Source organism: Sus scrofa, chromosome X, assembly GCF_000003025.6.
Source record: "Sus scrofa isolate TJ Tabasco breed Duroc chromosome X, Sscrofa11.1, whole genome shotgun sequence".
Lineage (NCBI taxonomy): Eukaryota > Metazoa > Chordata > Mammalia > Artiodactyla > Suidae > Sus > Sus scrofa.
Genome location: NC_010461.5, coordinates 82,508,323 through 82,758,988, shown reverse-complemented (window position 1 = coordinate 82,758,988; position 250,666 = coordinate 82,508,323). Strand labels below are relative to the sequence as shown.

General features: G+C 41.4%; 6 protein-coding genes across 14 annotated transcripts; 3 read left to right on the top strand and 3 right to left on the bottom strand.

Moving 5' to 3' along the window:
* Window positions 17,330-120,533, top strand: TRMT2B (tRNA methyltransferase 2 homolog B). 3 transcript variants are annotated; one of them, XM_021079606.1, is made up of 15 exons: window positions 17,330-17,650; window positions 23,227-23,570; window positions 23,674-23,911; window positions 24,609-24,663; window positions 26,418-26,552; window positions 27,350-27,449; window positions 29,033-29,103; window positions 42,028-42,174; window positions 43,568-43,662; window positions 44,129-44,343; window positions 44,507-44,608; window positions 46,363-46,482; window positions 46,712-46,811; window positions 58,908-59,092; window positions 120,419-120,533. In XM_021079606.1, exons 3-14 carry the CDS (start codon window positions 23,688-23,690, stop codon window positions 59,032-59,034), a joined length of 1,491 nt encoding a protein of 496 aa, XP_020935265.1. In that variant the 5' UTR covers window positions 17,330-17,650; window positions 23,227-23,570; window positions 23,674-23,687; the 3' UTR covers window positions 59,035-59,092; window positions 120,419-120,533. The 3 variants fall into 3 exon arrangements, with proteins under 3 accessions (XP_020935265.1, XP_020935264.1, XP_020935266.1); XM_021079605.1 differs by lacking the exon at window positions 23,227-23,570 and having other exon boundaries at window positions 17,331-17,650; XM_021079607.1 differs by lacking the exons at window positions 23,227-23,570; window positions 58,908-59,092; window positions 120,419-120,533 and adding an exon at window positions 53,225-53,285 and having other exon boundaries at window positions 17,331-17,650.
* On the bottom strand, window positions 77,099-88,216 carry ARL13A (ADP ribosylation factor like GTPase 13A). The gene is made up of 6 exons (XM_021079608.1): window positions 87,370-88,216; window positions 86,923-86,993; window positions 80,507-80,756; window positions 79,155-79,260; window positions 77,998-78,185; window positions 77,099-77,360 (listed from the first exon to the last, which is right to left on the bottom strand). Exons 1-6 carry the CDS (start codon window positions 87,426-87,428, stop codon window positions 77,225-77,227), a joined length of 810 nt encoding a protein of 269 aa, XP_020935267.1. The 5' UTR covers window positions 87,429-88,216; the 3' UTR covers window positions 77,099-77,224.
* On the bottom strand, window positions 97,987-129,408 carry LOC110257685. Its single transcript, XM_021079853.1, has 4 exons — window positions 129,352-129,408; window positions 128,856-129,295; window positions 103,532-103,578; window positions 97,987-98,183 (listed from the first exon to the last, which is right to left on the bottom strand). Exons 1-4 carry the CDS (start codon window positions 129,406-129,408, stop codon window positions 97,987-97,989), a joined length of 741 nt encoding a protein of 246 aa, XP_020935512.1.
* Window positions 128,801-144,397, top strand: XKRX (XK related, X-linked). 2 transcript variants are annotated; one of them, XR_001302667.2, is made up of 4 exons: window positions 129,741-130,104; window positions 134,741-135,009; window positions 142,745-143,570; window positions 144,115-144,397. XR_001302667.2 is itself a non-coding variant. In XM_005673761.3 (3 exons), the coding sequence occupies exons 1-3, from the start codon at window positions 129,770-129,772 to the stop codon at window positions 143,488-143,490; spliced, it is 1,350 nt and encodes a 449-aa protein (XP_005673818.1). In that variant the 5' UTR covers window positions 128,801-129,769; the 3' UTR covers window positions 143,491-144,397. The 2 variants fall into 2 exon arrangements, 1 of the variants encoding a protein (XP_005673818.1); XM_005673761.3 differs by having other exon boundaries at window positions 128,801-130,104; window positions 142,745-144,397.
* On the top strand, window positions 183,178-218,325 carry NOX1 (NADPH oxidase 1). 4 transcript variants are annotated; one of them, XM_021079609.1, is made up of 13 exons: window positions 183,178-183,919; window positions 189,559-189,654; window positions 194,884-194,994; window positions 195,238-195,322; window positions 195,919-196,070; window positions 196,174-196,355; window positions 196,444-196,576; window positions 207,811-207,903; window positions 209,580-209,815; window positions 210,030-210,192; window positions 210,599-210,745; window positions 210,944-211,068; window positions 214,557-214,870. In XM_021079609.1, exons 1-13 carry the CDS (start codon window positions 183,875-183,877, stop codon window positions 214,663-214,665), a joined length of 1,677 nt encoding a protein of 558 aa, XP_020935268.1. In that variant the 5' UTR covers window positions 183,178-183,874; the 3' UTR covers window positions 214,666-214,870. The 4 variants fall into 4 exon arrangements, with proteins under 4 accessions (XP_020935268.1, XP_003484188.2, XP_020935269.1 ...); XM_003484140.3 differs by lacking the exon at window positions 214,557-214,870 and adding an exon at window positions 217,589-218,325 and having other exon boundaries at window positions 183,180-183,919; XM_021079610.1 differs by lacking the exons at window positions 194,884-194,994; window positions 214,557-214,870 and adding an exon at window positions 217,589-218,325 and having other exon boundaries at window positions 183,180-183,919.
* CSTF2 (cleavage stimulation factor subunit 2) lies at window positions 218,128-250,250 on the bottom strand. Of its 3 annotated transcripts, XM_003360388.4 has the most exons (15): window positions 250,093-250,250; window positions 248,934-249,012; window positions 248,281-248,450; window positions 247,363-247,499; window positions 246,782-246,901; window positions 246,552-246,689; window positions 243,028-243,151; window positions 235,689-235,751; window positions 233,231-233,290; window positions 232,472-232,613; window positions 231,517-231,692; window positions 230,960-231,237; window positions 225,014-225,124; window positions 223,869-223,994; window positions 218,128-220,888 (listed from the first exon to the last, which is right to left on the bottom strand). In XM_003360388.4, exons 1-14 carry the CDS (start codon window positions 250,148-250,150, stop codon window positions 223,872-223,874), a joined length of 1,779 nt encoding a protein of 592 aa, XP_003360436.1. In that variant the 5' UTR covers window positions 250,151-250,250; the 3' UTR covers window positions 218,128-220,888; window positions 223,869-223,871. The 3 variants fall into 3 exon arrangements, with proteins under 3 accessions (XP_003360436.1, XP_003135279.1, XP_005673815.1); XM_003135231.5 differs by lacking the exon at window positions 233,231-233,290 and having other exon boundaries at window positions 250,093-250,247; XM_005673758.3 differs by lacking the exons at window positions 231,517-231,692; window positions 232,472-232,613; window positions 233,231-233,290 and having other exon boundaries at window positions 250,093-250,223.

Genomic DNA, 250,666 nt, shown 5'->3' with positions numbered 1-250,666 from the left:
AGCAGCAACCCAGGCTGCTGCAGTGACAATGCTGGATCCTTAACCTACTGTACCACATGGGAACTCCATATTACATTTGATTTTAATACAATTTTTTATCCTTGTAAAAGGAATTCAAGTCTACTGTAGAAACCTCAGAAAATGCAGATAAGAAATATTTTAAATCACTCTACCACATCTATATTGATTTCCTAAAATAACCTTTTATTTTGGAATGATTTTAGACCTATAGAAAAGTTGCAAAGATCATACAGCTGATTTGCTTTTTGTGGGTAATTTTTCTCCCCCAGTAGACTAAGTTTGTCTTGAAAATGTAGAAACAGCTTCTATACATCCCCCACAGTGCCTAGAACAACCCCTATTGTGCACCAATTCCTAATATAACCTTTCTTGGGAAAAATCTGATGAATTTAAATGCAAATATTCCTAGAGAGTGATCATGCTTTAACAGTCATTTCTATCTTATGGTGGAAGCATTTCAGACTCTTTTCAATTATGTTTCAAACTATAAATTGCTAAGTGACTATAACGTGCATATAAGTGAATTAAGCACTGTAGGAATACACAGATAAATGAGGCATAGACCTGCTCCCAATGGCTTGTAGTAGATAGTAGGATTTGTAAGAGAGGAGAAAATTTCTTCATACATGAAAGAAAGACTTGAAAGAATAAACCAAAATGAAATATTTGTCTTTATAATTTGTTTTCCAAATGTTCTACACTGAATATGGCAGTAAAAGTGAGTACTTAGGGAAACCAATTTACATAGTTAAGCAACTGATCAAAATATATGTATATATGTAAATAACATTTTTCTTTGAGATTATATGATGATAGGAATAACATTATTAATTATTAAAATGTATAAAATACAAAATAATAAATAATATAAGAAAAAATAACTCATGATCTCAATGTGCAGAGATAAACGTTAACATTTTAATTTAATATTTAATTCACCTTTCTATTAAATACCTTTCTATGTACAAAGTATATATGTTTTTCAAAATTTGATCTACTATAGAATCAGTTTTAAGCCCTGCTTTTTTTCACCCGTTAGCATTTTTCTGTATCATTAGACTTTCTTCAAAAACACAGTCTTTTAAAAATGATTTTATAATGCCTCAGCATCATTTGGATATACTATCATTCATTTAACTGTATTCCTATTGCTAGGTATTGATGTTGTTTCCATGGTTTTTCCTTCTGCAAACGAAGAATTGATATACATCCTTATACATCAGTCTTTGTTTGCATTCCTGAATTTTTCCTTATGGTAGATTATGAATTTTCATATATGCATATGCATATATAAATTTAATAACAGCTAATATTTACTTATCACTTAGAGGATGCCAGACACTATGCTAAGTGACTTGTATATATTGTGAAATTAGTACTATTAATTCTATTTTGTGAATGAGGAAACCGAGCCATAAGGGAAGCAGCTCCCCAGGTTCAGAGTAGGGTTTTGTTTTGTTTTGTTTTGTATTGCTTTTTAGGGCTGCACCCACAGCATATGAAAGTTCCCAGGCTAAGGGTCAAATCGGAGCCACAGCTGCCAGCCACAGCCACAGCCATAGCAATGTGGGATCCAAGCCATGTATGCAACCTACACCACAGCTCATGGCAATATGGGATCCTTAGCCCACTGAGTGAGGCCAGGGATTGAACCTGCATCCTCATGGATACTAGTCAGGTTTGTTACCAATGAGCCACAATGGGAACTCCCTGCTACTTCTTTAATTCACTTAAAAGAATATTTAAAAGACTCTTGATACATATTACTAAAGTGCTTTCCAGAAAAAAGTAATTTACCTTCCAATCAGCAACATAGTATTATATATGCATCACCACATCAGATCTGCATTGAGAATATCAGGGTGTTTTTCATCTTCATCAATTTCATTCATTTAAAAAATTGTATTTTGTTGTGTTCCCCCTGTGGCACAGTGGGTTAAGAATGTGACTGCAGCAGCTTGGGTGACTGTGGAGGCGTGAGTTTGACCCCAGCCCAGGCACAGTGGGTTAAGGGATCCAGCATGGCAACAGCTGAGGAATGGATTCAATCCCTGGCCCTGGAACTTCCGTATGCCACGGGTGTGGTCATTTAAAAAAAAATTGTATTTTGTGGATTATTTGTGTGTTAGAACATTTTCTCATATATTTATTGGTCATATGTACATCTTCTGCTTATGTACTTTTCCATTTTTATTTTAAGTGTTGGTGGGTTCTGACCAATTCATAAGAGCTCTTTTTTGTGTCTGTGTGCTTTTTAACGCCGGACCCATGGCATATGGAGGTTCCCAGGCTAGGGGTTGAATTGAAGCTACCTACAGCTGCCAGCCAATGACAGAGCCACAGCAATGCAGGATCTGAGCCGCCTCTGTGATCTACACCACAGCTGATGGCAACGCTGGATCCTTAACCCACTAAGTGAGGCCAGAGATCAAACCTGCAACCTCATGGTTCCTAGTCAGATTTGTTTCCACTTCGCCACAACAGGAATTCCCACAAAAGCTCTTTATGACACTGATGTTTTAAATATTTTTTCCAGGTTGTGTTTGTCAATAAATTTAATGGAGTCAAAACTAGCAATACTTTTATAATTTTTTCTTTGCTTTTATGCTTAGAAAATTCTTCCCAATCTCAAGATTAAACATTTGCCTATATTTTCTTAAAGCAGTTCTTTCATCTTTTGTTACATGTAATATTATTGACTAAATCTGTCCTCATTGGTCTGTGACATTTCTTTTATTGTATGTCAGTATCAGGTTCTTTTTTTTTTTTTTTTTTAGGGAGGCACCCGAGGCACGTGGAGGTTCCTAGTCTAGGGGTCGAATCGGAGCTACATCTGCTGGCCTATCCCACAGCCACAGCAACATAGGATCCGAGGCACGTCTGAGACTTACACCACGGCTCACAGCAATGCCGGATCCTTAACCACTGTGAGAGGCCAGGGATCGAACTCACAACCTCATGGTTCCTAGTCGGATTCGTTTTCACTGCACCACAATGGGAACTCCTGTGCATCAGGTTCTTGTCTTTTTCTAGGTCAATCTCAAGGCTTCCTATTCAGTCCTGCTGATTTGTTTGTTGATTCTTGTGACAGTACTGTGTTTTAAATATTATTACTTATGCATATATTTTAATATCTTATAAGCCAAGTCCCCCATCATTATTATTCTTTTTCCAAAATTTCTTTTCCATTCTCTCCCATTTATTCATTTAGGTGAACTTTAGAATCACTTTATGAAGGTAAAATAACTTTGAATTTTGATTGAATTTAATTAAACATGTAACTAATTTTTGAAGTTGATATCTTACAAAATTTAACTTTCCCATCCAGAAAGATGGCATCAATTTCCACTTATTCAAATCTGAGTTGATGAGAGATATACAAATATCCTTGTTTTCCTTGTGTAGCACCTACATATTTTTTTAAAAGTTATTCCTATGGATTCGATGCTATTTTTTCATTATGAATGGATTTTTTCCTCCATTATATCTCTTAACTGGTTGTTGCTGATTTACAGGAAAACTATTGATTGGTATTCAGCCACTCTGCTGAACTGTTTTCTGAAATCTCTTGTTAAATCCATGAGTGTTTTTGATTGATTCTCTTGAATATTCTTTGGATAGACAAGCAAATCAGCTGCAAATAATAATGATTTTTGTCTCCCTTCCAGTACTCATGCCTTGTTTCTTTTTTGCATCTTACTTCAGTAGCTACAGGCCAGCTTCTAACATTTGCTTGGCCTGGGGCAAGAGTACAAATGGAGGCCCACTTACCGCATGTCAAGGAACCATGAATTGGAACACAAAAAGTAGCATGAAAGCCAATGCTTGTTACTACTGGGAAACAATCATTGTTATGAAAAAATCTATTGCTAGCGAGATAGGAAGGACTTGACAAGTTAATTTGTCTTTCCTCCCACTAAGCACTTCTGCTACTCAAATTCTCCCTGTATACCAAAGCAGTGTCTGACATCAGCAGTAGGATAACTGACATCATGGCATTCAGATATATTTGCCTTTTGCTTCAAGTTAGTAAAGAGCTATTATTTATTGAGGGCTTACCATGTGTCAAGTGCCATTCGAAGTGCTTTATGTAAATAATCTCACTCATTCTTTAGAGCAACCCTAAAGAGTAGGAACTATCATTGTTGGGCTTTGATTGATTAAGTAACTTGCTCAAAATCAAATGCCTATGTGTCCCTGAGCTGGGATTTGAAACTCAGTTACGTCTGAAACCAAAAGTCCATTTTATTAACTACTACATTATACTAATGTCTATTTTATCATTTATCTTGATGTTGGCTATTGGTTGGAGATGGATATTCTTTATCTTTATTTGGCTCTGGAGGCAAAATAGAATACTGGATTTTCCACCTTGAATTGAAACTGAGCTGAGATGCTAATACCTGGTTCCTACAAAGAAGTTGCCATCTTTGTTGTCCCTTAGGACCTGAGAAACTCTATTCTTGATCCATCTTGTTTTTATACCTTACCGCTTAAATATTTGTAGGTTTTTGCTTCAAATGTAGATGTCTCTGGATGGTGACTGCCCGAGGGGTCACAAACTCAGGTGCTTACAGAGGGTGAAGAGTTAACATACATGTGTAAATTGGTGAGACATTAGGCAAGAGATACTAAGGATTTGTTGTGTTGTGACCCCTGAATGCCCTGACAGTTCTTGGGTAACTGTTAATGAGGCTACCAGTTATAGCATGTATCATCACACATTCTCTTTTTTTTTTATTTTTTAAAGTTTTATTGAAGTATAGTTGATTTACAATGTTGTGATGATTTCAGCTGTACAACAAAGTGATTCAGTTACACATATACATATATCTATTATTTTTCAGATTCTTTTCCCATATACATTATAACAGAATATTGGGTAGAGTTCCCTGTGCTATACAGCAGGTCCCTGTTGGCCATTCATTCCATATACTATATGTGCATATGCCAATCCCAAACCCCCAGTCCATCCCTCCCCCCAACCTGTCCCCTTTGGTAACCATAAGTTTGTTTTCAAAGTCTGTGAGTCTGTTTCTGTTCTGCAAATAAGTTCATTTGTATTCTTTTTCTAGATCCCACATATAAGTGATAGATACATTTGTCTGGCTTACTTCATTTGGTATGATAATCTCAAGGTCCATCTGAGGCAGGAAATAGATGGGCTCCAGGATAGACATTTACAACCAGCCTCTTGTTACACTTCTTGAGGCAGGAGATAGCTAGGCTCTGGGATAAACATTTATAACCAGCCACCTATCTATACTTCAAGATAGAAATAACAACAGGCACAAGGCAAATAACCAGTACTTGTCTTTTGTGAACTGTTAAACAATGATAATGACAGGATCAAAAGAGGGGCTAAGCCCTGCTTGGGCAAAAGAACAAAGAGGTCACATACTTCCCATCCTCAGGGTCAGTGTCAGAGAGACCCCAACTACACATGCGTAGAGAAACCCCTCTGGGTCAGAGAGGAAGGGGGTGCCAGGCCATGATAGGTTTAGATAACCTTCCTACCATGCTTTGCTTTGGAATCCATCTTGGATAGACACACAGGTGTGCATGCAGATTGGGGGAGGGCCCTGGGTCTGCTCAGGTGTAAAAGATAAAACAAGATAATTGGCGAAAGGAAGACAGAGACCTAGAGGAACTGTCCTATATAAGTGACTTAAATCACATCTCTGGTACACTCCTCATTCAGGGGGAGGCCCACACCCTCTCTCCTTTGGGTGTGTTTTATGGCTTTACTTCTGCCTTAGATAAATAGACTACTTCTCTGTGTGCTGTCCCACATGTTGTATTGTATTTCTGTGGGGTTTTTTTGTTTGTTTGTTTTGCTTTGCTTTTTAGGGCTGTACCTGCAGCATATGGAAGTTCCCAGCATAGGGGTCAAATTGAAGCTTCAGCTGCCTGCCTATACCACAGCCACAGCAATGCAGGATCTGAGCCACATCAGCGACCTATACCACAGCTCACGGCAACACTGGATCTTTAACCCAAGGATTGACCTCTCATCCTCATGGATAATAGTTGGGTTTGTAACCTGCTGAGCCACGACGGGAACTCCCTGTATTGTATTTCTAGCAATAAACTTTGTACATGTTTTTACAGTCTTTGCTTGCTTCCTTGAAACAGTCTCACTTTCAACAGGGGGAAAGAATCAGGGTAATTCTGCTTTTAGCCTCTAGCTAGTCTAGTGGCTAGGATTCTTGGTCTTCAACCAGGCTACCCAGGTTCAGTTCCTAAGCAGAAAATTAAGATCTTGCTTCAAGCCATCACTCACTGCTGTCTCTCCAAGATCACATCCATGTTGCTGCTAATGATATTACTTCATTCTTTTTTAGGGCTGAGTAATATTCATATATATATATATGAAATAATATCATATATACATAAAATCACATCTTCTTTACATCACACATTCTTTTGGTGGCTCTGAAAGTGTGGTTTGAGAATCCTAAGTGGTCTATTATTTCCTTGAGGTATTTCGTGGGATGGTCTCTTAAGGTATTAATGTCACTTTGTTTCTGATTTGCTTTTACTTGTGTCTTATGCAAAGAAGCAACATTCCCCCCCCTCCCCAGTTGTTACAGGAGAGGTTTGCTGTGATATACAGTAGATGTTTTGCAGAGTTATTTGCCTTGTAATGGTGGTCCTGATTGAAAGACTGTGAAATCCACAGCAAAGTAGGTACGACTCCTGTAGTGTCACAACTTAATGACTTGCTCTATAGGCTGAAGTGGGATGCTTTAATTTTTTTTTTTTTTTGTCTTTTTCCATTTTCTTGGGCCGCTCTCGCGGCATATGGAGGTTCCCAGGCTAGGGGTTGAATCGGAGCTGTAGCCACCAGCCTATGCCAGAGCCACAACAGCGCTGGATCCGAGCCGCATCTGCAACCTACACCACAGCTCACGGCAACGCCAGATCGTTAACCCACTGAGCAAGGGCAGGGATCGAACCTGCAACCTCACGGTTCCTAGTCGGATTCGTTAACCACTGCGCCATGACGGGAACTCCGAATGCTTTAATTTTAATACTTGCTGCCATCTAGAGAGTCATCCCTCTGTGCTAGGCACTATAATATTACAATGCATTACATACACCAGCCCATTCAATTCTCAAGACAGCCCTATGAAATACATCCATTGGGTGCAATTATTATACCGATTTTTACAGAACAGGAAATTGAGGCTCAGAGAGGTTAGGCCATTTGCCCAAGGTCATCTTTTCATAAGTGGCAGAGCTAGAAATGGAATCTGCTCCACAGCAGAGCCTATTTTTGTGTGTGTCATTATTGCTTCTTAAACTTGGCTAGCATTAGAATTACCTGTGAATTTGTATTTAATGCATATTAGTGGGGCCCATCGGCAGATAATCTGATTTAATTGGCCTGGGGTGGGGTCCCCAGCACTGATATTTTCCCAAGGCTTTCCAAGTGATTCTAAAGTGCAGATTCACTAATGAAAACTGTACTTGGCTTTGCTGTCTGGAAATTCAGTGGCCTCAGCTATATCTCAGGAAAATACAAGGCACGTGGAAAAATGTGAAAAAAGTAAAAGCAGAAACAGGTTATGGTGGGGTGAGTGTTATGTTCAATGTGTGCCTCTCTCTTTCTACTGTAGGCAACATATGTCCTTTATTAGGTAGGTGTGAACAGCCAGCTCTGAGGAGAGCTTTCATGGTAATGGCTCTTTCCTCAGCTTCACAAGTAGTGTTAATCGAGACCCTCCACAGCCTCAGACCAAACGTGTGAGTTATATCAAAATCCCAACTGACAGCTATACTTGGCAAATGCTGCACTTCAATTTTAACTCTTCAGGTTACTTGCAAAGTAGAACCGAGATCACGCAATACATGTATCAGGTTTTTGTAGCTATCAGGACTAAGCCAGAAACCGAACTTAACTCAGGATATGTTCAGCTCTTTCCAGAAACATTGGATTCTATGAGAGCAGCCTATGCACTGTTTTCTCTCCAAGGGAGGAGTCTCTAGCCAGCTGTCTGGTCTTTCTGGAGAGGCAGAGATAGTGACTAAGTCCTGCAGATCAGAACTTCCCCAGGATCCCTGAGCACCAAGTCATGAGGAGGGTACAAGCCCCCAGCACTTCATTTCAGCTAGAGGCTCTTTTGTTCCTTATTTAAATTTTTTTTTTTTGCCTGAGTCTGGGGCATGCAGAAGTTCCCAGGCCAGGAATCAAACCCACGCCACAGCTGTAACCAGATCCACAGCAGTAACAACGATGGATCTTTAACCCGCTGCACCATCAGGAAACTCCAGAGGCTCTTTGACTCTTGACAGAAGACGGTAGAGTATGCATTACAGGTCCTCTGCTCCAGCAGCATCAGCATCACTTGGAGACTTGTTAGAAATGCAAATTATCAGACCTTACCTCAGACCTACTGAATTAGAAACTCTGGTGATGGGACCCAGCCATCTGTGTTTTAATGAGACCATCAGGGAATTTTGATATACACTAAAATTTGAGAACCTCTGGCTAAAAGTTAAAAGATTAAAAGTGGAGACATGGCATCAGACAGTGGAATTCAAGTTCTGGTTCCATCACTTACTGTGTGACTTTGGGCAAGTTTATTGATCCTTCTCTTAGTTTCAGTTATCACATCTGTAAAATACAGCTAAAAATTTCCTTTTTTTTTTTTTTTTTTTTTTTGCTTTTTAGGGCTGCATTCATGGCATATAGAGGTTCCCAGGCTAGGGGTCAAATTGGAGCTGTAGTTGCTGGCCTACACCACAGCCACAGCAACACCAGATCCAATCCCCGTCCACAACCTACAATAACCCACTGAGCAAGGCCAGGGATGGAACCTACATCCTCATGGATGCTAGTCAGATTCGTCAACCACTGAGCCACAGCAGGAACTCCTAGCTACAAATTTTCTTATCTGAAATACTTACATGGAGTAATGCACATGGAACACTAAGCACAGTGTGAGATACAAAGTAAGGATTCGATAAATGTTGGATCGTGATTATTACTATTACACAAGCTGTTCTGGATAATCAACTTTCATTTCCAATACAATTGGGTTCCTTTGGAAAAAAAATCCTAATTATAAGATCAGAAACCAAACAGTGTATCTTAACTCAATAGGAATGGGGCAGAAAGTATTTCATCTATCTGTTTCTTCACAGAATCATGGAACATAAAAATGGGGGTACACTTCAAAAGCAATTTAGTTCTACCATTCCATTCAACCTAATAATGGCTCTTAAAAGAAAACCAAGTGCATAGCATCAGGAAAGAAATTAGAGATGAGGGTCTTTATTATTGAGGCTTTGCTAAGGATGGTGATTTGGAAAAGATTTAAATTATGGCCTCTAGGATGTTCCCTGGTGGCTCAGTGGGTTAAAGATCCGACATTGTCAATACTGTGGTGCAGGTTTGATTCCTGGCCCAGGAATTTCAGCATGCTTTGGGCATGCCCAAAATGAGAGAAAGAGAGAGAATGAAAGAAAGAAAGAAAGAAAGAAAGAAAGAAAGAAAGAAAGAAAGAAAGAAAGAAAGAAAGAGAGAGAGAGAAAGAGAGAGAGAAAGAAAGAAAGAAAGAAAAGAAAGAAAGAAAGAAAGAAAGAGAGAGAGAGAAAGAAAGAGAGAAAGAGAAAAAGAAAGAAAGAAAAGAAAGGAAATTTATAGGCTCTAGCTCTTTGTAGAATTTATGCCCTTGGTGCTGAGTCCTAGGCATGAAGCCAAGGTTCACGTACTTATGGCATTCCAATGTAGAACAGGACAGGGGATAGGTGTCCCCATGTTATTTCCCCACATGTAGCTGTGCGGGATGAGCTGTCAGTGCTGGAATGCTATTGACATCGAATTGCAAATTTCAACACTATAAAAAGAAAAGGGTTGAGATCTTATTAACTGAGAAAATGAACGTTAGCACCAGCCATGTAAATGTGAGGTAGTAAATATCTATGTTACCTAGAAACCAGAACATAAAAGTAGCTAGGAAGTTTGGTGACAGTTTCCAGGGTAATGCCTTCCACCTCCAACATAATAGCTTTCTTATTATGTTAACTCTTTCTCCACATGCCCACTGGACCTTCACTCCATGTCCCACTATCCTCTTCCTCTCCCAAAAGATTTCCTTTCTGACATCTATTTTTGTAAGTGCCAGTGCCATTCTCCTAAGTACTATCATCAAAAACCCTTGACATTTATCAGGGAACTGAAGGGCCCCCAAAGTAATGTGTATCTCTAAACCTAAGGGATAGAGTTTAGAAAAAATTAGACACATAAATCAGGAAATGATAGACTCTTCAAATGAAAAAATTTTTAAAAAGGCTCACAGTGGATGAAACTAGCCATCTGTGACTCTTCCCCAAAGTGACTTCTTGTAAATATAATTTGTAGATATACTGCAGATGAGATTAAGATGCTTCCCAATAATTCACCTGGGAGCTACCCACCTAGAATGTAATTCATGTAAGATGAGCTGTTACCTTGGCAACTGCGACATGTAATGAGGATAGGAGGCAGTTAATACTGTAATGACAGAAGATGCTGGTAACTAGTTAGAGATGGAGGAAAAAGAACATTGGAGAGTCAGTGTTTATCCAGCATTGTTCAAGCAACAGGAACATTGCTCTGGTAAAGGTGTTACAAATAACTCAGCCAAAGAGTGCCCTCAAAACCGTTCAGCTCAATATGTTAAAAGTACAAGTGATAGTTTCGCTTCTCAGGTACAATAATAGCTGGTGGATATAACCTTGTATAGAAGATAAGAATATTTCAGCCACTAGAAACTATATTCCTCCCTGGCATTTTGCTTTATAGCCAGTCTCCTATAAATCTGCTTAGTGTAAGTTAGTCGCTCAGAGTCTAAATCACTTCCACAGGAACTGATGGAATCTAGTTCTCATTTTCACAGACTGGACTATGGGAGCTTCACCAAGATTCATCAATTCACCTTTTTCTCTGATATCTTAGGTGTTTTCCCCTAATTATCAATGTAATGTCTGTTACTTGCAGAAAAAAAATAGAAAGTACACAAATGGAAAAAAATCTTGCAAATTATCACCCTCAAGTCCAGTCTCTAGAGGCAATCATTGTAAATATTTGGCATATTGCTTTCCAATGCATTTTTTTTCTTTTTCAGCCCCACCTGTGACCCTACACCACAGTTGCAACAATGCTAGATCCCCAAACTACTGCACCCAGCCAGGCATCAAACTGGCACTGCCCCAGAGACAAGCTGGATCATTAATCCACAGAGCCGTAGTGCAAACTCCCCAATGCATTTTCTTCTTTACAAATATAAAATCACACTGAATGCTCTTTATCCTGCCCTTTTTACTTAAGGTTGCCTTCTACGCATATTTCCAATTCATTACAAACTTTTCAAAGACAAGTTTAAGTTAAAATTTTTTTTGGCTGCTCTTGTGGCATGTGGAACTTCCTGGGCCAGGGACTGAACCCTCATCACAGCAGCTACCCAAGATGATGCAGTGACAACGCAGGATCCTTAACTGACTGTGCCACAAAAGAACTCCTTAAGTTAAATTTTTTGTTGAAGCATAACATATATACAGAAAAGTGCGCATATCAGAAGAGTACAACTTGGAAGTTTCCTTGTGGCACAGCAAGATAAGTTTCCAGCGTTGCTGCAGCTGTGTCCCAGACTGCAAATGGGGCACAGGTTCAATCCCTGGCCCAGGAACTTCCACATACTGAGGGTGTGGCCAAAAAAAAAAAAAAAAGAGTATGACCTGATGAATTTTCACAAAGGGAATCTATCTGTACAACCAGCACCTGGATGAAGAAACAGAATAATATCAGCACCTCAGAAGCCCCCTCGTGCCCCCTGCCAGCCACTCCCTTCACCCTAAAAGTAATGTCATCCTGACATTTTTATTATTATTATTATTATAGTTGATTTACAATGTTTTGTCAAGTTCTGTTGTGCAACAAAGTGATGCAATCACATACATTTCCCTGTGCCGTACAGTAGGATCCCATTGCCCATCCATTCCAAATATAACAGTTTGCATCCAAAAAAGGCCCCCAAATGCTCATCCATCCCACTTTCTCCCCTTTCCCCCTTGGGAACCCCAAGTCTGCTCTTTTTGGCCATGATCTGTTTCTGGGTTTTTTTGTTGTTACTATTTTTAGATAGGATCATTTGTTCCATATTTTAGGTTCCACAAATAAGTGTGATCTTATGGTATTTGTCCTTTTATTTCTGGCTTACTTCACTTAGTATGAGGATCTCTAGATCCATCCATGTTGTTGCAAATGGCATTAGTTTGTCTTTTTTAATGGCTGAGTAATATTCCAGTGCATATTCGTACCACATCTTCTTAATCCATTCATCTGTCGATGGGCATTTAGGTTGTTTCCATGTCTTGGCTATTGTGAACATAGCAGTGCATGTATTTTTTCAACGAAAGTTTTGTCTGGATATATGCCCAGGAGTGGAATTGCTAGATCATACAATAGCTCGATATTTAGTTTTCTGAGGTAACTCCATACTGTTCTCCATAGTGGTTGTACCAATTTACATGCCCACCAGCAGTAGAGGAGGGTAACTTTTTCTCCACACCCTCTCCAGCATTTGTTATTTGTTGACTTGTTAACAATGGCCATTCTGACTGGTGTGAGATGGTACCTTACCGTAGTTTTGATTTGCATTTCTCTAATAATTAGTGATATTGAGCATTTTTTCATATGCCTGTTGGCCATCTGTATGTCTTCTTTGAAGATATCCTGACTTCAAAGAGTATAATATTTAATGTCTCTGCAATAGTCTATGGACAGACTTTATTTTACATAACCATTCCCTATGTTTCTGATGTTGGACCTCGAAGAGAGTTTTTTATTTTTAACTTTGAGAGTCTCTGCATATATCTTTGTTTACATCTCTACTTTCTTAGAATAGATTCCTAGAGGTGGAATTTCTAGGGCAAATTGTATGAGATGTTTAAAGGCTCTGGATTCAAATTGCTTTCCAGGAAGTTTGTATCAATTTACAATCCCACCAGCAATGTGTGAGCATGTCTGTATCACTGCCCATCGTCTTTTTAAATCTTCAACAATTTTATAGGTAAAATAAGATTATCTACTTGGTCATAATTTTTATCAAAAAACCACTTTGCATATTCTGTGATTACTAGTGAGGTAGAACAAAGCATTACTTTGACCAGTTATGTTTTTTTCCTGTGAATTATCATTCTATGCCTTTGCCAAGGTCTCTATTGGGATCACTTTTTTTTTATCAGTTTATATAGCTCTTTATACAATGAAAGTAATGACCTTTTGCCGTAGCTGTTTGTTTTTCTGTTTATGATTAAATTTGTTATATTTTCATCATATAGAAGTTTTTAAGATTTATGAAGTAAAATCTACCTACATGGTGATTTTTTTCCCTACTATTTTCTGTTTAGAGAGTCCTTCTACGTCCAAATTTCAGATACATATTTATTTTAGGGTTTTTATGATTTTTTTTTTTTTGGCTTTCCAACTAATTCACCTGGAAATTGAGTTGATGTGTAGTAGTAGGGCTCATTTTTCATGGGCATCACTGGGGTGCTTGTGAAAAACCCAGATATTCTTGAGCCCTACCCCCTTGAGATTTCAGATCTGTAGGTGTCGGGTGGGGCTCAGGAACCCACACTTGTTACAATCATCCCAGCTGATCACCTGGCACATGCCACCCTCCCCCACCTCCTCCACCCCCCCACCCCGTGCACACTTTGAGAAACTCTTACAGAATACAGTGTAGGAGTTCCCATTGTGGCACAAGGGAAACAAATCTGACTAAGAACCAAGAGGCTGTGGGTTCGAACCCTGGCCTCGCCCAGTGGGTAAAGGATCCAGTGTTGCCATGAGCTGGTGTAGATCGCAGACACAGCTCGAATCTGATGTTGCTGTGGCTGTGGCATAGGCTGGCACTTGTAGCTCCGATTGGACCTGTAGCCTGGGAACCTCCATATGCCTCGGGCATGACCCTAAAAAGCAGAAAAAAAAAAAAAAGAATGCAGTGTAGCCAACTTAATACAGAGACTCAGCACCTCCCATCTAGATGACTATAACAGGCTTCCTCAGCTTCCAGGTCACTAGACCCTAAAATCTACCCTAGATTTCGCTCCAGAATCATCTCATGAAAAACTCTTCACTAGTTGCCTGTTGTTAAGAGAACTAGATGGAACACCTCAGCCCAGTAGTCCAGGTCGTTCCTTATCTTCCTGGACCTATTGCTCTCCAGTGACTTCAGTACTACAATCCCTTCCAGCCAGGCCTGCCTCCTCTCGAGCCTTGGAGACAGACACATTGCTCTTTCCTGTTTTCATGTTGCAGCCCTCACCTCTTCTCCAGTTATTCAAATTCTATGCATTCACTTCAGTTCTCCTTCTCTTCCTTCCCTGACTACCAAGAAGATTTGCTGCTTTCCTAGAATTACCAAGGCCCATGGTTGTGTATCCTGATTTTGTGAATCTTTCCATCAGGTCACACAATCTCTAGGGTGCAGTCTGTGTCTATCCCTCATTTCCTCTAACACCATTCTAGGTGCAAGGAATGCACACCTAAAGAAAGTGGTTAGTGGAACCAAACCAGCCCTAACAGCCAAATGATTTTATTTATTTATTTATTTTATTTTTTTGGTCTTTTTGCTTTTTCTAGGGCTGCTCCAGTGGCATATGGAGGTTCCCAGGCTAGGGGTCTAATCAGAGCTGTAGCCGCTGGCCTACGCCAGAGCCACAGCAACACAGGATCTGAGCCACGTCTGTGACTTCCACCACAGCTCACGGCAACACCAGATCCTTAACCCACTGAGCAAGGCCAGGGATCGAACCCACAACCTCATGGTTCCTAGTCTGATTCGTTAACCACTGCGCCACGAACGGGAACTCCACTAGGTGATTTTAAAACATGGTATTTCTGAAAGCTAATGCTGTAGCTTCTCAGAAATCCTTTCCTTGGTCCAAATTGAGAATATTTGACAAATTTCTAGAGACTTTGCTTTGTGGTGATTTTGTTTGCTGATAACAAAGTTAAGCAAAGTTTATCTTGGTTTCAGTTTTTATTTAATTTAACAATATTGCTTATCACCTATGACATGTTCATTTAGTGACTTTCCACTTGAAGAGTCTAACCTTTTCCATAATATGGGATATTTCTTTCCCCTCTTACAAATGTAATGATTTCTCTTGTAGAGAAGAGCATGGTTTATCAGATTAAATATATATATATATAAGTGTTAATGGCTAAATAATTATATTATAGATTCCTTAATCTCTTTTCTCTCTGTACCCCTCAGGGTTCTGCCTTTTCAAATGACAGACTTGCTTTAAATGAGTTTGCTTGGATGCTCAGAGCAGGTGGGGGGGCTGGTGAGCAAAAATATGCCCTTTTCCTTTCAGCAGACAAGGTGGGATTCAATTCGATTTATCAAATATTTATTGATCTCCTATTGTACACCTGGCTCTGTGCTAGGCACAACAAAGGATGATATGATAAAATGATAAAAGAGCAGAAGGACATGGGAAAGAGAAGAAAGGGAAGAAGTGAGGAAAGGAATAGAGATGGCTTGCCAAATAAGAGGGGATTAAAAAGACAGAAAGGGAGAAAAGACCCCAAAATGCATTTTCTGGCCTGATTCCATTTTTTTTAGGGCCATATGTGTGGCATATGGAAGTTCCCAGGCTAGGGGTCCAATCTGAGTTGCAGCTGCCAGCCTACATCACAGCCACAGCAACATGGGATCAGAGTCAAGTCTGAGACCTACACCACAGCTCACAGCAATGCTAGAACAGGGCCAGGGATCACATCCTCATGGATCCTAGTCGGGTCCATTTTTGCTGAGCCACAATGGGAACTCCTGGCCTGGCCCACCTAATAGCACAGTGCAGGCATACCTGAAGTGGTGGTTGAGCTCCAATTTTGCTTAAGCGCCATTAGAGCAGTTAAGAAGGCCACAATTTGAATCAAGAATTTACCCCCTCAAGTCTTTAGAATAGGAAGTAAAGATCTCTCTTTTTTCCTTTCTTTATAAAAATAAAGAAAGTGGCTGTGGATTTTAGTGGATTGAAAATTTTTTCATTGAGGTAGAGTTGATTTACAATACTATATTGGTTTCAGGTATATAACATAGTGATTCAAAATTTTTATAGATTATACTCTAAAGTTATTAAAAAATATTGGGTATATTCCCTGTGCTGTAAAATATATCCTTGTAGTTTATTTATTCTATACATCATACAGAGATATTTTTCAAGACAAATGATATATATGCACGTGTGTGCACATGTGTATATACACAGTATGTAATATTATTTTTGAATGACAGTACCTAATATTTATTGAGTGCATGCTTACTCTCTTCTAAGTATTTTGCATGTATTAACTTATTTAATTTTTATCTCAGTCCAGTGAGGTAGGTGCAATTATTATAAGCATTATTTCAGATGAATAAACTGAAGCACTGAGCAATTAAGTAACCAGCCCAAATTCACACAGATTATAAGTGGCAGATCTGTGCTTTGATTCTTGGTTTAGTTGACAGTGTTTGCTGTTATTTAAGTTACTGGGCCACTCCTGTACTCCCTAGGGTTAATGCACTGCCTTGCACATAATAGTCATGTTATCCTTTGAATAAATAAATAACTGAAATGCTGACTATAAGTACTTTTCATTTAAGCCCAATTACTATTAAACATATAAATCGAGTGTCATAAAATGTAGATTAACTTTGCTGTAAATTTTACTCTATTAAAATAAAGATTTTTATCAACACGCATGTGTGCATCCTTCAACGTTCTCTTACTCGTTTGGCTAGGCTCTTGACCTCCTTGAAAATCACAGGAATCACTGAACGTAGTTCAGGAGCTGGTAAGTGAACTCGTGTGTGGTATCTAGGCTCCTTCCAACTTTGTAGTTGAAGAAAAACAATTCTTCCTAGGTTTTAAGATTTAGTAGCCCTGCATGGAATCCACTTACCAGGTTTACCTTGTCATAGTAACACAATATTTTTCTGATATAATAGAAAATAAAGGGTGAGCGAAAGCCTGAAAAACCCTATGATCCATAGTAGGGGTGATTTTTAAAAAAAGTTGCAATTTGAGGAAATCATCCCACTCTTCACCTCCCAATCTTCCAATCCATTATGGATCCGATGCCTGAAATTCTACCCTTAGAAACTCTTGTTTTGTTTGAAAGGGTTAAACTGCAAATACCCTCGACGGGGATAGCTCTGTTTACGCTTTAGTGCGAATTTCTAAGTGACTTTTGGAGGTTTATCCAGATTCACCAATGGGAACGTGAGGAGAGCAGGCAGTGGGCGGGTCGCGCGGAAGAATGGGGTGGGGAGGAGAACTTGGGAGGAAGGCGCGAGGCAAAAAGCCCGGCTATGAGAGCTATGGGGGGGGGGGTCTCTAGAGAAGTGCGCCGGGCAAAGCCGGAGGAGGGCTTCCTGAGACGTGCTGCCTGGGGCCGGGCCCGCTAGTGCCCCGTGGGAACCCCGCGTCCTTCCGCGCCCGCCCCGGGCTGGGTGCGTGCGCGTCGGGAGTCAAGGCGCCGGGCGCACCAGGAAGTGACTCTCTCCCGTGGCTGCGATCCCGGCCCTTAGCTGATCTCTTCATGACCTGCCTCCGGTTTGTAAGAGGATTGGTTACGAAGGTAAGGGAGGGGTACCTGGAGTGTCCGAAAACTCGATTTATCCCCTACACTACAGAAAACTGTTTACTGCGCCAAACTGCCCGGGCCGCCAGGAGTTGGAAAGACAGGCCTGCGTGTAGTCACGTCCAGCCCAGCATTCACCTGTGCTCTGACCTCTGCCTTACCCCTTCCCAGCTCCCCAGGCCCTTCAGCCGGCCCAAGTTCAAGGGTAGCCTTTCCAAGTGTTTCTTCCATGTTACCCTTCTTACAAACGCGGTGGACAGAATTTGCCCAGAGAAGACAGGGATGGAGGGGCTGGTGAAGGGGCTGCAGTCAGGACGGAGCAGCAACCCCCTCTGTCCATCAGGTTTAGCCAGGAACCATGTTTGGGGCCAGGCCAACTGTAGGAAGGGTGAACGGAGAGTGTAAGCAGTATCCTCTTCAGTGGGTGAACATTTTGCTCTAAGGAGATCTTGGCTCTGGGAGGATCAGACCTACCACGTAGTCTCTGCTTTGAACCCCTCTGAGCATTTCAGACTGGTTAGCTATTCCAGACTGAAAAAGTTAGTCTACCTTCCTATTTGGCAGCTCTGGATCCTGAGTCCCTTTCTGATCAATTCCTGAGGCAGAAATGGAGCAGTTATTACACACTTTTTTTCTTTTTTTGAACCCAAGCATTTATTTAAAACAAAGAACTTTAACAACAAAATAGTCTTTTCTGTGAACAAATGCCCCCTCTGACATCAAGAAACGAACAACTATAACTCACTCTGACTGTTATTACTGTGCCACCTAGAAAAATATGTTTCTTTTTTTTTTTTTGTCTTTTGTCTTTTTTTTTTGTTGTTGTTGTTGTTGCTATTTCTTGGGCCGCTCCCGCGGCATATGGAGATTCCCAGGCTAGGGGTCGAATTGGAGCTGTAGCCACGGGCCTACGCCAGAGCCACAGCAACGCGGGATCCGAGCCACGTCTGCAACCTACACCACAGCTCACGGCAATGCCGGATCGTTAACCCACTGAGCAAGGGCAGGGACCGAACCCGCAACCTCATGGTTCCTAGTCGGATTCGTTAACCACTGCGCCACGACGGGAACTCCGAAAAATATATTTCATTACAGAAATTACCAAGTATGATGAGAGGCTCTTTACCAGGAGAGATAGATGTCTGGTTGGCACCCTGGAATAGTGGAGTCCTTTCTTAGACTATGTCTGGTTTTTTTTTTTTTTTTTTTGGGCCGCACCGGTGGCATATGCAAGTGCCCAGGCTAGGGGTCGAATCGGAACTGCAGCTGCTGGCCACAGCCACAGCAATGCAGGATCTGACCGTGTCTGTGACCTAAACCACAGCTCACGGCAACGTGAGATCCTTAACCCACTGAGCGAGGCCAGGGATGGAACCTGCATCCTCATGGATGCTAGTTGGATTCATTTCCGCTGTACCACAATGGGAACTCCTATGCCTGGTAATCTGGAAAAAGAAACCTATAAGGACAAGGGGTCTAGGGCAAGGGGAGCATGGTTACCATGTCAGTCACCAGGGAGAGGGCCCACACATTCACCAAAAATTTTCCATGTCATGGGGTAGGGATAGCTGTGTTCAGATTCCTCAGTTCCCTTGTCCCCCCTCCTCTGACAACCCCTAAATGGGCCTTCGTACTTCTCTGTCTGCTGGAGGCACTGGGCCGCCTGAGTCTCGCCCTCCAAACCATTCTTTGTCTCCTGCCCCTTCACACATTTCCTCTCTCTGGCTTTTGCTTTTCCTCCTATCAAACACACACATTTATCTCACCTTGGAAAAGGTCTATCATAGGTCCCACACTTGATAGTATTGACAGGTGGTCCAGGGAAGGCCTTAGCTTGCTACACTTGAGCAGACACTAATGCAGAGGGTAGGAAAGTTTGTATGCTATTTTTTTTTGTTTGTTTGTTTTGGTTTTTTGTTTGTTTGTTTGTTTTGCTTTTTAGGGTTGCACGCATGGCATATGGAAGTTCCCAGGCTAGGGGTCGAATCAGAGCTGCAGTTGCCAGCCAGCCATGGCAGTGGTGGGATCCAAGCCACGTCTGCAACCTACACTACAGCTCACGGCAATGCTGGATCCTTAACCCACTGAGCAAGGCCAGGGATCGAACCCAAGTCCTCAGGGATACTAGTCAGATTCATTTCTGTTGTGCCACAATGGGAATTGCCTGTGTGTTGTTTTTTAAGTTTCCACATAATTGTTCTTATCCTCACAGCATGTACACGCATGATTATATCTCGCCGTTTCTCAGGTGGGACACATTGAGCTACAAGGAATTCAAGTGACATGCTTCGAATCAGAGCCTGAGGCACGGCTGTGACACACATTGAGTAGCTGCTGTTTTAGGCATAGTCCTGAGAACTTCCTATATAAGTGAGCACATGTAATTCTTCATACCATACCCTGAAAGCTAGGTGTTAGCAGTCCTATTTGTATAGATGGTGACACTGAGATTCATAGCACTTAATTAACTTGCCCAAAGTCACCAAGCTGGTGAGAAGCACAGCCCCAGAGCCCATGTTCCTAACTACTTGCCCCTTCCTGGGAGTTGAGTGGAGTTTGGTATCACTAACACCTGAATTCTGGGCTAGCTTAAATTTATTTCTGTTAGAACTTTCACCAGGGTCCTGCTCGGTTACAATTTCACATATAAGTGGTATCATATGGTATTTGTCTTTCTTTTTCTGTCTTACTTAGTATGAGAATCTCTAGTTGGATCCTTGTTGCTGTAAATGGCCTTATTTTGTCCTTTTTTATGGCTGAGTAGTATTCCATTGTGTGTATGTACCAAATCTTAATTCATTCATCAGCCAATGGACATTTAGGTTGTTTCCATGTCTTGGCTACTGTGAATAGCGATGCAGTGAACATAGGGGTGCATGTATCTTTTTGAATTATAATTTTGTCTGGATATATACCCAGGAGTGGAATTTTTGGATCATATAGTAATTCTATCCTTAGTTTTCTGAGGGATCTCCATTCTGCTTTTCGTAGTGTCTATAACAACTGACATTCCCACCAACAGTGTAGGAGGGTTCCCTTTTTTGCCGTGGAAGAATCTTTGTGAATAAATCTATTCCATACATGGATTTTAAATATATGTCATTCTGGGAGTTCCTGCTATGGTGCAGCAGCTTAAGGATACAGCATTGTCTCTGCGGGTTTGATCCCCTGCCTGGTGCAGAGGGTTAAGGATCCAGTGTTGCTGCAGCTGTGGCTCAGATTTGATCCCTGGCCCAGGAACTTCCATATACTGTGGATGTGGCCAAAAAAATAAATAAATAAATAGGAGTTCCCATTATGGCTCAGTGGGTCAAGAACCTGACATAGTGTCCTTGAGGATGAAAGTCCAATCCCTGACATCACTCAGTGGGTTTAAAGATCTGGTGTTGCCACAAGCTGTGGTGTAGGTCGCAGATGTGGCTTGGATTTGGTGTTGCCGTGGCCAGGGCATAGGCTGGCAGCTGTAGCTCCAATTTGAGCCTTAGCTCCCGGAACTTCCATATGCTGCAGGTTCAGCCCTAAAATAAATATATTTAATTCTAATTAAGGTATGACTTAACATTGGGATGAGATCCAAGGTAGAGGACAAGAGCAAAAAAAACGTTATGTCAAAACCTATCAGTGAGGTGTCTGGCCAAGACCATTTACATGAATTGGGTACTCAAAAAAGTTACCCATCTATGGTCAGGCACTATAATGTAAATAGGCAACAACTTAGAGTCCTGTGTTGGAGGAAGAGGAATTCCTTCCTCTTTCCAAAGTGAGACCCTTCACCTGTTCTAATTCTTTCAGCTTTTGACTCACAGTTACTCCCATTATTCCTTCCCCCCTGCTTCCCTCCTTTAATTGCCACCTCCACTCAGTCCCATACTATCCTTAAACATCATGACAGTTATAATTAACACTTACTGAGTTTTTCCCAGATACTGGAAATGCTGTGTTCAGAGCTTTACAAACATCATCTGTATTTAATCTCCTGCTAAGTGCTTTTTGTTAGTTGTCTTTTAACTCTTAACAACCACTCTATGAGGCAAGTGCTATTATTATTTCCATTTTACAGATGAAAAAAAGGAAGGTCAGAAAGAATGATTAACCTGCCAAAGGCCACCTCGCTAGTAAGCCGTGGAGCCAGGGGACCAGTCAGGTCTGCCTGACTCTAGTGTCTGTGTGCCTAAGCTCCTCAAACTTCATTTGTCCTGACTTCCTTCCACTTCCCATTGCCTTATTTCCCCCTCTTTTCTTTGGCCTGAGTCTTACTGGATGCATCAGTGCTTTTCCCAAAAGGCATCTCCCTTGGCCTCCAAGTTCCACACTCTCCTGGTTCTCCCAGGTCACCAGCATTTCTTCTTGCTTTCCAAGTATTGCTTTTGTCCCAGGTTTAGTCATTTTATTCTTCTCTTTACTAAAAGCTCTTTTTTTTTTTAATTTAAAGCTTGTATTTCTTCCTTCCTCCCTTCCTTCCTTCCTTCCTTCCTTCCTTCCTTCCTTTCTTTCTTTCTTCCTTTCTTTCTTTCTTTCTTTCTTTCTTTCTTTCTTTCTTTCTTTCTTTCTTTCTTTCTTTCTTTCTTTCTTTTTCTTTCTTCCTTTCTTTCTTTTAGGGCTGCACCCGTGTCATATGGAGTTCCCAGGCTAGGGGTCAAATTGGAGCTGCAGCTGCCAGCCTACAACATAGCCACAGCAATGCCAGAACTGAGCCATGTCTGTGACCTACACCACAGCTCATGGCAACGCCAGATCCTTAACCCACTGAGCGAGGCCAGGGATTGAACCCACAACCTCATGGCTCCTAGTCGGATTCGTTTCCATTGTGCCATAATGGGAACTCCTAAAGCTTGTATTTCTCTTGGACACTTGACCAAATCTCTAGCCTTGACTTCTCTCCTGACCTGTGGTACTGCTTCTCTACTTGCTTGTTAGATGCAATATCCATTTGGATATTTCCCTCCCGTTTCAAACACATGCCTCAAACATGACTTTGCTTTTTATAAACTTCCATATTTCATCTTTACTACATGAAGCCTCTATCAACTCCCTTTGCCTTCACAATAAAGTGCATATTTTATTCAGGCATTAAAGTTCTTCCAGATCTCCTGTTGATGTAACTTTTTAGCCTTATTTCCACTATTCCCTAAAATGAGCTACCATTTTAGCTGGACTGGTCTAGCCACTCTCTTCCAAATATCTGGTTCACCTTTGTGCCATCCTTTAAGACCTGGTGCAAGGCCTGTTTGCTCTGGGAGGCCTTTCCTGAGAACTCATCAGGAACCAGGCATATTGTGTTATGTATTATCTATTGATCTTCTCAATTAGAATATAGCCGTTGTAACCCCTCTGGCATCTAGTGTAGCATAGTGCCTGGCATGTAGTAAGCACTTACTAAAGATAGATAAATATTAGTTGATGGGTTGGTTGTTGAGTGGGAGGGCAGAAGATGGAGAGGGACTGGCCATAGAAGTGTATCCAGAGAGTTGAACTCTTTCCTGGAGGACTAGAACTATCTTTTCCTTATCTTTTTTAAAAACAATTATTTATTTATGTGTTTGCTTGTTTATTTATTTATTTTTGCTTTTTAGGGCCACACCCACGGCATATGGAAGTTCCCAGGCTAGGGATCAAATTGGAGCTACACCTGTCAGCCTACACTACAGCTCACAGCAACGCCAGATCCAAGCCACGTCTGCGACCTACACTGCAGCTCACAGCAACGCTGGATCCCCGACCCACTGAGCGATGCTGGGGATCAAAACCACATCCCCATAGATACTAGTTGGATTCGTTTCTGCTGCACCACAATGGAAACTCCTCTTTTCTTCATCTTTTGGGAGCCTAAGCCAGTGCGTATGGTGTGCAATAAATTCAGTTCTTCCAAGTGTTGACTCTGTTCCAGGCACTGTACTCATTGCTGGGTTTCTCTAAGGTTTGTAAATGAATGAAGGGCTTTGGCGGTTGTGCCTCTGTTTCCCAGCTTCTGTTTGCCCACCTTTCAGGCAGGTGAATTTTAGTGTTTCTGTGATTGGCAGGTGTTAAGGTCCTGATGCACAGCCTGAGATGCTTCCTCTCCAGGGTGGGTCCCTTCTCCAAACCGGGACTGTTCCCCTGGTGTGCCACAAAGTCTCCAGCTTGGTCACAGCTATTTCTGGGCTCAGCGTGTAAGGGAAACTTCACCCATGTGGTAGCCAAGAAGCATCAAAGAGGACAACAGAAAAGTCAGAAGAAACCAAGACATTGTGGGCCACTAGATGGTTCCTGGCAGGAAAGGTAAGGCCCTGGTTGATATCCCTTCCTCTTAACAAGTCTGAATCTCCAGGCCTGTTGAAGTTCTGTATTCCTGACAAACAGTGTGGCATTTCAGAGATTCATGGAAGCAGCTCAGGTAGGATACCCAGGGCAAACCTCAGACATCTAAGGGATGTTGGTGGAAATGCTTTTGGACTGCAGAAAATTTTCTCCTTGCTGTTATGTGTGTTACTGTCAGAAAGGGCCTATTAAATGGGGACCATATCTCTAAAAAGGTCCAGGGCAGGTATGCTGAAAAGCAGGGAGTCAGAGGTTAGATGGATTAGAAATGAAGAGTCCCATTGCAGCCATTCAAACACAAATATACCTCATTTTATGCAACAAATGTATTTTCTAAATTAAATTATACTTTAAAAGCATTAGGGAGGTGAGCTATTTAAAGGAACCCAACAGTGAAGCCTTTTTGTAATAAGATTAATTACCTTCTGATAAATCTGGGTTTTTCTTATATTAGGTTTGCCCATCTGTTCTGCTTTGTTAAGTAGATAGCACCAAAATGGGCTCTTCTCCCAGACTCTGTTTCCCCAGGGGGCATGAGAGTTAGGTCTTCTGAATAAGTAAAATGCCAGAGAAAATGGTGGCAGGAAGTATTTATGCATAGTAGGTGTGCAGTACATGTTTACATAATGAATGAAGTACCTGGATTATTTCATTCAAGGCTGGCTGATGTTGTGACACCACTCTGGAGGCTGAGCTATGAAGAACAGCTCAAGGTAGGTATCCAGCTTAAGTTTTCACTCTCCCATTCCACCAGGTGACTGGTGCTAGACTTATAGGAAGCATTTTTTTTGGCCAATTTGAAAATTTCCTGGCCAGGGATTGAAGCCACACCACAGCAATGACCCAAGCCGATGCAGTGACGACGCCGGAGCCTTAATGCACTACAGCGCAAGAGAACTCTGTAGGAAGCTTGGCTTGACAAATCTACCCAGAGGCCCCAAAGGGTCTTTAAACTCAACATGCTAATGACTCTGAAATCTTCACTTCAGGCCAGTTATGTCTTCCAAACTCTAGAGCTGTATATCCAAATACCTGTTTCCTTTCTTCTTTGCTTTTTTTGTTCTTATGGTTATTCTTAGAGCTCTGTGTGTGTGAGTAGCAAGTGCTCTTGCTGTGTCATACATATAGCCCTACTTTCCAGCATGGTAGCCACTACCTACATGTGGCTATTTAAACTTAAATACAGTGAATTCTGCTATAATGCTTGCTTTAAAAACAAAAATTTGAGAGTTTCTGTCATGGCGCAGTGGAAACGAATCCTACTAGGAACCATGAGGTTGTGGGTTCGATCCCTGGCCTCGATCAGTGGGTTAAGTATCTGGCATTGCCATGAGCTGTGGTATAGGTCGCAGATGAGGCTCGGATCCTGCGTTGCTGTGGCTGTGGTGTAGGCCAGCAGCTGTAGCTCCGATTGGACCCCTAGCTTGGGAATCTCCATATGCTGCAGGTACAGCCCTAAAAAGTAAAAAATAAAAATAAAATAAAAATAAAAATCTGTTCCAATGGCTTGATCTATTAGGCAATAATTTGAACATAATGCAGATTTTACATTTGCTTAGGAGTGATTTTGTCTGCCAGAAACACTGGGTAAAAGAGGGGATTTGCCCCTGGCTTAACTGAGCTGCATAAGGATTCATACAGTGAACCTGCACATACACACCTCAGACATCTCCCAGCTCCCTCAGTTCATTAAGTGTGTTATGAGTCGCACCCATTTACCTCTGCTGTGAGAACTTTCTGTCCCACCCACTTAATCCTCCTTTCACCAGCTCATGATAACTCACACGTGGATAGCCACTTCCAGGAGCAAACTTCAGGTCCTCATCAGAGTAACGTGCCATCTTTATTGTAGTATTTATACATTGTTTAACCATTTAATGTATAAAACTGGACTAGTTTTATTAGGTTCCTATCTTTTCTCTGTGTGTTAGTGATGAAATTTTGGAATGTGTGTGCCCAACTTCACTTTCCCATGAGCCCTGTGATTTCTTTTGAGTAATTTTTGCATAGTGTGATGTAGGAATGCTTGTGTCATGTGATAGAGCTGACTGTAGAAGTTAATTACAATAAAAGAAGATTAAACATTCAGTTCCTCTGTCGCCTGAGTCACAGTTCAAATGCTCAGTAGCCACATGTAGCTAGTGTCGGCTGCCATATCACATAGAACATAACACCAATGGAGAACATTTCCATTATCATTGCACGTTCTCCTGTACTGCACGAAACATATAGCTGGAATATTCAGTCTGAAAGGTCAGATAAAATGATGAGCTTACACAAGAGCCCCACTTGACCTTTTCCTGATACCTCATTAGGCCTATTGCTATTCTCTTATTCCGAGTTCCTTATCTGCTGAGACCATGACCCATGAATCCGTAGGACAGCCTTCTCTTATCCTCTCTGTTTTCTATTCTTTAAGATAACAACTGCAGAGGTCTTTTGTTTCATTGCTTATATTCTTTTGCAGGTGAAATTTGAAGCTCAGAAGAAAATTTTACAGAGATTGGAATCTTACCTTCAAATGCTCAATGGAGTCAGTGTGACAACAGCTGCACCTAGATCTGAGGGGCTGTGTTGCTGTCTCCATCCTATTATACCTTCTGTAAGCTCCCACTTCCCTATCCTTTTATCTACTAAGTCCCCTGAATAGCTAATAATACTAGCCAATACTTACCAGTGGGCGCTTGCTGGGGACCAGACCCTGTGCTGAGTGAGTAAAAGGCATTATTGTCTTGTTTACTGTTTACAGTCACACTGAAGGAGAGACACTATCAGTTTACAGATGAATACTTGGGGCTCACAGAGATTAAGTCCCAAGGACACACATCTAGCAAGTGCCAGAGCTGAGGCTTATACTCAGGTCAATCTGATACAAAGCCCACTTTCTCAACCAGTATACTACTACCTCCTTAGAATGATTCCAAACTTTGAAAACCTTCTAATGAGGCCACAGAGAGATAGAATTTAATTTGTGGCAGAGACTGGCGAACCATGACCCTGAGGACATATATGTTTTGCTGCTTGACTTTGTAAATAAAGTTTTATCAGAACACAGCTGAGCTCACTTGTTTGTGGATTGTCTACAGATATTTTTGGACTACCATGGCAGAGTTGGATAGGACAGGGACCATATGGCCTGCAAAACCTAAAATAATTTATTTTCTGGTCGCGTACTGAAAAAGTTTTCAAACTCCTTCTCTATGGCATGATTGTAACTCCTTTCTTCTATGGAGTGTCTACAGAATGCTTTGATCTTCTCAGCCATGGACTTTCACATATGCCATACCTTCCAAGCATCATTCGTTGTCATCCAGAGAACATTCTTTCATTCCTTGTATTGTTGTCCTCTGTGGTTTTATTTGACTTATTGTCCCTTTCCTGCCCTTTTGCCTTCTCCAGCCTGTCATTGATGGCTACCGAAATAAGTCCACCTTCTCTGTGAACCGAGGTCCAGATGGCAATCCAAAGACCGTGGGGTACTACCTGGGAACTTGGAGAGGTCAGTTGAAGGCCGTGACTAGTAGAAATAACAAACCAAAGACTGAGAGGAAAGGGGAGGCTGTAGAGAACAGTGTCATTGGGAGGGGAAAGGCTTTAAAGGAGAAGGTTGAATTGGAAGTCTTTGATGCACAACACGATCACGAGGTTAATTTGGGATACTTTTTGGTGGGTACTCATTGTAATTTAGTGCTAGGAATCAATCCCCTTCCTTGCCATCCCCCCACACTTTCTTCCTCCAAAAGCCATAGGCCTGGGGAGTTCCCATCCTGGTTCAGCAGAAATGAATCTGACTAGGATCCATGAGAACGCATGTTTCATCCCTGGCCTCACTCAGTGGGTTAAGGATCCAGCATTGCTGTGAGCTGTGGTGTAGACTGCAGACACAGCTTGGATCCCGGGTTGCTGTGGCTGTGGCATAAGCTGGCGGCTACAGCTCCCATTTGGCCCCTAGCCTGTGAACTTCCATGTGCCATGAGTGTGGCCCTAAAAAGACAAAAACAAACAAACAAAAATGCCTGGTAAGCACTTCATAAATTTTTTTTCTTTTCTACTTTAAATTTTTTTTTTTTTTTTTTTTTTTTTTGCTTTTTAGGGCTGTACCTGCAACATATGGAAGTTCCTGTGCCATTCATTGAATTGGAGCTGTACCTGAGGACTACACCACAGCTACAGCAATGCCAGATTTGAGCCGCATTTGTGACCTATGCCACAACTTGCAGCAACACTGGATTCTTAACCCCCTGAGCGAGTCCAGGGATCGAACCTGCACCCTCACAGAGACAATGTCAGGTTCTTAACCCACTGAGCCACAACAGGAACTCCCAACACTTCATAAATGTTAATGCTGGTGATGCTATTTTCTCATTATCATCGTCATCATCATTTTATGTACTTTCTGTGATGGGAGCAGGTCTCCTGCTTATTCAAGAGACGCCCTTTCTATTTCACATCCCCATAACCCTGAAAACTAGAGCTTTCTCTGATAAATCCACTTTAAAGTAATTGGTAGGGCAGGTGAGTGCTGGTGAGGGAAATCACGATTGCATATTTCTGAGACTTAATTCCACTATCCATTCCCAGATTCCATTCCTGAACTTTCCATTTGCCCATTTCCAATAAATCCACTTGAAACACCATCATTTTATATTAGTCACACTGTTTAATATCCATATGCCTTAAACTACAGTTCATTAGGGCAGACACTTGGCTTCCTTTTTTTCCCCTGTGTGCTGAGTTAAATGAGTATATGACGTCAGTGTTCTGCTGTTCACTAACAGAAAAACAAAACCCATTACATTTTATTTCCCTCTTAAACTGAACAGAAAGCAGATATTCTCCTATTGTGCATTTGTGGCATGAGAGGAAATATTGTGGACTAGCTCCTTTAAGAATATGCCTTTTAATGGCCAGACCAGGAAACAGTTTTTCTCTGAAAAATGGCCTTGATCTTGAATTAGGCACTTTACTTCTTCATATCTGCATATGCCTCTTTGGAAGAGGGATTTGGCTTGCCAGGCATTTTCTTCTAAATAATCTCTTAGGAAGAAAACCATGCAAATCAAATTCTTTTTCTTTCCACAGACAGGAACATTGTCTGTGTACAGTCTAACCATCTGAAAAATATCCCCGAGAAACACAATCAAGTGGCACAGGTAATAAGGAACAAAGGCTGGGTGAAGATGACCCCGGGCATTGCATTCTGTAGCTTTTTCTCTGACATTTTAATAATAGAGCCCTTTCTAGTGCTGGAGGGGAGGAGGGGTTCGGTTCTGAAAGAGTACCTCTTAACGGTGGAGAGAACACTGCTAGTGTTTCATTTTGGAGAGAGTGGAGGGGAGGCGAGAGAACTGCATCCATTATTGCAAATGTCAAGCATCCAAGGAATTTAATAGGAAGGAAATTTAGGACAGTGAGGTATTAAAGAGGGGAATATAGCAAGTGGCAGGTGTCTGAAATATCTGGAAAGCTAGTGTTTTCAGCAGAATAGAGTTGAAAAATATGAGAGATGTAGGAGTGGGGGTGAGACATCTGCATCCTGAGGTTGGCCTCTGAGATGTTTTTATACCCATCCTTCTATTTCACGCCCTTACTATTTCTTGAGTACTTGCTATGTGCCTATTAAGTCCTCATACTGTGCTAGGTGCAGGGGATCCAGTGGCAACTCAAACAAACATGGTGCCTTCCTTCATGGAACTTAAAAAAAAGTCAATGGAGTTCCTGTCATGGCTCAGCAGAAATGAGTCTGACTAGCATCCATGAGGACGCAGGTTCAATCCCTGGCCTTGCTCAGTGGGTTAGGGATCCACTGTTGCCATGAGCTGTGGTGTAAGTTGCAGAAGCAGCTTGGATCCTGAGTTGGCTGTGGCTGTGGTGTAGGCTGGCAGCTGTAGCTCTAATTCGACCCCTAACCTCGGAACTCCCATATGCCGTGGGTGTAGCCCTTAAAAAAAAAGGCAGAAAAAAAGTGAAAAGCCTTGCTTTTGAGGGCTAAACAAGACTCCCAACTGACATACTTATTCCTTGTGTGTACATACCAGCACCTATCCACCTAATGACACTTGGGTGGTGCCTTCTGATAGGACACATCTTTTTTTAAAATTTTTTCTTTCTTTTTTGGCCACCCATGGCACATGGAGTTCTCGGGCTAGGGATCAGATCCCAGCTGCAGCTGTGACCAACTGCAGTAATGCCAGATCCTTTAATGCTTTGTCCCAGGCTGGGGATTGAACCTGTTTCCTGGCACTGCAGAGGTGCTGCTGATCCTGTTATACCACAGTGGGAACTCCCTGATAGGACCCATCTTGACCTCCAGGATTTCCTGACTAGGACACAGCTCCCATTATAGGATTATTGTCCAGAAATCTTCCTACATGACCCTTATCAACTTTTTCTCCCATTGTCTTCAATGACTGTTCTAAACTCTTACCTCTCCTCAAATTTCCTCTCCCATCACGTTTACCCTTGCTCTTGACAGATGCCTAGTTCTTCACTAGAAAATTAAGACCATCAGATGAGAAGTTCCTCTTAGCTGCTTGCCCTACCAATTGTGCTGAAATCTTAGCCCTCCTTCCCTCCTATCTCACTAAAATGCTGTCAGTCCAAGGTTATTCTTCTTCTTTAAAACACCCTCTTGGATTTATCTCCTCCCTCCCCAAGATCATAGCTCCTTCATTTCATTCCCTCTTTTTCCTGTTTCTTCACCTCTTTTCCCCCACCTCTGTTGGCTCTTTTCTTTCAGTTCATAAACATATTAAGTATCTCCCATTTTACAAAAAAATCTGATGGTTTTTGCTTCTGTCCCCCCAAACTCCCTAGAAATTGATCTTGCCAAAATCATCAGTGACCTCCATTTTGCCAAATTCAATGGAAACTTTCTGCCCCAACTTACTCAACTTTTTTCTGCCTTTAGCACCACTTATTTTTTTAAAAGTATAGTTGACTTATAATGTTGTGCCAATTTCTGCTGTACATATATATATATATATATATACATTCTTATATTACCTTCCATCATGTTCTATCCCAAGAGATTGGATATAGTTCCCTGAGCTATACAATAGGATGGCTTATCCATTCTAAATGTAATAGTTTGCATCTATTAACCGCAGACTCCCAATACATCCCACTCCTTCTCTCTCCCCCTTGGCAACCACAAGTCTGTTCTCCAAGTCCATGATTTTCTTTTCTGTGGAAAGTTTCATTTGTGCCATATATTATATTCCAGATATAAGTGATGTCATATAGTATTTGTCTTTCTCTTTCTGACTTAAGAATCTCTAGCTGCATCTGGCCCATTTTGTTTTAGCTTTACTCTCACCCACTTACCACCAACTCCTTTGGATTTGTTGGAGGCAAATTCCAGGCATTTTGTCATATGAAATGTAAATACCTCTGTTTGAATTTTAAAAGAAAGCATTATTATTATTATTGTTGTTAGCCGTACCTGTGGCATAGGGAAGTTCTTGGGCCAGGGATTGGATCTGAGCCACAGCTGCAACCTGCAACATTGGATCTTTTAACCCATTGCACCGGACTAGGGACTGAACCAGTGCCTCTGCAGAGACCCAAGCTGCTACAGAGACAATGCCAGATCCTTTACCTGCTGGTGCCTTCTTCTATCCTACTCTTTAGGTGTAATTTCAGAACAACAGTAGTAATGTTATTACTAACAAATGGTTACTGAAAAAGAGCTCAGGATTTCTGTCCAGTTCTTTTTGTCAAATTATTGTGGCTCCAGGATTTCCCAGTGTGGCACAGTAGGTTAAGAGGCTGACTGCAGGAGTTCCCGTCATGGCTCAATGGTTAACGAACCCGACTAGTATCCATGAGGACTCGGGTTCAATCCCTGGCCTCACTCAGTGGGTTAAGGATCTGGCGTTGCCATAAGCTGTGGTGTGGGTTGTAGATGTGGCTTGGATCTGGTATTGTTGTGGCTGTGGCATAGGCCAGTGGCTCTAGCTCCAATTCTACCCCTAGACTGGGAAGGAACCTCCATATGCTGTGGGTGCAGCCCTAAAAAGACCAAAAAAAAAAAAAAAAAAAGAAGAATCTGATTGCAGCAGCTTGGGTCTCTGCAAAGGTGTGAATTAAAGGATCCAGTGTTGCTTCAGCTGCAGTGTGGATCACGGCTATGGCTCAGATTCAGTTCTTGGCCTGGGAATTTCCAAATGCCATGGGTGCAGCCATAAAAATTTTTTTTTTTTGTGACTCTGAAGGAATTCATCTCATTGTAGTTACATCAGCAACTTGACACTTGATACATAGATTCTTTTTTTTTATTCTGCTTGCTTTCAAATTTTAGGGATTGATTTTCATTTTCTCCTTTTGATTAAATTTTTGTTGGTAATTTTGTAAAATATTTACATGGTTTCAAAGTCAACTCTACAAAATAAAGGTATATCTATATATATCTATATATATCTATATAGATATATATAGATCTGGTAGTAGCCACGACATGTGGAAGTTCTGGGGCCAAGGATCGAATCCGTGCCACAGCAGTGGCAATTCTGAATCCTTAACCTGCTGAGTCACCAGGGAACTCCTAAAGATATATTTAGAGAGGTCTAGCTTTTATTTCTGTCCCCTCTACCCAGTTCCCTTCCTCCTTCTATGGATAACATTTTAATTCACTGTTTGTTTATTTAAAAAAATTTGTATCTCCCTTTTTCATAGCTAAACTGTTCTGCATCTTTTTTTCCATAAAATTATATGCTTCATATATTTCTATAAAATAATATACTTTTCTCCACATTCTCTTCTTTCATAACTGCTTAGTCCTATAGTATGATAGATGTTACAATTGTTTTCATTGGCTTATATAATTACCTCCTTTTTCTCATTGATTTACTTTTATGAATTATTACTAGTTTTTGTGTGTGTGTGAGTGCTCTAAGAGCTCTGTCAGACATTCATCAATATTCTCCATATAATCAAAAACTTGAATTTAGTTTTTTTTTCCCTGAAGACCTTTTTCCTGGAGTCTCCTTCCTAGGCTCTTGAGGCCTTCTGCTTTGCATTATTTTGGGATTTATTTTGCTGTTTTCCTTTCTTTCCCCCTGTTCCTTAGACCTTCTCTCATCCTTTTTCTGGTTTACATCCTCATTTGACTGAAGTACAACCGCTATTAGTTTCTTGAGGAAAGGTGCCTAAGAGTAAAGTTTTAGAGTCTTTGCATGTCTATAAATATCTTTGTTCTTTCCTGACATGTGACTGAGACTTTTTACAGATTTCAAAGTCTGGGTTTGGATCATTTGCCTTTAATACATTTGAAGACATGATTGTATTGTCATCTGGCCACTAATGTTGTATAAGTCTATATACTACTCTTAATTCTTATTCCTTTGTAGATAATATTACCCCTCCTTTTTTTCTCAGGAAGCTTTTAGGGAATCACTTTATCTCTGAAACTTCATGACCACGTGGCCCCTTATTCATTCACTCATTGTGGGCACTTTCTAGCCCTTGTCAATCTTAAAAACAGGAATTTCAGATATGGGAGATTTTCTTGCATTTTATCTTTTTTAACTTTTAAGTTTTATTTTTCATTTATTTATGTATTTGTTTTAATGCCACACCCATGTAATGTGGAAGTTCCCAGGGTAGGGGTCGAGTTGGAGCTGAGGCTGCAAACCTGTGCCACAGCCAGAGCAACACCAGATCCGAGCCACATCTGCAACCTATGTCGCAGCTCACAGCAACACTGGATCTTTAACCCACTGAGCAAGGCCAGGGATTGAACCCGAGTCCTCATGGATCCTAGTCTGGGTTTGTTACTGCTGAGCCACAATGGGAACTCCTATTTATTTATTTTTTATTGAAGTATAGTTGATTTATCATGTAGATTTAGATTCAGGTGTACAGCAAAGCGATTCATATACATATATATATGTATATATATTCATATATATGAAACAAGATATTGAATATAGTTCCCAGTGCTGTAAGTGATCCTTGTTTGTTTCTATTTTATATATAGTAGTGTGTATCTGCTATCCCCTTTGGTGACCAGAAGTTTCTTTTCTTTTTTTCTTTCTTTTTTTTTTTTTTTTTTTTTTTTTGCTTTTTAGGGCCACACTCACAGCATATGGAGGTTCCTAGGCTAGGGGTCTAATAGGAGCTATGGCTGCCGGCTTATGCCACAGCCACAGCAATGCAGAATCTGAGCCACATCTTTGACCTACACCACAGCTCATGGCAATGCCATATCCTTAACCCACTGAGCAAGGCCAGGGATCGAACCCGAACCTCACAGTTCCTGGTCAGATTCATTTCCACTGCACCATGATGGGAACTCCTGGAAGTATATTTTCTATGTCTGTGAGTCTATTTCTATTTTGTAAATAAGTTCATTTGTATCATTTTTTTAGATTCCATGTGTAAGTGATATCATATATTTGTCTTTCTCTGTCTGACTTACTTCATTTAGTATAATAATTTCTAGGTCCAGCCATGTTGTTGCAAATGGCATTACTTCATTATTTTTTGTGGCTGAATAATAGTCCATTGTATATATGTACCACATCTTTATTCATCTGTTGATGGACATTTAGGTTGTTTCCATGTCTTGGCTATTGTAGATAATACTATGAGTATTGAGGGGCACATATCTTTTCCTTTGATTGTTTCGTCTGGATATATGGCCAGGAGTGGGATTACAGGATCATATGGTAGTTCTACATTTAGTTTTTTTCTTTTTCTTTTTCACTGCCCCTGAGGTATATGGAAGTTCCTGGGCCAGAAATGGAACCTGAGCTGGAGTCATGACCTACGTCACAGCTACAGCAATGCCAGATCCTTAACCCACTGTGCCCAGTGGGGATTGAACTGATGCCTCTACAGAGACAAGCTGGATCATTAATCCACTGTGCCATAGCAGGAACTCCTATATTTATTTATTTGCTTTTTACTGCTGTAGGTGCTGCATGTGGAAGTTCCCAGGCTAGGGGTTGAATCCGATCTGGAGTTGCTGGCCTGCACCCACAGCCACAGCAACACCAGATCTGAGCTGCATCCACAGCGTACACCATGGCAATGCCAGATCCTTAACCCACCGAGCGAGGCCAGGGATCGAACCCACATCCTCATGGATACTAGTCAGATTCGTTTCTACTGTGCCACAACGGGAACTCCTGGAACTCCTATATTTAGTTTTGTAAAGAACCTCAATGCTATTCTCCATAGTGACTGCGCCAATTTGCATTCCCATCAACAGTGTAGGAAGGTTTCTTTTTCTCCACATTCTCTCCAGCACTTATTATTTGTAGATTTTTTTTTGTCTTTTGTTGTTGTTGTTGTTGTTGTTGTTGTTGCTATTTCTTGGGCGGCTCCCGCGGCATATGGAGGTTCCCAGGCTAGGGGTCTAATCGGAGCTGTAGCCACCAGCCTACGCCAGAGCCACAGCAACTCGGGATCCGAGCCGCGTCTGAAACCTACACCACAGCTCACGGCAACGCCGGATCATTAACCCACTGAGCAAGGGCAGGGACCGAACCCGCAACCTCATGGTTCCTAGTCGGATTCGTTAACCACTGCACCACGACGGAAACTCCTATTTGTAGATTTTTTTGATGATGGCCCCTCTGACCATTGTGATGTATTATTTCATTAATTACATCCTTCCCCTCATTTTCTCTGTTCTCTCTGTACCTTCTATTATTTGGATTTTGGACTTCATGAATTGATTCTATAATCTTGCTATTCATTCTCCTATTTTCATTCTTTTTTCTTTTTTTTTTAGGACCACACCCTGCGGCACATGGAGGTTCCCAGGTTAGTGGTCAAATCGGAGCTATAGATGCTGGCCTACACCACAGCCACAGCAATGCAGGATCTGAGCTACATCTACAATCTACCCCACAGCTCACGGCAATGCCAGATCCTTAACCCACTGATCAAGGCTGGGGATCGAACCCACAACCTCATGGTTCCTAGTCAGATTTGTTTCTGCTGTGCCATGTTGTGATCTCTTCATTTTCCTATTTTCCATTTCTTTTCTTTTTGTTCTTCTTCATTTTTTTTTCTTTTTTGTCTTTATTTAGGGCCACACCCACGGCATATGGAAGTTCCCAAGCTGGGGGTTGAATCAGAGCTGCAGCTGCCGGCCTATACCCCAGCCACAGCAACATAGGATCCTAGCCATGTCTGGAACCTACACCACAGCTCGTGGCAATGCTGTATCCTTAACCCACTGAGCAAGGCCAGTAATCCTGCCCTCGTCCTCATGGATACTAGTCAGGTTCATTACCACTGAGCCACAGTAGACTCCCCTTTTTGCTCTTCTTTTTGTGAAAGTTTCTTGAAAGTTTTTTCTTTCTTGTTCTCTGATTGTTCTTTTGCATAGCATCTTTAGTTAGTAATATTATATATATATATATATATATATATATATATATATCTTTTGCTTTTTTGCTGTTCTTTGAGTTCTCTCCTTCCTTCAAGAATTTTTTTCCTGTTTGTTTTGGGTATTGTCTTTCGCAATGGAGGCTTTAATCAAATAGTTAATGGTACTTGCTTAACTCTTCACATTGAAGAATGAGGTCTTCAGGAGTTCCCATCACAGTGCAGTGGAAATGAATCTGACTAGGAACCATGAGGATGCGGGTTCAATCCCTGGCCTCGCTCAGTGGGTTAAGGATCCAGCGTTGCCATGAGCTGTGATGTAGGTCGCAGATGTGGCTTGGATCTCGCATTGCTGTGGCTGTGGTGTAGGCCAGCAGTACAGCTCTGATTGGACCCCTAGCCTGGGAACCTCCATATGCTGAGGGTGAGGCCCTAAGAAGCAAAAAAAAAAAAAAAAAAAAAAAATGAGGTCTTTAAAAATTATTGATTCTGGGCTTTATCACTGGCAATTGTGGGTGGGAACCATGTTTCTGTCTTACAAGATCATTAATCTGAGACCATTCAGTTTCTTAAGAGAATTTACACTGAATCCTCCTATTTTCACCCTTCTACCACCTGCCTCATATTTCCAAATTCAGAGCTTTGTGTGTTCATTTTCTCCTGAGGAAAAAAAAAATCCTGTTTCCTGCTAGAGAAGGATAGAAATTTTTGATAGAATGAAGTTCTTTACTAGTCAGTTATATTCTGACTTCTCAACAAAATCCTGATTTTAGCCCTGTGCCTTATCTCTGCCTCCTGCAGTGCCTTACACTTCAAGTTTGAACCTTTCCAGGCTTGTGTGGAGCAGATAAGCCTTACCTCATCAGATCCCCCATTGTAGGGAATCCAGATGCAGCTTTCTTCATCTTGCTAAGTCAGTTGCCACTCCTGTCTACCTTCTATCATTTTTTTTTTTTGCTTTTTATGGCCACACCTGTGGCTTATGAAAGTTCCCAGGCTAGGAGTCAAATCAGAGCTATAGCTGCCAGCCTATGCCACAGCAACAGTAACGCCAGATCTGAGCCGAGTCTGTGACCCTGTGACCTACACCACAGCTCACGGCAAAGCCGGATCCTTAACCTACTGAGCAAGGCTAGGGATCAAACCTGCATCCTCATGGATACTGGTTGGATTCGTTTCCACTGTGCCATAGCAGGAACCCCCACCTTCTGTCTTTTAAGACTTTATTTGTTTGCTCTTGTTATCTTCTCTCCTATTATCTCTGTTCTTTCCTTTCCTTTCTTTCATTCATGCCAGCCACTATTCTAGGTGCTTAGGATACAATAGTGAAGAAAATATCCCTTTCCTTGTGGAACTTACATTTTAGTGGGAGGGGGTGGGGGAGACAGATTTAAAAAAAAACATAATAAAGTAAATGATATAATATGTTAGAAGGTGATAAGTGTAGCTCTGATCTGAATGTTTGTGTCCCTCCAAATTTCCTGTGTTGAAGTCCTAACCCTGAGGTATTAGTATTAGGAGGTTGGGGCCATTGGGAGGTGATTAGGTCCTGAGGGTGGAGCCCTCCTGATTAGGATTACTGCCGTTATAAAAGAGGCCCCGGAGAACTAGCTTGTCCTTTCTGCCATGTGAGGTTATAGTGGAAAGACAGCTGTCAGTGAGGAAGCTGTCATCAGACACAATCTGCTGGTATCTTACCTTGGATTTCCCAGTCAGAACTGTGAGACATAAATATCTGTTGTTTATAAGTCACTGTTTATGGTATTTTTATTTTTGCAGCCCAAACAGACTAAGACAAATGCCACGGGATAAATACAGCAGGATTTGGATCCCGCATTACTGTTGCTGTGGTGTAGGCCGGCAGCTATAGCTCCAACTCAACCCCTAGCCTGGGAACCTCCATGTGCCGAGGGTACAGCCATAAAAAGACAAAAAAAAAAATTAAATGGGGTCCAGGTAGTTTTCATTGAGAAGGTGACATTTGAATAAAGCAGTAGTTGTCAACTGGGAGTAGTTTTACAGGGGGCATTTAGCAATGTTTGCAGACATTTTTAGTTGTCACCACTGGGGGATATTTGCACGGTGCTACTGGTATCTACTAAGTAGAGGCCAAGGATGCTGTTAAACACCCTGCACAGGACAACTTCCCATAACAAAGAATTGATGATACTGCCAAGGCTGAAAAACCTTGGAATTAAGACTTAAAGGAATGAGGGTGTCAGCCATGTGGAGGTCTGAGGGAAGAGCATTCGAGGCAAGGAAAACAGCCATAGCAAAGGCCCTAAGATAGGAGTGTGGCAGGCTTTCCGGAGGAACTGAAAGTAGGCCCAGAAGGTAGTGGGAGATAAGGTAAGATGGTTCTTGAGGGCCAGATCATGTAGTGCCTCAGAAGTTATGATGGGACTTTGGCTTTTATTCTGAGCTATTGGAAGTTCTAATTGGGGGGATGGATTTCATGATATGATTTAGGTTTTAAACAGGATCACTGGCTATTATATTGTATATGGATTGTTGTGGGGAAAGGTAGAAGCAGAGATAGACCAGTTAGGAGGTTCTTGTGGTAATCCAGGTGAGAGATGATATAGTCCAGTGGTAGGGGCAGTGGAGTGGATAATATCTTGAAGATAGAACAACAAGATTTCTTGATGGATTGAACGAAAGGTATAAGAAAAAGAGAGGAGTAAAAACTGAAGTTTTTGAGAGGAGAAAGTAGAACAATGGCATTATCATCAACTAAAATGAAAAAGACTGGTAGAGCAGATTTGAAGGGTGGAGGTTAGTAGTTCAGTTTTGCACATGTTGCATTTGACATACCTATTAGGCATCTGCGTGGATATGTTAAATAAGATATGTTAGGATGAGGTTCAAGAATTAGAGACTTTGGAGTTGTTGACATGTAGATGTTATTTTAAAATCATGAGATTGGAAGAAATGACCAAGTGAGCGAGAGTAGAGAAGAAAGAGAAGAGGAACAGAGACTGAGCCTGGGGGCACTCCCATTTTAAGAGGTCTGGGAGGAGCTAGTTAAGGAGACTAAGAAAGGGCAGCCAGTGAGATCAGAGGAAACCAGGAGAGTGTGGGGTCCTGGAAGAGAAGTGAAGACAATCAACCAATGAGAGGCTCATCACCTGTGCCAGTGCTGACTGAGAATTGACCATTGAACTGCATAACACAGAGGTCACTGGTGACCAATAATGGGAGCTGTTTTGGTGGAGTGGTCGGGGAACATGATTCCATTTAATGAATAGAAGGAGAGAAATGGGAGGCGGTGAATTTAGACAATTCTTTTGAGTTTTGCTGCAAAGAAGAGCAGAGAAATGGAACAGTGGCTGGTGGGGAAAGTAGGGTTAAGAAATTTCCTTTTTCTTTTTCGTCTTTATTTAGGGCTGCGCCCACAGCATATGGAGGTTCCCAGGCTAGGGGTTGAATCAGAGCTGTTGCTGCTGGTCTGCACTACAGCCACAGTAGTGTGGGATCTGAGCCATGTCTGTGACCTACACCACAGCTCACGGCAACGCCGGATCCTTAACCCGCTGAGCAAGGCCAGGGATTGAACCTATGTCCTCATGGATCCTAGTCAGATTCATTTCTGCTGAGCCACAGAAAGAACTCCGGAAGCTCCTTTTCTTTTTAAATGTCGGAGAGTGAGAGCATGCTTGTATATTGATGGGAGTGATCCAGTAGTGGGGGAGGAAAATGATGCATGAGAGAGAGAAGGGAGAATTTGTCGAACAATGAGTTTAAATAAATTTGCATCTTTTTATTCCTTTATTTCATTTTAGAAAGGTTTTTTAATAGGAATATTCTGTTATTTTAACTATAGGGCCCTTTCACTCTTTTTTAAAAAATATATATATATTTTATTTTGTTTTCTCTTTTTAGGGCTACACCTGTGGCATATGAAAGTTCCCAGGCTAGGGGTTGAATCAGAGCTGCAGCTGCCAGCCTACGTCACAGTCACAGCAGTGCCATATCTGGCCACATCTTCATCCTACACTGCAGCTTTCGGCAATGCCAGACCCTTAACCCAGACCCTTACCCCACTAAGCAAGGTCAGGGATTGAACCTGTGTCCTCATGGGTACCAGTCGGGATCATTACCACTGAGCCATGACTGGAACTCTGAAAATCTGCCTATATCTTTATAGTTGGTCCTTTATACCTATGGTTTCCCTATACTTGGTTCCATATCCATGAGTTCAGCTTAATAGTATATTAGGAATTGCTACCGGGAGGAATTCACACAAATGAAGATTATCATATTCCATATTGTGTGTATAGTATTAGCATCTGTTATTGAGCACCTGTTATGTACTAGGGTAAGGATACAACGCTGACTCTTCATGGAGCATACTGTTAGGGCTACAATGGATAGGATCCCTCTATAAGGTCACTGGGCAGGGATCATGTTTCTTGTATCATACTGCATTAGTTTGCTAGGGCTGCCATAACACAGTCCCACAGACCGGATGACTTAAACAATGTAAACTGGTATTCTCATGGTTCTAGAGGCTGGAAGTTCAAGATCAGGGTGTCAGCAGGTTTCATTTCTTTGGAGGGCCTTCTTTCTCTTTGGCTTGAAGATGGCCACCTTTCTGCTGTGTCCTCATATGGCCTTTTCTGTGTGCATGTGTGCGTCTGTGATGCCTCTGTATCCAAATTTCCTTTTCTTATAAGGACAACAGTCAGATTGGAACAGGGCTCACCCTAACTGCCTCATTTTAGATTAATCACCTCTTTAAAGGCCCTATTTCCAAATACAGTCACATTCTGAGATACTAGGAGTCAAGACTTCAACATATGAATCCTAGCGGGGACACAATTCAGCCCATAACACTATCCCCCGGAACCTCAAAATTCATGTTCTCCTTACATGCAAGATACATGAGCCCTAGTTCCAACAGCCCCAAATTTTTAACCCATTTCAGCATTAACTCTTAAGTCCTTAATCTTATCTAAATGAAGTGTGGATAAGAGGTATCAGTCAGGGTATAATTCATTCTCGAATAGAATTCCTCTTTAGGAGTTCCCTTCATGGCACAGAAGAGCAGTGGAAATGAATCCAACTAGGAACTATGAGGTTGTGGGTTCGATCCCTGGCCTCATTCAGTGGGTTAAGGATCTGGCGTTGCCGTGAGCTGTGGTAGGTCGCAGATGCGGCTCAGATCTGGCATTGCTGTGGTTGTGGCATAGCTCCAATTGGACCACTAGCCTGGGAACCTCTTTTTAGGGCAGGTGTGGCCCTAAAAAGAAAAAAAAAAGAATTCCTCTTTAGCTGTGAAACTGGACAGGTTAACTGCTTCCCAAATATAATCGTGGAACAGGCATAGGATAGACATCTCCATTCCGAAAGGAACAAATTGGAAAGAATGGGGTCACGGGTCCCAAGCAAATCTGAAACTCAGCAGGACAAATTCTACTAGGTTTTTAAGGCTTGAGAATAATCCTCCTTGGGTCACTACTACCCTCAGGGCCCACTGGTATGATGGACCCACTAGGGTAGCAGTCTGGCACACTGAAACCACTGGATTAGGGTCCGCCCTAATGGCCTCATTTTAACTTACTCACCTCTTTAAAGATCTTATCTCCAAATCTGGTCATGTTCTGAGGTACTGAGGTTTCAACATATGAATTGGGGTTGGGGGTGAGTATACTTTAGCCTGTAACAGTCAGCTAGTATGAATAATCAGCTATGGAGCTTGTTTTACCTGTGTAATAGTACTGTTTTCTTCCTAGTACTATGAAATATTCCTTCGGCAGTCCCCAATGGAGCCCTGCCTTCTATTCCATGAAGGTGGGCACTGGCGTGAGCTTATAGTCCGCACCAATAGCCAAGGGCATACGATGGCTATCATCACTTTCCATCCCCAGGAATTAAGGCAGGTGAGACTCAAAGGATGATAAGGGGCAGCTGCTATACAACCCTTACTATCACTGTGCTGCACTTGGTGTTTGGACATTTCAGGGCAGGTGGCAGAGACAGTGCAGCCACAGGGTAGTAATGTGGGTTGGGAAGAGGGGTTGGGGCTATGATGAGGCGCCAGTGGCCAGGATACTCATCAAGCCAAAAGGCTGAGGCCAGGTTACCAAGTAATTATCACTTGAGTACTCCTAAGGATTTTCACAAGAACTTTGCCCATGGAAGTTCTTAGGTACTCTACTAAATCCAAAAGCCAATTCAATAGAGACTAGGATATAGTCAGAATTCCATAACCCAGATAATGCTTCTATGTTTGTAATACACTTAGAGCTTTTGAACATTCCTACATTAACGTATTCCTATATTTATGTGATCACCTCAACCAACTTGTGAAGTAGAGAGGTATTGTCACCTTCATTTCATAGCTGAGCAAATGGAGGCATAGAGGTAGCTAGAGTTTAAAGAGCTGGTAAATAGCAAAGCGAGGGTTTGAACCCAGGTCATTGATTGCTGGCCTTTTAACTCTATAGTGCCAATGTAGTTTATTGGCATTTATCCTTATGTCTAGCTAAGGGCTAGGCTCTCTTTAATGATATAAGAATTTAAAAATGTTTGGAAATCAAATAAAAGATTTCATTACCATGCTCATTCTCTTCTGTGCTCTCTCTTTCCTTTCTCCTGCAATGCGAGTTTTCTGAGGTGGTGTTTGGGTAGGTGGTTGAGATATTTGAAGTAGAGAAGTATGAAGGGAACTGAAAGGTTATTGCTTCTTTATGATGGAACAAAAGCTTAGTTTATCTCCTTGGTTACAACAAGAATAACTCACACTTTCTTTAGAGAACTATTAAAGAGGCTCGAACCAGAGAAAGTGCCGTGTCTATTGTATAGGATTTGTCAAAGCCAATAGGCAAAGCAGTGTTTCTGCTAAGATATGAAAACAGCTTTTTTTCCTGCTTTATGTTAAGTGGGGTTTTATTATTATTATTTTGGGGGCCATGTCTGCGGCATATGGAAATTCCCAGGCCAGGGGTCGAATTCAAGCTGCAGCCACCGGCCAACACCAGAACCACAGCAACACCAGATCCCAGCCACCTCCACGGCCTATACCACACTTCACAGCAATGCTGGATCCTTAACCCATGGAGCAAGGCCAGGAACTGTACCCACATTCTCATGGATATTAGTCAGGTTCATTACCGCTGAGCCACAATGGGAACTCCTTAAGTGTTATTTCAATAAGATTAAAGCAATGTGCTTTCTTGTCTGACTGCTGCAGAGCTGATTACTATAGAGCTTGAAGAGAAAATATGTCAGAGATGCATTTTTACTTGACTCCTGATTTTGTGGTCTGGGCAGGAGGAGCTCTGTGTTCAGAAGGAGACTGTAAAGGAGTTTTTCACCAAAGGGCCAGGAGCGGTCTGTGACTTGACATCACTTTACTTCCAGGAGAGGTAAACCTGGGACAGCCCAACAGCAAGCGGGAAGGTGATGGTGTGCTGTAGTCTGGCTTGCGGATTTCTGAGGCAGCATGTACCTCCATTCCCTCCTTCAGAGCTCTCAGGGCCATGCTGGGTCCTCCCTCTCCAACCAACCACTAGAGATAGATTCAATTCCAAGATGCTTGCTTTTTCTTCTTCTTTTTTTTTTTTTTTTTTTAGGTCTATACCCACGGCATATGGAGGTTCCCAGGCTAGGGGTCTAATCGGAACTGTTGCTGCTGGCCTACACCACAGCCACAGAAACGCCAGATCTGAGCCATGTCTGTGACTTGCACCACAGCTCATGGCAATGCCATATTCTTAACCCACTAAGCAAGGCCAGGGGGAGAACTTGCAACCTCATGGTTCCTAGTTGGATTTGTTTCCGGTGCGCCATGATGGGAACTCTGAGATGCTTTCTCCTTTTGTTCTTTTCCAGTACCATGACCCGTTGTAGTCATCAGCAGTCCCCCTACCAGCTCCTGTTTGGGGAACCTCACATCTTTGAAGATCTCCTGGGCTTGAAGATCCGCATCTCTCCAGATGCCTTTTTCCAGATTAACACCGCTGGTGCAGAGATGCTGTATCGGACCGTGGGGGAGCTGAGTGGAGTGAACTCTGACACCATCCTCCTTGACATCTGCTGTGGGACTGGCAAGTGGCAGCTCAGGGCAGAATCTCTACCTACTCAGTTTATCTCCCCAACATCATCCACCCTTGTAGCCGAGGGTGGGGAGGTGTTGGGGTGGTGCAGGCAATAACCTCGTTGGTTTAATCCCCTAAAATACCCTTTTCTTATTCTCTCTTACTTCTCCAGGTGTGATTGGCCTCTCTCTGGCTCAGTATACCTCCCAGGTCCTTGGGATTGAGTTGGTGGAACAGGCAGTAGAGGATGCCAGGTGGACTGCAGCCTTCAATGGTACACTGCTCACATTCTGGGGAGAAAATGAAGAGCCACAGATTTTCCTGTGCTCTGGAGAGGGTTGTGTGGCAAAGGGCATCTACTGTATCCACAACAGTGGGGAGGAAGGGAAGGTGTCCTGGAGTGGTCAGAGTTGGGTCCTGATGCTTTTCTAAAAGAGGCCCCAGTAACTATGTTCTTTTTTGTCTTCTATCCAGAAGAGCCCGAGGGAAGAAACAAGTCTAGCTGATAGGAAAGGAACTTGGCAAAGCTTGGGCTAAAATAGAAGAGCCTTATTGACCTTAGACTCATGAGGTATCATACATAGGATAATAGGTTTCAAACTATTTTTAGCAATAGGATTTTTTCTTCGAACAAAATCTTATGCCAAGCTGCAATGTAGAAAACAGATTTTCTTGTCCCCACTACCTCACCTCCAGACAACTCCTGAGCTTCCGTGTGAAAACCTCCAATATTGCAGAAAGAACACTTATGTCTATTTATTTATTTATTGAAGTATAGTTGATTGACAATGTTGTGTTGATTTTTGCTGTGGTTCAGTTATACATATATGCTCTTTTTTTTTTTTCTTTTTACAGCCACACCTGCAGCATATGGAAGTTCCCAGGCCAGGGAATAAATCAGAGCTGCAGCTGCAGGTCTGCACCACAGCCACAACAACACCGGATATGAGCCACATCTATGACCAATGCCATAGCTTATGGCAATGCCTTAACCCACTGAGCGAGGCCAGGGATCAAACATGCATCTTCACAGACGCTATCTTGGGTTCTTAACCTGCTGACCCACAATGGGAACTCCCTCTTTTTTTATATTCTTTTCCATTATAGTTTATTATAGGATACTGAATACCCTGTGCTATATGGTAGGACCTTTTTGTTTATCCATTCTGTATGTAATAGTTTGCATCTTCTAATCTCAAATTCCCTGTCCATCCCACTCCCTCCCACCTGCCCCCGGCAACCACATCTGCTCTCCATGTCTGTTTTGTAGATAGGCTGGTATTTGTCTTTCTCTTTCTGACTTACTTCACTTAGTATGGGAATCTCTAGTTGTATCCATGTTGCTACAGATGGCATTATTTCATTCTTTTCTATGGCTGAATAGTATTCCACTGTATGTACCACATCTTTCTTTATCTATTCATATGTCAGTGGACATTTAGGTTATTTCCATGAGCAGAGCGCTTAAGTTAAAGTCAAGGTTCTTGGGAGTTCCTGCCATGGCTCAGCAATAATGAACCCAACTAGTATCCATGAGGATGTGGGTTCAATCCCTGGCCTCGCTTAGTGGGTTAAGGATCTGGCGTTGCCATCAGCTGTTGTGTAGGTCACAGACATGGCTTGGATCTGGCATTGAGGCATAGGCCAGCAGCTGCAGCTCTGATTTGACCCCTCGCCTGGGAATGTCCATGTGACACAGGTATGGTCCTAAAATCAGAAAAAAAAAAGTCAAGGTTCTCTTCTTGGTATAGGTCCTTATGTGCTGCCTGAGTTCCTAAGTTGTAAAACAACATGTATAGAGTCTCTCAAGCTGAGAAGCCTACTGAGTTATTGCAAAGGAAAACATGTTGGGAAAAAATGAAAAAGGCCCAAAAGCATTTCTTTCATTGTGAGGCATAAATATGCTAGATCCAAAGGGAAGATGGCAGAGCCCTCCCTGGTTTTTGTACATTTCTGTAAAGCTGAAGCTCCCCAACCCTAGTAGCTGGGCTTATGTTTTGAATTGTCATGTGGGCCTCTCTTCTGCAGGCATCACCAACTGTGAATTCCACACTGGTCGAGCAGAGAAGATTTTGCCACAGCTACTAAAATCAAAGGAAGATGGGCAGTTCATTGTTGCTGTGGTGAACCCAGCCCGGGCAGGACTGCGTAAGGATGAATAGCTTTCCTGCTGTAGAACTAGTTAGGTGTTCCCATGATGTCCACCAGCTATAGTCCCCCATTTCTACACCATGCTGAGGCTGCTCCGAGTGTGCTCACTCTGAACCTGCTTTTCCTCTATTCCTAACCTGTCCTTTGGGCTCGTCAGTTGCGAGTTTGTGATAACCTAGACCATGATAGTTTCATTATATTAATAGCAATGTGTTTCTTCCTTCAGATTACCAGGTGGTTCAAGCCATTCGAAACTGCAGGGCAATCCGCACACTAGTTTTTGTTTCCTGCAAGCCCCATGGTGAAACCACAAGGAACATCATTGAGTGAGTCTTGACTTCTTTTTAAAATTATTTTTTCCTGATGAACAGAGTAATCCTTATCATGCAGAATGTGGAACATGTAGAGAAGCGTAAAGAAATAAAAAAAATCATTATACTACTATCAATGCTAGAGATAACAGATGTAAAAAAAAAAGCTAACTATAGGGCCAGGTAATACAGCAACTCACATTGGATACCAAATTTAGGAGGATGTCCAAAATCTAAGTAACAAGATACATTTTTAATGCAGTATTTTCAAAAATCAAAATTAGTCCAAAATATCTGTGATGAACAAAATGTTAACTTTAAAAAAAAAAGTTGAGATCCACTCCACTATTTGCTAAACCACACCTCACTCACCTTACTCTAATCCTGGACCTAGTTCCAATAACACCATTTTTTTTATTTTTAGGGCTGCACCTGAAGCATATGGAGGTTCCCAGGCTAGGGATAAAATTGGAGCTGAGCTGCTGGCCTACGCCACAGTCATAACAATGCCGGATCTGAGCTGCATCTGTGACATACACCTCAGCTTGCAGCAACGCTGGATCCTTAACCCTCTGAGTCAATAAAACTGTACTTATGAAAGCAGGCAGCCAGACTACAGGCCATAGTTTTACAATTTGCTTTTCTAAATTATTGCATCAAAATATTGTTTCTCTTGACCACTGAGTTTTTGGCCTCCCGCTTCACTCTAGTTCTGGCCCTGGTCAATTATTTTGAGGTTTGAAATGTTTTCTTATAATCTCTCTCTCCTCTCTTCCTCCTCCCTTTCTTTCCTCTTCTCTCTCTCTCTTTTTACATAAGTAAAAACAATTTCTTTGTAATATTCAAACAACACAGGTGAATATAAAGTACAGATGATATACCTAGATGAAACAAGTGAGAATTAAAAGGAAACAAATTGAGCTTTCAAGTCACTGATCTGGGAAAAGAACAATAAAGCTAAAGAAAACTGAAGGAAAAAAATCAACATTTTAAAAATCCAGAAATTAATGAACTACAAAACAAGAAACCTATATACTTGTCAAATAAACCAGAAAGTGTTATTGGAAGAAGGAAATAAAATAAACCCAATCAAGGATATATAAAAAATAGAGCCTTAAATGAGAAGAGCGTAACTATAGATATGACTAAATTTTAAAAATTATGTGTCGGAGTTCCCGTCGTGGCGCAGTGGTTAACGAATCTGACTAGGAACCATGAGGTTGCGGGTTCGGTCCCTGCCCTTGCTCAGTGGGTTAATGATCCGGCGTTGCTGTGAGCTGTGGTGTAGGTTGCAGATGCGGCTCGGATCCCGCGTTGCTGTCGCTCTGGCGTAGGCCGGTGGCTACAGCTCCGATTGGACCCCTAGCCTGGGAACCTCCATATGCTGTGGGAACGGCCCAAAGAAATAGCAAAAAGACAAAAAAATAAAAATAAAAATAAAAATTATGCGAAAGTACTTTGTATAACTCCCAGTACATTTGAAAACCTAGATGAAATGGGAGATTTTTGGGGAGAATGCAAATGGTTAATACTAATGCTAGAAGCTATAGTAAACCTAAATGCACTAGTGCCCATGGGGAAAAATTGAAAGTTGTCAAAGAGCTTCTTCTAGTCAAAATAAAATCATGATAACCATATGTTTTCACACTCTTATTTCCTTGTCTTTTCTTGCACACTCTTCCATTGTCCTTTATTCTTATTTTTCTTACGTAGTTTAAACATGTTTTTGGGAGTTCCCCGGAAGCTCAGTGAGTTAAGGATCCAGCATTCAGACTGCTGTGGCTTGGGTCACTGCTGTGGTACAGGTTCTGTCCCTGACCCAGGAACTTCCACATGCCACAGGTGTGGCCAGAAAAATACCTTTGAATATATGATGAAGGTGGCACCTTAAATCAATAGGGAACAAATAAACTATTCAATGGATGGTGATGTACAAGTGGGTAGCGAAGGTGAAAAAAAAATTGAATCTATATCTCATGCTGCAGACCAGGATAAATTACAGAAGAGTTAGAGATTTAAGTGTAAAAAGGGGAAATCATACATGTACCCTAGGAAATCATAGAATTTCTTTCTAATCCTAGAGCATAGATGTCCTTTCTAACTATGAAAATTCAGAAGCCATATTATAAAAGGTTGTTAAATTTGGCTACATTGAAAATTACTTCCTTTATTACACCATAGAACAGAAATGAATTCAAAATGGATCATAGAGCTAAATGTAGAGCTTGAAACATAGGAGTAAATTTTTGTGACATTGGGTTAGGCAAAGCTTTCTTAGATACGACATCAAAGACCCAAGTAACAGCAACAACAAAATGTGTGTACAATTGGACATCATCAAAGTTAAAAAAAAACTTTTTTGTCCTGCAACAACAAAATGTGTGTGTATAATTGAACATCATCAAAGTTTTTGTCCTGCAAATGATACCATAGAGAAAGTGATGAGTTCCTGCTGTGGCACAGTGGGTTAAGAACCTGACTGCAGCAGCTCGGGTTGCTGTGAAGGCATGAATTCAATCTCTGGCCCAGTGCACTAGGTTAAAGGATTGCCTGGCCTGTGACATAGGTTGCAGCTGTGGCTCTGATTCGATCCCTGGCTCAGGATGAGTGCAGCCATAAAAAAAAAAAAAAAAAAAAGTGAAAAGTAAACCCATAGAATGGGAGAAAATATTTGCAAATCATTTACCTGATAAGGGACTGGTATCCAGAAGCCAGACACAAAAGGGCACATGTTACATGATTCCATTTATAGGAGATGTCCAGTGTAGGCAAAGCTCTAGAGAAAGAAAGTAGATTGTGGTTCCCTAGGGCTGCAGGTGGGGGGTTTGGGGAGAAATGGGGAGTGACTGCTAAAGTGTTAATGAAAATATTCCAAAATTGAGTGTTGTGGTAGATGCATAATTCTGTGAATATACTGAAACCCACTTAACTGTATAAATGGTTGAGCTGTGTGCTATATGAATTATATTGCAATAAAACAGTTTGAAAAATCAATAGTTTGCCCCCCCCCCCAAAAAAAAGCACCAAAAAGCAAAGACAGGAGACAACGTACAAACTGGAAAAAAATAACTTGCAGTTCACATCACAAAGACTTTTTTTCCTTCATTGATAACAAACTCCTGGAAACTGATAAGAAAAAGAATAAGAACCCTAAGAAAAATGAACACAAGATACAAAAAGAAAATAGAAATGTGTTTAAGGACCATGAAAGGATGTTCAATCTCTTCTATTATAACGGAAATGTATCCTGAGATGCTACTTTTTATATCTCAGGTTGGCAAAAGTTCAAAAGTTTGATAATGAACTATTGGAAATACTATAGGGAAACATGAATTCTAAAAAATTACTGGTAAGAGTGTAAATTGACACTGTCCCCATGGAGGGAAATTTAGCAATATAGATTAAGATTAGAAATATCTACACCCTTAACCCAGTAATTCGATTTCCAAGGCTTTATCCTACAAATATACTGGCATACATGTAAAATGACATTTATTTATATGTTGTAATATTGTAAAAGCAAATGATGAAATATTCTAAAAGTCCACCAGAGAGGAACTAGTTAAATCAAATATGCTACATCCATTCAATGTAATACCATGCTGTTATAAAAAAGAATGAAGATGTTCTCTGTTTACTGATGTGGAAAGCTCTCTAAGGTATGTTATTTTTGTTAATACCTTTATTGAGGTATAATTCACATATAAAATGCATCCTTGGAGTTCCTGTTGTGGCGCAGCAGAAACCAATGCAACTAAGAACCATGAGGTTGTGGGTTCGATTCCTGGCCTCGCTCAGTGGATTAAGGATCTGGCATTGCTGTGAGCTGTGGTGTAGGTCGCAGATGTGGCTTGGATCCTGCATTGCTGTGGCTGTGGCTTAGGCTGGCAGCTGTAGCTCCAATTTGACCCCTAGCCAGGGAACCTCCACATGCCTCGGGTGCAGCCCTAAAAAGCAAAATAAATAAATAAATAAAATCATTGCAGTTCCCACTTAAAAATAAAATAAAATTCATCCTTAATTAAAATGTTCAATTCAAAGGTTTTTGGTACATGCTCGCACTTGTGCAGCCATCACTTCTGTCTAATTATGAACATTTTCATCACTCTAAAAGAAACCCTGCACCTCTCATCAGTCATTCCCCATTTTTCCCCAACCCCCTGGCCCTAGGCAGCCACTAGTCTACTTTCTGTTTCCATGGATTTACCTGTTATACACAATTCATACAAATAAAGTTCTTTGCAAACATAGTCCTTTGCATCTAGCTTCTTTCTCTTAGCATGATGTTTGCAAGGTTCATCTGTGCTGTAGCATGTATCAGCGCTTCATTTCTTTTTATGGCTGAATAATATTCCATTCGGTGGATATACTGTGTTTTACACTCATCAGTTGATGGACATTTAGGTTGTTTCCACCTTTTGGTTATTATGAATAATGTTTCTGTGAACATTCGTGTGTACAAGTTTTTGTGGGGACATGTTTTCATTTCTCTTGGATATATACCTAGTAGTTGAATTGCTGGGTCATATGGTAACTATTTCAACCTTTTGAGGAACTGCCAGACTGTTTCTTTTTTTTTTTCATTTTTTATTTTAATAATTTCTATTTTTTTCCATTATACCTGATTTACAGTGGTCTGTCAATTTTCTACTGTACAGCAAGGTGGCCCAGTCACACAGACACATATACATTCTTTTTGCTCACATTATCATGCTCCATCCTAAGTAACTACGTATAGTTCCCAGTGCTATACAGCAGGATCTCATTGCTTATCCATTCCAAAGGCAATAGTTTCCATCTATTAATGCCAAATTCCCAGTCCATCCCACTCCACCCCTCCCCCTTGGCAACCACACAGACTGTTTCTTTTTTAAAATTTAAATTAAAAAAATTTTTTTTTGCTTTTTAGGGCCACACCCACAGCATATGGAGGTTCCTAGGCTAGGGGTTGAATCGGAGTTGTAGCTGCTGGCCTATGCCAGAGCCACAGCAACACAGCATCTGAGCCATGTCTTTGACCTACACCACAGCTCACGGAAACGTTGGATCCTTAACCCACTGATCGAGGCCAGGAATCGAACCTGCGTCCTCATGGACACTGGTCAGATTTGTTAACCGCTGATTCATGAAGGGAACTCCCAGACTATTTTGAAAGTGGTTGCCCCATCTTACATCCCCTCCAGTAGTATATGAGTGTTCCAATTTCTTTATGTCATTGTCGATTCAATTATTGTCAATTACTATCTGTTTTTTAAAAACTTATATACATTCTAATGAGTGAGAAGTGGTATCTCCTTGTAGACTTTTTTTTTTTTTTTTTTTGGTCTTTTGTCTTTTTGTTGTTGTTATTGTTGCTATTTCTTGGGCCGCTCCCGCGGCATATGGAGGTTCCCAGGCTAGGGGTTGAATAGGAGCTGTAGCCACTGGCCTACACCAGAGCCACAGCAACGCGGGATCCGAGCCGCATCTGCAACCTACACCACAGCTCACGGCAACGCCGGATCGTTAACCCACTGAGCAAGGGCAGGGACCGAACCCGCAACCTCATGGTTCCTAGTCGGATTCGTTAACCACTGCGCCACGACGGGAACTCCAGATTTTTTTTTTTCAGCTGCATCTGCAACATGCCAAAGTTCCCAGGCCAGGGATTGGACCTATGCCATGGCAGTGACCCGAGCCACAGCAGTGATAATGCCCGATCCTTAATCCACTGAGCCACCAGGGAACGCCTTGTGTTTTTTGGTTTTGTTTTGTTTTTTGCTTTTTTATTTTTAGGGCCACACCCATGGCATATGGAGGTCCCCAGGCTAGGGGTCAAATCGGAGCTACAGCTGCCAGCCTACGCCACAGCCACAGCAACAGCAACGCAGGATCCAAGCCACATCTGTGACCTATAACACAGCAATGCCAAATCCTTAATCCACTGAGCAAGGCCAGGGATCAAACCTGTAACCTGGTGGTTACTAGCCTGATTCATTTCTGCTGTGCCACAATAGGAACTACTCTTTTTTTGTTTTTTGTCTTTTGTCTTTTTAGAGCTACACCCGTGGCATATGAAGTTTCCCAGGCTAGGGGTCGAATTGGAGCTGTAGCTGCTGGCCTACACCACAGCCACAGTAACACCAGATCCAAGCCATGTCTGTGACCTACACCACAGCTCACGGCAATGCCGGATCCTTAACCCACTGAGTGAGGACAGGGATGGAACCTGCATTCTCATGGACACTAGTCGGGTTCGTTAACCACTGAGCCATGATGGGAACTTCCTTCTTGTGGTTTTGATTGCATTTCCCCATGGCTAATGATACTGAGCATTTTTTCGTTATGTTTATTGGCCATTTATGTATCTTCTTTGGAGACCTGTCTAGATCTTTTGCCCATTTTTCAGCTGGGTTGTCTTTTTTTTATTAATTTTTTTTCCTTTTCAGCTGTCCCTGTGGCATATGGAAGTTCCTGGACCAGTGACTGAATCCAAGCCAGAGCTGTGACCTACAGCTGCAGCAACACCAGGTCCATAACTCACTGTGCTAGGCCAGGGATCAAACCCGCATCTCCACAGAGACCAGCTGGATCAGTAACCCACTCTGCCACAGTGGGAACTCCCTGGGTCATCTTCTATTTTGGGGTCTTAAGAATTCTTTTTTAAATTCCAGGATACAAGTTTCTTATCAGATACATGATTTGCAAAATTTTTTCCCATTCTGTGGGTTGTCTGTTCGCTTTTTTTGACATTATCCTTTGAAGCACAAGATTATTTAATTTTGAAGATGTCTAGTCTTTTTGTTTGTGGCTTCTGATTTTGGTTCTAAGGTATGTTACTAATTGGAAATAGCAAGTTGTGCAGAATTGTTTATATAATAGTAAATGATCTGTGAAAATGGACAATGGATGGAGAGAAGAATATTGATTTGTGTTTGCTGAAAATGCTTAGAGTAACTGGTAGGGTTTATAAGAAACTGGTAATTGTAGTTATCTGTTGTGTGGGAAACTGCAGGGTTGGGAGTCAAAGGTGGGGAGTAAATTTCACTATATACCTTTTTTGTTTTGTTTTGTTTTCAGGGTGGCACCGGCAGCACATGGAGGTTCCCAGGCTAAGGGTCTAATCGGAGCTGTAGCCACCAGCCTATGCCACAGCCACAGCAACGCGGGATCCGAGCTGTGTCTGCAACCTACACCACAGCTCACAGCAACGTTGGATCCGTAACCCACTGAGCGAGGCCAGGGATCGAACCCACATCCTCATGGATGCTCAGATTCGTTTCCACTGTGCCACAACAGGAAATCCCCTATATCCCTTTCTATTTGTTTCACTTTTGAATAAAATGAAATATTTATTTTGCGAAACAATAGATTAAAAAACAACATGTGAGAATAAACCTAGGATGCTGCTTACACTCAGACTGAGTAAAACAGTAGCTAACCATGGCATCAAAAAAGGCAAGAAAGAAAATCATGGACTTGGAGAAGAGACTTGTGGCTGCCTGATGGGAGGGGGAGGGAGTGGGAGGGATCGGGAGCTTGGGCTTATCAGACACAACTTAGAATAGATTTACAAGGAGATCCTGCTGAATAGCATTGAGAACTTTGTCTAGATACTCATGTTGCAACAGAAGAAAGGGTGGGGGAAAAATGTAATTGTAATGTATACATGTAAGGATAACCTGACCCCCTTGCTGTACAGTGGGAAAATTTAAAAAATTATTAAAAAAAGGCAAGAAAAATTTATTTTGAAAAGACAGTATGTACATATGGTAGAAAAAAATTCAAATGCAGTGAATAATGAATCTTCTTCTTATTCCTGGCTCTGAGTCCTTCAGATATCATCACTCTTACCAGTTTCTTGTGTAGCCTACCAGAAATATTCTGTGTGTGTGTGTTTGTACACCCCTCTCTTATCTTTTTTTAACAAATAGAAATAAACACTGTTCTGATGGACCTAGAGATTAACATACTAAGTGAAGTCAGACAGAGAAAGACAAATACATGATATCACATATATGAAATCTAAAAAGATTTAAAATGAATCTATATACTAAACAGAAACAGACTCAAACATAGAAAACAAACTTATGGTTACCAAAGTGGGTAACGGGGGTGGGAGGGGGGAGATAAATGAGGAGTTTGGGATTAACATGTACACTATATTATATATTAAATAGGTAAACAATGGGAGTTCCTGCTGTGGCACAGTGGGTGATCTGGCTTTTCTCCCTGGAGAAGCTGGTTTGATTCTCAGCCTGGAACAGGGGGTTAAGCATCCAGGATTGCTGCAGCTGTGGCACAGGTTGCAGCTCTGGCTCTGATTTGATCCCTGGCCTGGGAACTTTGCTATGCTACGGGTGTAGCAATAAGAGGAAAAAAAAAAGGTAAACAATAAGGACCTACTGTATAGCACAGGGAACTATACTCAATATCTTATAGGGAACTATACTCAGTATCTTTGGTGTACACTTGAAACTAACACAACATTGTAAATTAACTAGGGGTTCTTACTGTGGCTCAGCGGGTTAAGAACCTGACTGGTATCCCTGAGGATGTGGGCTCGGTCCCTGGCCTTGCTCAGTGGCTTAAGAATCAGACGTTGCTGCAAGCTGCAGTATAGGTCGCAGATGTGACTTGGATCTGGTGACAGCTATAGCTCTGGTTCAGTCACTGGCCTGGGAACGTCCATATGCTGCAGGAGCGGCCCTAAAAACAAAACAAAAAAATAAACTATACTTCAATTTAAAAATTTTTAAAAACCATTGTTCTACACCATGCATGTCACTCAACAGTAGATTTTGGAGGTGGTTCTACAGTAGTGTAGAATCTACATCAATACTTAGAGGACTACTTAGTTTGTAAAATAGGCTGTATAATTTTAATATACATGTCATTTAATTTGTCTCTTGGTAATGAATTTTAAGGTTGTTTCTATACTGTTGATACCACAGTGTTGCAATGAATATCCTTGTATGCATATATCTTTGCATTTTTGTGCAGTGTTTATGTGATTAATAAGTATTGTGATAGTATATACATTAGATAAATCCCTGATGTGGAATTGCTGGGTTAAAGGATGTGTGCTCTTAACATTTTCATGTATGTACTAACAGAGCTCTAGAATCAACTTATCAAAAATATTCTTTTGGGCTTGTGATCAGAAGTACAGTGAAAATATTAATTCAGTTAAGGAGAATTGAAATCTTTACAGCATTTTTTTCTGTGCAGACATGTGACTTGTCTCTTCAGTTACTCCAGGCTTATGTAATTCTCTAAAAATACATAATTTTTTCATTTTTTTGTTTTTGTTTGTTTTTGTTTTTTTTGCTTTCTTTTTTGGCCACCCCATGGCATATGGAGTTCCCAGGCCTACCTACACTGCAGCTGTGGCAACGCTGGATCCCTAACCCACTGTGAATTGAACTTGTGTCCCATTGCTTCAGAGACACTGCTGATCCTGTTTCACCACAATGGGAACTCCCATACATATTTTTTTTAAGATTAATACAAGAGGAATTCCCGTTGTGGATCAGCGGTAACAAACCTATCTAGTATCTACAAGGATGCGGGATCGATCCCTGGCCTCACTCAGTGGGTTAAGGATCTGGCATTGCTGTGGCTGTGGTGTATGTAGGCCAGCAGCTGCAGCTCTGATTCAACCCCTAGCCTGGAAACTTCCATATGCCTCGGGTGTGGCCCTAAAAAGCAAAAAATAAAAAGGACCATACAAGATATTATAAAGTTTTTATTGCTATTATGAGTGGGACCATTTTTTTATAGCCATACTTGCAGCATATTGAAGTTCTTGGGCTGGGTATCGAATCGGATTTGCATCTGCAGCCTATGCCATAGCCATAGCAATAATGGATACAAGCTGCATCTGTGAGCTATACCACAGCTGCAGCAACATGGATCCTTAACCCACTGAACAAGGCCGGGGATGGAACCCACATCCTCATGGAGACAGTGTCGGGTCCTTGACACACTGATCCACGAGGGGAACTTGAATGGGAACTTTTTCATGATATTTTCTAACTAGTTATGGTCAATTTTGTATCCAGGTACCTATTCGTTTATTAGTTTTCCAGTTGATTCTGTTGCATTTTCCCCCCTTTTTTGGCTGCCCCGAGACATATAGAGTTCCTGGGCCAGGGATCAAATGCAAGCCAGAGTTGCTACCTATGCCACATCTTTGGCAATGCCAGATCCTTAACACCCTCTGCTGGGGTGGGGTTCGAACCTGCATCCCTGCCACTGCAGAAACATGTTCATCCTCTTGCACCACAGCTGGATCTCCAATTCTCTGGCATTTTATTGGTAGCTAGCTATATGATCCCCATATAAAAACAATTTTGTCTCTCTCCTTACAATATCTTTTTTCTTATTACATTGGATAAGAAAATGTTCCACTGTAGGAGTGATAGTGAGTATCTTGTGATGTTCCTAATTTTAATGGGACAGTGCTATTGAAACTGCTGAGTTTTAGCCAGGGAAACAAGAACTCTTATGCTTTGTTAGTTTGAGTGTAAATTAGTACAGCCTTTTTTAAAAAATGATTGCTTAAATGATTTTCTTTCTTTTTTTTTAAACTGTATCGTTGATTTTCAATATTGTGCCAATTTTGCCCTACATTAAAGTGACCCAGTCATACATATATATACATTCTTTTTTTTCATATTATCTTCTGTCATGGTCTATCCCGAGAGATTGAGTATAATTCCCTGTGCTATAGAGTAGGATCTCATCTCTTACCCATTCTGAATGTAATAGTTTGCATCTATTAACCCCAAACTCCCAGTCCATCCCACCTCTTCCCTCATCCCCTTGGCAACCACAAGTCTATTCTCTATGTCTGTGAGTCTGTTTCTGTTTTGTAGATAGGTTCATTTGCACCATATTTTGTTTATTTCTTTTCTTTTTAGAGCTGCACTTACGGCATATGGAAGTTCCCAGGCTAGGGGTCAAATCGGAGCTATAGCTACTGGCCTACGCCACAGTCACAGCAATTTGGGATCCAAGCCACGTCTGCGACCTACACCACATCACCAGATCCTTAACCCACTGAGCGAGGCCAGAGATCAAACCTGTGCCCTCATGGATACTAGTCAGATTCATTTCCACTGAGCCATAACAGGAACTCCCATTTGTGCCATATTTTAGATTCCACAGATAAGTGACATCATGTGGTATTTGTCTTTTTCTGATTTACTTCACTTCATATGAGAATCTCTAGTTCCATCCTTGTTGCTGCAAATGGCATTCCATTTTTATGGCTGAGTAGTATTCCATTTTTTAACAACAGTTTAGTGGTACATATTTTAGGGGCTGTGAAATCATACAGGCCCTTCAATTCATCAGTTCCACTAAATAGCAAAAAAAAAAAGTATGCAAAGATATAACTTTCAGAATATTCACGAAGGGACTTTTTAAAGTAGTGAAAGGTTAAAAATAACTTATATTTCCAGTAGCAAGGAGTTGGATAAATAAACTATGTTACAGTTATTTAATGAAATACCATATAACCAATAAAAGTGAGATAATTCCATTTAATATAGTGGAGAGATAGTCATGATGGATTATTAAGTGAAGAAACTGTTGTAAAGCATTATGCATATATATATAAAGTGTGAATGTCACTCTAAGAAACTAGTTTAAGTATGCATAGTTGGAAAGATATATCCTGAGAAGTAAGCAGTTTTGTTAGAAGTTTTGTTCTCATTTTTACTTGGAATAAGGGGAAAAGTAATGTGCTTTGAAAAAATTTGGTAGAATAGTTTAATTCAGTAATATATATTAATTACCAATTGTGCTTAAATCATACAGAAAAACATGACTGAAATCCCTAGGTCCATTCATCATTGAACCCCTTCTCTGTGTCACACCCTGGGAACATAAGAGATTTGAAAAATAAGCAGTTTTTGCCTCATTTCTGCCCTCAAAAGATTCTACCCCAATGAGGAAGATGGTTAAAAACAACCCAGGTGGTTTCATTAAATATGATAAATGCATGCTATAGAGAGAAACACAGGGGGCTGTGGGAACACAAAGGAAGGGCTTAAATTTTAAGGAATTGTGTTCCCATAGGTTCTCCTTGGTTTATGGAACTGATATCATGATCTGTTTCTACAGGCTGTGCTGTCCTTCAAACTCTGCTAAGAAGCTCCTTGGGGAGCCTTTTGTCCTGAGACAAGCCGTACCCGTGGATCTGTTCCCCCACACCCCTCACTGTGAGCTAGTGCTCCTCTTCACTCGATAAGAAGTCTCCTACAAGCCTGCACGATCTTTGTTAAGGCTGAAGTATCAGTACCTTCCAGGTTTGGCATATTGCTGCATCTCAGACCCTGAGACCATTACTGGGGAAACCAATCTTTGGATCCTGAGCAGGAAGAGTATAGTTAAGCCTCCTGTCTGAGGCAGATTTATAACCTTAGTTGTCAGGTTTGCTGGCTCTCATGCCTGTTTGCCTGGTTATGATTGCGCCTTAGCCCTGGATCTAGACTGTTCCTTCCTCTTTTTTTTTTTTTTGTCTTTTTGCTATTTCTTGGGCCACTCCCGCGACATATGGAGGTTCCCAGGCTAGGGGTCGAATCGGAGCTGTAGCCAGCAGCCTACGCCAGAGCCACAGCAACGCGGGATCCGAGCTGTGTCTGCAACCTACACCACAGCTCACAGCAACGCCGGATCATTAACCCACTGAGCAAGGGCAGGGACCGAACCTGCAACCTCATGGTTCCTAGTCGGATTCGTTAACCACTGCGCCATGACGGGAACTTCTGTTCCTTCCTCTTGCAGTCAACTTGCCATGGCTCCTAGTTTATGGTCTAGTGTCCTCAGTCTGGCTCTGCCAGTGGTGAGGTGACAAGTGAGCTTTTCTCTGCAGTTGGTCATAATTTCACATTGACTCAGGTCTCTGTATTTGCCCAGAGATTTTACTAAATATGTTCTACATTCATGAAGTAGCCAAGGATTAGAGCTAGAAACAAGTCTAGCTCTTTTAAAAAGCACAGTGAGCTATGGAGTGATTGCATGATCTCAGTAACCAATTCCTTTGGGTTTTCTAGGCTTTGAGGCTTCTAGAACAACCTATAAAATGTGGTTACTCCTACTCCCAGCACCAGTTAGCTCTCTCACCTGTGGAAGGAGAAGTGGTGTAGTAGAGAGACCCTATGGGAAGGGAGAGCTTCAAAGATGAGATCGAATACCTATATTTGTGCTATGTAGTATGAAGGCAGAAAGCTCCAGAATCCCCTAATGATCCAGTATAATAAACTGGATATTGAAACTGACCTTCTCTAGTCATGATTTCTTCAACCCTAGAGTTGTTTTTGGATACTTGCCCAATTATTTAGATTATGTTTTGAATCTTAACAGCCTAAGGATGTGTAACTTAGCAAGCATTGCCTGATTTACAAAATGATGCCAGGTCAACTAGTATTTTTAATTCTTCCCAATTCTGAATACCTCTAGAGAAACCTCTTTCTCAGAAAAATATGGCTTTTAAAACAACTAAATAAATACCCATTTTTAAGAAATACTAGAAGGAAGTCATCTTTAAAAAGTGTTGATTAATGGTAGATAAGTTTTATTTTTATTTTTTGTCTTTCACTTTATGTAAATAATATTTTTATAACTTAAACATTTTAATGTAAAGCATAAATGTAAAGCGACTTTTATTTTCTCTCCTCCTTTGTTCCCTATATCTGTAAATGACAGTGCCACCTATAAGTTACCTAAGCTGGAAGCCAGAGTTATCTTTCTCATTCTTTTTTAATCTTTTTTTTTTTTGCCTGTGGCATATGGAAGTTCTGGGGTTTGGGATTGAACCTGAACCCACACTGCTGCAGTGACAATGCTGGATCCTTAACCCGCTGTGCCACAAGAAAACTCCATCTTTCTCCTTCTCACATCCAACTGCCTACAAGGTAGATCCCATCTGGATATCTTCTCAGTACTCTGAACTCAACATATCTGATGCTTCACATCTTTCCCCCAAACCTGTTCTTGCCCCAGCATTTCCAGTCTTAATGAGTATACCAATCTGTTCACTCACTCAAACCAGAAGCCTGGGAATTATATCTGAGTCTTTCTTCTCCTGCAACCCCTGCCCATATGCTGTGGATCACCAAGTCTCCATCCCTGCAGGTTACCATCATCTCTCACTGAATTTATTACCAAAAGGACCATCTTCCCAACTGATGCTGCTATACTCACTCTTGCCTCCATCCATTCCACTGTCTACAGTCAGAGTGAGTTTTCTAAAATGCCACTTTCATAGTATTTCTCCAGTACTTGAAAATCTGTCTGCCATTGGCTTCTTATGGCTTTAAAAATAAAGTCCCATACTCTTCATGTAGTCTCAAAGCCCCTTCATAATCTGAGTAGCCTCGTTTTTCTATGCACATTGAGTTCTTTTCCCTGAAAAAGACAAGTTTCTTCCATTCTGATCCTTTCCATGTTCTGCTTCCTCAGCTTGGGATGTGCTTTTTTTCTTCTGGCTAACTCATCTGTCTTGAACTATTCCCTAAGGAATAGCTAATGAATAAATATAGGGTTAGCTGTAGATAATAAGCTTCTGATAATTCTCTTAGTATCATATAAGTAAGATGATTTTAAAGTTATGCTTTCATCATTTTAATAATGAAAACCTTTAAACATACAAGAAAGTTGAAAGAATGATACAGTGAACACCAGTATATCCATCCATGTCCATGATTCAACAAATGTGAACATTTTGTCATATTTGCTTTATCTGTGTGTGTATCTTTTCTTTGATAAATCATTTGAAAGTAAGTTGTAAACACCATGACATTTCACCTTTAAATACCTCAGCATAGATGTTCTAAGTATAGGGCATTTTTCTACTTAACCATAATACCATAAACCTAGCTAAAAAATTTTTTTTACCATTACCTTGCTGATTTTTTTTTCCAAGCCTGCAACATAGGGAATTCCCAAACTAAGGGTTCAATTGGAGCTGCAGCTGCTGGCCTGTACCACAGCCACAGCAACACCAGATCTGAGCCATGTCTGCAACCTACACCACAGCTCACAACAATGCTGGATCCTTAACCCACCTGAGCAAGGCCAGGGATTAAACCCATATCTTCATGGATACTAGTCAGGTTCATTACCACTAAGCAACAGCAGGAACTCCTAGTACATCACTCATCTTTTCTAACATGAGATATTATCCAGTCCAGTTCTTCCTAAGGTATGGTTTTTGGACTGCTTGATGGTTCATAGGGAGATAAGGAGCTTGCACTAGAGAGTATGTTAGGGCGCCACATCCTTCATTGGGAGAATTTTGTTACCAAAAATGTGTCAGCCAGATTAAATAGTGTGCTTAGTGACATAGTTCATTTACATCTGTGGGCTGGCTGAGTAGCACTGTTCCATTTTCAGATTTCCCCATTCAGTCCTTGAATGTCTTTTATGGACAGTTCACATGTTGCATTTGAGTGTGGCTTTTCTTTAGGCTCTTTTAATCTAGAATAGTCTCCCTACTTTTGTGAATGGCACTGACTTTTAGAGACCAGGTCTGCTCCCCTTATGAATCTGTCCTAGTTTTCCTGGGACTCTCCAGGTTTGACACTGATCCTGCATCCTGGACCGCCCTCATTCCTGGGCAAACCAGCTTGGTTTGTTTCCTTATGATAGGGTTTAGCTTCCTCTTCCAGCTCCTGAATTTCCTATAAACCAGAGGCTGTTGGATCTAGAGGCTTGATTAGGCTCAGTATTGATAAGAATTCTTCATAAATAATGCTGTGTACTTTATGTAGAATTCCATAAAGAGGCACATAATGTCACTTGTCTACTCTTAGTAAAGGTGATGGTTAAGGTGGTGGCCCTCAAAACTCTCCAAGTAATTTTCTAATTAGCAAGAAATCTGGGGTGTTACCTTGGTACCATGTGACTGTCCTGTTCCATAGTAATCTCTCATCTAAAACCCAGAACAGTGGGTTAAGAATCTGGCATTGCTGCAGCTTCGGCATAGGTCACAAATGAGGCTGGGATCCGATCCCTGGCCCGGGAACTCCATACCCCGTAGGGGTGCCAAAAAGAAAAAAAATCAGCATCCATCAATTACTGTTTCCTGACTCAGTAATTTATTTATCCTTTTTGTTGTTGTTGTTGTTTTCTTTTTAGGGCTGTACCTGTGGCATATGGAAGCTCCAAGGCTAGGGGTCGAATCAGAGCTGCAGCTGCCGGCCTACTCCACAATCACAGCAACATAGGATCTGAGCCTCATTTATGACCTACACCACAGCTCTTAATCTACTGAGCGAGGCCAGGGATTGAACCCATGTCCTCATGGATATTAGGTTCATTACCGCTGGGCCACGACAGGAACTCCTGTTTTTCTAATGTTATTGTATTTTATTTATTTTTGTTTTTCTAATTTTGAAAATGTATTTCTTGACTTCATGATTTAATTGAGGGTTGCAGAATGGTGATTTCCGAATTCTGTCATCCAAACTGCATTTCTTAGCCAACATTCTTCTGTAAAGATGAGCTTTTTCTCATCTGTAGGATATGAACCAAAAAGGCCGGGTAGGATTTCTAGCCTGCATGAGGACGCAGGTTCGATCCCTGGCCTCGCTCAGTGGGTTAAGGATCCGGTGTTGCCATTAGCTGCGGTGTAGGTCGCAGACGTGGAACTGCTCCCAAGAGGTAAGCACCAGAGGCGGCCAGAACGTATGCAATTTTGTTGAGGGGTGGACACACGGCCAAGCACACATTTTTATAGAAGGTTGCTGCTAGTCACAAGGAACAGGCATCTTGGCTAATGGTTTTAATACTTTTCTAAGTATGAGGAGATGTGAGATTCTGGGTTCATAAAAATGTTTCCTAAAAATATCTAACGATCTGTGGGCCTATTCTGCCTGTTTTCCCAGAGAAGAGTGCCTCATCCCTGATCTTTACCTTGAATTCCTTTTAGGGTGTACGGTAGGTAGAACTGGGTGGTGGGCAACATTCTTTGTTTTACAGTTACAACATTTGAATCACCTGGTGACCTTTTAAAATTAATTAATTTCTTTAGGGCCGTAGCCGCTGCATATGGAAGTGCCCAGGCCAGAGGTTGAAGTTCCCCAGGCCAGGGGCTACCTGCCTATGCCAGAGCCACAGCAACACCAGATCCAAGCTTCATCTGTGACCTACACTGCAGCTTTTTAAATTTTTAAATTTTTTAATTTTTTTTAATTACTCAAATGAATTTATCACATCTGTAGTTGTATAATGATCATAACAATCTGATTTCACAGGATTTCCATCCCACAGCCCAAGCACATCCCCCCACCCCCCAAACTGTCTCCTCTGGACACCATAAGTTTTACACTGCAGCTTTGTGGCAACACCGGATCCTTAACCCCCTGTGCGAGGCCAAGGATCAAACCCGCATCCTCATGGATACTATTCTGGTCCTTAACTCACTGAGCCACAACAGGAACTCCCACCTGGTGACCTTTTAAAACAGATTCCTGGACATTCCCATTGTGGCTCAGTGAGTTACGAACCTGACTAGTATCCCATGTTTGATCCCTGGCCTCCCTCAGTGGCTTAAGGACCCCGTGTTGCTGTGAGCTGTGGTGTAGGTTGCAGACACGGCTCAGATCCAGCGTTGCCATGATTGTGGTGTAGGCCGGCAGCTGCAACTCCGATTCCAGCCCTAGCTTGGGAACTTCCATATGCCACAGGAGTGGCCTTCAAAAGCAAAAATAAATAAATAAATAAACTAGAGATTCCTGGGTGTCATCCCCTCAGAGACTGATTTAATTTGCTTTCAGTGTAGCCCTAGCATCATTATTTTAAAAGGTCCCTAGGAGTTCCCATCGTGGAACAACGGAAATGAATCTGACTAGGAACCATGAGGTTGCAGGTTTGATACCTGGCCTTGCTCAATGGGTTAAGGATCTGGCGTTGCTGTGGGCTGTGGTGTAGGTCGCAGATGCAGCTTGGATCCCCCGTTGCTGTGGCTCTGGCATAGGCTGGTGGCTACAGCTCCGATTAGACCCCTAGCCTGGGAACCTCCATATGCCACGGGAGCGGCCCTAGAAAAGGCAAAAAAAAAAAAAAAAAAAAAAAAAGACAAAAACAGAAATAAAAAATTAAAAAAAATAAATAAAAGGTCTCCAGATGACTCTTTGTAGGTAAGGATGAGAATCATGGTCTAGGGATTTTGTTCTTCCATGCCCAATGTTTGGCTCAATGAATAAACATGCACATCAAGTTGCAGATAAAAACTAACTAGTTGGGTACTATGTTGGCCAAATAGCTTGCCTTTCTGCTTCCTCCTTGTTTATGCCCATGAAGAGTCTCTGAGCACTGGTTTGCAGTACTTTTCATCCTTTAATGCACTTTACCATTCTTTCTGCAGTTATTTTGGTGGGTGTAGTGGAAAGTGGGGCTTAGATAACATCAGTTACAGTAATACTTGACAAGTCTGAAAATAGACCCTCATACATGGCAAGAGAAAAGTGAGCTTATTTTAATATTAAAGTAAGACAGTTGTTCTAAAGGTTTGTCTTCAGCCTGGTTTCCTACCAGTCTTCTAAAACTGACTTCTCTGGGAGTTCTCCTGTGGGTCAGCAGATTAAGGATCTGGTGTTGTCACTGCAGCAGCGTGGGTCTCTGCTGTGGTGTGGGTTCAGTCCCTGACCTGGGAACTTCCACATGCTACAGGCACAGACAAAAAAGAAATAATAGAACTGACTTCTCATTAGGCTTATTTTAGAGTTGCTGAACCTCTGAATGCAAATCTTACTATTACGCTTATTGCAGGGGTAGAGTTGCACCTATGGCTGTGCTTCCCAGTTTTGGCTACACTTTGGACTCCTCTGGGAGCAGTTCAGAAAATCCTGGTTCCTGGCAGTTGGGCATCACCCTCAGATCTTCTCATTTTATTGGTCTGGGATGTGGTCCAGGTATCCTGAATTTTTCAAAGACTCCCCCAGGGTGATTCTAATGTGCAGCCAAGGTTATGATCTTCTATTTAGGGCTGTGGTTCCCAAACTTGTCTGTATATTATAAAATCCCCTGGGGCTCTTTTAAAACTTCCAAAACCCAAACCATACCCCCGGATCAATTAAATCATCACACTCTCTGGGGGTAGGACACAGGCATTGGTAATTTTGAAGTTTTCCCAGTGATTCTCATGTGCAGCCAGCATTGAAAACCACAGGGCTGGAGGTTTCCCGTCGTGGCGCAGTGGTTAACGAATCCGACTAGGAACCATGAGGTTGCGGGTTCGGTCCCTGCCCTTGCTCAGTGGGTTGACGATCCGGTGAGCTGTGGTGTAGGTTGCAGACGCGGTTCAGATCCTGCGTTGCTGTGGCTCTGGCGTAGGCTGGGGGCTACAGCTCCGATTAGACCCCTAGTCTGGGAACCTCCACATGCCGCGGAAGCGGCCCAAAGAAATAGCAAAAAGACAAAAAAAAAAAAAAAAAAAAAAAAAAAGAAAACCACAGGGTTAGTTTTTGATGGTTTGGAGGTTGGGAGAGAGAAGAGAATGATTGTCATTTGCTGAAATTTAAGTCTTCCAAAACTTCACTTTCAAAATCACATTGCCAGTTTATAATTTACACGGTCATCATTGCCATTTTTCTAAGAAATGTATTTCAAAATGGCATGCCCATAAAGTACAGTCATGAACCAACTGAAGCTCCCTTAGAGTTCACTGATTAATGCAAGTGCAAAAGGACAGTTGAAATGGAGTATAATTATTATGTCCCAGACTTTAAAAATTTCCATTGGCTGATTTGAGTCCATCATTATATGTATATGCACATTGTATTTCCCATTGTTTCTCCTCAAAGGAGACTAAGTGGGGTGGCAAGACCCAGAGCCACAAAATGGAGAAACACGTCAATATCATCAAGTCCATTCCTAACTGTTAGGGATCCTTAAGATACATGATGAGAAGTATTTCCTCTAAGGACCTAAAAAATGAATTTAAATATTTAAAGATGTTAGGATTCACTGCTTGCATTTACTGATCAACCTTCCTTGTGACCAATCCAAGGAATTTCTGAGAAGAAAGGCTGTTACATAGCTGTTTAATGGTCTCCCTTCTTCAACAAAACTGTAAGATTTGAAGGAATGAGGGCTGTTCATTGCTGTATTTAGTGTCTGAAATGTAGCAGGTGCTCAGAGAAGCAGACTGGCCAAGATGACCAGCTTTGGAATCAGGCTGACCTACCCTTGAATCCTGGCTCCATCACTTACAGGCTGTGTGACCTTTGGTGAGTTACTTAACCTCATCAATCTTCTGTTCCCTGCCCCTCTTCTTGTAAAAGAAGGGTAATAATAATAGTACTTACCTCATGGGATTGTTGTGACCCATTCAGTGAAAAAGTATATGTAAAGCAGTTTGCAAATTGCCTGGCACATAATTGGCATGGATTAAGGGGGAGTTATTCTTTTTTAAAATTTATTTAAGTATAGTTGATTTACAATGTTGTGCCAATTTCTGCTGTATAGCATAGTGACCCAGTCATACATATATATATACATTCTTTTTCTCATACTACCTTCCATCATGTTCTTTCCCAAGAGATTGGATATAGCTCCCTGTGCTGTACAGTAGGACCTCATTGCTTATCCATTCTAAATGTAATACTTTGCATCTACCAACCCCCAAATTCCAGTCCATCCCACTCCTTTCACCCTTCCCCCTTGGCAACCACAAGTCTGTTTTCTATGTCTGTGAGTCTGTTTCTGTTTTGTAGCTAGGTTCATTTGTGCCATATTTTAGATTCCAGATATGTGATATCCTATGGTATTTGTCTTTCTCCTCCTGACTTACTTCACTTAGTATGAGGCTCTCTAGTTGTATCCATATTGTTGCAAATGGCATTATTTTGTTCTTTTTTATGGCTGAGTAGTATTCCATTGTGTATATGTATCACACCTTCTTAATCCATTCATCTATCAATGGACATTTAGGTTATTTCTGTGTCTTGGCTATTGTTAATAGTGCTGCAATGAACACAAGGGTGCATGTATCTTTTTCATTGAATGTTTTATCCGGATATATGCCCAGGAGTGGGATTGCTAGCTCATATGGTAGTTCAATCCTTAGTTTTGTTAGGTACCTCTAAACTGTTGTCCACAGTGGTTGCACCAATTTACATTCCTACCAAAAGTGAAGGAATATTCCATTTTCTTCTCACCCTCTCCAGCCTTTGTTATTTGTAGGAGTTATTCTTAATAATTTTTTGAAGGAATTTGTTGAAGAAATAAACAGATGTCATAATCTGCTTTCCCGTCTCTCTCTTGAGATGAACTAGCTAAGATAACCTAATCAATTTTATTTATGTAAGATTTCAGTACTTAATTTCAGGCAAACAAAACCAAACACACGTTGCGAAGAGTCCTTTCCCTGCTGGTGAGGGTGTTTCTCAGCATTTATATTATAGTCAAATATTACAGCTTCTTGTAGAAAAGTTTAAATACAGTTTGAAGAAAAATGAAACATGGGAAACAGATAAGGCCATCTCTCTCATTTTGTCACCCTCATAGTACTGGTTGCTAAAATAACCTACTTTTCAGATCTCTTTGTACTACTGATGTAACACATGTTTTCTGAAAATAACTCTGATGAGGTGTTGTGAGTTAAGGGCTTTGGTACAGAAGGGATAGAATTCCCTTCTGGGTAGAATAGTTCAGGATCATCTATTGGCTTACCTGTTCCACTTCCTAAAAGGAAACTTGTTTCTCAGGGTGTTTTTCTTTTTTTTAACTAAACATACTATATATGCTACATTGGATCCTGGATTGGATCCTGAACAGAAGAAGGATGTTAGTGGAAAAACTGGTGAAATATGAATAAAGTCTCTAGTTTAGTAAGTAGCATTGTGCTAATGTTAATGTCAGAGTTTTTTTTTTTTTTTGTCTTTTGTCTTTTTTTGTTGTTGTTGTTGCTATTTCTTGGGCCGCTCCTGCGGCATATGGAGGTTCCCAGGCTAGGGGCAGATTCGGAGCTGTAGCCACCGGCCTACGCCAGAGCCACAGCAACGTGGGATCCGAGCCGCGTCTGCAACCTACACCACAGCTCACGGCAACGCCGGATCGTTAACCCACTGAGCAGGGGCAGGGACCGAACCCGCAACCTCATGGTTCCTAGTCGGATTTGTTAACCACTGCGCCACGACGGGAACTCCTAATGTCAGAGTTTTGATCAATGTACCGGAGTTATGTGAGGTGCTAACATGTGGGGAGGCTGGGTGAAGGATATATGGGAACTCTTTGTGCTATATTTACAACTCTTCTATAAACCTAAAATTATTTCAAAATACTAAGTTAAACATTACACGTAGTCTTTTAAAAACTAAACATACTGATTGGAAGCTAATTCTAGAAAACCCAAATCTGGGCAGGTGTTGAGGCCAGGGCCCCAGAAAGAGAATAAGTGTCCTCATATATGTGCCAAATGTTTGGCTAACTGTAAGCACTACCTGTGACAAGGTGACAAGGTGACATGAGAGGGGCTGGAGGAGAGCATTTTGCAATTCTTTTACTTTAAGAAATTTCTGGCAGTCTACCAAAAAAAACAAAAAAACAAAAAACAGTTCCTTTCTCTCCCTATAAGATAGCTTAGTTAAAAACATAGCAGCCTGACTTAAGAGAGGTCCAAGTACAAGTTCTCTTAAACTCCCATCTGAGAGTTTGGTGGGCTAGGTGTTGGGAAGGAATTTCTCATTGTAGTGCTAAGCCTGAAATAGTAATCTGTGCTCTGATCTTGAGGAGAGGGCTGAAGAAGGATCCAGTCATCTTAAAGCACCAGCATTCAGTTCTTTATTCCCTGAATCGAATGATCTGCAGAGTTAACTCCTGTGTCAGTTAAAAGGCAGGTGCCTCAGTAACCTATCGTGACCAGCATGGCAATTTTAGAAAGTATATTATTACAAAACGTGTTGGCGGAGAAGGGGTGGAAACCGAAAGGACTACGGCACTCTTCATTCCCTTCGGCTCTTTAGGGATGACCTCTTCTATGTATGTTTTTCATAGTTCTGATTAGCATGTGTACCTTTTCCCCATTTTGCTATTTTCATGTTGCATTGTTTCACATTCTGGTTCTCACCCGCACAGTGTACATAATTGTCATCTTTAATGGCCGTATAACATTCCATTGTACCAAATAGCAGGGTAGTTCTTAGGGCTGGGCTCTTTTTTTTCGGAGCAGATATAAAAGGCCTGCAGTCTCTTAGCACCAGAGGTCTATTTTAGTTCCTGGAAGTGGCGACTTACAGGAGCGTGGGATTGCGTGGGATTCTTGAGTCATCGTTGCACAGCACAGTTTGAGTGCTCTGTTAACATCGCTCTGCCCACCACCCAACAGCAGAGCCTCCTGGACTCCCTGGACCTGAGCTGGGGGCTCATCATGGACATCAGAGTGGAAGTACAAGCCCCCCAACTCCCACGACCCTCAGTCACTATGATCTCCCTGCCAACAGTAGGAAGTTTCTGCTGCTTCCTCTCTCGCCTGGAATAACAATTCCATGGTGTTCCCACAGGGCTGGATATGAGAGGAAAGGCAAGGAGAGTGGTAGGATAAATTATTCTAGCCAAAGAAATAAGGTGCAGGTCAGGGGTGCCATGGCTACAGTTCTTTGAAGCACACCTTGAAAATGAAGTAGGATGGAGGGCTGCTTTCAAGTCCTGGAAAGCTGGGTGATAGAGCTCCTCTCCTCTACACCCCTTCCTGTCAGAAATCCAAGTTTTGGCCATCCAGTAAAGGGTTTGCAGGGGTGAGTGACAAAGCAGTGAGTCCAGGCTCAACCCTACCCCACCCATAACCAATCATGTTTCATAGGTAAAAGTTCTAGTTGGCAAAATTCTCCTGAGCCGTGTTGTGCATTTGGTTAAATCTTGCAAGTTTCAACTGCCTTGAAAACAAGTGATTTTATGAGTTCGCATTGCGGTTCATCAGGTTAAGAACCCAACATTGTGTCTGTGAGGATGTGGGTTCAATCCCTGGCCTCTCTCAGTGGGTTAAGGATCTGGCATTGCTGCAAGCTGCAGTATAGGTCACAGATGCAGCTCGGACCTGGAATTGCTATGGCTGTGGTGTAGGCCTCAGCTGCAGGTCCGATTCCACCCCTAGCCTGGGAACTTTCATATGCCACAGGTGCAGTTGTAAAAAGAAAAAAAAAAGAGTGATTTTAATAGGTTACCAGGAGGGAAGAGTGATATTCAGAACACAATTGGAATGGCCCAAGCAACAAACTTTCACATCTCCAGAGGATTTCTGGCTACCTTAGCTACTCTTGGTTTCCATGTCCCAACCCTAAATTCCCACAGTTCGTCCTTCATCTTTAACAATGTACTGACTCTCTGACCTGTGCTCTGCAGATCACACCAAATACCAACCCTGTTGATTGGGCACTTCAGGGAGAGTAGAAACAACATATGAAAAGTAGTAACAAGATTTCAGGAGTAAAAAAAAAAAAAAAGGGATTTCAGGAATAAAAACCATTCAGAGAAAAGGGGCCCTTGTACATATACATATTGAATTCTCTAGCCTGTCTTACAAGACAAAATGGCGAAGTACCCGGAGCCACATGGGGCTTGTTGAATGATGGGCCAGGGTCAAATGTTTGAAACCTAGCTTTGACAGGAGCTAGGCTTTAAAAGTCCTGGAGGAGGAAGGCCAAGACCTTGACAATGAGAGCAAAGAAACTCCAAGGCAACCACTTGCCTGAGAGAAAATTTGCCCTCAAGGCTCAAGAAACTCTCATTAATCTTGGTCTCTGGGTTGCCACGCTGAGACAGATTTGTAAACCCTTTGTTGGCAGATTTAGGGTTCTCAAGGATATGGGAAGCAGTGGTTGGCAGTGGTTATAGTTACCCTAGATTCTCTATGCTCTTTGTATTCTAGAATCCAAGACATCTCTCTTTGGGTTGTTCCTTGCAGAAAAGAGGACACTTCTCCCATTAGCTGCCTTATGATCTAAGATCCTCCCCTATCGTAATATTAGTAGCTAACATTTAAGGAGCTACTTATTATGTGTTGGACACCCCACTAGATTGTCCCCTTTGATCCTCACAACAAGCCTGTGAGGTAGGTATTCTTATTCCTGTCTTCACTGGGGGAAAGTGTCCCATAACCCAGCTTGATAAGGGGGTTGACAAGTCACATAACAGCTTACAGCACCAAAATTCTTCACTCAAAAATAAATGAGGCGCAGAGTTCCCTTTGTGGCTCAGGAGTAACAAACCTGACTAGTATCCGTGAGGATGCCGGTTCAATCCGTGGCCTCAACCAGTGGGTTAAGTATCTGGCATTGTTGTGAGCTGTGGTGTAGGTCACAAATGCAGCTCATATATGGGGTTGCTATGGCTGTGGTGTAGGCTGGCAGCTGCAGCTCTGATTTAACCACTAGCCTGGAAACCTCCATATGCTGCACATGTGGCCCTAAAAAAGCAAAAAACACAAACAAACAAATAAATAAGGCGGAGTTCCTATCATGGCCCAGTGGGTTATGAACACTACATAGTATCTGTGAGGACACAGGTTCAATTCCTGGCCTTGCTCGGTGGGTTAAAGGATCTGGTGATGTCACAAGCTGTGGCGTAGATCACAGATATGCTTGGATCTGGCCTTGTGGCTGTGGCATAGGCCAGCAGCTGCAGCTCTGATTTGACCCATAGCCTGGGAACTTTCATATGCCACAGGTGCGGCCATAAAAAGAGAAAAAAAAATGAATAAATAAGGGCAAGCTGGCTGTATTGGGGGGGATTTTTTTTTTTTAAGGCCTCACCTGTGGCAAAAAGGAAGTTCCTAGGCTAGGGTTCCAACCAACTACAGCTGCCAGCCACACCACCAATGCAGGCACCAAGCTGCATCTGCAACCTACACCATAGCTCACAGCAACACTGGATCCTTAACCCACTGAGTGAGGCCAGGGATCCAACCCGCATCCTCATGGATACTAGTTGGATTCGTAACCCGCTGAGCCACAACAGGAACTCCAAAGAGGTGTTCTTTGAATAACTTTTTTGTGATTAATAGAGTCTATGTTTGAAAAACTTGATTGCCACCCAGGATCATGTATATTGTACAAAGGAAAATGTGCCCATATACTGAGATACAGTTTTGTCAGAGGTTATTTCAACCTAAATTCTCCACCCTGCCCATATTCCCACCCTTTTAGCCATGCTTTTTCTTCCGTGTTTGCTGAGAAAATAATGCCTGCTTCAGAGACATACATGCCATAAAGAGAAATGTGGATCATTTGGATTTCTGAAGGATGTTGGTTTATTGATTTATAGACTCCTGCCTCATAAAATTCTTCTTCAGTAGAGATATTTGTTGCCTCCCTGGGTGAGAATGATTGGCAGCAGACTTCTCTGGTGATATTTATTGGGTAAAGTAGAGGAGAGTAAGTGGGTCAAGAGTGACCAGAGAGAGCCCAGAGAAGATGGAGTAGATTTGGGGCAGGGAAGATAGTACACTGGCTTGGACAACTCCAGTGATCTGGATTTTAGGAGCATGTTTGTCATTGGTCAGCTGTACAGTCTTGGGCAGGTTGCTTAACCACTCTGTATCAAATGCCTCATCTGGGGAGTTCCTGTCATGGCTCAGTGGAAGCGAATCTGACTAGTATTCATGAGGACTCAAGTTCAATCCCTGGCTTTGCTCATGGGTTAAAAATCCAGCCTTGCCATGAGCTGTGGTGTAGGTTTCAGACTTGGCTGAGAGCGCACATTGCTGTGGCTGTGGTGTAAGCCAGTGGCTACAGCTCCAATTCGACCCCTAGCCTGGGAACCTCTATATGCCGAGGGTGCAGCCCTAAAAGAAAAAAAAAAAAAAAAAAGGAAGCAAATTCCTCATCTGTTAACAACTGGGGTGACTGGAGGAGGTTCTTTAAGTTTCCCTCCGGCTCCATGACTAATAAGCTCAGTCAGAATCCTGTCAGAGTCCCACAAGGTGCCTGGGGTTAGTCCCCTCGGACATAAGGCCACATGCAGTGCATAATAGCGAATGCTGCAGCCTCAGTGTCAGGCCCTCCAGATGGGGTTGTGAGACTGATCTTTCTGTGCCAGGTTTCTATCGGAAACAATTATAGTCTAGTTGGTTTTTACTGCTTGGGGAGACCATGTAGGGTAGGAGTTAAGAGCGTGATTTATGGAGCTGGACCTAGTTTGAAAACCGGTTCTACCATTGCTTAATGGGTGCCCTGGGACAAATGATTTGACCTCTCTGAACAGCAATTTCTGCCTCTGTAAGATGATGATAATACAACCGACCTTACAGGCTTACGAAGAAGAAAGGCAGTAATATATGTAAAGCACTTAGACCAGCAGAGTGGAAGGGCTCACTCACCTGTGTCTTCTATTTACCATGGGTGTGCTTATTGCTATCAACGTAATTCTCCTGACATGGGCATGGCTAGGCTTCAGCATTTTTCCTGGGCATAACTTTCTCTTTCTGGCTAAAGTTTGAGAAAAGCAGAAACAGATCTTTCTGGCTTAAAGTAGCTCCAGGGTCAGATCTGCATTCAGTTCCCTGCTCTGCTTCTTACAGGCTGCGAGACCTTGGACAAGTTATTTAACTTCTCTGGCCCTTAGTTTCTTCATCTGGGTAATGCAGGTATGCTACCTACCCCTAAGGGTTGTTATGAATGAGATAGTGAATGTGAAGGGTTTTGTGCTGTGCCTGACATCCAGAAGGCACTCGGTAAGTGGAGGCTGTAGTTCTGATGGTGAAAGTAACAGTTGTAGTAATAGTGAATGATGACTACCAGCACCAGCACTACCCACCTTGGGATGGAGAGTTGAATGTGTTTAATTTTAAGTTCATACAGTTTTTGCAGACCTAACACAAGTGTTAGGAGAGACAGCAATTGCTGTTCCTGAAGGGACGGCATAAAAAATTGTTGCCAGGTTTCCAAGATAGTGGCTGGGAATTTAAAACTGAGCTGTTTTCAGAGGCATGACTGAAAGTGATTCAGCAGAGCATAATTCTCAGTAGAAAAGTTTTATTTATTTATGCCAGTCCACTTCCACCCTAGAACCTTAGAGGGGTGAGGAGTGTAATTCTAAACTAACCCTGTACTTCTAAGGTGTACTTTCACTTGGTCACCCATGACATGTTGTTCACAAACTTCATCAGGAGCATCTGGGCACAAAGACCTCAAGGCTCTCATCTTCTTTGCCAAGGTCATCTTCATTCTCACATGGATACCCCCTAACTGGTCATGAGCCTCTCGGTAGGGATAAAATTCATTTGGTGGCTAGAATGCCGATGTACAGGAACAATGGGAGGTCTCAGGGATATTATGTTAGTAAGTGGAGTTGTAGGGGGACTGCAGAGATATTACCAAACAGAAATTGAAAAAGTGAGCAATCCTAATGGTTCTGTAGATGAACCCATTTACATAAGGAGGGAAATGAGATGCTTCTCTTGCCTTCCCTCCATTTTAATCTTTAGTGCTCTGTCAAAAGTCTAAAAAGAGAAAGAAAACAGCAGTTAGAGCAAGCCAAGCTAAGCACCAGGCTTCCTGCCCTTCCAGGTGAGGAGGGTGTTAGCTCCTTTCCAAGGGGTATAGATTGCAGCCCACCAGGTACCCACCTTCTGCCCTAGCCTCATACTTTCTCTCCCCCTTGCCTTCTTCACTTAAGGAATACTAACCACAGGCACATCTCCTGTCCCGGATGTCCATTCTCTTTTTGCCCTTGGTTCTGAGCTTATAGAAATAAAAATGGATTTCAGCCTTGGGCAGGGATTTAGGGGTAGATTCTGACATCTAGAAAAACACTTCCTCTGCTCTTCTGCCAGATTCCTTCCTCTCAACTCGCATCCTCATCCCCGGGGCAGTGCCTCCCTCCTCCTCACTGGCCGTGGCCAAGTCCAGGCCCCTCTCTATAGGTGTAACAACCCAAGGCTCCAGGGTAGCCTGAAGGGCCAGATCCCTGGGAGAGCAGAGGTGACATTATAATACTGACAGTTTACAGTCATGGAGACTGGGGCCAAAGGACACCGAGATGGAGTAACCATTAACAACAATGGGTCTTTAAGTCCTCACACCTTTTTTTCTTTTTTTTTTCTTTCTTTCTTTCTTTTTTTTTTTTTTTTTTTTTGGCCATCCCGAGGCGTATGGAGTTCCTGGGCCAGGGATCATATCCTAGCCGTAGCTGCGATCTAGGCCGCAGCTGCAGCAGCACCTGATCCTTAACCCACTGTGCCGGGCTGGGGATTGAACCTGTGTCCCAGGGCTCCTGAGGCACCATCAATCCTGTTGCACCACAGTGGGAACTCCACAGCTTTTTTTTAGTGCCTTTAGTATATTGGAAGAAATCATAGGTGAGTATAAAGAAATTTTCCAACGAAACAAAAATCCCTAGAAAGGTACCTTGGCCCTTACTTCTCAAAAGCACCTAGAATCTCCACATAGCCTTTTTAATGTCTGCATAGTATTCCATTGTGTGGACATACCTTGATCTATTTAGCCATTCTCCATTGTTAGACATTTAGCTTGTTTCCACTTTTTAGCTGTTATATACAATGCTGTGGTTGAACAACCATGAGCATCCTTTTTGGGGTGCTTGTGTAATTATCTTTGGCTGCCATTCAAGACATGAGATGATTGGCTCATAGGATTTCCACAATTTTAAAGTTCTTTATGTACATATTGAGAGACGGAGAATAAGAGGGAGACAGACAACCAAACTAAAGGTCATGCCAATTTGTACTTCCACCACTGGAAATCATAACCTTTAAGATAACCCTACAGCCATCCAAACAAAGATCTTGTGTCAGCCAGTGCTGGGGCATCATACTAGGCAGCCAGCTAGTAGTACCCAAGCTCTCTCCCTACACTTCATCACTCCTCTTTCTACTGACCCCTAAGCATAGTATGAGAAAACAGCTTTGGACTCAAAATAAGAATACTGTTTTATAAACCATGAGAGAAGACCTTATACTTTTTCTCCTCTGACTAATCACTGATCCAGCATTACCTTCAAAAAGATTGTCCTTGGCATATGGAGCTGTGCGCTGCAAGCCAACACTCTGATTGTAGCGAAGCTCAGAGGTGTTATGAGCTCTGTTTCCCCCAGAACATTCACCTTCCTCCATGGGTTCGTCTAAAGCAAATGTTACTGATATGTTCTTTTTAGGTCTTATTCTTATACCTTCTTTCTGTATAGCAAGAAGATGGAGGGGAAAAAAAGGGAGTTTCAGGAGTTTTTGTTGTGGCTCAGAGGTAACAAGCCTAACTAGTATCCAAGAGGACATGGGTTCAATTCCTGGCCTCACTCAGAGGGTTAAGAATCCAGCATTGCTGTGAGCTGCGGTATAGGTCGCAGAAACAGCTTGGATCCTGCATTGCTGTGGCTGTGGCTATGGCTGGTAGCTGCAGCTCCAATTCAACCCCTAGCCTGGGAACTTCCATATGCTGCAGGTGTGGCCCTAAAAAAAAAAAAGAAAGTCAGTTCCTGAGAGTTCAGGGATTGGTCTCTGGGGCAGTAACATTTAATGAGCCATTTACCTGTAGGATTGACTTTAGAGGCCTAGGTTCCATTGAGCGTTGTCCCAGATTAGGTCTCTTTTCTTTGGACATTCCCATCCTGGTAGTGGAGCTAGGGAAGATAGAAAGGACAAAACTGTAGTGAAAACACACAAACCCCTTCATCAGATGCAGCCATCACCCCCTCCCTGCCATGTGTCTTTGGATAATGAAAGGCACAACAGAGCAAGAGGACATTTAGTCCTTTTATTCTTCAAAACCTTCATCACTTCCCATTTTTTTTGTCCTATTCTTCTTTTCCACATGCCTATTCTCTCCCATCTTTCCTTATTAGTGGGAGAATCAGCAAATAGGATACAGAGAATGTGGGGCAGCTCCAGGACATTCATCCATAGAATATTGCCAGTAAGCTCCTTAAGGGGCTCATGTCCCTTTTCTCCTCTATATGACAAACCAGAGAATAGAAACCCTGTTTTAGAGAAGCTCTAATACTAATGGCTTTACCTTTATACAAGTCATCCCACTAACATGACTACTCAAGTTGTGCTGGGGGTAGGGGTGGGGATGAGGGTTGTACCTAACCATGTGTGAGTGTTCATGGTCACTGCCTTTGCCTCATTTGAGCCAACTGATCTTTAGAGACTTGCTCAGCACTCTGCAGAATCCAAGCCCCTCCCAGAACTCCCTGCTTGTGTTGAAGATTGACTCCTACATCCATTCTTGTACACCTAATAGCGGTAGTTCGGTACCTTTCTGATGAGCATCTTTCTCCAAAGCCTGTGGCACCCTTGGAGGCTGGGATGCCCAATGGGAGTGCCTGTTGGCGAGTACACCGCTCTTCATATTTATTCCCAATAGCAGATAACAGCCAGCGCAGGCCTTCAATTATAGGCTGATGGCTCCTTCTTTGGAGGTTTTTGATGGCTGAACAAGGTTCCTGTGACAAGAAGAGAAGATAAGGCCCAGGAGCCTGGGACCCCTGGGGCCCACAGTCCAAATCACCTTCAACCAAAAGGCAGAGGTACACATAAGGTCTGCTATGCCTTGTAAGGTTCTTTTTTTTTTTTTTGTAAGTCAACTATACTTTAATAAAAATTTTAAAAAGGCAAAAAACTTAACTTTAAATGAATTATTAACCTTGAACAAAGCTAAAATCCTAAAACTTTTAGGAAACAAACAACCACTCCACCAATCTTTGCCACTTAGTGGATATCTTTTTTTTTTATATACATGTATACATTACAATTACATTTTTTCCCCACCCTTTGCTCTGTTGCAACATGAGTATCTAGACACAGTTCTCAATGCTACTCAGCAGGATCTCCTTGTAAATCTATTCTAAGTTGTGTCTGATAAGCCCAAGCTCCCGATCCCTCCCACTCCCTCCCCCTCCCATCAGGCAGCCACAAGTCTCTTCTCCAAGTCCATGATTTTCTTTTCTGAGGAGATGTTCATTTGTGCTGGATATTAGATTCCAGTTATAAGTGATATCATATGGTATTTGGTTCTTAAGACTTCCTAGGAGACACCCAGCAATCACTCCTGAAAAAGTAAAAGAAGGGTACAGAAGCTAAGGTCCTTTAATCAAGGGTAATGTCTTGGATATGTGACCTTGAACAAGTCACTCAGAGTCTCTGAGCCTTAGCTTTCGTATCCATAAAATGAATTTATTGAAACTTCCAACTTTAAAGAGGTATTTTGCAGGCCTAATGAGAAAACAGATGTGAAAGTGTTCTAAGAGTGTGATTTTTATTATCACGGTTGAGTCAGAATTCATCACTGTAGTTGTTGCCTGGTGGGAAGAGGCTTTGCCTGAGACCGGACATCAGAGGCTGATTATGTACTGAGCTAAGGGAGGCAATGTCCTTTCTTGAGAAGGTAAGGGAGGGGAGGACTGGACACTTACCAGTCGGCACCAGGACTTCTTCTCGTTCATTAGCCTTTCCAGCAGCAGATATTCAATAATATCAAAAGGTAGAAGGGCGTCCTTCTTGTCTTGCTTGTTGGCCAGGCTAGAGTGGGGCATTGGAGAGAGGGAGGGAGAAGAGGAAGGATGAAACAGAAATAGAAGTCAAGGGCAAGAAAAGAAGGGAAAGAGAGATGATCAATGCTGTTACAACTGCTGTATACCCAGGGACTAGCTTTTAAGCCCAGTGAGGTGAGCCAGACATTTTCCTAGCCAACTCTCAATGGAGGAAAGAATAGCACAAATAATTTGAATCTGAGATAATCCCTAGGCCTCATTTCTTCTCACTTTGTCGACACGACAGCCTCAAACTTTAATTAGAATTGCTAACTGGGATGTGAACAGATTTAGAGCTTTTATATCCTCCTCCAAACTCTGTTCATGCTTGAGCTGGGGGTGCTAAGAAGGAACCAAAAAGGATAAAAGGGAGTTTCGTGGGGGTGGGGGGATGAGGATGGACGGGCCACCTGAACTATCACCCTGGAATAAGTGTTAGTTACATAACTCTTGGGCATTCTGCCAAGGGAAGAAGCCATTGGTGTTGAATATATGAAATGGGGGGTTTTCTGCCATTGTCGCAGGGTCAGAGACTGAAGCCAGAAAAGAGAAGCAAATTTAGCAAGGCGGTCTTCAGAAAAAGTCGAGGGATGGGGAGGAGGTAGAAGATCCAGATACCATTCTATATTTCCCTTTGATGCCTGCCTTCAAAATTACCTTTGCACAATTAGGTAATTGGTTCCTCCATGGCAGTGTCTGATAGAAAGTGGCTCTTGAAAATTGCCCCCTGGAATTCCTGTCGTGGCTCAGTGGAAACGAATCTGACTAGCATCCATGAGGATGCAGGTTTGATCCCTGGCCTCACTCAGTGGATTAAGGATCTGGGGTTGCTGTGAGCTGTGGTGTAGGATGAAGACTTGGCTCAGATCTGGCATTGCTATGGTTGTGGTGTAGGCCAGTGGCTATAGCTTCGATTCAACCTGTAGCCTGGGAACCTCCATATGCCACAAGTGTGGCCCTAAAATAAAGAAAACTTCCCCCTGAGAACTGGGCCACTCCCCCTAACTGGGTCAAAGAGGAAAAGAGGTCTAGCTGGATGTGACCCAGGGACCACCTAACCCTTCACCTGTCAGTTTCTATGTATATATGGCAGCTTTATTGACATAATTCACATACTACACAATTTACCCATTTAAAGTATACAGTTCAACAGTTCTTAGTACATTTACAGAGTTGTTTCTCTTCTAAAGGTGCAAAATGGGAAGGGGAAGTTGGACACAAAGGCGGAATCTTACAGTAGGATGGGTTTCCCGGCCACTCTTTTATCAGACAGCAGTCGTGTAAAGATGACCTTCACTTCCTGCATGCGTTCAAAGTCGCTGGAGTCCAGGACAAAAACAAGTCCGTGTGCCTGCGCGTAGTAGTTTGGCCAGGTTTCTCGGCCCTTCGTGTCTCCATTTAGGTCATAGATGGAAACTTTGTAATCATCCAGCAGGAGTGTGGTCAGTTCAGATTTCATATGACTGTCTATCCTACTGCGGAGAACTATGCATGGGGGAAGAGAGAAGCAACAACAAGACGGGAACTACGTGTAGTCAGATGAAAGGGTTTGTTAAATGGTGATCCAAACATTGATTAGAGCCTGCCCTGAGGAATCCCACTGAGGTATCCTGCCATCCTGCTCTCCTTCAAGCATTCATCTTCCTATTACCGGCACTTGCCCATGCTCCTGGTTCTGTAACCTTCGGTGAGTGCCCACTGCTCTGAAGATGGAATACAGACTCCTCTGCCTCCTAATATGCCAGATCCATCTCTACCCTGACTGGCTTCCAGGATCCCTGGTACACACTCAGTCTCCTGCTTCCTCTGCTTCTTGACTCACGCGCCTCCCCACCCCCATTCCACATGAGTGTCCTGTTCTCCCTCGCCCTGGGCCTTCACAAGATGCTACTCCCGCTGCCTAGAATACTCTTCCACTCCTCTCTGCTTGGCTAACACCTATTTTGTTTTGTAGATATCCATTGAGATCTTATTTCTTCTAGAAACTTTTTTCTAACTCACACTACCATCCCTCAGTCTGGGTAAGGTGCTTTCTTCTGGGCTTACCACCATCACAACACGTATGACAGTGCTATGTATTCTATGATTTATTTATCTGGGTTATAAACTGCAATAGGATAGGCACCCCTTCCATTTTATTTACTGTTATAGTCACAGTGCTGAGCACAGAAGCTGGTGCACAGGTGCTCAATAACTATTTGTTGAATGAATTGGATGAATGCATGATTAAATGAATAGGAAGCTCTTCTCTCCCACCGTTTCTTTAAGATCCAGCTCAAGTGCCACTTTCACCGAAGCCTCTCTGACCTGCCCAGTGCTCACTTCTCTCTCTCGTTGAGCACGTGATCTGTTAAACTGGTCCTTCACTGCATTCTATGCATGTCCTACCTCCCCACCTAAAATATAAGGTCCGTGAGGGAGGGCCTTTGCATTCCCTTACACACAGTAGGTGTTCAGTAAATGTTTATGGTGCCTGTTACTGTGAATGAGAGTATGAAGTCCTCTTCTTCATATTTCCTCTCTGAAAAACCAGCCAAACTCTGTTACATTTGTCCTTGCAAGGCTATGGTCGCACCATACAGTCCCACAGAACATCCCATCCCTCACTCAGCCCCCATAGAAATGCACATCAGCATGACAGTCTGTAGACACATTCCACTGTGTTGAACTGACAGTTCTGGCCAAGCTCTGGACCCACAATAGTAGAAAAATGATTTTATAGATTTCTCTACAGTCATACCTGGGAGTTCTAGGACCAGAATCAGTAGTTTCTTAATTTATAGTTTCAAATCTACCTGGGACATTTTCAATAGGACTGCCAGAATGAGTCTTATAGCTGAGAAGTTAAAGAGGATGCTTTCAGATCTTTGGGAATATATGATTATACACACATTTACATGTATACATAATATGCCTCTCTGTATGTGTGATTATGGACATATTGTTACATTTTAATGTCATCTCCTAATGTCCTCTTCTGGTTTTATGTTAGTCAATGATTTTTTTTTTTTTTTTTTTTTTTTTTGCTTTTTAGGGCCGCACCTGCGGCATCTGGAGGTTCCCAGGCTAGGGGTCGAATTGGAGCTGCAGCTGCCAGCCTACACCACAGCCGCAGCAATGCCAAATCCAAGCCATGTCTGTGACCTATACTATAGCTCATGGCAACACCAGATCCTTAACCCACTGAGCAAGGCCAGGGATCGAAGCTGCAACCTCATGGTTCCTAGTCAGATTCTGTTCCCACTGTGCCATGATGGGAACTCTGATTTATTTTTAATTATAGCTTTCACATAACATAATTTTCAGGCACAACTTTGATGTCTTATTGGTTATGTATGTATTAGAGTACTTAAAATAATAAGTGAATAGGTTAAAACTCTAAAAGTAATTTTAAGGAGTTCCTTCATGGCTCAGCGGTTAACAAACCCAGCTAGGATCCATGAAGATGCAGGTTTGATCTCTGGCCTCACTCAGTGGGTCGGATATCCAGCGTTGCTGTGAACTGTGGTGTAGGTCACAAACATGGCTCGGATCCTTTGTTAATGTGGCTGTGGTGTAGGCCGGCAGCTGTAGCTCCAATTCGACCCCTAGCCTGGGAACTTCCATATGCCACAGGTGTGGCCCCAAAAAGCAAAATTAAAAAAATCCATTAAAAAAAAGTAATTTTAAGGTCCAATTTCCTCTATTAAGGCAAGCTTTGTTATTTTTTCCCTAGTTTCTTTTCCTTTTTACTTGAAACCTTACCAATTCTTTTTTTTTTTTTTTTTGGTCTTTTTTTTTTTTTTTTTTTTTTTTTTTTTTTTTTTTTTTGCCATTTCTTGGACTGCTCCAGCAGCACATGGAAGCTCCCAGGTTAGGGGTCCAATTGGAGCTGTAGCCACTGGCCTACACCACAGCCACAGCAATGCGGGATCTGAGCCAAGTCTGCGACCTACACCACAGCTCACAGCAACGCCAGATCCTTAACCCACTGAGCGAGGCCAGGGATCAAACCCACAACCTCATGGTTAACCACTGAGCCACGACGGGAACTCCAAAACCTTACCAATTCTTCAATAATTCAATCTATTGTTGGCCAACCCTAGAAGCCACCAGAAGTAGTTCCCTGACAATTTACATTTCTCCTTTTCTCTATTTTATAAACACTCTGAGGATAAGTGCTCAGTCAAATCCATCTCTCTATCCCTAGCAGAGTGTTTCATAAAACAGAGTTTGGGTACTACCTGCTTCAGAGTTACACGGGGTGGTTGTGAAGTCCTACCTTGCACCACGTGAATCAGAATCCCTCCACTTGGGATCCAAGCATTTGTATGTTTAGCAAACCCCTGTGGTCAACAAAATCTCCAGGTGATTCTTCTGCACCTTCCATTCTGAGACCTACTGCCCTAGCAAGCAGTAAAACTCATGCCTATTGTCATCTGGTACGCTTGTTAAGATTTTGATTCCAGGGCCATCTCCAGGGCAAAATATCTGAACCTTCAGGTCCCAGGTCAGTTGGTGTGAGAGCTCTTCAGGTGATTCTGATTTTTGGCTCTCAGTACTCACTATGTTCCAGGATCACCTTGTGGAGCTTTTAAAACCTAGGACACTAGGCCTCATTTTCTGAGGGTTTGAGGCCATAGATCTGGGGTGGGGCTCAGGCAGTATTTTTTTTAAAAAAGCTCCCAAGATGATTAAAATGTATAGTGGGTTTGAGAGAAACTGCTTCAAATACCATCATTCAGAGCTCCTGCTTGTGCGCATGCCTTGGTTTCTTGCCCTATGTGACCGTGCCAGGCAAGACAGTTACAGTGAATGGTGTCACTGATAATAATGGCTTATATCCCCAAATATTTTAAAGGCAGAGTCTTCAAATGTTCACACAAGTTACTGCTTGTAGATTGGAAGTTCCTCCCTAGGCTTTTGTGCATTTTTGGCAATCATAAACATTTGCAAGAGTAGAAGAGGCATTCTGGGTACAGAGCAACCTACAAGATTGACTCTGGCAGTCCTGCTTAGACACAGGTGGCCTAAGATATTCTTCAGAATGTGACATCAGTGGAACTTTGGTTCTTAGTCATTAAAATCTTCTCTGTGATTGAAGTCACAACCATAAACCTATTAGTTTATGAATCGGCCCCAAGTCACTCACCAAGCACAAGGCAAGTTACACAGTAACAGATAAAGAGTCCAGGCTCCGTCCTCTAGGGATTAGAATGGAAAACAGACACTATTCTCATAGACAAAATCACATAGGGGTAATTGAAGATGAGTGCCTCCCAAAGCTGACTGACCTGGGGAGTTCTTAAAATATAGATTCCCAAGCCCCAGCCAGACTGGATGGGAATCTAGGGATGGAGCTGAGTTGGGCACTAAAAAGTGCCCCCACTTTTGTCAGTAATCTTGTGATTTATCCTGGCTTCTTGGTTTTCATGTTGCTGCTTCCCTTTATACCATTTTGCTTATCTCAGAACTGGGAGAGGACAAGAATCAAGTTTCCTGCCTGTAAGGTAGGATACTAGGCTAAACCACTGGCTAAGATGTGTTTGGGGCTGCCATTCTGGGGATGGGGGAGGGGGAGAGAGAGAGAAGTTGGAAAGAGACAACATGTAGCCTAAGGAGAATGGTGGAATGGGGGAGAACATTCACAGAGCTGAAAAGATCCATTATTTTTTCTCAAGGGCTCACAGTGTAGGGATTGGACTTGCAGTTGTGTAATGATGTTGTGATAAGGGCATGATAGAAGGAGGCATATGACAGAGTGGAAAGGGGGTGCTGGGCATTAGGGATGGCTTTCCTGAGGTCAAGGCTGTGTCTTGAGGCATTTTATTAAGCAGGGAGATGATGGAGGGGATGAAATGCTAGGTAGTAGGAGAGCATGTACAGAAAGCCTAGGCATGTGAACTACAATGATATGATGGCAGAGGAATGGCAAGCCATTTGTTCTGGCTCGATCAGGGTACCTATGTGGAGAGCATGAGAAATGGAGCTGGGACCAAATCATGGAGGGCCTTTCTTATATATTGCTAGGGAATGTAAGTTTTATTTTGATGACAGTGGGGGATGCGTTGAATGTTTTCAAGCAGGGAAGGGCCGTGATCAGATTTTTGCATTAAGTCCTTCTGGCAACTGTGTGGGGAAGACAACTAGAGATGGCAAGATCAGCTAGTAGGCTCTTGCTATATTTCAAGGAAATTGATGCTGGCTTCAGGTAGGCCAGAGGGAGAGGAGTCAGGTTAGCCCTTTCCTGTACTTTGCAGATTGCTGCAGATTATATAAAACAACTGGAGTTCCTGTCATGGCACAGCAGAAACAAATCTGACTAGGAACCATGAGGTTGCGGGTTTGATCCCTGGCCTCACTCAGTGGGTTAAGGATCTGGCATTGCTATGGCTGTGGTGTAGGCCAGCAGCTACAGCTCCGATTTGACCCCTAGCCTGGGAACCTCCATATGTCGTGGGCATGGCCCTAAAAAGATAAAAAAACCAAAAATAAATAAATAAAAATAAATAAAACAACTACCTCAATCACATCCCTTCTTTTATTTAATAAAAATCTGTGGAGGGGTTCCTGCTGTGGCACAGTGGGTTAGGAATCGGACTGCAGGGGAGTTCCCTTCATGGCTCGTTGGTTAACAAACCTGACTAGGAACCATGAGGATGTGGGTTCAATCCCCAGCCTTGCTCAGTGGGTTAAGAATCTGGTGTGGCCATGGGCTGTGGTGTAGGTCGCAAAGGCAGCTTGAATCCCATGTTGCTGTGGCTGTGTTGTAGGCCAGCAGCTGCAGCTCTGATTCAACCCCTAGCCTGGGAACCTCCATATGCCACAGGTGTGGCCCTAAAAATCAGAAAATATCTGACTGCAGCAGCTAGGGTCACTGTGGAGGCAAGGGTTCGATCCCTAGCCCTGTGCAGTGGGTTAAGGATCCAGCATCACTGCAACTATGGCATAGGCTGCAGCTGCAGCTCGGATTTAATCCCTGGCGTGGGAACTTCCATATGCCACGGGTGTAGCCATTAAAAAAGAAATCAGTGGAGGGCATCTTATAGCAGCCACTGCACTACATTCTTTGATTGGCTAGCAGTTAGCTGGGTTTTCACAAGTGGAAAGGAGCTCCCTGAAATTCTGTGCAACTGCTTCTTGAAATGTCAAGGTATTAAACTGGAGATCTGGTATTAAACTTACACGTCTCTAAGCTGACATTTCTGAAGATCCAACCTTCTGTATAAATTGTCACAAAGAATTTCATGTTATTAAACTTTTTCATCATCCCACGCTTGTCTCTAGACAAGCAAAGACCAAATCCACTTTAATTGAACTCTGAAACTAGACACTGTTTCAAATGTGCTATCCTTCATAATTGGCTGCAGTGCTTTACATAGTCCAAATTCATTCATACTGACAGTATGAGAGGACCTTCAGTTAGGATATCTTGTAAAGGGAGCAGGTGACAGACATTATATAAACAGGCTGATAACACTCAAGGAGAGAGAGACAGAGTAATAGAGAGAAAGAGGGAAGAAGGAAAGGAGGGAGACTGTGTGTGTTGGGAAGTGTTTACCCTAAAAAGAAAATTTGAGGCCCATGAAATAAAGCTGGAAGGAATGATTATTTCATTGGTCCTAGGACCCATGGACACCTAAACCAGTATCTAATGCTCTCAGTTCCTTACGCCTTTGGAACGCCTCCACAAGAACAGTTTTGCCTGAATTGTCCAGTCCAATGATGATGATGGTCACATTCCTAGAAATGGTAAAGAAAAAATGAGCCAAAACCTTAAAAGCACTGTTAGTTCTTAGGCTAAACAAAGAATTATACTCTTCCTTGGTGTTTGGGGCTCTGCCTGCAGTAGTCTCAATGCAGTCCTTTTAGGCACAGCAAGGTGGTGGAAGGTGGTATTGGAACCCCTTCCCAAAGCCTTCAAGGATGCTTTTCTTCCCTGATTTGCTTGCCTCATAGGTTTGGCCATCCTCCCCCAACCCTGCTCCTAATCTTATAGACACTACTTAGTCACTTCCGCTAACAATATATATTATAGAGACTTGTCCTTTGAGAGACCGTGGGAAGATTCATTGGACGAAATGGTGGAATAGGTCTAGAGAAATAATTATAGTATTACCTTCGTCTCTCTTCAGTTGCCTTTAGGTGAGAACAGCAAGAGATCAGTAGCCGGAACATTTGTCAGCTCAGTTCTTTAATAGTAAGGGAAACAAGTAAACAAGAAATCAGCCCCATTATTAACACTGAACCTGTGTTAGCTTAAAAGCACACAACTACTGATAAACAGAAAGCCTGGGACTGTCAGAAGTCCATTACTTCATTCTATCCAACCATGTCTTTATCATAGAGGAAGGGACTGGTTATTATAAACTCTAGTAGCAAAATGGGTGATTCCTTATTAAAGCAGCTCACACAGGCATGATGACATCAGGCGTGGCCTTTCGCTTCGGCCATAGTTCATCACTGTTAGGAATATCTTCATTCAACCATGAGGGTGGGGGTGTGGTGGAGTGATGCCTTGGAGAGGAAGCAGCTTAGGCTTCAAGAAGAACCTATTGGAAGACCCATTCTAAGGAACAACTGTTCATTGGGCTTGGTTCTCTTACTGCCTCTGCTTCAGAAATGTAGGTGTCGGTGACCCACTATCACAGATTTCATATAACTCCTAATGCTATAACGGACCTTAGAGGTCATTGAGAAGTAGATTTTAAACATAAGTTCAGGTGTCCTGATCTCAAAGATTTCCAGGAAGCTGCATAAACTCCCCAGGTGATTTCAAAGTACAGCCATATTTGGAAGTGATTGTTTAAGTAAGAAGGGTAATTTAGATAATAACTTAGAGTTAATCCATGTTGTAACATGTATTAGTATTTCATTCCTTTTTATGGCTGAAGAATATTCTATTGTATGGCCATACCACCTTTTGTTTATCCATTCATCAGTTCATGGGCATTTGGATTTTTTTCTACTTTTTGGCTTTTTATGAATAATTCTGCTATATCTATCTATCTATCTATCTATCTATCTATCTATCTATCTATACACAGGTTCCTGTGTGGATGTATGTTTTCATTTCTCTTGGGAATATACCTAGGAGTGTAATTATTGGGTCATATAATTCTTTGTTTAAACTTTTTAGAAAGTGCCAGGTCATTACTACATTTTACATTCTTACCAGCTGTGCAGGATGGTTCCAATTTCTCCACATCCTCACCGAGTCTTGTTGTTGTCTTTTTTGTTTATAGTCATACTAGTAGGTGTGAAATGGTATCTAACTGTGGTTTTGATTAATATTTTCCTAATGATTAATTACGCTTGGGCCCAGAGCTGGGGGAAGCTCTGTTTGGGTTAGCACAGTACTTAGGCTGATATTCAGACAAGCTTTGCTTAGCAATCTGATGAGCCCAGTGTATGTGCCAGCGTATCAGTGGATAACTTAGCAGGATTCTGCAGAGTTGCCCACTGTTTTAGAGAATTGCCATTCCCAAAGAGAGACATATTTCATAGCATTGCCTAGGGCATAGATCATTCTCTAGGAGGTCACTTGGCTTCCCATGAGGACCTCTTGGAGAATGGTTCTGGCTTATGCCAGAAGAAAGGGAAACCTTCTATGTGGCCTGTGATCAAAACCAGCCTTACTCCAGTTTTGCTCATGAAACTGATAAGACCCAGAGCCTGAAATACCAGAGTCTGATTATCTGGGTTCCATGATAGCCATCTCCCTTTGAGACAAGGCTGGTAGCAGGTTCATGTGTATTTCCTGATAATTGGCAGAGCTCCCTAACTTGATCTCAGTCTGTATTTGTTAGTACCACTAAGAAAGGTCAAACTGGCATCACACAGATTGTTCCTTAAGAACATATCTTAAAGAAGGATAAGGGGATAACTGAGAAGGAAAATAATTTGAATAGGGATTACCAGGTCCTTTCTTTCATTTCTAACACCACTTCTTGGTCCTCTGGGATGAAATCACCTAAAGTAAACCTACCATTTTCAGATTCCTTATCTATGGATTGGAGATAATAATATGTTTTGCTTACCTTGAGGTGGTTAATTACGTACCTGATTAGAAGTTGGTTCTTTTTGAGTGAAAAAATATAAGACATGTAGAGTAATAGGAAGGTATAGTGAGCTTTCTAGCCCTCTTGCCAGAGAAACACAGCTCAGTTGCCCTCGTATATAGGGTAAGGCAGTGTCCTAACAGTGGCTGTCAAGGCTGTGACATATCCATGGTAACCACTGCCTGGTTCACAGCAACCAAACCCACATTTCCCTACCTTGTCTGATTACAGCTAATTACTAAATGAACTTCTGGTCATCTTCAGTTTTTTTTAAGTTTACAAATTATTTAAATAGAATTTATCATGTGCTAGCACTCATTTAAGTACTTTATACATATTAAACTCATTTAATCCTTATTATAAAATGACTAAAAGTAGTGTATATCAGTTTTTAAGAGATGAGGTTCACAAAAAGGTTAAGGAATTTGCCCTCCCTTGTCTGATTACAGCTGTTTACTAAATGAACTTAGAGTCATCATGGATTTTTTAAGTTTACAAAGTATTTACATAGAACTTACTATGTGCCAGCACTCACTTAAGTAAGCATTTCTGCATATTAAACTCATTTAATCCTTAATACCACATGACAAAAAGTAGCGACTATCATTCTTTTTAAGAGATGAGGGTCAGAAAGAGGTTAAGTAATTTGCCCACATTTACCCAGCTAAGTAAGTGGTAAAGCCAGAATTCAAATCCAAGCAGTCTGGCTTCAGAGGGTGTATATTAAGTTAAAGGTCTCACAGGATGTGCGAGTAAGAAGATTTCAAGTACCAGAGAAACTGCCTCAGCTCTGGGCCATTCCATCTCTTCTGGACAAACTGTATTGTACTTTTTCATTTAAAGTCAACTTTTTAAAAACCTTTATTTTTAAGAATAGTTTTAGATATGCAGAAAAATTACAAAGATAGTACAGAGAGTTCCCATATACCCCACACTCATTTCCCCCTATTATTAATAGTATTGACCTATTATTAACACAGACTGCCAGTTATTTCTCCAGCAAAAATGCCTTTATTTGGGATCAACAAAGAATTACAGTTTGGGTATCAGCAACCATGGCAAGTCACACACAAGTACCCACCACAGCAAAGAGAAGAAAAGGAATTTGGGTGGGCTATACTAAACAAAGTCCTACTGGAGGAATTGAGAGTTCAAGGCATAGTGGCTTTTCATTGGCGGAGTTATGGGCATCTCTCATTGATGGAACTCTTGCTAGGGAAAAAGAGGACGTCTTCTTCCTGTTGGGCTTTGCTGTCGTCATAGGGTATGAGAGCTCCCCCTTCTGGCTCCCCAACTATTTTAATTATAGTTTTTGTTTTAATTTGGACATTCTCTCTTTTGTTCTTTTTCCTTTTTTTGAGCTGTACCTGCGTCATATGGAAGTTCCCAGGCTACGGGTAGAATCGGAGCTACAGTAGTTCCCGTCGTGGCTCAGTGGTTAATGAATCCAACTAGGAACAATGAGGTTTCGGGTTCCATCCCTGGCCTCGCTCAGTGGGTTAGGAATCCGGCGTTGCTGTGAGCTGTGGTGTAGGTCACAGATGTGGCTCAGATCCCACGTTGCTGTGGCTCTGGCATAGGCTGGCAGCTACAGCTCTGATTAGACCCCTAGCCTGGGAATCTTCATATGTCGTGGGCCCCGCCCTAGAAAAGACAAAAAGACAAAAAAAAAAAAAAAAGAATCGGAGCTACAGCTGCCAGCCTACACCACAGCCACAGCCACAGCAATGTGGGATCCGAGCCATGTCTGTGACCCACACCACAGCTCACAGCAATGCTGGATCCCCGACCCACTGAGGGAGGCCAGAGATGGAACCCACATCCTCATGGATACTAGTTAGATTTGTTTCCATTGCGCCACAGTGGGAACTCCCAACATTTCCTCTTTTCAATCATGATCTTTCTCTGAAAGTCTCACTGGTAAAGAGTCAGGTTTCCTGGTTTCAGTGGCTTTTTGTCCCTCGTTGCCAGAAGGGACCTTTCTTGGGTGTAATGTCCCATAATGGAGGGAAAGTGCACATATTGGAAACCTATTGAAGTCACATTTGAGTAATAACAAGGATGGGTAGGAGGGCCAACTCTCAGGCACTTTTTTCTCTAAAGTCCATATATCATCAAGGTCATAGACACTGGAGATCATATGAAGTACTATATCATCATCAAAGGTTTGGCAGACAAACTTCCAACAGGCCTGGTCTGGGAAAGCTGTCTCATCAGGTGTTGTCTGCTTCAGTTCTGGGAACCATTTACTTTCAGGTCACCAGATGACGTGCAGATCCACTCAGGTGTGGGGCTTTCTTTAGGTGTGTCATATGAATCCAAGAGTCTTTTCCCTGGCGTTTGATGGCACAAGGGTTGGTTAGCAGTACCTGATAGGGGCCTTAACAATGAAGTTAAAGAGAGTCCTTCTGGAAGTGTCTTTTCCAGTAGAAAAACCTCCAGGTTGCAAAGATGCTTAAGGTCTTCATCTCCTGAGAGCGCACTGTGAAAACATTGCTCTACCAAAACATGGTTATTTTTAAGAGAAGTAATTAGGACTTTGTAATATTGGAGTATTTCTCATTTTATCGGTTGTGGGTCAAAGTAGGAGCCAAGTACATTGAGTATCCTATGACTATCTCAGAGAGTGAGAGTTTGAGTTCTAAAAGGTATGGATCTAAGATTTAGAAGATCAGTGGCAATGCTTTTGGCCAAAGTATTTGGAGGGCCCATGCAAATTTTGCCAACTGAGTCTTAATGCAGTTAGTGCATATAACTAAACCAGAGGATTGGAGGGTCTAAGTGCAGCGAAAATGTTGTAAAACTGGCCAGATAGCACAGACTTGTTAAAGTACCTGACCAGCAAAATGGGTCCCTTGATGATTATGAAGTTTGAGAAGAACTCTCCAAGGGAGGGATTTACCAAAAGACTAGCCACAGAAGACACAATAGCTTGTCTGCAAGAGAAGGCTTCAGTCCGGTGTGAAAACATTCAAACCGTGATTAAGATATGTTTATATCCCTGAGATGGAGGAAGTTGTATGAAATTGAATTGCCAGACCTTGAATGGTCCCTTAGACCATTTAAAATGTCTAGGAATAGTAAAAACAGACTTCCCTGGGTTGTAATTTGTTTTTTTAATAGATTTTTTTGGCCTTGTTTTTACGGCTGCACCCTTGGTATGTGGAAGTTCCCAGGCTAGGGCTCAAATTGGAGCTGTAGCCGCTGGCCTACACCACAGCCACACCAGATCTGAGCTGTGTCTGCGACATACACCACAGCTCACAGCAACACTGGATCCTTAACTCACTGAGCGAGGCCAGGGATTGAACCCATGTCCTCATGGATACTAGTCCGGTTCGTTACTGCTGAGCCACAATGGAACTCCCTATAATTTGGACTAGTGGGATAAGTACGGTAGGCACTTTTTGAAGCCTTGTTAATGTTTTCCTACCAATATTGATGTATGAAAGCTATAATTTTGTTAGTAGACCAATGGTTTAATTCATATGCAGTAGTTAGGAGTGGGAATTTTAGAGTCTCCGGTAGGACTGAGTTGTTATTTGGTCTGAAGCAGAGCTTTCTCTTTTTATCAAACCAACGGTTGTTGAGTTTCCAATCTCATTTTTCCTTTTCTGAGGCCAATTTTTGGGCTTCTCCAGCCAGTTTTTCTAAGTTATCATTTGGGAAAATATCCCTTTGGACCATGACAGAGGTTTGATTGCTCTTGGTTCCTTTAAAGGCAGCATTCCTTATGGAAATGTCAGCAAGGTAATTTCCCTTAACTTCCAGGGAGTTAAGTTTAGAATGCCCTGGAATTTTAATGATAGCTTAAGTGTCCAGTAAAAGTATTGCATTCAATAATTCCTGAATATAGGGATCATTTTAAAATTTATTTCCACTGGAAGTTGAGAAGCCATGTTGCTTCCACAACATTCCAAAATCATGAGCTATTCCAAAAGCATATCTACCATCAATATAAATATCGCGGTTTTGTCCTTGGCTAAAATACAAGCCCTTGTAACAGCATATAATTCAGCCTGTTGGGCCAAAGTAGCCATAGGTGAAGATGCTGCCTCAACAACATCAAAAGAGTTGTAATAGCACACCCAGCATAATATTTGTCATTGTCACCTTTTAAATAAGAACCATCATCAAACCATGAGAAGTCAGCATTACCCAAAGGATTTTCTGCAGATCATCACGAGGCACCAGGAGGTGATCCATCAGCGTTAAGTAGTCATGAGAGACTTCTTTGGTGATGGAGGGCAGAAGAATAGCAGACTTAAGGTTATTACAACCTAAAAGAGTTACGTGAGGAAGTTAACAAAAGGACTTCATAGGAGGTGGGGTGGCCGATTGAGAAATGTTGAGTGTGATGGGAATTCAGAAGGGCTTCTACTGCATGAGGCATGAAAATGGCAACAAGGGATCCCTACAATGATCTTTTTAGTGGCCTTGAACAAAAAGGCAGTGCCGGTAATGGTTCCAAGGGAAGGCGCAGGGGTATCCCTTTGCCACAGGGTTCAGTTGCTGGCTATAATACCCTGTGGATTGTTGAGGGTCCCCATGTTTTGGGGTGAGTACCCTGAAGGCATTACCTTCCCTTTTCCCCACCTTATTTTTCATATATAAAAATGGAAAAGAGAATCTGATAATTGGATGCCCAAGGGTGTTTGGGTTCATCAAACTCTCCTTTAGGGCCTTAAATGCTATTTTGTCTGTTTTTTCTCATAAAACTGGGTTGGGGTTACTCTTTAATAAAATATACGGACGTCTGACCATAAGAGAGAAATTTGGAATCCAGCTTCAGCAATAACTAACTGGCCTGAGGAAACCTCACAGTTGGCACTTAGTTTTAGGAAACTTATGACACCATGAAGACTTCTGGATCCAGGTATAGCCCTTTTTCTGATACCAGATGCCCTAAACATCAAACCTGGGTTTGGGGAAACTGCAATTTTCCCTTGACAACCTTATGTCCCTTTAAGGCTAAAAGCTTTAGCAAGCAGGTGCTATTTTCCTGTAAGGAGGCTTGAGAAGGAGAGCAAAGAAGCAAGTCATCCACATATTGCAAGAGCAAAACCCCTAGGGAACTTTATATTATCCAGATCAGCCTTTGGGATTTATGAGAAATAAGGAGTCTCAGTAAAACCCTGAGGTGTTAGCACCCAGGTTGAATTGTTTTTCTTCCCAAATAAAGGCAAAAAGATGTTGGTTAGAATGCACTGTATTTATCAATTTTAGTAAAGAATTTGCTTCTGTTGGAAATGGATGTTAGTAACATATGAGAGTCAGGAATAACAGGGTGTCGAGAGGTAACAGCCTTGTTTACTGCTGTGAGGGCCTAGACAAACCTCCACCCTCAGCCCTTAGGTTTTTCTCGCTGGTAAAATTGGAGGATTACAGAGACCTAGGACAAGGGATAATAAGTCCTTGAGCCTTATTATCTTCTATTATGGCCTTTTTTTTCTTGAAGACCTTCTTTACTTATAAGGTATTGATTAATTCTGGGGGGAAGTTTTGAGGGGTTTATTTGGATCTTGATAGGAGGTGAACTGCGAATGTTACCAAGAGCAGTTGGAGATTTTGCCCATAAGGAGGATAACAGCTGACCAATAGGGACAAATGATCAATGTTTCCAGAGTCAGCTGTAGTGCCAACAGAGACAGAGCAAATAAAACATGTCAAAGGGTCATTTAATTCACCTGATTGGCTGCTTTGACGATACTGTCAAATTGTAGAATTATTTCCTCCTTTTGGGAGAGAGAAATTCCAGCATGAAACCTGTCTAAAAAGTCTTGACCAAATGAATGGATAGGGATAGAAGAACTAAGAATAAAAGGGTATGTGTCTCTCAAAAGGCCTAAACAAAAAGGAACAGGTTCAGAGACAGGATCCTCTCGAGGTTCTTGAGAGATCCCCTCTGTTTGAACTGTCTTAGTATTCAAATTCAGGGACTGTTATGTAATAGTGGGGTTGAACACAGAGAGTATGGCTCTGGTGTCAGTTAAGACTGGAAGAGATTTGTCCTTAATCTGGAGAAATGTTTCTCCAAGATAATTAAGAGGGAGGGATTAGGAATAGCCCCTGTAGTTCCTTGGAGTCCTTTCATTGAGAACTGGATGTTGGAAAGGCTGTTTAGAAAGCTGATGGCACCTAAAGTGCTTAAATTGGTAATAATATTTTTTTCCTGATATCCTAGCTCTTTGCAATAATAGCAGAAACCAGGAGAGTTTTGGTTTTGTTTAGAGGCCTCCATTTGCTGGAGTCGAAGATTAAGAATTTTAGCAGTTCTGAGAGTTCCCTTCATGGCTCAGCAGTTAACGAACCTGACTAGGATCCATGAGGATGTGGGTTTGATCCCTGACCATGCTCAGTGGGTTGGGAATCCAGGGTTGTCACGAGCTCTGGTGTAGGCTTCAGACACAGCTCGGATCCCGTGTTGCTGTGGCTGTGGCATAGGCTGGCAGCTGTACCTCTGATTTTATCCCTAGTCTGGGAACTTCCATATGCCACAGGTGTGGCCCTGAAAAGCAAAAAAAAAAAAAAGAAAAGAAAAGAAAAAAGAATTTTAACAGTTTTCTTTTTATGTGACTCATCTAGAGTGTTGAGAGAGCTCTTTTGCCAGATTAACTAAATCTGGAGGGGACAGAGTTTTCCATTCCATCTTGGTCCTTTTTCTTTCTTTCTTTCTTTCTTTTTTTTTTTTTTTTGTCAAGGGCCACAGGTGCAGCATATGGAAGTTCCCAGGCTAGGAGTCAAATTGGAGCTATAGGTGCAGGCCTACACCACAGCAACGCCAGATCCAAGTCTCCTCTGTGACTTACACCATACACAGCTCATGGCAATGCTGGATTCTTAACCCACTGAGCTGGGCCAGGAATCGAACCTATATCCTCTTGGTTACTAGTCAGGTTCATTTCCACTGAGCCACATAGGAATTCCCAGTACTTTTTTTTCTAGAAGAGAAAGATCCTGGATCAGCCCACTAATAAAAATAAAGTTGAAAGCCACTGGGTAGAATCAACATCTGAAGAAAGATCAGAACTTTCTTTAAACATATTCTGAAGTCAATCATAATAATTCATCAGATTTTTGTGTGCAAGCCTGAATTTTGTTCCAACCAACAGACTTTGGAAAAGCCCTATGAATTGCTCTATGAAAGTCATTCAGTGATTGTCTGAGCTTGATGGGCTGGTCTCCCAGTTGTGATTCTAGAGACTTTTCAGGATTTTCCAAGTTGGTGATTTTCATCCAGAGCTGGGCTGGCCTTTACCAACAAGCATATGTACTACCTGATTTAAGTCAGAGTAACCAGATTGACAAGTTTGAATGATTGTATTAAATCCCTCAGAAAATCTTAAGGCTCTTCACTTACTTTGGGAAAATCTTTGACTATGGCTTGCAGTTCCACTTTAGTCCAGGGAATATTTTTAAAAATGAAGAATTTAGCCTCTGTATCCTTAGAAGGCTTAATTTTAAAGGGACAGATTCTGACAAGTTCAGAGGAAAAGGCAGTGGGGACAGCTTCAGAGAAAGAGAATGTTTGGGGAGAGAATTAATATGGGGGTACTGAGGGTTAAGAGAGGTGATATAGTTGGTTTATCACCAACTATAAAAGGGTGATAAAGGGGAAGAAGGAGGATAGCACTGGAGGCAGAGCCAGGGGAAAGGAACAAAATAATGCTGGAAGCACATTCTGAGAGCAGAAGCCAAGCCTTTGGGAGCCATTTTATTTTTCTTTCTTTGCTTCAATTAATCTTAAAATCTTATTTTGCTGAGATGAGGTTCCTGAGAATGTTTGGAAGCCTCAAAATAGTTGTAATAGGCATTCCATTCAGTTTTGGAAATTTTAGAGTTGTGGTTGTCCAATTTGGTTTAAGAAAAGTAAGTTTGGGATTTCAAAAGTTCTCCATAATGACCATTTATGCTCTAAATGTCCTTTGGTTAGGTTGGTCCATTTACTTAAAAACATGCTTGAAGGACTTCTGTTTTTAAACATAAAAAAAAAAAAAATCAGTCGGGGTCCCTTTAGGTAGGTGTGCTCTCAAAATACTTAGATAATTGAGGTCTCATTTCTCATAGATTTTCCTCTAGACAAAAATAGTAATTCTCAAACAGCCTAAACAGCTTAAATAGCCTGCAACTCAAGCAACTTAAACAAGCTCAAACAGCCAGCAGGCCCAATGCCAACCAGTTATAAGGGTACAGTCTAGTCTTGAAGAAGCCAAGCCAAAGGCTGCACAGCAGAGCTCTGATCAACAGCCTAATTCTGAAGCAGTCAGGCTGAAGGCTGAATAGCACAGTTCCAATGAAAAGGCTCCTGTTCCAAAAGAAATCGAGCTGAAGGCTAGCACAGTTCCAGTGAGAACAGCCTGATTTCAAAAAAACCAGGCCTAAGTGCCAGATAGAATAGGGCCTTAATCAGAAAGAACAAACCCTTAAAATTGATCCCCAAATAAACCTGGAGAGCTTCAAAACACAAAGAGGATGGAAGCTTGGATTCAGGAGAAAAACTTACCCTCTAATCTCAGGGTTGGTGAGAAAAAACAGTTCAGTGGGCTTTTTAGGTGCCACACTTAGCTGCACATCAACCTGAGTCACTGAGGCCAGCAAAATGTTGACCCTAAACAAACAGACTGCTGGTTTACTTCCCCAGGAAAAATGGGTTTACCTGGAATCAGCAGAGAATTCTAACTTGGGGTCTGGAAAATGGTGGCATGCCTCAGGCAAGTCGCTTTACCACAAGCTGAAGAGAACTCTTTTATAGCAGAGAAGAGGATGTTGGGAGTGCTAATAAGCAGAGAGTCCAGTGGAGGAATTGAGAGTTCGAAGTATACTGGCTTTTCATTGGCTGAGTTGTGGTAGTCTCTCATTGGCTGAGCTCTTGCTGGGCAAAAAGAGGAAGCCTTTCCACTTCCTGTTGGGGGCTGCTCTTGTCTGTAGGTTGTGAAAGCTCCCCCTTGTGGCTTCTTGACTCTATTTTATTTGAGGTTTCTGTTTATTAATTTTTACACCACCTACACTAGTATGATGCATTTTTTAAAATAAAAAAACAGTGTCTATACATTATTATTAACTAAAGTCCATACCTCATTCATGTTTCCCTAGTGCAGTTCCTTTTGCCTTTCGTGTTATAGATTCCACTTATTTTCAAGGTTAGTTGGGTCAGCACACTTTACCTACCTCCTTCAGTGAAGTTGTTTCTTACATTTGTAATACAGATGTTAGTTTATTATGAGTTAATTTTGTGTGTCAACCTGACTGGGCTTTGGCCAAACATTATTCTGGGTGTTTCTGTGAGGTTGTTTTTTGGGTGAGATTAACATTTAAATAGAGAGCCTGAATAAAGCAAATTGCCCTCCCTAATATGTAGAATTCATTCAATCATTTGGAGGCCTGATGAGAATGAAAATGCTGACACTCCCCCAAGTAAGAGAGGAAGGAATCAGGCAGAAGCCTGACTGCCTTTGAGCTGGGACCTTAACTTCTTTCCTGCTTTCAGACTCAAAGTGAAACATTGGTCTTCCCTGGGTCTTGAGCTTCCTGGAACTATACCATTGGCTTTTCTAGTTCTCAGGCCTTAGGACCCATACTGGAACTAATTAATTTTCTACCCTGGATCTCTAGTTTGCCAGTTCACCCTGCAGATCTTGGGACTTGCCAGACTATATGAACACATGAGTCAACACCTTATAATAAATCTACATGCACACATACATATATGTCCTATTCCTGGTGTGGAAAGTAACATGTCTTTTCTATCAAAGGAAACCTTGGTTACTCCATTTTGCTCTGGTTTTGGCTGAAACAGCCTCCTGCGACCCCCTCCTTGTTACCTCTTCTCCCAGCAACAGTTTGTTTCATTTAGCCAACCGAGAAGAATGTGCACCCTGACCTGACCAGTGGGAAGGGGACAGGTACATCACCTGCGTTAGGGATAAATAGGGAGGGTCTTTCCTTCTGTCGTGCATGCTTTTTGGAGTACCTGTGCCCTTCTGCAGAAGCAAAGAGCCTTACTGAGATCTCCCCTTGTCCACGTGTCTCATATTCAGACACTGACAACCCGAGCCAGAGTTATCTTATTTCCTCAACACTGGGCTATGAACAATTACATATTTTTGCATCAGAACCTCCTTTTATCCTACCCCTTATCTCATGCCTCCAGTTCTCTCCCTCATATACTCTCCTCCCACCTTTCACTTTCATGTTTCCTTCTCATCTCTTAATTCTCTCATCTTCCTCTCACCTCATCAAAAGAAGACTTCCCTGACCTAAATTGTTTCCCTTTTCCCTTTCATCCCTGTTATTTATTTTAAACAATTTTTTTAAAGATAAACTCCACACAACAAAACTTAGCCTAAATTGTTATTACAGAGTGAACATACTACTAATCATCATCTTATTTAATCTACAGGTTTATCCTCTATTCCTTTCTTTTTTCTCTCCTTTTTAAAATCATCATACATTAAAATAGACTCTTAAAAACTGCATCTGTACAATTTTAAGACACATAGATTCATGTATCCACCACTACAATTGATATACAGAACAGTTCCATCACCCCACAAAACTCTCTGAGGTTTTCCCTTTATAGGTTCACCTCTCCTCCAACCTGCCCCCCCACCACATGCCCCTAATCTCTGACAATAAATAATCTGTTCTCTATTATTATTACAATTTTGTCATTTAGAAAATGTTATATAAATGGAATCATACATTTATGATTAAAACTGGCTTTTTTACATCAGCTTAATGCCTTTGAAATTAACCCAAGTAGTTGTGTGTATAAATAGTTGGTTTCTCTTTATTGCCAAGTAGTGTTCCACTGAGTAGATGTACCACAGTATATTTATTTTATCTTTTGAAGGACATTTGGATTATTTGCAATTTTTGTCAATTATGAAAGGAGGTATAATAAACATTCATATTCAGGATTTTTTTTTAACAAGGTGGATGTGACTATGTTTTTAATTGAGATATAGTTTATTTCTAAAATTAGTTTCAGGTGTACAACATAGTGATTCAAAATTTTTATAGCTTATTCTCCATTTATAGTTACTATAAAATATTGGCTATTTTCCCTGTGCTATACAATATATCCTTGTAGCTTATTTATTTTTTGCATAGTAGTTTTTACCTCTTAATTACCTACCCCCATCTTGTCCCTCCCTGCTTCCTTGTCCCCACTGATAGCCAATAGTTTATTCTCTGTATCTGTGAGTCTATTTCTTGTTATATACATTAGTTTGTTGTATTTTTTAGATTCCACATATAAGTGATAACATACAGTAGTTGTCTTTCTCTGATTGATTTATTTCACCTCAAGGTCCATCTATGTGTTGCAAATGGCAAATTTACATTTTAAGAAGTTATATATATAGCTTCTTAATCCATTCCTCTGTTGATGGTTTATTCAGGATTTTTTGGTTTTGCCTTTTTTACTTTTTCTTTTGAAATAATTGTAGATTCACAGAAAGTTTTAAACATAGTGCAAGGAGGTCCTATGTACATTTCACCTGGTTTTCCCAATTATTAATGGTAATAGCTTGTATAACTATAGTACAATATTAGAACTATGAAACTGACACTGATAAAATGCACAAACCTTACTCAGATTTCACCAGTTTACCTGCACTCATTTATATGTGTATAGTTCTGTGCATTTTAAAAAATAACAGCTTTATTGAGACATAATTCATGAACCGTACAATTCTCCCATTTAAAATGTGCAATTCATGGAGTTCCTGTCGTGGCGCAGTGATTAACAAATCCAACTAGGAACCTTGAGGTTGTGGGTTTGATCCCTGGCCTTCCTTCAGTGGGTTAAGGATCTGGTGTTGCCATGAGCTATGGTGTGGGTTGCAGACGTGGCTCGGATCCCATGTTGCTGTGGCTCTGGCATAGGCCGGCAGCTACAGCTCTGATTAGACCCCTAGCCTGGGAACCTCCCTATGCAGTGGGAGTGGCTCAGGAAAACACACAAAAAAGACCAAAAAAAAAGGTAAAATGTGCAATTCAGTGGTTTTTAGTATATTCAAAGAGTTGTACATCTGTCACTGCAATCAGTACTAGAACATTTTTTGCTGTATTCTGTAAGTTTTGGTATGTTTTATTTCCATTTTCATTTGTCTCATGATATTTTTTATTTCTCTTTGATTTCTTCTTTCATTGGTTGTTTAGTAGCATTTTGTTTAACTTCCGCCTATTTCTGAATTTTCCAGTTTTCTTCTTGTAATTGATTTCTAGTTTCATAGCATTGTGGTTAGAAAGGATATTTGATATGATTTCAATCTTCTTAAATTTATTAAGGCTTGTAGCCTAGCATATGATCTATCCTGCAGAATGTTCTGTATGCACCTGAGAAGAATGTTTATTCTGTTGCTTTTGGATGGAATATTCTATATGTGTCTGTTATTGTGGCCATCTGGCCTAATATGTTAAGGCCAAGGTTTTCTTATTGATTTTCTGTCTGGATGATCTATCTATTGGTGAAACTGGGGTATTAAAATTCCCTATAATTGTTGTATTGTTGCCCATTTCTCACTTTAGATCTGTTAATATTTGCTTTATATACTTAGATGCTCTTATATTGTGTGCATTAATATTTACAAATGTTATAGTCTCTTGTTGGATTGACTCTTTTATTATGTAATGTCCTTCTTTGTCTCTTATTACAGCCTTTGATGTTAAAGTCTATATTGTCTGAAATACATATAGCTACCCCAGCTTTTTTTGGTTTCCATTTGCATGGAATATATTTTTCCATCCATTCATTTACATTATGTTGTAGGCAGCTTATATATGGCTCTTGTTCTTTTTAATCCATTCAACCACTTTATGTCATTTGATTGGAGAATTTAGTCCATTTCTGTTTAAAGTAATTATTGATATGTATGTGCTTATTGCCATTTTGTTCATTTTTTTTTTTGGCGGATTTTTAGTTCCTCTGTTTCTTTTCCTCTTACTTTCCTCCTTTGTGAGTTGATGACTTTATGTGGTCCTTTATCTTTTGCATATCTACTATAAGTTTTTGCTCTGTGGTTATCATGAGGCTTACATATAACAATTTATATTTTTAACAGTTTATTTTAAGGTGATAACAACTTAAGTTTGAATCCATTCTGGAGCTCTAAATTTTTACTCCCCACCCCCATGGTTTATGTTTTTGATGTCACAATTTACATCTTTTTTATCTTGTGTGTCCATTAAAAAATTATTGTGGTTATAGTTATTTTTCCTACTTTTGTCTTTTAACGTTCATCCTAGCTTTATAAGTGATTAATCCACCATCTTTACATTAGATTATTCCTAATTTTCCTATATATTTACCTTTACTAGTGAGATTTTACTTTCATATATTTTCCTGTTACTAATTAGTGTTCTTTTGTTTCAGCTTAAGGAAGTCACTTTAATGTTTCTTATAAGGCTGATCTAGTTGTGATGAACTCATTTAGCTTTTGCTTGTCTGGAAATTTTTAAATCTCTCATTCACTTCTGACTGATAAATTTACTACGTAGGGTATTCCTTGTTGGAGGTCACTCACCTTTTCTTCCCACCCCAGACATAGCAACCACTAGTTCACTCTCTAAAAAAAAACCCCAAATACATACACAAATATTTTAATATCATATTGGAGTTGCTGCACATATCTCAAAATATCATTTATGCTCATCATTACTTTGAAATATGCCAGTTATATGACCTGACACTAGATCTTTTTATTTATTTATTTTTTTAATTTATTTTCCCACTGTACAGCAAGGGGATCAAGTTATCCTTACATGTATACATTAAAATTACATTTTTTCCCCTCCCTTTGTTCTGTTGCAACATGAGTATCTAGACAAAGTTCTCAATGCTACTCAGCAGGATCTCCTTGTAAATCTATTCTAAGTTGTGTCTGATAAGCCCAAGCTCCCGATCCCTCCCACTCCCTCCCCCTCCCATCAGGCAGCCACAAGTCTTTTCTCCAAGTCCATGATTTTCTTTTCTGAGGAGATGTTCATTTGTGCTGGATATTAGATTCCAGTTATAAGTGATATCATATGGTATTTGTCTTTGTCCTTCTGGCTCATTTCACTCAGTATGAGATTCTCTAGTTCCATCCATGTTGCTGCAAATGGCATTATGTCATTCTTTTTTATGGCTGAGTAGTATTCCATTGTGTATATATACCACATCTTCCGAATCCAATCTTCTGTCGATGGACATTTGGGTTGTTTCCATGTCCTGGCTATTGTGAATAAATAGTGTTGCAATGAACATGCAGGTGCATGTGTCTCTTTTAAGACCAAAAAGAAAACAAAAAGACAACTTTCAGAATGGGAGAAAATAGTTTCAAATGATGCAACGGACAAGGGCTTAATCTCTAGAATATATACAAACTTATACAACAATATATAAACAACTTATACAATGTATAAACAACTTATACAACCCAACAGCAAAAAAGCCAATCAATCAATGGAAAAATGGGCAAAAGACCTGAATAGACATTTCTCCAAAGAAGATATACAGATGGCCAGCAAACACATGAAAAAATGCTCAACATCGCTGATTATAAGAGAAATGCAAATCAAAACTACCATGAGATACCACCTCACACCAGTCAGAATGGCCATCATTCATAAATCCACAAATAACAAGTGCTGGAGGGGCTGTGGAGAAAAGGGAACCCTCCTGCACTGTTGGTGGGAATGTAAACTGGTACAGCCACTATGGAGAACAGTTTGGAGATACCTTAGAAATCTATACATAGAACTTCCATATGACCCCGCAATCCCACTCTTGGGCATATATCTAGATCTTTTTATTTAATGTGTTATTAAATATCATATGTATCACAAGGAAAAAATACTTTCCTCTATTCTGGACATTTTGTGTAAATGGAATCATACAATATGTAATCTTTTGTGACAGACTACTTTCACTTAGTATTTTGAAAATTCATCCATGTTGTAGCATATATCAGTACTTTATTCCTTTTATTGCTAAATAATATTCCATTTTATTGAATATACCACATAATGTTTTTCCATTCATCAGATGATGTACATTTGGGTTGTTTTTATTTTTTGGCTATTAGGAAGAATGCTATGATGGACATCATACAAAACTTTGTATGGGCATATCTTTTCATCTCTCTTGATCATATACCTAAGAGTAGAATTGCTGAGTCATATGGGAACAACTTTTGAGAAATTGCCAGACCACTTTTCAAAGCAGCTGCACCATTTTACAAGTCTATCATCAGTGTATGAAGGTCCCAGTTTTGCCACATTTTTGACAACACTTTTTATTATCTAGCTTTCTAGTTATAGCCATCCTATTATATGTGATAGGGTATCTCATTGTGGTTTTGATTTGCATTTATCTGATGTTTAATGATGTTTTATATGCTTATTTGTCATTTGTGTATCTTCTTTGGGGAAATATCTATTCAAATCTTTTGTCCATTTAAAATGTTTGGTTATTTGTCTTTTTATTATTGAGTGATAAGAGTTATTTACATATTCTGTATTTAAGAACTTTATCAGGTATATGATTTACAAAATTTTCTCTGTATTTTTCTTTTGTTACTTGTGCTTTTGGTACCATATATAAGATAAGAAACCACTGCCTAATGCAAGCTCCTAAAGACTTATGCCTATTTTATTCTAAGAGTTTTAGAATTTTATCCCTTATACTTAGGTGTTTCATCCATTTTAAGTTAATTTTTATAAATTATATAAAATAGTGGTCCAACTTCATTCTTTTGCAGGTGGGTATCCAATTGTCAAAAAATTCTAGGTAATTTTATCACATGCATAGATTTTTGTAACCATCCCCATAATAAAAATATAGAACTGTTTGGCAACTACAAAGATCCTTATTGCTACCCCTTTATATAAAGTCACAACCATCTCTACTCCCATATCTCTAAATCTTGGCAACCGCTTATCTGTTATCCATCTCTATAATTTTATCATTGAGAATATTATATAAATGGAATTATATAGTATGTAACCTTTTGAGATTGTATTTTTCACTTAACATAATTCCCTTTAGATTCATCCAATTTGTTATGTGTAGAATCAGCAGTTTTTGGGGTGAGCGTGTGTATTCCAGAATTTCTACATAGACAATCATATAATCTATAAATGGATGGTTTTATTTCTTACTTTCCAATATTTCTTTCTTTAATTTCACTTTTATTGCCTTATTATGCCGGTTAGAATGTCTCGTACTATGTCAAATAGCAGTGGTGAGAGCAAATATCCTTGCTTTTTTTCTGAAAGCATTCAGTCTTTCAAACTTAAGTAAGATGGGTTTTGGTGGCTGTTCTTTATCTTAATGAAGTTATCTTGTATTCCTAATTTGCTGAGAGCTTTTGTCATGAATGGATGTTGAATTTATTCAAATGTTTTTTCTACATCATTTGGTATGATAATGTGGTTTTTCTTCTTTTAGCCTGTTGATAGTTGGATTACGTTGATTTTCAAATATTGAGTCAGCCTAGTATCCCTGGAAGAAATCTCACTTAGTTGTGGTGCATAATTATATTTATACATTGCTGGATTCTATTTGTTAATATTTTGTTGAGGATTCTTAAATAGTTGTAGTATACAATTATATTTATACATTGCTGGATACTCTGTTAATATTTTGTTGAAGATTTTTGTTTCTCTGTGAGTGATAATGGACCTTAGTTTTCTTTTCTTTTCTTTTTTTTTTTACTGGCTTTATCTGATTTTGGTCTCAAGATAATATTGGCCCCATAAAGAAACTTGGAATTCCCTCTTCTTTTCTGAGAGAGATTGTGTAGGAATTCCCTGGTGGAGCAACAGGTTAAGGATCTGGTGTTGTCACTTCTATGGCTCAGGTCACTGCTGTAGTGTAGGCTTGATCCCTGGCCTGGGAACTTCTGCATGCCACAGGCACAGCCCAAAGTTTAAAAAGTAAAAAATAAATAAATAAAAATTGAAAAAAAAAGAAATGAAAGAGATTGTGTAGAATTGGTGTAAATTCTTTAAGTGGTTTGGTAGAATTCTCTAGTGTAACCATTTGGGTCTGGAGATCTCTTTTCAGCAGTTTTTGAACTATGAGTTTAATGTTTTAATAATCATGAAACTATTCAAATTATTTATTTCATATTGGATAAGTTGTGGTAATTTGTGCTTTTCTAGGCATTGGCCCATTTCATCTAAGTTGTCAGATCTATCAGTGTAGAATTGTTCACAATATTCTCTATCCATTTGCTGTATGCAAGTTATATGGAACTAGCTCCTTTTTGATTTCTGCTTTGGTAAATTGTACCTTCTTTTTGCTTTGTTAGTTTTTCTAGAGGTTTATCAGTTTTATTGATTTTTTCCAAAGAGCCAGTTTCTTGTTTCATTCATTTTATGTATGTATTTTTCTGCTTTCAGCTTGATTACTTTCTCCTCTTATCATTATGACTTCCTTCCTTCTGTTGTTTTGAGTGTGTTTTGCCATTGTTTTTCTAGTTTCTTAAAATAGGGTAAAAGCACAGACTTGTTTTGAGAGTTTTCTGTGAAAATATAAAGAGTTAGTGTTAAAAGTTTTCTTCTTAGCACCGATTTTGGCTATATCCTGCAAATTTTGATATATTGTATTTTCATTTTTATTTTTATTATTATCTTTTTTACAACCACACCTGCAGCATATGGAAGTTCCCAGGCTAGGGTCAAATCAGAGCTATAGCTGAAGGCTATGGCACAGGCACAGCAACACCAGTTCTGTGCCACATCTGCAGCCTATGCCACAGCTTGAGGCAATACTGGATCCTTAACCCACTGAGCAAGGCCAGGGATCAAACCTGCATCCTCATGGACACTATGTTAGGTTCTTAACCCACTGAGCCACAACAGGAACTCTGTGTATTTTCATTTTTATTCAGTTCAATGTATTTTTAAAATTTCCCTTGAGATTTCATCTTTGATCTGTGCTATATTTATATGTGACTTGCTTAATTTCAAGTTTGGTTTCACTGTGGTTAGAGAACACACTTTTATAGTTTGGGTTATTTTAAATTCGTTCAGGTTTATTTTATGATCCAGGAGATGGTCTGTCTTGGTGAATGTTCCATGGGCTTTTGAGAAAAATGTCATTCTGCTATCGAGCTGATTATTTTGCAAATGTTTGTTCATGTTGTTGTTCAGTTCTTCTATAGCCTTGCTTATTTTCTAATAATTCTGTCAATTATTCAGAAAGGAATGTTGAACTTTCCAAGTGTAATTGTGTATTTGTTTATTTGCCTTTTCATTTCTATTCATTTTTGCATTATGTATTTTGCATCTTTGTCCTTTGGTGCATACACATTTAGATTTGCTGTCTTCTTGTGAAATTGACCCTTTCATCATTATGTGATGTCCTTCTCTGTCTCTGGTCATTTTCTTTGTTCCAAAGTCTATTTTATCTTTTGATTCTATTTGCATGGTATATCTTTTTACATCCTTTTCTTTTCAACCTACCTATGTCATTATGTTTGAAGTAAATTTCTTTTAGACAGTATGTTTGGGTCAAGTTTTTTAAACCACTCTGCCAAACTCATTTTTATTTGTTTTTTTTTTTTTTTTTAGGCCCTTTACATTGTCAGTATGTTAGAGTATATGTTTGCTGTTTTATTTTGTTTCTTGTTTGTTCACTCTGTTTATTGTTCCTCTTCTCAATTTTTTTCTGCCTTGCTAAGTGTTACTTGAACGATTTTTTAAGAATTCCCTTGGAGTTCCCATCGTGGCTCAGTGGTTAATGAATCCAACTGGGAACTATAAGGTTGTGGGTTTGATCCCTGGCCTCGTTCGGGTGGCTAAGGATCCAGCATTGCCGTGAGATGTGGTGTAGGTCGAAGATGTGGCTTGGATCCCACAGTGCTGTGGCTGTAGCATAGGCTGACAGCTACAGCTCGGATTAGACCCCTAGCCTGGGAACCTCCATATGCCATGGGTGCAGCCCTAGAAAAGACACACACACACACACACACACACACACACACACACACACACACACACACACACAAATTCCCTTTTGGTTTATCTATACAGGTTTTGAGGGGGTTTTTTTAACAGATTTTTTGGTGGTTTCTCTAATGATTACATTATACCTGAGTAACTTATCACAGTCTACTAATATCAACATTTTAACCTTTGGGAAGCTTTCAGCCGTTATTTATTCAAACACTTTTCCAGCCCCTTAGCCTTTTTTGTCTTTTTCTGAGACACCAGTGATATAAATTCTGTTATTTTTTCATTTTCCCACAAGTCCCTGAGGCTGTTAATTTCGTCCCAGTTATTTCTGGGAGGGGATGGAAATTCAGTACTCTCAAAACCAGATTGGAAAATGGGGAATGGAGAGTTGACTCTTACCACCTCTTTGCCACCAAATAGGGATGGCCCCATTAACATTACTCCATTGGAAAAATGGACTGCCAACTAGCACCAACTTGCATTGTCTTGTTCCACTTCTTTGCTTTCAAGGAGGTTGGGTGGAAGTTCTAATCTCTGTTTGATCCCCTGATATCACCCCACATGTGGGAGACAGAGGGCCAACTCTCCTTGCCTAACTGCTGCTAAGTGGGACCAGACATGGGTGGCTCTATTTGGCACCACTGATACCACAGGGAAGTGGTAGCTTTTCCTTTGATATTTGGCTAGAGTAGGTTGGGTATTATCAAAAAGGTTTTCTGGGGAGTTCCCTTGTGGTACAGCAGGTTAAGGATCTGGCATTGTCACTGCAGCAGCTTGGGTTTCTGCTGTAGCATGGGTTTGATCCCTGGCCCAGGGAACAGTCTTTTCTTGGACTTTTTTTGTTCTTGACTCACTGGCAATTTCAGGTTGCAGTCTTCTCTAGTGCACCATTTGCAATATATGGCAAGCAAAAAGAAACCCCAGGCAACTCACCACTGTAATGTCCCTCACATCCTAAAGTCCTCAGACAGTCTATTATCTCCTTTCTACTTTTCAGAGTCTTCCTAAGCTTGATTGTTATTTTGTCCAGGTTTTTGATTATTGTTTTTGTTATAAGGGGGATGACTAGTGAGAAATGGGCAAATAATTTTGAAAAAAGTTATTCTTTCTTTGAGTATATTTTATTTTTATGTGTCTGTATTCTCAAATTGACTGTTCATTTATTGTCAGACAAAATAATTCATGTACAGTTGAAATATATTTGAATGTATTGGGATAAATAAATGAATTGAATGCTACAACTTTCTTATGAGTACCACTTTAGCTGTATATCATGGGTTTTGATGAGTGTCAATTTCCTTTGCTGATCATTTCTAAACAGTTTGTAATTTTTTTCTTTTGTTTTGTTTGTTTTTTGCTTCTTAGGGCCACATCTGTGGCATATGGAGGTTCCCAGGCTGGGGTCCAATCGAAGCTACAGCTACCGGCCTACACCACAGCCACAGCAATGTCAGATCCTTAATCTGCTGATCAAGGCCAGGGACCAAACCTGCAACCTCATGGTTCCTAGTCGGATTCGTTTCCACTGTGGCACGATGGGAACTCCAGTTTCTACTTTCTGTTTGAGTCTTTAACCCAATGGTTATTTAGAAGAGTGTTTTTAAAATGCCAAGTGGATAGATGAGAGGCACGGCGATCCTTTGTACCTGCATATTTCTAATAAGGCCAGGCAATTCCTCAGAGAGGCTTTTTCTGAGAGGCTCTCATAGAAAAATGAGATTAAAAATTTGAACCCAGAGTTCCTGTTGTGGCTCAGTGAATTAGGAACCTGACTAGTACCATTGAGGATGTGGGTTTGATCCCTGGCCTCGATCAGTGGGTTAAAGATCTGGCATTGCCTCAACCTGTGGCATAGGCTGCAGATGCAACTCATATCTGGCATTGCTGTGGCTGTGGCATAGGTTAGCAGCTGCAGCTCCAATTTGACCCCTAGCTCTGAGACCTCCATATGCCACAGGTGCAGCCCTAAAAAAAAATTTTTTAACCCTGATATTCTTGCCCTATCCTTCATTCTTTAGATATTTTTCATGTACTTATATTTAATAAGGCTCAAGATGCTTGGTCTTGACAAGGAGACAAAAAATAAAGACATAGTTCCTACCTTCAAGAAGTATAGTATCTAGTTCAGGCAATGGCATGTATACACAAATCAGTTAAATAGCAATACCTGACACCACTGGCAATGGGGGTTCAAGGGAAATCAGTGCAGGCTAAAGTAGCTGGGGGAAGCCTTTTTCCAGGAGAGAGAAGTGTTTGAGTTAGACCTTAAAGGTAAGTAGGTAAGATTTAAGTATACAAGAAAGAAAAGGAAGAATGTTTCAGGCTGAGATATTGGCATTTCAAAGGCCACCTTTGATGGAAATGGGACAGTTGAGTTATGGTGGTAGAAGAAGATAATTTCAATTTTTAGTTGTGTTAAGTTTTGAATGATTATAGGACATTCAACGAGGAGATACTCTGGAAGTTATTGATCCTCATTTGGTGATAAACTGGTCGAGTTTAACTTTGTCTCAAACAGTAGTCTGTTCTCGTCTGGCTTGGTCAGAGGAATAGTGTTCTGGTTTGGATAGTATTTTGGTTGAGTATATGTGCCATGGACAGTGTACCAAATATCTTTTGCTTACCCTTCCTGATCTACCCTCTACCAATTTATATCCTGCCCTGTGCCCCAGGAGGCTAATCTCTATGGATTACATCAGTGAGTTCCTTTTCCTTCTCTGCCTCTGATAGGGTTTGGGCAGTAGAGATCCCTGACAGGACATCAAAGGGAGGAAAGAAACTCTTTATAGAATACAGAAGCTGCATTGTTAACAGATCTCTCAGGGCGTTTATTCCTGGCTTCCCTTGTAGGAGTCCCTATGGCTCGTTGCTACCCCTTAATCATAACACCTCTCAAGGGGACCCTCTCTACATCACATTTCCCCTTTTCTGGTATCTGTTCCCTCCCCTCATCCTTTTGGGTAGGGGTGGTAACAGCCCCAAGTTACAGATAATCTACCCCTCTTTGTTTTCCTATACTCTGTTCACACTTTTGTGGATAGTCCTTTTGTTAAACTTTCCACTAATTATGCTAATTTGAGTATACCATCTGTTTCCTGCTGGGACCCTGACTGAAACAGATGAAGTCTCAATTTTCAAAGACTTAGAATACAATAAAGTAAGCCTAACATAAAATATGACTAAATATGATTCAATCTGTTTTTCTCTGATTAATCTAGGCTCTTGCAGTGCTTCCAGACAATCATTCTGAAGCACAGTCTTCAGAGCATCATAATGTGTAGGAGTACCAGTTCTTCGAATGTTAACAATACCTGGCATTTATCAATCACTTACTCTTTCCATGCACTTCGCTATACATGTTTTATATGCATTATTTTACTTAACCTCCACAACAACCCTATTAAGTAGGTAATGATTTTTATCTTTTTACAGGTAAGGAAACTAAGGCTCAGAGAGATTAAATAGCTTGTCAGAGACTTCACAGCTAAGAGTGCAGAGCTGGGTTTTAAACTCACGTACGTCTGACTCCATGGTTCATGCTCTGAACTCAAAGTGTGGTCCCAGATCAGCAGCACCCAGGAGCTTGTTAGAAATGCAGAATCTCAGGTGTCACTTCCTGCCTCCTGAATCAGAACCTGCATTGTAGGGGAGTTCCTGTCGTGGCTCAGTGGAAACAAATCCAACTAGGAACCATGAGGACACAGGTTTGATCACTGGCTTCACTCAGTGGGTTAAGGATCCAGCATTGCTGTGAGCTGTGGTGTAGGTTGCAGAAGCAGCTCGGATCTGGCGTTGCTGTGGCTCTGGTGTAGGATGGAGGCTACAGCTCCGATTTGACCCCTTGCCTGGGAACCTCCATATGCTGTGGGTGTGGCCCTAAAAAGACAAAAGACAAAAAAAAAAAAAAAAGAATATGCATTGTAATATATCTCCAGGAAATTCATGTGCCCATTAAAATTTGAGATGGAGTACTCTAAACCATGTTACTTGACAGACTATTACTGAATACCGTAGAAAGTTCTGTTTAATCAGAGCTGGGTAAAAAGAAGAATTACAAAAAAAAAGATAACTATGTGAGGTGATAGATATGTTAATTAGCTTGACTAGATATGTAATTAGCTTGATTAGTAATCATTTCACAATGTATATGTGTATCAAAACATCATGTTGTATACTTTAATTATATACAATTTTATTTTGTCAATTATACTTCAGTAAAGTGGGAAAGAAAGAATATTTACCTTTCTGCACTCTTTAACACTGGCATCATATGGCCTTGTAAGTGGAATCCACAAAACCAGAGCTCTCATTTTTTGAGAGGAGGCTGTTGAGAGCTACTCGGGAACCTGGCCTAGTGGAAGGTGCCAGGAAGCAGCCAGAGCTGTTGCTTTTGTAGAAAGGAGAATTTGGCCTTTGGCTGCTGCCAGGAGATTGCTGTGGTTCGACCTCAAACATATTTTATGTGCCCTTTCTTTTTTGTCTTTTTAGGGCCATACCCTTGGCATATGGAGGTTCCCAGGCTAGGGGTCCAATCTGAGCTGCAGCCACTGGCCTACACCAGAGCCACAGCAACGCTAGATCCAAGCCAAGTCTGCGACCTACACCACAGCCCACAGCAATGCTGGATCCTTAACCCACTGAGCAAGGCCAGGGATAGAACCCGCAACCTCATGGTTCCTAGTCAGATTCGTTAACCACTGAGCCATGACAGGAACTCCACTTTTACCTGTACTTTCATAGCACCTTTAGCTGATGAATTTAAGAAACTTCCAAATCTGTATACACTTGGCCAGTCCTCAGAAAAACAGGTCTGCTCAGAAATTGGGATTTAATGCCTGTAGGCTCTCCTTTCTGTAGTGTTCTCATCCCACCCACATACCTTAGTCACTACCCTTCCCCATATCCTTCTCACCTCTTTCTTATTATTGTCCATATATGCTTTAAGGAAGCATATCAGGGGAGTTCCCATTGTGGCTCAGCGGAAACAAATCCAACTAGGAACCATGAGGTTGTAGGTTTGATCCCTGGCCTCACTCAGTGGGTTAGGATCCAGCATTGCCATGAGGTGTGATGTAGGTCACAGACACGGCTAGGATCCCGCTTTGCTGTGGCTGTGGCTGTGACGTAGGCAGGCAGCTGTAACTCCGATTCAACCCCTAGCCTGGAAACTCCCATGTGCCATGGGTGCGGCCCTAAAAAGCAAAAGAAAAAAAAAGAAAGAAAGCATATCAGGGCTTCCAGCTATGGTGGAGCATATTAAAGATTCAGCATTGTTTCTGAGGTGGCACAGCTTCAATCCCTGGCCTGGCACAGTGGGTTGAAGATCCGGCATTGCTACAGCTGTGGCATAGGTCACAGCTGTGGCTTGGATTCCATCCCTGGCCCAGGGATTTCCATATGGAGTGGAGGCAGCCAAAAAAGAAAAAAAAAAAGAAAACATATTAGACAATAAGACTATGATATGTGCTCTACCTCACTAATCATCATGGAAACGAAAACTAAAACCACAATGAGATACCACTACACATCCATCAGAGTGGCTAAAATGAAAAAAGACCTATAATACCATGCATGGATGAAGATGTGGGTCAGTTTCTTACACTATTGGTAGTAGTGTAAAATGGTACAACTATTTTGGAAAATATTTGGCAGTGTCTACTGTTGTGGTCTGTGCATGCAGGTCAGAAAAGAATTTCCAGACTCACATTGGGGTGAACAAAAAGAATAGTTTATTGAGCATGGCAAAGGATAGAGAAAGTAGAGTCAGGGAGAGCTGACCAGGAGCTCACGTTCATGTTTGTTTTTATAACCCCTGGAGAGGAGAGGTCTCGTGATACACCTGCTGACCTGCTGATTGGTTGGGGAAAGAGGGGTCTTTACTATACACTTGCTGGTTGGTTTGGGGCGTGTAAGGCCCCCATAGAGGTGGGGTGAGGAATGGGTCACATACCTTTCCTAGTAAGGGGCAAGGAGGAGTAGGCCAGGTTGCTCAAGGTGGGGGAAGGAGCATTACAATGACCCAGGTGAGGTGATGATAGGGGTCTGGTAATTCCTTTTTTTTTTAATTTTAAAATTTTTGTTTTGTCTTTTGAGGGCCGCACCTGCAGCATATGGAGGTTCCCAGGCTAGGGGTCCAATCAGAGCTACAGCTGCTGGCCTACATCACAGCCACAGCAACGCCAGATCCAAGCCGCGTCTGCGACCTACACCACAGCTCACAGCAACACCAGATCCTTAACCCACTGAATGGGATCAAACCCGAAACCTCATGGTTCCTAGTCGGATTCGTTTCTGCTGTGCCATGACGGGAAATCCAAGGGTCTGGTAATTCTTGTCTTGGTCAGAGGAGGCTTTGAGTTCAATCTCCTTGAAGCGGACTAAAGCCCAACATCTACTAAAATTGAACTTATACATAGCTCTGCCCAAGTAATTCCAGTCATGGATTTTTAATCAAGAGAAACTCTCCCACGTCTGAACAAGGATACATATGCATGTACATGTGTCCACTGAAGAATCTGGTCTGTGATGGTAAAAAAAAAGGAAAACAACCTGAATGACTATCAACAGAACGAATACATGAATTATAATACAGTGTATTCATCTGATGGAACTCCATAAAGCAGTTGAAATGAATTATAACTGCAGTAGCAACATAGACCGAGCAAAATATATCAAAACCATACTGTTGAGAAAAAACTTGCATAAAATTTTGTATAATTACATTTATGTAAAATATAAGAACACAAAACAATATCCTATAATGTTTTGGGTACCTACATGGATAGTAAAAGGAAAAAAGTTCTTAGTAATTATTTGTGTACACAAATACACACACACACAGCCAGTTAGTGGCAGAGCTAGGAAGAGAAATCAGTATTCCTTATGTTTCTTTCTTTTTTTTATTAAGACTAATTTTTAGAGCAGTTTATATTCACAGCAAAATTGAGGGGACAGTACAAAATTTTTCCATATTCCTTATTCTTTTTTTCTTTTTATGGCCACACCTGTGATATATGGAAGTTCCTGGGCTAGAGGTTGAATCAGAGCTGCAGCTGTGACCTATGCCACAGCCACAGCAACACTGGATCCGAACTGCATCTGTGACCTATGCCGCAGCTTGTGGCAATGCCAGATCCTTAACCCACTGAGTGAGGCCAGGGATCAAACCCACATCCTCACAGAGACAGCTCGGGGTTATTAACCTGTTGAGCCACCATGGGAACTCCCTTCTTCTTCTTTTACCTAAATAATGGAGATTTCAAACTCTGAAGGGGTCTTCACAGTCATTAACATAGCTCCTTTTCTCCAGTAACTATGTCTTGTGTGGCTCAGAACACATTATTGGGTGAGTTTGAGGGATCAACAAGTTAATCATCTCTTACATGAAGTCAGGGCTCAAGGTTGCTGTAAACTTTTTCCCTACATCCTCACCCTCTGTCTACTGGCCAGGAATGCTGAGTGACCTGTTTAAGGGTATCAGTAAACAGGATAACGTGAAACACTAGTAAGCAGGTGACTGTTCGAACCTAAAGCCAGACTCCAGCATTTCTCTGTCATATTTGAGTAGCTTTGGCAGTAGCAGCTGGACACAAAGCCTAGCGCAGAGAACAGAAAAGCTATACATGGTCTGCAGTGTAATTAAAATGGACTATTGGCAGTGTGCTTGAATCAAAATTCTAAGTTTTAATGTTAAAAGCCTACAGAGTTATTTAGGAAAAAAACAGAATTCCTAAAAATGAAAGGCAGTACATGGTCCCTGATCTCCCTGACCTACTGTGGTTACTTTTACTCAATTACTTAGTAATTGGCTTTAAATTCCCCAGGCTGTTAAGACCTTGAAAATCTATCAGAGGAGTGTGTGAGATAGAATAAAAGAGAGTTTCAGAAGGGCAGCGGGAAAAGGAAGAAAAGCAAAGCGCTTCCCTTCAGTAGGTTATTTCCTTTCTTTGATGTTGAAATTGATGGTCTGCCCTGCCTATTTTAGGCATTTGACCTAGTAATAACCCTTGAGAAGAGCCTTATAAGAGAGTTTTAAGGGTTTTAGTCCCAGCAGCACCACTTACTAGTTCCATGACCTTGAGCAAATCAATTAACCTCTTTGAGCTTTAGATTCCTCATCTATAAAATGGTGATATAATAGTATTTATCTAAATGTTTGATGAGGTATGCAAAATGCTTAGCACAGTGCCTGGCACACAGTAAGACTTCAATATATTAATGATGATTATTTCATCATTATAGTGTCATGGAAATGTTCTAGTGTCATAGAAACAAAGGAGGAGAGCATTTTGAGTGGACAAGGGAAATCCACTCTACATAATCCAAATGCAACCAAGAGGTTAAGGAAGATAAGAACTGAGAAAAGGCAAGGGGTTTGAGAATTGATTAGAAATGCTGAGTGATATTTACATTTGAGACAACTTCTGAGCTCCTTATTTTTACTGGAAATGGGAATCAGAGTTTTGAAAAGAAAATCCATCACTTTTTGTGGTCAGGATACATATTTGCTTTAACTTCTGAGCGGCAGTGTTTGTAAGGAGTGTAAGAAGGCAACTGCAGCTGTGACAGCCATAGAAGACTCTTGCAACACTGTCCATTAGAACTTTCTGTGACACAGAAATGTTCTGTATGTTTGCTGACCAATACACACATGGCTGTTGAGCACTTGAAATGTGGCTAGTGTGACTGAGGAATGAAATTTTAATTTTATTTAATCTTAAGTTTAAATTAAATTAAACTAAGTTTATTTATTCATTTTTGTCTTTTCTAGGGCCACACCCTCTGCATATGGAGGCTCCCAGGCTAGGGGTCTAATCAGAGCTGTAGCCGCCAGCCTACGCCACAGCCACAGCAACGGGGGATCTGAGCTGAATCTGCAACCTACACCACAGCTCACGGCAATGCCAGATCCTTAACCCACTGAGCGAGGCCAGGGATCGAACTCACCACCTCGTGGTTCCTAGTCAGATTCGCTTCTGCTGCACCACAACGGGAACGCCATTTAAATTTTAAAAGCCATATATGAGTAGTGGCAGCCACCAGTCTAACTAGGGAAACCAGTTAAATACCAGAAGGATTGGGGTCAGACAGTAGAGACTTAATTGTTCAGAAAAAGAGCGATACCCTCCTGGGCTAAAGAATTTAAGGAGAGTCTTATAAGAGTTCCTGTTGTGGCTCATCAGGTTAAGAACTCGACATAGTGTCTGCGAGGTGAGGATGCAGGTTCCATCCCTGGCCTTGCTCAATGGGTTAAGGATCCCGCATTGCTGCAAATGGCCGCAAAGTTGGCAGATGCCGCTCGGATCCAGTATTGCCATGGTGATGGTGTAGGCTGGCAGCTGCAGATCCGAATGGACCCCTAGCCCCAGGAACTTCCATATGCTGCAGGTGTGGCTGAGTCTTGTAGAGCAGGTGAAACTTGGGCTTCACCTTGAAGTGCGCATAGTGTTTGGATAGGAGGAAAGAAGGCAGGAGGTCATTCCAGATGGGCTGGAGGTGTGGGCAAAGATTTAGAGTTAGAAATGCCTCCAGTATGATGGAGTTCCCGTCGTGGCTCAGTGGTTAACGAATCCGACTAGGAACCATGAGGTTGCGGGTTCAATCCCTGGCCTTGCTCAGTGGGTTAAGGATCTGGCATTGCCGTGAGCTGTGGTGTAGGTTGCAGATGCAGCTCGGATCCTGCGTTGCTGTGGCTCTGGCGTAGACTGGTGGCTACAGCTCCAATTAGACCCCTAGCCTGGGAACCTCCATAGGCCGTGGGAGCAGCCCTAGAAAAGGCAAAAAGACAAAAAGAAATGCCTCCAATATGAGAAGTTTGAGGACAATGGCTTTTCTAGAATAGAGTATTCCTATCAGGATTTAGGTGGGTTTGGGCAAGATCATGGACAGCTTTGATGCTAGAACAAAGTGTTTAGGCTTTGTCCCCATAGGCCAAAGTTTTTGAACACTTGCTTAAAACACAGATTCCCAGGTCCCACCTTGACCTACTAAATCAAAATTTCTAGGATGCAGCTTAGGATAACAGTGTTATAAGTTCCCCAGTTGTGTATGATACACATTCAAGTTTGAGATCTGTCAGATAGGTAGAAGGGAGCCCTTGGAAGCTTTTTGGTCAAATAAGTGACATGATCATAGAGGAATCATCGGAAGCTTGCTAAGGAGAAAAGGTGTAGGCTGTAGAAACTAGCTAAGGAGTTTCCCTATGGCTCAGTCGGTTAAGGATCTGGCATTGTCACTGTAGCAGCTTGGGTCACTGCTGTGGAGCAGATACAATCCCTGGCCTGGGAACTTCCACAAGCTGCAGGCATGGCCAAAAAAAAGAAACTAGCTAAGGAAAACAGGTGATTGTTAAAGTAGTTGAGATATGAACTCCACAAATCCTGATCTATTTTCTGGCTGTCTCCTCAGAATTTTTAAATCAATTCCTAATATTTCCCTGCAGTCCCTATTTGAATTTTCTACAGTTTGCTGTTTTAATTTTATTTTTAAATTAGAATATAGTTGATTTACAGTGTTGTGTCAATTTCTGCTGTACAGCACAGTGATCCAGTAATACATATATACATTCTTTTTCTCATACTATCTTCTACCATGTTGTACCCCAAGAGATTGGATATAGTTCCCTGTGCTGTACAGTAAGAACTCATTGCTTATGCATTCTAAATGTAATAATTTCCAAAAAAAAAAAAAAAAAGGAGTTCCTGTTGTGGCTCAGTGGTAATGAACCCGACTAGTATTGATGAGGATGTGGGTTCAATCCCTGGCCTCGCTCAGTGGGTTAAGGATCCCGCATTGCCATGCATGAGCTGTGGTGTAGGTCACAGACTCAGCTTGGATCCCGAGTTGCTGTGGTTGTGGCGTAGGCTGGCAGCTACAGCTCCCATCCGACCCCTAGCCTGGGAACCTCCATATGCCGCAGGTGCGGCCCTAAAAAGCAAAACAATAAATAGATAAATAAATAAATAAATGCAGTAGTTCGCATCTACCTACCCCAAACTCTCCGTCCATCCCACTCCCTCCTCCCTCCCCCCTGGCAACCACGGGTCTGCTCTCCATGTCCACGATCAGTTTCTGTTTTGTAGACAGAATTATTTGTTTGCTCTTTTAAATGACTAGGGCACAGACACCACAGCCTGAATGCCTGGGTTCAAATCCCAGCCCTGCTATCCAAGCTATTTTAGCTCAGACATATCACGTAACTTTTCTGTGCTTCAGTATCCTTATCTGTAAGCTAGAGATAAGCATAGCCCCACCCCATTAGGGCATTATGAATATTAAATGAGATCATAGATGGCTTTCGGCAGTACCTGACAAATGGTAAGCACTCAAGTAATGTTGTTATTAATATTATTTAAACTAAAGAGCTCTACTAGTTTATTCCAAGTTGTATAATAGTTATAGCTAATCTTCACTAAAAAGTGTAAAACTTGCCCATTCCAAATATAAAGTCTGAGCCCTAGACTTTTTACTTAATGAGTTGTATTTCAAAGCATAAATTCTCCACTTAATTTAACATATGATTATCCTTCATAAAGTGAGTCTAAATAGAGGACAAATTGTTCTTCCCACTGAATGTTTTAATCTATGGTTAGTTCTTGGCTATGGATTATATATCTTTTTCCACTTTGTACTTTTTATATTGCTACTAGCTTTCAGTGAATGCTGTTTATGATATTCATTTGAGAGAGAAAAATGAATTTTTTTATGTTCTTGTAGGGGACTGATAATGAAAATAAAAGATACTTTCTTTTCTGGTGGCAGTGAGCTCACAATGGGTACAGAGACAGCTTTCTCAAGAGATAAGAAAGGAGTTACATTGTGGCTCAGTGGTTAATGAACCCAACTAGTATCCGTGAGAATTCAGGTTTGATCCCTGGCCTTGCTCAGCAGGTTAAGGATCCGGTGTTGCTGTGAGCTGTGGTGTAGGTGATGGATGCAGCTCAGATCTGGTGCTTCTGTGGCTATGGCATAGGCTGGCAGCTGTAGCTCAGATTCAACCCCTAGCCTGGAAACCTCCATATGCTGGGGGGTGCGGCCCTGAAAAGCAAAAAAAAAAAAAAAAAAAAAGAAAAAGAAAAAGACATAAGAAAGTAAGAAAGTCTCTTTAGATGCCTACGTGGTAGTTTGTGACCTTTGGGTGCTGTTTCACTTTTCTTCCAGACCTCACCCAAACAGAAGCCTCTCCTAGCCTCTCCAGTTTCTGTTAACAGTCAGCTACCTGAAGCAGTTCTCAAGATGCACCTTCAGGTCTGGAAGGCAGAGAGGGAAGGAAACAGCTGAAGACCCATCACAGCCACCTACACACTTCTGAGACAGGCTCAGCCAGGAAATTGCCGTAGACTCTTCTTTCTGCTTTCAGAAACAAACTCGCTCCTGACTTGGTTCACCTAGGTTCTGTTAAATGATTGAAAAAGATGGGTCTGTGACATATTTGGTAAAGGTTCTTTTTTTAATGTTTTGAACAGATGAATATCTATTTTTCCTACATCTCCTTCATTGTCCATTCTCTTCCCTGGAGTCAGATGCTGTTACCAGTTTCTTTTTTCTTTTTTCTTTTTTCTTTTTTTAGGGCCGCACTTGCAAAATATGGAAGTTCCCAGGTTCAGGGTTGAATCAAAGCTGCAGCTGCCAACCACAGCCACAGCCACAGCCACAGCAATTCCAGATCTGAGCCGCATCTGTGACCTACACCACGGCTTGCAGCAATGCTGGATTCTTAACCCACTGAGCGAGGCAGGGGATCGACCTGCATCATCATGGATACTAGTCAAGTTCTTAACCTTCTGAGCCACAATGGGAACTCCTGTTACCAGTTTCTTGTATATCCTTCCTGAGATATTCTATGCATATTTGTATATGTACACCCTTCATTTTTATACAAATTGTAGCACACCGTAAATGTTCTTATGCATGTTGCTTTTTTTCACTGTTTTTTGGCTACAAAAGTTTCTAGGCCAAAGATTGAACCTGTGCCACAGCAGCAACCCAAGCCATAGCAGTGAAAGTTCTGGATCCTTAACCCAGTGAGCTACCAGGGAACTCCTCACTTTTTATATAGAAAACCTGTTTCGACTTGTGGTTGCTAAGGGGATGGGGAAGAGAGTAAGATGGACTAGGGGTTTGGGGTTAGTAAATGCAAACTATTGCATTTGGAGAGGATAAGCAATGAGATCCTGCTGTATAGCACAGGGAACTATATCTAATCACTTGTGATGGAACATGAGGGAGGATAATGTGGAAAAAAAGAATGTATATAAATGTACTGGGTGACTTTACTATACAGCAGAAATTGACAGAAAATTGTAATAAATCAACCATAATAAAAATTTTAAAAAAAGAAAAACTGTTTAATATCAGTACATAAAGAGCTTCTTTGTGGCTGCATGGCGTCCCATAATTATTAGAGATATATCAGAATTTATTTAAGCAGTCCCTTTGTTGGTAGATATTTAGGTCACATCCAAGCTTTGGCTATTATAAACATACTTATACATATTATATTTCACATATGAGAGGATACCTCTAGGAGAAATTGGTTAGGGTACTTGGGTCATTGGCCTGTTCAGTTGCTTAGTGGTGATAAAATCTCAGTACTACATGTGGAATTAAAGACTCTAGGAGGTCTACCTAGCCTAACTACATGGATGTCAGAGGATGTGAAGCTAGAAGGAATCTTGAAGACCCCAGAGAAATTTAGAAATGGGTCCAGGATTAAGTTCCACAGTGTTTTTATTCCAGTCCATAATGTAGCCCTTTTTTTACTATACCACACTGCTGTCTGCCAGGGAGACTTGGCATGGCCTGACTTCTGTCCTCACAGGTAGGAGTGTATATTATCTGGCCCACTGTGATCTCACTACCCTATCTTTTCATGATTTTTCTTTCTAGAATCTGAGTTTGCCAAGCTATTTACCCTACTTTCCCTGATGCTCTGACTTCTCCCATTAATAATAACTCCATTTCTTGGAGTTCCCATTGTGGTTCAGTGGAAACAAACCTGACTAGAATCCATGACGATGTGGGTTTGATCCCTAAACTCGGTCAGTGGGTTAAAAATCTGGCATTGCCATGAGCTGTGGTGTAGGTCACAGACATGGCTCAGATCCTGAGTTGCTGTGGCTGTGGTATAGGCTGGCAGCTGCAGCTCTGATTCGACCCCTAGCCTGGGAATTTGCATGTGCCAAGGTGTGGCCCTAAAAAGCAAAAATAAATAAATAAGCAATAACTCCATTTTTTTTAAAGTTAGGGCTGAAGTCCTTTACAATATGGGGACCCTTTAGTACTAAAGTCAAGCGGGAGAGGCAGGGGTACTGGGGAGGGCATCTGGTAAATGGCATAAGATTTATGATCTTTCACAAGCTTTCCACTTGTAGTTCACCTACTGAGTCATTGTATAGTCCAGGGGGGAGTCACTTTCTCCTCTTGGCAGCTGAAATATCTCCTTTCCTTGGCCATAAAGTTGAGCACCTTAAGGTCCAACAAATGTATAATGTGCTCAATAGGAAAGAATATGAAAATGTGTGCAGATTGTTTAATTCTTATTTAAGTGTGCTAGGGAGCAAACTACAGGTAATGCTTTTTGTGGGCAGCCCAAGGCAAGGACTGACTCTTACGTCTATCTTCACTCTGGCTCAGGCCACAGAGGGGTCAAGTGCTGCCAATACTTGTGAAATGTGCACTATGATGATGGATAAAATTGTTTTAGAAACAGACTGTAGAGCCATCCCTAGGACAGTTTTTTATGATCCTCTGTGTACTGGCATTACTTGAAGGGTGGGGCCCTGGAGCCGATAAGTAGTCTTCCTACTTCCCCAAATAATTCTTTCTTATTTCTGGCTTTTTTGTCTTTTTAGGGCTGCACCCTTGGCATATGGAGGTTCCCAGGCTAGGGGTCGAATAGGAGCTATAGCTGCCAGCCACAGCCACAGCCACAGCAACTCTGGATCTGAGCCTCGTCTGCGACCTACACCACAGCTCACAGCAATTACCAGATCCTTAACCCACTGAGCAAGGCCAGGGATCAAACCCATGTCCTCATTGATACAAATCAGGTTCACTATCTACTGAGCCACGACGGGAACTCCCCCAAATAATTCTTATGTGAATGTAACAAGAACTACTACCTAAGGAAGGGTAAATTGAGAAGATGGTTATGAGCCTTTGAATTTGCAGTGGCCTGTAAAATGAATGAGAAGAGCTGACTAGCAATTCCAGGTAGCATAGGGTTATTTCATTTGAGAAGATAAAAAGATGGGGTTAGGTGCCCCCTAAGTGCTTCCACAGACTCTGTGCTTTTATCATAACCCTTGTCCTGCTATATCATAATTGAATGCTTTTGTCCTTTCCCCTGTAATCCAGAGGGTTCTTAGTTGTGAACAACAGAAATTGACTGGCTAATTCAAGCAAAAAATGATTGTATTAAAAGCATCTTTTTAGGGAGTTCTCATTGTGGCTCAGTGGGTTACAAAGCTGACTAATATCCATGAGGACATGGGTTCAATCCCTGGCCTTGGTCAGTGGATTTAGGATCTGGCATTGCCGTGGGCTGTGGTGTAGGTCACAGACATGGCTTGGATCCCACTTTACTGTGGCTGTGGCATAGGCCTGCAGCTGTAGCTCTGATTTGACCCCTAGCCTGGGAACTTCCGAATGACGCAGGTGCAGCCCCTGAAAAGCCAAAAAAAAAAAAAAAAAAAAAAAAAAAAAGCTCCTTTTTTTGAAAAAACATTTCTTTCTTCCTCCCTTCCTTCCTTTTTTTCTTATTTTCCTCTGGCTGCACCTGTGGCATGCAGAATTTCCTGGGCCAGGAACCAAGCCCACTCCACAGCAGTGACCCAAGCCACAGCAGTGGCAATGCCAGATCCTTAACTGCTAGGCCACCGGGGAACTCCTAAAAGCATCTTGAATAGCTCCAAGAATCATAAATTGGACTGGACGACCAGACTCAGGGCTACACAGCCAACATCATAGCTGTCACCATTACTACCACCATGCTAGCAACATTACTGTGTTATCACAGGTCCTCAGAGATGCAGAAACCAACCTGGGATTAGACACTCAGGAGATTTATTGAGGAAAATGTGAGAGAACTTGGGGAGGAGCTGGGAGAGCTGTTAAACTGCAGTGTAAATCTGACCTTTATGGAGTTCCTGTCGTGGTGCAGCAGAAACAAATTCGACTAGGAACCATGAGGTTGTGGGTTCGGTCCCTGGCCTCACTCAGTGGGTTGAGGATCTGGCATTGCTATGAGCTGTGGCATAGGTCACAGATGTGGCTCGGATCCCACATTGCTATAGCTGTGGTGTAGCCTGACAGCTGTAGCTCCAGATTGGACACCTAGCCTGGCAACCTCCATATGCCTCGGGTAGGGCCCTAAAAACAAATATATGTATATGACCTTTATGGATGAAAGAAGGAAAGAGGAAGGTTGGGTAGGAGGAGTCATAGACAGAAGTGCAGTGCTAATAAAGTTTGACTAAACTGATGGGAAGTCCTATTGCCAAAGTCACCGGCCACATAGTCCTATGTATACCAGAAATGGGTCTGATTTGGTATCCCTGCTGTGCCCAGTAATTGGCTGGGAGCAGTATGGCTTCAGAGCAAAGCAGCAAATACTGGCGTGAATTTAGGGCACAGCAGCTGAGGCCAAGGTCAATGATATTCCACACACTGGAAGAACTGAGAGGCATATTTTCATGACTGAATCAGAGAAGACTGTCCACTTCTGGGTCACTGGTTCTCAATTCAAGGGATAGATCCTTGGATTGAGTGAGCCTAAGTCACATGCCTGTGACCCAACTACAAGGGGGACCTGATTCTTAGCAAGATTCCTATGTCCTCTCCCCCAGATAAAGGGGTTCAAATGCTGTACAGCAGCACCCCCAAAAGACAAATATGTATTACACTGTGTGAGAGCCTTGAGAGCAGAGATCTTTGTCTTACTCATTGCTATTGCAAATAAATGTGTTTTGTTTTGGATTTGGCCACACCCACAGCAAGCAGATGTTCCGAGGCCAGGGATCAAACCCACACTACAGCAGTGACAATTCCAGATCTTTAACTCACTTGGCCACCAGGGAACTCCACAAGTAAATGTTTATTGAAATAACTGAATGACTGTACCCAGCTGATGTTCAAACAACTTTACACACACACACACACACACACACACACACACACACACAATCAATTTAGCCGTCAGGAAAATGCAAATCAAAAACTACTAGGATGGCTATAATGCAAAAAGATAACAAGGCTATTGAGGATGTAGAGAAACACAAGGCTGATGAAAATGTAAAATTGTGCAGCCACTTTGTAAAATGGGTGAGACTGCTGAGGGAGTGGCTTGGAATAGGATAAGCAAAAGTCTTTGTCTTCAGGGAGCTTACAGCAAAAAGAGGAGGTTCAGAGGACATGTGACTGATTTTGCATTAGCTATTTTTTTTTTTGTCTTTTTGCCATTTCTTGGGCCGCTCCCGCAGCATATGGAGGTTCCCAGACTAGGGGTCTAATCGGAGCTGTAGCCACCAGCCTACGCCAGAGCCACAGCAACGCAGGATCCGAGCCGCGTCTGTGACTGCGACCTACACCACAGCTCACAGCAACGCTGGATCCTTAACCCACTGAGCAATGCCAGGGATCGAACCTGCAACCTCATGGTTCCTAGTCGGATTCACTAACCACTGAGCCACGACGGGAACTCCATTAGCTATATTTTTTAAAAATGCAAACTGTCAGAACCAAGCATTCTACAGAATCAGTAGCTTCCATCGTAGCTACTGATCCTCCAGGACTTGCCCATCACCTCCCACCAGACAGTGTTCTGTGACCAGACTACCAGCCACTTGCTGCGCATCTGTCTCCTTCCTCTCCTCTTCCTTCATGGATGCCAGCTACCTCTTATGAGCCAGCTCTGGCTGCAACGTCTTTGAATCCTCAAGCCTAGTCTTATCTGGTTCAGAGGGGTTCAGAAAGCTGATATATATGCCAAGATCTTTTCGACCAGATGGCTTTTAGACCAATTCTTTGTTCCTGCTGAGTCGTGGGGGCAGATGTAGGGGGAATGAGGAGTCAAATCTTGGGTCTCCCTTTCTCCCAGAACCAAACCAAAACGCTGCCTAGCATTCAGGGGGCACCCTAGGGGTGTCACCTCAGATGATCAGTCCCTGGGAGGTCAATGCCGTTAATGGAGAAGGGGTTCCCAGGGCCTCAGCAGTCTCACAACTGTCAATATTTCCAGCATCTCTAGTCCTAAGAATAAAGGGTTGGGGTTTAGAGATTGCCTAAAAGAGAAAAGAGAGTTGGACATAAACAGGGCAAATTCTCAAGTTAGTTTCTCCCAGCAGGGCAAAAGGAACATGGAAATAAGAGACCAGAGGATTCAGTGACTTAAAGCGCCAGAGAGTCCTGGGGCTGAAAACGGAGAAGCTGTCGGATGAGAGGGATCAGATGGCAGGAGATTTACAGGTCTATAGCGACTTTGAGGAAATTTCCCCTCCTCTCCCCCACTGCCTTCAAGGAGTTTGTAGGAAATTGGTTGTGAAATAAAAATGAATATACTTGAAATAATTTGTAATTTGGTGTTAAACTGTTGGGTTGACCAACAAGAGGTACTATAGGAAGTCTGAGAAGGGACTGATCATGTGGGCTAACACCCTCTGTAAGCTGAATGGCTGACTGAGGCAATGAGTGTCCTTCAGGACTTTATGCCCCAGCTACAGTGGCTACAGCTTTTAGAGATGAGTGTGCCTGAGTCTTGCATGTTTTCCTGGAGGAAGCTTCATCGTCATTGCCATTGGTTAATCACTATTGTCATCAACAAGAATCACAATAAACTTCAGTTGAGCATCCCTCTCTGAGTCTACACTTCTATTGGGGAGGTGGAGCAAACACAGAGTTGCAGAACTAGAGCAAGAGAGTGTATGCCAGTAGCACAAAGACAGAGGGAAAAGAGTTGGGGAGGTGAAGGAAGGCTTTCTGGAGGAGGCAGTACTTGAACTGACCCTTGAAAGAAGGTATGGACTAATGGAGAAGAGAGTGAAGGGGGCTGTAAATGGCCTCAATACGGCATTGAGGGAGCAAGGCAAATGTGATTAAGTGAGAAAACCTGCTGAACTGGAGCGGAGGGTGCGACAGGGTAACGTGGGCGCTGAAGTTGGAGAGAGAACGAGGGTGATGATTATAGAGAGCCTTAAATGTCAGACAGAAGGAGTCATATTGAAACAAAGTAGGAAGGCATTGTAGATTTGTGTATTTGGGGAGTGACAAGGACACAGGGAAGAAGGGGGAAAGGCTAAAAGAAAAACATGGGAATGCCACAATCTTCCTAGCTTCAGTCTCCCAGGTTAGGATGGCACCTCATCCCGTCTCAGCAAACTGAGATGAGTTTGTCGCCCTAGTTGTGATCTATCCAAGGAGTTCTGCACCATATACTATTGGCAGAGAACCTCACGCCATTTGCAAAGCCCTAACCCATCAACACTATGTGTGACGAGTTCTCAGATAGTGTTGACCTGCCTTGTGAAACGGAAAGGAGGAAGGATCAGCCTGCTAACACAGATGCTAGCACAGGTGCAGACCAAGATGGGGCATCTGCTTCAAAGGCGACAAACTTTAGAAGCTGATCTGTCCCTGAATCAGCCCTGGGGGGAGAGAGGCAGCAACTGCCAGAATCTTAAAAACCAACAACACAAGGGCAAGTCTTTCTCGAGGCCATCCTTTTGGTAGCAGCTATTTGGCCACTCCTCACATAGATTCTTTCTACTGACTTCCTGCAGCAAAAGGAGATTGGCACAGGCTCTGCAACATTTATATTATTACCAGGAGGCAGATGTTTTCTCTTTTTCCCTGGGGTTTAGAATTATGCAAATGAAGGCACAAAAACAAAAGCTCAGCGAGGTGGGGGAGGATTGCTCTTAAGAATCTAGGCAATTTTCAGAGCTCTTTAAGACACCCCTCTCAGTTTTTACTAACAGCTCTCCTGGCTCCTTGCCAGTCTATTTAGAATTTGGCACCTCTTCAGAACCTTCCAGCCAAAGACTTGAAAGTTCATTCTAAAGTTTCTATCCTGGCCTCATTTTGCAAGTGGAGAAATCAAGGCAAATAATATGAGCTTTCAGGGTCTGTGGGCTGACCTTGAGTCTTGACACCTCCTCGTTGTCTTTCTTCCTTCTGCTGTATACAGTCTCGCTTGGAAAGAAAACTCTGGCCCAACTGCCTCCCAGGTCTCCCCACCCCGTCCACCGTGATAGTATCTGGAGGGCAATAGGACCTAGGGAGGTTCAACCCCCGAGGCCGACAGACACCTGCTCAACCGCTTGGGTTGAGCGAGTGTGGGAGCGTGCTAGTTAGGGAGGGCGGGGTGGAAGTGGGCGTTGGGGAGGAGGAAAGCTGTGGCTCCCTCCCTCCTGGGTCCGGGTGTCTTGGTGAGAAGTGCTTCTGAACGTTGGCCCAAGCCCCTTTTTGTCCCGCCGCTAAGCACCGATCATCCTTCATCTGCCCGCCCTGGAATTCTCAGGCTGTTTTTGTTTGGCCCCAGCTGTCACTCCCATTTCGCCCACCCGCCGCCATCAGTGCCTTAGTTCCTGAAGCCACCGACCTCTCACAGCTGGAACTGCTGGCTAGGCAGGACCCCGGTGCCCAAGAGTTTGGCGACATTCGGCCGTCCGAGTAGGCATCCCCCACGTCGTGTTTTTCGCTAACAAAGTTTCTCCGTGGAAAAGAAGCCCCTCCAGCTTTCTCTCGATCCTGTGGCGGGGGCGTGCTCTGCTTCTCTCCCCAGCGACTGCGCTCGGGAACCGGGTTGTGGCTTTGCTTCTGCCCCTGGCCAGGCTGCCTTGGGGGCGGAGCTTGGGGAATCCGAGGAACAGGCGTGAGAACCCTCGACTCCGCGCGGGTCCTCAGAGAGCGCGGGCGAGCTGGCGAGCGGGCGAGATGATAACCGCAGCCTAGCAATAGCGCGGATACCTGGACAATGAACTGAATCACCGAAGGGACGCTCAGGCTGCGCCCTCTCTTCTGCCCTGGCTCTGTCGTTGGCTGGTTTGAGAGGGAGGGCACACTGGTCAGGGTTCCTCGAGAGTGTCTGGGCTCACGACAAGAGCTATCCCCCTGCCAGGGGGGGCGGCTGTGAAAAGCCGAGCTGTTCCCATGGCGCTTTACGCGCCTGGACTAGGACTCCGGACTGGGCGCTAAAATGCTTGCTTTTGGCTTGTCCAAGTTCCACAGTATGTATGTTGACGAATGGAATCCTGGGCCAATCAAGAGTCAAATTCAAAGTGGTACTCCTGGTTCTTCATCCCAGACTCCGACAAGTGTAATTTGAGACTAGAAGAGAGAGGTCTCCTACTTCTAAGAAGAGAGAGGTCTCCTACTCTAATCTCCTCAGTTCTGGAATTGGACTTGACAGCTCTCCTCACCAATACTGGGACTGCAGTGGCTGCCGGGTTCTCTTAGGGGGGTCGAGTGGTGGGGTGCTCTGAAGACCAGACCACAACACTCAGAACCTCGACAATGGACCAAGTTTTTGAAATTCCCGAGGAACCAAATGTGGATGCGATGTCCCCTCTGGAGGAAGATGTCATCCGTGGGGCCAACCCCAGATTTACCTTTCCATTTGGCATCCTCTTCTCCACTTTTTTGTACTGTGGGGAGGCAGCATCTACCTTGTACATGGTTAGAATCTATCGGAAGAATAGTGAAACCTACTGGATGGCATACACCTTTTCCTTCTTTATGTTTTCATCCATTATGGTCCAGTTGACGCTCATTTTTGTCCACAGAGATCTGGCCAAAGACAAGCCACTATCATTGTTTATGCATCTAATCCTCTTGGGACCTGTTATCAGGTGAGCAATTTTTTAATCTTTTCTCTTCTCCTCTACCCATCGCCCCCCTTTGCAGAGAAAGATGAATTTAATATTTATAACACATACTGTGCCTCTAATTTGATCAATTCTCCCACTCCCTCCCACTCTTGGCCTCCCTGCCTGCCATCCAAAAAGTCTTATCTGCAGTCTTAAGTGCCACCACAATGAACATGTGGCATGTACCTGTGTTCCGAAACTATTGTACCATTGCTAAGACTTCATTAGACAATGCTTGCTATCTGGATTTGGGTTATGAAAAAATTGGTATGGGACCAGTTGATGTGGTCATCTTGTGAACACGGGCTGTAGTGTCAGAGTGTGTTATTTTGACTCTGCCTTTTAGATGCTCTTAAATTGGATGAAAGTTCCTTACTCCCCCCATCCCATCTCACATTCAGTTCCTTTACCCCGAACTGCGTGGGCTGCTGCTACCACCATTTTCAAGTTTTCTGGAGTTATTTGACATCTGGAAAATATTTTAAGCCATTTGTGCTCATCTGGTATGCAAACCCATTGTAGTTTATCTTTCTCTGTCAGTTTATCGGTCTCTTGTTTATCTCTTTGTATCTTTCTGCAATAAAGGCGCACTGTTAGAAGCAAAGGAAGATAGTCTGTTTCTCTATCTGAATGCTGTAGCACAACGTAATAGTATTGAATCTTTCCATTCAGATTGCCTTGAAGGGACAAGAATGTGCTCTTATCTAGAGAGACAGGCATCTGTGTCAGAAGTCTCATCTGGATGCTATGGGATTTTCAAGGTAGAAAGATGTTGCAAAACTTATGAGGTCAGTAGGAAAGAATGGACTAAGTTTGTCTTGATAGCAAGTGAGGCAGAAACGTACAGTCAGCTGAGGAATATGGGTCAGGGTGTTGATGTTCTAATTGCAATGGGAAGATATTTCATCCTTAGATAAATAAACACAGTCTAAAACTGACTAGGAATAGAATTCCCCCTTTTAAAAAAATGTTTAGGAGTTCCCATCATGGCTCAGTGGTTGACGAATCCAACTAGGAACCATGAGGTTGAGGGTTCAGTCCGTGGCCTTGCTCAATGGGTTAAGGATCTGGCGTTGCTGTGAGCTGTGGTGTAGGTCACAGACTTGGCTTGGATCTAGCGTTGCTGTGGCTCTGGCGTAGGCCCAGCGGCTGCAGCTCAGTTTGGACCCCTAGCCTGGGAACCTCCATATGCCGCTGGTGCGACCCTAGAAAAGGCAAAAAGACAGGAAAAATAAAAAATAAAAAAAGTTTAAATTGGGAGGAATTAATTAGGATCCATCAGAGAAAATATGGATAATCAACAGAAACAGTGGCCTGGAATCTAGTCCACCCTCTGTCACTGACTAGTTATATAACCTTGCTGAAACCTCTGAAGAAGCCTTGAGCCTTGCTTCCTTCATCTGTGAAATAAATGCGTTGGGCTAGAGCATTGGTCTCAGATGCTTACAGGGGCCAGGAAGTTACCATTAATGAGTGAAGCAAGGCAAGTATGAGAAAAAACAGTAGCTACATGTATGACTATAAGTAAAAATGAGGTCTTGGAGTTCCCTGGTGGCACAGCGGGTTAAGGATCCAGTATTGTCACTACTGTGGTGAGGGTTTGATGCCTGGCCTGGAGACTTCCTCATGCTGCAGGTGCAGCCAGGAAATAAAACGAAAGTCTCAGTGTTAGAGAAATGATGGAGAGTAGTGAGTACGGTGGCAATCTGGAGTCCACAAGATCTGCCTAAAAGAGCCAGCTGCTCTACAGCTCCATCCCATTGTTTCCCTCTTAGAATTTACACCCAGTTTTACTAGGGCCCCAGCTTTTCAGGAGACATTCCCAAGACAGGATTTCATGTGAAATATAATGATTTAAAATTTTGACAACTGGAGATCCCGTTGTGGCACAGTGGAAATGAATCCAACTAGTAACCATGAGGTTGTAGTTTCAATCCCTGGCCTTGCTCAGTGGGTTGAAGATCAGGCATTGCTGTGAGCTGTGGCGTAGGCTGGCAGCTATAGCTCCGATTGGACCCCTAGCCTGGGAACCTCCATATGCCTCAAGTGTAGCCCTAAAAAGCAAAAAAAAAAAAAAAAAAAAAAAAAAAAAAAGACAACTGATTTTGATAATTAAACTCTGTCTAGGCCAAAAGAACCATAGTTGTTAGTCAAATGTGACTCAGCTGGCCTATGCAAGCTCAGTACTAGGTAATCTAAAGGTCCTTTCCAGTTTTAATTCTTTGAAGTTAAGCTGTGAAAGGAAGACCTCATCTTCATCTTGAACTAAGATGTGTTTTAGAGAGGTTGGTAGGGGAGTGAGGAAACCATTCTTCTCGCCCGCCCTTTTCAAATGCAATATTATTGAGTTAACACATCAAGCACTCTCGATGCAAATTTCAGTAAGCACTGCCCCAGGCTCCCAGTTTTGACTTTTCTCTCTTTGCTTTGTGGCCTCCCAAGCCATCTTTGATCTGGACCCTCCATATGCAGTGTTGAGTACTGTGTTTCATTTTTGTCATTTAGCTTCCACTAGAAATGATTGGAAAGCATTTAGAGTCTCAGTCAGCTAACCCCACATCAGGGAAAAAAATAATTAAAAGCTCATAAATTATATCCTTGATGAGGCTTATTTTCAAGGCAAATTGCTTTTTAGGTAGGTAGGAACTTGATTCATGCTATTAGGTACATGAAGTTGTTTGGAGGGTCTGGCTTCCTTATATGAAATGGAAAGATACTTCTGGAAATGAAAATGTACTCTCATTTCCTGATGCTTATAAGCAAGGCCAGCACATTTCCTTAAACCAGTAAACAGCCTTAAGCATGGAAGCTAAACAGAATGCTTCATGCTACCACCTCCCCCTATATTTTATTCAGAGGTAGCTTTGATGGGCTTGGGTTAAAATCTAAAATTTCTTCTTGGATTTTCCCTGAATAGGAAGAGAAAGTTGCTTTTTTTTCTTCTTCTTCTTCTTCTTCTCTATTCTCTCCTTGCATCTTTTTCTCTCCTGGATTTTAGAGTTTGTCCCTATAATGTGGATGTTTCAAACAACATGCTTCAGACTGGCACAAATGCACCAGTCTGAAAGGGATCCTGTGGAGAATGGCAGCCAGCACATGTTCCTACCTTTCCTATTGGGAGCCTAAGGCCTAAAGAGTATATGCGTGTGTGTGTGTGTGTGTGTGTGTGTGTGTGTGTGTGTGTGTGTGTGTGTGTGTGTATCTCACTCAGAGCTTGTCTTGGGCCTATTTTCCTGTTAAATTACGTTGCCATTATTATTATCCTTTCCTTGCATCACTTCTCACTCTGTATTCTTTTCTGCCTTTGTACTCTTTCATTTACTCAAATGCCCACTGTGTGGTAAGGGCAATAGGTAAGATAAATGCAACCCATTCCCTCAGCCTATCAGGAAAGACGGCTTAATTTTCGACACAACTGTTCTTACTTATTGTAAGAAATAATCCACAGTTTCCATTCATTTCAGGGTGAGTGGGGGAAGTGGTAACTTGGGTGTTCTCAAACAAGATGTTCTGGTTGCTTCTCTGTTCACCACATCAAAACTGCCAAAGGCTTCTGATTTAAATGGAGGATCTGGGATGGGTAGAGCAGGAAATATGGTCTTAGTATTATTTCAAGGGTGATAGGCTCTCATAAGATATTTTCCTCTTTGTAAAGAAAGAAGGATGTTTAAAAGCTTATTGTTCCGGGAGTTCCTGTCATGGAGCAGTGGAAACGAATCTGACTAGGAACCATGAGGTTCAATCCCTGGCCTCGCTCAGTGAGTTAAGGATCTGGCATTGCCATGAGCTGTGGTGTAGTCACAGAGGAGGCTCGGATCCAGTGTTGCTGTGACTGTGGTGTAGGCCGACAGCTGTACCTCGGATTCAACCCCTAGCCTGGGAACCTCCATGTGCTGCGGGTGCAGCCCTCAAAAGACAAAAAAAAAAAAAAAGGTTATTGTTCCCAAACAAGCAAGAGGCCCTGAAAACAACCTTTAAGGAGATCTTTTAAGGTTTCCTAGGTATATGGTACATTCAGTTCTTCATTGTGAAAACTTTAAAGTACTTTTGTTGCTAAATGGCTTTCCTGTGTACTTGAGAGGGTTTTTTTTGTTTGTTTTTTGGTTTTTTTTCCCCAGATCCCCACCAAGACTTTTTAGCTGAGGTAGTTATAGTTGTGGGCTTTGCCTTGGAAAAGCAGAACTCAAAAGCCCTGATTATGGAGCTGAATGCTTTGAATAAGGAATGCTTTTCCTCAGGAACTTGAGGCATTATGAAAACCAGAGCCTTTTGTAACTTCCATCATCTTCTCTCAACACGTTATTAATGTCTTTGTGTTCAAGCCACTTTTCTATCATAGGCTTATTCTGAAGGAAACAAAGCAATTCCTTAAGTTCTCAAACACTTCTGAACTGGTGTTCTTCAGTTGGTTGATGACAGACCCAACACAAAATGATTTAGACTCAGGTGTCTTGTAGAAGGCGTGACCAACTCCTTGACTCGTGAGAAATATGTAGAATAGAAGTGTAGGAATGGCAAAACGTAGCACAACTCTCCTGAATTATTTCCCACCCCCCAACTATAACCTTCCTTCCCAGGACAGCTTTAGTTAAGTTCCCGTGATGCTTTACTTCTGCAGATGTTTGGAGGCCATGATTAAGTACCTCACACTGTGGAAGAAAGAGGGGCAGGAGGAGCCCTATGTCAGCCTCACCCGAAAGAAGATGCTAATAAATGGCGAGGAGATGCTGATAGAATGGGAGGTGGGCCACTCCATCCGGACCCTGGCTATGCACCGCAATGCCTACAAACGAATGTCACAGATCCAAGCCTTCCTGGGCTCAGTGCCCCAGCTGACCTATCAGCTCTATGTGACCCTGATCTCTGCAGAGGTTCCCCTGGGTAGAGGTGAGTGGGGTCAGGAGAGGGGAGGGCTCCTCTTAAATCAAGGGTCTTAGAAATCTAGACCTGAGCTGTCCAATATACTAGCCACCAGCTTCACGTGGGTATGTAAATTGAAATGAAAAATGAAAAATTTACTTCCTCAGTCATACCAGCCCCATTTCATGTGCTTGATAGCTATGTGTACCTAATGATTACTGTATTGATATTATAGAATTTCCCTCAGAAAATTCTATTGGACAGTACTGATAGTCCAAGAACTTACAGAACCAAACATCTCAGGCCTGCCAGATTTCTTAAACTGGGGTAAGTTATTCAGACTAAAAATACCACAGATAAACCCTCTCTGGGCCCAGAAAGTACCACCAGCAGCCAGTAGGACATTTTCCCTACCCACAGTGTTTAAATTGTACTGAGGGTGGTTGGTTGGTTGGTTTAGGGATGGCTGCCTTTAAATAAGAGCTTCTCAAATATTACTGATTATGAGAAAACATAATTACTGGCTGAAAGCACCTTTTAAAACCTTACATACCATATTCAGACCTGAATAAGTCTGAGTGTGGGGAGGCCAGGAGTCTGTATTTTTTGAGAATATCCCAGTTGATTCTGATCCTCCACTTTGGGGAAGCACTGATTTAATCACTTCTTTCAACTCCAGTGGGGAGAAAGAAAAAGGGGTGTGGAACGTACACTGATGCGAGTCAGGCCTGGTCCCAGTTCTGACCTCTATGATCTTTAGAGGAAATTACCAAAGAGGTCACTGCCTTAAGTTCCCACTTGTAAAAGAGGGGTCCTGAGATGAGTAACCTCTAGCAGAGAATGAAGTGTGCGTCAGTGTTTTCAAAGTTGAGTTAAACTACTGTTAATGAGTTTTAACAGCCTGAGATTAACTTCATCTGCTTGGGCTAGAGCTGGTACAGCTGTTGTGCAGCTTTGGATCATTTCCTTATTATTAGGTGCTGACCCTGCTTGACAAAGCCCCATGTTTCAAATAAATGTCAAGAGAAAATTTGCCCTCTTTTTTTCTCTTCTAAGGCTGTTCATGAAGTTCTGTTGGCCTTTACATTTTTTTTTTTTTTTTTTTTTTTTTGCTGTGACCACATCATGTGGAAGTTCTGAGGCCAGGGATCGAATCTGAGCCATTGCAGTGACCCTAGCCACTACCATGACAGTGCTGGATCCTTACTTGCTGTGCAACAAGAGAACTTCTTAAATGTTTTTACATACCTAGAATTGATAATTATGTGGGGAGAAAAACCTCTGGAAATGATGCTTCTCCTCCTTAGAATTTTGAGGGTAATTAAATCATCTAATTAAAATATGTATGCATTATAAAAAATAATATATACACAAACTGAATGGCCTGTAGGTAATTGTATATGCACAGACTATTTCTAGAAAGATATGCAAGAAACAATTTATCTCCAGGCAGTGAAAATGAGAAGTCAGCCAGCTTTTAGCTTTTACTTTATACCCTTTTATATGGTTTTAATATCTTTTTACCATGATCATGTATTACTATTTTTGGTTCTTATTTTTTATTATGAAAATCAGAGATTATTATGGTAAAGCTTCAAAACCATACATAATGTATGGAAAATACGAGATAAAAAATCTCACCTCCCAAAGGTAATCTTTGTTTACCATTTAGTGTGTATCCTTCCAACTTCTTTTTACTATATAAATATAAACATATATACAATATATATGTGTGTATATATATATCTGCCAAAAAAGGACCATATTAAACATTCTATTCAGCAACATGTCTTTTTCAAAAGTCTGCCAATATTTCAAGTTATTTATATATACATATAAATAATGATAAATATATGTTTCCCTTATATGAGTTGGACTATTCTTTCTTATTTCCCTAATCATCTGTTGGTATGATTGAAGTTTGTTTATAATCTCTCCACACAAAAAAGTTTTTCTCTAATTACAAACTATGCCCCTGTGAATATCTTTATAAGTATCTGTATACTGGAATGAAACTTTGTAGAATGACTTAGCAGTAAAATTGCTGGGTGAAAAGATATGCATGTTTAGAAGTTCTTGTTGCGGCTTAGCTGGTTAAGAACCTGACATAGTGTCCGTGAGGATGTGGATTTGATCCCTGGCCTCATTCAGTAGGTTAAGAATCTGGCATTGCCACAAGCTGTGGCATAGGTCACTGATGTGGCTTGGATCTGGTGTTGCTGTGGCTGTGGTGTAGACCGGCAGCTGTAGCTCTGATTCAACCTCTAGCCCAGGAACTTTTGTATGCCACAGGTGCAACCCTAAAAGGAAAAAAAAGAAGATATACATGCTTAGAATTGTATCAGTACTGTCAAAAAGTTGTATGAATTTGTATTCTCACCAGCAGTGTATGAATGTATCTGTTTCTTTGTATCTTACACTAAATATTTGTATAATTATAAAATGACTGTTTTAATAATTTGCTTTCTTTAATTATGAGTGAAGCTGAACCTCATTTCATGTTTGGTCATTCTGTTCTTTAAATTTCTTATATATTTTACTCACTTTTTCTGGCGGGTCGTTTGCCTTTTTCTTATTAATGTGGAGGAACTATTTACTTATTCTGGCTATTAATCCTTTCTCTGCTGTGGATAAGTGTGTACGTATACATTTGTATGTTTTTCATGTGTACATACACATATATTTTATTTTATTTTTTCTTTTTGGGGCCACACCTGTGGCATATGGACGTTCCCAGGCTAGGGGTCCAATCAGAGTTGCAGCTCCCTGCGCATGACACAGCCACAGCAACGCCAGATCCAAGCTGCATCTGCAAGTTACACCACAGCTCACGGCAACGTTGGATCCTTAATCCACTGAGCGAGGCTGGGGATCAAACCTGCACCCTCATGGATACTAGTCGGGTTCTTAACCCACTGAGCCACAACAGGAACTACCGTACACACACATATATTTTAAATGTGCATATACATGTTGTACACGTAACAGATGTACAGCACACTATATGTAAGAGACATTGTAGTTGTATTTTCAGGCATTTTGAAGTATTAAATTTTTACATATTCAAATTCTTTTTTTTTTTTTTTTTTGCCCTTTTAGGGCCATACCTGCGGCATATGGAAGTTCCCAGGCTAGCAGTTGAATAGGAGCTATAGCCACTGGCCTACACCACAACCACAGCAATACCAGATCTGAGCCATGTCTGTGACCTACACCACAGCCCACAGCAAAGCTGGATCCTTAGCCCACTGTGCGAGGCCAGGGGTTGAACCTGCCTCCTCATGGATACTAGTCAGATTTGTTTCTGCTGAGCCACGACAGAAGATCCGCAAATTATTTATTGCTTTTAGATCTTGTATCTTTCTTACAAAGGTCTTTCACAGCTCATATCTTATAGAGCAGTTTAGCCTGATCTTCCAAACAGAATGAATCTCCACAATCAGTTTTTCAATTCCCTAACCAAAAGCCAAAACAGAGCAAAACAATTACAACAGAAGAAAAAGCATTTTATTGAGACTGTTATTGGGATTGCATAAATTATTTAGGTTATTTTGGAGGGAATTTACATCTTTTCAGGATCAATTCCATGTTAGAAGATAATTTAACTCTCCATTTCATTAAATATTTAAAAATCACTTTGTTAAGGTATGATTGACAAACAAAAACCTCTGCCTATTTAGTGTGTACAACTTGATGGATTTGGAGATAAATATATATCCATGAAATATCACTACACTTATGCTATAAATATGAAAGGCCTGTAGCTAGAAAATTACAGTAAACCCTGAGTATCTGCAGGGGATTGTTTCCAGGACCCCCTACAGATACCAAAATCTTCAAATGCTCAAATCCCTTATACAAAATGGTGTAGTATTTACATATAACCTGTGTACATCCTCCTGTATACTTTCCATCATCTCTAGATTACTTATAATACTTAAAACAATATAAATGATATGTAAATAATTATAAATATGATGCAAATGATAGTAAATAGTTGCTGGTGCTCAGCAAATTCAAGTTTTGCTTTTTGGAACTTATTGAAATTTTTTTTCTGAATATTTTCTATTTGTGTTTGATTGGCTCTGTGGATGCAGAGAGCCAACTACATACAACTTTACTGAAGTACATTTCATTAAATATTTTTAGATATACTTTAGTAAAATTGTATCCTTTTCTTGTTATAGGTCTTGCTTTTTTTTGTAATGCTTATTTCTAGATGTTCTATCAGGAGTTTTGGGGGGCTGTGCCCATGGCATGAAGTTCCTGGGCCAGGGATTGAATCCACACCACAGCAGTGTCTGGAGCCACAGCAGTAACAATGCAAGATCCTTAACCCACTGAGCCACCAGGGAACTCCACCTATCAGTTTTTAAATCAACTGAGGAGTTCCTGTTGTGGCTCAGTGGGTTAAGGGCCCAATGTTGTCTCTGTGAGGATGTGGGTTCAATCCTTGGCCTTGCTCAGTGGGTTAAAGATCCAGCATCTCCAGAAGCTGTAGCATAGGTCACAGATGTGTCTTGGATCTGGTATTGCTGTGGCTGTGTCGTAGGCCTCAGCTGCAGCTCCAACCCCTGGCCTGGGAAATTCCATATGCTGTGGGTATGGCCATAAAAAGAGAAAAAAAAATCACCTGAGTTTGTAAGTGTTTAGGGTAATGCCTAAGTAAAGAAAATGCACCTGTTACACTTTTGGAAATAGAGGATGGTGATGATGATTGGAGTTAGCAGAAAGCATTTACTATGTTCTAGGCATTTCTCTAATGTTATGAAAAAAATTTATTTCATTTAAATCTTCACAACAACTTGTGAAAATACTTGTTATCATCCCCATCTTACAGATGTGAAAACAGACACTGAGGGGTTAAGCAAATTTGCCAAGGTCCTATAAATAATAGGTAGCAAAAAGGATTGGAACCCAGGATGTCTGCCTTTAGAACCCATGTTTCTAACTATATCACTATATGGAGGATGTAAGGGAAGCTTTCTGCAAGGCCTGTTTCAATTCTCCAGTGATTTTTCCTATTAAAACCATTTGGACAATACCATCTCTTTTCAGGTTTTGTAAACTAATTTTTGGTTTGAGTTTTCATTTTCCTCCACCCTCCTGTCTTCTCCTCGCTATTCCTTTTCTAATGCCTTTTTCTCTGGGAGGCCATCTGGATCAGCATCAATGAGCAAATTCACTAACAACATTATGACCTCTATGGCATGTGTCTATTTGTAGGGAGACAGATGGAAGGTGTTTTGACATTTATTGGAAGCATCAGGCTTTCTGCCTTTTATTACACTACTATCAATAAATGTGTTCTATTTTAAGAGAAAGCATCGCCACAGTTGGCTGGCTATACATACGCTCTGATGTTCCAGATTCCACAAGGAACATCAGCTCTTGAGGATGAGACTGAGAGTGGTTTATAAAGCTAAGAGCATATCAAATCATGTTGTACATCTTAAACTAATACAATGTTATATGTCAATTATATCTCAATAAAGCTGGGAAAAAATAAATAATAAAAATAAAGCTAAGACTAGACTCTTTAAGAGAGTCCCTCATTCCAGTCTTTGAGACTCCAACCCTCTACTTAAAGCTGAAAAAGATCTCAGAAACAAAGCTGTGCTTCTTTTGGGGTTTCCATGGGGAGGTCTTTACTTTTTCCTGCAGATGAAATTGTCATTTCAATGGCTCCAGTTTGATTCAGTGTTTTTATGGGACAGAAAGTGCCAGCTTTTCTTTTCGATGAGTACACTTAGCTCTGTCACTCTCCTTGAGAGCACTAGATTTTTCTTAAAGGAAGAAAAGGAAAGAGCCACTGGTTGATCTATAATTGAGATTTTTTAGTATAGTAGGTTAGGGAGCATTCTGACCCTTCCAGGCTCCCACTCTAACATAGAGTGATATGGATGTTATGGGCTAGGAAATGGGTTTTTAAATTTTTAAACCACTCTGCCGGATCTGCCAGAAGTTCTGAAACTATACCAAAGCATTGCAGTGTTACATTGGCATTGCTGATGATTAAAACAAGCAACTCTAGGAGTTCCCGTAGTGGCTCAGTGGTTAGCGAATACAACTAGGAACCATGAGGTTGCGGGTTCCATCCCTGGTCTTAGCTCAGTGGGTTAAGGATCCGGCCTTGCCATGAGCTGTGGTGTAGGTTGCAGATGCAGCTCGGATCCCGAGTTGCTGTGGCTCTGGTGTAGGCCGGCGGCTACATCTCCGATTCGACCCCTAGCCTGGGAATTTCCATATGCCATGGGAGCAGCCCAAGAAATGGCAAAAAAGACAAAAAAATAAAAATAAAACAAGCAACTCTAGGAATTCCCACTCTGGTACAATGGGATAATGGCCTCTCTGGAGCACTGGGACGCAGGTTCTATCCCCAGCCCAGCATAGTGGGTTAAGGGTCTGGCATAGGTCACAACTGTGGCTTGGATCCGATCCATGGCCTGAGAATCCATATACCATGGAGCAGCCAAAAAAGAAAAAAAAAAGAAAACCAAGAAGCTGTAGGGTATCTCAGTGACCTAGGAGACTGAAGCACATAAATATTCTGTGCCTTGCATAAGCTCCCACACTGCTGAACCAAAGATGTCAAATCATAGGTATTTTATGCTGCCTCTCTAAACTCAGAATTCTACATTAATTCCACAAACATTTGTTGAGCACCTACTATATTCCAGGCAGTGTGTTAGGCTCTGGGGATACAGCAGTGAACAAAATAGACATGGTTCTTCTGCCCTAATGGAATTTCCAGTATATATTTTACTTGTTTGTTTGTTTTTCACTTTGGCCACACCTTAGGCATGCAGAAGTTCCTGGGCCTGGGATAGTACTAGCACCACAGCAACGACAACTGCAAGATCCTTAACCACTAGGCCACCAGGGAACTCATTTAGTATATATTTTATTTTATTTTCTAGAAGCACTCACAAACAAGATTCATTCCTAAAAGAAGATATTCATCAAAGCAAGGACTTCTATGACTAAGGCCATGCTCTACGAGTCTCCTAAGACTGGATTTTTTTTCAGATAGAGTTCTTTCTGCCTCCCCCATTGTTTTTTCAGAAGCTTGTTTCATCAGGTAGATGCTGCCCATCCCTTTATATGTACTCTTCTTGTTTAGTGACCTCTCAATGCTAGTTCTGAGACCCACTTTTTTTTCTCTTTTTTAAAAATTATAGTTGATTTATAGTGTTATGCCAATTTCTGCTGGACAGAAAAGTGACCCAACCATGCATATATACACATTCTTTTTCTCATATTATCTTCCATCGTGTTCAATCCCAAGAGATTGGATATAGTTCCCTGTGCTATACAGTAGGACCTCATTGTTTATCCATTCTAAATGCAATAGTTTGCAAGTACTAACCCCAAGCTCCCAATCCATCCGTCCCGCTCCCCCTTGGCTACCACAAGTCTGTTCTCTATGTCTGTGACTGAGACCTGCTTTTTGTAAAAAGCTTATTTTGTATGTATATGATTATTATTAATGTATTATAGTACTTGTATTTTTAATTTCATGGGAAATTTAGAAACTAGAAAAATGTAGAAAAAATTAAAAACTACTACAATCCCTATCAAAAAAATTTTAGTATTCCATTTTCTTTCTGTGCATGATATTTGTTTACATAGCTGTATTCATACAGAGGTTTGCTCTTAACTGGGGCCCTCAAGTCTCACCTGTCATCTCTGGACTTCCGGGTCAGAGTACAAAACTTCACCAACCGATTGCCTATTTTTTTGTTTTTTGTTTTTCTTCCAGCTGTGCTAATGGTCTTTTCCCTGATATCTGTCACCTATGGGGCTACTCTCTGCAATATGCTGGCTATCCAGATCAAGTACGATGAATACAAGATTCGCCTTGGGCCACTAGAAGTCCTGTGCATCACCATTTGGCGAACATTGGAGATCACCTCCCGCCTCATGATTCTGGTGCTCTTCTCAGCCACCTTGAAATTGAAGGCTGTGCCCTTCTTATTGCTGAACTTCCTGATCATCCTCTTTGAGCCTTGGGTTAAGTTCTGGAGGAGTGGTGCCCAGATGCCCAATAACATTGAGAAAAATTTCAGCCGGGTAGGCACCCTGGTGGTGTTGATTTCTGTTACCATCCTGTACGCTGGCATCAACTTCTCTTGCTGGTCAGCTTTGCAGTTGAAGTTAGCAGACAGGGACCTTGTTGAGAAAGGTCAGAACTGGGGACACATGGGCCTGCACTATAGTGTGAGATTGGTAGAGAACGTGATCATGGTCTTGGTTTTTAAGTTCTTTGGAGTGAAAGTGTTACTGGATTACTGTCATTCCTCGATTGCTTTGCAGCTCATTATTGCTTACCTGATTTCCATTGGCTTCATGCTCCTTTTCTTCCAGTACTTGCACCCGCTGCGCTCACTCTTCACCCACAACGTAGTGGACTACCTACACTGTGTCTGCTGCCATCAGCACCCTCGGGGCAGGGTTGAGAACTCAGAGCCATCTGTTGATGCTGAAACAAGGCAGAGCATTGTCTGATTCTATCTTTGGGTATTTGGGGATGGGTTGGGGGTTCCCAAGAGCAACTGTGAAATGGAAGGAGACGATGAGGCTCATGGGTGAGTACCCCACCAGGACATTTTTTTTTTTTTGGAGAGAGCATCCCCCAAAGAGGTTTTATTTCCTTAAGATTGAACTGCTGTGTTCAGACACAGTTAAGTTCTGTGTAGCCACTGTATACCCTGTATACCTGGGAGAGTCAGAAATAATCATTCACATTCCTCCCACCCAGGTTGTTGTCTGGCTGCTGGATGGGATAACTTACTTCCGGGTATCTAAGGCTCCCTGTGATCTTTAAGCTCTGCTCACTTGCTTGACCATTACCGAGCTTTCCATGGGCTGAGCTGAAAGGTGCAGCATTCCACCAGAATATATCCTGACTAATCAGAGGATGTGACTGCTTACTACGTCTGGGTACCTCCCAGGAAGCAGTCTGACTAATGTGGAACTTGTAACTGTGAATGTGGCTGGGGTGTTTTAATTCCAATATGAAACTCTAAGAGGAAAACCCCTACTCTTAATTTAAAAGAGCTGCTCCCCAAATGAGTTAGCTCTCCATTAGGACTTTACTAGCGATCATTCATCAAGGATCTTTCTTTTCAGTGGCCCTTCAAAGATACACTCTGAAGAGGGAGTACAGAGGAGGATTCCTTCAAGGCATAAACCAGAATGACTCTTTATCTCAGGGACCCATATGGCCTCCAGCCTGTTGAGTGGAATAGTTGAGTCAAAGCTCTTACATCATACCTCCTTATCAGGGGTTCCTCCTGCTTGGCTTTTCTGTGCTCTTTTAGCAACATTGATGTGGATCTCCATCCAGAAGCCAAACTGTAATTGAAAATGTTTCTTATGTGTAGAAAAAATGAAGACTGCTTTTGTCCTACTATCCTGAGTATTTTGTTGATTTGATTTTGTAAGGGGAGAGAGAAGATAATAATAGTTAGGACATCACCTATATGTTGTTTGGGGTTGAGATGGTGGCTAACATTCCAAGGTAGAATGAAGGCAGAGGAACGCAACCAGATCACATTAAATCATCATCAGTACTGCTTTCTGCCCACTGGACTTTCTTTTTTCTTTTTTGTCTTTTTAAGGCCACACTCATGGCATATGGAAGTTCCCAGGCTAGGGGTTCAATCTGAGCTGTAGCCACTGGCCTACACCACAGCTCATGGCAATGCCAGATCCTTAACCCACTGAGCAAGGCCAGGGAATCAAACCCGAGTCCTCATGGATGTTAGATGGGTTCGTTAACCTCTGAGCCATGACGGGAACTCCTGGATTTTATTTTATAATAAGGATCATATGCTCATCAACAGTCTGCTCATTCCCACACCCCCAACAGATGAATGCAGGACTCCCTTTCTTATGTATATTAATGTTTATATCTCATATTACTTGGGTATTTTGATGAGAATGTCAGCTGGATGCCTCTAAATTTATCTAGGAATTGCAGTTACTATGGCCACTGCCTATGGGGACCAAGTATCCTAGCATTTACCTAATTAATGTTTGCCCCTCACAGACCAGTAGCATGTCCCAGATGTGACTCCCACAATGGTGTGGGGAATTGTAAACAATCTAACCTAAGGCTTTTCATTCCCACCCAGTTTTACCCTTGGGATCATGTTAAGAATTTATCTTTAGGGAGTTCCTGTTGTGGCTCAGTAGAAACGAATCTCTCTAGCATCCATGAGGACACAGGTTCAATCCCTAGCCTCAATCAGTGGATGAAGGATCCATCGCTGCTGTGAGCTGTGGTGTAGGTCAGCAGCTGTAGCTCTGATTCGACCCCTAGTCTGGGAACTTCCACATGCCTTGGGTGCAGCCCTAAAAAGGCAAAAAAAAAAAAAAATTATCTTTAGCCACGTGTCCTCCTCTTATCCAGTGTCAGGACATTATGTTGGAAGAGTTCCCTCTTCTAAGTAGCAGGGCTAGGAGCCAGAATTATCCTATTTCCTGACATGCCTAGTGTGCTTTGCCCATCTTCAACTGCTGTTTGGGGCTACAAGGATTGGATACTTAATTTGAAGGAGAGTGAAGTGATATGCTTTGGAGCAGTGGAGATTTCCTTTTTCTTTTTTTCTCTTTTTTTCTTTTTCTTTTTTCTTTTTCTTTTCTTTTTTTTTTTTTTTTTTTTTTGTCTTTTGTCTTTATTAGGGCCGCATCCCGCAGCACATGGAAGTTCCCAGGCTAGGGGTCGAATCAGAGCTATAGCTGTCAGCCCACACCACAGCCACAGCAACACGGGATCCGAGCCGCATCCACAATCTACACCACAGCTCACTGCAGCACCGGATCCCCAACACACTGAGCGAGGCCAGGGATTGAACTCCAACCTCATGGTTACCAGTCGGATTCGTTAACCACTGAGCCACGACAGGAATGCCTGAGATTTCCTTTTTCAACCTAACTCCCTCATTCCCCAGCCTTATCTTTCATGATGGAGATATAGGTGGTCATCGTAGAAAGCACAAACTGCTGTCCCCTGACTGTTATTCAAGCTGAATTTGAAAGACATAATCTACCAAACCTCTAGAAGAACACAGTGCCTCTTTGGAATTCAAGAATTTCTCCTGAGTGGTTAATATGCCTTCCATTAAGAGCAAAAGCAATGTGGAACTGTAATTTGGTCCATAAAAGCCATGTGAGTCAGCTACTTAAAGGCCAGGACTATGAGAACACAAAGATACACAGTGAACCAGGCAAGCTAATTAGAGCTGGAGTAGAGAGATACAGGGCAGAAAAATGTGCCTCATGCCAGACCAGGCTGTTTTCCTTCATGTATCCTCTCCAGCCTCAGTGATTTAATATCCCAGGAATGCAGGGAGTTTAGAGCAAGGAGTATGGAACAGCTTCTACCTGAAAAACCTGCTAGTGAGAAGAGACACTCATGATACATTATACAAATAAACATTCAGAGTTTCCTAAAGGTGGTGGCCATTTTGTTCCACAGCAATCTTTTTTTTTTTTTTTTTTTTGTCTTTTTGCCTTTTCTAGGGCCACTCCCTGGGCATATGGAGGTTCCCAAGCTAGGGGTCTAATTGGAGCTATAGCCACCGGCCTACACCAGAGCCACAGCAACTCGGGATCCGAGCCATGTCTGCACCCTACATCACAGCTCATGGCAACGCTGGATTCCTAACCCACTGAGCGAGGCCAGGGATCGAACCTGCAATCTCCTGGTTCCTAGTCGGACTCGTTCACCACTGAGCCATGACAGGAACTCCTCCACAGCAATCTTGTATATACACAAGAGATGAAGCTAACACTTCTTTAATTGACTACCTTCTTGTTTACCTTCTGAAATCTTAAAGCAACACAGGGTATTTGTGGGGGGGGTGGAGTCTAACTGAGTTGTAAAGGAGGCAGACACTGGGGCCAGCAAATAGGTCTCAGAAAAGGAATGCAGAACCACAAAGTTTGGGGGGAAATGCTTGGCCGTTGTAACAACTACTCTCATGTCATTGGAAATTCAGGAAGCTAAGTATGGGCAATTGGATATGTTAAGGAAATATATTAGATAAACTAGTAGTTGTTACTTGCATTTGCTCCACAAATGCTTTAAATTCTATGGGCATATAACCGTGAGGCATGTACAAGAATGAAATACTAGCTAATATTTATGAGCACTTAATATAGGTCTGGCATGGTGCTTTACATGCATTATTTCATTCAATCCTCAAAACAAGTCTTAAGAGAGTAGGTACTGTTATTGCACATCTCACAGAAAAAGAGTCTAAGGCATAGAAGAATGAAGTGACCTGCCTAAGATCACAGCTAGTATCAGAGCCAGGATTCAGTCTTGGGCACTCGGGCCCCAAAGCTTACACTCTTGATCATGAGACGGACCTTGAAGTCCTCTTAGGTCCTTTGTGAAATTAATAAGTTAGTGGTTTCAAGAGTATTTTATGGGCTATGGCTGGGTTCATATCAGGCACACTTTCTTACAAACATTCCTTATCAAGGGGCACCACTCAATTCATTCTAGAGAAGGCTCAAGTCCTAAAAGGCCTAGGATGAAAACAGAGCTTGTGCTCACAAGCACTTGTAGGCTGGGGACTGTGAGTGTTGGGCAATGGAGTCGTGAGGGAGGGGAAGGGTGGTGAGGGGACTCATCTCCGTTCTAATTACAGATTTTTTTTCTCTCCTGTATGTTCTTAAACACATACCTTCAAGACCCTGATTTGTGGGAATAACACTGGAGGGAGCTAAGTCAGGTTCATACGAAGACCTCCTCCAGAAACAACCCATCAGAGCAGGGTAGTACTAAAGCTCATTCTCTTAGCTTTCTCTTGCCAACTCTGCTCTGACTTCTATTTCTAGAGCAGAGCCAAGTGATGGAGACTGTGCAGAATAATGCCCCTCTGGGAGCTGTCACAGTCCTGAGAGGCTAGGTCAACCCTGAGTGCTCTTTCAGCTAGCACCCTCATGCCTGCACCTCACAAGGTCATACTCCTTAGCTGACTGCTACTTCTTGGGGTGAGGGTGAGGTGGGTGGCCATGGAGTTGGGCACTCCCAAAAACATTCCATCTAAATCCATGAGGCTCTTTCTCTCTGAGAAATCCTTTAGTACAAAATCAGTTGACTCTGAATCCTCCAAAATATTTACCCAAGAGTGGAGATCCTCCTTCTCTGAAGCTTTTGGTATTGGGCTTGATTACTGTTGGGAGGCGAGGATATTGAATAATATCCTCCAAACGGAGAAGAAAATTTAAGACCAAAGGAAAAAAAAAAAAGTAGGCAACTCCATAAAACGCAGTTATGAAGTTTATTGTAACATACATATAGGCAGGATCAGATGGACAATGATCCAGAGGTATCCAAAGCTGCACTCTATGCCCCCCGCCAAGGAATACAGGGGAATTGAAAGGGGCCAAAGATAAAAACGGAATCTAGGAGTTCCCGTTGTGGTGCACAGAAACAAATCTGACTAGGAACCATGAGGTTTTGGGTTTGATCTCTGGCCTCGATCTGTGGGTTAAGGATCTGGTGTTGCCGTGAGCTGTGGTGTAGGTCACAGATGCGGCTTGGATCCTACGTTGCTGTGGCTGTGGTGTAGACCGGCAGCTGTAGCTCTGATTTGACCCGAGGTGGGGAATCTCCATATGCTGCAGGTGCGGCCCTAAAAAGCCAAAAAAAAAGGGGGGGGGGAATCTGGCTATCAAGTGAAAAGCACATTGACATCTTTGGGAACCAAGGTTTTTACCTCCTCTGCCCCAAGGGTCTCATGACTATTAACCATCTATGTCAGCACAAAGTGTTCTAGCTTTTTTTTTTTTTTTTTTTTTTTGTCTTTTTCTAGAGCCTCACCCGAGGCATATGGAGGTTCCCAGGCTAGGGGTCCAATCGGAGCTACAGCTGCTGGCCTACACCACAGCCACAGCAACATCAGATCTGAGCCGCATCTACAAACTACACCACAGCTCACAGCAACACCGGATCCTTAACCCACTAAGCAAGGCCATGGATTGAAACCGCAACTTCATGGTTCCTAGTTGGATTCGTTAACCACTGAGCCACGACAGGAACTCCATGTTCTAGCTTTTATATCAGATGAAGGCAAGGGTAAAGGTTGATAGGCAATTTATCCGGCTTGGGTGCATTCCTAGTGAGTAGAACTGCAAGAAAAAAATTTTTTTTAAAAAGCCACCTAGTGGAGTTCCCATCGTGGCTCAGTGGTTAACGAATCTGACTAGGAAACATGAGGTTGCAGGTTCTATCCCTGCCCTTGCTTAGTGGGTTAAGGGTGGTATAGGTCGCAGATGCGGCTCGGGTCCTGCGTTGCTGTGGCTCTGGCATAGGCCGGCGGCTACAGCTCTGATTAGACCCCTAACCTAGGGACCTCCATATGCTGCGGGTGCAGCCATAGAAAAGACCAAAAAAAAAAAAAAAAGCCACCTAGTTTGTGGTAATTTATTAAAGCAGCACTAGGAAACTAATACAAAAGGAAAAGATGATTACTTGATGCTTTAATGTCATGTTAAAAGCATTTTCTCACAGGCCAGTTTGGGTGTCATCCATATCTCTAGATCCAGAAAAGTATAATTTAGCATGATTGATTAGGGTTCAGTCATTTTATGATTCTGGAAAACTGATAAGATGCAGTGATATTTCCTGTCCCCCTAAAGAAAACACCATGATTTTGGTTCTTACTGCCCTGTTGGACATTAATCAGCTTTGATTCTAATTTGGCAATACTATTTTAGCATTCCTTTGTTTCTTAACTGACTATAAATAAAATACCAATTCTCACATCCTCTTTTGAGTTAAATTGGCCAGCCTGCTGGTTTCCTCCTTCATGAGTTAAAATTAAACTTTGACACGTGCTCACACTCTATTTGTACGAAACTTTTTTGAACATTTTGAGAATCAGACTTTAACAATGATCCCATTTCTGTAAAAACAAAATAAAAACAATATGGTGGTGGGAGGAGCTGGAAGAAAAGGCTCCAAACTCTTTATAGAAGGTTTCTCTGATTGGGAAGGTCAGGGGAGGGGGGACAATTAGGGATTTCTTTTGTGTTAGGTAGTTTGCAAGATTTGAATTTTGTATAATTTTACATAATATTTTTAATCTGAAAAATATATTACTTAAGAAAGTAATACATAAAAAATGATTCACATAGGGTGTCTGCCCCCAACAAATTTAAGATCTGGTGGGAGAGAGAGAGATGTGCTGCATACAACTAAGTAGAAATATAAGGCAAATTATGATAGGTACCCACAGTTCACATTAGGGTTTACCCTTGGTTTCGAACGTTCTATGGGTTTTTTTGTTTTGTTTTGTTTTGTCTTTTTAGGGCCGCACCCGCAGCATACAGAGGTTCCCAGGCTAGAGGTCGAATCAGAGCTGTAGCTGCCAGCCTACTCCACAGCCACAGCAACTGGAGATCCGAGCTGCGTCTGCGACCTACACCACAGCTCATTCCTTCTATTGATTTTGACAAATGTATAATGACATGTATCCCCCATTGTAGTATACAGAATAATAATTTCACTGCCTTCTGTGCCCTACTTCGTCATCCCTCTCTCCCCCATGGCAACCACTAATATTTTCATTGTCTCCATAGTTTTGCCTTGACCAGAATGTCATATGGTTGGAGTCATACAGTGTGTCACCTTTTCAGACTGGCTTCTTTCACCTAGTAATATGTGCCTAGCTTTCCTACATGTTTTTTTTTTTTCTGGCTTGATACCTCATTTCTTTTTATCTATTTAACTATCTAGTGAATAGTATTCTGGGTCAACCCATCAAAAATATATAACAATTATAAATATTTACTTTCCCAACATCACAGTACCTAAATATATAAAGCAAAAACTAACAGAGCTAAAAGGAGACACAAAAAGTAATACAATTGGAGTTCCCTTCGTGGCTCAGCAGAAACGAGTCCAACTAGGATCCATGAGGATGTGGGTTTGATCCCTGGCCTCGCTCAGTGGGTTAAGGATCTGGTGTTCCCGTGAGCTGTGGTGTAGGTTGCAGACATGGCTCGGATCCCACATTGCTGTGTCTGTGGCACAGGCTGGCAGCTGTAGCTCCGATTCGACCCCTAGCCTGGGAACTTCCATATGCTGTGGGTGTGGCCCTAAAAGACAAAAAATAAAAAATAAAAAGGAATACAATAATAATTGAAAACTTTAATACCCCACTTTCAGCAACTGATAGGCCATCCAGACAAACAACAAGGACAGGTCAAGATACACATTCACAATTCCTTGAGAATAAGGTCTATACCGTTTCCTCTGGCACAGCCCGCTGTACCAGGAATATAGGTTATGTTCACAGCTGGTGCTGGTCTGGAATGAGGGATGACAAACACACAATTTAAAATGCCACAGCTCTTGTACTGTAGTGTAGTATCTTCTACATTAAGTTTTCCCTTGGTTGTTTTGAGTTTTTTTAAACTAGAATCCAGATATCCCAGAAAGTTGATTCTGAAAGTTTGATAGCTTATTAGTTGCTTTTGTGGAGAGATGGAACTCTGGAATTACCTAGTCCAGCATTTTTGGTGACCTCCGTTGACTTATTTTTTGGTAAGGACGGCAGTTCCACTTCCAAGCTCTTAATATGCCTGAGCGAAATCCAGATGTCCATTCATTACCTTTAATGCACAAATTGCCTCATCATTGGCCCGTGGAATCCCCTTCAAAATGGTGTTTTGTCCTTTTGTCAGAATCACAGTCATCCTTGATAGCTTCCTTAGGTTCTGCAACAAGATTTCTCAGGCTCATCTTCTACATTTACTGACTCAGACCTGGATCACCATATCCCAAAGACTGGCTCCTTTAGGTGGGAAGTGGTATTTAAAAATCAAAGCTTGGGTATTAAGGATATTTGTTGCTATTGAGTTGTCATTGCTTATAGGTTTTTCACTGGATCTAGCTAGAAAAAACATGTTTCTTTTTTTTTTGGTCTTTTTGCCTTTTCTAGGGTTGCACCCATGGCATATGGAGGTTCCCGGGCTAGGGGTCGAATCGGAGCTATAGCCACTGGCCTATGCCACAGCCACAGCAACACAGGATCTGAGCTGCGTCTTCAACCTACACCACAGCTCACGGCAACGCTGGATCCTTAATCCACTGAGAGAGGCCAGGGATCAAACCCGCAACCTCATGGTTCCTGGTCGGATTCATTAACCACTGAGCCATGACGGAACTCTGGAAAAACATTTTTAAAAATGAAAAATATCATGAGTTCATAATGATATATCCAGTTCAAATTTAATAGGAAACCGTTTTACCCAATTTCATTTTGTACTTGGATCTTTTTTCTCTTTCCCTGATAATCTTGGTTTCTAACTATATTAACATCATGCTTATTTGCTTTTTTTCTAAATAAGCCAATAGGAGTTCCCATTGTGGCTCAGCGGTAATGAATCCAACTAATATCCATGAGGATGTAAGTTCGATCCCTGGCCTTGCTCAGTGGGTTAAGGATCTAGTGTTGCCACTTGCTGTGGTGTAGGTTGCAGACATGACTCAGATCCTGCATTGCTGTGGCTGTGGCGCTGGCCAGCAGCTGCAATTCCAATTCAACGCCTAGTCTGGTAACTTCCATACGCCGCACACATGGCCCTAAAAAGCAAATAAATAAATAAATAAATAATTTAAAAATAGCAATGCCAATGTTATTATTGATAATCAAACTACTGAAAGCTGTTTAAGATTTCTTTGTGGTCCATTTTCTTCTTAGATCATGTATTGCTACCCATATACAGCCAAAATACCATCTTTTGTTTTATTTTATTTTTTTGGCTGTGACTACAGCATGTGGAAGTTCCCAGGCTAGGGATCAAACCCATGCCACAGCAGTGACAACACCAGACCCATAACCCATTGCGCCAAGAAGAAACTGCCAGAATACTGTCTTAAAATCTCTTGACATTATTCTCTTCTTTGTATGATTATGCCATCAACTTGATATACAGTGAGATTTATTTGTTTGTTTTCAGTTTAAAGATTTTAACTTTATTTTTAAATTATGCTTCCCACATCAAAGTTAAATAACAAGGTACATGCAGAGAAAAGTTTACCTCCCATACCTATCACTGCGTTCTTTCCTCCTTCTCCCAGTTTTTCAGTGATTTTTATTTTTTCCATTATAGTTAGTTTATAGTGTTCTGTCAATTTTCTACTGTACAGCAAAGTGACTCAGTCACACATACATATACACATTCTTTTTCTCACATTATCCTCCATCATGCTCCACTCCCAGTTTTTTAAAGAGTTTGGTTTATACTATTTATCTTGCTTGTTGAAAAATATAAGCAAAAATGTACATGTGTGTGTATGTATTTCTATCCCTTTGTACACAGAAGATAGCATACAATAGAAACTATTCTCTACCTTGCTTTTTACCACTTAGTATATCCTAGAGATCATTCTTTTGTGTGTGTGTGTGTCTTTTTAGGGCCACACCTGCGGCATATGGAAGTTCCCAGGCTAGAGGTCAAATCAGAGCTGCAGCTGCCAGCCTACACCATAGCCACAGCAACACCAGATCTTTAACTCCACTGAGTGAGGCCCGGAATCGGACCTGCCTCCTCATGGATGCTAGTCAGATTCGTTTCCTCTGAGCCACAACAGGAACTCCCTGGAGATCATTCTATATAAATATATGAAGATTATCTTCATCCCTTTTCTTAATTGCATATTATTCTGTTACATGGATGTACTGGGTTTCTTTCAGTCTTTTGATACCACAGGTAACGTCACAATGAGTACATTAGATGTATGCCATTTTGCATTTTTTTCAATATATTTTTGGAACCGTTCCTGGAAAGTGAGATTGCTTTATATATGCATATCTAATTGTACTAGATAGAGATGAATCCCCTCCATAGGGGCTATATCATCTTGCATTCCCAGCACCAACATGTGAGAGTTGAGGCCTCTTTGTATTGCTCCACAGAGCCAGTGTGGATCAAATTGGTAACTCTGGCCTTCATGGCACTGGAGAGACTTTACTTTCCTCGCCACCCTTCCCATAGATACATACCAGAGCTTGCATCCTAGTATTTTTTCCTGTTATATACCCTGTGCTAAAAACAAATGGGTTGCCTGGCAGTAATGAGGAACAAAGTAATGTGGCAAGCCTTGTCTTGTTATGAGCCACTCCTCAAGCTGCCTGAGGCTGAGGTAGGTTCTGAAACATGTTAAACAGCCCTGACAGCCTGATTGCAAATGAGCCCTTGTTGTCTGCCATCTACACCATCTATGTGATCTTGCCTCTGCCCCTGTGGCTGAAGGGCATACGCCAGTACACACTAGGCAGAATGGGACATTAAATGTGCATCTTTACCCTTCCCTGAAGTGCTTGTTTTCTGTTCACTATTATCAACTCTGAAATAAACCCACTGGAGGCCCCCAAAAGACAAACACATCATTGTTATTCTTGTTAATACTTCTTAACAAGTATGTGAAGACAAGTGTCTTCACTTCCATTTACGGCTTCTCCAAGTGTGTCCTTGGAGCTCTTGCCTCCTGTAGTAGGCTTAAGAGCTGAAATGTTGACTTTTCATAAGTATGAAGAAAATGTCCAAAATATAACAGGCTCATTCTCCATCCCTCCCCGCCCCACCCCCCAACCCCCCACCAGCTTTGACAACCCTGTGAAGTAGAAAATGTTCATTACCAATGTTTCAAGATTTTCTTTTCTAGACCCCCCTCATACTTGCAGTCCCAGCCCTTCTTCAAGGTGCCCTCTCTCTGACCTCAAGTACTCAGAGCCCTGGTGGTCTCTGTACCTATCAACAGCCTCTTGTGACCATTATGTCATCATAGTCCTCTCCCAGGGAGTTTGTTCTCTGGCTGGGAAGAGAAAACTCTGTCTCTGGCTAAAAGGATTTCGGGCACCAGGGAGGGTGGTGATGGCAAAATGAAGGGAGGACACACACTTGAGAGTGAGGACCTTTTCTTGAAATCATGTCATGCAAGCATCGTCTATTCAGCCTCTGCAGGGACCCTGACTTAGCAAGCTGAGAGAGGAACTGAAAGTGCTTTCTGATATCATGGCAAATTTTCACAGTCTCATATCAGTTATTTCTGTCCGTGGTACATGCTGGGTACTGCAGCTCATTAAAGCTTTTCCCCAGAGTTGATCTGTTTCAGTGATAGTCTAAAAGGTGTGATCTGAAGGGTTCTGGGAAGACTCTGGAGCCAAAAAGGTGTTTTTCACTAGACTTTTAGTCTTCTGGAAATTTTCACTTATACGTGAAATTTATATTTTAAATTATAAGAGCAAAGCATGGTTCCATTTAAAGATGACAGATGGAACAGATGAATTTGTTTTTGCTCTTTCACCAAGCTCCATTTAAATGACAGTGAAAGAAAACCTCCAAGGCTTACAAAATAATAACAAAAGAATTGGTAGCCAGAATATGTATGTTTAATATGTAAAAATGGGATTTTTGTTTTTTTGGTTTTTTTTTTTTTGCTTTTTAGGGCCTCACCTTTGTCATATGGAAGTTCCCAGGCTAGCGGTCAATTCAGAGAGATGCAGCTACTGGCCTACACCACAGCCACAGCAACGCCAGATCTGAGCCATATCTGTAACCAGCAACACTGGATCCTTAACCCACCGAGCAAGGCCAGGGATTAAACCCACATCCTCATTGATTCTAGTTGGGTTCATAACCCACTGAGCCACAAGGGGAACTCTGTAAAAATGGGATTTTTATAAAGGCACAACCCACAAGAACTAAGAGACTAGGAAAGAAGATAGCATAGATGGTATTTTGAAAATTGGGAAGCAAATGGTGAAGTGGGTAATTTACTTAGCAGATCTGAGAAAACTGAGCCTTATAACAATAGTGAGAAAAAACTGCCCCCTCAAAGGACTCAAGAATTGATAGTTCTTTTGAAAGTAGAGATGAAGATGGGGCTAAAAACAGGGGAATTGAATGAAAGTCTAAAAAGCAAATCCCTAGAAGCCTTCCTTCATTCTACACATATGGCAACTGTCCTTTTTCCTGGCAAAATATTGGAGATTTATTTTCTAGAAAAGGTAAAACAGGGAATCTCTTGACAGGAGAGATGCCAGATACAATCAAGGACAAAGGCATCCAGCTAGAAACAGACTAAATGAATGTTTACATACTGAATGCTGATACCTTTAGCCCTCTTCCCCACTAAGTTTCCAGAAGGCTGGTGGCCAGGTATGTATCCTCCAGATAGGAAATTGGATGACTCTTCGCTGGAGAATCAGAAGAGCCTAAGAAGAAAAACCTAAATAGATGCCAAGTATTCCCCCAGTGAAATGACCCAACTACATTATCCTACAATGAGAGTCACAGTTGACAAGCATCAACTATAGGCTTTGAACTTCCAATCGGCTTTTTAGTTTCCCATTATTAATTATAATCAGATGGTCAAAGATCAGTATGTATCTGAAGAAATTCTCTAATATGAAAGAGAGAGGGAGTTCCCTCTCATTCGTGGTGCAGCAGAAACGAATCCAACTAGGAACCATGAGGTTGCGGGTTCGATCCCTGGCTTCTCTCGTGGGTTAAGGATCCGGCTTCGCCCTGAGCTGTGGTGTAGGTCGCAGATGTGGCTCGGATCCCATGTTGCTGTGACTGTGGCATAGGTCAGCACCTATAGCTCTTATTGGACCCCTAGCCGGGAGCAGCCCTAAAAAGCCAAAAAAAAAAAAAAAAAAAAAAAGAAGCAAAAGTGGTTAATGCAAAGTTCTCAGTCTGTTTCCTCTACTCCAAAGCAGCGCTTGAGGTAAAGTCTTGCCTGTGGGTGGTTTATTTTAGGAAGTAATACCAGGAAATATGAATGGGAGACCTCGGATAGTAAAACAGGGAAGAAAGGAAAAGGAAGGAGAGGATGCATTATCATGTTAGTCACTGCTGTTGGCAACCGGGGTTCTATCTTGCCACTGCCTTCTGAGGAGCTATGTTGACCTACCTGATAACTATCCTTCTGAGGTATGAAAAGAAGGAGCCTTAATCCAGTGGCTCCCATTCGTCAGTGGTCAACGATGTCAATTACCCGGCACTTCTGGGCTGTGTAGGCTGCAGTGCAGAGCTTATTTCCCCGAGCATAAATTTGTAGGTCAGAAGAGCCCTAGGGTGTGAAGTAATACTTGGTGCAGGTAAAGTGATGCACTGCCAGATTACTTGTGCAAAAAGACTGGTTGCCAAAGAAATGGCTGGGTTAAATTGTGGGTTGAGAGTCTATGAAGCAATGCATACCAGGTGTCTGCTACTTATGAATAAGGAAAATTTTTTTTTGTCTTTTTAGGGCTGCACCCACGGCATATTGAGGTTCCCAGGCTAGGGGTCCAATCAAAGCTGTAGCCGCTGGCCTACGCCAGAGCCACAGCAATGCCAGATCCGAGCCACGTCTATGACCTACACTACAGCTCAGGGCAACGCCGGGTCCTTAACCCACCTCATGGTTCCTACTCGGATTCGTTTCTGCTGCACCACTACAGGAACTCCAGGAAATATTTTTAAAAAGCAAATATATATATATTATATATATATATAATATATATATATATATATATATATTGCTAATATCCCTAGAGTTAAGAGAAAAGTGGGTTGCATTTTTTTTTAAGGAAATAGGAAAAAACAGATTTTTTTAAAAAAGAGTTCTTTGGAAATAAAAATAAGATAGCAGGAAGAATTCAATAGAGATATTGAAGGTAATCTCCCAGAAAGGAGAACAAAAAAAACAAAGATTGAAATAGAAGAAAGAATATTTGAAAATTAGAAGAACTGTCCAGGAGTTCCTGTTGTGGCTCAGCAGAAACGAGCCCAACTAGGATCCTTGAGGATGTGGGTTTGATCCCTGGCCTTGCTCAGTGGGTTAAGAATCTGGCATTGTCATGAGCTGTGGTGTAGGTCACAGATGCGACTCGGATCCTGCATTGCTGTGGCTGTGGTGTAGGCCAGCTGCTGTAGTTCCGATTCACCCCCTAGCCAGGGAACTCCCATATGCCGTGGGTGCATCCTAAAAAGCAAAAAAAAAAAGGTCATAGACCTGTCTAATAAATACAATATCTGAACAGGAGGCGTTCTAGTTAGAGGGAAGAGGAAATGAATGGAATAAAATGTTTAATATGTTCAAGAAATTTCTCCTGAACTGAAGGTCATAAGGTTCCAGGTTGAAAGATCCTTGACTGACGAGAATGGACTCACACCAAGACACGGCTTCATAAAGTTTCTCAATGTTGGGTGAAAAGGAAGATTTTACAGGATCCCAGAGAGAAAAACAGGTCACATATAATGGATCAGGAATCAGAATGGCTTTGGATTTCTCAATATTGACATTGGAAACTAGGAAATGAGCATAAGTGCCTTCAAAATTCCAGCATTGTCACAGAAGTGGTGCAGTTTGGATCCCTGGCCTGGAAACTTCCACATGCTGTGGGCATGCTGCCCTAAAAAGAGGTAGCAATAGGAGTTCCCATTGTGGCTCAGTGGTAATGAACCTGACTAGTATCCATGAGGATGCAGGTTTGATCCCTGGCCTCACTCAGTGGGTTAAGGATCCTGTGTTTCTGTGGCTGTGGTGTAGGCCAGCAGCTGCTGTTCTGATTCCACCCCTAGCCTGGGAACTTCCGTAAGCCATGGGCAGGGCCCTAAAAGGACAAAAAAAAAAAAAAAAAAAAGAGCAATAGAATATTGTTATTTAGAGACCCAGGATGAATACCAAAAGAATCAGCTAAAAGACTTAACAGCTCTTGCCTCTAGGGAGTGGGAAATTATAAGGGCGAGCACTGTTTTTCATAGCAAAACTTGTAGAACTTTTTAACTCTGTAAACTATGATAATGTATAACTTGGATAAAAATAAAATATAAAAGCCCATTACGGAGTTCCCTTTGTGGCACAGCGGAAACAAATCCGACTAGGAACAATGAGGATGTGGGTTCAATCCCTGGCCTCGCTTAGTGGGTTAAGGATCCAGCATTGCCGTGAGCTGTGGTGTAGGTGGAAGACATGGCTCAGATCTGGCATTGCTGTGGCTGTGGCTTAGGCCAGCGGCTATAGCTCCAATTCAACCCCTAGCCTGGGAATCTCCATATGCCCCACGTGCAACCCTAAAAAGACAAAAGACAAAAAGCCCACTACAACTTAGAAAATTCAGAAAATCAAAAAAAAACCACAAAGAAACTCATTACTTATCAATTGCCACATTTGATATTTTGCTATATTTCCTTTCAGGATTTTTACATGCCAAATTATACATTGTTGTGATTACTCTGAAATCTTGGGGGTTTTTCTCCATTAACTTCAAAGCATACACATTTTCCTGTTACATTCTTTTAAATAGCTGTATAGTGCTCCATTATGTAGGTACAGTATAATTGATTTGACTATTCTCTGCTATTGACTATTTAGATTGTTTCCTTTTTTTTGCCCACTATTGCTAATGTTGCAATGAACATCTTTATTTATAATTTTTTTCTGTTCTTCAAATTATTTCTCTAATATATTCTGAAGAATGATACTTTTATGGACTGAGTTTTATGTTGTTGAAGCCCTAACCCATAATGTGACTGTATTGGAGATAAGGCATGTAAGTAGGTAATAAAGATTGAGGTCATAAGGACAGGGCTTTAATCTGATAGTGCTGGTGAACCCATCTTCCTATTTCCCTTCCCCTCTCCTTGCTTTTATCTCTCCCTCTCTCCCCCTCTCCATGAACTCTGAGGAAAGGCCATGTGAGGACATGGTGAAGATGTAGCTGTCTATAAGCCAGGAAGAGAGCTCTCAACAGAAATCAACCTGATGGTGACCTTGATCTTGGACTTCAAGCCTCCAGAACTGTGAGAAAATTAATTTCTATTGTTTAAGCCACTCAGTCTGTGCTATTTTGTTAAGGCAGTGTGAACAAACTAATACACTTACTTACTTTGTATTTTAAAGCACCCATATGAAAATCTTGATATCCCTGGGAAAGACTCATAGAAGAAGCTGTTGTTAGTCATTCCTGCCCTTGTGCTAGCCATTTGTGCTGCTTTCTCCTTTACAATGAAGTGAAATACTGGCCCCTGGAGGTGGAACTAGCTGCAGCTAATGAAAGATTGGCAGAGATTCTGAAAGTCAGAGAGATTCAACAGCACTGACTTAGTAAATGCCAAAACAAGAATTAATAATTCTGGGAATTATTTATATTTGTAGCAACATTTTCTTTTTCCTCAGTGAGTTGTATAAATGGCTTATCATTATGAATGAACATTACTAGTCCTCTTCTTCAAAATGTATCCTAAATCCACCTCTTTCTTTCTACCTCCACTGACCAAGCCTCTCTGGTCACATCCACCTCTCCCATGACATGTTCTTAGCATTACTCCCAGAGTATATGTATAAAAAACGAAAACCAGATCCCATCTCTTCCCTGCTTAAAACACATTCGAAATAAAATCCAAAGTCCATGCCATGTTGTGTGCAAAGTTTTATATTGCCTGTAATTTACTTCAAAACACTTCAGTATCAGCTGTGTAATATACCTTGTTTAATCTATTCTAAGATGCATATTTTTCCACTTTTTATCACCTCTGAAATTGGGGTGAATTTTACCATTAATGGTATGTCATAGTTTGATGGAAAGCAATTTTTCTTTCTTGTTGCATGAAAGAATGATTGGCCTTACAACCTGTGGACATCTTGGGTTCATAGAATCATTGATTTAATTAAATGTATCAGTATAAAAAATAATCTCTTGAAATATTGGTCTAGGATGGGGGCAGTGGAGGTAGAAAGAAGGAATGGATTTAGTTTTTTTTTTTTTTTTTTTTTTTTTAGGGCCTCATCTTCGACATATGGAAGTTCCCAGGCTAGGGTACAAATGGGAGCTGTAGCCACTGGCCAACACACAGCTACAGCAATGCCAGATCCAAGCCATGTCTGCAACCCACACCACACCTCACAGCAACGCTGGATCCTTAACCCACTGTGGGAGGCCTGGGATCGAACCCTCATCCTCATAGATACTAGTTGGTTCTTAACTCACTGAGCCACTGACAGGAACTCCCTAGTTTATCCATATTGATAAACTATTTATACAACTCATTGTAAATTAGTTTTTATTCACACTCTGAGGGTGGTTAGTTAGCATTTGAATTGTCCTATTCAGGAATGTCTACTCAGGAGTGGTTAGTTAGCGTTTGAAAGATCCTAGCCAACAGCTTGACTGCAACCTCAGGAGAGACTCTCAGTCAGAACTAGCCAAGGAACCTACTCCCAGATTCCTGACACACAGAAATTATGTGAGATAATACGTTTGTTTGTTTGTTTTTCCTAACAGTAGTTAATTTACAATGTTGTGCCAATTTCTGCTGTACGTCATAGTGACCCAGGCATATATATATGTTTATATATATTTATAAGGACACCAATCATATTGGATTAGAAGCCCACCCTACTCCAGTATGACTCCATTTTAACCAATTACGTCCAAATAAGGCTGCATTCTATGGTACTGGGGGTTCTGCATATGAGTTTTTGAGGAGACACAATTCTACTCATAACACTGGTTTTCTGGAGTTCCCACTGTGGTGCAACAAGATTGGCAGCATCTTGGGAGCACTGGGAAGCCGGTTCAATCCCAAACCCAGCACAGGTTTAAGAATCTGGCATCTGCAGTTTAGGTTGCAACTATGGCTCAGATGTGATCCCTGGGCCGGGCACTCCATTTGCCTGGGGGTGGCCAAAAAAGAAAACAAACAAAAACAAAAAACAAAAACAAACAAAAAATCCACTGGCCTTCTTGCTGTTCTTCTAGCACACCGAACTCATTTCCGCCTCAGGTTCTTTATATGTATTAGTTTTCTGTCTAGAACCCCAAAGAAGCATGGCTGTTCCCTTCTCAGCATGCAGGTATCATGTCATATGACATCCCTTCACAGAGGTCTTCCCTGACTATCCTGTCCTATTCTGACTATGCCCTTCCACCACATACAACATCATCTCATCCCTTGCCTCTTTCAAATTTCTTCGTACTCATCATTAATGGAAATAAATTCCTTTTTACTTGCTTTTATCTGTCTCTACCACCAGAAAATAAATTTCATAAGGACAGGGAGCTTATCCATCTTATTTACTGCTGTATCATCAGCTCCTAGCACAGTACCTGTTAGTAATTTTTTTTTTTTTTTTTTTTTTTGCTTTTTAGGGCATCACCTGTGGCATATGGAAATTCCCAGGCCAGGGGTCAAATTGGAGCTGCAGCTGCCGGCCCTACACCACAGCCACAGCAACATGGGATCCAAGTTGTGTCTGAGACTTATACTACAGCTCATGGCAATGCCAGATCCCTGACCCACTGAGCAAGGCCAGGGATTGAACCCTCATTCTCATGGATACTAGCTGGGATTCGTTTTTGCTGTGCCACAATGGGAACTCCCTGTTAGTAAATATTTAATAAATGTTGAGTGAACATTGAACGAGTGAATGCATACTTTATTGATTCTCTGATTTCATCTCTGGAAATCCCAGTAGAATCAAGTTTTCCTTGAGAAAATGAAATTTACCCCAAGTTCTTCAAGATATTCATTTTCCCCCTTGGAAATGAACTAATTTATAACCCAGTTATAAAGCAATAAAATAATATGACTCCTCTCCTCCAATGTTAACCTGTTTTCCCTCTATTTGTACTACCAGGAAGCCACCTGAGGGCAGCAAAAAATCAGTGGTCAGTTCCAAGACAGAGGCCCATTTTCAATCCTTCCTCCACCGGCCCTCTCTCCAGCCTAGCTAGTTTTTTCTAGTAAGCACATGTTAAGGGGCCTAGCTGGACTATCTGTTGGGTAAGACTGCAATTAGTAATCTCAATTGGAAGTCGGCTCACTTCCTTGGCATTTTCTGAGCCAGCCGATTGAATGAAAACGGATCCTCTATTTTTCCTAACAGGAAATGAACTGATTTATAACCCAGTTATAAAAGTATAAAATAGTATTACTCCTCTCTACTACATTTTGTTCCTTGAAGTTTTTTTTAAAGAACTGTCTACTTTGATTTCTGATCTGCCACCTACCTGCCAGCTTTCAGCCGTATGACCTCTAGCAGGTGATAAGATGATCTCTTGGGGGTTTTTAAATAATTATTTATTTTCATATTTCCTTAACAATCAAAAGAGCATTCTAACCTGGAATCTTTGATGTTTATTCACCTAAACTCAAGCTTTTCCTTTAACTAAAAAACAACAACAACAACAACAACAACAACAAAATGAGTGGGGAGTTCCCATTGTGGTTCAGTGGGTTAAGAATCTGTGAGGATGGGGAGTTCCCGTTGTGGCGCAGTGGTTAACGAATCCGACTAGGAACCATGAGGTTGCGGGTTCGGTCCCTGCCCTTGCTCAGTGGGTTAACGATCCGGTGTTGCCGTGAGCTGTGGTGTAGGTTGCAGACGCGGCTCGGATCCCGCGTTGCTGTGGCTCTGGTGTAGGCCGGTGGCTACAGCTCTGATTCAACCCCTAGCCTGGGAACCTCCATATGCCGCGGGAGCGGCCCAAGAAATATCAACAACAACAACAACAAAAGACAAAAAGACAAAAAAGAAAATAAATAAATAAATAAATAAATAAAAAAAAAAAAAAAAAAAAAAAGAATCTGTGAGGATGTGGGCTCAATCCCTGGCCTCACTCAGGGGGTTAAGGATCCAGCATTGCAAGCTGTGGCATAGCTTGCAGATGCGGCTCCTATCCTGCATTGTTGTGGCTGAGGTGTAGGCCCCAGCTGAAGCTGATCCAGCCTCTGGCCCTGGGAACTTCCATAGGCCGCTTATGTGGCTGTAAAAAGAAAAAAGCATGTGTGGTTTGTGATGAGGAAGATTCAAGGAGGAGCGAGAGGAAGGTTTAGTTTCTAAACCCTTTCTTAAACAACATATCTTGGTTAAATAAAAGGAGGAAGGAATTTAATTAAAACATTTTGTGAGATCAGTTCCTAACTCCTTTCCATTTAATCTTTCTTCAAACCTGCTTAAGTCAGTAGTGTTTAAGTCCTTGTGAATTACAGACTCCATAGAGCAACGCTTCTCCAATTTAATATGCACATGAATCACCTGGCGATCCTGTTAAAATGAAAATTCTGATTCAGTAGGTGTGGAGAAGGCATTATAAGGATCAAGTGGGTCTTTAGGCTTCATCCCACCTCCAAATGCCCAATGGACCCCTATATTCCAAAGTCTTCTGCTGCAATACCCCTATGCTAATGACCCCTTATTGCAAGATGCCCCAGGGACCTGTCTTAGGTCCCTTTCTCTCTAGACCCTGCCTTCTGTGAAAACATGAATTACGGGTGATGGTGAGTTGATTAGTTACATCCTTAACTCTCTGTAGAGAAGAGGACCCATCCCACCCACCCCTGGAACAACACAAGATAACAATGGAATTTAATCATAGCCTCTGGGAACAAAGCTTTTTCCCAAAGATATAATTCCAATGGTAAGAAGTTCCTCACTATGACAGACTAATGAAAAAGCCATTTTATTTATTTATTCAAAAAGAATATCATTTTGCTTTTCTTTTTTTTTTTGTGTGTGTCTTTTGTCTTTTTTTTTGTTGTTGTTGTTGTTGTTGCTATTTCTTGGGCCGCCGCTCCCGCGGCATATGGAGGTTCCCAGGCTAGGGGTTGAATCAGAGCTGTAGCCACCGGCCTACGCCAGAGCCACAGCAATGCGGGATCCAAGCCGCGTCTGCAACCTACACCACAGCTCACGGCAACGCCGGATCGTTAACCCACTGAGCAAGGGCAGGGACCGAACCCGCAACCTCATGGTTCCTAGTCGGATTCGTTAACCACTGCGCCACGACGGGAACTCCCATTTTGCATTTCTTAAAAAATTACACAACATAGGAAAGTGCCTACCTGACTTATACTTTCCCCTCTACTTCTCATCTGCTTTGGTCTCCTTAAAAGCAACGTTGTCTTATTTTGTTTTATTATTTTATTATTTATTTATTTTGCTTTTTGGGGCTGCACCCGTGGCATATGGAAGTTCCCAGGCTAGGGGTCAAATCGGAGCTGCAGCTGCTGGCCTACACCACAGCAACAGCAATGCAGGATCAGAGTCTCATCTTTGACCTACACCACAGCCCATGGCAATGCTGGGTCCTTAACCCACTGAGTGAGGCCAGGGATCAAACCCTCAACCTCATGAATACTAGTCGGATTTGTTTCTGCTGCGCCTCAAGGAGAACTCCCAACATTATCTTTTAGAAGTTGAACCATGAAACTGTCTTATATACAAAGGAGTTGCAATTCCATAGCAAGAAAAGAAGATCTCAGTGAAGGTTTCCCTGCAGGTGACATTGTATTACTCAGTATTTACTGAAGGTTAAAGGATCCTGATACTCTTTGACCAGTGTCTTTTTCTTTATTTTGGTAGAATTGAAATGAATTACCCAAAACTATTTATTTAGGCCTTCAACTCACAGCACAAAATACTTTATAGGGCTTATTCTCATGCTTCTTTATAGGAACAAAAATGGGTTCCTCAAGAGATAAATTTGCCATACTAAAGATGTAAATGATTGTCTGCTTTACCTATGCCATACCTATATTCTAAAGTTTTTCATATCCTCGTCCTGCCTCATTGACCATATCCTGCACTAATAATCACATTAATTGATTGGATGATCACATAACCCAAGGATAGGCAATCTTATCCAGTAGAATAGCCCACCTTATCCAGTAGAATAGCCCAGAAGCACATCTGGCCTATAGCATAAGATAGGCTGGACCAATCAAATTCTGTTCTCAGAAACACTGGTGAGGGAACAGAAAAGATACAGAAATGAGAGGGAAGGTAATCCATAAAAAGAACAGAGAAGATATACTTGTAAATAGGGCCTCTTTTTTTTTTCTTGCAGTACATTGAGTTGGTTGCTATTCTTTTAATCACAGGGGTGAGAAAATAAGCAATAAGAAAGGAAAAAAACACTGTAGCCTGGAGGAATAAATGAATGGTGGACTATGAAATTCGTAGCTTCTGTATAAACAAAACATTAAAGACACTCCTTCCATCCCTCCTGCCATACTGTGAGCTCCTTGAAGGAAGGGACTATGTCTTATTCATCTTTTTGTTTGTTTGTCTTTTTAGGGTGCCCCCCCCGGGGGGAGCATATGGAAGTCCCCAGGCTAGGGATGGAATCAGAGCTACAGGAGCGGGCCTACGCCACAGCCACAGCAATGCAGGATCAGAGCCCTGACCGCAAACTACACCACACCTCAGGGTAACACCAGATCCTTAACCCACTGAGTGAGGCCAGGGATCAAACCTGTGTCCTCACTGATACTAGTCGTGTTCCTTACTGCTGAGCCACAAGGGGAACTCCCCGTCTTTGATTTCTTCACACCTTATTTAGAACAGGTATCCAATAAATATCAAATATAAAATTCAATTTTTTATAATGCATGCAAGTCATCAAGATCAGATAGCATAGATTGGTTAATCCCAACATTTTCATGACCTAGAATTTCTTTCTTTGTATTTCCCTCCATAGACCTTATATTTTGAAAAATATTGTCTAACTTGCATTAAGTCATAGTGATTTTTCTTATAAGCTGCCTGAATTTCATTCGTTTTCAAGTTGTAAAATCCAAAAGAAAGTCCAGATTAATTATTAAAATTAAAATTGAGCTAGGTTCAATTCATCTAATTGAATCACATTTAGATGACAAACAGATTAAAAATGAAATTTAAAATACCATTCAAAATATCAGGCAATAGTACATATGAACTATTAGGAATAAATATACAGAAAACTATGCAAGACTTCTATGGTTAAATAACAATAGTTCAAGGGAAGACATTTTAAAATACTGAAATGCAGTGTAGTCCCGAGGTTTTCACTTGATCAGTTCACATTTCCTCCCAGAGAAGAGGCAGAAGCTTACCTTCACAACCTAAATAGATGTCCAAGGCTTATAGGTGTCAAGAATTGAAAGGTCAGGGCTTGTAGCTTATAAGAAGCTAATAAGTGAGACTGCCTGTGTCATGGATGCTGGTGGAGACATGAGACTCCTGCGTCAGAGACAAAGGTTTTTTGTTTGTTTGTTTTGTTTTTTTATTACCCATGACCCAGCAAGCATCCTGAGCTTCATGTTGGTGTGTATGGGTTCCTCATGCCTCTCAAGACACACAGGGAAGATGTAAGCAGGGTAAGGGAAGGCCAGGCAGATGCTATACATGGAATGGGTTTTCTTTGTGGCTGAGGAATGCTTAATTGGGGGGATTCAGTGATTTATACCAAGTAGAAGCAAGACCACTCTTTGTCTGTGGAAAGATTAACTCATCTCTCAAGGCTGCTCACTGTGAATACAACTCTGAGAAATGACCTGAGTAAAGCGTGAATCAGGATCTTGCATTCTTGGCATATGCAGCAAGATTTATAGGAGCATGAGAAAATTGTGGAGGAGCAGCTCACCAAGCAAGGGATGTTTGTGGGTATTGTGGGGAGATATCTGCATCGTTGATGACAGAGCAAAATCTCCCCCCACCCCCAGGAACATGTAGAAGTTCCCGGGCCAGGGATCAAACCCATGCCACAGCAGCAACCCAAGCCGCTGTGGTGACAATGCCAGATCCTTAACCTGCTGCACCCCAAGGGAACTCCCCAAATCTTTATTTTTATTGAGGTACAATTGAAATATAACATTATATTAGTTTCAAATGCACAACATAGTGATTTGATATTTCTGTATGTTATGAAATGATCACCACAACATGAGTCACTATATAGAGTTAGACAGTTTTTTCTTGTGGTGAGTACTTTTATGATGTGCTGTCTTAGCAACTTTCAAATACGCAATTGGTACTATTAACTATAATCACCATGCTGTACATTACATTCCTTGGCAAAATTTGATTGTGAGATGGTTATAGCCATTGTAACTATAACTTTGTTACATAACTTTGTTTATAACTCTGTAACTGTAACTTTGGCAATTCCTCAGTAAGTTAAACATAGAATTGCCATATGATGTAAATCAACTATACTTTAATAAAAAAAAGAAAAAAGAATTACCATATGACCCAGTGACTTCACTCCTAAGTACATACCCAAAAGAACTGAAAATTAGGTGTTCAAACAAAAATTTGTGCATAAATGTTCGTAGTAGCACTATTCATAATAGCTAAAATGTAGAAGTAACCCAAACATCCATCAGTGGGTGAAAGGATAAACAAAGTGTGGTATATTCATATGACAGAATTTTATTCATTAAGGAAAAGGAATGAAGTCCTGATATATATTACAACATGGATGAATGTTGAAACTTTATGCTAAGTGAAAGAAATAAAAGTCACCTATTATAAGTTTCCATTTATATGAAATGTCCAGAATAGGCAACTTCAGAGAGACCTAAAGAGGATACCAGAGAGCAGAAAGCAAGGGAAGGCAGGAACAGGGAATGGCTGCTTAATGCACACAAGGTTTCCTTTCATGGTGACAAAAATTTTCTGAAACTAGATACTGGTGATGGGTGCACAACATTGTGAATGTACCAAATGCCCCCGAGCTGTGTATTTGAAAATGGTGAAGGAGTTCCCATTGTGGCTCAGCAGTTAATGAATCTGACTAGTATCCATGAGGACACAAGTTCGATCCCTGGTCTTGCTCAGTGGGTTAAGGATCCGTCGTTCCCATGAGCTGTGGTGTAGGTTGCAGACACCCCTCAGATCTGGCATGGCTGTGGCTGGTAGCTCCCATTCGATCCCTAGCCTGGGAACTTCCATATGCTGCAGTGCGGCCCTAAAAAAAAAAAAAAAAAAAAAAGAAAGAAAGAAAGAAAATTTTTAAAAAAGTGAATTATAATGCTATGTTTATTTCCCCCAACACACACACAAATCTTGTGGTCCTAAGGAAAAAAGAAAGAAAATGGTTAGAAAAATGAATTTTAATGCTATGTGTATTCCCCCCAACACACACACAAATCATACTGAAGTCCAGGTAGTTCTCTCTCTCCCACATGATGGCCAGATGGTAAAGGACTGGCCAGAAGAGTCATGTTCTTGCCATGTACAGACTGGAAAACCAGTGGACACAGGCCCTGGGTGCAAGTATTGTCCTTTAGCATGGCTCTTCTCTCTGTACACTTGACCAGCTATAGATGTGGGGACAGCATTTTAGGATTGAGCCTCAGAGCACCTGGGCCACCTTCCCTAGCCCATCCATCAATTCTCTTCTTTGTCTCTCCCACTCCAAATTCTCCCTGGGTTTCAGTTCTATTTTCTTTACCAAGAGACCTGGATGACGAATGGTGAAGCATCTCAAACCAGAGTCCAAATCCTTAACAATCAAAAACCATTTTATTTTTTAAAATAATCTTTAAAATTATAGTTGATTTACAATGCTGTGCCAATTTCTGCTGTACAGCAAAGTGACTTCCATCATGGTCTATCCCAAGAGATTGTATATAGTTCCCTGTGCTATACGGTAGGATGATATCACTTACCTGTGGAATCTAAAATATGGCACAAATGAACCTATGTACAGAACAGAAACAGACTCACAGACATAGGGAACAGACTTGTGGTTGCCAAAGGTGTGGGGGGAGTGGAAAGAAAAAACATTCTCTTGACAGCAAGAAAGGCTGAGTCTTCAAAATTTAGATAATCTCATTTTGTACTCTTTGGAAGGGAGGGCAAAAACTTACATCCTGTTCTGGGAGAGTTTCCTTACACCTAGAATGAACTGAATGTTTCTAATACAACAAAGGAAAAGGTCTTTCTTTCTTTTTTTTTTTTTTTTTTTTTTTTTAGGACCGCACCGTGGCATATGGAGGTTCCCAGGCTAGGGGTCCAATCGGAGCTACAGCTGCCGGCCTACGCCACAGCCACAGCAACGAGGGATCCAGTTATACATACATGTATACATAATTTTTTCTCCCGTTGTCATGCTGCATTGTAAGTATCTACACATAGTTCTCAGTGCTACACAGCAGGATTGCATTGTAATTCCTTTCCATGAGCAATAGTTGGTTTTTTTGTTTGTTTGTTTGTTTTTTGATTTTTAGGGCCGCACCTGCGCATATGGAGGTTCCCAGGCTAGGGGTAGAATTGGAGCTGTAGCCACCGGCCTATACCACAGCCCCAGCAAAGTGGGATCCAAGCCGCATCTGCAACCTACACCACAGCTCATGGCAACGCTGGATCCTTAACCCACTGAGCAAGGTGAGGGATCAAACCTTCGTCCTCATGGATGCTAGTCAGATTTGTTTCCACTAAGCCAGGACAGGAACTCCTTTAAGTTTCTATTTCTTAACTTTGAAGCATTTACAGGTATTGGTTTTGGTTTGCTTACATAGGCCACCAAAACATTTGAGCCACCTCAGTCTAATGGCCTCCTTGTTTAAGTATTTTAACAGTATGTAAAACTTATTCAACTTGTTGAACTCAGGTCAATGTTTCAATATTGTTGAAACAATATTCAAGTCTTTCCCTTTCTTTAGGATTAATTGAACAAGTTCTGCCTCTTTTAAGAAGCTTTCTCTGAATACTTCAGCAATTACATCACACCATCTTCTAATTTTCATAGCTGGAGTTCCCCTTAGCTTCTTACCTTCCCCGCAGCCTGTAAAACCATATATTGTTATTTACCCTTTTCTAAATAATTCTTATGTCACCCAGATGACTCCCTGAGGCAGATCAGGAAACTCTCTATGCATAGCAGGAGTTTAATAAATGTTTGTCAAGTGATGGTGTCGTAGGCAATATAATCCCTGCCCCACCACCACCACCACATACACAAGATGTCCATATTCTGGTCCCTGGAACCTGTGACTATGTCACTTTACATGGCAAAGGGGAGTTAAGTTTGCTAATCAGCTGAAATAGGAAGATTATTATCCTGGATTATGCAGATGGGCCTGAGGTAATCACAAGGATCCTTAAAAGTGCCAGAGGGAAGCGGAAGAAGAGGTGAGAGTGATGTAATGTGAGGACACAGCTCTCCGTTGCTGGCTTTGAAGATGAAGGAAGAAGTCCAGGAGCCATGGAATGCAGGCAGCCTCTAGAAGCTGGAAAAAGGCAAGGAAATGGGCTCTCTCCTAGAACCTACAGAAAGGAATGCGGCCTTACCAAAACCTTGATCTTAGCCTAGTGAGACCTGTTGCAGATTTCTAACATCTAAAGCTGTAAGATAATAAATTTGTGTTGTTTTCAGCTACCAAGTTTGTAGTACTATGTTACTGCAATGATAAGAAACCAATACACATGGCAAGAAATGACATTTCTGTGACTGTATTCACTGGTTCTGAATTTCCAACTCTGCCTGAGGAAAAAAATAAAGCCTTAAGTTTTCAGAAGTAAAGGTTGACAGTCTATAGTCCCTATTATTAACATAACATGCTGTGGGGTACATGAGTTAGAACTCTTTTGGTTGCAAGTAAAGTACAATATAAGTGATTTTTTGTTCTTTTTGTCTTTCTAGGGCAAAGGAAAAGGTCTTTCTTTCTTTTTTTTTTTTTTTTTTTTAGGACCGCACCGTGGCATATGGAGGTTCCCAGGCTAGGGGTCCAATCTGAGCTGTAACCGCCAGCCTCCACCACAGCCACAGCAACGCAGGATCCGATCCACATCTGCGATCCACACCACAGCTCACTGCAATGCTGAATCCTTAACCCACTGAGTGAGACCAGGGATTGAAACTATGTCCTCATGGATGCTAGTCGGGTTCATTAACCGTTGAGCCACGATGGGAACTCCTGATCATTTTTTTGTTTTTTGTTTTTTTAATAAGGAAGTGCAACTACTACTTCTTTTTTTTTTTTCTTCCTTTTTCAGCCACACCTACACCACGGCTATGGCAACACAAGATCAGGGCTGGGGATCTAACCAGCATTGCCACAGAGACAAGATGGATCATTACTGTGCTACAGCAAGAACTACCACAACTATTTCTTAAAAGACTTTTCTGGGAGTTCCTGTTGTGGCGCAGTGGAAACGAATCTGACTAGCATCCATGAGGACGAAGGTTTGTTCCCTCACCTTGCTCAGTGGGTTAAGGATCCAGTGTTGCCATGAGCTGTGGTGTAGGTTGCAGATGCGGCTTGGATCCCACTTTGCTGGGGCTGTGGTATAGGCCGGTGGCTACAGCTCCAATTCTACCCCTAGCCTGGGAACCTCCATATGCGCAGGTGCGGCCCTAAAAATCAAAAAACAAACAAACAAACAAAAAAACCAACTATTGCTCATGGAAAGGAATTACAATGCAATCCTGCTGTGTAGCACTGAGAACTATGTGTAGATACTTACAATGCAGCATGACAATGGGAGAAAAAATTATGTATACATGTATGTATAACTGGTTCCCCATGCTGTACAGTGGGGAAAAAAAAAGAAGTGTGTTGGGGGAAATAACAATAAAAAATTTTTTTTAAAAAAGAAAGAAAGAAATAGAAACTTAAGGATAACCAGTCACAAATAGACAACTAGGCTTTAAGCTATAGCCAAATAATTTCCTTTCTTGGCTTCCATACCTTTTCTCTATAAATCATTCCCCTAACTCCTGTTGGTGGTGTGCACCTAACCACTTCCAGTTTGGTGCTGCTATATTTGAATTAATTTTTGCTCAAATAAACTCTTTGTAATTTTAAGATGCCTCAGTTTATCTGTAAACAATACACACTTCTGAGTTCAGCTCTCTTATGTAACAGTTGTAAAATGAAAGTACTCACTGCTATGCAAGTGATGTCTCCATAACACTTATCAGCTTAAAAAGCACTGTTATAAACTCACTTGGTGCTCACCACAGCCCTGTGCGGGAAGTAGGGAGGGCAAGAAAACACAAGAACCTTGCCATCATTAAGTCCCCAGGCCCCTTTCCAAGCCTAGGTTTGCTCCCCTTGTTCCTTATTCCTTGCATCCATGGGAACAGCCTGTTTTCTCTCCTTTTGGTAGCTGTCTTCCTAAGTTTAGTTACAGAAAGAGACACAGTTTCTCCACCTCCACCCCTTCTTTGCTGACATTAAAGCCAAGCATACAGTCTTATTTAATTTTAAGGTTTATCTGCTAACTAGTCTGAAAAAAACAGGGAATAAAGCTAACAGACATAAGAGAGTGGCAAAGGTTCTGTAATCTTACAAAGTTTATATAATACTGACCTCTAAAACTATTATTTCCACTCCCTTTTTCAATGGTAAAGGGAAGTACCATCGGGTTCAGGCCTTCTGCTTATATTTGCTTAGAGATCATCATCAGAATGGTAGACAACTATGGAATGCATTGTTCTAAATGCTTTACATATTTTAACTCGTTTAAATTCTTACAACGACCCATTTTATGGATAAGTAAAATGAGGAAGACTTCAAACCCACAGAAATTGGCTCTGGAATCTGTCTTTCTAACCATTATATCATACTGCCTCACTCTTCCTACCACCACCTGCCTTCTGCCCATCAATGTAGGCTATTACTTGGACATTTACTTCATGAGAAGCCAGAGCACTAAGTTATAAATGAAGAAACTGAGGCCTAGAAAAGTAAGAGTTTTCCAAGGCAGCATTGGTAGTGAGTGGGGAGCTGGGAGTTAAATCCAGTTTCATCATACCACGTCTTTAAGAGAAGCAACTTTGTGAAGTCTGGTTCTGATCCAACATAATGAAAAGAACTGATTTCAAATGATTCCACCTGCATCAGTCCCATTTATCATTATGGGATGTTTCATTTTTGGACACTGTGATCAAGGCCAGATTAATACCTTAAGGCTCTAAGCTCTAAAAAGAGAAGGATGTCCTTCCAACACCATCCTCTACAGGTTCAAATTAAAAACAATTATAAACGGTGAAATAAATATAACAAAGTACCAAATTTCCCCATTATGATTACTTAATTTTTTTCTTTTTGAAATACCAACAATCAAATTCTTAAAAGAATTCTTAAGAGCATTTTTCTTAGTGTCTTTAGTACATGTTTAAACTGTTAATTCAGCGCTGACTGTTACGTATTAATTCCTGGAAAAGGTGTACAAGGGTTATAACTGTAAAGGTTAGTTTGGGACAAACAATGACAGACAAATGATGAGGAAGAAGACAGAGCAAACAAGTCAGGGAGGGGCTCTGTGTTCACAGTTTATGAAAATTCACCTACCATGGGTGGAATCAACCGTCTACAGGAAATCTTTCAAAAAGACTGAAACCTACTTATAGTATAACAGTAAATAAGTTACTGATGAGATTTACGTATTCCTTAGAGGTCTCCAGGAAGCAGTCGACCTCACAACTTAAATAATGTCAACCTATAAACCTGGGAAATGCAAACATTAAGATAATCTGGTGAAACAAAGAGGAAAGAAAAGCATTATAACGTGTATAACCAAAAGAAAGAAAGCAATTCTTGGAGAATTTACAAGAATGGAGGTTTTTTTCTCTTTTTTTGAAATACAGTTGATTTACAATGTTGTGCCAATTTCTGCTGTACAGCAAAGTGACCCAGGAATACATACATATATATATACATTATTTTTCTCATATTCTCTTCCATCACATTCTATCCCAAGAGATTGGATATAGTTCCCCATGCTATACAGCAAGACCTCATTGTTTATCCATTCTAAGTGTAATAGTTTGCATCTGCTAACCCCAAACTCCCAATCCATCTCACTCCCTTCTCCCTTGTGGCAACCACAAGTCTGTTCTCTATGTCTGTGAGTCTGTTTCTATTTTGTAGACAAGTTCATTTGTGCCACATTTTAGATTCTGGTAGGTAGTGACATCATATATTTGTCTTTCTCATCCTGACTTACTTCACTTAGGATGAGAATCACTAGTTGCATCCACATTGCTGCAAATGGCATTATTTCATTATTTTATATGGCTGAGTAGTATTCTATTATATATATGTATCACATCTTTATTCAGTCCTCTGTTGATGGACATTTAGGTTGTTTCCATTTCTTGGATATTCTGAATAGTGCTGCAATGAACAAAGTGGTGCATGTATCTTTTTGAATTATAGTTTTGTCTGGATATATGCCCAGGAGTGAGATTGCTGAAAAAGGATACTGGAACTGGAGAAATCAGGGTCCTTACTTCAGACTGTACTATAAAGCTACAGTAATCAAAACAGTATGGTACTGTCACAAAAACAGAAATATAGATCATTGGAACAGGATAGAAAGCCCAAAAATAAACCCAAGCATCTATGGCTAACTAATCTATGACAAAGAAGGCAAGAACATACAGTAGAGGAATGACAGTCTCTTCCATAAGTGGTACTGGGAAAACTGGACAGGTACATGTAAAAGAATGCAATTATAATACTAACACCATACACAAAAATAAAACTCAAGATGCATTAAAGACCTAAATGTAAGGCCAGATACTATAAAACTCCTAGAAGGAAACATAGGCAGGACACGCTTTGACATAAATCATAGCAATGTCTCATTTGATCCACCTCCTAGAATAATGACAATAAAAAACAAAATTAAACCAATGGAACCTAATTAAACACAAAATCTTTTTCACAGCAAAGGAAACCATAAAAAAACCAAAAAGGCAACCCACAGAATGGGAGAAAATCTTTGCAAACGATGCAACTGACAAGGGCTTAATCTCCAAAATATACAAACAGCCCATACAACTCAGCAACAAAAAAACCAAACAACCCAATTGAAAAATGGGCAGAAAAAATAAAGAGACATTTCTCCAAAGAAGACATACGGGATGGCCAAAAAGCACATGAAAGGATGCTCAACATTACTAATTATTAGAGAAATGCAAATCAAAACTATAATGAGGAGTCCCCATCGTGGCTCAGTGGAAACGAATCCAACTAGGAACCATGAGGTTGTGGGTTTGATCCCTGGCCTCCCTCAGTGGGTTAAGGATCTGGTATTGCTGTGAGCTGTGGTGTAGTTTGCAGACATGGCTTGGATCCTGCATTGCTGTGGCTGTGGTGTAGGCTGGCGGCTACAACTCTGATTCGAACCCTAGCTTGGGAACTTCCATATGCTGCAGGTATGGCCCCAAAAAGCAAAAAAAAAAAAAAAAAAAAAAAAAAAAAAAGAAAAGTCTCTATAAACAATAAATGCTGGTGAGAGTATGGAGAAAAAGGAACCCTCTTACACTGTTGATGGGAATGTACATTGGTACAAACACTATGGAGAACAATATGGAGGTTCTGCAGAAAACTAAATATAGGACTACCATATGATCCAAGAAATGGAGTTTAATGCTGAGAAATTTTTAATGTGTCTAGCATTGCCTGAATAAGAAGGACTTCAGACTTGGGGCATGAATATTTTAGTTGGATTAGCTGGTATAATCTTATTTTTTTCAATTTAAAATTTATTTTGGGAGTTCCCGTCGTGGCGCAGTGGTTAATGAATCCAACTAGGAACCATGAAGTTGCTTGCTCAGTGGGTTAAGGATCTGGCATTGCCGTGAGCTGTGGTGTAGGTTGCAGATGCGGCTTGGATCCTTCGTTGCTGTGGCTCTGGCATAGGCCGGTGGTGGCTACAGCTCTGATTAGACCCCTAGCCTGGGAACATCCATATGCTGCAGGAGCGGCCCTAGAAAAGGCAAAAAGACCAAAAAAAATTTATTTTTACTTTTTTGGTCATGCCCTTGTCATGTGGAAGTTCTTGGACCAGGAATCAAACCCACACTATGACAGCAACCTGAGCCACAGCAGTGACAACTTTGGATCCTTAACCTACTGAGCCACCAGGGAACTCCAGTATAATCTCATTTTGAAAAGGCCCAACTGATCCTGTTGCTTCAGCTTAATAATAATATTCCTTTAAGATCATCTGACTATCTTTGCTCTGATTCCATGCTCACCAATTTATCAACTGACTTCTTTTTTTTTTTTTTTTTTTTTTTTTTTTTTTTTTGTCTTTTTGTTGTTGTTGTTGCTATTTCTTGGGCCGCTCCCGCGGCATATGGAGGTTCCCAGGCTAGGGGTTGAATCGGAGCTGTAGCCACCGGCCTACGCCAGAGCCACAGCAACGCAGGATCCGAGCCACGTCTGCAACCTACACCACAGCTCACGGCAACGCCGGATTGTTAACCCACTGAGCAAGGGCAGGGATCGAACCCGCAACCTCATGGTTCCTAGTCAGATTCGTTAACCACTGCGCCACGACGGGAACTCCTCAACTGACTTCTTAGCACATTGGGAATGGGAATCCCCCAGCATGGCATATATAATCCCTTAGGTAACACATAAATTGTTTTGTAAATTATAGGTCATTCTATATGGTTCACAGGATTTCCAGAACGGAGGATACTTCAAAGACATTTAATTAAACATCCATCTGGTGCTGAAATTCCCCCTATAACTTCAAAGGGTTGTTAGTTTTTTCCTTGAGCATCTCAAGTAACAGGAAATTTGTTACCTCTTTACTTCTTTGAATACCTGTTTTAGAAAATTCTGCTTTATACTGAACAAAAATGTATTACTTTAGAGCCTCTAGGCCTAGGTTGACTCCTCACATCCAAATATAAAACAAACCAAGCCTCTGCAAACAAGAAACCATAGATAGATAAGCTCAAGTTCCCGGCAAATCTTTCAGGCCAAACTCTCTAAAATGTTTATAGCCTCCTAATTAAGAGGGCCTCAAATCTTTTTTTAAGCCTTTTTTTTTTTTTTTTTTTTTTTTTTTTTTAAGGACCGAACCTGCGGCATATGGAGGTTCCCAGGCTGTGAGTCTAATAGGAGCTACAGCTGCTGGCCTAAGCCACAGCCACAGCAACACCAGATCTGAGCCACACCTGGGACCTACACCGCAGCTCACCACAAAGCTGGATCCTTAACCACTGAGGGAGGCCAGGGATCAGACCTGCAACCTCATGGTTCCTAGTCAGATTTGTTTATGCTGCACCAGGATGGGAACTCCAAGAGGGCTTCAAACATTTTTTTTTTCTTTTTGCCATTTCTTGGGCCACTCCCTCGGCATATGGAGGTCCCAGGCTAGGGGTCTAATCGAAGCTGTAGACACCAGCCTAGGCCAGAGCCACAGCAATGCCAGATCTGAGCCGCGTCTGCGACCTACACCGCAGCTCACAGCAACGCCACATCCTTAACCCACTGAGCAAGACCAGGGATCGAACCCGAGACCTCATGGTTCCTAGTCGGATTCGTTAACCACTGAGCCATGACGGGAACACCAGAGGGCTTCAAATCTTTACATCATCCTGGCCACCTGCCCCTGGATAGGCTTTAATTAATCTTTTAAGGTGTGGTCTTGGGCATGATCGAGTGTTTTTGTAAAATTTGCAAATGTGAGATATCTTCATCACAAATAGCTCCTCCTTCTCCTCTATCACATTTCCCCTCATGTCAAGCAATGGTGGAGTGGCCATGTGAATTCTGGAATAGACCTAAGGGGAAGTTGTGTTGGTGGTATTGAAACTGACAGCACTAATGGCCTGAACCTAGCCAGAACACAAACTGGGACTTGAACCCATGTGCTAGGACTCGAACCCAGCCTAAGCCCAGATTGGGACTTGAACCCACGTGCTGGGACTTGGACCCAGGTTGTGACTTAAACCCATGATTTTGTTTGTTTGTTTGTTTATTCATTTTGTCGTTTGTACTTTTACGGCTGCAGCAGCAGCATATGGAGGTTCCATATGCTAGGGGTCTAATCCAAGCAGTAGCTGCTGGCCTACACAACAGCCACAACAATGCCAGATCCGAGCTGCATCTGTGACCTATACCACAGCTCACACCAGATCCTTAACCCACTGAGCAAGGCCAGGGATCGAACCCTCAACCTCATGGTTCCTAGTCAGATTCGTTTCCACTGTGCCACGACGGGAACTCCAAACCCATGATTTTAAATTAGAATCATTCACCCTGTGTCTGGACTCACTGAGGTTCAGGTTCTTCAAGGCCCCATGCATAAGGAATTCAGCGAGAAACAAAGTGATAGGCAAGAAATAGATTTATTAGGATAGGATGCTCTGAGAGATGCAAGCAGGCAGGGAAACTGGGCCCTAAGGATCTGGTGGGCTACAGTTTTATCATCCAAGGGGAGTGAGAGTCAGAAAAGTCCACCTCTTCCTTTCTGGGAGTAGTACGCCTCCTTGGTATCTGGTAAGGTGTGTATTCAAATCAGCAGAAGGGTGGTCCTCAAACTGCTGCCCTTGGTCTGAATCTGAATGCAGGCCTCATCCTGCCCCCCACCCGCCACCCAATGACTTGAGGCATTTCTAATGCCTCTACTAGTCAAGCAAGGCTGCCTTGTGCTGATGGCTTTCTTGAGCAGTTACTAACTTACAGTGATCTCCCAATGTCCCCTAAGTCTCTCCCTTTATTGGGTCTTTTTTTTTTTTAACAGTTTTATTATTTATTTATTTATTTATTTATTTATTTGTCTTTTTGCTATTTCTTGGGCCGCTCCTGAGGCATATGGCGGTTCCCAGGCTAGGGGTCTAATCGGAGCTGTATCCTTTGGCCTACACCAGAGCCACAGCAACATGGGATCCGAGCCGCGTCTGCGACCTACACCACAGCTCACAGCAACGCCAGATTGTTAACCCACTGAGCAAGGGCAGGGACCGAGCCTGCAACCTCATGGTTCCTAGTCGGATTCGTTAACCACTGAGACACGACGGGAACTCCTATTGGGTCTTCTAAAACTACCTGTGCCTACTCCATTCCTATCAGTATATTTATTTATTTTTTAAATTACTTAATGAATTTTATTACATTTATAGGTGTACAACAATCATCACAACCAAATTTCATAACACCTATCTGTATATTTAATTTGGATCTAGGAGAATTTACTAAGTTGTTCACTAACACTTTCATGTAAGTTAATGATGGCTAGCTGTCTTAGTGTAGGAATGGTAATATTCCTACCACAGATTGTGCTGATTTCACACAGCATTGTGATGCTAAGTTGCAGGTGTTTTAGGCAGCTAAAGAAAGTGTTATGTTGGGAGTTCCCATAGTAGCGCAGCAAAAACAAATCTAAATAAGAACCATGAGGTGGCAGGTTCAATCCCTGGCCTTGCTCAGTGGGTTAAAGATCCCGCATTGTGTAGCCATGAGCTACACGGTCAAAGATGCGGCTTGGATCTGGTGTTGCTGTGGCTGTGGCATAGACTGGCAGCTGTAGTTCAACTCCTAGCCTGGGAACCTCCATATGCTTCGAGTGAGCCCCTTAAAAAAATAAAAAAGCAAAGAGTTATTTTTATGAGCTTTGTGATATTGAAGAGATTTTTCAGCTTTTGAAAATATAAAATGTACTATGCATTGAGTTGTACCCTTAAAATGGGGAAATTTTATGGTACATAAATTACACCTCAACAAAGCTGTTAAAAATGTGCTGAGATTTCAAAATTTATTTTAAATAACTGTTCACTTTGGTGCCCAAATAGAGTAAAATAAGAATTTATAGCCAGGTATCTACAAAAAGCTACACCAAACATCATACTTAAGAGTAAGATATTGAAAGACTCTCCTTTAAAACTGGAAATTAGACAAGAGGATTTCTATTACTACCTTTTAAAACACTGTAAGTTCTAGTGAGTGCAATAAGCCAAGAAAAAAAAAAAAGAGTTGACCCTTAAACATCAGGGGGGTTAGGAAGCCAACACTGCCCAGTCGAAAATCCACATATAATTTACAGTCAGCGCTCCATGTAATGTCCGCGGTTCCTCCGTATCTGTAGTTCCACACCCGTGGATTCAACCAACTGGGGACTATGTAGTACTGTAATATTTACTGTTGAAAAAAAACACCATTTAAGTAGACCCATGGAGTTCAAACCCATGTTGTTCAAGGGTCAGATGTAAGAGATAATAAGAATTACGAAGGAAGAAATAAAGTTCTCATTATACCAAAAATATGACTGTGTTTATAGAAAATGTAAAAGACTAAGTATAGAAATATTATTAGAATAAATAAGTGGGAGTTTCCATTGTGGCGCAGTGGAAATGAATCTGACTAGGAACCATGAGGTTGCGGGTTCAGTCCCTGGCCTCACTCAGTGGGTTAAGGATCCAGCGTTGCCGTGAGCTGTGGTGTAGGTTGCAGACACGGCTCAGATCCTGAGTTGCTGTGGCTCTGGTGTTGGCCAGCAGCTACAGCTTGGATTAGACCCCTAGCCTGGGAACATCCACATGCCATGGGTACAGCCCTGAAAACCTAAAAAAACCCACAAAAACCCAAACTGATATGTAAAAACTAACTGCATTTTTATAATACGCCCAAGTAAAATTAAAATAAAAAGATATAACTTACAGTCTTATAAAAAATAAAGTACTTAGCAATAGGTATAACAAAGGAGATGCAAGAAAGAGGAAGCTGAATCTAAAATTTACATGGAAGTGCGAAAGGCCAAGAAGAGCCAAAGCATGCTTGAAGAACAAGATGGGAAACTTGCCCTATCAAATGTTAAGACTTATTATAAAACTGAATAGAGAGTTCAAGAGCAAACACATTTGTATACAGACATTTGATGTAATATGGAACTGACTTTTTTTTTATGTTAGTGAAGGAACTATGCCTTTCAAAAATGGTGCTGGCACAATTAGTTTTCCACATGAAAAAATCATTACTTAGACCCTTCCCTCATATCATACATAAAAAAAAATCAACCCCAGATGGATTCAAAACATAAATATGAAAGGCAAAAATATAAAACTTTTAGAAGAAAATACAAGTAACCATCTTAATGATTTCTGGGGAGTGGACGATTTCTAAGAGGAAACACAGAATGTATGACCCATAAAGGAAAAGATGGTAAATCAGAGTACATTACAACTAAGAACTTCTATTTATCAGAAAACACCATAAGGAGAGTGAAAAGACAAGTCATAAAACATAACCAATCAAGGATTAATATCAGATTATAAAGAGAATTCTAAGAATCTATAAAGCCATAGAAAAATAAGCCAATAGAAATAGAAGCCAGAGGGCAGAGTGGCTAAAACAATGGAATAGGAAGACTCTGAGCTTGCCTCCTCCCGGGGCACACCAAAATTACAATTATTCTTCCCTTCTTTTTCTCTTTTTTGGCCAACCTGCAGCATATTGAGTTCCTGGGCCAGGGATCAGATCCAAGTTGCAGTTGTGACCTACGACTGGATCCTTAACTCACTGTGCCGGACTGGGAATCAAACCTGCGTCCCAGAGCTGCAGAGATGCAGCCAATCCTGTTGCAGAGCTCCAAAATTATTTAAAGAAAAGCTATTGATGAGAAAAACCAGAAGACTGAAGAAAATATCTACTACAACTAGAGATATAAAGAAGGGACCACAATGGGATGGGACAAAAGATGAAACATCAAGAAAAAGAGAAATAAAAAAGGAGGAAACAATCTCATGTTCTCACCTTTCCAAAAGGGACTGAAACCAGGTAGAACTTTTTGATTTCCCATACTTAGTCTTTTGGTGTAAGGTGGCCAAACAAGACCAAGCACTGTGAAACCTACAGAAACACTGAAGAGCTTGGGGAATGTGATGTCTTTCTCACCAAATCTAAATTCCTGAAACCAATCTTCACATCCTCTGTAATCACACAATAAAGATTTGAAGAATGATGCTCAGAAGGAAGAAAAAAAAAAAAAAAGAAGAAGGGAGGGAGGGAGGGAGGGGAGGAAGGAAAAAAAGAGGAAGAAATGCCAAAAACTAGAACCCGTACTTCTCAAAGAAGAAAACTCAGATGGCCAATAGTTGAATTAAAAGATTCTCAGCGTTAGAGCTCCCTTGTTGTGCAGCTGGTTAAGGATACGGCATTGTCACTGCAGCGACTTGGGTCACTGTTCTGGCTCGGGTTCCATCCCTGGCCCAGGAAATTCCACATGTTGCAGGTACGGGCAAAAGGTGGAAGAGAAAAAAAGACAACCATCTCCCTTCTTTTGGGTATTTTAGGGCCGCACTTGAGGCATATGGAGGTTCCCCAGCTAGGGGTCTAATAGGAGCTACAGCTGCCAGCCTACACCACAGCCACAGCAACGTGGGATCTGAGCCTCATCTGCAATCTACACCACAGCTCACGGCAATGCTGGATCCTTAACCCACTGAGCAAGGCTCTGTTTTTCTTTTTTTTTTTTTTGCTTTTTAGGGCCACACCTGTGGCATATGGAGTTTCCCAGGCTAGGGGTCGAATTGGAGGTGCAGTTGCCAGCCCACACCACAGCCACAGCAAGCATAGCTCACGGCAATGCCAGATCCTTAACCCACTGAGCAAGGCCAGGGAGTGAACCTCCAACCTCATGGTTACTAGTCGGATTCATTTCTGCTATGCCACAATGGGAACTCCGAGGCTGTTTTTCTTGATCCAAGGTATACATTTATACCTGCTAAATTTTCTCTTATTCTGTTTGGCAATTCTTTTCATTTGTCCTTCCAACAAATCAAGCTCTCCTCAGAGCCAGATCATCTTCCAGGAGAATTGGTAAACTGAAGTTTCTGAGCTAGCCATGCTGAGATCCCAATTGCAGAGGGCAGGATGCAGCAGCTCTTCTGAAAGCCTGCCATAAAGCAGCTTCCTTAACACACTTGTTTCCTGCCCGCTTCTCCTGAGGTCATCTTTTTATAGCCTCCGCCTAAAATGTTTCTTGTGAGAAATCTTAGCTTATCAAGGAAGGCAATGCCTCACATTGTCATGTTGATAGGTTGATGGAGGGAATATTCTCACCCTAGAAGATGGCTATTTCCTGAAGGGATAAAACCACCAGGGAAAACCCCTGTGGTTCTCTTAGGGTAGGGCTGGTCTCCTGAAGCTGATAACGTAACTCTGTCCAGAGGAGGAAGGCAGGAAATACAGCTATTCATTCCTGGAAGTTTTGTGGGTAGGTGTGCATCTTTCACAGCTTAAACATTCACAGACCCTGAGCTGGACAGAGGTGCCAACCCTGAAGAACTTCTCCAGAATCCAGGTTGCTGAATCTTCCCTGCTGCCTACAGAGCCTCCAAAACACCTCTTGACAATGGGAAATTGGGTGGTTACCCATTGGTTCTCAGTTTTATTTCTGGTAAGTGATGTTTCGCTTTCTTTTAGTTACTCTTAACAGACTAAGGAGAGGTTATATTTGTTAATATTTGTAAAGTTACTTGAAAGGGAAAGATTCCATGCCATTATTGAGCTCATCAAGGCCAGTTATCAGTTGAAAGGTCCAACTCTAGGATTACACACACACTCACACACACATATATATAATTTATTTTATTTTTATTAGGGTATAGTTGATTTACAATGTTGTGCCAATTTCTGCTGTTCAGCAATGTGACCCAGTCATACATATATATGCATTTTTTTCTCATACTATCTTCCATCATGTTCTACCCCAAGAGATTGGATATAGTTTCCTGTGCAGTACAGTAGAACATCATTGCCTATCCATTCTAAACGTAAGCGTTTGCATCTACCAACCCCAACATTTTTCTGTGTAGGATATATTTCAGCATTTTAGAAAAGGAAAAAAAACCTCCAACTCCAGAAATTGATTGGTAAAGAGACAAATAACATAAACCACAAAAATTTGAAATTTCAATCTGTTTTCATTGTTTGTCTTCTCTTTTTCTCTTCCATTTCACTTCTAGCTATTGTCATGGAGCATTCATTTCTCTCCATCCTTCCTAAACTGCTCACATCAAGATAAATCATAAAATTATCAAATGTCTGAGGTAGAAATGATCTTAGATGTTATGACCCAGCTCTGTCTGCTAGAAATATAAAGTGAAGTCATATATGTAATTTTAAAATTGTCTAATACCTACATTGGAAAATGTAAAAACAAGTAGGTCAAATTAATGTCCAATAATATATTTTATTTAACCCAATATATCAAAAATGTTATCCTTTCAACATGTAATTAATACTGAAAATATTAATGAGATAATTTATATTATTTTATTTTTACTGTTTGCAATCCAATGTGTATTTTATACTTATAGCACATCTCAATTCAAACTAGCCACACTTCATGTGCTTAGTAGCCACATGTGGTTAGTGGTTATGGCTTTGCGTAGTACAGATATAAACCAACTCCTTGATTTTACAAGGGAAAATAAGAACCAGATGTCACACAGTGAATTGATTGCAGAGCCATCCCTCAAATCCACCTTCCCAGTGTTTAAACCATAACTCCTTAACCACACCACATATGCACCTTCCCATCTCCTAACACACTCTCTAAATAAAGTATAGTTTTAGTTCTGCTTTTTTTTTTTTTTTTTGGCTTTTTAGGGCCGCACCCATGGTATATGGAGGTTCCCAGGCTAGGGGTCCAATCGGAGCTACATCTGCTGGCCTATGCCACAGCCACACCAGATCCGAGTCATGTCTGCGACCTACACCACAGCTCATGACACCGCCAGATCCTTAACCCACTGAGCGAGGCCAGGAATTGAACCCGGAAACTCATGGTTCCTAGTTGGATTCATTATCCAATGAGCCACGATGAGAACTTCTGCTATTTTTTTAAAAAAGAATTTGTTGGCCAGGACTGTGGCATGCAGAAGTTGCTGGGCAAGGGATCAAACCCTCACCACAGCATCGATCTGAGCTGCTGCAGGGACAACACCAGATCCTTAACCCACTGTGCCACAAGGGAACTCACAGTTCTGCTATTAGTTGAGTGACTTTGATCCAATTATTTGTCCTCTCTTCAGGTCACCTGTGTATGTGTGTGTGTGAGGGGACATTAATGAAAACTACATTACATGTAAATATAAGTGTGTTTCTAGCTCTAAAACCCTCTGCATTTTAGAGTTTCCTGGTAGCCTAGTGGTTAAAGATTTGGCGTTGTCACTGCTGTGAGTTGGGTTCAGTCTCTGGCCCAGGAACCTCCAAATGCCGGCCTCTGCATTAAAAAATTTCTTTAAAAATCCCTTTTACCATCCTGGGTGGTAACTTAGATTTAACTACCTACCTTTGAATTTCCATCTTCCACCAATCCTGCCCACAGGCTCAGACTTCTTGTTATCTCTGACATATACTCCTTTGCACTATTTTTTAAATGAAAAATAAATCACTCAAAAAGTATTTTTACTCCTCCTTCCTGCCAGTTCTTCTATGCTACTTTCTTTTCCATTCATAGTAGAGGAAATTATGGTCAAAGTGGGAAATGGAGTTCTGACTCTCAGATATCACTGTATTTTAACATTCACCTTGCCTACAATTGAAGGTGGGCTGACCCAGAGTTCTTTGCCTCCCTGGCCCTCTGAGATCCTGAAATATTTCTGCTCTCTCTAAATAAACTTCTCTGCTTTGTCTTCTGAACTCTTGTGGTATCCACGGCTCTCACATCTCTTTTTCCATTAGGGTCAAAGGATTTCTGGAAGACACACAACCCTGGAAAGGGTATGTGAACAAAGGATGCAGGAAGAAATTGATTGGTAAAGCCAGCCTGTTAATGACACAGCTGGCATGTATTGAGACCTTCCTATGCCTCAGGCATTGTATTAATCACTTCACATGCATTATTTCATGTAAGCTTCACAGCATTGCTGTGAGGTAGTTATCCTCCTTTCATAGGTGAAGGAATTGAGGTTCAAAAAAGTTAAGTCACAGATCTGCCTAAGACTATAGAGCTAGAAATTGATAGAACTAGAATTTGAGTCCAAGGAGTTAGACTCCAATATCACACTTTAAATCACTTATGTTATTGATAGGGATGGAGTAGGCACAGGTAGTTTTAGAAGTCCCATTAGAGGACTACAGATAAAGAGGGAAATCTAGGGGATGTTGGGAGATCACTGTAAGTTAATAAATTGCTCAAAAAAGCCATCGGAACAAGGCAGGCTTACTTGACTAGTGGAAGTGCGAGAATTGCCTCAGGTCCTTGGGTGGGGGGGGGGTGGGATGAGGCCTGCATTCAGATTCAGACCAAGGGCAGCAGTTTGAGGACCACCCTTCTGCTGATTTGAATACATACCTTACCAGATACCAAGGAGACGTACTACTCCCAGAAAGGAAGAGGTGGTCTTTTCCAACCCCTACTCCCTTTGGAAGATAAAACTGTAGCACACTGGATTCTCAGGGCAGAGCTTCCTTGCCTGCCCACAATCATCTCTCACAAGCGTCCTATCTTAATAAATGCTTTTTGTTTTTTTACTTTTTAGGGTCATACCTGTGGCACATGGAGGTTCCCAGGCTAGGGGTCAAATTGGAGCTGTAGCTGCCGGCCTACACCACAGCCACAAAAATGTAGGATCCAAGCTGCATCTGCGACCTATGCCACAGCTCACGGCAATGCTGGATCCTTAACCCACTGAGTGAGGCCAGGGATCGAACCCGTGTTCTCATGGATGCTAGTCAGATTCGTTAACTGCTGAGCCATGAAGGGAACTCCCAATAAATGTATTTCTTTCCTATCACTCTGTCTCTCGCTGAATTCCTTCTGCGCAGAGGCATGAAGAACCTGAACTTCAGTAAGTCCAGACATAGGGTTAGTGATTCTAATTTAAAACTGTGGGTTTTGGAGTTCCTATCGTGTCTCAGTGGTTGACGAATTCGACTAGGAATCATGAGGTTGTGGGTTCGATCCCTGGCCTTGCTCAGTGGGTTGGGGATCCGGTGTTAACGTGAGCTGTGGTGTAGGTTGCAGATGCAGCTCGGATCCCAAGATTCTGTGGCTCTGGTGTAGGCCGGCGGCTACAGCTCTGATTCGACCCCTAGCCTGGGAACCTCCATATGCCGCGGGAGTGGCCCAGGAAATGGCAAAAAGACAAAAACAAACAAACAAACAAACAAACAAAAACTGTGGGTTTAAATCCTAATCTGGCTTTAGGCTGGGTTCGAGTCTTGGCACGTGCGTTCAAGTCCCAGTTCATGTTCTAGCTAGGTTCAGGCCATTAATGCTGTCAGTTTCATTATGATGCTAGAGGTGTGTGAGCGGTCCACATCTAGGGAATCTGAATAGACTATGTCCTAGGCTAAAGGCCCTCTACCTGTGGGGATGAGATGGTTTTGGACTATCCTGGGGCCACTGGTGTATATTAGAGGCATCCCAGTGCCCTAGAGTGCTGATCAGTTACAGACTAGCACCTCCCAGCTTGGGCTAGAGTCCAGTTGTTTATTCTCCAAGGCAATGGGTAGTAGGTTCCAAATTTCTCCCTTTGACAATGCAGAGACAGATCTTGGGACAGACAAAAGAACTCTTAAGAGCTCAAATGAGTCCAAAGCAATGATAGGTTAATTTGAAAAAAAAAAAAAAAGACTCACCATCTAAAATCAAGAAAATGTATGTCAGCATATAATTAAAGAGGCAGGCCCATCTGGAATGGTTTAGTCTTTTCAGACGGGTATTTTTTACAAATGTTAAATTTATTCTTTGTTTCTTCAGAAATCCATTTATTCATTATTGCCATCTTTTAGGCTCAATAGTTTGAATGCTCTAGTCCAGAAGTTGGCAAATGTTTTCTGTAAAGGCTTAGGTAGTATATATTTTAGGCTTTGTAGGCCGTGTGTGCTCTGTCCCAACTGCTCAATACTTTCATTGAATCACAAAAGCAGTTAGAAACAATAGAGAAATAAGTAGGCAAGGCTAATTTCCAAGTACCACTTCATAGTTACGGAAATTCAAATGCCATGTAATTTTCACATGTCATGAAATTATTCTCTTAATTTTTTCTTACATGGAGTCTAAAATATGGCACAAATGACCTATCTACAAAACAGGAACAGATCACGGACATGGAGGGCAGACTTGTATTTGCCAGGGAGGAGGGAAGAGAGAGGGGGCTTGCTGGAGGTTGGGGTTGGTAGATGTAGACTGTTTCATTTAGAACAGATGGGTGATGGGTCCTGCTGGTACGGCACAGGGAACTGTATCTAGTTTCTTGGGTAAGAACCTGACGGAAAATGAAAAAAAAAGGGGGGCGTGTAGGGGTGGCTGGGTCACCTTGCTATACAGAACTTGAAGGAACATTATAAATCAACTAGACTTTAATTAAAATTTTATTTTATTTTATTTTTGCTTTTTAGGGCCGCACCCGCGGCATATGGAGGTTCCCAGACTAAGGGTCAAATCAGAAATATAGCTGCTGGCCTACACCACAGCCACAGCAACACCAGATCTGAGCCAAGTCTGCAACCTACATCACAGCTCACGGCAGTGCTGGATCCTTAACCCACTGAGCAAGGCCAGAGATCGAACCTGCGTCCTCATGGATCCTAGTCAGATTCGTTAACCACTGAGCCACGACGGGAACTCCTTAGTAAAAATTTTTAAAAAATAAAGTGTTTGGTTAGGAAGTCCAAAGTCTGGGAAAACAAATGTGAAGATAAGGAGTTCCCTTGTAGTTCAGTGAGTTTAAGGATCCAGTGTTCTCACTGCAACAGCTTTGTTCACTGCTGTGGTGCAGGTTTGATCCGTGGCCCAGGAACAAAATAAAAACAACAAAATATAAAAACCGTTCTTTGCTTGAAGGTGGTACAGAAAAGGTGATGAGCTAGATGTGGCCTATGGGCCTTTACTTGCTGGGCCTGGTCATTAGCAAATAACTCATGTCTTGAAGTCCTAAGTCTCTGAGAGTAAGTTAAATGCTAGTGGGATTGTACTTGTTTAAAAATGAAAACAGATAAACATGAATAGCCAAAATGGTGACACTATTTTCTACTATTCCATATCCAAATTTCACTTTATCCCTTGCTTAATTTTTCTTCTAGGCTGCTTGGTTGGGGCTGAATATTTTCCTGTTTGTGCATGCTTTCCTGTTTTTTGAGAAGGCGGACAAGTACTACTACACAAGACAAATCCTGGGAGTGAGTATCACAGTTGTGATGTGGGGAATCTGTTTTTTCTTATCTCCAACCCAAGTTCCTTTGAGACCCAGTGTTCTCATTTCCTCTAGAGTTAGGGTTGCCGGGAAAAAATACAGGATGCCCAGGTAAATTTGAATTCCAGAAAAATAACAAAAATTGGGGGCGGGTTTAAGTGATTCCGAATATTGCATGATTCAGTAGTATATTTTTTATTTTATTTATTTATCTTTTTTGTCTTTTTAGAGCCTCACCTGTGGCATATGGAAGTTCCCAGGCTAGGGGTCGAATCAGCGTCAAAGCTGCCAAACTTACACCACAGCCGCAGCAACGCCAGATCCGACCGTGTCTGTGCCAATCTACACTACAGCTCACAGCAATGCTGGATCCTTAGCCCACTGAGTGAGGCCAGGAATCGAACCCACATCCTCATGGATATTGGTTGGGTCGGTTACAGCTGAGCCACAACAGGAACTCTGAGCCAACTATGTATTTAAAAAATTATTCATTTTTAACAATCTGAAGTTCAGGAGTTCCTGTTGTGGCTTAGTGGGTTAAGAACCTGACACAGTGTCCATGAGGTTGCGGGTTCAATCCCTGGCCTTGCACAGTGGGTTAAGGATACCACATTGCTGCAAGCTGTGATGTAGGTCACAGATGCAGCTTGAATTTGACTCCTAGTGCAGGAACTTCCATATGACACAGGTGTGGCCATAAAATATATGTATATTTTATCTGAAGTTCAAATTTAGCTGCACATCCTATATTTTTGTTCACTAAATCTGACAGCTCTATCCAGGGCACACTCCCCAGATCCAATAATGAAAATACAACAGGAAAGAAATATTATGCAATTTTCAAACTGGTTTCCACAGAAACCCAGGTGCCCCTACAGGGTGTGAGGGGAATTCTAACTGGGCAGTGCTCCTGCCTCATCCTCACTTCACCCAAAGCAGCCTTTATCTGTCTTATGGACTCCTGCTTATGAGTTTAAGAAAGAATTTGGTTGAGGAGTTGCCAGTGTGGCTCAGCAGTAGTGAACCCCACTAGTACCCATGAGGATACAGGTTTGATCCTCAGTCCCGCTCAGTGGGTTAAGGATCTGGTGTGGCTGTGGCTGTGGTGTAGGCTGGAAGCTGCAGCTCTGATTCAACCCCTGGCCTGGGAACTTTCATATACTGTAGGCGTGGCCCTAAAAAAACAAAAAATTTTAAAAATAAAAAAAAGGGGTCCCCGTCATGGCACAGTGGAAACAAATCCGACTAGGAACCCTGAGGTTTTGGGTTTGATCCCTGGCCTTGCTCAGTGGGTTAAGGATCTGGCGTTGCCGTGAGCTGTGGTGTAGGTCACAGACACAGCTCGGATCCCACATTGCTATAGCTGTGGCGTAGGCCAGTGGCTATAGCTCCGATTAGACCCCTAGCCTGGAAACCTCTATATGCCGCGGGTGCAGCCCTAGAAAAAGACAATAAATAAATAAATAAATAAATAAGAAGAGTTTGGTTGAAAACAAACAACGTGAGGAGTTCCTGTCGTGGTGCAGTGGAAACAAATCTGACTAGGATCCATGAGGTCGTGGGTCCGATCCCTGGCCTTGCTCAGTGGGTTAAGGATCTGGCGTTGCCGTGAGCTGTGGTGTTGGTCACAGACATGGTTTGGATCCAGCGTTGCTGTGGTTGTGGCGTAGGCCGGCAGCTACAGCTCCGATTCGACCCCTAGTCTGGGAACCTCCACATGCCGCGGGTGCAGCCCTAAAAAGACAAAAAAAAAAAAAAAAAAAAAAAAGAAAGAAAGAAAGAAAGAAATGAAACAACATGAAAATCATCACTATGGACCGATATCATGGAAAATACCTATCGTACAGGAGGGAGACTTGAGGGGTCTGTGGAATGGACGGTGTTGCAGAATTCAAAACTGGTGGAAAGGTGAGGTGAGGTCCGAGTAACAGAGAAATAGCAGATGAAGGACAGAAGAGGTAGGGTGTGTTCAGCATTTTGGTGTGGAGGTAAACAGGAAGAAACCTGGAGGGGAGAGTGGTTCTTTCAGCTGCTCATCAATCTGGCTGCTGCCTAATTAGAAAAACAAATTTGACTGCTAGCTCTAGTTAGTCACTCACTAATAGGTAAGGGATTTGCAGAAATAACGTTCATCTTGACCGTGTCTTTTTGCGTCAACTTTCCACAAAGCCTCACCCAATGTACTCACCCAATGTTTAAAGACAGTGTGTCCTTTTAAACAAATCCTTCTTTTCTCTCCATAATCAAAGGATCCATGTTGAGATCACAACTAATTTGAATGTTCTGTTCATGACTTATTTCACCCTGCTGTTTTCCATTTTAAATGTTGCTTCTTGATCCTTCTTTGGAAACTATAACTCCAAAGGAAGTGCTCATTTGTTTTAAAAATAGCTTTTTATTAAGAGAAGGATGCAAATAAATGTGACTAGTTATTAAGAGATGAATTGCTTTATGACCAAAAAATCAGCAGCAGAAAAATGAATCATGCTGATATCCTGTGGACATTTCATTTTTTAAAAATCTTCTCTTTAAAAAATTAACTATAACTAATGCTGCTTTCACTGAGATAAAAGATATAGAAATGTTAAGAGTAAAATGGTGTTTGGAGATAACGATTGTTAATAGTTTAGCATGTATGTGTATATAGACACACTGACATATGCTCGCAAATACATCAGACATATAGGTTTTGTTTTTGTTTTTCAGGTAAGTACTATTTTTATTCACTTTTTTATTCGCTGTATACAGTACAATTTGTTCTTTTTTTGGTGTACCCGTCTATGAATTTTGATAAAGGCACTCAGTAGTGGAGTTCCCTGGCGGCTCAATGGGTTAAGGATCTGGCATTGTCACTGTTGTGACTCTAGTTACAGCTGTGGTGTGGGTTTGATCGCTGGCCTAGGAATTTCTGCATGCCATGGGCAAGCGCAATAAAAACCACATTAAGTAGAACCTATAGTTTTTTATTTTGATCAAAAAAAGGATCACATCATAGATGTTCCCTGGAAATTTCTTCCTACACTTAGCATATCTCAAATATCTGTACATGTAACTCTCTACATATAACCAGTGATGTGCTGGAACCAGCTCATACCAGCTTGCAATAACCAGTTATCTGCATCACTCCCCATACCTGCATTCACTGGTGTTCAATGACATCAAGTTGGTATCTTGAAATCTGCCATGGTGGGAGTATTTACATCATGAAAACTGGCAAATGCTGGAAATCAAGAATCTCCCTTCCCCCAAAAGCTTAGCAGTCTATGGCACTGGTGTGCCATAACTTATGTAATCATTTTGTAGGGTATTTTCTTAAAATTGTACTTCCTGTAGGAAAATATAGAGTTTCTTGATTCACTATGATGCTGAGCAAGGAAGTAGCAGAAGAAGAAGTTTAAATCCATAGTCAATGAGGCCTTACTGACAGCTGCCATTGAATTAAAACATCAGTGTTGGTGTTGAGAAGCAAACATAAACTGGGATATTTCAAAGTGCTGCAATGGGGAAAGAAGGTTTGCTCTAAAAAAGGTTTTATCCCATGCAGATAGTGTCCACAGAATATGGAGCTGTGAAATTGTAGTCCTATATTTTCAATCCATTTGCCATTTTTAGCTTTAAGGAAACTCTGTGACTCAAATAAGCAAGCTGTGGGAACCAATGTGGAAATTCAGGTTCTTTGAGATGAGCAGAGAAAATTTACTCAGAAATAGAACAGGCTGTCTCTACCAAAAACCGTCGGAGTGTGACTCAGCAGAGGGAGAAAACACAGGTCATGTGGAAGAGTCAGAAATGGAAAACAGTAGGGCAGCTCGTGTTCACTACACTGCCTGACATTATAAGTCATTACGGAGGCGAAGCAGCTCTTGACCTGGCTTATTAAACTTAGGTCACATTGTCCCGGGTTTAGCTTGTATAGGAAAATAGTTTTTGTGTCGAAACAATTATGACTCTTAAATCGTATTCTTCCTTTTTGCAAGTCATTGACAGGCATGCATATAAAGCTGGCCAGTTAGCTGAAGTGCAACCAAAATTGCCTGGCTGCTGCCACCATGTCCCCTGATGCTGTGAAACTGTCACACTCCATTGTCTGCAGTCCCAAGTACACGAAGCTGGCTCAGAGACCAGTTGTACGATGAGAAGTTGGAATTAGCTATCATGGAGTTGAACATATTCTGTCCAGCCTATACCTAATCAAGTCTCTTTCTGGGCTAAATACTTCTTTGAAATACTGTTTCCTTGCCTCCCTTTCCAGCAGCTTCTACTGTTGAATCAGATTGCGCTTGAGGTATGCTGCCTGGCCACCCAAGGAAATCTACCTGAAAAAACTGTTCTTAGAAGTTCTCCCTTCTCAAATCTCTACCCAAGTTGAAATTTTTTTCTCTGAGGGATTCATTAATTTTGCCTGTTTTATTCAATTCTTTTTTTTTTTTTTTTTGTCTTTTTGCCATTTCTTGGGCAGCTCCCACTGCATATGGAGGTTCCCAGGCTAGGGGTCTAATTGGAGCTGTAGTTGTCGGCATACTCCAGAGCCACAGCAACACGGGATCTGAGCCGAACTGCGTCTGTGACCTACACCACAGTTCACGGCAACGCTGGATCCCCAACCCACTGGGCGAGGGCAGGGATCGAACCCGCAACCTCATGGTTCCTAGTCAGATTCATTAACCACTGCGCCACGACGGGAACGCCTGTTTTATTCAATTCTTAAAGAGATCTTGAATATAAGTCATTGAATTTTTACTGTTTTATTATATGATGATTGCAAGCTTATGATCGCAACATTAGAAAATATAGAAAAGAGAAAAAAACAGTCACCATCTATAATTAGACCTCAAAATATCTAAGCTTTCTTTAGAATGCAAATAAAACATATATGATCTTCAAGATTGGTTTACAAGTGACAAAATAAAATCATAATTGAGTATACTAAGCAAAAATACTCTTTGCAAAGTATTATCTTCACAGAATTTATTTGTGAACATGAAATCATTAAACCCTGTTCTCTTTCATATTGATAAATGTGTAGTCAAACATCTCCAAACCACTGTCATCAGAACTTCTTAATTCACCATATTAAGTTCAGCAAATGTTCTGTCATTTGTAAACAGAGAGCTTAGACTGACTCTCCAGGTCTCAGACAAGTGGACGGGGCCCGTGCTCACCTGCTAGTTGAAGAGATGAAGCAGCTGATGGTCTCTCCTCTCTACTCTTTTAGTCGGCGTTGGCCTGGGCCCGAGCCTCGGCTCGCTGCCTGAATTTTAACAGCATGCTGATCCTGCTTCCTGTGTGTCGAAATCTGCTGTCTTTCCTGAGAGGCAGCTGCTCAGTGAGTCCCAACCATGTGTAGGTCAACTTTCACATTAAAGACAAGAGGTTCTGGAATCCTCATTAGGACAGCTCAACACCACGTCCCTAGGAATGGAAGCCAGATGTCTCCTTTGGTAACTGAGGGAGTGAGCATGCGTGGATGGGTATTGGCATGCTCCATGTTAAGACATGTTGCCCCCGGGTGAGTGAATTTCTTAAAGCTGCCTGGAGACACCTGATCTTGATCATTTTACATTTGCAGTTTTGTAGGCGCACCCTGAGAAAGCAACTGGATCACAACCTTACTTTCCACAAGCTGGTGGCATATATGATCTGCCTCCACACAGGTAATCAAGACAAACGATGAAACTGCAGGCTCTAAGACATTCAGGATTTAGTTTCATTCATCTATGCATAAATACATTCAAAACATATTTATTGGACAACCTGGCACTATTTGCTAGGCACTGTTCTAGACCCGCTTTCTTGGAATTTACTTTGTATTCCTCTGGGGACAGAGTGCCTATAAAAAAGATCTTCAGAAGTTCCCATTGTGGTGCAGCAGAAACGAATCTGACCAGTAACTGTGAGGTTGTGGGTTCAATCCCTGGTCCTGCTCAGTGGGTTAAGGATCCAGCATTGCCATGAGCTGTGGTATAGTTTGCAGATGCAGCTCTGATCCTGTGTTCCTGTGACTGTAGCATAGGCCAGCAGCTGTAGCTCCGATTCGACCCCTAGCCTGGGAACCTCCATATGCTGTGGGTGTGGCCCTAAAAAGAAAAAAAAAAAAGATCTTCATTCTCTCTACAATCATTATGGGCACCTTCTATGTACGCACCATTCTGCTAGGCACTATAAATAGAATTTTCCTCCTCTAGTGGGGGCAGGCCTGCCATGATGTTCCTGAGACACCTCTCACATTCCTTTCCATCTTTCCATTCAGCAATTCACATCATTGCACACCTGTTTAACTTTGAACGATACAGCAGAAGCCGGCAGGCCACAGATGGATGCCTTGCTTCCATTCTCTCCAACTTGTCTCACCAAGAGAAAGAAGGGGATTCTTGGCTAAATCCCATCCAGTCCCCAAACATGGTGAGCTGATTCAAGGGCAAAGCCTCTGGGATCTGGTCATGAGCAGATAGGGCATGGTGTCCTTGGTGGACATTGTGTCAGGCTGAAATTTCAACTTTCATAGACAGTGGAGTATGTGACATTCACCAGCATTGCTGGTCTCACCGGAGTGATCATCACAATAGCTCTGGTTCTCATGGTGACTTCAGCTATGGAGTTTATCCGGAGGAGTTATTTCGAGGTCTTCTGGTATACACACCATATTTTTATCATCTACTTCGTTGGCTTAGGGATTCATGGCATTGGGTAAGGTCCCCAAACCCCCATTTTAATGCCCCAGCCCGTGATCTTGCATAGTTCTTTGCCACATATTCTCCTTCTCTCTCTGTCTCAGAGGAATGGTCCGGGGTCAAACAGAAGAGAGCCTAGACGAGAGTCATCCTCACAAGTGCGCAGAGTTTTTTGAAAAGTGGGGTGATCCTGACTCCCATTGCAAGCGCCCCCAATTTGAAGGGCTCCCTGCTGAGGTAAGAACCCGATGGACAAAGACAGACTGTTGTTAGGAGCCATTACCGTTTTTACTATTACTCTTATTATTATGACCATTATTACCTCAGCCCTGAGCTGGATCCCACGGAGGATATGTCCACAAGGTTCCTACCTTCAGAAAATAGGCTGGGGAATTATCGTTATCAGGAGATCCTGAAAAGGAGGGACTAATGGTTATTGCATGTGGGTGCTGGAAGACCCTCTACAAAGGTAACAATGACAGCCTACATTATTAATAGTGTCTGCCATGTGCCAGGTTTGTTGCATAGTAGGCATTCCCATTTATACATAGCAATAACCGATGAGCTGGGTACTTTTGGTCTCCATATTGAGACAAAAGGACTAGAATTCAGAGAGATTAAGCAAACTGTCAAGCTCTCACAGAGAGTAACTAGTGGAGCTGGATTTTATGTGCGGGCATTTCAGATTCCGAAGATTGTGCCCTTGACCGCTATAATGTCCCAAAGCTCAGCTGTGAAATGCCAGTCAATTTGGGAGTGGAAGCATTAATTTTTTCAAGCTTTATTGAAGTATATTGACAAATACAATTGTGTATATTTAAAGTGTACAATGTGATGACTGATACATGTATACTTTGTGAAATGATTATGAGATAAATTAACACATCTATCACCTCATATAGTGACCATTTTGTGTTTGTGTGTGGTAAGAATGCTTAAGTTCTATTCTTTTAGCAAATTGCAAATATACAGTACATTATTATTATTACTATTATTGGTCTTTTTGCTTTTTCTAGGGCCACACCCACGGCATATGGCAGTTCCCAGGCTAGGGGTCTAATCGGAGCTGTAGCCGCCGGCCTACGCCAGAGCCACAGGAACATGGGATGAGAGCTGTATCTGCAACGTACACCACAGCTCATGTCAACGCCAGATCTTTAACCCACTGAGCAAGGCCAGGGATCGAACCTGCAACCTCATGGTTCCTAGTCAGATTCGTTAACCACTGTGCCACGATGGGAACTCCGTACAGTACATTATTACTAACTGCAGTCACTATGTTGTACATTATTCATCTTATGACTGAAAACTTGTACTCTTTGACCAGCTTCTCTCCATTTCCTGCACCCAAACCCCTCCCTACTTTCTGAGTTCAACTTTTTTCTTTTTTATTGAAGTAGAATTGATTTACAATATTATATTCGTTTCAAAGGTACAACAGAGTAGTTGGATATTTTTATACATTATGAAATGATCGCCCTAAGTTACCGTCTGTTACCATATAAAGTTATTAAAATATTATTGACTATATTCCCCATACTGTGCATTACATCCTTGTGACTTATTTTATAACTGAAATTTGTACCTTTTAATCCCCCTCACCTATTTCATTCATTCCTACCACCGCCCCTGTCCCCAGCTTCCCTCTGGTACCACTAATCTCTTCTCTGTGAGTGTTTCTGTTTTGTCATGTTTGGTATCAGGGTGATGCTGGCTTTGTAGAATGCATTCAGAATTGTTCCTTCTGTGATTTTTTGGAATCATTTCAAAAAGGTGGATGCTAACTCTTCTTTAAGTGTCTAGTAGAATCCATGTACGAAATCATCTGGTCCTGGTCTTTTGTTTGTTTGGGTTTTTTTGGATTTTTTTTTTTTTTTTTTTGTCTTTTTTGCCTTTTCTAGGGCCGCTCCCGCCGAATATGGAGGTTCCCAGGCTAGGGGTCTAATTGGAGCTGTAGCCACCGGCCGACACCAGAGCGACAGCAACTCGGGGTCTCAGCCGCGTCTGTGACCTACACCGCAGCCCACAGCAATGCCGGATCCTTAACCCACTGAGCAAGGCCAGGGATCGAACCCGAAACCTCATGGTTCCTAGTCGGATTCGTTTCTGCTACGCCACGATGGGAACTCCTGGAGTTTTTAAAATTACTGACTCAGTTTCATTATTGGTAATCAATCTGTTCATATTTTCTATTTCTTCCTGAGTCAGTCTTGGGAGATCACACATTTCCAGAAATTTATCCACTTTATTTAGCATATAATAATTGTTTGTAGTAATCTGTTATGATTTTATGGTGTCCATCAGTTTTAAATTTTTTCCCCCTTCATTTCTGATTTAATTTATTTGGTCCCACTTCCACTCTCTCTCTCTTTTTTTGTCTTTTTAGGGCTTCACCCACAGCATATGGAACTTCCCAGGCTAGGAGCCAAAGTGGAGCTGTAGCTGCCGGCCTACACCATAGCCACAGAAATGCCAGACCCGAGCCACGTCTGTGTATGCCACAGCTCACAGCAGTACCAGATCCGTAACCCACTGAGTGAAGCTGCGTCCTCGTGGGTACTAGTTGGATTCATTACCGCTAAGTCACATTGGGAACTCCTGGCCTGCAAAATTTCTCCTGAAAAGTTAGCTGCTAGTCTTATGGGTGTTCCCTTGTACATAACTAGTTCCTTTTTCTCTTGCTACTTTTAAGATTCTCTCTTTATCTTCAATTTTTGCAATGTTAATTATAACATGTTTTGGTGTGGACCTGTTTGATTTCATTTTGTTCTTTTGGCTTTTTTTTTTTTTGTTATTATTGTTGTTGTTGTTGTTGTTGCTATTTTTTGGGCCGCTCCCGCGGCATATGGAGGTTCCCAGGCTAGGGGTTGAATCGGAGCTGTAGCCACCGGCCTATGCCAGAGCCACAGCAACACGGGATCCGAGCCGCGTCTGCAACCTACACCACAGCTCACGGCAACGCCGGATCGTTAACCCACTGAGCAAGGGCAGGGACCGAACCCGCAACCTCATGGTTCCTAGTCGGATTCGTTAACCACTGTGCCACAACGGGAACTCCTGATTTCATTTTGTTTGGAATTCTCTGTGCTTCCTGGACGTGGATGTTGCTTCCTTCTCCAGGTTAGGAAAGTTTTCAGCTATTATTTCTTCAAATAATTTCTCTGCCCCTTTCTCTCTTTTCTTTTTCTGGCATCCCTCTAATGTGAATATTAGCATGCTTGACATGGTCTCAGATGTCTCTTAAGCTTTTCTCATTTTTAAAAATTCTTTTTTTCTGTTCAGCTTCAGTGATTTATATAATTCTGTCTTCCAATTCACTGATCTGTTCCTCTGTATCATTTAATCTACTGTTGATTCCTTCTAGTGTATTTTTCTTTTGCTTTTTAGAGCTACACCTGCAGCATATGGAAGTTCCAAAGCCATAGCAATGCTAAATCTTTAACCCACTGAGCAAGGTCAGGGATTGAACCTGCATCTTCATAGATACTAGTTGGGTTTGTTACCACTGAGCCATGATGGGAACTCCCATTCTAGTGTATTTCTTATATTATTTCAGGTCTGTTTGATTCTTCTTTGTATTTCTTAACTCTTTGTTAAAATTGTTAAAATGTCTCTTTGTGTTTATTTTTTTCTTCTCCCAAGTTTGTTGAGCATCTTTATGATCATTACCTTGAATTCTTTTTTTTTTTTTTTTTTTTTTTTTTTTTTTTGCTTTTTAGGGACACACACGTGGCATATGGAAGTTCCCAGGCTAGGGGTTGAATTGGAGCTACAGTTGTTGGCCTACGCGACAGCCAGCAATGCCGGATCCTTAACCCACTGAGTGAGGCCAGGGATTGGACCTACAACTTCATGGTTCCTAGTTGGATTCATTTCTGCTGCACCCCGATGGGAACTCTACCTTGAATTCTTTGTCAGGTAGATTACTTATCACCACTTTGCCTAGTTCATCTAGGGATTTTTTTTGCTCATTTGACTGGAACATATCCCTCTATCTCCTCATTTTGCTTAATTCTCTGTTTATTTCTATGTATTAGGTAGGTCAGTTACATTTCCTGATCTTGGAGAAGTGGTCTAATGTAGAAGACATCCTGTGAGGCCCAGCAGCACATTCCCCTCTGATCACCAGAGCTACATGCTGTATGAGTGCCCACTATGTGAGCTGCATGGGCTCTTCTCTTGTGATGAGACTGATTACTATGGGTACACTGGTAAGCACCGCTGGCTTCTTGTCCAGTTTGCTGCCAGGCCCTCCCTCTTGTGGTGGCTATTAGCCTGCTTGGTGGCTGCGTCCCTGTGTGGTTGCTTGGGTCCTGCGGCTGGTGCCAGCCTGCTGTTGGGTGGACCTATGTCCCGGTGGGACTGGCTGTGCAGCCAGGGAGTTCCCAGTGCTAGCTTACTGGTGGGTGGGTAAGCTCCCTGCACTCATAGGCAAGAAGGGAGACTTCAAAATGGCACTTGCCAGCATTAGTGTCCTTGTGGTAGAAAGAACTCCCCAAAATAGCTGCCACCAGTACCAGTATCTCAAAGGTTAAGCTCTAATGGCCTTCTGACTCTCTCCAGACGTGCCAAGATCAGCAGGTAAGTCTTACCAGCCCCCTTTCAAATGACTGCTTCTGCCCTGCATACTGGAGTGTGTGAGCTTTTGTGTGTGCCCTTCAAGAGTGGAGACTTTTTTCCATAGCCCTCCTGGCCTCCCCAAAGTAAGCCCCATGGCTTTCAAAGCCAAAAAATTTAGAGGCTCATCTTCCTGGTACAGGACCCTAAACTGGGGAGCCTGATGTGGGGCTTAGACCCCCTTGCTCCTTGAGGACAACCTCTGCAATTGTAATCATTCTCCTATTTGCGGGTCACCCACTTGGGGTATAGGTCCTGATTATACCATGACTCCACCCCTCCCCCCATCTCGATATGGTTCCTTCTTTATATTTTTAGTTGTGGAAAATCTTTCAGCCAGTCTTTAGGACATTGTCACAGGTAGCTGCTCAATAAATATTTGTAATGGGGGAGGAAGTGAGCTCAGGGTCTTCCTACTCCAGCATCTTGGTCACAGCCTGCTGCCTTGTGATTTCATAAAATGCCAACAAGAACTCTCTGAAGGAAGGTCCTTTCCTCAACCCTGGGATGGAGAACCCGAGGCTCAGGGAGATTGGTGCCCTATTTGTTATATATTTGTCATATGTTATCAGCAGATCCCAAACTGGAAGCCTGCTCTATTTATTTTTTAAACTATTCTTAAAGTTAACTTTCTTTGATGTTGTAAAAACATACTTGGAAATTATTGTTAGGTAGTGGATGAGCAAGAAACTGGGCTCCAGGGAACTCAGGGTGTGCCTCAAGGTAGTTATCATGGATATTATGTTTTACCTTTGGTTGTTCATAAAATACGTTAGATTGAGGAATAAATGGGAGGGAAAGGTTATCCTGGAGTGTCTTAAAGTGCTCTGAGGATGATTAAAGTCTTTAAATCATATGAAGAGTTAAGAGCAATACATCAATCCTCATGTAGAAAGGAAAAAATATTTTTTGAAAGTCCCCTAAACTTGGCATTTCAAATCAGTTGGGAAAAAAAGATATATTATTCAGTGATTTCCTTTAGGGTAATAGGATAGACATCTAGGGAACAAAAGCTCTTTCTTTATTCCACACTTTACAGTAAAATATGGATGAAAGGTGCATGGATCAAGGATTTAAGTGTTAGGAAAAAAAGAAATCATAGAAGCACCCTAGGACCACATAGGAAATTTTTTCTAATACTGGAATGTTAGTAGAGATACTCTAAATAATATTTTTGTTATTTTTTATTTTTATTATTTATTTATTTATTTTTGCTTTTTAGGGCCACGCCCGCAGCATATGGAGGTTCCCAGGCTAGGGGTCCAATCGGAGCTACAGGTGCTGGCCTACACCACAGCCACAGCAACACAAGATCCAAGCTGTGTCTGTGACCTACACCACGGCTCATGGCAACACTGGATCCTTAACCTACTGAGCAAGGCCAAGGATCGAACCTGCAACCTCATGGTTCCTAGTTGGATTTGTTTCCACTGTGCTATGACGGGAACTCCAATAATATTTTTAAAAAGCTGGAAGCCAAGAAAGGAATGATGATATATATTTTTATTAAAATTTATACCCCCCACCCATACATTAGGTAATTTTTATGGCCAAAAAAACCCATTATAAAGACACGGAAACAGATTACTAAGTAAGAAAAGTATTTACAATTCACAGACCATGAATTAATTTCCTAATATACAGAACAAATCAAATTTACTTATACAAATCAAATTTCCTATTCCAAATCAAAAATCCTAACAATCTGATGAAAAATATGTAGAAAATGTGAACAAAATGATCACAGAAATAAACCCAACAGATTAGCAAAGATCAAAGAGTTTGCTCACTTGCAGTGTTGGTAATGCTTTCAAGCATTGCTGGTAAGAGTGTAAATCTATACAGCTGCTTATGAGGGTGATTTGGCAGTATTTATCAAATGTTAAAATTCTACTTCCAGGAGTTTATTCTAACATGTACTTGCATATGTGTTAAATTACAAGTATTAGGTTATTCATTGTAACATTGCTTGAGAGAATAAAAGATTGGAAACAAGTACCCATCAACAGGGGACTAGTTAAATTACAGGACTTTACTAATGGCATACTCTGTAGCTATTGAAAAGAAAAGGGTAGGGAATTCCTGCCGTGGCTCAGTGGTAATGAATTCAACTAGGATCCATGAGGACGTGGGTTCAATCCCTGGCCTCCCTCAGTGGGTTAAGGATCCAGCATTGCCATGAGCTGTGGTGTAGGTCGCAAACGCAGCTCGGATCCCATGTTGCTGTGGCTGAGGTGTAGGCTGGCAGCTGTAGCTCCAATTTGACCCTTAGCCTGGGAACTTCCATATGCCACACCTGTGGGCCTAAAAAAAAAAGAGAGAGAAAAGAAAAAAGCTTGCTCTATAGGTATTAATATGGACCAGTCTCTAAGATGTTAAATTAAAAAAAAAAAAGGCAGGGGCGGTGTGTATGGTCTACCATTTGTACTTAATGCAATATTATCACTTGAACACATATTCTCAAAAGGATTCACAAAATAATATTATTGATTGCCTTGGAGAGCTGGGAGCAGAGGTGGAAGGGAGATTTATTTTTTATTGTTATACCTTTTTGTACTTTTGAATTTTGTGACATGTACATGTATTACCTATTTAAAAAATAATTTTGAAAGGACATATCTGTCGTATGTCAATAGCACATTTCAGGAGTTCCTGTTGTGGCTCAGTGGGTTACAAACCCGACTAGTATCCACAAGGATTGGATTCAATCCCTGGCCCAGCTCAGTGGGTTATGGACTTGCCACTGCTGTGAGCTGTGATGTAGGTCACAGATGTGGCTTAGATTCCGAGTTGCTGTAGAGGTGGCGTAGGCCAGCAGCTGCAGCTCCGATTCAACCCCTCGCCTGGGAACTTCCATATGCTGCCAAGTGTGGTCCTAAAAAGAAGAAAAAATAGCACACTTCATTTCTAAAGCCAGAGGAACTTGTAGGCTATGACCATACACTTTGTGTTATTTGACCAAGAAAACAACAGGTCCTTAAAGACAGGAAGTTGTAAAGCTTGGCTAGCCCCTTACTAGCCGAGGCAGTTAATCCTGTCTTACCTTGCAATTAACTTTATCTCTTTCTCATCTATTCCCCGAGATAAGGTATATTTGCCCTATTTGGAGGTATACTTAGAACTTAAGTGTTGCTTTGATTGGTCATGTAATACCCTAAGGGAAAGAACACCACTTCTGCCATCTGTTTGAATGTATTGGTTTGCTTCTTCCATAAACACACACAAACCCGCCCCACCCCCAGATATACTCTCTTCACATTCTCCCTATTTAAAAGTCATAAAAATTTTGCATACTTATTGTAAAAAGTTTGGAGAGCACAGAAAAATATTTATATGAAAATAAAAACTTCACAGAGCTTTACCACTTGGGGTAATAATTTTTTTCTTTTAATCTGTATCATAGATCCTTTCTTCTACTGTCAAATATTCTTCTGAAACATTTTTTTTTTCTTTTAAGCATTATGTTTCTTGTCTTTTGTCTTTTTAGGGCCACACACGCGGCATATGGAGGCTCCCAGGCTAGGGGTCTAATCAGAGCTGTTGCTGCTGGCCTATGCCAGAGCCACAGCAACTTGGGATTCGAGCCTTGTCTGTGACCTACACTACAGCTCACAGCAACAGTGGATCCTTAACCCACTGAGCAAGACCAGGGATCGAACCCACAACCTCATGGATACTAGTCGGATTCATTTCTGCTGTGCCACGATGGGAACTCCTTTTTTAAAAATTAAAATATAGTTAATTTACAATGTGCCAATTTCTGCTGTACAGCAAAGCGACCCAGTCATATATACATTCCTTTTCTTACATTATTGTCCATTATATTCTATCCTAAGAGACTGCATATAGTTCCCTGTGCTATACAATAGTACCTCATTACTTATTCATTCTAAATGTGATAGTTTGCATCTACTAATCCCAAACTCCCAATCCATCCCACTCTCTTCCCTTCCCCCTTGGCAACCACAAGTCTGTTCTCTATGTCCGAGAGTATGTTTCTGTTCTGTACATAGGTTCATTTGTGCAATGTTTTTAAAAAGCCACACGGGAGTTCCTGACGTGGTGCAGTGGAAACGAATCTGACTAGGATTCCATGAGGTTGAGGGTTCGATCTCTGGCCTCACTCAGTGGGTTAAGGATCTGGCATTGCCGTGAACTGTGGTAGGTCCTGTTGTGGCTTAGTGGGAACAAACCCCAACTAGTAACCATGAGGATGCAGGTTAAGGATCACTCAGTAGGTTTAAGGATCCAGTGTTGCTGTGAGCTGTGTATGTAGGTTGCAGATGTGGCTTGGATCCTGCATTGCTGTGGCTGTAGTATAGGCTGGGAGCTGCAGCTCCAATTTGACCCCTACCCTGGGAACTTCCATATGCTGCAGGTGCAGCCCTAAAAAGCAAAATAATAATACTAATAATACTAATAATAATACTGTACTGCATATTTGAAAGTTGTTAAGAGAGTGGATTTTATTTTATTTCTTTCTTTTTGTCTTTTTGCCTTTTCTAGGGCCACTCCCGAGGCATATGGAGGCTCCCAGGCTAGGGGTCTAATCGAAACTGTAGCCACCGGCCTGCGCCAAAGCCACAGCAACGCGGTATCCGAGCCAAGTCTGCGACCTACACCACAGCTCACGGATCCTTAACCCACTGAGCGAGGCCAGGGATTGAACCTGCAACCTCATGGTTCCTAGTTGGATTCGTTAACCACTGAGCCATGATGGGAACTCCAAGAGAGTGAATTTTAAAAGTTCTCACCACAAAAAAAATTTGTAAATATGCATGGTAAGAAACGTTAATTAGACTTATTGTGGTGATCCTTTTGCAATATATACAAATATTGAATCATGTTGTGCACATGAAACTGATATGCTATATATCACTTATATCCTAATGTAAAAATAAATAAAAATAAAATTTAAGCAAAGATAATATTATATTGGCCAAAAAAATCTACCTGATATACCATTTTTGTCAATTTTTTCTTAGTAAATAATGGGCCATTACTATACTCATATACTTTGTGCACCCTTTAATTATTATTTTATATATATTTGCTTTTTAGGGCCATACCCATGGCCCTAAAGTTCCCAGGCTAGGGGTCAAATCAGAGCTACAGCTGCTGGCCTACACCACAGCCACAGCAACTCGGGATCCGAGCCATGTCTGTGACCTACACCACAGCTCACGGCAACCCTGGATCCTTAACCCGCTGAGCAAGGCCAGGGATCGAATCCGCATCCTCATGAATCCTAGTTGGGTTTGTTAACCGCTTAGCCATGAAGGGAACTCCCTTTAATTACTTCTTTATGCTCCATTTCCTAGTAGTAAAATTTCTGGGTCAAGGAGAAGGAATGAAGGCTGTTGAGATGTGTTGCCAAATTGCACCTTTGGGAAGATGTTACTTATTTGTACATACCCCAGGTGCACATGTGAATGTGCCTATTTCCCTGCATCTCCATTAAATGGTGGGCATTCTTGTTTAAAGCTGTTTTCCAATTTGAGAGGCTAAAATGCTATTTTGTTTGAATATTCATTTCTCTGATTACTTTTGAAGCTAACATTTTTTTCCCACATTGTTATTAGCGACCTCTTAAATATAGGCTTTTTTCACATCTTCTGAATTCAGCTGGGTTTTTGTTTTCCAGTAAGAAGTAGCATCAAATTGTACTATGCCCACTCTCAGGTTCACTAGGCCTGTCTCTGCCCCTTTCCTCCCCAAAGATACCCAAAGATTTATCTTACCTGAAACAGCATAAGAACCTTATTCCACATAATTCCAATGTATCATGCTCAAGCAATTGTGCAAAAAAGAGCATGACTTAGCATAGCTTGGAAGTACATTTTTAGTAGCTCCTGTGCATATGGAAGCAACCAGATGCTTTTGAGAAAAATCTCAGGGATAGAAAAGTTACTTTAGGAGTTCCCGTCGTGGCACAGTGAAAATGAATCCGACTAGTATCCATGAGGTTGCAGGTTCAATCCCTGGCCTCAATCAGTGGGTTAAGGATCTGGCGTTGCCATGAGTTGTGGTGTAGGTCCCAGACGCTGCTCGGATCTGACATTGCTGTGACTGTGGTGTAGGCCGACAGCTGTAGCTCCGATTCAACCCCTAGCCTGGGAACCTCCATATGCTGCAGGTGTGGCCCTAAAAAGAAAAAAAAAAAAAGAAAAAGAGAGAAAGAGAGAAAGAAAGAAAGAAAGAAAGAAGGAAGAAGGAAGGAAGGAAGGAAGGAAGGAAGGAAGGAAAGAAAGATTACTTTGATAAAATGTATATATTATGTAATCTGTTTTGAGCACCTGAGAAAAGAGGTGATGAATACATACCAAGTTTTCTATATTGTTGTCTCCAATAGTGTTATTGATACACTTTCCCTTTTTTGTTTTGTTTTTAATCACCATCTGCTTCTACTTCACATCTGCCTTCTCTCTTGGTTTTTCAGATTGGACAAGTTGTTCCAGAAGACAGTCTTAGATTCTTAAATTTAAACTTTAAATATAATTTAAGGAGATATATATATATATATATATATATATATATATACACATATATACACATATGATGTATATATATTATTACCATGTATTTTATTTCTGTGCCTTCTCTTACTTCCTGGTGAGACCAGTAAAATTTCAGGAAGCAGTCTGCTTTATGAGTAACAGATTAGCAAATAAATCCATTGTGGATTTTTCCTTTCCATTTCCGTCTTCAAGTTTTGGAGGAATTAGTTGTTTAATAATGATACACGTCAGAAAACTCAATAAATATTTATTGAATGAAGGAATTAATTGCTACACAAATAAATCCTAAAGAAGAGATTAATATGTAACTTCATTTTTTATTGTCTCTGTGTACAGTCCTGGAAATGGATCCTTACACCAAGCATTCTTTATATCTTTGAAAGGATCCTCCGATTTTATCGCTCCCGGCAAAAGGTTGTGATTACCAAGGTAAAGAATATGCACTTTCTTGTTGATGTGCTAGCAGTTCTATTCTTCCTGATCATAGAAATAAATTGCCATGTTGTCACCTTGAAGGGAATAAAAAAGAACTTGAAGGCAATATACTTTAGTTCCTCTAGTGCTGGACGAGTTCCTCTAGTGCTGGACGGAACTGGAAAGATTTGGCAGAAATTGGAATTCCCATCATGGCTCAGTGGTTAACAATCCTGACTAATATCCATGAGGATGCGAGGTTGATCCCTGGCCTCGCTCAGTGGGTTAAGGATCTGGTGTTGCTCTGATCCTTTGTTGCTGTGGCTGTGGTGTAGGCTGGCAGCTACAGCTCCTATTCAACCTGGGAGCCTCCATGTGCCTCGGGTATGGCCCTAAAAAAAGGAAGGAAGGAAGGAAGGAAGGAAGGAAGGAAGGAAGGAAGGAAGGAAGGAAAGAAGGAAAGAAAGAAAGAAAGAAAGAAAGAAAGAAAGAAAGAAAGAAAGAAAGAAAGAAAGAAAGAAAGATAGATAGATTTAGCAGAAATCATCAGTATGGGTCTGTCAGACCCTGAGCTGGATCTAGCCCACAGGCATATTTTGTTTGGCCCACACACTGATTGTTAAAAAAGTCAAAATTGTTGCTAACTTTTAGAAATCTGGATGGAGGTTTTCACATTAAAAAATGGCATTTCCAGGAGTTCCCGTCATGACTCAGTGGTTGACAAACCTGACTAGTATCCATGAGCTCGTGGGTTCGAGGACACTCAGTGAGTTAAGGATCTGGCATTGCCATGAGCTGTGGTGTAGGTCACAGATAGGGCTCGGATCTGACGTTGCTGGGGCTGTGGCGTAGGCCTGCAGCTACAGCTCTGATTCAACCCCTAGCCTGGGAACCTCCATATGCTGCAGGTGCGGCCCTAAAGAGACAAATAAAATAAAATAAAATAAAATAAAATAAAATAAAATAAAATAAAAATGGTATTTCCTGTTGCTTTTCCATCTTACCCAATTTAAAGCAAAGCACAGGGTATTATATTCAATATCTTGTAATAACCTATAATGGAATATAATATGAAAAAAAAACCCTGAATCATTGTGCCATACTCCTGAAACTAACAAAATATTGTAAATCAACTGTACTTCAATTATTTTGTTTTCCTTTGGGCTGTGGTGTGCAGCCTAGGCCGCAATGGTGGAAGCAAAAAGTCCTAACTGCTAAATCACCAGGGAACTCCCTACTACAATTTTTTTTTCTTTTTTTTTTTGCTTTTTTAGGGCTGTACCCACAGCATGTGGAGCTTCCCAGGCTAGGGGTTGAAGTGGAGGTGTAGCTGCAGGCCTACGCCACAGCTCATGGCAACACCGGATCCTTAACCCACTGAGCAAGGCCAGGGATCGAACCTGCGTGCTCATGGATGCTAGTCAGATTCGTTAACAACTGAGCCACGACACAAACTCCTCATTTTTTAAAAAATGGGATTTCTGGTTTCTCTTAAAGAATCAGGCAATCTGGCAAAGACATTCTGTAGTGCAACCATTGTCTGGACTTAGTGACTGCTGCCCGCCTTAGAAAGGACTTGTGCTCGAAGTTCACCACCATCAGCTGCCTTTCAGCTTTACTCATTTACTTTATCTGCCTGCCCCTGGTGCAATTTGAATTTGCCTCCTTTGGCCTCTGTGCTTCATTCATAGGTGGTCATGTATCCATCCAAAGTTTTGGAATTGCAGATGAACAAGCGTGGCTTCAGCATGGAAGTGGGACAGTATATTTTTGTTAATTGCCCCTTGATCTCTTGCCTGGAATGGCATCCCTTTACCCTGACCTCTGCCCCAGAGGAAGACTTCTTCTCCATTCATATTCGAGCAGCAGGGGACTGGACAGAAAGTCTCATAAGGGCTTTTGAACAACAGCATTCGCCAGTTCCAAGGTAGGTCCTTACAAGCAGCAGAGACCCAGACCAGAAAGCAGACAAGCAGAAAAGAGAAAGCAACCCTTCATTGAACCTTAAGTCTGGTACAATGGAATACCATTGAAATAAACAAGGAGCAATCAGCTGTGAAATAGTATGTCTCTGGGAGGATGTTTGAGGTTGGGGGTGGAGGTGAGACTTCATTTCCCTATTGTCTTCTGCCTCTTGCCAGGATTGAGGTGGATGGTCCTTTTGGCACTGTCAGTGAGGATGTTTTCCAGTATGAAGTGGCTATGTTGGTTGGAGCAGGAATTGGGGTCACCCCCTTTGCTTCCATCTTGAAATCCATCTGGTACAAATTTCGGAATGCAGATCACAGCCTCAAAACACAAAAGGTATGCTCCTGAATGCCACTTTTGATCTGGTCTGGGCCTGATAGGTCCATTGCTTTCATGGGCTAGGCTCTTTACAATTGGTAAGAGAAGTAACCCCTCCCTGGATTTATGCGAGTGAGTGATCACTTCTCTCTGCCAAAGCATCTGCTTCTATAGACTTACCATAAGAACTGGGTCTTCATTTTCAATTTGGAGTTAAAATCACTTGGAACCAAAGATGACTTTGGAGTTCTCGTTCCACAAAGGAAGTTGTCAGGACTGTGGACATTAATTCCACCTAAGATATGCTGCTCTGGAGAGGTGATTTTTCAGGTCACTCTTAGACCTGATCTACAAATACAGTGTATATGTACATAATCATTTAAAGGGCACTTCATAAGACTTTGTTCTCTTTTGATGATTCCAGATCTATTTCTACTGGATTTGCAGGGAAATAGGTGCCTTTGCTTGGTTCAATGACCTATTGGCTTCCCTGGAACAAGAGATGGAGGAGCTAGGCAAAGTGGGTTTTCTAAACTACCGTCTCTTTCTCACCGGATGGGACAGCAATGTTGTGAGTTCAAACAACACGTTAATTCCCATGTTAGATGCATGATGAATGTCAGATGAAAGCAGTGCATGCTGATTAGAAATAATCATTTTTTATGATTTCCTGCCTGCTCTCACCTTCACACCCAAGTTTAAAAGTGGCTGAAGGAAGAGACAGTTATCAGGACCTGCTTTTTCTAACTTCTTATTTCTCTGACTCCAGGCTGGTCATGCGGTATTAAACTTTGACAAGGCCACTGACATCCTGACAGGCCTGAAACAGAAAACCTTCTTTGGGAGACCTATGTGGGACAATGAGTTTTCTACAATAGCTACTGCCCACCCCAAGTAAGTGTATTTTCCTTTAGTTAGTTGATTTTGTAGAATTTGGGTTTAGGAGGTTTTTTTTTTTTTTTTTTTTTGGCTTTTTAGGGTTGCACCTGCAGTATATGGAGGTTCCAAGGCCAGGGGTCCAATCGGAGCTATAGCTGCTGGCCTACGCCATAGCCACAGCAACACCAGGTCCAAGCAGTGTCTGTGAACTACACCACACAGCTCATGGCAACGCTGGATCCTTAACACACTGAGTGAGGCCAGGAATCAAACCTTGCATCCTCATGGATACTAGTCAGATTTGTTTTCACTGAGCCAAGACAGGAACTCCAGAATTTGGGTTTAGGAAAAGTATTCCAGCATGTTGAACACTCTTGGGAAAAGGCCACTGGGGTCAAAACTATTTGCACTGATCTTAGATTCTTGCTTAAAAATGAGGAAGTTTCATCTGAGGTTTTAGCCAAATAAGGGTCTTGATTGATGAGAAGATGTTTGCTGTTCCCATAAACCCATATTCAAACAGTGGGGCAAAGGGACTTTGTTTAGGGCCAAAGCAATTCAGAGGTAAAAGAACAAAGCTGGAGGCATAACCCTCCCAGTAGACTTTAGATAATACTACAAAGCCACAGTAATCAAAACAGCAGGGTATTGGCACAAAAACAGACATATAGATCAATGGAACAGAATAGAGATTCCAGAAATAAACCTACATACCTACAGTCAATTAATCCTTGAAAGAGGAGGCAAGAATATACAATAGAGAAAAGACCACCTTTTCAGCAAGTAGTGTTGGGAAAACTGGACAGTTGCATTAAGTCAGTGAAGTTAGAACGCTCCCTCACGCCATACACAAAAATAAACTCAAAATGGATTAAAGCCTTAAATGTAAGACATGGAACCATAAAACTCCTAGAAGAGAGCATAGGCAAAACATTCTCGGACATCAATTGTAGTGGTATTTTCTCAGATCACTCTCCCAAGGCTAAAGAAATAAAAGCAAAAATAGACAAATGGGAACTACTCAAATTTATAAGCTTTTGCACAGCAAAGGAAACTGTAAACAAAGTGAAAAGGCAACCTATATACTAGGAGAAAATATTTGCAAATAACTCAATTGACAAGGGTTTAATTTCCAAAATATACAGACAGCTCACACAACTCAATATCAGATAAACAAACAACTCAGTCCAAAAAATGGGGAGAAGACCTAAATAGACATTTCTCCAAAGAAGACATACAGATGGCCAAGAGACACATGAGAAGATGCACAATATTGCTAATAATTAGAGAAATTCAAATCAAAACCACAGTGAGGTATCACCTCACACCAGTCAGAATGGCCATCATCAAAAATCTACAAATATGGAGTTCCCATTGTGGTTCAGTGGTTAACGAATCCGACTAGGAACCATGAGTTTGCAGGTTCGATCCCTGGCCTTGTTCAGTGGGTTAAGGATCTTGGCATTGTTGTGAGCTGTCATGTAGGTCGCAGACGTGGCTTGGATCCCATGTTGCTGTGGCTCTGGCGTAGGCCTGTGGCTACAGCTCCGATTAGACCCCTAGTCTGGGAACCTCCATATGTGGTGGGAGTGGCCCTAGAAAAGGCAAAAAGACAAAAAAAAAATCTACAAATAACAAATGCTGGAGAGTGTGTATAGAAAAAGGGAACCCTCATACACTATCGGCAGGAATGTAAATTGGTGCAGCCCCTATGGAAAACAGTATAGAGGTACCTTAAAAAACTGAAAATAGACTTACCATATGACCCAGCAATCCTACTCCTGGGCATATATCCAGAAAAGATGAAAACTCTAATTCAAAAGGATACATGCACTCCAATGTTCATAGCAGCACTATTTACGATAGTCAAGACATGGAAGCAATCTAAATGTCCATCATCAGAGGAATGGATAAAGAAGATGTTGTATAAATAAACAATGGAATGCTACTCAGCCATAAAAAAGAAGGAAACAATGCCATTTGCAGCACATGGATGGACCCAGAGATTATCATACTAAGTGAAGTAAGTCATACAGAGAGTGACAAATACCATATGATATTATTTATATGTGGAATCTAAAAAAAAATACAAATCAATTTATTTACAAAACAGAAAGGGATTCACAGACATAGAACACAAACTTATGGTTAGCAAAGGAGAAGGGGGAGGAGGAGGGATAAATTGGGAGTATGGAACTGAGAGATACACACCACTATATATAAAGTGGATAAACATCAAGGATTTACTGTATAGCACGGGAAACTATATTCAGTATCTTGTAATAACCTATAATAGAATCTGAAGCTGTACTCCTGAAACTAACATAATATTGTAAATCAACTACAATTAAATTTTTAAAATGCATTGTTTGGGGCCTTATTGACCTCTACTTAAAGTAACAAGGGTTTGGAGTGTATTAACTAGTTAACTAATGACCTGCCCTTGGTATTCTGAGGATTTTGAGACATGCTTCAGCATATAGGAAAGTCTGGTGCTGTGAAATCAGCCATCCTGATGGGAAGGAAATTAAGCTCATCATGTTACATAAATTCCAGGCAGATAAAGATCAATTCAGTTCCACAATTATTGATTACCTTCTTTAAGGTACAGCATGCTCTATCCTAACAGCTTTTGGAGACTGAAAGAAAAATAGGATATGGGGAGTTCCCATTGTGGCTCAGCGAAAATGAATCTTACTAGTATCCATGAGGACGCAGATTCAATCCATGGCCTTGCTTAGTGGGTTGAGGATCCGGCATTGCCATGAGCTGTGGTGTAGGTCAAAGATGAGGCTCAGATCCTGTGTTGCTGCGGCTGTGTTGTAGGCCAGCAGCTGCAGCTCCAATTTGACCCTAGCCTGGGAACTTCCATATGCTGTGGGTGCGGCCCTAAAGAGACAAAAAAAAAAAAAAAAGATATGGTTCTTGCCTTCAAGGAGCACACATTTTAATAAGAGATGCATACAATCAACTCAAGGGAGAATAATGCATGCCATGAAACATGTACATGGAGGAAAGGTCTCTGCCCTCATGGTGTGATCAGGAAAGTCTTCTTGGAAGCAGTGGGGAGAACACTTAGTGATACAGATTCATATGATCCTGGGTCCTACTGCTAGTTCAGACACTTTTTTTTTTTTTCTTTTTGTCTTTTTCCTTTTCTGGGGCCGCTCCCGTGGCAGATGGAGGTTCCCAGGCTAGGGGTCGAATCAGAGCTGTAGCCGCTGGCCTACGCCAGAGCCACAGCAACACGGGATCCAAACCGAGTCTGTGACCTACACCACAGCTTATGGCAATGCCAGATCCCCAACCCACTGAGCAAGGCCAGGGATCAAACCCGCAACCTCATGTTTCCTAGTCGGATTCATTAACCACTGAGCCACGACGGGAACTCCTCAGACACTTTCTAGTTCTGGGACCTTGAGCTAGAAAACCCTCTGATGTTCAGATTCCTCATCTGTAAAATGGGAGTTATATTAGTAAGTGCCTGCTCTACTTGCTTGCAGGATTGTTGTGAATATTCACAAGAGGAGAATATGGAAAGTGCCCTGGGAGTTCCATTTGTGGCTCAGCAGTCAACGAACACAACTAGTGTCCACAAGGACGTGGGTTTGATCCCTGGTCTTGCTCAGTGAATTAAGGATCTGGTATTGCTGTGGCTGTGGTGTCAGTTGGCATCTACAGCTCCAATTCAACCCCTAGCCTGGAACCTCCATATGCTTCAGGTGCAGCCCTAGAAGGTAAACAAAAAAAAAAAAAGAAAAGAAAAAGAAAAAAAGAAGCGCTCTGTAACCGTAAAGCAGCATATAAGCAAAAGAGATTGTTAATAATTATTATTATTGTTACTTGTCTTTTTAGGGCTGCACCCACAGTATATGGAGGTTCCCAGGCTAGGGGTCGAATCGGAGCTACAGCTGCCAACCTACACCACAGCCACAGAAACTCGGGATCCCAGCCACATCTGCAGCCTACACCACAGCTCAAGGCAATGCTGGATCCTTAACCCACTGAGCAAGGCCAGGAATTGAAACTGCGTCCTCGTGGATACTAATCAGATTCATTTCCACTGAGCCATGATGGGAACTCTGAGATTAATAATTATTGTGTTGAGTTGACCATAGTTGAAGTTGTGAGAATGGATGAGATTATTAGGAGAGAGTCGCAGAGGACAGAATATTAAGGAATGCTAACATTATGTGAGAAAGGAGAAAGAAGAGCTGGGGAAGAAGCAGAAGGATGTGGAAAGACAGTGTTATTAGAGGAGAGTTGTCAGCAGTGTTGAAGGAGTGGCAGGGCCCAGGAAATGCTTATTTAGTTTAAGGATGATCTAAGCATATTTATAGACAGATCAGGAGCCAGCAGATAGGAACAAAATGAATATACAAAAGGGCAGAGAGGGCTAGGATGGCCATAATAAAAGATGCACAATAAAAAGAGTTGACGAGGAAGTGGGGCAATTTTAGGGAAGTTCTTTCTATGTTGCTTGTGGGAACATGAAATGGTGTAGTACTATGGCAAAATTCTCACATTGTCTCAAAATGTTAAACATAAGAGTTATCATGATCCAGCAATTTCACTCCTAAGTATATATCCAAGAGTAATGACAACATATATCCACATAAAAACTTGTGCATGAATGGTAAAATAGCCAAAAAGTAAAAACAACTCAAGTTGTCCATCAACAGATGGACAAGACAAAACGTGGTATATTCACACAAGGGGATATTATTCAGCTGTTAAGGGGATGAAGTACTGTTACACGCTACGACATAGATGAACCTTATCTTTTTTTTTTTTTTTTGTCTTTTTAGGGCCGCATCTGCAGCATATGGAGGTTTCCAGACTAGGGGTCAAATAGGAGCTATAGCTGCCAGCCTACACCACAGCCATAGCAACACGGGACCCGAGCTGTGTCTGCGACCTACACCACAGCTCACGGCAATGCCAGATCCTTAACCCACTGAGCGGGGCCGGGGATCAAACCCGTGTCCTCGTGGATACTAGTTGGGTTAGTTAACCACTGAGCCACGACGGCAACTCCATGGATGAACCTTGAAACAGTATGGTAAGTGCAGGAAACCAGATACAAAAGGCCACATATTGTATGATTCCATTTATATGAAATGTTCAGAATAGGCAAATCTAGAGACAGAAAGTAGATGTTACTGTCTAGGTCAAGGAGTGGGGGCAGTTGGGAGGAAATAGGGAAAGACCGCTAATGTGTCTGGGGTTTCTTTTAGAGAGGATGAAAGTATTCTCGGATTAGATATTGGTAATGGTTGCACAACTTTGTGGTTACACTAAAAACACTACCTGCAAACTCTAAAAAGGGGTGAATTTTAGGACATGTGAATTATATCCCAAGTAAAAGAGAGGAGAGGAAGGTGAGGAAAGGAAGGAGAGGGTGAGACCAAGAGCCTAGTTAGAAAGTCTATCCTGGAGTTCCCGTCGTGGCGCAGTGGTTAACGAATCCGACTAGGAACCACGAGGTTGCAGGTTCGGTCCCTGCCCTTGCTCAGTGGGTTAACGATCCGGCGTTGCCGTGAGCTGTGGTGTAGGTTGCAGACGCGGCTCGGATCCCGCGTTGCTGTGGCTCTGGCGTAGGCCAGCGGCTACAGCTCCGATTCGACCCCTAGCCTGGGAACCTCCATATGCCGCGGGAGCAGCCCAAAGAAATAGCAAAAAGACCAAATAAATAAATTAATTAATAAATTCTAACCAAAAAAAAAAAAAAAAAGTCTATCCTTAGCAATAAGAGCCACCACCTCTTTAGTGGGAGAAAATTTGGAGTGGGGATAAGGGCACACTGGAACGCTTTAATGGCAGCTTACACATCACATATGCACTTACTACGTGCCAAACATTTTTCTAATTGTTTTACATGTTTTTTTGTTTAAACTTTAGAACAAAGGTGGGTACTATGAGGTGGGCAGTATTTTTATCCTCACTTTACATGGGGGGTTATGAAAACAGAGACGTTAAGAAACGTCTAAAGTCACACAGCTGGGACAAGTGTCAGAACTCGGAATAGACAGCCTGGCTCCAGAGTCTAGCACTTAATCAGTATAGTACACTGCACTCCATCTCCTGACTACCTGCAGTCAATGGGGCTTGCAAACAGAAAAGGTGAGAAGACTAACATGAAGAACATGAGAGGGAGTCAATAACTGATTTTTTTTTTTTTTTTTTTTTTTTGCCTTTTTAGGGCTGCACCCTTGGCATGTGGAGGTTCCCAGGCTAGGGGGTCTAATTGGAGCTGTAGCTGCTGGCCTACACCAGAGCCACAGCAATGCCGAATCCAAGCCGCGGCAACGCCAGATTCTTAACCCACTGAGCGAGGCCAGGAATCGAACCTGCAACCTCATGGTTCCTAGTCAGATTCATTTCTGCTGCACCATGACGGGAACTCCAATAACTGAATTTTTATGCAAGGTTGTTGGGAGGAGCAGAAGCCTAGCAGAGGCAGTTTCTCCATTCCTGTGAACATCGTCAGCAGCCTTTGCTACATTCTAGCTCTGGTATCATTCTATCCCTGCAGGTCGGTGGTGGGTGTCTTCCTATGTGGTCCTCAGACTTTGGCAAGGAGCCTGCGTAAATGCTGTCAACGATATTCCAGTCTGAATCCTAGGAAGGTTCAATTCTACTTCAACAAAGAAAATTTCTGAATTAGAGGAATAAGGATGATTATGCATTTAGTCTCTCCTTGGTTATCTTCAACAATTTACTTGGTCTGGTCAGATTTGGGCAGCCACTAAAGGACAATATTATTTTCCTTTCAAGCCTTGACACCTTGGCATTCTTTTTTGATTGGATCCAATTTCTTCATCCCTGAGCTTCGCGGACCTAAGAACTTCAGAAGTCACAATAATTGCAAAGCCTTTATTAGGATCCTTTCTTGGGAAAACAACTGTAAATCTTTCTGGAATGCCTTAACTGCAGCAAGACAGATTTGAGTTACACAATTTAACCCCAAGTGGTTTTGTTGACTCCAAGAGTTGCCATCTCCTAGACTCTGGGTTACACTCTCCCCACCCTCCCATCCTCAAAGAAGATTTCTAGGTAGGGTGATTTTTTTAAAATAAAAATTTATTAAAGAATTAATGACAAAACATAATAATAAGCATAAATAGTAAAACAACAACATAAAATTACCAAGAACCCAATCCCTATATAACACTGACTATGTACATTCTGTTAAACATGGTCTTGATCCAGTGTGAACAGCAATTTATGCTTTATTTTTGTCAAAAATGAAGGATTTTCTTCTTTGCTTAATGAATGAATCTTTTGTTATTTTATTTAGGCTATTTGGGAAAGAAAATCTTGCAAGTATGCTAATTGTACATGAATTTATCTTATAATTGAAAGTCAGCTATGTTGCCATTAGCTCGCATCGTTCTATTGGAAATAATTACAAAAACTTGAATTCAATCTTAGGATGATTATTTAGTCAACAAGTGCTCTTTATAGTCATTTGTATTCAGGGGTTTATTAATGTCTAATTTTAAAAGAGATAATTTAAAATTTTGACAATTTTTTTTTTGCTCCTACATACCTATTCACTAGGGAATCATTCACCTCATGACATACACAAAATGCCTTTTCTTTCTCCTATCAAAATGCTTTTTCTATCTCCCACCCACCCAGTTCTGCAATGTTAGTAGTCACAGTGAATCAGCAGAAGGAAAGCAACCAGGGCCCTGAAAAGGGAAAAAAATCCATACTTCATTGTGCCCAAAGACAATTCATCAGATTTACAAGACTATTTCTACTGAATTAACATTATAGCACCTATTTCTCTACCATTAAGTGACCAAAAGTGAATAAATGGTTGTTTCTAATTATCCAGAAACCTACATGACTTGAAGGATTAGTATAACTAATTTTTTCACTCACTAGTCTGAACAAAATAAAGGGAGGTCATGAACTCATGGTAGCTAATCATGTTTCATTTATTAACTGGACATTTGAAAAAATACTAATGGATATGTCTGTAGGAATAGATTGGGATACCCCTGCTGTTGCTAATTTCCTGGATTTCAGCTATCTAAATTAAATTTAATAAGGCATTAGGAAAATGCACAATGGAACCTTGATGACATGGTTCCTATTAGACAACTGCTGACCAAATGTTAATTCGGTCTTCGGTGAGTTTGATTTGTTTTGGAATCTTAGTATTCCTTGAAACTTATAATAATGAGTCCCTAATGAGAAAGGCTTCAATCTTGGTTTTAATGCTAAATATACTGATACTTTCAAGATATGACAACCGCTAAAATCAACATATCAAGGCCTAGAATGTTCATGGAAGTAGGTAGGACAGAACGATAATAAATCCTACACGTAATCAACATTCAAGCCTGAACGGGGGATGAGCAGATACCCAGAAAATTCCTCAGCTGTTTTAAGCAAGTTTTTTTTCCTAGGTTGTATTATCAAGTATCCTATTCAGCAAATTTCTGTTGTAGTAAATGTTTAGGTGTCAGAGTAGAAAATCCCTCAATTTTAATGTCTCATAAAGTTGATTATCTTTGCATTCTTTTGCTTGACATGTAAGCAATATGCTATTACATTCTCTAAGCCTATGGCAGGCTTTTAATTCACTTGACCATAATCCTAACCTGGGGCTAGGACTCTGAGAATATAAATAAGCTCAAGAGTAGTTCCAGTGGAACTTTACTAATTAAGGCACCTCTTAACCTCTTGAGGTTGGCCTGATGGAGAGAAATCATGTTTCTCCTTAATGCCACTAAGAGAGAGAGAGAATACTAGGCCAGAAGAGCCATAGGTTAGAGCTAGTGGCACTAATTATGTTCACACCCATCTGAAAGGAAGCAGACATGGGCAGGCCTAATGAGCAATCTGACTGCTTATGTTTTTACACTTGGTCCTCGTAAAATAAATGAGAAAAATGTAAAAGTTTTAGTGTTTCTATGTTTTAATTCCCCAAATAAATTTAGTTACTGTGTAGGGTTACAGGTTAGCAATTATCTAGAAGGTAGGATGAAATTTTGACTTCTGTTCAGTTTTTATTTCACTTTGAACATGTCAAAAATTAGTGGCTTTCTTAACTTTTATTAAGGTCGACTACCCAGACTAAAGAGTTTTAGAACAGAAATGCAAATGTCAACAGTCCCTTGTGCTGTTGATGCACTCGAACCAGTGCTCATATATATCATCTTTGTCTTAACTCTGAACTATGCATGTGAATAGACTTGGTACTGATCAAAAAATACATTTTGATATTTGGATTTTTCTAAACTAAATACACTGCTCTGCTAGGTAGACTTTTTGCTTTGCTGGCCTTCTGACCATTTTACAGCTCTAAGCAGAAGCTATTTTCACCCAGTAGACTCAGAAGTTCTAGCAAGTTCTCAAAGGGCAAATCTTATTATTCTTGTTGGAAGCAAATTAAGCAAAAACTAAGTTTCAGAAATCACTGCTTCTGAGAAATTTTCAAATATCATCAAGAAGAATAAATGGTTAACTTAAAAGGAAAAATAGAGCTATGGCAACATAACACAAAGTACAATACTGCAGTAAGGGTAGAAAACAATCTAAGTTTTCACACCCTTGGGCTTTTTAAAAGCAAAAAGGTTGTGTATATCAATTTGCAGTATACTAAAATTGTGTTCAAAGTTTATTTCAAGTCACAGAAAATTTACAAACTAAGACAACAGAATGGACTGATTTTGTTCTGAGAGAAGGTGATGGGAGTCCTCCACCTGGCACCAATTTGAGTCATTCAAGGGTTAGGATGTAGAAGTCATCTTTTTGCAACATTTCAACAAAGCTATGGAATTCATTTCCAGATTTGTTGCCAGGTATTTTTGGAAACCTGTAAGGAAAAGTTGGAAGAAAGCCATTAGAAGTGGAGACAAACTCTTCCCAAATATCAGGAAAAAAAATGTTTTTTAAGGTGGTCAGGAGGGAGACTATGCATAAGAGCAAGCCATCAGGAAGATTCCTAAGGTTTCTGCCACCTGCCTTCCCAAAGTAATCATCCCTCATGGCAGTTTCTCAATCTCAGCACTACTGACATTTGGGGCCAGATGACTAACTCTTTGTTATTGGGGGATGTCCTGTGCCTTATAGGATTTTTACTAGTATCTCTGATCTCAAACCACTGAATGCCAATAGCACACCATACCCCCTAAAGCTCTGATAACCAAAAATGTCTCTAGACATTTCCAAATGTCCTATATGGGGCAAAAGTACCTCTGGTTGAGAACCACTGATCTAATGGTAAAGATATATAAGCTTGTCAGTGATAGCAGAGATGGGTCACAACCAGCAAGGTACAAGATGGAGGGAGAGCCAAGATTTCAGCTATAGTATGTACAAATACCAGCAAATACACATTAAAACTTTGCCTGCATAATAAAACAGCATAGAACTCTGCACATGCACATGTGCGTGTACACACACACACACACACTAATGCAGGTTTAAAAAAACGCTGAAAGGGAGTTTCCATCATGGCTCAGTGGTTAATGAATCTCACTAGAATCCATGAGGACACAGGTTCAATCCCTGGCCTCACTCAGTGGGTTAAGGATCCAGCGTTGCCGTGAGCTGTGGTGTAGGCCAGCAGCTACAGCTCCGATTTGACCCCTAGCCTGCAAACCTTCATATGACATAATTGTGGCCCTAAAAGGACAAAAAAACAAAACTGTTCCCTGTGGCACAGTGGGCTAAGGATACAGCACTGTCACAGTGGCTTGGTGCAGGTTCAGTCCCTGGCCCAGGAACTTCCACAAGTCACAGGTGTGGGGGAAAAAAAAAAAAAAGAGTTGGTGAAAGGTGAATAAGGTCTGTAGTCTAGTTAAACAGTAATGTTCCAATGTCAATTTCTTCTTCTTGCATCATAAACTAAAAAGGGATTGTATAGAACAGCTTCCCAAGATGTGCATCCCTGGGGGAAGCTAGGGGAAGAGTACATGAGGCTCTTTGTACTATTTTTCCTACTTTCTGTGAATTTTCAATTATTTTATTTTATTTTTTAAATTTATTTTTATTTTATTTTTTTGTCTTTTTGCTATTTCTTTGGGCCGCTCCCGCGGCATATGGAGGTTCCCAGGCTAGGGGTCGAATCAGAGCTGTGGCCCCTGGCCTACGCCAGAGCCACAGCAACGCGGGATCCGAGCCGCGTCTGCAACCTACACCACAGCTCACGGCAACGCCGGCTCGTTAACCCACTGAGCAAGGGCAGGGACCAAACCCGCAACCTCATGGTTCCTAGTCGGATTCGTTAACCACTGCGCCACGACGGGAACTCCCTCAATTATTTTAAAATAAAAGATAAAACAAACAAAAAACCCTGCCCCATGGGTTATGTGCAAATCTTTTACACGAGATTTCTTATAAGCGAGAATACACTATGAAAGAACTTTCAGAAACATTTTTTCTACTATGCCAAAACATAATTTTCTCACATTGTATGGAACGCCTTCTCTGGTATAATACATTAGAGAAAAGTAAAAAATTGATTCCTTTGAATATAATGGGTAGTTTATATTTTATTGAAGAAAATAGAATGCCGTGGGTATCTAGACAAAAAAAGTAGAGTACTGGTCATACTGGAAGTCTAGCTCTATCCACCTGAAGTTTCCCATTAAAGTTTAGTCATTTAAATTCTAGATATAGATATAATGCATACTTCCAATTGGGATGTTTTAACATTACAAATATGAGTAAAATATGATAAATTTAATAAAGACTTGTTAGTGTAAATGAGTTCACTATTATATAATACATGGATGGGAACTATAACAAAGATGGGGTAAAAAGTAGAAATTCAGGGAGCTCCCATCGTGGCTTAGCAGTAACAAACCCAAATAGTATCCATGAGGACGCAGGTTCAATCCCTGGCCTCACTCAGTGGGTTAAGGATACAGCATTGCCACGAGCTGTGGTATAGGTTCCAGACATGGCTAGGATCCTATGTTGCTGTGGTTGGGGTATAGGCCGGCAGCTGCAGCTCCAATTCCACCCCCTAGCCTGGGAACTTCCATATGCCTCGGGTGTGGCCCTAAAAAGACAAAAAAAAAAGTAGAAATTGAAAATGTGATATTCCAGCTGACACTGGGACAATGCAAACTTTCAAATGTTTTTAGAAAACAGAATTTTTTATGACATACAAGATGATGGGGAAAATTTTTTAAAAAGAAACACCAATACATGTAATCAAGTTCAGTCACATGATTATATTCCTTTTTACTTGACTGATGAGCAAGAAAAATAAGGGCAGCAGTGTACAGCACCTCTAAAATGTACAGAGACCAATGGTGATGGTGGACATTCACTACTTTAAAATTATGTGCTATAATAGTTTAACCTCATGATAGTCAATGTAAAATAATTACTGGAAAGTGAAATGTTTATACATTTTATTGAAATGTTTTATATATTCTCCATTTTTGATGGAATAGTTTGGAATAAAATAACAACTGATTCTAGAAGGATACACATCAAAATTATATTTAGGGGTTATGTCTAGGGAATGAGATTGAGGAAGCCGATCTTTTACCCTGGACTTTCTATATTTGATTAATTTTGTTAAATTGATCATATGTCACTTTTGCCATTAGGAAAAAAAAAGTTAAACTAGGTTACAATCAATTCAACAACTGAACAAATGTCTATCGCCTTCCACTACCATGATAGGGGCTAAGCTACTGAAGGTGAAGGGTCTAACCAAGGGGAGTGCAGGCCTCAGAGAATCTCGAGATCAGGAGAGTTTTGTTGGTTAAGCGTGAGAGTATATACCTCAATTGTACAAAGATCTTGTCTGACTCAGGCAGGGTAAGTCTGCTTACCTTTTAAGGCGCTCCAGTAGATTTCTGTATTTGTTCCTTTAAGATCAGGATACTCTGCCTCTGCTCAGGAGGCAGCATGGCAATCTGGTCTGCAGTTAGCTGAAGAACCTGCATGATCAAAGCAGCCTGTGCAGAGGAAAAATAAAGGTAGTGAGTTTTAATGACGGCAGCTCAAAAAAACCACCACTAGCTTCTGTCCAAAGAGACAGGATAGTTCACATATAGAAAAGAGCATACTAAAAAAAAAAAAAAATTCAAATCTAACCAAAACTGGCTGGTGAGAAAATGCAAACTGAAAAGTGGAAGTACAATACCTAAGATGGAAAGACTCAAAATAGACACCTTCATGAAGCCCGAATTCTTGCAGACTAAGAATGATATCTGTGAAGTCCACAGGTTTTAATCCTGTTTTGAAAGTTTCTCCTTTTTGCAAGCTTCAGCCTTTCCATCAGATATGAGCTCCCCACAATGGTCAGATATAGACACAGAAAGACATACTCATGGGGAATCTGCTATTGTTTTTAGGTATAAGGTAGAAAAGGGAGGAAGAAAGGGATTTGGATTTACAGGTCAATCAGGCCTGTGCACCAAAAAAAATCTATTGGCAGATGAGTCTGAAATGTAAAATAAGCTGCCATTCACATACATCCATTTAAGAATTTTAGGACCAGGCCCACAGACTTTCAGATAATAAGAACATAAAGAGTTCTGAGAGTATAAATATCACTTACAAAGGGACTCTGAAGACCCAGGACCTCCATATAACTGTGACTGTGAAAAGAGGACTCCAGGGGAGTTCCTGTTGTGGTGCAGTGGAAACAAATCTGACTAGGAACCATGAGGTTGCGGGTTCAATCCCTGGCCTCACTCAGTGGGTTAAGGATCCAGCGTTGCCATGAGCTGTGGTGTAGGTTGCAGACACAGCTCAGATCTGGCGTTGCTGTGGCTGTGGTATGTAGGTCGCAGACATGGCTCGGACCTGGAGTTGCTGCGCTGTGGTGTAGGCCAGAAGCTGTAGCTCTGATTCGACTCCTACCCTGGGAATCTCCATATGCCTCGAGTGCGGCCCTAAAAGACAAAAAGAAAAAAAAAAGAGGACTTCAAAAGACTTGCGCATATGGAGGCAGCTGGACTGCACTGCTTACCTTCTCGTGGTCCTGTGGAGTGACTTGGTTCTGGCCAGGACTAAAGCCGCCAGGCTGGCCTCCAGCCTGAATGCTCGCTCCTTGCATGCCTGCTCCCTGCATGACTGGGACCTATGTGTACAGAGAGAGATAAGGAGAGATTTTTCCATACTTCTCATTTAGGTAACCAGAAACGAGTAATTACAGCAATGTGAACAAATGTGACCTGGTTATGGACTTGAGTAAAAAATGCAAATTAATGATTCTGAACATCATTTCCTACTGTTAGCAACAGCAGAAGGCAGGGTTTAGCCAGAGATCAACTAGCAAGTCAGATGCATTTGCCTACAATAGCTCCAGCATCATCAACAAATATCCCACAGCAGGAGTTCCCTTTGTGGCTCGGTGGTAATGAATCTGACTAATATCCATGAGGTCTTGAGTTTGATCCCTGGCCTTGCTCAGTGGGCTAAGGATCTGGCATTACTGTAAGCTGTAGGTGCAGGTTGCAGATACAGCTTGGATCTGGCATTGCAGTGGCTGTGGTGTAGGCCAGCAGCTACAGCTCCAATTGACCCCTAGCCCAGGAATTTTTATATGCTATGGGTGTGGCCCTAAAAAGACAAAAAAAAAAAAAAAACCCAAAAAACAAAAACAAAAAACCCCCCAAATATCCCACAGCACAATTGGATACCATCAAATCAATCAAAATTCAGCCAAATAAGCACAAGGAAAACTAAGAGCATCCTAGAAACTAGTGCTCAGTGGAAGTAGAAATGAAAGCTGACAGCTTCTAGTATAATGTCTGCTGGTCCACTGGGGAAGCTACATTCACAGGAATACTGCCTACCTCTAGTTCAATCAGACATTAGGTGGTTTGTCCCAAAGGGCCCTATCCCACAAGTAAGGCAGAGACCATTATAATGGCAGAGGCAGAAAGGAGATAGGAAGGCCTCTGGGGAAAAGACTGCTATTAGCCCAACATTTGCTCTTTATAACTTTCCATAGAGAATATGCAGCAGATGCTTTCTGCTAAATACAGACCAAGAAACATGACTGACTTGAATTAACGAAGTGCAGTTTTATCATGCTTATTGGTACTTAAGATCGTCAAAGCGTTTAATCTTTTGGAAGGCAACCAGAACCCACGGAAAAGGCCTCATAGCACCTAGAATAACTGTTAAAAGGTCCCTATGCTGCAATTATATTCACCCAGAGCTTAGGTGGTACTCTTATTAAACACAAATTGTTAGCAAACATGTTACCTGCTTCCCCAGCAGATGAGAAGCAGCAAAGCATAAAAGAAATGTAATAGGAATCTGAGTAATAGATGCAAACTATTGCATTTGGAATGGATAAGCAATAAGATCCTACTGTATAGCACTGGGAACTATATTTAGTCACTTGAGATGGAGCATGAATGGAGAATATGTGAGAAGAAGAATGTGTGTTTATGCGTGTGTGTGTGTGTGTGTGTGTGTGTGTGTGTGTATGACTGGGTCACTTCGCTGTACAGTAGAAAACTGACAGAACACTGTAAACCAGCTATAATGGAAAAAATAAAAACCATTTAAAATAAAAAAATAAGAAAGGGAATGTATATATATGTATGACTGGGTCATTTTGCTGTACATTAGAAAATTGACAAAACACTGTAAACCAATTATAACAGAAAAAATAAAAATCATTATAAAAATAAAATAAAAAATAAAAGATGTGGACAAATCATTAGGAACAGATACCATGACAGCAATGTGAAAAGCCAGGTGACAGCGTGACAGTGAAGGAGACCAGAAACCAAAACAGCAGATAACTATGCTTTCTATTATAGCATGTACAATAACAGATACATTTAATGATGACCTTGAGCAATCAAAAATGATCAAAATCATTTTTTTCTATCCTCTTTGAGAAGGAAGCATAGTACACTTTATGAACTATTTTTCATTGAACTAGTTTAAAAACTTGGCTGAACAGTTCTATTATCTGGAACATTCGTTTACATGCATTAACTCATTTCCCAAAGACACCAGAGATATAAAGCATTAGTACAGCTTTGTACAGATATCCAGAATATTCTTACTTTCTCTTCTTTATCAATACTTAATCCAGAGACCAGTCTGAACCTTAATGATCTGTTATGGACCTGAAATATCTATGCGAATAACATTTTTGAAGCTTCGGTCAATAGTAATTTGAGGTACTGTAATGTGATCTAACCACTTAATAATGGCCATTTAAAGTTTCCAGAAGAGCCTGCTCTAGGCAGACAAGTAATAATACAGGTGACCACACATCTAAGTTTGCCTAAGTCCCAGTTTCTGCTTTTGCCCCACAGTAATTACTATAGCATTCTAACTCTCAAACATGTCCCTGTTTGGACAATAAGTTATATAATCACTCATAATAATAAGCCTTTTACTAACAAGTTCCCAACTAGGTAGACTGAAGTTAATTTTAAAATCTGATTTTAAATTATGAATTAAGGATATACTGTTAGGTAAAAAAACAAGGTGTAGGAGTTCCCGTTGTGGCTCAGTGGAAACCAATCTGACTAGTATCCATGAGGACACAGGTTTGATCCCTGGCCTCGCTCAGTGGGTTAAGGATCTGGCGTTGCTGTGAGCTGTTGTGTAGGTTGCAGACGAGGCTTGGATCTGGTGTTGCTGTTGCTGTGGCTCTGGAGTAGGCCAGTGGCTACAGCTCCAATGTGACCCCCAGCCTGGGAACCTTTATATGCCGCATTGCGGCCCTAAAAAAACCAAAAACAAACAAACAAACAAAAAAAAAACCACCAAAACTCACAAGGTGCAGAACAGTGAAAACAAGAATATATGCATATTCATATTTGCAAAAATAAGAATATATATTCTTATTTGCTAAAAAGATACATTTTAAAAAAGCTAATAAAAGTGATTATCTAGAGGAGATGGGGGACAGAGGGAAGATAGGTATGGGAAGGAAGTGAGGTTCTTACTGTTTATCTTTTTTACATGAGTGAATGTATTTTATATATTTATTTATTATTTTTTGTCTTTTTAGGGCCACACCCACAGCATATGGAGGTTTCCAGGCTAGGGGTCAAATCGGAGCTACAGCTGCTTGCCTACACCAGAGCCATAGCAATGCCAGGCCCGAGTCGCATATGCAACCTACACCACAGCTCATGGCAACACTGGATCCTTAACCCATTGAGCAACGCCAGGGATCGACCCTGCATCCTCATAGATATTAGTAAGATTTGTTTTTGCTGAGTGTCGATGGAAACTCCTATATATTTATTTGTAGCTGAACATATTGAACAATTTTAGAAAGGTTTGAAGATAATATTTTTATTTTTTCAAGGGAACCCTCCTACACTGTTGGTGGGAATGTAAATTGGTACAACCACTATGGAAAACAGTATGGAGGTACCTCACAAAACTAAATATAGAACTACCATATGACCCAGCAATCCCATTCCTGGGTATATATCCAGATAAAATTTTCACTGAAAAAGAAACAAGCATCCCTATGTTCACTGCAGCGCTATTCACAATAGCCAAGACATGGAAACAACCTAAATGTCCAATGATAGATGAATGCACTAAGAAGATGTGGTACATATACACAATGGAATACCATTTAGCCATAAAAAGAACAAAACAACGCCATCTGCAGCAACGTGGATGGAACCAGAGACTCTCATACTAAGTTAAATAAGTCAGAAAGAGGAAGACAAACACCATATGATATCACTTATACCTGGAATCTAACATATGACACAATGAACCTATCTATAGAAAAGGAAAAAAAACTCATGGACATGGAGAACAGACTTGTGGATGCCAAGGGGGAGGGAGTGGGATGGACTGGGAATTTGGGGTTAGTAGATGCAAACTACAGCATCTGGAGTAGATAAGCAATGAGATCCTGCTGTATAGCACAGGGAACTATATCTAATCACTGTGATGGAACATGATGGAGGATATGTGAGAAAAAGAATGTATATATATGTATAACTGGGTCATTTTACTGTACAGCAGAAATTGACAGAACATTACAAATCAAGTATAATAAAATTTTTTTAAAAAATTTTATTTTTGGGAGTTCCCGTCGTGGTGCAGTTAACAATCCGACTAGGAACCATGAGGTTGCGGGTTCGGTCCCTGCCCTTGCTCAGTGGGTTAACGATCCGGCGTTGCCGTGAGCTGTGGTATAGGTTGCAGACGCAGCTCGGATCCTGCGTTGCTGTGGCTCTGGCGTAGGCTGGTGGCTACGGCTCTGATTAGACCCCTAGCCTGGGAACCTCCATATGTCACGGGAGCGGCCCAAGAAAGGGCAAAAAGACAAAAAAAAAAATTTATTTTCTCTATCTCAGATCTAGTTGGCTTTATATAATCTACGAATGAAAACTATAATAAATCTAATATTACAGAGTAATGAGTTTGAGTACTAGCAGAGGTAAAGAAATACGACATTATCAACAAATGGTCTTCCAACCATTATTTTCAACATCTTTCTCCAAAGAATTATCAACAGAATTATATAAGCATATTATGTAGTTATTTGGTATTTATCTCCCCACTAGAATGTAAACTCCATGGGGACAGGGACCTTGTTTGGTTCACACTGCTATATCCCCAGTACCTGTAACTCCGTCCAGTACATAGTAGGTGCTCAATAAATATTTGTTGAATGAATGAATGGAAGCATAAAACTCATTTATCATGAGGCTACTGACCACAGAGGGCACAACGAAAATCAAAGCCCACAAATAGTTTATATGTAAAGAGTAAAACTTGGGAGTTTTCTTGTGGTACAGCATGTTAAGGACCTGGTGTTGTCACTGCAGTGGCTCAGGTCATTGCTGTGGCACAGGGAACTTCACATGCATTTGGTGCAGCCTCCACAAAAAAGGTAAAACTTGAAAAACAATAGAAGAGTTTTATTCTACACATACCAGTAAAACAACATATTCATATTTCATATTAAAGAGGGAGGATAGACACACATATACATATACATATACACTATGCACAGGTAATAGGACAAAGTAGTAGAGTGGAAAAAGAAGGTTCTATTCTTTGCTTTGCCACTTTTTAGTTGTGTGAATTTGGGTAAGTCACCTGAATTCTTGGGTCTCAGTTTCCAAACCTATAAAACGAGAGAAATGGATGGCTGACATGTTCCATTCCAGCTCTGACAATACCATCCTCTCTTATACACATATGCACACAAGGTGGAGTAAGGCACAGAAGCATGTAGAAGAGAGAAGACAGACAGAAGTATACAGGGGAAGGAGGAAGTCACACTAAGGAAAAAGGAAGGTGGAAGGGCTAGAGGGAAACAAGGTACCAGCAAACCAAACCAAACCAAACTACCCTCAGAGGGAAGATACATACATACCACCTCCCTAAAACTAACTGGAGGTGACAGCATATTAGACAATCATAGACCACCATATACAAATAGCTGGAGAGAGCCAAATAAAGAGGAAGTAGAGATAAGAATTCAGCTGCACAGCTTTTAAAGCAAGCATTAGTAAATTGCCTTGCATATGTCACTGTTCACTTAGGCCATGTGGTGAAAGTAAATTAAAATAGATTTCTGCAAACCTAAGATTAGCTAAATGACCACTAATAGCACTTCGTATGCTCTAATGCAGTGGTTTTAGAATTATATATTAGAATCATTTGGGGGAGGTTTTTCAAATTATCCATGCCTAGATTCTACTGATGTGCTCTCTACCTGCTAAAATCAGGGGCTCTGCTCTAAATGGAATATGAAATTATGGGACAAGGTTACTCTTTTGGACTATAATCCTGGTAGTCAGAAAATCACCACCCTAAGGAACAGAGAAACTAAAGGAAGGGAGATAAGGTGAGGAACAGATCAAATCAGAAAGCAGTAATAATCAGCCTCAACGATCAATTCCTGAATAGGTCAAGGTTTCACATACAAGCTGGAAGTGAATGTTATACATACCTGTCTGGATCCCTGGGGGCCAACTGCACCCATGTTAATTGGACTAGGACCCTGGATTCCACTAGGCATAGGGCCTCTTGGGCCTGGGACAGGGCCCCTTGTATCCATGCTTCTGGCCTCCATCCCTCTGACTTCCATTGCACGGGCCTCCATTGCACGGGCCTCCATTGCACGGGCCTCCATCGCACGGGCCTCCAATCCTCTAGCATCTAATCCTCTTGCCTCCATGGCTCGTGCCTCCATCCCTCGTGCATCTATGCCTCGAGGATCTCTTCCGCCTATAAAAAAAAGTTGCAAGAAAACCACTGTGTAGATACTCATCTTTACTGCAAGAAGAAATAATAATCAAAGAAAGATAGAAATCTATTCCTCCAGTCACATCTACCCCCAACTACATCAGACTGCTTTCTCTTCAATTTCTCAGACTGGTAGAAATACGTAAAAAAGCTTGCCAACCCTACTGCCCAACATTCTGTATCCCCGATTAGAGCCGAAGTCAGCAGGTTCATCATGAGTCCACGACTACCAGTCAGCCTTGTGACGTGGTTTCCCCTCACCTCTGCCATCCAAGGGTGGACCCCTCTGATCTAGCATGGGTCCTCTTGGCTCTGCCATTAGAGGTCTGGGCTCAGCTAATGGCCCTCCCCTCATCTCATGTGGGGGTGGGCCACGGCTGTCATGGCCAGGGACATGGTGCATGGGCGGACCCTGATGAGGTGGTCCCAGGTAACTTCTAGAGACGGAGAAAAAAATATTTTAAAACAGAACAAAACAACAAGAAAAAAGTGTCAACCAGAAGATCAGGAAGTAAAAATCAGACAGAGATCTGATACAAAGAACTGATAAAAACATCAGTTTATAAATGCTAAGAGAATAACACCAAAGAGGTTGAAGAAAAGCTATGGAGATGTAAATCCATGTATTCAAGAGTTTCACATCTGATCAGCGCACTCAAATTAAGGAGGAATTAGTGGATATCCATTATATATAATATGAATACTCAGTATGGTCCTTAAGAATGTGGGTTACTGTATGGGTTCAAATCTAGGATCTAGCACTTATTAGCTGTGTGATCATGGGCACATCTGCCTTGGTTTCTTCATCTGTAACATGGAGCTGATATCACACAGTATCAGTCTCTCAGGGTTGTTGTGTGGATTTAATGAGATGATCTCAGACAAGTACTCAGAGCAGATTCAGAGGCAAAATCCCCACTTGTATCGATTATTATTGCTATCATCAGTATTGCTACTACCAATAAATAATATAAGTTTTTCCTGCTCAGATATGTGTGCTAGAATTTTCAATTTCTGAAAATGGAGTAGAGCAATGGTTAGTTCAAAATGACATACTCAGCGACAGAATTCTACCCAGGAAGTGCTTTGTCTTGGATAGCGGCTATGAAGATCTTTTGAAGTAGGCATACAGGTACAACTGGTATGAAAAGACTTTGTTCTCAAAGCAAGAGGAAATTCTGATCCCTTCAGTCTTTTCCTTCTACGTTCTGCTTACCTAGGCTCTACCTCTCCAGTTACAGAAAGTAAAGTGCCTCCACGTGGGTCATTTGGAGCATCTCCTAACAGACCTCGAGGAGTTGGGACATTGGCAGGCAAGGGCCCACGCTGCATAGCTGCTCTGGGGTCTTGCATCGGCACTGCCAGAGAAAGAAACGGGGAGTTACTACTGTGAAGGACACATAAGGTAACAAGAAAATGACTCTCTATACCACAGAGTGGGTGAAACCTCACCACAGCAGACTCCTCTTGCAGCTCAAGAACAGAAGCAAGGTAGAGGCAGAATCTGTGCCATATCAGAGGTATGGATGGAATTACATAAAGAGCAAATCGGGGAGCAACCTGCCAAGAACTAGCACTGCAACCTGAACAAACTTATGCTCCTGGTTTTCCTTATAATCAATCTTAGTTCAAGGACCAGAGTCACAAAAAAGAGGTAGGGTCTTGGCATATATGAACACTGCCATAGCTCTGCAAGAACCTGCTGTCTCCTTACAGACTGCTATTCCATCCAAGCCTCCTGACACCAGTAGGGAGGGAGTACAGCCTCAGACAGATGCCCATATCATCCATGTTCTCTGCCCTGTGTGAAGAGGTCAGGCTTGTGGCCCAACAGGAAAAAAAATAAAAACCAAAAACCCAAAATACTACCCTTTGGGGTTCTGAACGTGAGGATGACTGCCAAGCAGCTCTTGTCCTCTCAACGTCCCACCCTGAACACCACAAGCAAAAGGAAACCCGCAGATACAATGGGTACCTTGAACTCGCTCAATTGATGCAGGCCCGGCGGGTCCCACGGGCGAGTGCTGTAGGGTTCCTAGGTGAGCAGTAAGTTCAAAAGGAGAAAGAGCAGACACTTAAAATAGCTTGCACACTCACACACACACACACACACACACACACGCAGAAGCATACACATACAGACACTGGAGATTTAGACATATAAGTTAAAAAGCCAAGAGTTCATTAACTTGCCCCGGACTACAAAATCTTCCTAAACTAAATTAGCTTCTTTGGATCTGAAGCTGTTCTGCTTTGATGAGATTGCTTCCTAAGATAAAACCTGTGGGCCACTGATTTTATCTGAGCAGGAATAAGCAGCCACTTTCAATGTTCACCTCTGTTTATGATTCCCCTTAAATCTCCTTATGATACCATTCAAAAAAAGAAATTAAATATAAAAAGGATGGTTCTGAATCTCTGGTTAGGCAAAGAACATAAATATATTTTTCATAAACAAAAAAAAAAGAAAGAAATTGTACTGAATCTGGAAGGCAAGATTAATTCTGGAAAGGTCCACAAAAGAAGTTCATAGTACTATTTTTTTGGCCATATTTTAAAGTACAAAAATTTCTATCAAAAAAGTATCAAATGGGGAAATGCAGTGAATGAACTTTAGACAAGGAAAGAGAATATCACTCCTCAAGAAATACTCTGCCACTGTAAGTCTGTGATAAACAAACATATGACAACTGCAAAGACATATGATGACAAGGGCACCAAGACTAAACAAAGGTGGCAGAGGGCAAGAAGTATGTTCTTAAACATCTCATTGTTTCTTTTCACCATTACAAATGTGCAAAAGAAGAATGGATGGCAGGAAAAGAAAGACCAACTGGGTACAAGTAGAAAGATTCTTGCTTCCTCTGCTGTGCGCTAAAGGAAAACTATAAAACTCACCTCATTTTGTCTCTTCATGAAGACGTTTTTGACATACCTTCAAAACTCAAGTCACTTCCCTTTGTTAACTTTTGACCAGAAAGGTGAAGATAACTACATCAAGAAGGAAGATGTCTTACAGAAGTGTGTATTAAACAGCTAAAGTTTGATTGATGGCTGGGGAAGAGGTAAAAGTATGACTGAAACCCTAATTCCTTCTCACTACTGCAAAAATACTTTGGGGAACATACATGATCTACTGATAGTGGCTGAGGGCAGTGGGGCACAACAGCACAAAAGCACGGGCTGCTCAGATGAAGTGTTTGGACAAGAGCTTGTTCCACTGTCAAATGTTTGACAAGATTGTTAGTTGTGTCACTTCGGCAACCAACCCCAGTGTACAAACCATAGACAAGGAGTAGAGTGCATAGGTCTGTATCTTAGCATTTTGCTTTTTAAAAAAATGGGTTTTCCTTATAGACCATATGCTAATAAGAAGTAACTTAAGCTTCCCCAGGCTTGTCTAATGCAGTTCTTTCTCATCACAAGGGCACAATGAATAAAAATAGAAGACATTAGAGAGCATCTTTAGAAGTTAATAGAAGCAGCGTGGTTTAGCAGAAAGAGAATAGATTTTGGAGCTAGAAACTTTGGAATCTTAGCTCTGCAGCTTATTAGCCGGAAGATGAGTGCACCAAGCCCAATCCATGTTACTTGGATACCAGTATTTACTTACCGTGTCCCCTTGAGGAGTAACTCAAAACTCTGAGCTTCCAGCCCTTCACCTGAAAACTGAGGTGCTGCCAGCTAACTCACATGATGGTTTGTGAAAATTAGAGAGTGTGGCCTATTGGATGCACTCATTTTTACTCTTAGTTCCTTCTCTTTTCCCTCTTTCTTCCTGATGTTGTTTTTAAGCAAATCACTGCAGTTTCTGTTTCTTCAAACTCCAGTATCACAGAGAAACACATGGAGATTCTGGAGTGAACGCCACTGTGGTATGCAGTGTTACTGCCACAGCTCAACATACACTTACCAGACAGGCTTCACAGACTTTTGATCCTTGGGGTTGAAATTTATCTTCTACATACACAGACACATATTATATGTTCAGTATTAAAACATCTTAATCAGATCTCCATAGAGGGAGAGAGAACGTGTCAGGAGAAGCATTAAATTACTAAGAAAAGGTGATATAAGTGAAATAGAAACAAAGGAATCATCTGCTCTGTCATCAATTCTTGTACAGCCGGGCTCTGAATCACTAGATAGAAATCTAGACAGCTGTGTCCAAAAGAATCTTCTGCAATGATGGAATGTTCTGTACCTGCAATATCTACTATGGCATTCACCAGCCACAAGTGGCCATTGAGCCCTTAGAATGTGGCTAGTGTGAATGAGGAACTAAGTTTTAGATTTTTACCTAATTTCAATTTGATTCAATTTAATTAAACATTCAAATAGCCACACGTAGTTAGTGGCTGCCATATCAGACAGTGTAGATCAGAACACTTCCAAATCTAGATCACATTAATCAGACATTAATATTTATTTACCTTGTCCCCGCTCCATGGATACTGGTCCACTTCCTGGCATTCCAACCTGGGCCTGCATTCCTCCTAGAAGATAAAGGGTAGGAAAAGAATTAGGACAATGGAGAAAAAACGTGGACCATGCCTGAGTTAATAATTTTCCTCTTCCTGCCCCACAAGCAGAAATCTACAAAAGAAGGTCATAACAACCACTAAACAACGTAGTTACACAGAAAATGCAGTTTGTTAGTGCACTTTAGGCTTCAGTGACAGAAAAGTGAGTTAAATACGAATTTTTAAGCTCACTGGTTACCAAAACCTTGGCAGGGAGTTCTGTAACACAGAACAAGGGCACTTACCCAAATAACTCCTCCCACAGGAAGCAGTTCTGTTCCCAGAGTACTTTGTAAATGTGTGGGTACGCTGTTTCGGTTGTGACAGATTTGAGGGAGGGAAGGCTGGCATCTTACAAGAAGCCAATAAGGATATCAGGTGTCCTTCAGTGTATGAGACAGTCCCACAAAATCAAGAATTTGCCTGCCTTGCAAAACGTTCAATTATCTTGCTAAACATTCACACAAATGAAAATTTTTATAGTCATCTGAACTTAGAACCTGTCTGTTTTACTTGTAAACAAGAAGGTTCTTTGTCCTGTATATATATATGTGTGTATAAATATATATGAATACACACACACACTGAATTTTCCAAAAATGAAATTATTGAGTAAATTATGGGTACTTTATTTTGTTTTGTTAAGAACTTTCACCAAAAGTTTTCATTTTCGCCATTTCAGAAAATCACATCATCAGTGTCAATAGTTCTTGAGGTATCTGAGTTGCCAAAACAACATACGTGGGTCTTTTACTTTTATAGTATAAATTCAAGTATCTGACTGCTATTTTTTGTTTTCTAGTGTAGTTGTGCTTGAAATTTGCGTATTAAAAACGTTCTTTTTCCCTTTCCTTCTCCTTTATATTATAGTTAGGGTTTTTTTTTTTTTGAGAAACTGGTGTTTTTTGAAACTACGTTAAGTGTGTTGTATCATCTGTGCAATTCATTTTAGGATAGCAAAGGGTCACTGCAAAAATATGTTACAAAAAAAGAGGCCACTGGGCCTAATAGGGTTGAAAATCTTTTTACAAAGACTAAACCACAAGTCCTTACCATATAGCAATAACTCTCTTTTCCTCAAAGGAACAATATATGCTGCAAGTGGGGAGAAAAGACAGCCTGAACTACTCGCAGTTCAAGAATACTTACCTAAAATTATCCAAGTACATGTCACATTCTCTTATCCCTTGCCAGGCACCAAAGAGCCATAAATTAAGAACCCGAATCTGTGCTAGTCCTATCAGTGCTACTAAGTAATTGTAATTTTTGAATAAGTGATTGAAAAAATTAACACATCTCTAGGCTTTCTCATCTATAAAGTGAACGAAGCTCATCTAAACCAGTGTTTTCCTAGGATGTGGTCCATAAGAGCATCAGTATCACCAGGGAGTTGACAGAATTGCAAATTCTCAGGGCCCTACCTCAGTCCTGTGGAATTAGAAAGTCTAGGGGTGGAGTTCCATCATGGCATGGTGGAAAGGAATCCGACTAGGAACCATGAGGTTGTAGGTTAGGTCCCCGGCCTCGCAGAGTTGGTTAAGGATCCGGCGTTGTCATAAGCTGTAGGTCGCAGACGTGGCTTGGATCCACGGTTGCTGTGGCTGCGGCTGTGGCTGGCAGCTGTAGCTCTGATTGGGCCCCTGGCCTAGGAACCTCCATATGCTGCAGGTGCGGCCCTAAAAAGCAAAAACAAAAAAAAAAAAAACAAAAAAAAAACAAACAAAAAAAAAACCCCAAACAAACAAACAAAAAACCACACAAAAAAGTCTAGGGGTGGAGAGCAACAATCTGTGTTTTAATATTTTATTTATTTTTTCAAGGCTGCACCTGTAGCATGTGGAAGTTACCAGGCTAGAGGTTGAATTGGAGCTGCAGCTGCCAACCTACGCCACAGCCACATGGGATCCGAGCCATATCTGTGACCTACACCATCCTTAACCCACTGAGCGAGGCCAGGGATCAAACCCGCATCCTCATGGATACCAGTTGGGTCGTTACCACTGAGCCACAACAGGAACTCCTGTGTTTTAATATTTTAATGACCCCTTTGGGTGATTCTAATGTACACTAAAATTTGAGGTCTAAATAATTTCAAAGCTCTCCTCTACCTATAACATTCTATGATTAATTCAGACCACTCACCAAAACAATACAAAGATTTAGGATCTTCTGAGGAAAGCAGTGACAGAGGGCATCATGAGCACAATTTCGCATATAACACTATCACATGATGGCACTTTCATTTGTATGGGCTAGCTTCTGAGAAGTGGAATTGGTAGATCAAAGTGTATATGAATTTTTAATGTGAGACTATTTTTTAAACAAATTGAATGAGCTCCTGCTGTGGCACAATGGGACTGGTGTCCTGGGAGCACTGGGACGTGGGTTTGATCCCCAACATGGCACAGTGGGTTAAGGATCCAGCAAGGCCACAGCTATGGTTTAGATCAAGACTGGCTCAGATCTGATCCCTGGCTAAGGAGTTCCATATACTGTGGGGTGGCCTAAATAAATAAATAAATAAATAAATAAATAAATTGTAGCACAGTGGATTTACAATATGTTAGCTTCTGATGTACAGAAAAGTCTTTATATATATATATATACACACACACACTCATTTTCATATTCTTTTCCATTACGGTTTATCACAGGATATTGAATATAGTTCACTGTGCTATATAGTAGGACCTTGCTGTTTATTTTTTTTTTTCATCTTTTCTAGGGCTGCATGTGTGGCATATGGAGGTTCCAAGGCTAGGGGTTTAATCGGAGCTGTAGCTGCTGGCCTACACCAGAGCCACAGCAACTCAGGATCAGAGCTGCGTCTGTGACCTACACCGCAGCTCACCACAACTCTGGATCCTTAACCCACTGAGCAAGGCCAGGGATCGAACCTGCAACCTCATGGTTCCTAGTTGGATTCGTTAACCACTGAGCTATGACAGGAACTCCTGTTTACCTATTTTATATATAGTAGTTTGTACCTGCTAACCCCAAACTCCCAATTTATTCCTCCCGCCTTTCCCCTTTGGTATCCAAAAATTTGTCTTCTATGTCTGTGAGTCTGTTTCTGCTTCATAGATAAGTTCATTTGTGCCATATTTTAGATTTCCACATATAAGTGATAGCATATGGTATTTGTCTTTTCCTTTATGACTTACTTCACTAAGTATGATAATCTTTAGGTTCACCCATGTTGCTGTAAATGGCATTACTTTGTTCTTTTTTATGGCTAAGTAGTATTCCTTTAAAAAAGAACTACTCTCTTAAAAGGCTGAAAAACTTCACATTTCCACCAGCAATGTATGATACCACTCTCCCCACCAATACTAAGTATCATCTCTGAAACTTTTACTAGTCTGAGGGGATTAAGTAACATGAAATCTCATAGTTTAATTTGCAATCCCCTGACTATAAATGAATGTTTTTGTTGCCATGTGGATTTGCTCTTCTATCATATGCTCTTCTATGAAGCACCTACCCATTTTCTTTGCCTACTTTTCTATGAGCTTGCTCCCCCTTCTCATCAACTGTCAAAGAACTTTGTACAGGGTATCTCAAATATCTTAGTAAAGTTTTAACAACTTCAGAACTATAAATGCTGCAAACTTACAAAAAATATCACTTGAAATTTCAACTACTTAAGTTCCTTTTACACTCAATTTTAACTTTTTCCAACTTTTATATTTATTAATTCCCACTTCTTGGCACCTTGCTGTATTTTTTTCAAAATTATTTTTCTAGGAGTTCCCATTGTGGCACAGTGGTTAACGAATCCGACTAGGAACCATGAGGTTGCGGGTTCAATCCCTGGCCTTGCTCGGTGGGTTAAGGATCAGGCATTGCTGTGAGCTGTGGTGTAGGTTGCAGATGAGGCTTGGATTCCGAGTTGCTGTGGCTGTGGTAGAGGCCAGTGGCTACAGCTCTGATCAGACCCCTAGCCTGGGAACCTCCATATGTTGGGAGCAGCCCTAGAAAAGGCAAAAAGACAAAAAAATCCAAAAAAACCAAAATTATTTTTCTAGTACTTTAGAACTAGTAGGGTTCCTTTACTCTTAAAAAAAATTTTTTTTTTCCTTTTTAGGGCAGCATCTGCAGCATATGGAAGTTTCCAGGCTAGGGGTTGAATAGGCTGCAGTTGCCAGCCTAAACCACAGCCCCAGCAATGCTAGATCCAAGCCTCCACGCCACATCTGTGACCTATACCACAGCTTGTGGCCATGCCGGATCCTTAACCCAGTGAGCAAGGCCAGGGGTTGAACCTGCATCCTCATGGATACTAGTTGCATTCTTAACCCGCTGAGCCACAATGAGAACTCCCCCTTTATTCTTTTTTTTTTTTTTTTTTTTGTCTTTCTGCTATTTCTTGGGCCGCTCCCGCGGCATATGGAGATTCCCAGGCTAGGGGTCTAATCGGAGCCGTAGCCACCAGCCTACACCAGAGCCACAGCAACATGGGATCCGAGCCGCGTCTGCAACCTGCACCACAGCTCACGGCAACACCGGATCGTCAACCCACTGAGTGAGGGCAGGGACCGAACCCGCAACCTCATGGTTCCTAGTCGGATTCGTTAACCACTATGCCACAACGGGAACTCCTATTCTTTAATAATATAGACACTTTTAAGGATATTCATTTCCCTTTAAGTACTACTTTTACTATTTCTTGCACTTTTTTGTATGAAGTTCATTACTTTTTGTTGACTTTTTCTTTTTGGTCTTTTTAGGGCCACACCTGGGCCAGATGGAGTTCCCAGGCTAGGGTTGAAGTGGAGCTATAGCTGCCGGACTATGCCATAGCCATAGCAGCATGGGGTCTGAGCTGCATCTGAGACCTACACTGCAGCTCACTGCAACTCTGGATCCTTAACCCACTGAGCAGGGCCAGGGATGGAACCTGAGTCCTCATGGATACTAGTTGGAGTCAATTCCATTGCGCCACAATAGGAACTCCCGACTTTTATTATTCTATTTTTTTCACCAAACACATGGTATGTGGAAATGCCTGGGCCAGGGACAGAACCCCTACCAAAGCAGTGACAACATTGGATCCTTAATCTGCTGTGTCACCAGGGAACTCCTGTTGTCTTTAGATAATTTATAAATTTATTTATATTTCCTCATTATTTCAAGGATTACCAAGAATATGTTCTTTAGTTTTCCGAATAAAGTTTTTTTTCAGTCACCTTTTAATTATTTATTTCCAACTTTATTGGCTTGTAATCAGAGAATGCAGCCTATGGTCTCTACAGTTTAAAATTTGTTTTTGGAGTTCTCTTGTAGAGCAGCTGGTTAAAGATATGGCATTGTCACTGCAGCGGCTTGGGTTGCTGCTATGGCGCAGGTTCAATCCCTGGCCTGGGAACTTCCACATGCCATGGGCATGGGCAAAAAAAAAAAAGAGAGAGAGAGAGAGAAAGAGAGAAAGAAAGAAGAAACAACTTGTTTTTATTTTTTTGGCCATGCCTGTGGCATGTGGAAGTTCTTGGTCCAGGGATTGGTCCATGGTTCTTGGTCCATGCTGTAGCAGTGACAAGAGCCACAACAGTGACTATTATACTGGATTCCTAACTGCTCGGCCACCAGGGAACTCCTTTTCATTTTGTGGCTAAGTACATGGTCAATTTTTTAATTGGTTGGGGAGCATATTCTCTAGTTAAGTGATATAAGGCTCCCTCTATGTATTAATCAAGCTTATTGATTCCATTATTTTATTTCTCTATGTCCTCACTTATTTTTTGTCTACTAGCACAGTGCTACACCAAGTGTGGTCCACAGACAACAGGGATCCACACTTTGTATGTTAACAGTTCATGACAATGTTAAATACAGAAACGGAGAACAGATACGTAGAAACTTTTATAGCAACTTGACATTGCTGTGACATCCAAGTGCATTAGGTGCACTTGTCTTACTGAACACAGTACAGACCAGTTTGGGTGTTTTTCAACTCATGCAATGAGCTGCATACCTCACGGGTTGTACACTTGTCATGTGTAGTTGAACCACATTACAATGTGTGTTATTTTAAGGTAAGCTAAGCACCTATAACACAAAAATGTATAAAACACAGCATCTATTTCTTTCAGCGAAAGATAATTTAACTGTAACTCAAGATAAGTGAAAATCATGAGTTTGCTGACATTTATTTAAAAATCCTTTCTCCCATTCTCTGTCAACTTAGCTCTTTAGATTGGTTTCTCTATAAGAGAACAATTTAAAATCGAACTATCCCCAATGAGTTGTGTTATAGTTAATCTAACTCAGATTAGGTAAATTAACAAGAAGTAAGTTCGTTGCATAAAAATCTTTACTTATATATATCATGTGTTCACACAGATGTTCCACGTGAGGAATCACTATTTCACCTATAACTTTTTTAGTTATGATTGTTGAATGATGAAAAGCTACAAGCATAATAGAAATACTCTATTAATTTCCGTATACACAGTTTTAGTGAATACATTTAGTTTTTAAGATTCTTTTCTCCTTTTGTTGTTAGGTCTAATTATATTTCACGAAATACAATTGTTTCTGGTTCCCGACTCCCCTCCAAATATTTTTTTTGGTTGCACCCATGGCATATGGAAGTTCCCTAGCTAGGGACTGAATCCAAGATGCAGATGCAACCTATGCCACAGCTGCAATAACGTTGAATCCTTAATCCACCGTACCAGGCATTAAACCCAAGCTGCCACAGACAATGTCAGATCCTTAACCCAGTGTGTCATAGTGGGAACTCCATCCATGTACTTTTTAACCTCATCTGGCAATCTCTGGCTTTTAATGAGAGAACTCAGTCCATTCACATTTAGCAGAATAATGACTATATGAGATTTTATTCTCTCCAACTTGACTCTATGTTTATTATCACTTACTTCACAATGTCATTTCCTTTTCTCTGTATTTGCTGGCTTATTCTAGTATCCATTCTATTTTTCCCCTTGTTAGACTGGAACTTCACTATACTTTTCCAATTTACTGTCCTTTCCTCTGCTCTCATAATCAGACATATAGAATGTGTTTATAAGAAACCAACAATTTCCTCCCACCCAGGATATATACTGCCTATTTTTGAGACTGACTCAATGCCTACTGCGCTAAGGAGGCAGATTAAACTGCCTATTTATATGTTAATTTAATGTCAACGATCTCATTACCACATAATTTGATTACACTATGCCATTTGCTGTAACAAAACTTTAGCAAAGTACCAAAATGGTGAAGGCTCTAAATGAAAACATACCTCCAGGAGCTAAGGAACCAGGGCCAGGTCCTGTTACAGTGGCTGGTATCTGCCCTGGTGCTGCAACTCCAGCCTGCAGAGAAGCCTGCATCAGAGGAGGTGCTCCGTTGACATGCATTCCACTCTGACCAAGAGAGAAACTGGGAGTATGTATATGCTCTGTGGAGACTCAACACACAAAGTCTATGATCTTAACTCTTCAAATTGATGCCCCCGAATATTCTATCAAGTATCCTCTTCCTATAGCATGTCTTATGCAGCATTAGATTTATAACATACTTTGAACAGAAGTTGCAATGCAGGGAGTTCCCATCGTGGCTCAGCAGTAATGAACTCAACTAATATCCACTAAGATGCAGATTTGATCCCTGACGTTGCTCAGTGGGTTAAAGATCTGATGTAAAAAAAACGCCATGAGTTTGTGGTGTAGGTTGCAGATGCGGCTCGAATCTGGCATTGCTGTGGCTATAATATAGGCCGGCTGCTGCAGCTCCAACTGGACCCCTAGCTTGGGAACTTCCATATGCTGCGGGTGTGGCCCTAAAAAGAAGAAGAAGAAAAAAAAGAAATTGCAATACAGGCAATAAGCCTGGTTATATAGAACATAGTTAAGATGGACCATACTATAAAAGCAAAAATTGACAAGTCCATCAATTTAACATGGACCAATAATATGTGTGGTGAGACCATATATAGTATCTACTTCAAGACCAGGGTCTGGCAATAAGAGTTAAAAAAAACAAACAAACCAAAAACCTGCCTGAACCCAGGAAGAAAGAGAGTGAGATTGTTTCTAAAAGAAGAACTACTGGCTGTCTACATTCTAAGATGAAAAAATTTTTTTGTTTTTTCAGGGCTGCACCTGAAGCATATGTAGGTTCCCAGGCTAGGGGTCAAATCAGAGCTGTAGCCTCTGGCCTACACCACAGCTCACAGCAACGCCAGATCCTTAACTCACTGAGCGAGGCCAGGGATTGAACCTGCATTCTCACAGTTACTAGTCAGATTCATTTCTGCTGAGCCATGGCGGGAACTCTGAAAAATTTTTTTATTTGACCAATCCTTTCTCATCCCTGTCCTCAGACATAATTCTGGTTTTGAGGAGAATGTAAAAAAAAAAAAAAATTTAATGCTACATTAAAGAGGGAAAGGGAATGTTATGTTTTCATCTGTGTATTCCCAAGAGAACTGAGCAGTGCCTTGGAATAGAAAGCCTAATAGATAAGGAATAAAAGCTAAGTTATATATTCTCAGAAAACACAAAACTCTAAAACAGAAAAGAGGAAACTGTATAATAAGGTGGTTAAAGAGAAAACAGGCTATAACATCAGAACCAAGTTCAGATCCAGAATTTGCCACTTACGATTATGATTTTTGGAGCAGTTAACCTCTTGGGCCTTAATTATTTCTTTTCTATTTCTGAAAAAGTATTTACTGAATCAGAGCAGGGGTTGGTAAACTACCACCCGTGGGCCAAATCTGGCTCACTGCTTGGTTTCACAAATAAAGTTTTATTGGAACATGATCATGCACATTTGTTAATGTATTGTCTGTGGCTCATTTCACATTCCAATGGTAAAGTTGAGTACCTAAGACATCCCGTGGCCTGCAAAGTCAAAAATATTTACTACCTGCCATTTAGAAAATGTTTGCTGACCTCTGCCTTAAGCTTTTGTATAAGCCATCCAAGTTGTTTACCTCTGCTAATCTAATGGTTAAAAAATGTGGGGGTTTTTTTGTTTTGTTTTTTAATTTTATTTATTTTTTTGTTATTTCCCCAATACAATTTTTTTTTCTACTGTACAGCATGGTGACCCAGTTACACATACATGTACACATTCTATTTTCTCACATTATCATGCTCCATCATAAGTGACTAGACAGTTCCCAGTGAAAAAACGGTTGTTTATTGTACTTTGCTCACATTTATCTTATTGAGGTTGACCACTTTTCATATATTTAACATATATTTATATTTCTACTCTTTATGTGTATTGCATAGTTTTCTACTGCATTATTGGTAATTTTCTTACTAATTATAGGAGGTCTTTTTATTATTAAAAGTTCAGATACATAAATTGTAGAGAATAAAATAACCACACAGCTCAGGAAACAAATTATATATACAGTTGAAATCTCCCATATGGTCTCCTCTAACTGCATTCTCTATCCCCTTCTTAGACAACCACTTAAGAATTCTTATAGATGTTCTGAAGTTTTATGTAAATCATTATATTAGGAACCTGCTCTTTGCAACTTACTCAACATGTTCTGGGGTATGTACAGACACACATACCCCATATTTTGTAAATACTTTCATATTCACTTACTTTCACTTCTGTATGGCACTGTTTTTGAATGTATCTTAGTTCATCTTCACTGTTATATGGAATTACATTTTTGAAAATCATTCATGGTGACATGCAGTTTAATTGTTATAGAGTATTTCACTGGATAAATATAACTGATTTTTCTCTATTCTTCCACAGTTTTACATTTAAGACATTTCCAATTTTTTACTACTATAACATGGCAATAAACATTCTTGAGCATGACTAAAGATCTTAAGTCATCAACCTCTTGTCCATCATATGTGTTGCAAATACTTTCCCCCAATTTGTCATTTGCTTTTGGTGTTTTTCTCCATATAGAAATTTTTTTTTTTTTTGTCTTTTTGTCTTTTGTTGTTGTTGCTATTTCTTGGGCCGCTCCCGCGGCATATGGAGGTTCCCAGGCTAGGGGTCCAATCGGAGCTGTAGCCACCGGCCTACACCAGAGCCACAGCAACGCGGGATCCGAGCCGCGTCTGCAACCTACACCACAGCTCACGGCAACGCCGGATCGTTAACCCACTGAGCAAGGGCAGGGACCGAACCCGCAACCTCATGGTTCCTAGTCGGATTCGTTAACCACTGCGCCACGACGGGAACTCCTCCATATAGAAATTTTTCAGTTTTCAAATACACTGATTTTTGTCATGGCTTCGGGGTTTTATGTCACACTTGGAAAATAAGCTCTACTTTTTTTTGGAGTTCCTGTCATGGTGCAGCAGAAACAAATCCGACTGGGAACCATGAGGTTACAGGTTCAATCCCTGGCCTTGCTCAGTGGGTTAAGGGTCTGGCGTTGCTGTGAGCTGTGGTGTAGGTCAAAGATGTGGCTTGGATCCCATGTTGCTGTGGCTGTGGCTGTGGCTGTGGCGTAGGTTGGTGGTTTCAGCTCTGATTGGACCCCTAGCCTGGGAACCTTCATATACCGCGGGAGTGGCCCTAAAAAGACAAAAGACAGGAGACCAAAAAAACAAAAAAAAGAGCATAAAGGAAGGATGTCTATTTCACAAATTTGGCACGAAAACTATATTAATTCAGGTGTCATGTACTTTGCAACCTTGTTTACTGCTTTTGTGCCTAAAAATTGAAACTATCATCTCTAGCTCCTGACCATTCTTCTTTCAACATATCCTCCTAAAATGAAAGTGACAGTCTAAGACACATTTAAAAAAATCTTAAAGGATAAAGTCCTACCAAAGACTGGGCCTGAGGGGCCTGAGGATTCTGCTGGTTCATTGACACATTGGATCCTGAGCCAGGTCCAGTGCTGTGGACTGTCTGAGGGTTGCCTGCAATCAGTGTTGGGATATTTGTCTGGCGATGCAGAATTTTCTAAAAAGTGAAAAGACAAATCTATGAGCTGTCTGTTTCTGTACCACTCAAGGTCTATCCTAGCATTTCATAAAAGAACCAGAAGCACTCACCAAGGCGATTTCTGGATCCACAATTCTCATCACTACCTGTGCTTGTAGCAAAGCATAAGCCAGTTGAGGGTTCTGAAGCAACATGTTCCGTGCTTCCTGGGGACTATTCTGGACACAGAGCTGAGAAGATAAAGAGATCAGTCATCCGGTTCAATTCATCAATCAGGTTATTACTTAGAAACTGATCATGATTTAGAGCTATTCGCATCTGAGAAATGTAACATTCAAGAGGCTTTTTAAGGTATTAATTTTTACATAGCACACAAAATCTTGGTCATGGCAGGCAATAGAAGGAAGAAGGCACTTCAAATATCATGATACCATCATTTAGGAAAAAAGTCGTATTTTAAAATCTAGATTTGATATCTATGGGCCACAAAATCCCAGCCAGATTGTGTAGGTGTGTTTGTGGACAAAAAATGGAAAGTACTCTTCATGAAATGTACACTATACACCGAAGGTGTAAGAAATGTTGGTCAACAGGCACACTTTCTGTTTCTACCAGGGAATCATTCATATCAATGAAATCCTTGAAAATTTGATGTGATTTGATTTATCCATAAGCTAGTGCCTCCTCCTACCTTCATTTGTTTCATCAGTTCAAACATCTGCTCTGGTGGAAGACTGGCAACTGCTTTGCTAATGGATTCAGGGGCATCCTCGGGACTGATGGTCTCTCCATAAGGTGACTCAATGACAGGGGCACCAGTGCCAAGACCTGATTGGGAAGAAAGTACAAGAAAGTTAAGGAGGCAGTATAAAGAGCTAAACGATTTCAAGTATCTACTCTTTACAGAGTTGCTGTAAGACCCTGTTGATAACTTTAAATTTTCTGGAGCTGAGAAATAAGTGATTTTCAAGTCTCATATTTCTGTGGAGGAAAGTGACAGAGTGTATCTTCTGCTCTCAGAGGAAAGCTGGCACCAGGGTCACAGAAGTGAACAATATTAACTTAAATTAGGGGCTAGGCATATCCATTTCCTTTTACAAATCATTTCATAAGCAAAATGTTTCTTTTTTTTTTTTTTACAATTTTTTTTAATTGTTATTTCCCCAATACAATTTTTTTTTTCTACTGTGACCCAGTTAAAAGGGTTTAATTCTAATTTCAAAATGGAATTTCTGGATTCTGTTACTTCATGAAAAAAAAAGCCACGAGAATGCCTTGGTATCCTTACCAGTTATAGATCTGGTAACATAATTATAGGAGTGGCGGACACTAATGACAGACATAGTTAGCACTACTAACGGCTTCCTGAGCCTGTAATTCATCTTCAGCTGGAAATCAATTCCTTGGTAACGGAAGGTCTTAAGTCAACTTTACTTATTTCTCAAAGGTGTACACTGCCCTAATGCAGGCAGCTCTCAGATGGCTCAAATAAAGATGTTGTGTAGCTGAAAACCATTTCAGCAGATGCTAAAACATATGATTATGTGGCAAATCTCCATTGTTACATCTTTACTAACTCATGTTGCATACAGCTTGGGTTTTTACTCACTCTTCAGCTCCTCTTTGTTCTTTTCGCTGGCAGCATTGTCCACTCGAAGTGCTCTCCCACTGAATTCACGCCCATTTAGGTTTCGCATGGCACTAAGTGCTGTCTCCTGGTCTTGGTATTCACAGAAGCCATAACCCTTTGGTTTTCCTGTCTCCCTATCATATACCAACCTGGAGAGCAGAACCAAGTATCAGGCATGAATGTTATATACATGCAGGTTTTCCACTAACATTGCTGTGTTCTAATGTGGTTTACTTTAAGACAACCTTACTGCTCCGTGTCACTGAAATATTTTTTACACATCTTTCTAAATGGGAAAAAAAGGTAACTTTTAGGAGTTATCTTGTGGCACAGTGGGTTAAGGATCCAATGTTGTCACTGCAGCAGTTTGGCTCACTGCTGTGGTGCAGATTGGATCCCTGGCCTGGGAACTTCCATATGCCAGGGGTGGGCCAAAAAAAAATGTATCTTTTAGCAAAAATGAATGTGAATTATATGGTGTGTGAATTACATCTCAATAAAGCTGTTACAAACAAAAAAGAATTTTTTTGTGCATGTGAAAAGTCACCAATAAAAACTTTGCCATTATTACTAGGGGCCAATTTGTGGTGATTTTTAAGAAATTTCCACCAAGGAGTAAAAGGGGATCTCACCTGAAACTAACAACAGGTCCAACCTCAGAAAAGATGTCCTTTAATTGCTCTTCAGTAGCCTCATAAGGAATGTTCCCCACTAAGGAAGGAAATAGATAATATATTAAAATTCTGAGTTTGTAATCTAGGTCTTTAGTAAGAAAACATTTACATATATCACTGAAAATGTAACAACTGGTTCAAACACAACGTTCCTCCAATCCCGATTCCATTGTACTCTCTTAGACAAGAATTCAATGGTGTCTACTGACTTTAATTACAAGAGGAATAAACCATTGAGACGAAACACAAAAGGTGTATGCCCTAAGTATTAGTTCTTAGACTGAACTGACAGGTGTTACATTTTTCTTAAGTATGGTGAAAATAAATATTTAGGCATTGGTATTTACCTGAAAGTCTGCAAGTCATAAATAACTGCTAAAAATGTCAATATTATAATATATGAAGCCGGCTCCTATGCCAGTATTTCCACATATACACACACTCAAAGGAGAATGACCACGAATGTCGTAGAGGATGTTTAAAAGTTATTCTGAACTATTTTGTCATGTCCCTCCCAAAAGGTGCTTTAAAATCGCCAGATACTTTTAAAAATCAACTTATTTCGGCCTGAAAGATTGCTCAGAATAGACTCGACCCTCTTTAAAATTTCTCTGAATAGGTCTTAATCATTCATTCATTCATTTATTTACAGTTCACCTTAAGACGCCGGGTGGCCACTACCACTAACGACGAACTAAAATGTGAAAAGCAGAGGATGAAAGCCCTTATGAGAGGGCGGGAAGTGGACAGAAAGATCTATATCCTCAGCATATAAACTGTATTCTGGGATAGGGGGTGAGTAGTACGGGGCAGTTGCCATGAGCCCTCGCTTCTATATAATAATTGAGGCTCACGAAAGGAAAACGCATAGAAGCTGAACGCTAGTTTAACTTCCTCGGCCACATCTTGCAAAGGCTTTGAGGCCTCGGGGGAAGGGGAGCATCACTTTGCCCACGAGCCCACCAAGCTGGCCGCCCGACAGGACAGGCAGGTCGAGCGCAAGCCCGACCCATCACCGGCTCCTGCAGCGATTCATGAGATGCAGGACGGCATTCCTCGGCGTTCCCTGTCTTTTTCTCTCCCTCCCGGACGCTTGGATCCACCGAATTCCTCTCACCGAACACCGAACGTAGCGAACGGTCCACCGCAGGGTCTCTCACAGTCAAACCCGCCATCGCTCTCTTCCGGGGGCTTCCGGTGCGCCAGAGCACACTTCCGTACGGCGCATGAGCCCAGCGCCGAACACGCTTCTGTACGGCGCGTGAGCCGGACGCTTCTGAGCCGGCCGGACGCAGGGCCCCTCCCCTGGCGTCATTTCGTCATAGCAGGCGCGCGTCACGTCCAGGAGAGCGCTAACTCCCTCCCGGCTGGGCTCCAGCCTGAGAAAAACTACGTTCCGTGTTGGAGCTCGGCTAATTTGAAGGCTTTTAGTCTGCATAATTCTTTATTGTTCATTATTTTCTTAAGCTAACGCAAGTAATTGTCGACCACAATAACGATGGCGGCGGCGGCGGCTTTACCATGGTAACCGGAAAGTCGATAAACGCTGCGTCCCTTTCCTTTTAGTTCCGCCCTGTTAGGGGAGGGGAAATGCTTGGCCCCGCCCCAGCGGGGTGCATTTTTATCCTTTCTCAAAAGCTCTGTACCCACTGAGGGAGATGAGGAAACAGAGTTACGGCACCCTAGAGAAT

Bases quoted from the DNA above. Each gene is read 5' to 3' on its own strand.
- ARL13A (XM_021079608.1), bottom strand. From the start codon at position 87,428: ATGTTCCGGCTACTGATCTCTTGCTGTTCTCACCTAAAGGCAACTGAA. The intron at 79,261-80,506 runs GTAAGATTCCGC...GCCCCACTCTAG, and splicing joins GCCGGGAAACCCATCCTACT to CCTGGCCAACAAGCAAGACA. The intron at 77,361-77,997 runs GTACCGAACTAC...TATCTTCCCTAG, and splicing joins GAAAGATGCTCATCAGAAAG to CTCCACTACCAGGATGGGAA.
- XKRX (XM_005673761.3), top strand. From the start codon at position 129,770: ATGGACCAAGTTTTTGAAATTCCCGAGGAACCAAATGTGGATGCGATG. The intron at 130,105-134,740 runs GTGAGCAATTTT...TTACTTCTGCAG, and splicing joins CTCTTGGGACCTGTTATCAG to ATGTTTGGAGGCCATGATTA. The intron at 135,010-142,744 runs GTGAGTGGGGTC...TTTTTCTTCCAG, and splicing joins AGAGGTTCCCCTGGGTAGAG to CTGTGCTAATGGTCTTTTCC.
- NOX1 (XM_003484140.3), top strand. From the start codon at position 183,875: ATGGGAAATTGGGTGGTTACCCATTGGTTCTCAGTTTTATTTCTG. The intron at 183,920-189,558 runs GTAAGTGATGTT...TTTTTCTTCTAG, and splicing joins GGTTCTCAGTTTTATTTCTG to GCTGCTTGGTTGGGGCTGAA. The intron at 211,069-217,588 runs GTAAGTGTATTT...CTATCCCTGCAG, and splicing joins ATAGCTACTGCCCACCCCAA to GTCGGTGGTGGGTGTCTTCC.
- TRMT2B (XM_021079606.1), top strand. From the start codon at position 23,688: ATGCACAGCCTGAGATGCTTCCTCTCCAGGGTGGGTCCCTTCTCCAAA. The intron at 23,912-24,608 runs GTAAGGCCCTGG...ATTTCATTCAAG, and splicing joins GATGGTTCCTGGCAGGAAAG to GCTGGCTGATGTTGTGACAC. The intron at 46,483-46,711 runs GTAAGGATGAAT...TTCTTCCTTCAG, and splicing joins CCCAGCCCGGGCAGGACTGC to ATTACCAGGTGGTTCAAGCC.
- LOC110257685 (XM_021079853.1), bottom strand. From the start codon at position 129,408: ATGGGAACAGCTCGGCTTTTCACAGCCGCCCCCCCTGGCAGGGGGATA. The intron at 129,296-129,351 runs GTGAGCCCAGAC...CTCTCAAACCAG, and splicing joins GCAGGGGGATAGCTCTTGTC to CCAACGACAGAGCCAGGGCA. The intron at 103,579-128,855 runs GTCGGTGGCTTC...TGGTCTTAAAAG, and splicing joins AGCAGTTCCAGCTGTGAGAG to AGACACATGCACCTGCATGT.
- CSTF2 (XM_003360388.4), bottom strand. From the start codon at position 250,150: ATGGCGGGTTTGACTGTGAGAGACCCTGCGGTGGACCGTTCGCTACGT. The intron at 243,152-246,551 runs GTAGGACTTTAT...TCTCTTGGTCAG, and splicing joins CCCCTCAGGCCCAGTCTTTG to AGTGGAATGCATGTCAACGG. The intron at 232,614-233,230 runs GTACCCATTGTA...TTTCTCTGGCAG, and splicing joins ATCAATTGAGCGAGTTCAAG to TGCCGATGCAAGACCCCAGA.